Raw genomic sequence first — 255,765 nt, 5'->3', positions numbered from 1 at the left:
GATTTTTCCCAGACATACTTTGTTAGTAATTGGATACAGACTGAAATAAAAAGTGCTCCAGTATAAAAAAACCCTGATATTACATTTTTAACACAACTAATTAAATCAGGGCTTATGTTTTATTAAAAGTGGGTGAATTTATTTGACCATGGAAGAAGAATGTGCTCTGATCGGATTTCTTCTGGCAAAAGGTGAAAAGTTTAGTTGAAATAAAGTGGCAGCATTGGGATTGTAAATGCTAGACGGCCATATATCAATAGGCAGAATCGCATAACAAAGAATGGTTTGTCCACGGCTTCTCCAACAGAGTTAATAGACTCAGCTGGAGAATGTACAGAGACCTTGCTGCATTCTGTATACAATCCTCAGATAGTGGATTTGTTTGAATAAAGCTGTGTTTGGATTTGCAACAGGAAAATAGAATGCAGAGACGATTATTGATGTATACAAATTATTAATTGTTGAGCCACAGCTTTTATGTATACATATTGTGCTATGAAGTGTCATTGGTTCATGTGCAAAGTATTTTTCTTTGTTCAGCTCTTATTTTTTATACAGTACATTCAATAGAACACAATGGCACATTCTTTTAATACATTTCATTGTGCTTAGCCATTGTTATGGTTTTCTGCAGAGATACCGGATTCATGGCCCTATACATTCTTTGGATGTGAACCTTTCATGGCTGCCCATGGGTGCTGGGAGTTCTAGTATTCGACATGCACAGGCAGGAGTGTTTAACATCAGGGTAGTAATATTTTGAAATTACAATGACTGCAGCAGTAAAATAACTGTTGCTCTTAAATAAAATAATGTAACATTTACAGACATACTGTATATGAGAAGGATTCAATATCCGGAGACATTTTAATTTAGTACATTCAGGTCAATTTTCATTTTCCTTTGACAGGTTCTACTTGTCTGTGAGAGGTAGAAATTATGATAAGCTTTTACATCAAATGGAAACAAAATAGATTTTCTGTTTACAGGATAAGTGAGCTTGTGCCTTGCTCTAGAAAGCTCATTCATTTTAGGAGAACTAAAGCCTAAAACAAATGAATATGGCTAGAAAATATATGCTGAATTTATTGCACCAGCGTAAAGTTTCATTTTCAATAGCAGCAATGATCCAGGACTTCAAACTTGTCACAGGGGGTCACCATCTTGGAAAGTGTCTGTGACACTCACATGCTCAGTGGGCTCCGAGCAGCTGTTGAGAAGCTAAGCTTAGGGGTTGTTGCAAATTATCAAGCAGAAAATGAGGTTTGTCTGTAATATAAGCTGATGCTACAAGGCTGATTATTATATTCTGATGCTAGTTGCACTGATTTTTAAGATGCCATCTAGTAATTATCTATATTAATTACTAATCAGTCTTATATTGTGACACTGTATATTGTGAGTGGGACCCTCAGCTCAGTAAGTGACAGCAGCACAGAGCATGTGCGTTGAATCAGCAGAAAAAAACATGGGGAGCTACTGGGGCATCTTTGGAGACACAGATCTTTACTGCTAAAGGGCTGTGGTTGCATTGGGTTGGTACAGAAGCTCAAAGCATAATGTACAGCATTTCTAGCTTTTTCTTTAGTTAGACTTTAGTTCTCCTTTAAGGCAGGTTGGAATAAAATAATAAGGGAAGGGAAGGGAAGGCTATAGGGTTTGCTGGATTGAAACTCCCAGCAGCCCAGCACAGAGTTTGCATGTAAAGTACTGCTGGGAGTTGTAAATGGAGGGGGAACATTACCATGGAGACTAGCTGCTGCTGCACAACATATATTAATTCATTATATCAAGCTAATGCAACATAGGCTGCCTGCAAGTATACCATCATCATCTGGGCTTCCACCTCTCTATGGTACCCAACATTGATTTCCATGCCAATCACTTCCTTTCTGTACAGGTGTTTATGCTTTACTCATAAATCAGTCTTAATTACAGATGTCTCACACATCCTTATCACTGTGAACTTTGTAATAGGACAATGGAGCCTATGGACGTTCCTAAAGAGGACAATGGACACGTATATTTAAAAAATTAAGGACATTTTATTGCATTCTAACACTTGTGGGGCACGGTGGAATATTATGTATTGTATTGTATTTAGTTGTACAAAACTGAACTTTCCACTATTTTGAAATGTGCTTAGAGAGAGGCATCATGCTAATGACTTCTCTTTGCTTGACTTAGTCTTTTAGAAGGGAGAGGAAGAGGTTTTTTTGAGAGCTTAAAAAGGGATGGTTCACCTTTAAGTTAACTTTTTATACGTCATACAATAGCCAATTCTGAGCCACTTTACAGTTGGTTGTAACTATTTATTTTGTTTATCGTTTCTTCATTATTTGCCTTATTCTTCTGACCAAATTTCAATTGGAAGTCACTGACTTCATCTAAAAGGTAAATGCTCTGTAAGGCTACACATTATTTGTATTTTAATTACTCATCTTTCTATCAAGGCCCTTCTCTATTAATATCCCAGTCTCTTGTTAAATCAATGCATAGTTTCTAGGGTAATTTTGTGAAATTTACAATGGCATCAATGAGGCCATGCCACAGTCCTGGGGCCTCTAGCCATAGCCAATGTAGGTTTTAAACAAATTGTTCAGTATAAAAATAAAAACTGGGTAAATTAATAGTATGTCCAAAATAAAAAATGTTTTCAATATAGTCAATTAGCCGAAAATGTAATGTATAAAGGCTGGAGTGACTGAATGTGTAACATAATAGCCAGAACACTACTTCCTGTTTTGCAGCTCTCTTGGTTTCCACTGATTAGTTACCAGGCAGTAACCAATCAGTGACTCATCAAAGGCTATAGGAGGCGTCTAGAGGCTGTTACATTTGCAAAAGGAGGCTCAACTAAATATTGATGTAATATCTCTGTTGGGGTGCCCAAATTTATGCACCCGTCTAATTTTGTTATGATGCATGTTGCATATTTTCTGTTAATCCAATAAACTTTATGCCACTGCTGAAATATTACTGTTTCCATAAGGCAAGTTATATATTAAAAGAAAGTTGCTACTTTGAAAGCTCAGCCAATGATAAACAAAACTTTAAAGAATTAAGAGGGGTTCCCAAACAGTTTTGTGTGTTTTACATGCCAAAAAGTCTTCACCAACTTAATTTTTTCTGTTGTTTTCAATGGGTCATGCCAGGTCTGAAGTTATGTAAAATAATGGCATAATTTAGTCTGGTGTAAAATAGATCTCATGCCTTTATGAATAGGAAAAAGACCTTTAAATTTAAATCCTTATTTTTCATTAAAGATATATATGATATAAAGTTACTTGGTTGCTCCTATTTCAGTGCTAGCTATGAGGCAATTCAGTCTCTGAAGTTTTGTTCATAGTTTAATAACAAACCAAGTTTAAAAATATATATATATATTTATATTTATATATATACATTTGTAGAAAAAAATTCTCTGACATCCTATTCCTGAGAAAATTCATTCAGAGGAAAACGACTTAGTGCTTAGTTAAGATGCATATTCACTGGACTTTAATGAACATGATATAGGCTGACAATAACTTCCTACATCTGTTTTTCTTGGTGACGGAGATAATTTTATTTCATACAATAACGGTTTCAGCTGCCAATAACAGAAGAAAAATGTACACATAATAATTCACAATGATTGAAGGCTTAATTAAAAAGAGACGTGACACGTCATTACATTGCTCAGTGTTTCTTATCAAGGTTCAACAGCTTTCTTGAATGATTTCTCTCGCACAATCAACATCATCACTTCAGTGAGGAGACAGGAGGTGCTTCAGAAAGAATAATTAACCTGTTGGGGCCTGCCTAAAATAAAACTGGGTTTGGTTTCATAATTCAAAGTCCTGCTGATGTCCTGCTGTTCAGATATACTTAGGAATTTTCTCTTAGCTTCAAAAAATAAACTTTATCTGTTATAAAACTTTTACCCTTATACGCTATATAAATACATGTTAATAATAATAATAATAATACCCAAAGATATTCTAACATCATATATTTTTCTTAGAGCCTACACTACCTGATCAGTCACATTTGGGCACAGCTATAAAACCAGCCACAAAATATGCGTTTTAATATTGTCTTGCTCAGTTTTCTTAATGTCTTTAGGTTATGCACTTACAATCTGCAATTAGCAAAACGTCGAAAAATTTGCTAAATGCATTTAAGTCAATAGGCATCAAAAAACTTTTGACGCGCAACAATTTTGCCGCAAATGACAATTTTTATATGTGCAACAAATTTGTCAAAATGCATTAAAGTCAATGGGCGTCTGAATAATTTTGACATGGAACAATTTTTATGCCTGTGACAATTTTGATGCGCGACAATTTTTTTTTGCTGTGGCAAATTTTCACCGGCAAATTTTCACTACAGTTTTGTGAATTTATTCACTGGCGGCGAAACGTGGAAATTCGCCGCAAAATCCATGCCTGCCAATATATTTATGAACTCACTGGTGATTATGCTATAGAGGTTAAACAATTTATTATAAATGATCCCACCGGTATGAAACAATATTAAACAAACAGTTTATTTATTACCACTGTATTGTATGATTTGTTCCAATTATTCGGGTGCAAGGATTCGGATGGGATAGTGCTCAGTGCTTATGTGTTTTTCGATATAATATGCTGTATGTAGTTTCATGATTTTCTATTTATTTTTTAGGAGCTTTGAATTTCTTTTCCAGACACAGTGGGGCAAATTCACTAAGCGCCGAAGCGCCGAACGCTAGCGTTACTTCGCTAGCGTTACTTCGCTAGCGTTACTTCGCTAGCGTTACTTCGCTAGCGTTTGGCATTTTCGTTACTGCGCAAATTCACTAACGAACGCTGGCGTAGTTTTGCTAGTGTTATTTCGCACCCTTACGCCTGGCGAAGTTTCGCTAGCGATGTAACTACGCAAATTCACTAACGCGCGCAGTGTACTGAACCCTACCTTTTACGCTAGACTTCCTTCGCCACCTCAGACCAGGCGAAGCGCAATAGAGTAGATAGGGATTGCTTCAAAAAAAGTCAAAATTTTTTCGAAGTCCCAAAAAACGCTGGCGTGTTTTCTACATTATGGGTGATAGGCTGAAAAAGATAGAAAATGTTTTTGGGGCTCCCCTCCTTCCCCCCTACATCTCCTGACTCATGGCAACTTACCTAGACAGTGGGCACATGTGTAGGGCAAAATAAAATTTTTATTTGATGTTTTGAAGCTTTTCTAGCCATTTGTAGTGCTGATACGTATTCCTCCATTGAAATTTGAATTTGGCGCCGTATGCAAATTAGCCTTCGCTAGCGTAACTTCGCTTTACTTAGCGAATCAACGCTAGCGCAACTTCGCAACCTTACGCTACCCCTGAGCGCAACTTCGGATTTTAGTGAATTTGCGAAGCGCTGGCGAAACTACGCCTGGCGAAGTGCGGCGAAGTGCGGCGAAGTGCGGCGAAGTTACGCCTGGCGCAACTACGAATCTTAGTGAATTTGCCTCAGTGTATCTACCTCATTCAGTTGTGATGCTGCAAATAATGTAAAAGGGAGTACAGTTATATTCAATAACTTGCAGAAGTAACACTCTTTGGTATACACGATATCTGAGAGGGTGTTTTTTGTTGCTGTTTTTCTTCTCTTCCCAAAACAGTATATGACAGGATCTTTTTGTGTGTACAGGGACTTGCTTATTGACTTATTGATTTGAGTAATTCACTCTTTGTGTGCAATCTTACCTTGGTACCAGTATGACCAGAGGATAACAATTACTGCGTGACTTTGAAATGTCACTTTATTTTAAGGGCATTATTTATAATGCTGTGTAAAAAGCGGCAGGATAATACACCACACATTGCTATGCTGTGACCTGTAAAAAAGGCGTAACATTTTAATGTGACTTCTATCGAAAGCAATGTAAAATAACGTTGTCAAATTTGGTGTTAGTATGGCATAAAATTGCACACACCTTGATAAATTTGCTGTTTATTTGACACAGCTTTTTATACCAATTTTACAACAAATTTTGTTCTACATAGCATAATAAATATGCCCCTAAGTATCTAGAAGTAGTACAATGCTAAGGGCCCAAAATGTGGAAATACCTAAAGTTGAGCCTAAAGTGGATATACAAGTCCTTTTCCCCCTGTGCCCTGGCATTTTCAGATTTGGCTAGAAGCTGTCACACAATTTCTTTGTAAAGCAGAGCTGCCATGTGCTAAGCCTCCTTTTCCCTTCCACCACAGGAGGGGTTGGATGTGGCTGGAGCACAGAGAAGCCACAAGGATTGTAAGGCCCTTGGTGGACTCAGGGTTGTTGGGACCCCGATAATTGTGAGGGAGATTGACCAGAGAAGTGTCTGGAGCTTAGAGGTAGCGGAGAGAAAGTCAAAAGGACCTGCCTGGTAAACAGATTCTTGTGAAAGAGGCTTCAGCGGAATTACATTCCAGATGAGTGTTGGAGCCGGGCCTGAAGAACAAAGATTTTTGTGAGAAGCTGTGGATGCCTGTACCAACTCTGTGGGAATCTCTTGGGAAAGGACAATGAATGTTTATCCACCAGGAGTGTAGTGTTGACAAGAGTTCGGATGACCATACTGGTACCTCCAGGGCAGAGTTGATATTGTTAGTACAATTTGCCATTCTCTACTTTTCGTTATTTCTATATAAAATGATATTTGTTTGCCACACTTATTATTTATTCCTAGTGGGGCCATCCGTAGGTACATCCCCAGATCCCACTAGGTGGAGGCACTGCACATCCCAGTATCTTTCACATAGCAAATGGGATTCAGGCCCTGTATTGAAAAGAAAATTATATTTAAAAACAGAATAACAGGTATTATAACATCACAAGTCACATGACCAACCACATACTGTATCAGAGTCACATGTTCTAAAGAGCTCAATACTGCAGAACTTTTCTGCATCGTTAATCTTTGTGGCTTTTACACATTACAGATGTCCCCCACAAAATATATTTTCAGCATTAATCCTTATTATTATAAGAGATTACTATGAAACTCATAAATACACTGTAAAGTCATAACTTATATTCAAACCTCAGGGAAATCTGAGGTTAATCTGTTAATGCAATGTACCACCCTAGGTTTTACATATAAGGTTCAATTGCCTCTTTTGTGGAGTATATACGGGTAGCATGACGTAAAACCTCATGTTACCTCATGTATATCCAAGGTCCACTTAGAGTCTTGGTACCGACAGGGTAAAATTTTTGTATTTATTTGATATATGCTGTGAGGTCCAACCCAGGACCTTTGTGTTGCAACTTCAGTATTGATATATGGAAATACACAATAACCTGTAGCACATGAATAATTCCCACATATGTGACTGTCACACCACTCATGTTTATCAGTAAATGTGGTATTCTGTATTACATATTTATACTGAGTACCAGCATTGCAACACTACCCAAGACCTTTTAGAAGGACCTTAAATTGTAACCCTTATTTGTTTAGGAAGAGGAGAAAATTTTCCTCTAACCAATTAACTACACATGGTATTACATTTCCTATAAGAAAATTAAAGGAAATTGTTGGAATTCCTGATTTTGTGGATGTGTTTGGTGAAACAGATACCGATGTTTCCTAATACTAAGATCAACAATTTAAGTTGTCTAACCCTTTCGACACTACTTCTGTCTGTGTTATACTCCACGTGTGGCGCTTCCCTCATAGCACGGGACAAACTTGCGCCACTCCACTGTGCTATTGTGAAAGACTGGGTACCTGGTTCTTATTAGCACAGTGCCTCTACCTAGTGGGAACTGGGAATGCACCTAGAGGTGGCACCAATAGGAAACAGTAATGATTCACACACAGTATTTGGTAAACTAAATAACTGTTTATCTAATATAAAGGTGTGTAAAGGGAAACTAATACATACAACACTCCTGACAAGTGGCAATGGGGTCTCACTGATGTCTCACCACCACATGGTTCTCTCTGCCAGGCTGTTATCTGCCAGCCACTGCTGCTTCCTCTTCCTGCTGTGTAACTTCCTGCCACCCTGAGATCACTGTGCAGCTGGTTGCTAGGTAACAGCTTACAGCACACAGACACAGGCTCTGTGCCTGCTCCATTACTGTCGCAGAGGGGAAAGTGCAATTCTGCACTTCCTCCCTAAGGGTTGCCACCATTTTGCCCAGTATAGACCGGGCAGGGGGCAGCACCATGATGCGGTGGTGCCGTGCTATATAGGGGCGTGATTGTGATGCAGAGGGGCAGCCCGTGACATAGAGGGGCAGGGCTATGACTTGGCGACTGGCCGATCTCCATGTCAATCATGGGGAATCCCAGTTTTTCTTATTTGGAAAACTGGGCAGGAAGTTTTGACCCTGACAGCCCTTCAAAATACTGGGCTGTCTGGGTCGAAACCAGAGAGGTGCCAACCCTAACCTCCCTACATTTGCTTTACTAGTCAGTTGCAAATGCCAGCTTGGCTAAGCTCTGTTTTCCATTCCGTCTCTCCAATAGCACCTTTTTCCAAAGACTTATGGTCTAATTAACCAACATTGGTCTAATAAACCAACTACATCAGTTATTCATAGCATCCAATAAGAGGTTTGTTCTCATTTAATAACTGGCAGTATAAGTATACCAATAAAACTTTTAGCTGATTGGTGATGTGTGTAACCACACTGGGGAAAATTCACTTGTTATCAAATAAGTCCTGTAGTTTTCAGGTTAAAGACCAAGGACTCTGATTTACATTATTAAGTTACTTCCAGAATTTTTCGCTAAGTGAGAAAGAGTGGTGCACTCAATTATTCATAGTAATGGCTCATCTCTATTCTCTTTGTAAGCAATAAATTACAGATATTTATTAGAATCATAATTCAGAATTTGCTGATATTTTATTAATATTGTTAAGAATCCTGCTTTAAGATTTTTTTTAAAACTTTAAAATATCACACCTTTTCCCAAGACTATAAATAATTATGAAGTTTGCTTTGGAACATCCAGTTTATATTGTAAACCTACTGGAAACAAGGAATGATCTTTTGCATTTTAATGTGGATGACAGCACAAAGCCAAGCTTTTCAATAAAATTAAACCAGATGTCACGGAATAACCAAGATGAACCTTGTAAATATTTGCACTGATAATACAGCCTGAGCTTGTCTGTACTACGCACGGCTCTAATTGTGTTTTTCACTCTTCTTTTCTAGACTTAAAATTCAATTCTGGATACACTTCAAAGTGATAAGTGGCTCCTATATTTAAATTTGTTTTTTTTACAGGAAAAAAACGCAACAATCCAACATAATCAATGCATATATTTGTAAAACTGTGCAACTTTGTCATCTATTATTTATGATCTACAGTAAATTGGCCAGACTTTGTAAAGTTTACTTTTTAACAAGCTGGGAAATATGCTGGCTCATTTGTAAATTATTACATACTAAGGCATTTAGTGTACGTGCCAAGCAACTCTAGAGGGCAAAGGACTCCCGCAGTTGGTCACAACATGAAAATCATTACTCTTTTGACATTGGCACAGCCCTCGGATATTTTTTTGTTTAATGTTTTCATATTTTCTAATCATATACAGAAAAGCAAGGGATTGTGCCTTGGGGGAACTCAGCTGAAGTAATGTAAAACACAAAATGATCAGTGGAGTCTGCTGTGGCAAGAATGCATTGTACAGAAGGTTGCTGTAAAACAACTGTTGTTTTGTGTTTCACACTGCTACCCCACCACAAATAGTTCTCATTCACACTACAACAATCATAAGAGAAAACATATAAAAGTAAGTTCAGTATTATGTTTTAAAAAAGACAATTGCTAATGTTTAATGAACATTTTAATGTTGTTGTATCAGTTAGAAGAACTACATTTCAATGTCATATTATCCCAAGGCTGCGTTATACCACAGTTAGCGGCAGTGTACTATCTAGTAGGTCAGATCAACCTGTGCTGTGACTTCACTGAGAACCACCATGACTTGAATGCAGAATATAAAGGTTATTTATTTTGCTTGGCATGAAGAAGAGAATACATCTCTCAAAAACTTACAAAAAAATTGTCCAAGTAAAATTCAACTGAATTCTGCATTTTATATTCTACAGTTTGATTATTGGAAGCCTTCACAAAGGTAATTTATTCTTTTTTCCCAAGATGAAAATAGTCAAGTTTTAAAGAGAATCATTTGCATGTACTATTGTTTTCCCCAACTCTAAAAAGGGGAATAATTCACTTGGTTGAGTTTTTTTCACCCCATCAGCATTTTATTTTCTATTCTGACAGCATTTCAAAGTAGACAAAGATACAGTACTAAAATATACATATTTATCCTATACACAGCATTAGCTATATTAAAGGGGAACTGTCACCATAACAGTGGAAGACTAGTAATATTTTTCACAAATCGTTTTTTATTTTTTTCTTACACGTGTTAATATATTCAATTATTTATTAGTGAGTTTCTCAGACTAACATTTTTTTCCAGCTACAGCCAAACCACTCTTCCTGTAAGTCACCTGCTCTTACTGGCTGAAGCAGCAGTTTTCAATGAGCTACTGGTGTATAGCATTGTTGAATTGTTTGCAGTAGAAAAAAAATGTAATCATTAAAGCAGTAAATAATTAATATCCCAATTCAGCATCCACTAGAGTTGTTTACTTTTTGTAACAGTGGCCATTTCCCTTCAATTTACACCATGGTGATTAGTACCAACTCTCTCACGGATAATTTTAGTCCAGCAATATTATTATATATCAATAATAATATTAATATTATTCTTCATGTACAGGTATGGGATCTGTTATCCAGAATGCTTGGGACCTCTGGATTTCCAGATAAGGGGTCTTTCCATAATTTAGATCTTCATGTCCTAAGTCTACTAAAAAATCATGTAAACATTAAATAAACCTAATAGGCTGGTTTTGCTTCCAATAAGGATTAATTATATCTTAGTTTGGATCAAGTACAAGGTACTGTTTTATTATTACATTTTATATCTTTTGGATTATTTGATTATAATGGAGTCTATGGGAGATGGCTTTTCCGTATTTCGGAGCTTTCTGGATTACGGGTTTCCAGATAACAGATCCCATACCTGTAGTTTATATAATAGTGGGAGGGACAAAGTTTTAAGGAATTCCCTGGAATTTTAAACCTTAATAATAAAATCACTGAAATCCAATCACAATGGTTCCACTGAACCACTTATTCAGAAAGGTATTAGAAAATGAGGTGCAAAATTGGTGTTAAATAACTGAAAGTGTGAATTATTGTGAAGATGGGAATTGTTGAGTATGTTGCTTGTATGTGGTGTACACTCTCCAGCAAAATGGTTCCAAAAAGGCATGAAGGAGGCCATTTATGGTAAGCTGGAACAACCATCACTAAACAGAGAACGAGGTCACAGCTAATAAAGTGTATCTGGCTGATGAAGTTCAGTGGAAACATTGTGGCTGGATTTTATTAAAATCCCTGGAAATTCCCTTCCACCCAGTTGAACCCAAGAAGCTGTTCAGATTAGTGGTGAAAAGTTACAAGATTAGCTTTAGCCTACTAGACATTGCCCCACAATGTTTGTAACCTTCTCGCACGTCTGCTGCTTGCCCTAAGATAAGTCATACACGTAGAGCAAGTTTTTAAATTTTCTGATTGTGGCTTTTAGGTCCGCCTCCTGCTACTAACTAGGCTATTTTGTGCTGACAAGAGAGTTGACAGGTAACTACACACAATTCTTATGGTCAGATAAAAATGTTAGGCAGTAAATGACAGGAGCATCCCAATCTCTTCCTGTATCAGTGCTTATATTTCATGTATGAAGAACAGTGCCCCAAAAATAATATAAGTAACTTTAGCTTTAGATTTAAAAAATGTCGTTGTGCTTGTATGGTTTGTTTATTGGATAAATGAAGAAACTTTCCATGTGCTTTATAAGTATCTGCACAACTTTTAATAATCAAAAGTCTCTTACTTAAGAAATATTGTAACTATAAAAAGATTTAGTCATTTGAACTCCGGCAGTTATCTGAAAGAAGCACATTTATGTATGATTCTTTTTTTTTTTTTTTTCAGTGTATTTCAGTAACAATTACTTGAGCCACTGGGTATTACAGTGTGACTGTGTTGTGCCACAAAGAAATGCTTTGCCACATGCATTGTAATAAAGAAATTACATTTATATTTTTTACGTTTCAGAGCTCTGATGGATTAACATACATGAATCAAAACATAAATCTTTTGTGCAGTGGAACTGGATCACTTTGAGTATTCAAACAGGCTGTAATATGTATAATGGAAGTACAAAAAAATAAAACAAATTAAAATGAATATTTATGTCGCTTCACTTTTATAGCAACATTTACCTACAATTATATAGCAAACATTTACCTTGCCTAACTAATGCTGTAAATAGCATGTGCCACAGCAGTATATGCAGCATATTGCATTTTTATACACCAAATTCTGTGTGATAATGAATGACATTATAAGCCTCATTTGAGAAGTTGAAGCTGAACACATTGTGCAAAGTCCGCAATCCTAAAATATTTAGCATTTAGCATACTGTGTTCGGCTGTGGCCATGGACAATGCTCAGATGCCTGAAAAATTACACCTAATATTGTTGAAATCCAGGGGTGCTGCGACAATGAGGCGAGTTGGGGCTCTGCTGGTTACAAGGGCCGGCAGACACGCCGCTCCTTGTAATTTTAAGAACTGAATTTCTGTTTTTTAATATAGAAATTCATCTTTTCTAGTGCAGAGAGTGCAATTACACTTCTCTATGCTAATGTCCTAGCCCCCCCGTACACTTCCGATGCCAAAAAGGTGAACACAGAGGGGGGAGGGGCAGCCGAAAGCTGCCTCAGGTGGCAAAGGGGCCTGGAACTCCCCAGTTGAAATACTTCCATAAAATGGAAGATTTGATTCATAATTTTGATCCACGTTGCTTGTGTATAGAAAATGCCACGCTTGATTTTGGAGGGTTAATGTAGAGACTTCAACCAACTCCATGTCATGAGGGAGATAATGATCTAGTCTTGTTTTTTTCAGTCTTGACTTCTCTTTACACTAAGGGCATATTTTCTAACATTTGAATCTATAAAAATGTGTGCTTTTTTCCTATTCCTCTAGAACTCTAAAAATTCAAGATTTATTAAAGGAGAAGGAAAGGCTAAAATTAAGTAAGCTTTATCAGAAAGGTCTATATAAATACACCAGTAAACCCTCAAAGTAATGCTGCTCTGAGTCCTCTGTCAAAAGAAACACAGCATTTCTTTCCTTTTATTGCGTATACATGGGCTTCTGTATCAGACTTCCTGTTTTCAGCATAAACTTCCAGGGCTGGGCTTGAGCATGCTCAGTTTGCTCCTCTCCCCCTCCCTCCTCCCCTCCCTGCTGTAATCTGAGCTCAGAGCTGTAAGTGAGCAGGGAGAGACTCAGGCAGGAAGTGAAGTCACACCAAGCTTATATGGCAACTTCTATCCTAAACAAACAGAGACAGTGTCTAGAGCTGTTTACTCAGGTATGGTAAAGAATTCTGCAGAATAAATATAGTGTTATAGCTTGCACTATTGTGGCTAATCTGTTGGCAATAAACTGTCTTGGAGCTTTCCTTCTCCTTTAAGTGTAGAAAACTACAGTATTTGCCATGTTTTTTAGAAGTCAATGGAAACTGCTCTGATCCCATAGGACCATTTTTAACCAATTGGGACTTTTAGAGGTTTTCTGATTTTGTTTTTGCTAGTAATTATTTGAAAAACATAAATTATTAGAGGCTTCCAAGGATTTCTTATTTTGTCTTAGTTCTTAGTTTTTTTCCTGTGTGCTTTTTATATTCAGATCTTATTTAAAAAAAATGACCTGGAATACGTGGTTTTAGAGAAAGTTCAACCCTTTGTCTCAGCAAAGCCCGGCTATCTGCCAGATCCACAAACATGCCCCAAACAAAGGGCAAGGCCAAACATTTTGGTACTGTGTGCTTGTGTGAGTCTCCCATATAAATAACTTGTGCAGGGCCCCAAAGTTTTTGATGGTGGCCTTGACAGTGAATAGGAGTGATAGACAAATATTGCAGAGATGCTCTTTGGGGACATTAGTTGTTTACACAAACCTTGATGTAAGCTGCACTATGCTAATCCTTGGGTTCTGTTGTAGCTGAATGATTTACTTTGACTGTGCCATCACTGGTGATGAGCAAATTTGCGAATTTCCCGAGACATTCGCGAAACGGCGAAAAATTCACATTCTCGTTTTTGACGCCAGCGTCTGTTTTTGATGCCAGTGTTCGTTTTTTTGACGCCGGCGTCCGTTTTTGAATTTTCGCCAGCGAATTTTCATGGGCATTTCGCGAATTTATTCACTGGCGGCGAATCACGCAAATTCGCTGCGAATTCGGCCTGGCGAATAAATTCGCCAATCACTAGCCATCACAATGTACAAGGTGGATAATAAAGAGCTGTAACATTTTGAGATTGCTCCTAGCTAGGCTGCAAAATTAGAGGGAGGCCTGAGTGGACAGAATGAGACTATGTGGAGAAGAGAATGCTGTTTTTATAGAAAAGCCTTGTTGAAGAATGTGCATTCTGTCAAGAAAAGAAAGGTTGAGAAAGAAGGTGATTTTTGTGATGCAAATATAATCCTTTCTTGGCTCAAAACTGTGCTAATAGTTGCTCCAAAGTTGAGCATGGTTACACCGTGACACTCATAGCTGGGACCTCACAGTTTTGTGCAAAGAAGGGTAATGGTAATGTGGAACTACACCAAAAACGATACAACACTGGGGATTTTGGGCTTTTTCAATAAAGGGTTTATTTGACAAACTGTAAAGTACTCTCCTAGTACAAGTTCTCACATGGTGACATTCATGAGCAGAGCTAGTTCACTGTTAACACTGTGGAGAGGGGACTGGAGATTCGCTAAAGAGTTTAGGAACTCTCATGTGGTTTTAGCAGCCGAATGCTTGAGCATTCTTAAATCGGCAGCATGTGTGAGGAACAAACTGGCTGACTTACTGCATGAATTGGATTCCAGCAGGAGGCAGAGTCTACTGACACAGTCCTGAACAGTAGGTAGTGTTGAAAAAAAGACATGCATTTATCAAGTTCAACTTTTGTACCCATGAAAATGCCTAACTTGTCTCAGAGGAAGGTGAAGAACCCCATCTGAAACTATCTCTAAATTGCTTCTGCAATGGAAAACATGCCATCCTCACTCTACAAGGACAATAGGACCTGTTGTTTGTAAAAGTTTCAATATTGTTCAAGTATTCATTCCATTAACTTTTGTATTTTTGTACTTTTCAGAGAGGGGAAGGCATCCAACCCTTTCTTGAAACTATCTAATTTATCTGCCAGGGAGGAAATTCACATTTCTCAGTGTAAAAGGGCCTTTTTGTGCCTTAGATAGGGCTTCCTATCTTCTGATGTTGATGGTTGCCCTTTCATCCTCTAGAACAGTGATCCCCAACAAGAAACTAGAGAGCAACATGTTTTCCACCAACCCCTTGTATGTTGCTCCCAGTGGCCTCAAAGCAGGTGCTTATTTTTGAATTCCAGGCTTGGTCAGATCCAGTGTAAGCTCCTCCTCCAGTGTAAACCAAGAGCATCCATGCCTTTTATCAGTTTAGTTGCACCTCTCTGGACTTTTTGTTTTAATAATGTCCCTTGACAGTACTAACTAAATTAGTTGTTGCCTTGCATATTTAATTTTTTTATTTATTTTTGACCAGGTTTTGATCCCGACTATTGCATCTTGTCTCTGAACTGTTTCTTTTTCAGATTTTCTTAAATTATTGCACCTATATTTTTTCTAGATTCCAATTGTCTTTGTGAAATTCTTTTTTTACATAGAAATGTAAATTTCTATGGTTTCCTAACAGCCTTTCTTGCCCTAGGAATGTATTTAAAATTTGTATTTTATTGTCAAAATGAAAACGCATAAAATGAAATGTTTTATAACATGTTTGCATATTGCATTGTCTGACTACAAATTAATGTTTGGTTAAGGACCAAGCACACCATTCTCTGATTATTTGTATATTTTCTAACTTAAAAATAAATATAACAGGGGCAGTAATGTTCTGAGGGTAAGCACAAGAACATGAAGTTTGCTGTACTGTTCCAAGTAACCTCTTCAACTTGGGTGTATTACTGCATTCTTTTACAATAAATGCTTTCAGAAAAGAATTCCAGTAACTGCTGATGAGATGGCTCAGTGTGTTAACTTATACATTATTAATAAATGGTGCCAGCAGTGCTCCAGACTTCATGCTCTGCGATAGTGCCAGCAGATGTCCTGAAAATGTGAAAGAGAAGACGTTTGTACTGTTATAACTCTTTATATAATTTTTATCTAAATCACTGAATGGCTGCGTGAATGCCAGTTAATGCGTCCATAGAGGAATGGGAATTTACACATATTTCTAGCAAAACATATGAATGAGTACAAGATGATGACCCTAATCAATGGGCAGCAGTCGGACTGAAGGCAAGATTCCAAAGCTAAGGGTCTGTAGCATTGCTAGATTTGTAGGGCGATGTAGCTCAGCTGCCACCATGAATATATAGTTCAATCTGTACACTGCTAAGAGACCCACCAGAATAGTGCTAAATGGAAAATATAGATTGAACATCCCCCTAAGAGAATTACAGGTGCCACAGCCTGTGGACGGACACCATGTTTATTACCTTCATTAGAGACATCAACCAACCCCATGTCATAAGGGAGATAATGATCCAGGCCTGTGTATTTTTTTATGCCTGGATTGCTCTTCACGTGATGCCTCTTCACAAATGAAACATGAAATAAGGTCTAAAAAGACCGGCAGTGGATCATTATCCATGCACTAGTTGACATACCTGCCTTCTGTACTAGCTATTGACTAAAATTTTCAATTATATTAGTATAGATATTGGTATGTGCAGTTGGGATGGAGGGCCAGTGTGAGTGTGTGTGGACCGAGGGATTTCAACTGGAAGGGTTATACTTTGGTCTTTTTCAACTCAATTTAACTATTTTACTACTGTATGTAACTATATGTATAGTATTTTGGTCTGATATATGATTTCTTGCCTGGCTATGCAGTAAATCCTCCAGGGCCGGATTCACATAGCTGGAACCTCTAGGCCCGCTGCCGTTTGTTCGCGCACCATTTCCCTTTTTATTTGCTCAAATTTTCATCATCGGGACCATAGCAATGGGGATTGGTGCACAGAAAATGTAAAAAGCTATCATACCTCCTATGCATCCCCAGTGTTTCTGAACCAATAATGATGTAGTTGGGCAGCATGCCGCCCCTAAATTCCTTCCGCCCTAGGCCCGGGCCTTGGCCTTCCCACAAATCCGGGCCTGAAATCCTCACTCTCAGACCTATGCTGTGCAAAACAAAATTTGCAGAAAAAGCAGTGTAAAAAGCATTTTCAGCATTTAGCTAAACAGACAATTACAATACAACAAAACATAATATGATGAAATGTAATTCATATTTACCCATTAAAATGAAAGGCTCAAGAGTTTTAGCTAGAATAAAAATAAAAATATTCCTTGGCAGCTGCATATATCAGAGAAGCCAGTATTTGAATGACAGTGAAAAAGAATGTAATTAAAGGACCAGTAACATCATTTTTTTTTCACAATAAAAAATAATTAATGTACATTACTTACCCCCAATATGCTGCCCTTTCCTGCGGTTTCGGCAAGACACCCGAAAAAACTCAAACCGGCGCTGTCCCACGGCGTCCAAAGGGTCTCCACCATTTTCTGGCTTCATCTTCTTTCTCCTTCCCTACGTGCGCGCAGCTGTGTGCCTCTTCCGGTTCTTCGTGACGTCACTTCCTCTCTCACTGCTGTTCCCTCAGCATGTTCCTGTCACACAGCCATTGACTCCGTGTGCGTCTCACTGCAGTTCCCTCACCCAGCCTTAAACTTTCCTCCCCCTCCTCTGTATTCTTCTCACTGCCGTTCAGTCGCGCAGCCTTCTCCTTTCGTCACTCCCCCAGAGTTTCTTGACAAGCCTTTCTTTCTCCGTTACAGAATTTATTTCTGCCCCCCGCAGGCTTTCTTTATTGGCACCCTTTCTGTCCCAGCAGCTTTCTGTGCCAGCTGTTTTGAAGCCCTCCCCCCCAGCGTTACTCTCTCTTTCCGTGCAGCCTCTCTCTCCACAGCTCACGCTGCCTTGTCAGAAGTTGTGCCTCTCTGCTCTGTGCGTGACGTCCTGTTCCTGACTTCCGGTGCTGTGTGGAGGAACAGTGTCGGGAACGTGCATGCAGGGGCGAACTGATCGCCGTATCGCCGGTTTCCAAGGTAATGGAGAAATAGTATTTTGAATTTTTTTTAAAAAAACGCTAGGTATTTTATAGGGCATTATTAGGGCATGTCTATTATTTTTATCATATAGAATGTATTTTTTAGATAAAAATTTTTGATGTTACTGGTCCTTTAACCCTAACTTTTATATCTCAGGAACCATGTCCATGTAGTATATGCCCCAAATTTCTCATTAAGAGTTGTGCTTACAAGATTTCACAGATCTTTAGGTAGGACTACTTTAAAACATTCTAGTCCCTACTATATTGGCTGCTATATTCTTCTCTCTCTCTCTCTCTCTGTTTAAAAAAAGAACCACCCTGTAATTAAGAGACACTAGCCTAGGAGAGAATGAAATAAGTATCTAGATGCATTGATTTGGCTACACAATTTGGAAGTTTCCCACCCAACTGTATTTTCATTCAAGGAGCAGATGATAAAAACATCCAAAATGTACATTTCTAAAAGGAAGTAAAAAAATGTATTATTAATAGTTTATGTTAAAGTGATACTGAAGTAATGAGCTGTACATTTTATTATATAAACGTTCAGCAAATTCAGCAGAATACAAACATGTGGCTCTCAGATTCAGGACACAGCAGTGCAGCATTGTCAGAAGAGGCCCACTCCCTGCTGCCAAGAGGATTTGGAAGAAATACAGCAGGTACGGCTCCACACAGTCTTCATGACTAAAGTTCATAGGGTGACTGAAGAAATATTTGGCAAAATGATATTTGGATGTAAACGAATGCCAACAATATATCTGATAAATGTTAGCCCAGATGATTTCCCATAGCCCGGAGACTACACTGCTCATATGGCATGTAATTTATTTATTACCTCTTCAAAACTTTTGCCGAGGTTTATTGCATTTGCAGTGATTTAACTGGGCACCATAATCGTGTTTTTAACAAAGTATATATCTCCTTTCTGCAAATAAATTCAGAATTCATACTGGTGAAACCTACCATTTTGAGATTATGAGCATTTTTAATATACAGTTATGGGGACTATTATCTAGAACAGTGCTGTCCACCTTCTGTGGTACAGAGAACCGGAAATTTTCTGGCCTGCGTAGTGGAGGGCCAATAATGAAAGCCAGTGTTGGCCACTCCCCCTTTTAAACCACACCCACTCTAAACCACACCCTTAGGGTGCTAACAAACAACCAGAACAAACCCTACCAGGCTCACGTCCCACAGGCAGAGTAGGGCAGGCAGAAAATGGCACACGCAGGCAGCATAGGACAGCAAGAGTATGGCATGCAAAGGCAGCATAGGGCAGGCAGTGAATGGCACACACAGGGAACATAGAGTAGGAAGAGTATGGCACACACAGGCAACATAGAGCAGGAAGAGTATGGCACACACAGGGAACATAGGGCAGGCAGAGTTTGGCACACACAGGGAGCAAAGGGCAGGAAGAGTATGGCACACACAGGCAGCATAGAGCAGAAAAAGTATTGCACACACAGGGAACATAGGGCAGGAAGAGTATGGCACACACAGGCAGCATAGGGCAGGATGAGTATGGCACACACAGGCAGCATAGGGCAGGCAGAGTATGGCACACACAGCGAACAAAGGAACAAAGAGTAAAAAAAATAGTAACTGTAAAAAAAAAATAGCATTAGCTGCACACTGAACATGAGCTTGATTGCTTCAGATACCCCAGATTTAAATTCTTAAGAATCTTGATTGTTTTTAGGTGGTGATGGTTTTCCTTAGAATTTTCAATTTTTTTAAATTTAAATAAAAAAATAACTGTAACTCGATTATATTTGCATATCTATAGTAAGAACTATATACCTATGATTACATGTGGTTACACACGAAATGCGTCAGGTGTTTGTTTCTTCATGTGAAATAAAATGTCGTTGAATTTTAACACTTCAAAGAGGTCTGTGAAGTAGAGTCCTGCAGCAGGTCGGGGTAGCCGCGGTAAAAGTCAAAATAAAGTGCACACTCACACTAATCCGCTGTTTGATGCGTTGGGTGCAGGCTGTGATCCTCTCTGCAGAGGTTGAATCCACACAACAAGAATTGCTGCAGCAGCACTCCGAACCTTGATTTAAACTTTTATTTTGCAAAAAACACAGCAACGTTTTGGGCTATACCAGCCCTTTATCAAGCCTAGTGTACTGTATAACAAACGTGATTAAATAGGGGTTACCAGTGAGTCACTGTCTCCCAATCATGACACACAATTCCCAGCAGTCTCAGTGAAATATCAGTGAAATCAATAAATATTGTGTCCATAATAAAATGATGTGTCCATAATAAAATGAGTCTCTCAAAGAAGGTCTTCGTGATTAATACTCCATCCAGTGTAAAAAAAATTGTTGTTCCAACTAGTGATAGTTCAGTATAAAATTCCATATACAAAATTGTGTAGGTGATTATAAAAATGTAAATATTATTGCTAAATCACATCTTTTGCTCTGTCACTGGAGTTCTGGATGTCTATAAAATATATAATTAATTAGAATTGGATGTGAGTTATATCGATAGAGCCATTCGACCATATAGAGCAGTGCTTAATATTTGAAACATTGTATATTCTATAAAACATCTCGTTACACAAAATACCTTGTTACACAAAAAGCACAATGTACAGAATGGCACACACAGGGAACACACACAGGAACCCGCGGGTTACCCGCAAAAACCTGCGGTACCCTGCGGGTTGCAAGTAGAAGTTTCAGCAGTGGGTATAGACACGGGTCGGCGGTTTTTCGGGCTGGCAGGTCGGGTCATGGATAAGGCACTTGCGGGGTGGGTAAGTATGCGGGTTGTGGTTCGCAGATTGGATTCAGGTTTAACAAATTGGTTCTACAGTGAAATGTGTGTTCATAGTGGAACATTGGTAAAATACTATCTGTAGTAATAAGTCAAATCAACTGGCCTTGCTGTATTTTCTTTTCTTTTGGAAGACGTTTCGCTAGTCATCCGACAGGCTTTCTCAATTCATATTTCTCAAATATTTGGTACAGGTCATTCTGTATTGAGAAAACCAGTCTTCAAACACAGCAAGTCCAGTTGATTTGACTTATTACTATACTGTAGATATACCATGACCTGATTGAATTAGAACCGTCACAAATATATTTGCAATTTTATTTCACCACGATTTTGACAAACGTATTGGTTTTTTTCCTCTATGGAGTAACATTTTAAAAGGTATGTAAAGTCAATAAATAAAATCCTGAAAAAGGAACTTATCTTCAATATTCTTCATTTTAAAAAATCTCCACAGACTTTATAAAAAACGTCACGTCCATAGTTCCCCCCCACCAGTTTATGTGTTTGTTTCTCACTAATGCTAACCTCGTCGAGAAACAACCCCACACGCTGCTTCCCTGTGAAGCGCAACAGCTGACCCAGAAGGATGATATGATGGAACTGACAGCAAGCAGTACTATAAAGTAAACCATATAATTAATCATTAACTGTATATATTGTAAATATCTTTTTGTTGAAATAACCATTAGGTTGTTCAGTCACTTGATTTAGTAGCCAGTATATACTGATAAATATATGCTTATTGGTGTGGATTTATCTACTTGTTCTAAAGAACGTTAGCTCTAGCAAGAGGGTAACCAGAGGGGTACCCCATGTTGTCACCAACCACTATAGAGAGTGAAGCAGTTAGGATCCTCCAGAAAACACCAATGTGAGCACTGGGGACTGGATCCTCTAGTGACAATTACCTTGGGTTGGAACTAATAATCTGCTTGTGCCCAGTACCATTCAGAGAAGTAATTATTTGAAGCATCTAGGAAGTAATTGCATATTGCAGCATCTGTAAAGTGACTGTATAAGATCCTGCATATAAATTAATAACTGTTTGTTTCAAGGAACAAATGAGGAAACAAATTACAAAATGTATGCAATTATTTCTGCACCATTACTCATGGTTGTGTTTTGAAAAGTTGCACACATACCAAAATCACATTGTTTCATTAATTTACAATGAGGTCAAAAATTCTTAATGTTTTGATAAGGTGGGGTAAATCATAATGTTGCACAAAGCAATTCCAATTGACTTCTACTGAAACTGGATAGAAAAATCTGCCAAGTTTAATCGAGGGGGCAAAAAAGGGGAAAGTGGGTGTCCAGTTTTGTAATCTCCTGAACAGTTACACTTACCAATATTAACAGGGGTCCAGGTGCCCCAGACCTTCAGCTTGGGGAGGTAATTTCATACATTTGTGATTCAATTGTAGGCTGGCACAAAACCAGACTTCACTCCAAAGAACTGCAAATAAAAGGTAATTTATTAAACAAAAAAGAACATATCAAAGGGTAACCTTACGAGTTGTGTGCCTTGTGGGCACCTAGTCATAGTTTATTGATGCAAGTTTTATATTTTTGTTTTTTCAAAACTAAATTGAGACTATTGAAGGTTTCATTTTGGATTTTTTGCAGCGTTTTAAATTTTCAAAACTCAATAGAAGCACAACCTCGAAACCCACCATCTGAAGGTAGGGAATCAAGCCATCTTAAAAATAGTGTTACATATATATACCAGCATACTCTCATCTCTTGATGTGCTCATTAGACCAAAGCAAAGGGAAAATAAAAGATTTACTGTGCCTTTAAGGTCCTAAACTAACCTGGCTAATGAAGGTTTAGGCTGGTATGTGATGATTCAGAAAGATTCAATAATGAGAAGCTTTGCTCTCTTCCAGGAAACAATTCACCGATGGAAAGCACAAATTTCTATGATTTGCTTTTGCACTGGGGCACTATTAAAAAAATAATAGCCCTGCGTGAGCTAGCAGTGCCAAACAGAAGTTAATGAGCAAGGTCATGTTGTAGAAATGAACAATTACGTTGCCTAATTTTAACTACATTTCTGCTTTGGCTATGCTGTGCTGGCAGTTTGTGCTCAGCAGAATAAACTTATTATTTACATCCCACAAAACTGAAACACATCAACACACTTTAGGTCATAATTAGTTCTTGATATCTGTCCAAAAGTCATTTGAATTGTATAAAAAATGGCAAAACCATTACGAAAGAAAACAATGAAAGTTTTAACAGATGTTTAGAACAAGTGATAACAGATAAAGGGCATGCTTCAACCATAACCATATAAACAACTACAGTGTCCACCAAATATCAAAGTCTGGTATGGAGACTTAGCAACGTTATTATCATAAACTTATGATTGCAAACCCCTGCATAAACATATGCCCCTGCAAAGAAAACATTCCTAGTTAAACATGGATTTGGTGAATGTGCACTGATCCATAGAAATTACATGCTTTATGACAAAATTGCGAATTTTACCCCAAAACTGTACTAGGTTTTACAGTACAGTACAGGGATCCGTTATCCAGAAACCTGTTATCCATAAAGCTCCGAATTAAGGAAAGGCCTGTAGACTCCATTATAATCAAATAATCCAATTTTCAAAAAATGGTTTATTTTTTTCTCTGTAACAATAAAACAGTACCTAATTAATCCTTAACGGAACAAACCAATTTATTGGGTTTATTTAATGTTTACATGATTTTCTAATAGATTTAAGGTATGAAGATCTAAATTACGGAAAGACCCGTTATCCGGAATACTCTAGGTCCTAAGCATTCTGGATAACAGGTCCCATACCTGTACATACTTAGCTGCAGTGACAAAAAACCTGAATGCTACAGGTAAAAGTTTGGGGAAGTTCCTTTCTTGTTTCAGAATGAAGCACAAACACTGTTCCATTCTGTTTTGGTTTGCAGAGATTGATCTCCAAATAATCCTGACCTCAAATCCAACTGAATATCTGTGGAACAAATTTGACCAGTGATTGCAAGCAGAACCGCCATCAGAAATCGCAGGGTCCCATACGACAAAATTTCCTGGGCCCCCTGGGCTGCACCCACCCAAGCCCCACCTACAGGTCCGCCCTCCCCACCCCACAGGTCCGCCCCCCCACCACACAGTAAAAAAACAAAAAAAATATTGGTGGCTAGGGTTCTCACATGTTAATAAAAAATAAAAAGATAATTAATTAATATATATAATACAATATATAATACAATTGTACTGGAAAATACTAGTTATAAAAATGTAACACAGCATTTGATGTATTGCATGACTGTTTCAGACCCCTTAGTAGTTTTAAGTTCAAGCTGAGTTATATAAACATTTTCTAGACGCCATTCATTCTAATTATATGAGCTGTTCTAATTGGTTGTAACATGAAATTAATCGTTGATGGAAGATTTGTTTACCTAGGAGCAAACATCAATGAGTCACAAAGTAATCATTAATGTCCAACTCAATTACTGTAAACCCATTCTATTATTTACATTATTTGACAAAGATTAAATCAATTATTTTTACTGCAGTGATTAATGAGTGGTGCCAGAATGAAAAAAAATAAAATAATGTACAGTATATAAATATATGTAGCACTATGGTAAACTAGAGTGGCACCATCTCTACTATGAGCTTACTTTATATATATTTGTGCTCCAGATGAAACGTTTCTCTCAAGCAGTAAACCCTTTCAATGGTGTGGAGGCAGGGTGTAGTGCAACTGTAACAAAGTGCTATGCACAAGAATTGGGCGCCAGTGGTTCTTTATGCTTAACCAGAGAAATTATTTATTTAACAGAACAATCCACATAGGAGTTTATAGCAATTGACAGAGTAGAACACAGAGGATAAAATATCCTTCAATTCAAATAAATTGTAGGATGAACATATTTTAATTATGCACTTTAACATAACACTATATAACATAAGTGCAAAAATGGAAATTGCTTAGACATTTCCAGCCATACAGTAATCCAACCCATGGCCAAGCACATTTTATTTTTGTAAAACAATACAAACAATGTTTTTGGGGGAAAAAGTATGTTCATTAACCATTTACTTACACAAAATAATGTTAAAGGGGAACTCCACACAAACATAAAAGCTTTTTGAAAAGTAAACATCATTTCAAGCAACTTTGCAATATACATCAATTTAAAAATATGCAAACTTTTCATGATTTTTAATGGTTTCTGACAGTTCCCTAAGCCTAGCCCCCTGCTCTTCTGCCAATCTGTCTGACTACTTTGCTGAGCTGGCTGACTACTGTTACTTTGTATCAACAGCCAGCTGTCATTCGCCTGCATCCTCCAAACCCCACAATTCCCTGCACACATGATTTCAATAAGGAACAGAACATCATAGTGCAATGCATTGTGGGTTATGTAGTTCCTGTATGGTGTCTGTAAGCTGTGGAGAAGTTGTTACAATTTGTAACATCAGTGTTTAGCCCCTCCTTCCCTGCCAGGATTTCAAATGATGCAGAAAGAGAAGAACTGGATTTCAGTATAGAAAATGGCATTTATTCATAGTTTTTGAAGAAACAGGTAACTGTGATGGGTATATTAGGGGTTTCTGTGTTATGTGGGTCTGTTTATCAAATTTTGGTTTGGAAGCTGGAGTTCCCCTTTAAGGAAAATGTTATTGAAGCGTTGAAAGTTTTACTTTATGTAAAAAAAAATAATGTATTGAGAAAACTAAAAAAATTGATCTTGGTCCACATTTGACTGTTTGAAGGCGTTAAATGCAGAGCAAGGAATGGTTGTATTTACTTTGTTTTTCTATTTGAGTTTCTTCAGCACTAAGATTTTGGAAAGATTTTATTCAGAAGACAACAACGTGTCTTGTGTATAAAATTGATGAAGCTTTGAAAACATCCATTTTTTTATGTAGCAAAACACAAGTCAGCATACACGTTTTCAAAAAATCATTATTGAATCTTTTAGGAGTTTAAAGTCCAACTGATTTCATTATTGATAAAAGATAAAGCGATAGACAAATCAAGTTTTGTTGTGTTTGTGGTGCCATATAGATTTGTTTCTGTAACAGACATTCATTTTTTGTTTGGCACCCAGAAGGACTGCAGAAATAAAAACTGGACTCAAAAATGCCAACGTTCATGCCAAGCATAAAAAGTAAATACATTTTATTTAAATAAAGTCCACAAAACCCATTTTGTGCATGCAAGGCACTAAATTGTAAGTTGAATATCTTTGCAAACAGGAACACAAAATTAATGATATAAGAAGAAAACAATGTATAACCAAATGAAAAAAGCTAATGTTATACTATCTAATAAATCATGGTACATCAAACTCTGAATTTATTTCACTGGGAAATTTAGTTTGTAAAAAGAAAATCCTTTAAACTTCTTAATGTAATCAGACCACGGGGGGGGGGGCATTTACTATGGGGCAAATATCGAGGGTTAATTAACCCTCGATATTCGACCATCGAAGTAAAATCCTTCGACTTCGAATATCGTTTCGAAGGATTTTAATCCATCGATTGAACGATTTTCCTTCGATCAGAAATTGCCTAGAAAGCTTATGGGGAAGGTCCCCATAGGCTAACATTGGTGCTCGGTAGGTTTTAGGTGGCGAAGTAGGTGGTCGAAGTTTTTTTTAAAGAGACAGTACTCCGACTATCGAATGGTCGAATAGTTGAACGATTTTTAGTTCGAATCGTTGGTTTCGAAGTCGTAGTCGAAGTAGCCAATTCGATGGTCGACGTACCCAAAAAAAATACCTCGAAATTTGAAGTATTATTCATACTAATCCTTCACTCGAGCTAAGTAAATGTACCCCAAGATATTAATAGACCTCTTAGTAACACATTTTAACACATCATGCCATACAATTTTAAACGTTTTTGTAAACTAAAGTTAATATTGTTTCTTTATCTTTTATGGTAAAAGTCAATATAGCCAGAGAATGAAAAGGAAGAACTTCAGTAACCCATTGCGCCATTGAGAATAAAAAGGTCATTGCTTGGAAATATTTGCAAATGCCTTTGTTCCGCTTCACAGTCTCCTAACTCTGAACATGACGTATAATATTTTTGAAATGTATCCATGCCCCGTTTTATTTTCATACACTAAATAATAGAAAAGCATTTTTAAGTGGAATTTAAATTTGAATTTCTGGATATGAATGTAACATCTCTGGAGAAACAAATAATTAGATTCGGTGAAAAGCAGATGAGTTTTACCTTCAAGGAATACAAAGGAGTAGTCAGAAGCTTGGGAGTCCAATTCATATGTAAGGAGAAGTAAAATTTCACTAATAGCGTTTCCCTCAAAAGAATTGAAAGAACATTGCTTGATTGCTCTAAATCATTGATAAAGGTTATAACGCAGAAAGCAGAATTAGAATATGGAACAGATGCAGAGGCTATATGCAAAATGCCCACTGGATAGAACATTTATTATACATGATCTTTACACCTCAATAATTAAAATAATACACTTGCAAAATATATTAATTTTGTTAAACATGGTAGCTGGATAATGATAAAGAATTAGTATTGCATTATATCCTGCAAACTCAAATGAGGTGAAAGTACTGTATTAGGTAGTGTTACACTTATGTAACAGAAGGGAGATGCATAAACTTCCAACCAACCTTGACTGAAGCATTCAGCAATTTTTGCAGAGCAGAGAACATTTTGTAGATTGATATTAACCAGAAATGCAGCTTTGTGTGCAGAACAGATTGAGCAGTTTTCTAGTGGCACCTAATTTGCCATTGACAATGTTGTTGCATGCTGCCCCATTGCAAGCATACTAGAGCTCATTTACAGATGCACACATTGTGGTCCCTGCAAATTCCCCACAGCTGTGTCAGTTGTGTTTAAAGTCACTTTAATTAAAAGTATTGAGCTCTGCACCACTCATTCCTTTCTGTTTTCTGCTCCAAATCAAGCGCTGCTGCACCTATCGATGGAGGGAGCACCACTTCCCCCACCTTCATACCAGGCTGTAGCTCAAGGGTTCCATTTGTGCCCGCATCAATAGGTGCAGCTCATTTGTGCCTTTAAGAATTGGGCACAGATGTCACTCACATTAGACTTCTTTGCAATTGCCTCCATTTTGAGTGCACAGTTGTAATAATTTCATGGAATCAGGGAAAATTCTGGGAAAACTGCTGCATGGTGGAAAAAACATGGCAATTGTGCTCAAAATTGCACTTTGCTCACTGCACATGTGGATGTACATGTACTCTACTGTCTTTATATGTTAAAGGAAAATAGTGTTGACGTGCGGTGGACGTGCGCCCAAAATTGGACGCAGCCGTAAATTTTCATGATTTTTTTGTGAATTTTTTGCCATTTTGCGAGAAATTCATGAATTTTTCGGCAAAATTCACCCATCACTGCTCACAGTAATTGAGCATTGCTGAAACTAAGAAATAATTGGCAACTCTACCATTTAGAGCAAGTAATTTTTTTGACAAAGGCGAATTTTTGCCAGCAAATTTTCGCTGGAGATTCTCGAATTTATCCGCCGGTGGTGAAATGCAGAAATTCTCAGCGAATTCTTGACATGCAATCGCTCCAGCTCACCACATTTTATGGGTCACAACCAAAGGCCCTGATCCTGGAGAAGTGCTACGATGGCACCAAGATTTCCTCCACACAATCGTCTCCAGCATACTGCGAGCCTGACACAGAATATAGCACAGATAAGACAACAAACTGAGACACTTACAGGATCTCACTTAAAAACACTGCTCTCACAGCTTAGAGAGGATATAAAATATGACACCAAAGCCACTGTACACAAACTGAAAGCAGAACTACAGGCCACGCAGACCATCTTGAAACTAAAATGGAGGAGTTAGTCTCAGTGCACAATGCAATGGCAGACTGAGGAAATTCACAAGACTCCCTAATCTCAGCTCTCCAGAATAAAATAGCAGATCTGGAGGACTTCTCCAGAAGAAACAATGTTAGGCTGAGAGGAGTTCTGGAAGACACTGCCTGTACAGGCAAAACCTTATATTAACAGCTCTACCAAAGACCCCTGCAGACCATTGCCTCGTTGACAGGGTTCATAGACACCCTAAGGCAAAAACCGTGCCCAGTGGAGCCCCTAGGGATGTCATATTGAGAAACCACTTCTATCACATCAAAGAAGACCTGCTGCAACACATGAGGAAACAAAAATCTCTTCCCCAACCTTATGAAAAATACTAATTTTCTCAGACTTATCACCAACCACACTTGCTAAGCGTCGCTAATTGACCGCTATAACACAAGCTTTGCACACTCATGGAGTGGGGCAACCCAATGAACTTATAATACAGTGGCAGGAAACTTGTTTTATTTAATTTACTCTGAAATGTCATGTCGACTTATCATATGAATTGTTTATTGCTGGATTATTATACAATTCAATAAAAAGAATTTGAAAAGAAAGAAGGAAGGAAAAAAATCTATCTAGCTGGAATATCCAATTTGAGCAACAACCAAAAATCTTGCAGATTAGACACAATCTACACATGATAAGTGACAGACACACCTCACCAATTTCAATTTATACCTTTAGCCCATGTAGCCAAAGCAATTTAAAGACCATTGGCACTGGAGCAGGAAGTTGATAAAACACCGAGCTACCTGCATCACCCCCCCCCCGGTTATTTCCTATTTGTGTAATATCAGGCCTGTATAGGGCATGTAGGAAACATGGGTTTACGGTTTTCACAGTCTATGTATATAGTTCATGATATTACTGTTTCTCAAATATGTAATACTGTTACACTCTTTACATTCCTCTTGGAGTTGGGGTACACTCTATTATCTTGATGTATCTATAACTACCATTGGGAATCTGCTAGAAGAACATACGATTATATCGGTAAGATCAAGTGGTGCTTAACTGTCTATCCATAAATGCGTATTGTGTTCAAGAAACCCACTTTTGCTCAAAGGATCAAATGTATATAAAGAACAAACAGTATATAAATATACTGTAGCCGCACATAGAGCAAAACTAGCTAAAGCCAAATAAAAACAATTACTATTCCCAATTAACAAACTTGAACAAGAAAATTGCAGCTCTTTTTCTCCAGACATACTAACCCAGTTAAATAAACATAAGGAGAAAGTTAACCTTCTGATCCTCCAAGGATGTAAAAATCAGCTACCTAAACTTCAAAGCCACTCCTATGCCATGGGTAACAGATCAACGCAACCTTGGAAAGACAACTTATCAAACAGTTCTTACAACATAGGATAGATAAAATACAATCAACGAACCAGGACTATAAAGTCAACCCAAAAGATGGGGCCAATAACTACCCAATTCTGCTCTAATCTGTACAACGTAAAAGATGACCCAAATCTATCACTAACCTCTCCTAGAGACATTCTAACATTCCTAGACACATTGCAACTCCTTGCCCTCCTTCCAAATGCCATAGCATCCCTAACAGCTCCCATTTCACCAGAAAAAAGTCTTGATCACCATCAAAAGCCTACATTTAAACAGGACCTGTCCTTGAACTAACCACACAGCCCCACAGGATGATGGAACCTCCATCAAATTTGACAGTAAGTAGCAGGTGTTTATCTTGGAATGCGGTGTTCTTCTTCTGCCATGCAATGCGATTTTTGTTATGACCAAATAAATACATTTTTGTCTAATCAGTCCAAAGCACTTTGTTCCAAAATGACTGTGGCTTGTCTATATAAGCTTTTGCATACAACAAGAGACTCTGTTTGTGGCGTGAGTGCAGAAAGGGCTTCTTTCTCATCACCCTGCCATACAGATGTTCTTTCTGCAAATTGCGCTTGTAGAACGATGTGCAGATACACCATCTGCAGCAAGATGTTCATGCAGGTCTGTGGAGGTGATCTTTGGGTTGTCTGTAATCATTCTCCTCTGCATATACCGCTCCTGTATTTTTCTTGGCCTGCCAGACCTGGGTTTACAGCAACAGTGCCTGTGGCCTTTAATTTTCTGATTACATTCCTTACAGTTGAAACTGTTTAAACCTCTGAGATAGCTTTTTGTAGCCTTCCCCTAAACCATGATTTATTTATTTTTTTCAGTTTCAGAGCTATTCAAGTTTTTATCAACTGCCAATATAATGAATTTTGTAACAATGGCACCACCTGCTGGTCAGTTCCTTTTTACTGTATTGTCAAAGGGAAATACCTTCAGAAGAAAACAGACGTTGCTCTGCACAGAAAGGGGATGGAAATGGGCATCTCAGGTTTCTAATCTCTTTCCTCAGCAGATATTTACTCTAAGACCCATTATCCAAGAATTAATTTAAACACAAAAGAGGGGTTACTTTGTCTGCTGCATAAGTGATTCATGTTTTGTCAGTATCATGTTCCATCCAAAATGCTACAATATATATATTTACTGTATATTAATGTTACAATACAGTATCAGACTGGGACACCAGGGGCCCACCAAAAAACCTTAGACCAGTGACCCACTCTCAGTACTGTTATTCTTCCTCTCCTAACTCAACCTCTATTCACTTTTCTTTACATACAGTACTATAATCTATTATTCCATCTATTTAGCCTCTTTTTTAAGGAAATAAGGAATGGCCTTGAAATCTTTAGAAGCAGGAGGGCCCATTGACACCTGGACCCACAGGGTGTTTTCCTGGTATTCCAGTGGGCCAGTCCGACACATTTACAATATATATATAATGTTTAATGCCACTTTTAGAGGCAGTCAATTGACAAGGAGATGAGAACAGCGGTAGGATGGTGAGGCAGTTATCTGACAGTAAGAAAATGTAGTAGACAAGGGAGGAAAAGGGAGGCTGCTCCAGGGTTTATATATATATATATATCCCAACATTCGCCAAACATTAGATTGTGTGAAGAAAATGGGAGCGTGAGGAAACTAGGGTGGACAGGGCAGTAGTGTGGGGTAGGTGCATACAATTTACCAGCTAAGGAGATCCCTCTGTTACAACAAAACAGGCTAATAATAACTTAAGGGGGTGGTTCACGGTTAAGTTAACTTTTAGTATGTTATAGAATGGCACATTTTAAACAACTTCTTAATTGATCTTAATTTTTTTTTTATTATCTGCCCCCATCTAAAAACAAATGCTCTGTAAGGCTACAAATGTATTGTTATTGCTACTTTTTATTACTTATTCATATTCAGGCCCTCTCCTATTCATATTCCATGCCCCTTATTCAAATTAATGCATGGTTGCTATAGTAATTTGGACCTTAGCAAATAGATTGCTGAAATTGCAAACTGTAGAGCTGCTGAATAAAGGTGGGTAAGAAGCTTTTAATACTTCCAAGTTAGCTGAAAAAGTATCTAAATGCACTCGCACACCCTGGCCTTCCCAGGAAACGAATCCCTGGTGCACAACGATGGAGGAATCGGCCACCGCACTTCCCAATGGTTGCAAAGAAAAGAATGCTTGATAAAGGGGGTCCCCCGAAACTTTGCATGCTGCAATAAAACTTTAAGCAAGGGTTCACCCTGCCAGCATTACCTTGTGTGCCAGCGATTTTCTTTGCATCCAAGTTAGCTGAGACAGCCAAGATGTTTATCATTTACAAGGAGGCCAATAAATAATGCAAAAAATCTATCAGACAAGCTAAAATTGAGATGAAAAACTATATTGCAACAAGGAGTATAAAGAATCTAAAATTATTATTATTTTTTAAATATGTAAATAGTAAGAAAATTAAGCAGGAAGGGGTGGGACCCTTAATATCAGATGGGGTCAGTTGATTGATGAGAACAGAAAAAATGCAGTGATTCTGAACTGTTTTTTTTCATCTGTTTACACAAATGAGGAACCAGTTAAAAAAGGGTTCCTTCTTAATAGTCCCACTTCTAGTAATACAACTAATGTTGCATAGTTCATACACAAGGCCATTTAAAAGAGATTAGAACAAAGGTCTCCACTCTCCGATTTAACTATGTGATTTTTCTAAAAGCTATATGTATGATGTAACTAGAAAATCTTTTAAGATTGCATTAATTATGTTTGAAACAAATGCAGCTCACACTTTATTTTGTTGCTTTTAGCTAAATCGTAGCTGCACTTTAAGTTTCTCAAAGGCAAAATGACCTTCCACTTTCAAAATGATAGGAGAAGAAACACAGCAAGACTACAATTATCCTGTTATTCTTGAATTTCACAAGGTCCCTAAACAAATATTTTCAATTAACAACTGTGTTCAATTGTCTCTTCTCTGCCACATACATTTTGAACTAATGGTTTCTTGCTTGGGATTCTCATGTTACTTCTAGTTTTTTGATTGTAGAATTGGAAATCATATTCATAGGTCAGTTCTGGTGAATGGTCATGCTGGGTGTGCAGGCAATGATAGGCTGCCAATATTTCAGGTATAACACTTACCCCATGCCCTAAATATAAAGAAGACCTGATCACTGACCACTAATTTAAGGGCACACTTGGGATATGGAAATAACATAAAAAGACAAAGGAGCAGAGGTATATAGAATGGAATAAGTAGGATGCACCCTATGAATATGTGATCTTGCCTATACATTTAAATTAATTAAAAAAATAACATATTATTCATGCTGAACAACATGGCATACATAAGTTGAAAAAGACAAAGTAGGCAAAAAAGGGATGCATAACAGGAAAGATGAAACAGAGGCAACATAAAATAAAGTACATAAGAGAGTGAAGGAAAATAAAGATATTGAAGAATATAATGAAGATAAACTGCTCAATACTTCTAAAAGAAGAAATGAATACAGAACAACCAGAGACTTCTTTCAGACCCATCGGAGAAAAGAAAAGGATGTGTGAGGACAGGCTGTGAAGGTGTGGAGAGGGGGGAGCTTCTGCAGGGTGTCAGGGGGTTCAAGGGCAAATTCTGCACCCAGGCCCTTGCAGTGATAGTTATGCCATGCACTGTACAATATTGATGGGGCCTTACCAGTGCTTTGCACAGAGGGAATATGACACTGCCTTCGTGTGAATTTATACCCTTTTTAATATAGGAAAATACCTTACTTATTGTTTATTCTCCACCAATTCCCCAGGTCCTACTAGGTGTTTCATGTTGTTGGAGCAGTGGAGGTAAAAAAAACAATTTATGAAGGTACTAAATGACTGAATATACTAAATGAATGAATAGGGTATTAATGATAGGAGGGGCATAGAACATCTTTATGAAAACATGCTTGATATGGTGATTAGGACTGACTGTAAACAAGAAAATATATTTATTTCTATATTAAAGCACTACAATAATAACGCTATATTTGTGTAAGTGATTCAGTTGAGAAATGATATAGACTAAAGCAGTAATGCAACTTATCTATTACTTTTTGATTCAGCTAAAAAACAGCATTTCTACAAAATATTTGAGTGAATGCCAGATAATTCAAATCCTAATGAAATATATAAACACTTAAGCATACATTTCCATAGCAAAAATGTGTTGCTATTAATTTTCCAGATCATGATTATCCTTCTCAACACTCACTGTGACTGACTGCAGAGCAAAATTATTGTTTGCCTAAATCCCAAGAGAAATCTCAGATTTAGTCTTCCTTGGTTGATAAATTGAAGAGTAAAAAACTGTAGAAGTACAAGAAAAAATTTAACTGCAACAGATCATTGTTGGTTTTCAAATAATGAATTCTGAAATGTACTGTAAATGTAGTAGAGGTATGGGACCTGTTATCCATAATGCTTGGGATATGGGGTTTTCCAGACAAGGCATCTTTTGGTTATTTGGATTGCCATATCTTGTCTACTAAAAAAATAATGTAAACATTAAATAAACCCAATAGGAATATTTTTCCTCCCATAAGGATTACTTATATCTTACTTTGGATCAATTACAATGTACTTTGTTATTATTACAGAGAAAATTTAAAAAAATGTGAATCATTTCTTTAAGGTTGAATCTATGGGAGATTGCCTTCACCAAAAATTCAGAACTTTCTGCATAATGGGTTCCTGGATAACTGTACTGTACTGTAGATCCAACGGTACACAGTAATAAGCATACATAAAGAATTGAGAAATTGCCATATAACCCTATCAGGTGTTTCTATGAACAAAATTATTTATTCATTTACCCAGTCAAGTAGTGAGCCTTGAAGATATCCCACAGAGAGGGAAAATGAAGAAGATGAGATATTACACCAGGCTGAAAAAGGTTAATCTACAAAATAAGAGAATGAAAATGTAATAGACTGCAAACATCTCATAATGAAGGGGTAACCCAAATTATCTCACATTAATAAGTGCTCCAACAGAGAACGTTTACATCAGTTGTTTTTTCTTTTTTAATAAAGAAGAGAGTATATCGCTTTGGATTTTCAAAAAAGGACAATATGAACTGTAAAGTATCAACAGTATCAGTATCAATGGTATCTATAATAGCATAAATGCTTGTTTGTGTAAAACTGGTCTATTAAAAATAAATAAATAAATACTTTTTCAAGATACAGGTATGGGATTCGTTATCTGGAAACCCATTATCCAGAAAGCTCAGAATTACGGAAAGGCCATCTCCCATTGGGGTATATTTATCAAAGAGTGAAGTTAGAGCTCTCCACAGTCTGCAGAGTGAAATACCGCCTCTCTCCATTATTTTCTATGGGATTTTTAAAGGCATGTACATCAAAGGGTGAAAGTGAACGTACCCCATTTGATAAATCTACCCCATAGACTCTATTGTAATAACCCAAATAACCCCAATTTTTAAAAATTATTTCCTTTTTGTCTGTAATAATAAAAGAATACCTTGTACTTGATCCTTATAGAAAACAAAACCAGCATATTTGGTTTATTTAATGATTACATGATTTTCTAGTAGACTTATCTGGAAGCATTTTGGATAACATGGCCCATACCTGTAGTTTGGCCTTACAGAAAAAACAGCATGAAATCCTGGGTAGTCCTGAGTTTAAATGTATTACCATAAAATTCAGAACATAAAGCCTTATATGTACGTTTTGTGCTCCTTTTGCACTTCATTAAGTTCATTATCTTTGCTTATGTTCTGGGGTGAGCAATATTACAATATTCCTTTTCTTGCTTCATTTCATTACTGTTTTGGGCCTGGTAAAAGACATCCCATTGCCTGACAGGTAGAGAAAGATTGTTTAGCATACATAAGGCAGAACTATGACTTTTTTAGAACAATAAATAGTCAAGCCATGAATATTTATTGATGATATATCATTTATATACTTGATTGATGGTGCAATTGTACAGTTGTGTCAACTTGAGTCTCCTGTATAAGTTTATACTTGGAAAATGAATTGAAGAGATTAATGAGAGTATCAAGCAGTATATAATAAAGAGAATGATGGAAAGGATTTGCTGCAGACATACACACACACAGTAAGGTAAAAAAGGAAAGACTTAAAGGAGCTGAGAGAAAAAATGAACTGCTGTAAATACAAAATACCCTAATCTTGCTCCATAAGGAGGTGTGTTGTACCTCTCTACTCTTTTGAAATTGATTAAATGGGTTGTATCACTTATTTGCTGAGGATTTTGTAGTGCTCTTCTAAATGATAAATATAAGGTTTTGCTATACGGATAGGTTCTTCTGTCAAAAGTTTCTCCATATCAGACATCAAGCTCAGCACATATTAAAGGTATGCTGTACCTAATGATAATTAATTCACTTAATATACCATACCCAAAGTTAAACAAGAATGGCTGCAGCTTATTTCATGAAAGCAATATTAGATACACCATTACATTTATGCATACATAAGCCTAGCTAGAGTAATGCCTTCAGTAGCCCACCTATTCCAATACAGTTTTGCCTTTAATCTTTTAGCCAGGAAGCTAATTAGTAAGGAAGGATAATAACTAATTTTTCTCCAAGCTCGACAATAGTGAAGATAAACTGCTCAACATTCTATAAGAAGAAATTAATACAGAACAACCGGAGACCCCTTTCAGGCCCATCAGAGACATGCATAGAAAAGGATGAATTGAGGACAGGCTATGTAGGTGTGGAGGCTGGACTTCTACAAGGTGGCAGGAACTCAAGGATGAATCCTGCACCAAGGCCCCTGCAGTGATAATTACGACATTGCACTGTACAAAATTGAAGGGGCCATACCAGTGCTTTGACTACAGTGAAAATAAATTGCGACAATAGTGAAGATAAACTGTGACAATAGTGACGATAAACTGCTCAACAATTCTAAAAGTAGAAATGAAACAGAACAACTAGAGACCCCTTTCAGGGTGGGTAGTAACATAGAGAGCGTAATAAGGTTGGGTGGTGATAGGAATTGATAACTTGGGAAGGAAGTAAGGAGGTGTCCGCCATTCTGGCAGTGTTAGAGTGAGGGAAAGAAGTTGTTCTAGAGAAAGGAAAGATCAGGTTGGAACAAGACCATGTTGGAAATAGCCAGAATGAAGTGAAAGTGCTTGATAAAGGGCCCTGTGCAAGACCAAAAAGTTGCCACCATTTTATGAGGGAATAAACATCCATCATCAGTTCAACTGTAACAATAGTGTCAATGGTGTTTTTGTTTTCTCATATTATTGAGTTTGGCCCTTGGCAGTTTAGGGTCCAACACCTGGAGGTACCTGACACCAAACAGGTGTTGCATACTGGTGGAAGCACACCACTCTTTAATGTGTCAATCCTAAAATCCAGTATTGCTTTTTTTATGTTATTTAATTATTTTTGTTATTAATACCCATGATGTACACTGCAATTACAGCACGTTGACTTGTTCTACCGTTTATGCATTGTAGGATTAAAACAGCCGGCTCAGTGTTGGACTGGGCTGGTGGGACATGTGAAAAATACCTGTTGGGTCCCGACCCTCATGGGCTCCAACAACCCAGTCCTGCTCCACTCCCCACCCCCACTGGAAACTCTTGCTGCATCCCCCAGACCTCCTGCAAACACAGGTGCAACAGAGAAATATAAGGTATGGGGGAGGCGCATAACGATTGGGTGAGGGGGCCCCTGAGAAGTTGATGGGGCCTGAGGTAGCTGCCCTAGTGGGCCCCAGACACTCCAGTCCAACGCTGGGCTTGCTTGCATTGAGAGGGTACCAATAATTTATAGCAATTGTGTACTAGAAGAGTATATTTTTCTAGTGGCTGACTCTTTCTATTTAGGACTGTTAACTAAAGCATTGTAATTAATTAATTAGACATGAGGAGACACAGGATAATGTGCAATTGCTTCATGCATTTGAGCCACTATTCACAAATAAATAAACACATGGAAACGTCTGCTTTTATTTAATATATGGTGCAGGCGGGGAAACTGGCCCAGACTTGCTCCCTGCACCGCCACAGCTTACCTCCCTCTATGACCATGGCCGCAACACGCACGAAAAGGTACGTGTGCACGGATTGCACTGGGGTGGTTGCAGCTGGGATGGGGTGGCTTGGGGAGGAGAGAGGGCTTTGCGGCTAGGGGGGCCCGAGGGATGGTGTGGGGGGCCCCTGAGGCTGCAGGTTCGGTGTGGACCCTGAGCCCCCCAATCCGACACTGAGTGTATTGCATTAGACATTGGATTATTTACAAATCTATATCTATTCAAACTGATTTTGGAATAAAAAATGTTCACAGCCTACAAAAATATTAGGAGCCCCTAACATCCATGATTATAGGGTTAATCAAGTTGATAGTGCCAAGAGAGTTCAGAGCTGCATCTCTTAGGGGGTTATTTATCAAAGTCCGATTTTATCTCAACATTTTATGTTACAAACTCAGATTAAATCTGTTTGGGTTTTTTTACAGTTATTTATTAGTACATTTCCCCGAAAATTTGCTTTGTGGGAAAAAATTTGATTTTCTCTGGGTTTTTTTTTTTTGGAGACTCAGATTTTTTTGGATTTTCCCCTCGAAAACCCTGATTTCTAATGCTTTTTGCCCGAAAACGGGGTATTGCACAAAACCCAGCGAACATCTTCTACCAACCTCGACAGGTCTGAGATACCGGATTTTCTGATTTGGACTTTTCCATTCTCGGGTTTAATTAATTCTGAAAAATTCGTGATTTCAGATTTTATAAAAAAAAAAATCATGAATTTTTCTGTGTTTTTTGCATTTGGAGTTTAGTAAATGACCCCCTTATTGTACACTAATAAGTCACTGTGCCTATCACTGATTCATTTTTTACACCTTGAATCTGTGTATACCTCTTACATGTGCTAGCGTCCAACACCATCTTGCCACTCTTTGTCACTTAAACTCCTTGGGTCATTTATCAACACTGGGCAAAAATGCCTGTTGGCAGTAAGCCATAGCAACCAATCAGGCTTTCTTCAGTCAGCTGCAGGTAGAACCATGAATGTAACAATTTGATTGATTACCGTGTTACTGCCCATGGGCAAATTTGCCCAGTGTTAAAAAAAATGACCCCCAATGTCTCCTGGTATTTTGCAGGCCAGGTACCATATATACTCGAGTATAAGCCGTCCCGAGTATAAGCCGAGGTACCTAATTTTACCTCCAAAAACTGGGAAAGCTTATTGACTCGAGTATAAGCCTAGGGTGAGAAATGCAGCCGCTTCTGGTAAGTTTCAATCAAAAAATTTAGGGTTTCTGCTCCCATTGGAGGTGCTGGCGTCTCGTTTTTGGATGCCGGCGACCATCTTGGACGCCGGCGAATATTCTTGGAGACTATTCTTGGACACCGGCGACTATTCTTGGACGCCGGCGACTATTCTTAGGCGTTTTTGCGCTTGACCCGAGTATAAGCCGAGGTGGAGTTTTTTAGCATATTTTGGGGGGTGAAAAACTCGGCTTATACTCGAGTATATACGGTACTTGAAAGTACTTGATGCCGATGTTAGATAAATGGGAAGAAAGATTAAAATATAGGAAGGCCTGTCCTTTTTCCAGCAGTTCCAGTAGTAGTACATATAATCTATTCTGCTTCAAGGGTATACTACCCTGATTCAAACACTTTCCTTCTGCCATGTGAATTATTGCAAGGAAGGGAAGCTCAGGGTGACACACTCATTGCACCTACTTGCCGTGATACCCATGGTGGCCGCTACAGTATAGGACTAGAAGGTATTGATTTGTTATTCTGTTGTTTAATTTATCTTATTATTTACCTTGATGGATATACATTTTCTGAAGCATGAACACAAGGCGTACAAGTTATAATGGTACAATAGGTCCCTGTGAAGCAATGCTTAGCAAGGCTTCACTGTATGGTAAAGCCTTGTGATGATGAATAGCATTGTTGCAAGTAAATATTGTTCAGTGAATAGAACTTGGCTTTTCCATCTGTTAATATTGTTTGTTGATTATATTGCTTTTAAAATGTTGCCTGTGAAAGGTGAAACAGAGAATGCTTTTGCAGTCAGAAATTTGGACTGAGAAAGAGAAAATGACTGCAAAGCGTGCAAGAGGTTGTGGTACATTGTGTAGGGCAGGATTGTGTTTGCAATTGTTATGATGCAAAATACAAGACATAATGATTCTTACATGGCATTGCAGCACCTTACATAAGAATACCGACCGTACAAAGGCATGATTTATGTTTGCATTTCCCAAGTAATAAATGCTCTTCCAGTACCCCACCCACAAAAGATCTGATACCTGTAGGTTTATCTCACAAGCTCACTCACTGTCCATTCTCAGTGCCTGCCCTCCAGCTACAAGAATGTGTAATTCTGTTTTTCTAAGTTTTATTATCTTATCTTACATTCATTTCTTTTCATTTATGCAGCAGTGGTATCTAAGGCAATTATCGGATGTTATTGACCAGTGCATTGTCAAGGTCTCCGATCGTCTCTTAAAAGTTATACCCAAATGACCAGTCTGTAACACTATCTAAGGATGGATGTGAAAGGCAACAGCTTTCATTTTCACAACAATAATAAACAACAGTAAGGTTTAAATAACATGGCAATCATTGCCCTGGAAATGCGTGTCCACAAATCTCTACAGGAGTGGATGAGCCATCTGTCATGCTAGCCACGCTCTGAAAGGAAAGTGAAAGCAGTTAAGCCTCACTCAGCACAGCTACCTCTTGAGACCACTACCCAAGGAGATACTGAAATGTACTCCACATAACTAGGGAATTGAAGCACCTTTCCACCTGGTAAGCATTCCCTCCTGAATTCCTGTCCCTGCTGTGAGGAAACAAGCAAACTGTTGCCCCTCCTTATATTAACTCTCTACTCCACCTCCTCATCTACCTCCATCCCTAACCCAACCAATCCTTTCTGCCTTTCTAACATGGTCAAGGCCTCCCTCCCTTAAAGTGATACTGATACTAAAAAACGACTTTTCAAAATAATAATAATGTACATTAAAAGTTACCTATAGGGTCATGTTGATCATTTTTCACTGATAGTTCTGCTTTTGTAAGTAATTGTTATTTGAAGTTTCTAAACCTGACTGTTTTGCCAACCTGACTGTCCCTTCTTAAACTGCCAGTTAGAGTTTCTAATGCTAATGGGCTACTGCTGCACAAATACAGCAGCCCCCACATGATTGATGTCAAATTGGTGTCACTATTAGTCATGAGCAAATCTGTCCTATTTCGCTTCACTTGATTTGCAAAAGGCATTGAAGTCAGTAGGCGACAAATTTTTTACAGGCGCCAATTTTCTTTCTCACTCAGTAAAGTCAATCAGTGTTTTTTTTATTGTGGTCACATTTTTGTCTTGGCGACTATTTTGTCTCGGTGACTTTTTTTTGAAGTTTTTTCTCAATCCAAATGAATTAAAGGAAAAATAAAGTTTTTTTTTTCTTGGGGGTGCCAAAAGTTAGACACCACAGTGCCCAGTTCAAGTGATTGTATTTACAGTACTTACCCTTAGCCAGTGCTCCTACCAGCAGAAAACTTCACCAGCCTGGGGTTCTTCTAGCAAGTACCAAGGAACAATCCTCTTCCTTCTTTCTTCTCTCGGCTGTGCATGAGCTGTAGAGTGAACAGCCAAACTTTTACGAAAAAAAAGGCTATTTCAAACTACCGTGCATGCGTCTGCCCTTGGAAAACAAAGAGACGAAGAAGACGATCGCTCCATGGTGCTTGCTGGGGTAAGCTCCTCAACTGCATATATATGAGTGTGTGCGGCTCTGTATATTTTGTGGATTTGTACCAGGACCTGGCTAGGCCAATGGGCAACCTGCACCACCAGTGCAGTTCATGTGAATAAGCGGGTATGCAGTGGATCAACTGTATTCAACAAGAAAGAATTTACTCATCACTAGTCAGTATCTCTTTAACCTGTCAGCATCTGGGAGCCTCCATTCCCACAGGCAGACTAAATCAACAACAACAACATTGGTAATGAAACAGAACCCTGCGGTGCCATATTTAAGTGTTATCACAGAACAATGTAGTCCTGATGAGATACTTTGAAGCTTACCTGTGAAGGTCTTTAGCTATCAGCTGGTTATTAACTATTAACACTGTTGTTTCATTTCTATGTTTTCTCCTGAACTTTGGTTGCAAAGGTTTATGGTATATCTATAGGTACAATGTTTGAACAGAGTATATAATAATGTTTTAACAGAAGTATATAATAACAACTTCCTTTGTGATCCAATAGAAGCATTATATGGCTTGTAGATGGATTGATTAAGTGAGTTTATAATGGGCCCACTGGGCCTGGAGCCATATCACATGTGGTTGACCACAGTCCTTTGACAACTCTTACAATTTTATTGTCCTCTGCAGAATTGTACACCAGAGATTTAGATGTTATTGTATTTTCAAGGAGTGTTTAAAGTGACCCTTTGTTGTTCATTTCCAAGTTACTAGGTTCTACAGCAATATCTTTTGGAGCTCCCTTAAAATTTCAAACCAATATTGAAACTGGTCAGGGTCCCACTGTTCCATCTGTAATTCTACTCCCCCCCCCTCAGTAGTTGCAGTGTCTGAATTTGACTATAACATTTTCTACTGTTAAAACAAGACAGGACGTTTGTGCTCATTAGAGAAGCACTTAGGATATAATTATTGTCAGTTATTTTCAAAGGTTTCCTCAAGTGTGCCTTACTTCTTAACCCTAGTGACCTAAAATCCTGAAATAAAAACTTTGAATAGGGAGCATGGCAAAGATATTTCATTATGCCCTGCTGTCTCAAAGCGCTAGGGAAATATATGTTTTGTAAAACAAAAAACTAGACTGCTGAGCAATCTGCCTTATCGACTATTAAAATCTGACAATGACCTCACCCACCTCAGTGTCTGTTGAGTGAAGTGGATGCAGGAGTTGCTTGAAAATGATTGCCTATGGGTTAATTACAAAACCTACTAAATGAAACATCTGTTTCATTCTGTGCCAGCGATACTGATAATTAAGGTTTGAAATTCAACAAAAGGTTGCAGTTCATTAGACAATGTTCACCTTTGTGGTTTTCCAAAGCACTTGTTCATGTCACAATGTGCTTTATGTAGCAAGCAAATTGCCAGTCAAACGGATCTGAGAATGCTCTTACAAGTATTAATGCATTTATCTATTTACTGCCTCCCATGCTGGATTGTAGATAGATGTTCAATGCAATTTGTCACAGAGTGGTTTGTTCACTGAAGCATTCAACAATGGTTTCCATTTATTACTAGTTTCTACACCATTCTTGCTATATTCTTCCTTTCTGTACTGAATATTATTATTTAGCAACCAAAGTCATAACATCAGATCTATAGTACTGCATAAGTAGTGTTCAGCAAATAGTACATATAAAGTCACTAAGGAAGGTCTTTAGGGCTCATTTATGGACACAGCCGCAATTGCAGTCATGCAAACATGGACTCAATTATTGATGTCACTAATTTGCACCTTGCACATATTTGCTGTCCAGTCTGTGCACTTATAGCAGAAGCTAAACCCTACATATGGCAATAATTTGCAGTTTATTAAAACATTTCAGATTATTAGCCTCATTGAAACTTAATGTAACAATATGAGTCTCGTGGTCATGGAAAAATGTAACTGTGAATATTTTGATATGCTTTTTTCTTATATAAGATAGTGCTAGAGGAAAAAGAACAAGGCAATCCACCCAATTTATTAAAAAATAATAATAATAATAATAATAATAAAAAAAATAAAAAAATCTATATATTCATGGCCGTTTGTGTCTAAATGCTGACTACATCTCCCATGGTGAAAAGCGCAATGAAAGGCACAAACTGCTGTCATTTTTGTACTTTCTGCACCCTGCCCCACACCAATCACCTTAGACATAAGTCTTTGCCCTCCAGAATGGCATTTGAATAGTAGTCTGGGACATGCCCAAATTCCGACTACATTGTTGAGATTTCCCTGTTTGTGAGCCCCAGAATATTGAAGGTGCAGCAGTACCCTGTACTTAAAGGGGAACTAAATCTAAAATAGAATAATTTTAAAAGTACTGTATTTGTATACATGAATTTACTGCACCAGAAACCTAATTAAGCAAATTATTTATGTTTTCAAAGTTGGCCGCAGGGGGTCTCCATCTTGTAACTTTGTTAAACATCTCTGCAAGACCAAGACTACGCACATGCTCAGTGTGGTCTGGGCTTCAGTTGGGAGGTTAAGCTTAGGGATCATCATAAATTATCAAAACAGCACAAGTCACATAATTTCTGCCATAGAGCAGATATAGCAAGACTGATTAATAATTAGAATATGCAGACTGCACTGTGGATACAAATCTCTACACAGTCGCCGGCTGCTTTACAGGGAAATAATTAAAGCTGCTCAAGGTCAGGGAAGTAAGGCCATTTGAAAGTATGATTGTTTCCCTGCAGAGCAGTTAGGGACTGTCTGAAGTTTCCTATCTGCAGCTGTCAGAGCAAGTAAAACGAAGGGGGATTTTGACAGACTAGTTACCTTAGTTTGATATCCCATAAAGGATGTCTGCTATTTCAGTAGTTCCAGGTACTCCTCCCCTGGAGGTACATATTTTGGAGGGATAAATGCTATGGACTCATTATTTATATCATGCTGAGCCATAAAATCATATTTAGTTTCACTATCTGCCTAATTCTTCCAGGCAATTGATATACCTTTTTATTTTCATGAGCTGTTTGTTTCATCATTCTCCTAACTGAAGTGAATCAATATATGAACTGTTTGCTACTTATTTAAGCCTAGGGTAGGTGTATTGAGCACAATTATCCTTAGGCAGTTTTATTATATATTGATTATGCTCTATAGAGCGGTGTGCTGAATATGCAATTAAAATATTCTCTAACAAGACTAGTACTGATAAATGTTACACTACCTCTTGCTACAACTACTCCATCCATGGTGCATTAATAGACCCATGATCGGACCACAGTTTCTTTATTTCAGTACAGGATCCATTATCCAGAATCTGTTATCCAGAAAGCCCATAGATTCCATTTTAATAAAAAAAATTACATTTTTAAAAATCATTTTCTATATCTCTGTAATAAGAAAACAGTACGTTGTACTTGATCCTAAATAAGATACTGTCTAATGAATTGTTAGTGAAGGTAAAGCAATCTTGTTGGGTTTATTTAATGGTTGAATGATTTTTTAGTAGAATTAAGTGAGGAAGATCAAAATTATGGAAAGATGACTTATCTGGGAAACCCCAGGTTCTAAGAATTCTGGATAACATACCTGTATTTTTAATTACATTTAAAAGATAGATTTTAGTGTATTTCCAGCCGTTTCTTTGTGACCTTGCTATCATTACTAGTGATGGGCGAATTTATACGCCAGGCGTGTATTCGCAGCGAATTTGCGCGATTCGCCGCCAGCGAATAAATTCGCGAAACGCCCGTGAAAATTCGCGGCAAAAATTCGCCGGCGTCAAAACATTTTTTTTCGAAAAAACGGACACCATTTCGCGAATTTCACGCGAAATTCGCGAATTTTCCGCCGAAGCGAAAAATTCGCAACAAAAAAGGCGCAAATTCGCCCTTCACTAATCATTACCTTATTTCTATTGTGCTTATTTCTAGTACATATGCTGGGTACAATGAACCCAAACTGTATATCAGGTGGTTGAACTTCCAGCTTCTATTTTAATTCATTTTAGTGCTCCTCTTGCCCCTGTGAATATTTCCTTTGCAAGATAATATACACCCTACTTTTAAACATATGAATATCATGTAGATTCCATGACTTACATAACAAAACACGCGCTCTGTGGCCTTACACCTTTATATGATCATGACAGGGAACTCTTTAAAGACTTGAGTTGTCTAGGTCAAGATATATCTTAGAATATATTCTTCTATATTTTAAGAATTAAAGATATCCTCTTTACATTGTTTTTAAAGAATGGGTTGGCTTACTATTTTTTGTAGCAATGCAGTTACAAAGTAAATTTGGGCTCAATAAAGTTCATGAAGGTCATATACCAATAACTACTGTAGATCTTAAGATCACAATAACCTTGGATATTATGATTGTTCAAGTAATCATCCAAGCCCCTCGTAAAGGCATTAACTGAATCAGCCATCACAACAACATCCTGCAGTGCATTCCACAACCTCACTGTCCTCACTGTGAAGAACCACCTACACTGCTTCCAATTAAAGTTCCATTCCTAAAGGGGTGGCCCTCTAATGTACTTATAAAAAGTAATCATGTATGCTTGAAAACAACTTTTTTTCCTGGAGCAAACCAAAACAGTCTACCCCTCCTAGTTTGAATCATCCATCCCTTTAACCACAGTTGCATGTCTCTGCACTCTCTCAATCTCATTTATAATCCTCTTAATGACTGGAGCCAAAAACTGCACTGAATACTCAAAATGAGCCCTTACCAAGGACCTATAAAGAGGCTAAATTATGTTTTCATCTTAAGAATTATATTTCCTAAAAATGGAGTTATATAGTATAATGTTGTGTATAGAACCCTTTTTACTTCAAAGCTCTGTGAGGCTATGGCCACATGTTGAGCCTTTATCAGTGGTATTTCTATCAGGAAAGTTAATTTAGAAGAGCAATGGGAGTTAGCATTATTATAACTCACAGGAAAGGTCAGCTGTAAATGCATCTCAGAGCTACAGTTAACATAAACTTGATTTGAAGAGCACATCTGCTTAAAGCTGAAAATCTGAAAAGTTAATTGTTCAAACCGAATATAATCTTACACTTCCTTTTTTATACACCTGATGAAAACAGCTTCATAATTAAGGAACAGCCAACTGTCAAGCACTTGCTGCAAAAACTTGAAAACTAATGGAAGCAAAGCTAAGCAGTTGTTTGTGGATATTATCTTGGGATGTCATTATATGTTTAGGTACATGAGTAGCAGTTTTAAATTTACTGGAGATTTTAGTGTTGCCTGTAGTTCAGTGGTGTGCTTGTTGCATGGAGAGAGACTGTTGTCTACAACATATTCTAGGATTCAATGGTATTTGGAAGATGATATCATATAAAAAAAGTCTGCGGACTCCATGGGGACCCTGGAAGTCATAGAAGTGACTGGAAAAGCCATATCTGGCAAATGAGTTTCAATATTTTAAGATATTTAGGCAAAACCACAAGTAGAAATACAGTATATACACTCCCCAGTGCAACCACAGAATGCAATAAATGTAACTGTAATATTTTCGTTACTTAAGTAATGCAAGTTTTTTTCCAAAGCTTCTCAACTTTATGCAACAATGACTATTTTTCTAATATAATTAAACACAATCCCCCATTTGTAAAAAGACACTAACTTTGCACAGGAGCAGTAACTGATAGCAACCAATAGGATGTTTGCTTTTAAACAGTTAAACACTAAATACTACTTGCTGATTGGTTGCTATGGATTCTGCACCTGGGCAAATGTAGTTCCTTAAAGGAGAAGTAAACCCTTTCAGCGCACCCCCCCCCCCCCGTTTGGCCCCCCTCCCTCCTCCCCTCTGGCCTAATGCCTCAAGAATAGAACCAGGGCAGATCATTTTTGACTGAAAGCTCAGATATTCAGACACCTTTATATCAGGTATGGATGTTTTAATGAAAACAAGAATTTGTGTTTCATGTTTATTTTGCAAAAGACTTTCATTATACATTTTTATTTGTAGGGACAGGTCCGCTTTAATGATTTCTGGACCACCTTAGGTTTTCAAGGCAAAAACAGGAGGAATATGAGATTATCATATATATCTGCCATACATTATGCTGACAAAAGTGCTATAAAAAAGTATTGAGTGTTCACCATTTCTAACTGTTCCCACTGTCACTTGCCTGGCTGACTACCCAGATGGCTTTGTATACCTGGCTTGACCATACATTATCTTAGACTTATCCATTTACCATATGAACCTCATGCTGTCTGCTACAGTGTTCATATTTCAGCATCCAGCAATGGCCTTCTGCTTAGCTCATCAGAGTTTGTACTTTATTCTGTATTAACATAGTTACATAGTTAAGTTGGATTGAAAAATTTCTTGCAGATTCCATATAGCATATCTATTACTCAAAAATGGTGACACTAAAACACACAGAATACCTGCCACATAAATGTAAGTATTGTCACAAATAGCTTTAAAGATAGGAGGTACTGAAATCATATGTACATCTTGGGGGAGGGGGGTACAGATGCACAAATATGCGAGCTTATAGACGTCCATTAGATTGTCGCTTTTTGTACTGTTCTGCATAAAGATAACCATTAACCAATCATGATAACATTTGGCAGTTTCAAGGGGGCATCCAATCATTTTTGCACTTGGCTAACTTGATGGAACAATCCTTGCTATTTTATTTGATTATGTTAATTATGTTTAAAGGAACAGTAACTCCTAAATAGCCCCCTACCCAACTCTGCAATCAGGCTAAAGTTGTCTGAACATCTGGAGAGCTGGTTATCAGTCAATGTAGGTTGGGGGTGTTGCAATCCTGCCATAGGTTTGGAGCATTTGGTTTACATTTGTTTTCCAGCCTATATTCGGATCACAGTTACACCCATGGTCGGCTTAGTATCGGGAAAGATACTGCAGGGACTTGGTGTTTGGCATGCCCTCATATTACTGTTTAAAGGAACAGTAACGTCAAAAAATAAAAGTGTTTTAAAGTAATGAAAATATTATGTACTGTTGCCCTGCACTGGTAAAACTGATCTGTTTGCTTCAGAAACACTACTATAGTTCATATAAACAAGCTGCTGTGGAGCAATGGCGGAAATTGAAAAACTGCTATATGGCACAGGTTAACTAATGGATAAACGATAACACCATTGGACAGACAGAGCTTATCTGCTATCTGCTGTGTAACTTGAGCCTTTTCTCCTTTGAATGGCTGCCCCCCATTTATATAAACAATAGTAGAGTTTCTGAAGCAAACACAGCAGTTGTACCAGTGCAGGGCAACACTGCATTATATTTTCATTACTTTAAAACACTTTTATTTTTTGACGTTACTGTTCCTTTAAACAGTAATATGAGGGCATGCCGAACACCAAGTCCCTGCAGTATCTTTCCCGATACTAAGCCGACCATGGGTGTAACTGTGATCCGAATATAGGCTGGAAAACAAATGTAAACCAAATGCTCCAAACCTATGGCAGGATTGCAACACCCCCAACCTACATTGACTGATAACCAGCTCTCCAGATGTTCAGACAACTTTAGCCTGATTGCAGAGGTTGGTAGGGGGCTATTTAGGAGAACTTTTGCTGATGGCACAATGCCACAATATAACTGCCACAGGCCTTATATTTACAGGAACATGTCAGCATCACTTTAAAATAAATCACAATTATGAAAAATCTGTTTTATAGCCAAAAATATTTGCCCATATTTATACTTCGCAAACCTCATATTACAAAAAAAAGTATTATCAGATTTTGACCAAGTCAACAAAGTATTTTCTCTCTCTTCCCCACCCCTTTAGCAAATCCTATTATCAAAATAAACATCTAAGCCAAAAATTGCAGAAGCTCTTTCTGCATTGTTGGCAAGAAAGGAGAAAAACAAAGCAGATTAATACAGCTGCCTGCTGCTTTATATGTACATAATATACAGCCACCATCTGCTGAACTTTTCATCCACTTAATACACATTTTCAGAATATATCATAAAATGGAGTTTGCTGTGAGGTTTTCCTAACTTATTGAATTATGTTGCATTATGATCACTTGTTTCTCTCCCAGTTTAACAGAAATACTGTAGAGAAGACAATTCATTTTCAAACCTTGTCAAAACAGTTCTTTGAGAGATATCACAATACTATACAGAAAATAAGGCAGATTAGGTATGTGCCAACCTTCAAATGAAATAATCAAGGGGCAATTCATATAATGAAACTATTGTATAATTATTAACATTTCTGAATCCATAGTATTTTTATATTTGTTAAAATAGAATAAAGTGCTGGCTGCATGTGATGCTGTATAGGTTAATTAGCATGAGAGTTAATTAAACTGCATTCATATGTTTAAAAAATGATATAATAGAGCAAAGGTTAACCCCAGTTGTGTTTTTAAATGGAGGTGGTGAATATTTTTTTTGTATCTCAACAAAGGTCCGTGTTATTGACTGCAAATCCGCCCATGACTAATGCACACTTAGGTCTACTGTCCTCAAACAGATAATTTGATAAAACAATTTTTAAGAAACTTTCAAATCAGCTTTAAAATAAACTCTGGAGAACCACAGCAAATTCAGTGTGTCTTTATTTCTCACACAACATGTTTTGGATATAAATATCCTTCATCAGGTGCTTGTTGAACAAGCTCCAAAACATGTAGTAACCACCTGATGAAGGATATTTATATCCGAAACATGCTGTGTGAGAGATAAAGACACACTGAATTTGCTGTGGTTCTCCAGAGTTTATTTTAAAGCTGATTTGGAAGATTCGCAGCTGGACAGGGCTGCTACTTTGTTGGAGATACCCTTTATACCCTTTATAGTGAGTGAGGGATCACCAAAATATTTGAAACAATTTTTAAGAAACCATAAAGTCATGCATTCAAAATTGGAGTAGATAAAGAGGGTGAACTGCTCAATATAGATAAGACTTTTGAACAGTTGACTTACACCTATGTTTTGTTGCTTTAAGGCATGATCTCATAGTAAGGCTGATTTCATAGTAAGGAAACTGTCACGGCCGGCACCCAATACCAGAACTAGAGCCAAGCACCGTGGTCAGAGCTCTCTTCACCAGTATGTGTGACCACTTTTGGGCTTCGGGAAGGCCCTCCGCCTACTGGGGTGCCACCTGGACTTATGAGTGGGCAAGGCTAGAGTTCTGGCAAGCAATGGGGCACGGCAGGTATCTAGAGTCTTTTGGGCCGAGGATCACAGTTACAGGCAAGGATGAGGCAGAGAGGATAGTCAGACAGGCTGGGTCGAGGCAGGCAGATAGCAAGGATCGTCAGGCAGGAAAGGGTCAAAACCGGGTATCAAGCAGAAGGGGTTCAGGCAATAGAGTAGTCGGTTAACAGGCACAGGTCAGGATTCAGATGGGAGCGTCGTCAGGAAACAGGCAGAGGTCAAAAACCGGATTCAAACAGGTTCAGAATATAGCACAAGGCTCAGAAGCACCAGGAAACAATATCCTATCACGGGCAATGCATAAAGTAAAACTGTACCTTTAAATACATTTGAAATTCGCGCCTTTGTATGACGTCAGCGCGCCTGCGCCTTTAAATAATGCGCATTGCGCGCGCCGCGCGCGCACTAGGACCCGGAAGCCGACGGAGAAGGAGCGCGGCGGCGTGGCGGCCGTCCACGCCGCCGCGACTCAGGTAATTTTCTTACATTACCCCCCTCTCTAGGGGGGGCCACTGGACCCCCAGGCTTCCCAGGAAACTTAATGTGAAATTGCCTCCTGAGGCGGTCAGCCTTGATGTCATCAACTGAGACCCAGGAGTTCTCCTCAGGACCGAATCCCTTCCATCTAGTGAGGTACTGGAGTTTTGTTACGTACCAAACGGGAATCAAGGAACTCCTGGATCTCAAATTCAGGCTGACCGTCAACTTGCACTGGAGGAGGAACAGAAACAAGGCGGGTGTTAGAAAGCAGGTTTTAGTAGCGAGACATGAAAGGAATCAGAAATTTTGAAATTAACAGGTAACTTAAGACGAACAGAAGAAGGGTTGATAACAGAAGTGATGGGATATGGACCAATGAAACGGGGACCCAATTTTAGGGAAGGAACTTTCAATTTAATGTTCTTGGTGGAGAGCCACCACCAAGTCTCCCACCTTTATATTGGGGTGCCTCCCTGCGTCTCCTATCAGCAGCCCTCTTCTGAGAGGATGTAGCTGTCTTAAGAGAGTTGTGAACTTGTGACCAGACTTTAGAAAACTGTTCGACAGAGGAGTTGGCAGATGGAACAGAGGAACCAGACCCTGAAAAAGAAAATGCCTTGGGGTGCAACCCATTAACAATAAAAAACGGAGACTCCCCAGTGGAGGAGTGTGAAGCATTATTGTAGGCAAATTCTGCCCAGGATAACAATTCTGCCCAAGAAGACTGATTCTCAGAGACATAGCACCTTAGAAATTGTTCTAAGGTCTGATTTACCCTTTCAGTTTGCCCGTTGGTTTGTGGGTGATAAGCAGTAGAAAACGAAAGATTAATCCCCACTAAAGAGCAAAATGCTCGCCAAAACTTGGAGACAAACTGAACCCCTCTGTCAGAAACAATATTAACAGGAAAACCATGTAACTTGAATATGTGCTGAATAAAAAGCTCAGATAAGGTTTTAGCGGAAGGGAGATGTGGAAGTGCGACAAAATGACCCATTTTGCTAAATCTGTCCACGACCACCCAAATTACTGTTTTCCCCTGGGACGATGGTAAGTCCACTATAAAATCCATCGAAAGATGGGTCCACGGTCTCTCAGGAATAGGCAGGGGAATGAGTAATCCCTGGGACAAATTTTTAGAAGATTTAGAGCGTTGGCAAACAGGGCAAGAGTCTACAAAACGATTTTACATCTTGCTTGAAAGTTGGCCACCACACACTTCTGGACAACAAAGATGTAGTTTTACTTACACCGGGGTGTCCTGCCATTTTGGAATCATGAACCTCTCTTAACACCTGTTCTCTGAGATTTTCAGGAACAAAAAGCCTCCCCTCAGGAGTGTTGGAGGGAGCATCATTTTGAACAGAGGACAATAAGGAAGAGAGGTCAGATTCCAATGTGGCTACAATACATTCCCTTGGGATAATAGAAGGATTATCATCTAAGTCAGAACAGATTGAGTCGAAGCTCCTAGAGAGAGCATCTGCCTTGATGTTCTTTGTACCAGGTCTAAAGGTTAAAGAAAAATCAAACCTGGTGAAGAACAGAGCCCACCTAGCCTGTCTAGGGTTTAATCGCTTAGCTGACTCAATATAGAGCAAATTCTTATGGTCAGTATAGACCGTAATCTGGTGTTTAGCCCCCTCCAGTAGGTGCCGCCATTCCTCAAAGGCCCACTTGACTGCCAACAATTCACGATTCCCTATATCATAGTTTACCTCAGCGGGCAGGAACTTCCTAGAGAAGAACGCACAGGGATGCAATTTGTTGGTAGTCGGGTGCCTTTGGGAAAGAACCGCCCCTGCTCCTACCTCAGAAGCATCTACTTCCACAATGAAAGGTAAAGCAGTATCAGGATGGCGTAGAATTGGGGCGGAACTGAATTCCCTCTTGAGGGTTTCAAAAGCTTGAATAGCTTCAGGGGGCCACATGCTGGGATCAGCACCTTTTTTGGTTAAATTAGTGATGGGCGCCACTATGACAGAAAAGTTTTTGATGAATTGCCTGTAATAATTTGCGAACCCCAAGAATCTCTGGGTTGCACGCAGTGAAAGGGGTTGAGTCCAATCCAGGACAGCTCTCACCTTGCCCGGATCCATTTCAAGACCCTTAAAAGAAATGTTGAACCCCAGAAATTGGACAGAGGTTACCTCGAATGTGCATTTCTCTAACTTAGCATACAGACAATTCACCCTTAACCTACGTAATACCTCACAGACATGAATGCGATGTTCACAAAGGTTTGCAGAAAAAATTAGTATGTCGTCAAGATAAACCACCACATATACCCCCAACAGGTCCCGGAAGATGTCATTGACAAATTCCTGAAACACTGCTGGGGCGTTACATAGACCAAAGGGCATTACGAGGTACTCATAGTGGCCATCCCTGGTATTGAAAGCAGTTTTCCACTCGTCCCCCTCCCTGATCCGTATGAGATTGTAAGCTCCCCTCAGGTCTAATTTGGAGAAGATTTTAGCATCCTTGACCTGGTCAAACAATTCAGAGATAAGGGGTAAGGGATAGCAGTTTTTCACAGTGATCTTGTTCAAGCCCCTATAATCAATACAGGGGCGTAAACCACCGTCTTTCTTGCCTACAAAGAAAAACCCTGCCCCCGCAGGGGAACTGGAAGGCCTAATAAACCCTCTATCAAGGTTCTCTTGAATATACTCTCTCATTGCCTGGGCCTCAGGCAATGAGAGGGGAAAGGTTCTGCCTCGAGGGGGAGATGATCCCGGAAGCAGATCAATAGGGCAGTCATACTGCCGATGTGGGGGTAGTGTCTCAGCTGCCTTTTTGGAAAATACGTCAGAATAGGCAGTGTAGGCAGATGGTAACCCCTCAAGGATGGTATTACCCACTACAGATGGAGTACACACCCCACTACAACCAGAGCCCCACTGAATAACCTCCCTAGAAACCCAATCTATCAGAGGGTTATGCCTCTGGAGCCAGGGTAAACCCAGAATGAGAGGACAGGAAGCTCCCTCAATGAGGTACAAAGCTATTTCTTCAGAATGCAGATTACTTATACACAAGGACAGGTTGATGGTCTTTTGGGAAACCACCCCAGACCCCAAGGGTCTTTTATCTACAGCAAGGATTCTCATGGGCGGATTAAGGGCAACCAGTGGAATTTTGAATTTTGCAGCAAAAGCCGCGTCCAAGAAATTACCCTCTGCCCCAGAATCAATGAAAGCCGACACTTCGATAGTGCCCGTAGGCCAGGTCAATTTAACTGGTAATAGAACCTTAGAGGCAGATTGGGGAGAGGAAACGCCTGCACCCAAATGGAGCTCCCCTTCTCCATTTAAGCTTGGGCGTTTCCCGGCCTCTTGGTGCATTGATTGAGAAAGTGACCCTTCTCCCCACAATAAATACACAGCCCAAGGGACCGCCTGCGTGCCTTTTCCTCAGGAGTAAGGTGTGAGATGCCTAGCTGCATAGGCTCCTCCTGAGGTTGAGACACAGAGGGGTTTGAAAACTTAGCACTATGAACATGTTTATACCCAACATAAGTATCCTGTTCATCCCTATTCACCCTTTGTCTCCTATCTATCTGGATGGCCAAAGACATAAGGTCATCCAGACTAGAAGATAGGGGATAGTTAACAAGGCTGTCTTTGACAGATTTAGCCAGACCAATGCGAAACTGACTCCGTAGAGCCGTATCATTCCACCCCGTTTCCACCGCCCACCTACGAAACTCAGTACAATAAGTTTCCACCTCCCGTTTACCTTGGCGTAATTTACGAATCGCGGAGTCGGCCGAAGAGGCGCGATCCGGGTCATCGTATAGAATAGCCATAGAACGGAAGAACTGGTCTAAAGATAAACGGGCAGGATCGGTGGCTGGCAGTCTAAGTGCCCAGATTTGGGGGTCACCCACTAATAGGGTCATAACGAATCTGACCTTTTCCTCATCAGAGGGAAAAGAATGGGGGAAAAAGCTGAGGTACAGCTTGCAGGCTTCTTGAAAAACAAAAAACTGGGTTCTGTCCCCACCGAACTTGGCAGGAAATGCGATCTTGGGTTCCTGGGGTCTGGATGTAGAACCCCTATCTGGCGGGGAACCCACAGAGGATGTAGGAACAGAACTAGCTGACTGCTGCGAGGGTCCCAGCTGGCGGGTTAGATTATGGAACCCCTGGAGCAGATAATTTTGCTTTTGCTCCTGGTCCTCCATTCGTTGCAGCAAAGTAGTAAGCAACAGATCAGTGGATGTTGGGAGAGGAGCAGCAGCAGCAGCAGCTTCAATGTGATCGTCGTCCTCCATGGCCCGTGATAATGTCACGGCCGGCACCCAATACCAGAACTAGAGCCAAGCACCGGTGGTCAGAGCTCTCTTCACCAGTATGTGTGACCACTTTTGGGCTTCGGGAAGGCCCTCCGCCTACTGGGGTGCCACCTGGACTTATGAGTGGGCAAGGCTAGAGTTCTGGCAAGCAATGGGGCACGGCAGGTATCTAGAGTCTTTTGGGCCGAGGATCACAGTTACAGGCAAGGATGAGGCAGAGAGGATAGTCAGACAGGCTGGGTCGAGGCAGGCAGATAGCAAGGATCGTCAGGCAGGAAAGGGTCAAAACCGGGTATCAAGCAGAAGGGGTTCAGGCAATAGAGTAGTCGGTTAACAGGCACAGGTCAGGATTCAGATGGGAGCGTCGTCAGGAAACAGGCAGAGGTCAAAAACCGGATTCAAACAGGTTCAGAATATAGCACAAGGCTCAGAAGCACCAGGAAACAATATCCTATCACGGGCAATGCATAAAGTAAAACTGTACCTTTAAATACATTTGAAATTCGCGCCTTTGTATGACGTCAGCGCGCCTGCGCCTTTAAATAATGCGCATGCGCGCCGCGCGCGCACTAGGACCCGGAAGCCGACGGAGAAGGAGCGCGGCGGCGTGGCGGCCGTCCACGCCGCCGCGACTCAGGTAATTTTCTTACAGAAACACAAGACACATTCTCAAAAAATGTATTGCACCAACTGATGTTTCAGAGCTATTCCAAATGTACATATGAAACATTCAGTTGTATACTTAAACAGGATGCTTACACCTGCATGAAGGACATAAGTTATTGTACAGGGATGCCTCTCAATTGAAAGGGAATATGCAATTTCAACTACTGCCCCTTGTCTACTTCTAAATGTCACTATGGGGGTTCCCAAATATAATCCTGACCTGATCCCCAGTACCTAATAACCAAATTCAGAGCAACTCAGAGGGGTTGACAGTCACATAGTAACAAAGTTAAATTGAAAAAATAACCCATGTCCATCAAGTTGAACCTTTATGTCTATATAAAACCTGCCTAACTTTTAGTTGATCAAGACAAGGCAAAAAAAAAACCCCACCAAGGGTCCTTGAACAGATTAGTTCATCCACCTTACTTATAACTGATTCCCTTATAACCATAACCTGAGTTTACTTCCTTGCCCTCTTTCTGCCACCTTTAGAGATGCTGCTCCCATGGTGCTCTGAGAGTCAGCCTGCTCCATACATACCAGTTCAGAGCTGTCCTCCCCAACATCTTCATCCAAAATGGTGAATTTGTTGCTTTTGACATGCTGTGGACCACCCCCTTGCCCTTCTGTCTCCTTATCGATCTATTGTCAAATGGCTCAAGAAGAGACTCAAGAAGAGACGGTCACTGGGAAGGGAGGAATATTTTTATCAGGGAACAAAGTGATTTATTCCATCTAGATGGTTTCCAATGCTCAGTTTTGACTGTAAAGGATGAACTGTGTCACATTCACGTAAAGTTGAATAAAAATTCTTTATATAGTTTTAACATATTAATGACATCAGTGAATTTTTTTTTAGAAAACATATTTGTGCCAACTTTGTTTTTCTCAAATTTTTTTCACCAGGTTAAAAACTGCATTTGCATATTATTCACTGGGCCACTGTCTACAATTTCTCCTCCCATCGCCTAATATAAAGCACCTAAAAACAATATTCTGTCCATTAACATATTTGTTTGTGGTACTGCATTTTATATATTTAACGGATTCTGAAATAGCTCAATAACTTTCTATTTCTGCGGCCTGCAAGTTGCTGACACCCAGTCAGCCCCAGATTATAGTGTTTATTTAAACGAGAAGCACTGTTATAATTGGAAGTCGTGATTTCTATTGCAGTAGGCCAAAACCTAGTCATTTCAACATTGAAGCACTTTGAAAAACATTCGAAATGTTGCAATTATTTTTAATTGCCGTGTTCAGGATAAAGCAATTTAATATTACCAGAGCTTCAATTTTTAGCACTTTAATTTGGAAGTAAATCAAGTACTTTCCTGCCATGGAAGTTCAGGATATATTAAGCCAATTTACAAATGTGGCATTTAGAGAAATAAAATCAAACTTAAACTAAAAACTGGGAAGGTCACGTCAACAACATTACTAGATAAAAAGGAAAGACATAATATTAAAGTTGACAAAAAAATAATACTTCAAACGTATGGGGAGGGGTTAAAAAGAGGAATGGAAAACTTGATTGACCACTTTTATTCTACATCATTTATAAAAACCATGATATTTCTATTTTTGGAAGAACCTTACTTAAATAATTATTGATATATCTATATATACGGTATATACCGGTGTATAACTACACAAAATATCAAAATGGGACTTAACCCCATAGGCCCAAATTATACAGAATTATCACATGACCATGTTGTAATTTGTAGGATAAAATGCAATTTTTATTAACTACCATGCCACATACTTGTTAAAAGTATGTGGCATGGTAGTTAATAAAAATTGCATTTTATCCTACAAATTACAACATGGTCATGTGATAATTCTGTATAATTTGGGCCTATGGGGTTAAGTCCCATTTTGATATTTTGTGTAGTTATAGTGGTGTATGTGGACACCCCCATGTAGGCTGATAATTAAATAGTGAGAACACTTGCACAAATAGCTTAAGTAAACATATACCGGTGTATATTTTTTTAAATTTTAAATGTCACACTTGTTTTTGTATTAAAGTATACTACGGTACTTGTTGAGGCAAGGTCATACAATTAGCTAATCTTTGAGTGATTTGGCCACCACAATGGTGGGACAAATAGGGGAAACAGTTGAATTACATACATACATACCTAGGCAGATCCAACGGGAAAGGACAGCATCAACGGTTTTATATAGTTCTCATCTGGAAGGTTTTTCCAAACTTTATGATAAGTATCTGACAGAGCTCTAATCAGATATTGCTCTAGGAGGCCATAATTATATAGACTCTATAGAGGCCAATAAGGTAATAACTCAGGAGTAGTCAAGTTGGCAGCCAGTGTTGGCTGGAACCTTACTAGTAGAACAGACAATATGTTCTGAAGAAAAAGTATTCATTTTGTAAATTATTACAGGTACAGGATCCTTTATCTCAAAACCTGTTATCCAGAAAGCTCAGAATAACAGAAATATCATCTCCCATAGACTTCATTTTTTGCAAATATTTTTTTCATTTTTAAAAATGATTTCCTTTTTTTATATAGTAATACTTCATTCCAACTAAGAAATAATTAATTCTTATCAGAGGCAAACCAATTCTATTGGGTTTAATTAATGTTTGAACCAATAATAGACTCAAGATGCAGATATCCAAATTATAGAAAGACCCCTTATCTGGAAAACCTCAGGTTCCAAGCATTCTGCATAACAGGTCCCATTCCTGTAATTGTTTTCTATGAACTGATCAAATGTAATCTTTTGAATGGAAATATCATTTACTTTTCTGTGTTATTAGTGAATGATAAGAAGAAGAAAAAACATCTTTCAGAAGTAATATTCAAACTTCATTGATCAGTTTTAGCTGAAGCCTGCAGTGATTTAAACAAATTTATTACACAAATTTAGAACACTGTATTCCCAAATGCTCCTTTTTTAAACTACCCATTCTAGTGTATGTTGATGCCAAGAATTAAAATTGAGATAAAGACATGGAGATAGAAATATGCTGTGTAGGCATAGTGTTTTTTTCAGACAGCTATATATTAGTGATTAGCACAGTAAATATAAACAGATGATATCCAGTAAAGCATTTAAGAGTGTCTGCCAATGCTATTTTAATAATGCACAACACATGAATGAACACCTAGATTTTTGCTTTTGAACACTCAGATGGTTAACAAACTTATAGCATGGTGCTTTGAAAATCATTTTATTTGGCAGGCAAGATAACATAATATCAAAAGGTTGTGGCTGATCACATAGTAAAGCAAATTATGTTATGACATCACAGTGTTGTGTAATTGACACTGAATAATTATACACGTTAGAAGAGGATGTTAATTTGTTTGGGGTTTATATTTGTGCTTCTAATTGTCCTATTTACCCTAAAGTGAAATGGTTTTAAACAAAACTGGGCCCTAGGCAGTGTAGTTTCTCTCCTAGAGACACATAAAGAATAATCTTTAATAGGTCACAAGAGAAGCAACTACCCTGGACCCTAAATAAATCGGGACCCATCTAGGGTTGCCATCTTTCCCGGCTCCTTACTCTAGGAAGGGGGTAGGCAGTGACATCACAGGGAATCGAGAGAGGTGGACAGTGAGATCCCAGGGTGGGCTGAGAGGCGCAGGGTGGTGATGACAGGGGGCGGAGCTGTATTAGCCAGTCACCATATCTATCTCAAAGAGTCCTGCCAGGTTTTCATAATTTGGAAAACAGTTTTGACCAGGACAGCTCTTCCAAAAACCGGAATTCAGTATATCCATAATTAATTAGAATTTCCCCAATGAAAAATGTCCCCATGCTTTTCAGCTACAGTTGTGGTTAGGAAGAGTAAGGGAAGCTTTTGTGTAGTAAAGTAAGATGGTGACAGTAAGACCTTTTATAGTTAACGCTCAACCTTATGTTACTATGATTGAAGCACATCTGTCAACACCCACTAACTATCCTGTAACACCTAACGAAGGCCTGTTCATATTGTACAGTACTGCTGCTGCTAATGGGTCTCCTAGCCCAGAGGGGATGCAGTAGAACATGAGGATCAAGGAAGTATTTTTTTATTAAATCTATTTTTATTAAATTTTTACATTTTCCAAAGGGTACAGAAAGAAAAAAGGGGAATGGGGAAAGAAAACGAACATAGAAAGACATAAAAGAAAATAATTACACACCTTAGCACTTAATTATCATAATAAAATGTTACTTCACACTCTATTACATTTTTTATTTATTTATGTTTTTTTTTTTGTTTTGTATAACCTACGACTTTATTACAGAGATCTGTAAAACTTTTAATACAAATATCATACAGTGATTTTGATTTATTAGAGCACAGATTAAATTACCAAGGAAGTATTTTAGGGAGCCTTGTACATGATCTGACTCTATTTTAATAAATATAAGATTTTATCTTTGCCAGTACTTTGATTGGTCATTGGTAACCAAACCGTGGGGATGCCCCCTGTGGGGGTCTGGGGCATGATGGGGCAGCCTTAAGATCAGTTAGGATAAGATTTGCATAGATTGTCTATTTGTTTTCCTAGAATAATCATGAAAATACAGCATCAAGATGCATATTTTTGGATTCATAAAATAAATGTTTGACCTTAAAGGGACCTTAAATCAAATAATTAAAAAAAAAAAACAGCCTATTGTTATAGACCGGATTTAGTCTTCTATGGACCTTTGCCTTCTTCTGAACTTGCTGAGCAAAGCACTCCTACTAGATACTGAGATCTGCAAATTGACTAGCCTATGTGATCCCTGTTTAAAAGCTGAAAGTATCTATAATAGTAGAATAAAAATAACAAGTAGCAGGTCCAACTTGCTTAAACAATTCCAAAAGTTAACTACTGTATAACCATCACTCTAATTCAGAAATGGGACAAGAGCAGAGATTTTCTGCTAATATAAAGAGTGTATATGCTTTGCAACATCTCCTGCTTCAAGGTTAGTTGGAATTAAGCATTTGCAATAGGAAAGTGGCAACTGTTTCAAGCTAAAATGTATCTGGATGGCGTTGTTAATCACACAGAAAGCATTCCCATGGATCATGTTTTTCTCACTCAAGGAATCATGGAAGGGGACATATTTATATATATATATATATATATATATATATATATATATATATATATATATATATATATATATATATATATATATATTTATATATATATTACCTTTTAAGTCTGTCTTGCATCTACACGTTCACAACTGCTGGTTTACTAGGACAGATACAGCTGCAAGGTGGCCATGCTGTATACTGTATTTTCAGATATGGTCAGGCAAATTGGCCAATTTAAACCATTATCTGGGCATAAATGGGCAGTTATGGATTCCTCAAACCAATAATACTGTGAATATGTTGGGTCAAGAATTAACAGCCCTGATAGGAAAATTTCCATCAGACAGGGACAAAGAAAGAGTGTCTCCTATGTTCCCTCAAAGGTATGCACTCGTGCGCAAGCACACAAATTTTGAGGCCAGTGCACGCAACAAATTGTGGAGTGCACAAAGAAGTTTGGGTGAAAACACAACATTTTGTATTAATTATGACCTCAGCACACAAGTTTAAAATGTGCGCACAAAATAATTTTTTTGCATACATACCCGAGATGGAACATTGAATGTCTCCTCTTCACTTCCTGCTGTTCTGATTGTTGGATTGGATGGACCTAATAACTGAAAGACGGTCTTGCATCTGTCCGTTAGGCCCATGGATCAAACAGTGGCATAACTATAGGAGCAGACCCAATGGTTGCAGGGGGGGGAGTGTCAGGGGAAAGGTGGCCCCTCTATAGCCACTCTGTCTACAAAAAATGTGTGTGACTTCTGCCTGCTTAAGGAGAGGAAGGTGAGGCAGTTGGCCCTCAGATGATTTTTTATAGGGGCCGAGGGTGAAGTTGTTATGCCACTGAGATATTGTATCATGACTTATGGGGAGCTTTAAAGTAAAAGAGAGGAACAGAGTGTTTGGGGAAATGGGACTTAAAGGATCCATAAAACTGAGTGAATGCCTCTGAAGACAGAAGGTACAGTATACATTTCACATTCTTCTCACATAGCAACAACAATGCATCCAGAACAGCTGCTTTGCTAGCACAGATACTTTCCAACTTGAAGACAACTGGTTTCGATCTTATCATTGATCTCATCAGCCATTGGAAATTGGATTCTAAAGGTGAGGACTGTTGATTACCCTTTAGAAGCCATGTTCCAATATCTTATACTGATAAAAACTGGCAAGATCAAAACAAGTTTTGATCTTGCAAGTTTGGATTCATAGTGCTGAATTGGCACCTCTTAAAAAAAGTGTTAATAAAATACCTTATTTTTTCGTTATTGAAAATTTCAACACTGTTATGTGTTATTACATTAATGAGCAAAAAAGCACATTAAACATAAATCTTTGTATAGACGTAGTAAAGATTCCCATTAGTGATGGGCGAATAAATTCGGCAGGTGCAAATTCTAGTCGAATTTCCGTGTTTGTCCGCCGTCGAATAAATTAGCGAAACTGCCATGAAAATTTGACTGCGTCAAAAAATTTTGGACATGAGTCAGAAAATTCACTTGCATCAAACCCGGCGTCAAAATTGACCTGAGCGTCAGAATTGACATGGGCATCAAAATTCACGCTTTGCAAATTTTTCGCAGTTTCATGAATTTCTCTGGAAATTCACTCATTTTTTGGCGAAATGGGACAAATTTGCCCATCACTAGTTGCCATAGTTTTAATGATTTGTGAAAGATCTAATTATTACTTTGGCTAGAGCATAGAAATAACCGAGGTCCAGTTTACAATGGTTATTATAAATATACAAAAACTCCTATAAATCACCATTGCATAGCAAACCAAGTACAGGCATTTGGGGTGTAAGTAGCTTAAGAAAATGGATTGAGTAGTATTCCAATTGCCTGATTAATATAAATAAAGTAAGAATTCATAGTCTGATATAAATAATTTATTGCTAGGGTTTGTGTTCTTAAGGGTAGAATACAGATTGCGACATCATATGGAAGCAAGACTGTATATAAACATATGGAATTCATGTGATAAACAATGAATAATGCCATTTGACGTTTTCTTTACTGTTTTTTTGCCTATTACACACATTAAGAATACATTAGAGATCACATAACTTTTCCGAATTTGTGCATATTTTCAAAATCTTCTCAGTTAAGGTTTTTTTGAGACTGCCAATATTTTTTACACCCATAACTATAAATATGTATATTTATATCTACATATATATATATATATATATATATATATATACAGTATATCTATATTAAAAGGGTCACTATACCAGGAATTTTTTTTATTCTATCTTTTAGTTCCACAGAGCTCAATATGATTTTTTTTTCCCTCTGTTATTTTGCTTAGCTTTTATGAAAGTATTGCTTGAATTTTCACTCTTGAATAAATGCCAATTGTTTACAGCTTGACTGGCCAGAACGTTCCCTTTTACCTTCAATTAAATATGCAATGATTTGGCCAAATAAAGAACCAAATCTAAATCATGAATTTTATTTTCAAGGTGGAGAAAAATAAAACAATAGTGTATAATCTGTCCAGATCATTATAGTAACATTACTAAGGGGCCGATTCACTAAGGGTCGAATATCGAGGGTTAATTAACCCTCGATATTCGACTAGGAATTAAAATCCTTCGACTTCGAATATCGAAGTCGAAGGATTTAGCGCAAATACTGCGATCGTAGGATTGAAGGATTATTCCTTCGATCGAACGATTAAATCCTTCCAATCGAACGATTCGAAGGATTTTAATCCAACGATCGAAGGAATATCCTTCGATCAAAAAAACTTAGGAAAGCCTATGGGGACCTTCCCCGTAGGCTAACATTGACTTCGGTAGCTTTTAGCTGCCGAACTAGGGGGTCGAAGTTTTTTTTAAAGAGACAGTACTTCGACTATCGAATGGTCGAATAGTCGAACGACTTTTACTTCGAATCCTTCGATTCGAAATCGTAGTCGAAGGTCGAAGTAGCCCATTCGATGGTCGAAGTAGCCCAAAAAAAACTTCGAAATTCGAAGTTTTTTACCTTCGAATCCTTCACTCGAAGTTAGTGAATCGGCCCCTAAGGGTTCAGTTTTGGGTTTTTCTGAATCCAATTCTGCAAATAGTGCCAGGATTTGGTGAAATTTAGAACCAAATCCTGGATTTGGTGCAACCCTTCTTTAAAATGTCCTCTTCTTGTGGCACTATTCCCTTAAAGATGCCAATGGGAAGCATGGCCTAGCAGCAGCAGAGTAGAACAATATATTTGATAGTGGAACAAAAAAACAAAAACAAAAAAAAAAAACGTTACATAAACTACCCAACCTTCTATGTTTTAGGGAAAAAACTTCTAAATTTGTTCATAATCTGTGCAAATAGATTAATGAACACTATAACAACATTGATAGTCCTCTGCAGTAAGCACAATTCATCAGAACTTTTTTTTTATAATAAGCTTTTAAAAACAAGCTATAATAACACAAAACACGACTATTACATTGGATATCAACAAATATCTATGGCTAGTCTCATCAGAAATGTAAGATATTCTTGGCAGCAAATGTCCTATTTTGTATGTTTACCCCTTAAACAACAAAATGGATGAAATGTAAACTAGTTAAATACAACCCCCGCCATTATAACCCTCAACGGCAGCTGCCATGGTGACATAGTAGTGTATCCATATATACAGTAAATAACATATATTAGAGCTACTGGCACAAAAAGGCACAGGGACTGATTAATCAATCCGTGATCATTTTTAATGAGCAGTAAATGCTTTTGAACTTCACGCTGAGCCATTCAGATTGAGGCCATGCTATTTAGATTATTCTGAGCGCCCTAAAGGCACTATTTCAGTATCAAATAACACAGTACAGTGTACAACTGTTTTTTTTAATAAGATATTATCCTAAGCAGCGACTGTATCACTTACAGGGTGAGAACAGTCTATATCACTTCCCGCAGGTCACTTATTATGTTATTAATTTTATTATAAGAGGCTGAAAGGGGAGATAGTCTAGCAGTCCAGAGGGAAAATATGAGGGCATTGTGGCTCTTTAAACATAATACTTACAAACCACCTTGGCCCCCAATACATTGTAAAGAGACTATATGTAGTACAGAGTGCATGTTTTGCAACATTACATACTACTCCATAAATACTATACAATTGTTCCAAGACTATTAGTTGTTGCTATGGTACCTTCAATGACAGCCAAAGCAGGGCAGTTGTGGCCATGCATATAAAAATGACTCCATTATTTTTGCAGTGCTATGGGGGAAAAAGTTCTTGAAAATGTATTTTATGTTCTATTGAACATAGTTGCTCAGGTAGATAGCAAGTTTGTTTGAAGACACCAGAGCTGAAAGCAAACACAGCATTTCTGTTTTAAACACAGAATTTCTGTTTTAAAGAAAACATTTTTGAATGTACAGGATTGAAGCAAACAACATGTCAGGTCAAACAAATACATTTATGGTGTTAGTAGACCTTTAAAGAAAAAAAAACATTTAACTAAGATGCTCCTCAGTAAATGCCTTAAGGGGTTACATAATGATGCACACTACCCAGCATGTTAGTTTGCTTGCTGTGCTGGCAGATTAAGCCTTTACTCATCAACCCTGTGAATGAAGTGATGTGTGAAGTATATGGCTGCTCAAGAAAAGTTCTACTATTTTCAGAGGTAAAAAAATTCCATTTTTAGTGAGCTATTGTATTTGTCCAGAACTCTGGTGGGGCTGCACAACACATATGCAGCCATTTTTGTAAGGCTTGAATTACACTTTTTGGGAAAATCACCCAATTTATTTATGCTTCTAAGTAAACACATAGGATAGTAGTATAATTCTACTCTAATAATAAAAATTTCACATAAAACTGCTGCAATCATTTTGTACAATATAAATAACACTTGTTACATAGAATAGTCTCTCTCCCCACTCCCACTCACTGTCCTTCTTCTTCATGATAACACAACATACAAGAATAATTTCATTTGTCACAAAACTTATAGGCATCATGGCCTTGGAATATATAAGCACATTTATGATACAATGATTGTAACGGTTCTTACCAGGCAGTGGTGTTTTGGTTCCTTTGGCCTTCAAACACAACCTCATCCATATGTTTGGTGACTAAACAAGAACCTATATAATCATACTGATTTCATTCTCTACTTTTCTCTTGATTACTCCTTGCTCTATTTTGCATATTGGATTTATGATTGGCAAATCTACTGCAGATATCTATTTTTGTGAAGCTTCCAAATGGGTTCTTGGGAGGTTAGACTCTTAATTCCTTTTAATGGTTAGCTTCTTTTGGCAGTAACTATTTATCCTTGTCCAAACACTTTGATGTTCAAATTGTAGATTGCTAACTGTAATTAATTATGTAAACGCCTGTAGATCTAATGGCATACTCTTTTATGGAACTTTATCCTGAACATGGCATATGCTTATGGACCACACTTTTTAAAATAATTGTATATTGCCGCTGTATCTTTTTTGTATTCCATTAAAGGAATTGTTCAGCATAAAAATAAAAACTGGGTAAATAGATAGGCTGTGTAAAATAAAAAATATTTCTAATATAGTTAGTTAGCCAAAAATGTAATGTATAAAGGCTGGAGTTACTGGATGTCTAACATAATAGCCAGAACACTACTTCCTGCTTTTCAGCTCTCTTGGTTTCCACTGATTGGTTACCAGGCAGTAACCAATCAGAGACTTGAAGGGGGCCACATGGGTCATATCTGTTGCTTCTGAATCTGAGCTGAATGCTGAGGATCAACTACAAACTTACTGAACAAATATGACCCATGTGGCCCCCCTTCAAGTCGCTGACTAGCTCAGAGTTATAGAGCTGAAAAGCAGGAAGTACAGTAGTGTTCTGGCTGTTATGTTAGACATCCAGTCACTCCAGCCTTTATACATTACATTTTTGGCTAACTAACTATATCAGAAACATTTTTTTTTTTGCACAGCCTATCTATTTACCCAGTTTTTATTTTCACACTGAACTGTTCCTTCAATGTCACATTGACATGGAAAATTCAATCTCTATTAAAGTAAAGGCATCCAAATCCTTTTGCTCTTGTGGTGCTTTCTTTGTGTTTAGGGTCAAGTAAACCTTAGATTTCTTTTACATGATGAGCTATAGTCCATCATGATTCCGATAATTTATTAAAAAAATGGCATGTACAATAAGTCAGTACTAGGGGAAAAAAAGTAAATGCTACAAATTTAAAACTAGGTAGCTTCTCAAATGTTGCACTTTGTGCATTAAATGTGAGCTATGGGTTAGGGCCTGCTGGTTTAATTAAGGGATGTTGACAGGCTGAGGTTGTTGGTTTTGGAGAAAAGTCTTAACTTTTGTTATAAGCAGTTGATAAATTAGATTAATGAAATTACAGTCATAATCCTTACCTTCAATGAGACTATGAAGGACGTTGGATAACTTTATCTAATGGATCTGGTGAAGAGCAGTCACCTACAGTATTAACTCCCACAATGCCAGAAGTGAATATGTGACACAACACTAGGCAATAAGTACTGGGTTCCTTTTTTTTGTGCCTTGTTTTGTGCTGATTCACTGCACATGCTCTGTGCTGCTGTCACTTACTGAACTTACGAACTGTATACATGTACCATATAAATGTCACAATGTGAGAATGCTTACCAATATATAGAGGTTCACATTACATTGCAGCTCTGAAACCTTTGTAATTGCCATCAGAATATAATTATTAGCCGTGTAGCATTAACTTACAGTATAGGCACACCATTTTCTGCTTGATAATTTGCAAGGACCCCTAAGCTTAGCTTCTCAACAGCTGCTCAGAGCCCACTGAGCAAGCTGTCTCTTCTAACAATTCAAGATGGTGAGCTCCTGTGCTCAACTCTAATGGTCTGGATCTTTATTACTATAGAGATGCTGAACCTTTATGCTGGTTCAATAAGTCCAGTATATAAAATATGGTATTTCAAGCCATATTCATTTTTAGGTGTTAGTTCTCTTTTAAATAATAATGTATCATTTATATTGTGTTGAATTTGCTTTCTTTGTCTTTTTACACGGGGCTCCTCAGTGCATAAGTTATGGCTTTGACAGTTGTCTAGCTACAATTTTTATGATGGTGATGGATGCTAAAACTTTTATGGGTTCTTTAAAAGAAATCACCAGGAACTCTGGTAGAAAAAAAGTGCCATCCCTTTTCTTTGGTCGGTGATATTGAGGCAGTGGGGATGCTGCAGACTGAGCACCTGTGAGGAGCATGAGAGTGGTTTTATAGGAGTGTGGGCTTGGAGCGGGCCTTTTGGTTGTTTGATCGAGGTCTTTACAGGAAAACTATACCCTCATAGATAGTTTATATCATATGAAGTAGCATATTAAAGAATCTTACCAAACTGGTGTATATATTTAAGTAAATATTGCCCTTTTACATATCTTACCTTGAACCACCATTTCAAGATGCTCTGTGTGCATATGAAAAGATGGCAACAGTAAAATATTGACAGAGAACCAAAAGTCTCTTTATTTCATTATAGAAGATGGTTAGGCCTGTGGAACCAAACTAGGCAGGCACAACAATTTATCACATATGAACCAACCACATTATTTATTTAGTTATTTCATTATATATGACAGTTACCCTTGAAATAGTACCTCATGTCAGCAAACTCAACAACTTTATCACTTATGCCAATAGATTAATGTTGACCAGAGTGATTATTTTTTCTTCTTTTGGTTATGTTATACATTCTTGTATCTTTTTCACTTAAAAATAATACTTGCTTTCTAATGCTGTTTGATGAAACACAATAAAAACTATTGAATTAAAATAAAATAATGGTTGCACACACAGGTGGTTTGCCCCAGACCAAACTAGTGCTTATCATATATGAAGAAGGTTCGTGAATAAATCATCGACAGTTAAAGATTAAAAGTGAGAGAGAGACTGTAGGGAACCCGTCGGCCATTTTATGCACTTCCACCAACATGATTTGATGTAGATATACTGTATGTAAGCTGTCCACTCAGAAGGGTGATTGTCTTGAATACGTGATTTTTACCAAATCAGCACTCTAAAAAACATATTTTTTAAAATAATCACTCACAAATTAGTTACAAGAGTCTTTATTTTGCAAACTATACATAAACTGTATAAAAGAAAATGCATTTTTCTAATTTTTTCCATAACATAAACAGTAAATGTATTCAATAATGTTCTTCAAATCAAATTAAAAGAAAATAACACAAAACTGATGAATTACGGGGGGACCACCATTGAAATTAAGGAAACAATTGTAGAAAGTTTTACTTGCTTTTCCCATTTTATTGTGGGCTTGAAGCCAATATACAAGAAGGTAGTGGAGTTTTGAAATATCTACTTAATGAATTACCATGCCAACATAATTATACAGAATAAAGTAAGCTTTTTGAGTTTAAGGAAGAAATGCAAACATACATAATAATTTTAAGCATAATTCAATTCACACTACGTAAAAGGAAAAATAAAATTACACATTTCTCAATCCCCGCAGCAGTACCTCATCTAGTATTAATGCATCGAGCTGGGAAAATCTGAAACTCTGCTGAAAGGAGCTGTATTTAAATGTCACCAGGATGCAGTTGGCCAACCTATGAATTCCACTTATAAGGTATCAATACAGTATCAGTTTATACTAGGGTTGCATCGAATCCACTGTTTTGGATTTGGCCGAAACCCTGAATCCTTTGCGAAAGATTCTGCCAGAATACCGAACCGAATCCTAATTTGCATATGCAAATTAGGAGGGGGAAGGGTAAAACATTTTTACTTCCTTGTTTTGTGGCAAAAAATCTGCATAGGCAGATTAGGATTTGGATCAGGCTGGCAGAAGGATTAGACTGAATCTGAATCCTGCTGAAAAAGGCAGAATCCTGGTCGAATCCCGAACCAAATCCTGGATTCAGTGCATCCCTAGTTTATACCAGAGATGTGTAGCCGACAGCTCAGCACCACTCATAGGACAAAATATCCGCTGAAATTTTCAAAACTTTTGTTCAGTTAGGCATCTTCATGAAAAAAGTAACAAGCAGGATAGGTCTTTATAATTCTTGCCTAACTCAATAGAAAACTGGCATATATATTAGGTATATACCTAAAATAGCCATTAATATTCATCTCTGTTGGAGAACTAGGGCTTATCCTCTTGGCTTAATGTCAACTACCCTTATTGTCAGTGAGATTCTTGTAATAATGGTAGTTTGTATTTTGGCTGCTTGCAATCACAGTGAGTTTATTATACAACTCTGGTTGTAAGCTATGGGAACCTGGCAGCAGGCAGTTGCGGTTAAATTAAGCTCACATCCACGCTGAGCATTTTCTCTTAACAACTGCTGGGGGGTTTGTAGGTAATGGCATTTTGTTGCCTGATGCAGCAGACCAATTTTTCCGCCCCTACCACGTCTGTGTTCAGAAGGGTTAGTGGTATGGCACTATGCTACACAAATTAGCAGAATTATTGGTTACAAAAGTGCAAATTCTACTTTGAATGTTACTGGGGCAGTTTTAACCAAAGATAAAGTACATTTCGTTACAAGGTTCTCACCTCGCCTCATGGCTAAATTTCCCTGATGCGTGTGGAACCTCTCCCATTTAAGACGCACCTCAAAAATGCTTTTAACAACTACAACAGGCAAATAGGTATCTGGGTACAATTCAAATTAATCACAGTAAAATCCACTCTGATGTCTTGGAGGATTTAGGAATATACCATGGATATCCGGTTAGTGATGAGCAAACTATTTCCTGGGCTATGGGCCAGCCCCTGCCCTATACCTTTTATATGGGGTCCAGCCCTTCATCTTGGTTTTCCTTTAGAACAATATCTGCAGCACTACACTAGGCTGTTTGACAAAAATAAAGCTCTTCAATTCCTGTTTAGCTTTCTGTAGTTTTGTGGAGTTAAAGAATGCACATAATTGGACCAGAGTAATAAATCACTGATGCAAATATTATCCCCATTTAGTACAAGTCAAGAATTGATAGTATCCTAGTTTTAAGATCTGCCCCAAACTCACCCACTCACCAGCTATTCTGAGATTTCTGTTTAAGGACTACCCTGTTGAAATTGGCATCTAAATGTGGTAAAGATACATAGGACATAGTCAGCAAGGAAAATACCAGTAATAGAAATGATCAGGCATAGCAGTGCAGAAAAATCCTTACATTTGTTCATCACCTGTTCAGAAAAATACCAAAAGCCAGTATCTAGCATAGGTTTCCTTCTGTACTAAGCAAAATGAATAAACATATGGAGAGTTTAGTCCATAGCCTTTGGAGTACAATTATGGGAGGGTAAGTATTGCAGATTCAGTTGCCTTACTTTCTGAGCATAGGTGGGAACAAACCTTAAAGGACCAATAACCTGCAACAATATCTAAAGAAGATATGTGCCAAGTGAGACATATTAAGGAGCTGCAAGGCACTCTTTTCCTGAGCTTGGTAAATAGAAGCAATAAAGAACTATTACTCGAGTTAACAGGATTTCCTTTCATTCTGAAAACATAATAGTTGTAGTAATTACTCTGAAATCTATTCACTATTTCTTCCATTTATGCGACTAAAGGAGTTTAACAATATATAAAAATATATCACTTATAGGTATAACTGGATTGAAATTCTGTTAATATTGTTAAATGGCTAATTAAAAGAACTAAATCAAACATGTAATAATCTAAAACAAATTCAGGTAACATCATAATACTGAATGTGAGTTCCTTTATGAACAATTTCTTACCAGGTATAGCATATACAGTTAGTTATCCATATGTAATGAATATGCCAGGTGGGTCCAACATGCAGCTTTCAAAATACTGTTGAACATTTTTTTATTAAACACCTGTTGCCTTCTTATTTCTACAACAGCTGGATGTTTAGACACTCATGGTATACCAAGAGTATTTTATAATGCATGCAAAAACAAAGAATGCAGCCCAAATTAACTAATAATGTTAGTTGTTCAGTTGGATACCACTAGGCAAATGCCCAATGCTGAATATCAGGTTAAAAACTCTCAGAATTAAACTGCCACACCAAAAACCATCCTTCTTAAAAAATAAACACATTTCTGCATAATCTGAGGAGATATGTGTTGGATTTACAGTTGAGAATTATATATCAACAGCAACAAAAATATGTCAATACTGTCAAAGTTTCTTGCATATTAGCTGAAACATTTGGATCCCAATATACCCCACAAGTCCCACAGTAAGGAGTGGACACCCAGATCTGGTGGCTCATGGGCTGTTATCATTTGGGGCTACAGCAGACTACAACAAACAAATAACTGGTATGCTTTCATCGCTTTTATCCTGCAAAAATATTCTTGTCCTCAAAATACAAGTAAAAATGTTACGTTTTCTTCAGGTTATACTTCAGATGTGTTTTCTCTCTGTCAGAAGCATATAAAAGCTCAGAAGCACATAAATGATCGTTAAACAAAAGTCTATGACTCCAGCTTTAATACTTGATATGATTATACAAAATATACACGCTGTTTTCAAATTCTTTTCATCTTGGTGGTTAAGTGAGCAAAGGTATTTTCTAAGTGATGTCTTTTTGTTGACATGAAAAATAGAATAAATCTGCCTTATTTAATGTCAAATATATCCATCTTCATCCTCATCATCACCTTCATCCTCATCATCGTCTTCAATTTCATCCTCATCATTCATCATTTCATCTTCATCATCCTCTTCATCTGTCCAGTCATGAAAATCTCCACTGCCAAAATCTCCGGATGTTTCAGAATCATTTCCTGTTAAAACAGATAATTACAGTCCAATTCTGCTGAAATGTTTGTTGAAAATGGAGGCCCAAATCTTAATACAAGAGGGCTTACAATGTACCAACGAGTCCTAAGATTTGACACTGTTTTAAATTTGTTAAGATTAAAGAATTCACAACAAAAGTTGTGATTGAGGTGTACTTGATATCAAAATGTATTTTTCTCTGCACCTCAAAGGGCACCTGTAGTCAAAAAACGTTTCTCCCACCGGAAGTGTGGGCCAACTAAAAATTCAAGTTAAAATGTCATGTGTGTATCCAGCATACTGCTCCAAAGCAAATTTGCTGGCTGTTAGTAAATACTGTATGCCCTACAATTATATACAACATTTTTGTTTATATTTGCTGAAAACCTCAATATTATCTTCAGCATATTCAGCCAAATCCAAAAATGGTGGATACAGCGCATCCCATATTATTAGCTATATAATAAACATTAAACAACCCCCCCCAAATAAATAATTAAAGAAAACTGCAGAAGAAGCTAATAATATTAATAATACACAGATAGCTGATTTACCACATTCTGCAGGGCCAATTTTTCGGGATCCTGAAACTTCATTGCCATATCTGTCAACGCACCAGCACTGACCAATACTTCCATGGCACTGAGCTGGTTTGTAGTACCCATCTTCATCACATACTGGTATGTAGTAGCCTACAGAAAATAAATATGCACAAAGAATGATTGCAGCAGAAATGGTTCAATGAAAGGAAAGTATGAAATACATTTGATACTGTTGGTATGCTAAAAACTACTTATAACAAACTAGCAGAAACACTTTAGGTGGCAAGCTCATTTATTAATACTTAAGTTTAACTAAGCATGGTAGCCTCTTTCTCGAAACTCATACTGAATCACATAAATTCACAAAGAAATAGAACAAAAGATGCTGCAAACATATAATATGGTGCACAAATGATCACAAATGCCATTTGCACAAGATTCTAATGCCACAACTGACAGTTCCTATATCACATACACTGAGGCCTGTACCTATTGCCTGTTTAAGGCAGGTGTAAAGTACATGGCTCCAGAGCATGATGCATCTTGTGCTATCTACTCTCCTAAAATATTCAGAAATCACCATATTTATGCCATGCAGGGCTGCATTGAGGGGGCACAGGGTGGACAGTCATCCTGGGGGGGGATTCTGGGTTTAAGGTGGCCCAAGCATGCTGTAGAAAAAGCTGCTCCAGGGAAGAAAAAAACCTAAAATGCTATCCCAGAAAAGAATGAAGAAGTCATGCTGGAAAAGAACAAAAAGGAGGAAGAGGGGCACCTGCAGATTCCAAACTTTAAAATTAAGTTCCACTGAACACCAATGTTCTTATTTTATCTTAAACCCCTGACTACAAATTAACCAAATAGGTTCTGGAACTGGCCACCAATGTATTTTTAATAAGAAGGGGCCCTGGCACCATTGTTTTTTATGTGTATGAGGCTCTGGAACCTTTTTTTAACTTGTACGGGGCCCTGACCACCAATGTATTGTTTTTATGTGTAGGGGGCTCTGATAACCAATGGCCCTTATTCAAACTTCTTATTTTTTGACCACATGACTGTGTGGCCTTTGTACTGGGGAGTGTGATGTTGTTGTGATGGTAGCCCTGATGGCACTAGAATAAGCAAACAGGGGATGTGGTCTAGGTGTAACATGGTCAGTTTGGGGCAAAAGTGAAGTAATTTTATTTTCTAACTTTCTGTTTTTTTTAGAGAAATCGTGGGAGGAAAAGAAGGCAGCTAATCAAATTAACAATGACAGCTAAACCCATGTAGTTTAGAACTAATTTTATTATGTAAAACTTAAGACAGCAACTTATTTGCCTGTGTACAGGCCTTCTCTCACTCCTCTCCAACAGATATCTTGCAAAAAATTGGTAAGATATCTATCAGGCAAGTTTGAAAATCCTATCAGAAGAGGACTGCATCAGTGTGTTGTTGTGGTCCTCTCCCAACTGACTTGAAACTGACTTGCAAGTAGGGATGCACCAAATCCAGGATTTGCTTCGGGATTCGGCCAAGATTCGGCCTTTTTCAGCAGGATTCGGATTCGGTCGAATCCTTGTGCCTGGCCGAACCGAATCCAAATCCTAATTTGAATATGCAAATTGTGGGGAGGGCGGGATTTCACGAGACTTTTTGTTATACCTTTCCCGCCCCTAATTTGCATATGTAAATTAGGATTCAGATTTGGTTCGGTATTCGGTCGAATCTTCCAAGATGGATTCGGGGATTTGGCCGAATCCAAAATAGTATATTCGGTGCATCCCTACTTGCAAGATCCAATTGTTGGTCTGGATAAGGGTTCTGTTATGCATAGACCATTATTTACATGTAAACAAACTTTTCTAAATACAAGGGGAGAGAGGGCAGATATTGAGGGCAAAGCAATAACCATTGAATCTTTATAATACAAACAGAGATTAAATATTGATTAAATGCTCATGTTGCTTACAAGTGTATATTGGCCCTTTGGGAAAAGAAATATATAGTGGATAATGTACCCCCTACTGTAATTTATAAAGATATTATGTTACCGAGGAGTTATGTGACCATATAAAAGCACGAGGCCGCAGGCCGAGTGCTTTTATACAGGTCACATAACTCCGAGGTGACTATTAATATCTTTATAAATTTTCAGTGGGGGGTACATTATTCATTATAATCTACAATTTCTGGGTTCAGTTTGTACTTTCTGATGAGTTCTTTGCTTTTTAAATTATGCCATACTTTAGTATATTTAGCTGGGTACCTTTATTTCTTCTTGCTATGGTCATGTCACATGTGTGTTGCAGCTAGGATGTAGTTCTTTCCTTTTTTTCTTCACAGGATTCCTAACCATTTTTGCGCCCCCCCCCTGCATTACCAAAGTCTCCTCCCCTTCCTATACACTACCTGGAGTCTCTCTCACCCTCCCTTACATTATCTAAGTCTCGCTCCGCCTCCCATCCACTCTGAAGGCTAGCTCCCGCACTGTGTGACATTTTCTTTCACTGCATCACAGACGGGTGAAGGCAAGGGAAGGAGGCGGAGCGAGTCTTCAGAGAGTGGACGGGAGGTGGAGCGAGACTTTGGAAGAGTGAGGGAGGGGGAGCGAGACTTCAGATAGTTGATGCGAGGGGGAGTGAAAATGGAGAAGAGAAACGCTAGTGAGGCAGCTGCAGATTTTTTACTGGAGTGAGATCTGCTATTAAGGAAAGAGAAGCCGAAGGGAGGGGGTGGAGCGCGTTGTGGGAGGTAAGCAAATGCAGAGCCGAAAGCTATAGTGGTGGGAAGGTCGGGTAGAGGCGATGGCAGCAGCTGCGAGTGCTGCCCCTTTAAGTTTATAAACGGCGCGTTCTGGCGTCAGAACGCGCCGTTTATAAGGATATAATTTACAGTCTGGTCCCATTGGGAAATGACCAGACTGTAGATTATAAAATGTTTTCCACCAAAAATAACAAAAAATGTATTCTTCACTTACCTAAAAGCTTCTTTCCTCCTTGTTGTTTCTGAACGTTACCTAACTCTGTCTGACAAGGGGGATCTGCCAAAAAAAAATGGAGGTGTTTGCCCCAAGCAATATTTGAACTTCTGATTCAGTAGCATATACATATCTGTACAATGAAGATGAATACTGAACTAGTGCAGGGATGTCCACTTATGGTAACTATGCACGAAACAGAGAAACCCAAAAGTTCATGCAGGTACAAGATCCTGGCTTCTATACTTGCATACATATATATACATATAGGTAAGAAAATTCTTAGAGATGGAAGACTGTTGTGGCACACAGCAAAGAATAATGTATTGTCCTTATGCCCTCAGTACTAGTGAATGGGCACTGACTTTAATGAATTTGGAGTGCAAAAAAATTGTGCACGCGTTAAACTTTGTCGCATGTAAAAAAAGTTTTGACACCCATTGACATCAATGTGCATTGACGTCAATGGTCGTCAAAACTTTTTTTATGTGCGTCAAATTTTTACGAGCACAACAATTTTTTCGCATTCCAAATACATTCAAGTCAATGGGCATTTTTCTTGTGGCGACTTTTTTGTCTTGGTGACTTTTTTTGTCTCAGCGACTTTTTTGTCCAAATGCATTAAAGTCAATGGGCGTTTTTTTCTTATGGGAACTTTTTTTGTATTTTTTAATAACGGATTTTTCCTGCATTTTCGTGAAATAGTTTACATATCATAAAATGCAGAAATTTGCAGAAATCCATGCCTGGCGAAAAATTTGTAAGAGTTAACCGGTGCACTTCAGGGCAAAACGAACAGGTCAGACTAATTCATATTACAATAATATAAAATACAATCTGAAATTCACGCAAGAATTCTTAACACATGAATATTAAAAAAAAAAGTTTAAAAACAAGCTTTAATGTTGTTTTTAAATTTAAAAAACAACCTTTAAATGTACAATTTCCAGTTTATCTTGGATGTAAATAATTTCCCTGAACTTTATGAATAAATGCCACAGATTATTTATATATATATTATATATGCATAAGAATATAAATAAAATGTACAAAATATTTAAATACATTTTTCAAAATCAATTAAACAGAATAATTGTTTTAGCTATCAGTAACTGTTATGAATCATTCTAATATCATTCTTAGGCTCAAGTATAACATTTTTATAAAGAAAATGATTGCTGTTAAGTGTGAGGACCAAGAGTTCCATGTCTTTCTGAAATTCTCATTAGCAATGCCACTCATCTGCTCATTAATGCAAATAAAAATGACCTTAATTTAAAAAATGACCTCAATTTGAATGAGTCTTCTGGTTTTTGCAAGTGAAAACATGGATGTTTAAATGCTAAAAAGAAAATCTTACTGTACATTTTAAATTGTTAATTCAGAACATTCTGAAAGAAGTTTTTCTTTCTTTTTTCTCTTTAGGCATACATTTGCAACCCTGCATGCTGTAGCATAATAGGGCTCAGGATGTTGTGGGATTAATATTGTCATTCATACGGAACGGATTTTAGAACATCCTGCGGCGAAATAACCTTCCTTCCTGCAATGTTCTATGCCTTCTGAATGGCGCATCGGGTGCTTTTACCGTCACTCATCATCCAAATCTGCAGTCAAACCTCCGTCCTCTACCCTCCCTTCTCAGGCGTCAGTCATGCTAACTCCGCCCTCAGCCTTCAGCCCTCAGCCCTCCCCCTCAGATCTCTCTTTTCAGCCAACAGTCATATTCATAACTTTTGTAAAGTGGTGAGCGAGGGCGGAAGGCAGAGGAATGAAGGGCGGAAGGCAGAGGAATGAAGGGCGGAAGGCAGATGACTGAAGGCGGAGGGAGGAAGGCTGAGGGCAGAAGGCTGAGTTCGTATGAATGACGGCTGACAAAGGGAGGGTAGAAGACGGAGGTTTGCAGATTTGGACGATGAGTGACGGTAAAAGCACCTGAAGCGCCATTCAGAAGGCATAGGACAACTCAGGAAGGAAGGGTATTTCACCGCAGGATGTCCCAAAATGTGTTCTGGACATTCAGCCAGATACAAAGAATAATGCTTCTCAAAAATGAGGCTTGCTTAAAAGTCTGGTGAGATCTCAGGAGACCTCTTACCTCTACAACACAGCAAGAGGATGGGTGGTTCTTTAGAGAGTTGGCAATTACTGTATATACTCGAGTATAAGCCGACCCGCGTATAAGCCGAGGTACCTAATTTTACCTACGAAAACTGGAAAAACGTATTGACTCTAGTATAAGCCTAGACACAACTACAGCCCTGTCTCCCAGCAGCGCACATTTCGCCAAAGCGACCCCCCCAGCGATCAACCGGACTTCTTTGAAAAGTTGATGGTGACAGAGAATTGCCAAACGGATTACTGTGTGCATTGTCCCACTGTCCCACTACCATGTGCAGAGGGTGCTGTGTGATATTGCCATCACTGTTAATCTTTTGTATAACCAACAGAGGGCACTGTGTGATATTGCAGTCACTGTTAATCCTTCATATAACCAACAGAGGGCGCTGTGTCATATTGCAGTCACTGTTATTCTTTCATATAACCAACAGAGGGCACTGTGTGATATTGCAGTCACTGTTATTCTTTCATATAACCAACAGAGGGCACTGTGTGATATTGCAGTCACTGTTATTCTTTCATATAACCAACAGAGGGCGCTGTGTGATATTGCAGTCACTGTTAATCTTTCATATAACCAACAGAGGGCGCACTGTTATTCTTTCATATAACCAACAGATGGCGCTGTGTGATATTGCAGTCACTGACTTTATAAACTGGTCAAACTACAGAATTCCTTCTCTGTCAGATCTGTATAGGAAAGAAAATATTATCTCTTTCAAAGATTTTCACACCAAACATTTTCTTCCTAATACAGGTATTGGACCTATTATCCAGAATGCTCAGGACCTGGGGTTTGCTGGATAATGAATCTTTCTGTAACTTAGATCTTCATACCTCGTCTACGAGAAAATCTTGTAAACATTAAATAAACCCAATAGGCTGGTTTTGCTTCCAAAAAGGATTAATTATATCTTAGTTTGGATCAAGTACAAGATACTGTTTTATTATTACACAGAAAAAGGAAACCATTTAAAAAAAAAATTGGATTATTTTATAATTGGAGATTACAGTAACATCCGTTATATTGAAATATTTAAAATACCGAAAACACAGTGAAACCTCGAAGAAGATCCTCTACATATGGTACATGTACCCTACAAGGCTAGCAAAAAATTAGCCTATGCGGTTTAACTGCATATTTCCTTATCTGGTGGCTACTGTAGACTTGGAATATTCTCTATTGTTGCTTTTTTTTTTATTATTAAACATAATTGTGGAATATATTTACCCTTCAAAACATAATCAATGTTTGCAGTTTATCATTCATTGATATAAAAACTCAAATTCAAACCACTGTACAAAAAACACCAATTTGTATATATTCTTTAATATATGATTTACCCTCCTTCATATTTTACCTTGTTGTCTCTGGAAACAGTAGCACCATTCATTATTGGATATTAAGCTGTCTTTATATGTATCACATGTATTGAAAAAGGCCTTTGTGCATTGCTCATTCTTGTCAATATAAATGCTTCCAAGCTCTGACTGGTCCAGCAGGAGATCATAGTTTGTATCGAGTCTATTAAACATCCATCCAAGGGAATCTCTGCAAATTGGCAGAATGCTGGTATCAAACCCTGTGAGTGAAAAATAAGACGAGTTATACATAATAGGTAAGAGTATTCTGCACTAGTTGCATACAACTGCTGTATCTACACGATACACACTGATGACATATGCATAATTGTTATCTATCATGGGTGGGTATAATGGGGAGTGACATATGTACTTACAGTGAGTAAACAATTGTTTATTTTTTATTTATAGTTCTGATATGTGAGATTTGCCATAAAACTCTGTCAAGCTCATGCTATAATTTCTTGTAAGATTGGTTCACAAAATGAGTTTCTCCAGTTCCTAATGAGTCTATCCATGATTTCATGCACGAATTCTCCATTTCCTATGCTAGACACATACTGTACATTAGTACAACTGTGCATATAGTACAACATAGAAACATCTTACTGCTTCTTTCTGCTCTGGTTACAGTCTTGCTCTTCTTATTCTGGAACCCACTTTCATGAAGTGCTTTAAACCAGTCTCTCAGTCGGTTGGCAATCTCTCTGAACTCCCGGTCTGTGCACACTAAAATAACAAAAGAAATCCAATCCAATGAATTAACCTCCCATCAGCTCTTTAAGGAAAATAGTGTCTTCAGCCAGCAGCTCTTCTGTTAAATCAATACTATCATCAAATCTTTCGTAAGAATTCCAATTCATTTTAGGGATGCACATAATCCAGGATTCAGTTCGGGATTCGGCCAAGATCTGTCCCATTTCAGCAGGATTCAGCTGAATCCAAGTGCCTGGCTGAACCACATCCAAATAATCATGTGACTTTTCATTTTTTTAACCACGTGTGCTTCTCTTTCTCCCTCATTTCCCTAAATTACGTATGCAAATTAGGGTTTGGATTTGGTTAGCTGAGTCCTAAAATAGTGGATTTTGTGCATCCCTAATTCATTTATTGTTTTATAAATTCAAGAAGTTTTGTTGAGTTATCGATGATATAACTTATGATATTTATCTTTATGACTAAAAACATTTAACATAGCAAACTCTTCTCTTACTATCTTTATATACAAAATAGCATGTATTTTACTCTCTCATAGGCTAATTTTACAAATTTAATTTGTTGTACATAATCTCATATTTATTTAGATCATTTATTACCTATGAAGTTACTGACACAAACACTGATTCAGACTCAGGGGCAAATTCACTAAAGCGCAAAGTGGCTTACACTAGCGCAAATTCGCCAGCGTGACGTCATTTCGTTACTTTGCCGATTTACTAACGGGCGCTGGTGTATATTCGCTAGCGAAGTGGACCTACTCTAGCGCTACTTCGCACCCTTACGCCAGGCGAAGTTGTGCTATGGTGAAGGGACGTAACTACGCTAATTCACTAACTTGCGGATTTTCATGAACGTTAACTCTTGCGCCAGACTTGCCTTCGCCACCTGAGACCAGGCGAAGTGCAATAGAGTAGATAGGGCTTGCTGGCGTCTTTTACTTTTTTAAGGGTGATAGGCTGAAAAAGATCGAAATTTTTTTGGGGGCCACCCTCCTTCCCCCCTACATTTCCTAACGTATGGCACCTAAACTATACAGTGGGCACATGTATAGGGCTAAATAACAACTCTATTTTATTTTATGAAGCTTTTCCAGGCTTGTGTAGTGTAATGTATTTGCTGCTACATATACGTCCATTGTACTTTAACTTGGCGCCGTATGCAAATTAGGCATCGCTAGCGTAACTTCGCTTTGCTTGACGAATTAACGCTAGCGCAACTTTGCTACCGTTCACCTCCCTGAGCGCAACTTCTGATTTTAGTGAATTAGCGGCGCCCTGGCTAAACTTCGCCTGGTGAAGTGCGGCGAAGCCTGCTCTAGCGCAACTCCGCAGGTTAGTGAATTTGCCCCTCAGTCCCTATAAGAGCATCTTACACAGACATTCTGTTAGTAATTGACATACAGTGCCGAAGAATAGATTTGTTCACCTAATCCAATATTAAAATGAATGTATACTTTTAAGTACATTAAAGAGACCTTTTGTCATAACGAAATCTGACATATATTTACAGTGTAGTAACTACATATCACTGGGCCCCAAAGCAAATTATTTTTTAGGCCCCCAAAATGTCCTGTTTTACCAATATTTATTGAAATTGTATATAAATGAAGGACTCATGGGGCCCCTATACCTCTTGGGGCCCCCCTGCAGCTGCAGGGTCTGCTTCCTCTGTAGTTACGCCCCTGTATATTTAGGTCTTTTTTGTATCTTTCTGTAACTAATAAAACTTTTTGTGCACATGCAAAGAATGAATCTGAAAAGAATATGCTGACTAACTTTGCGATTTATTTCCCTCAGCTGGCTTTTACAAAATGTAAATGTGGGCTTTAAGTGGCTAAATGAAATAACCAACAAAAGGGAAGCATTTTCTTTTATCGAACTCAGAGCAGTTAGTAGCATTTAAAAACCTAACATTAAATTGTCTTACTACAATTTAGGTCTATTCAGATTATAATTTCACTTGAACGATTTACAAATGAATATTTAATGACCAAAGACAGACAGTAAAGGTTGAGAAAGGTAGACAGTAATCAAACAGATGCATACTTAAATAGACAAATTTCACTCCAATATCTGCCTACTGCTTAAGGTCTTCACTAATTGAAGAATTTCTGCTATTATAGTCAATGTCAGTGGCCATACTGTATATTAGGCAGATTCAAGACACTAACACAAAGGTCATTTTTTTATAACAATTAATGCAGGATATAAAAAATACTAACCAAACAAGATAATTGTAGAAGCAATTAATTGGCTCATGTGACCTAACATGTATGTCTGTCCTTGGTTTGTATGTGTGTATAGTAAATCTTATGATTCTAGGGGGCGGCTCTTAGTTCTTAAAATTACAATTTTCTATTAAGGATTAACCAATGGTACATACAACTAAATAGTATATTATTATGAAAATGGTTTATTTACATGAAGCAATGTTTTACTTATAAGCTTTTTTTTATGCAATATATATATTTAAAGAGACCAGCATTGTTTGGGGGTATAGTTGTCCTTTAAAGTCAGATGCCAGACTACTGTAAGGGCCATTATCACAAGGTATTACAACATACAACATTATGCAGACAGTACAACAAATGTGTTCAGTGCGCTAAAACATTTATACCATATTGATTTAGGGCTTCAATTCTTTTTGCAATATACATTCAGAAAACTACATTAGCATACATTAATTGTTTAGGCTTGGTTCTGAAGCATGCATATTACCATTAAGATGATTAATATAATAAGTGAAGAGGCTTACACCCGGTCTAGCAACCAATAATAACAAATGAACAGGTAGCAATAACTGGTCAGTGGTTAAATAGCATCTGACTGGTCGTACCAGTTACTAAACCAGGTGCAAAAGTTGCAAGTTTTTTTATAAAGTTTTTCTTTTGTTAAGACCAAGCAGTCATTGAGGCCATGAGGACTGACAGAGACGTTAAGGAACGTAAAAGTCAGGAGTATAGCTTGGTCAGACATCATACAAAGGAGAAATTGGTGAGCCATTATTTTCCCCCAGGGCATAGAGAAGGCCAGAAAGAAAGGGCCATGCAGAAATGCATGTGTTCCTGCGTTATTAGGATAATAAGGCATGAAAATAAAAAGTGTAGAAAATGCCAGCTTTATAGGGAATATGGTGTCCATATGTCCAAGGAGGGTTTGGATCAGTTCATTTGGAACATCTGGGTGTTCCTGGAGGAATGGTGGAGGTTACGGGGTAGGTAGATGGGCCATGGGAAAAGTATAGTTGTCACCCCTCCCCTTTTTCCACTGGGTGGTATCAGTGTAGCTCTATGAGCAAAAGACAGCTATGGAGCAGGCCTACCCTTGCCGAGTCATGCTGAGGCATGCAAGAGGCTGGGTTAGCGTCAAGGTTACGCACAAGGTTTGGAGCAGGGGGATGGGCTATGTTTCAGTAACGGCGGGCGCCCCATGGTCCCTCATCCATGGTTTACAGTCTGGGCAGGAGCTGGAGTTAGGGTGTACCTAGTTCTTTTTGCCTAAATTGTTAAATAAAGCCTCCACAGATTTTGCCACCATATATATCTCTGTGTCTTTAATTCGGTGTGGTGGGGACACACCCTGAGGGGATAGAGGGGATCCTTTGCCTATGACAAAAAGGAACAACCTTCAAATTAAACATCTTGAAGACAGTTACAGCCTAATTTGCCATAATTCATTTGTAATAAGTGACCAGTGAAACAGCAGCCCATCCATAACCAATGTCTCTATACAAGACACACAACTTTGTGTATGATTTGTAATACAGGCACAGAGAAATAGATCAGAGGATTATGCAAAAGGTGTTACATTTGAAATGATTCTGAATGTTATCCAAAAAATTGCAATTACAATGGAAAAAGGTTAATTTAGTTTGGTACAAACATATGTCTATCACATTTTATTAATTCTGATTATTCTCATTTTTAAATATTATCTACCATATCTCCATTTCAATTTCTGCCTATATAGTACTTTCTCTTAAACTTTATATTTTCATACTTTCTCATACTGTCTTAACCTGTCTTATCACTCTCTTGCTGTACCCTGGGGAGCTCTACGTATGTATGTTTTCTCTTGTCGTTACCTTTCCTTATCTATGTCTTCCTAGTTTTTTATGTCTTTGTCAAATTTCAGCATTTCTTATACATTTCACAGAAGAAAATAAAAATTCCAGCAAAATACATGGAGTGGTATTGAGTGCCCCTGTTTTAAATATCTCCTCAAAATCCTTAAGTTCTAGAATACAGAGAGAAAGCAAACTCCATTTCATAATAGTAGAAAACAATATAATAATTACAGTCAGTAAGTATCACCCCTGCAGCCCTTTAAAGGGAAACTGTACCCCATGAATAATGTTGGTGTCTATAAAAATATATTGCATAAAAGAGTAAATATTTAAAACCCTCATTCATGTAAATAAACTATTTTCATAATAATATGCTTTTTTTCTAGTAGTATGTGTCATTCGCTAATCCTAAATAGAAAATTGCTATTTTAAGAATTTAGGGCCGCCCCTGGGATCCAGGTTGCACACAAACAAACCAAATAAACAATACTTAGTTAGGTCACATGAGCCAATTAATGGACTTGTGGGGGAATGTAATAAAAGTTGGTAACGGAAAAAGTACACTATGCGAAAAGTTATGCCTTTGTGCTATATTAAATTTGTCTTTGCGTAAATTTTATATAGCTTGCTGTGAACCCGGAAACTGTTAAGCAACCACTTCAATTATAGTTTGGTATGTTTTTTTGATATACAACTTAATATGACAAACCATCTGTTGCTTAAATATTCATTTTGGGGGAATAGTTTTGCTTTAAAGGGTCAATATCATTTCATGTTAAACAAAGAGATATCCTGCTTGATTAATATGATGGGTCTGCCATTTCTGAGAGATGAAGTTTAAAGTTAATTTTCAAAAACCAATGTCAGCACAATGTTCTGCACAAATGATTCTTTGGCACTATGTTGTTCTCCGTGGGAAAAATATCCAGTTGTTGGTTCAAAATTGAACTGTAACTACTACTGTTTTAATTTGTTTTCAGATAAAAAATAATACATTTATTAGAAATGGACATAGTTATTTTTGGAAACAAATGGTATTTTTTGATAAGAGGTGTTACAGTTCCTTTAAAGGGGTATTTCCATAACTCTGGTAGGCCCATTTATCAAGAGTCAGATTTTAGTAGTTAGACCATACTTAAACTCTATTGGGGAAATGTAATAACATTTGTAAAGTGCATAACTTTGCAAATAAAAATTCACTTGTCACAATGTTATATTCTTCTTTAGGCTTTTATTGCATTGCAATCTTAATTGCTCACTGCAAAGCTTTAATGCCTGCTCTGCAATTTCGTTAAATATTTTGTTGAAATTTTATTACATACACTGTGAAAGTTCGCAAAAGCAATTTCGTCGCAAGCTTTGAGAGGATGTTGTTGAGGTCTTTAATCCGTCAATAATGATGCAAACATGGTCTCTTACATTCCCAAGCGTCTTTGCAAATGTTTTCTGCACTAGGGCAACATATTACATTCCCCCTTATTTCTCTAAAATCACAAATGCCATGAACGTTATTAAGGTAATTAAAGTACGAATGAAAAAAATGCTGAACAATGCTCTAAAAAAATACCAGTTTTCCAGACAATTATTCATTGTATTCTATAGAACCTCAACTGCTTTTACCTGCCAAATTTTGGTATTAGAGTTTTTATGGTTTTTACACTAATAAATCTAGAGTTAAAAAACACCACATTAAAAATGTGTGAGAAAAACAGAAATTGTAATGTTAGTAAATAGACTCCTAAATGTTCACAGACACAAGTATTGTTGGACATCGTGAAGTTTGGTCAACTCTATGCATGCCTTGCTGCACTGATCTTATTGACCAGCATGCAGGTCATCCAAATGGTTAGACCGCCATTCATGGACAGATTAGGCCTTCCCCCACACATTTTTTAAATGAGTTTAAAAAGATGTGACCTTCTCTGGGCCACAGACCATTGTGAATGTTTAAACATTGCATTATAACTCAGCATTATATTACAACACTGCTTTATTTGCTAGGGGTATACAAATACAGGCCAATAATAATAATAATAATAAATACCATACTTTATATTGTATATTTCATTGAGTCTAGTGATTAGCGAAATTTTTCTCCAGGTTTCGCCAAGAAAAATACGCTCACACACTCCAATGGGTGAAAAAAATTGTCTCCCATCAAAAAAATTTGTCGCCCATAGACTTCAATGCATTTGGTGAATTTTTCACCGTTTCACAAATTTTTGGCGATGCAAAATGGGTCCGATTCGACCATCTCTCTGCCATGTCCCTAATATAATATTTTTAAATGAAATGTAAAAATAAGTAAATATATATATATATATATATATATACTTATATATATACTTTAAAGCCTTTAGAGTGCTCCCACAACCCCCCTGTTTTGATATTGTATATTTAGCCAGGAGCTGTGGCATAGCTTCAGTGGTTGTAGCACCCCATACCCCCCCTTTAAACTAGTGGTGATCCTATGCTTTTAAAATTGGGCGTTTGTTTTGGGAATATCTCTCCTTTAAAAGCCTGATTGCTGGCTGGGGAGGATTTAGCCCTTAGTGAAAAAACAGCGTTCAACGGACATTGATTATAGGTAATGCTAAAATGCACATAAAATATAAAACAAGTTAGGGACCGCCATTCGGGGTTTACCTTGACGTGGTATGGTGGCTTATCAATTTTATGATCATAACTTTGTAACAAAATAACCCCTGTTTTGGGTACATATGCAATAGCATTTATTATACTTATATATATACTTTAAAGCCTTTAGAGTGCTCCCACAACCCCCCTGTTTTGATATTGTATATTTAGCCAGGAGCTGTGGCATAGCTTCAGTGGTTGTAGCACCCCATACCCCCCCTTTAAACTAGTGGTGATCCTATGCTTTTAAAATTGGGCGTTTGTTTTGGGAATATCTCTCCTTTAAAAGCCTGATTGCTGGCTGGGGAGGATTTAGCCCTTAGTGAAAAAACAGCGTTCAACGGACATTGATTATAGGTAATGCTAAAATGCACATAAAATATAAAACAAGTTAGGGACCGCCATTCGGGGTTTACCTTGACGTGGTATGGTGGCTTATCAATTTTATGATCATAACTTTGTAACAAAATAACCCCTGTTTTGGGTACATATGCAATAGCATTTATTATACTTATATATATACTTTAAAGCCTTTAGAGTGCTCCCACAACCCCCCTGTTTTGATATTATATATATATATATATATATATATATATATATATATATATATATATATATATATATATATATATAAAATAAATAATACCTCCAAAAGAATCTGCACTCTCAGGACTTATAGATGAATAAAATTATTTACAGAACTTCAGTCTATATATATTTGGCAATAAAACACATTATAATAAAATAATTTAGATTTTATTTAATATTTGGTGATGAAACTTTCCTTGGTGTCAAAATCATCATGTAGTCAGTATGTAAAGAGAACGCACACCATAATTTACAAGTTATAACACAGTAACTCATTTGCACTATGCAGTGTATTGCTGATCTTCAAAAACATGGAACCAGAAACATATTTCCCTATGATAAACCATAACAAATTATCCACTTTACTTTTCTTTTAGCTAAAAAAGCACCAAAATGAACACAAGGAAATGATCTATCTAGTCATACATTTTTAATCACAAACCATGTATAATAGTTGAAGAAATTGATGAGTTGATTATTAGCTCAATTGCTTTCAACTCAAGAGATCTGTCAAATTCAGCTGTGCACTCGCTTTTGTTTTATTTCAGCTCTCCAACAATGGCTGTATTAAGTCTAATAACGGCATCACTTTTCTACACTGGCTGAATGATTTCTGAAACACAGACTGATTGCCGTGTCAGTAATGACATCAGCAGTTTGTCAGAAACTCTCCATCTGTATCTTATGCCTAAAGAAAGCCAAGAAAAAAAATATTTCTGGTTGTTATAGTATGTAGAAAATAAGAGCAAAGTGGACTTTTATCATTGTTTGTGTACAATTAGTTTTAATTCTTTTCCTTCAGAAGATATATGTGTGCAGTAAAAGAGTGTATAATTAACATCATTCTGGAGTCTTGATAAAAAAAAGATTAGTATTTTTAAGACTTGTATTTTTATACCATATCTTATTAAATGTATCATATTATTTTATTATAAAATATGTATTTGTGCATGAAACAATGTAATTTTCTTTCCACCATGTTAGCAGTGAATCCCTACTAGGCATTTGCCTGCAGCTAATTGAAGGCCCTATTAGTAACTGTATATGTAGTTCTATCTAAATAGTAGGAAGGAAATCTATGTGATGACAGACATGTGAATTCATGATGCATCTCTTTTTCCTTTCCTTAAGATAGTGCTACATGTAACCAATACAGAAATACCAACTCTTGGTCATTTTTCTGTCTGTAAAAGAGAACTGTGCTCTGATTGGACCATTCGTGCAACGTGTCCAATCCGAGAGTCGCTATGACCTACAGAGGGAAATTACAACTCATTTTCGTTGAAGTAAAGCAACTAGAAAATCCCTAGATTCGAAGCAGCCACGGCTTAAAAATGTATATCTTGTCATACATCATTTATAATATACAACACTTAGCACGGATGAATGGAGCTGACACAGACACATCAGTGCTGCTGGATCAGACAGAAGGCTCCTGATTTTCAGGTCTTTTGTTGCTTTAAAGGATATGTGATACAATTTTCTTTTTTTTGTGTGTTACTGGTCCATTAAATGTCAGCATATACAGTGAGGAATGTGCAAACCTCCTTGCCAGTGAAGCAGCTTTATAGTCAAGGGATTTGAAATTGGAGTGAGCAGATTTCTGCTGACTTATTGCTGTATTAAATGTCTGTTTTCTATAACCCAAATATTAGCCTTAATGTAAATAGGTTCAAGTAGAGCAGTCTAATCAAAGGGTTCAACATAGTTGAATCTCAAAAGCCTCTATGGGTTACTCAACAATTTACTGTTATGTCTCCACAGCTCTGCTCTTGTCTAGTACAACTAATAAGACCAAGGGGCCAGCAATAGTGAAGTGGATTTGTAATACCAAACTAATATATCACTGCTTTCTATTGGTCCCTGTAGGCATCCATTTTATTGCGGCATAAAGCTGTCATGAGCTCATCAGCTACAGAAGAACCCTTAGTTTATTTAACCTGAATTTGAAATAACAGACTTACTGGTCTTAATATCTTTTGCACTGTTATTCCAATGTACTCATGGGAAAATATACATCAACCAATGCCTTCAGGTCTCTAAAAGTTTCACCAGCCCTTGAAAAGACAATGCTTTCAAAATCTTTTCACACCGTATGCCAACTATTAGGTCAGTCAAATGATGAATATTGGGGTCTAAAAGAGTTCTTCCTTGTTTGTCTCTGTGTTTTTTGTTCTACAACATATATACCTAAGTATAGTTTTTAATAACAGCGTGAGTTCATAGAAAACACCTCAGAATGCTTCCCACAATTGTATATATATAAGGGAAAAATAACTGGAGAAATTATTTTCTGTATTTATAGTAAGTTATGCAATTATAGGTTAAAACATTCACATGTCGGTGAAGTTCTTGGCTCAAATACAAGTAGCTGTAATTGACACAAATGAGAGGAGACTACAAAACACAAGTTTTATCAGCCCCTGAATCAGCACAGTACAATAATATTGATAACCTATTGGTAACATGATCCATAGCAGTACTGTCAAAACTTTAAAAGGAAAATTTAAAAAAGGATACGTCTAGAAATACTGTATTTTAACACTGAATCCACTGTACAAGTCCAGGTTTGTCCACAGCACATACTTATTGTGAAAAAAAAATTCACGACGACACACAGATAATTTTATTTATTTCAGAGACGCAGAACTGCCATGGGGACATAATTTGTCTCCTCCTATGCCAATCTGTATATGGGTTGGTGAGAACAGTCCCACGTCTTTGGATGTGACAACCCCTTTCGTGAGCACATTATGGTATGGTCGCTATATTGACAACCTTTTATTTGTATGGGAGGGCACACAGGAATCAAAAGGCGAATTTCATACGTATTTGAATAACAATGAGCACAACCTTGAATAATGGAACACCACAATAATTTAGGCCTCAAATTAAAGGGGAATAGCCACACAGGGAAGATACAAATGACATCAGTTCCACTCCAGTTATGAGGCAAGGTGAGAACCTTGCTTCAGGCGGCATGGAGTGGGCAGTTACCAGGGGCAGCAGAAAGCCGCCTCTGGTAACTTTTTTAAAATGGAAATTCAGCTCTGTTAGTGCATCAAGTGCAATAGTGCTCACTGCACTAGCGATGCGACCTATGGTGTTCATGCAAATGGCCTGTTGATGTCACTGTGCTCATACTTATACTGTGCATACTTCCTGGTAGCTTAAAAGTGAAAGTTACTGTTGTGTAATGGCTGCATGACTCTGCTAATAAAGCACTGTTATACTCTACTCATCCTCAGCAACCAAAAACATAATAAATGGCGACAAGGATGGCTCTTCTACCTCTGCAGCAGCCTGCACCTTTTCTTCCAAACCCTAGTGAGCCTACCATACCTTTTACTGCTTGGATCCGTATGTTTGAAAATTACATTATTGCTTCTGACCAAGAGGAGATTTCAGCTGCTAGAAAGCGTGCTTTACTTATTCACTACCTGGGAGAAGAGGGACAGCGTATATTCTATACATTACTATTACCTGATGATACTGCTCTTACTCTTTCGTGCCAAGAGTAACTGTGGTTGCTGAAAGATATAAATTCCGCCAACATGGACAACGTAATGGCGAATCCACAGAACAATTTGTAGCAGCTTTGAGAGAGCTGGTTGTTACCTGTGAGTTTGGGAATCTAACAGATGAAATGCTAAGAGACCAAATAGTGGAAAAAACAAACTCACCTGGCATTAGAGAGAGACTGCTCCTAGAGCAGGATTTAACCCTTGCAAAGGCTATTACAGTTGCTAGCCAAATTGAAACAGCAGTGGCAGAGGCTAAAACTCTCAGTCCGGGAACTCCTGGGAATGTACAGATTGTGAATTCAACACTGTGGCCAAATAATGCACAGTCACAGGCAAAATACAGTGCTAAGGAAAGGGATTCACCTACACTGCAAAACTGTGCAGCAAATACAAATAAAAAATACTGCATTCGCTGTGGTTCAACACAACACACTGCAAATTATGTTACGTGTCCTGCAAAAGCTGTACAGTGCTGCAAATGCAAAAAAATAGGACATTTTGCTAAGATCTGTCGTAGTTCTGCTAAAGATGTTCATGAAGTCACTACTACAAATGTCACAGTATTAAGTGTGGATAAAGCTGACACATTTATTCCAGTTTATATGCACTGTCAATAACAATACTGCCTCTGCTGACAACAGACACTCCATTAATCTAATGCTTGATACAGGTTCAGCTGTTTCTATAGTACCGAAGGATATTTTCTTTGAATACTTTGCAAAAGATCTGCTTGTTGCACCTGCCCTGAAACTGGTCAGTTACTCAAATGATCCAATCCCTGTGCTTGGTTGCTTGCCAGTGACTGTACAATTTGAATCAAATACTGCAAAATTTGACTTTTACATTGTGAAGAAGGGTACTGATATACTTGGAAGGGATCTATTTGCTGCATTAAACCTACAATTACTAATTGTAAATTAGATGATTAGTTGTAAACGAATTGTCAATTAGTTGATGGTCTCATTACTACAGCAAGTGTCTACAATTTCACCACAAAGCAGCACTACACTGGGCTGTGCAAAGGACTTTGCACACAAAGTTAAGTTGAGACCAGATGTAAAACCAGTACCATTTCCTGATTCAGCATGGGAAAAACTTGCTATTGATATTGTCTCATATGAGTTTGAATCATTTCTGAGAGAGAGGAATATTGTGCATAGGAAATCTTCAGTGTATTACCCACAGGCAAATGGAGAAATTGAGTGATTCAACAGAAGTCTGAAAGAAGCACTGCAGACAGCAAATCTTACTGGGAAATCTTGGAAAGTATTGACAACAGAGTTCCTACATAACTACAGAGCAACGCGCCATGTTACAACCCAATCATCTCCAGCTGAATTTTTACATGGCAAACAGATACAGAGCAATGCGCCCTGCAGCAACCCAATCATCTCCAGCTGAATTATTACATGACAGACAGATGTGCACTAAGTTACATGTTGCATATATCAAACTTCCACATAATACTGTGCCTACAAAATCATCTACTGCTGACATTGTGAAACGTCAACAAGCCAAATGCAAGGCTTATACTGACAGAAAACCTGGTGCCAGAAAAGTACACTTTCAGCCTGGATCTTTAGTCAGAATTAAGAAACCAGGAATACTGAAACACGGAAAATCTAAATTTACTACACCACTTGAAGTGAGAAGACAACGAGGACCATACACATATGAACTGTCTGATGGACGCATATGGAATGCAAGTCATCTTGCTCCTGTTAGGTATGACTTTGGAGAAGCTCTATTTGATGAAGGACATTTTCTTACTCCTGATGTCAACTGCAATAGGCCTGAGGAAAGTGAACCTATAAGGCGTACTGAAAGAATCAGAAAACTACCTGTATGGACCAAGGACTATGTGGTGTGAATAATGTATATTTTTGCTTTAAAATGCATACTGTTTAATGTTGTTATAGTTGTCCAAATGATGTTGTTATAGTTGTCCAAATGATTTCCTACTATAGGGGGAATATGTGGTATTCACGCAAATGGCCTGTAGAAGTCAATGTGCTCATACTTATACTGTACATACTTCCTGGTAGCTTGAAAGTGAAAGTTACTGTTGTGTAATGGCTGCTAGAGTCTCTGCTAATAAAGCACTGTTATACTCTACTCATACTCGGCTACCCCAAACATAACACAGCCCCTTCTCAACCCGTTCTGATGCTATAAGTTTGAAGCGAGGAGCGAGGGGGGTGCCATCGGGGCTGCTGCCTCGGGCGGCACCAGCCCCTGAAGGGCCTGTGGGACATAAAGAACAGTCTAAAGAACTGGGATGTAGACTACAGAATAGGGGCTATTCAAAGGATTTGGTTAGGACATCATATGAGAGAGCTAGTAGATATTCCATACTGAATAGAAATAAGGGTCTAATTGATTATGAAAAACCAGGAGATGCTGTGAAAGACAAAGTCTATTTCATAACTGAATTTAGTGAGGAATACAATCAAGTTTGTGGGATAATAAAGAAATATCTTCCGGTCTTGAGTAATGACCATAAGTTGTACACCTTTAATAAGATCATGAATGTCCCTGTGGTTTTGTTTTTAACTTTAGACTCTTGCGATTTTTCATATGTGCCAGAAAACCCAGCACAGGCTTTCTTTAACAATTATAGTGGAACTGACAAAAGGACATCCATAGAAACCATAAAAAATAAGATTGTTGTAACAGCATATACATACTTTTCTTTTACCGTATGGACAAACTGTAAGGAAATTTAAAACCAAGAAATTTGGAAAGTTATTATTATGTCTGAAACTTTGCAATTACTATTTTAGGGCCATGGTGGTCTCTCCCCCTCTTCATGAGACGTTATTTGGGGTGTGTTTGTTTTTACCTGGATCAACATGAGTAGGGCTTGCAGAGGTTATGCTTGATCATGCATGTAAATTAAGATTACATGTATCCATACCAGTAAAATCTTGCAATTTCTCATATTTTTGTTCAAAATTCTAAGATAAAGACTGATGGCACTTTAAAGGTACTAACTATCAGGTAAAAAAGCAAGCTATATATAAACATTACAACAAATTTACAACAAATACCCTTATTGCTAATTTAAATAATTTCTAATAAAATGGTTTCTTACCCCTTTTATTCATTTTGCTCGATGTTTTCAATCTTTTGGATGAACAGGGACAATGTCCTTCACACTTCACGGAAATCTGCTTACCCGAGAGACATGCTTGATATTCTAGTTTACACTGAAATAAAAATGGAAACCTATAAATCTTTTGGAAAACATAACATGCAATACATCCCTGTATAACGTGAATTGTGTAAGGAAACATGAACCAGAACTTGATACCCTTGGCTGTTGCTAGCGTTAGTTATATAACTGCACTGGCCTGGGGTACTTCTCAGAAAGCACCACTGAGCAATCTTCGTGTTACAAATTGGTGCACATGCACAGTACAGTGAAAAATGTTACTTAAAGCATCATACCAGCCTTTTCTGCATTCATTCTACTGCATATACGCTGGCCCAGGGCCATTGGAGAAAGAAGGGAATTAGATGAACACTCAATGGTGCTCGCTCATAAGGGACAGTGGAGCTTTCTGCTAACAGGCCCGGAGTATTAGTTAAGGGATTACAATCATGGAGGGGTGCCTAACATTTGGCACTCCACCAGTGATTTTACTTTCTTTCTCTTTTAAGGTATACATCAGGGGTCCCCAACCTTTTCAACCCATGAGCAACATTCAGATGTAAAAAGAGTTGGGGAGCAACATAAGCATCAAAAATGTTCCTGGGTGGTTCCAAATAAGGGTTGTGATTGACTATTGGTGGCCCCTATGTGGACTGGTAGCCTACAGGAGGCTCTGTTTGGCAGTACATCTGGTTTTTATACAATTAAAACTTGCCTCCAAGCCTGGAATTCAAAAATAAGCACCTGCTTTGAGGCCACTGGGAGCAACATCCAAGGGGTTGGGGAGCAACATGTTGCTCACGAGCTACTGGTTGGGGATCACTGGTATACATGAATCAAGATGCTGTTCATCACTTATCTTATTTTTATGTAGATGCATGAATTCTACAGTATATGTTTTAGGACTACAAGAAACGGTTAACTGTTTACGTAAAATAATTAATTCAGCTCACTAGATGTCACTTGTTTGTGACATCTTGTCGTTTGAAACCAGTTCGTATTTTTACAGTTTTTTATGGACGGAAAATATTTTTCTATTAGAGCACAAGGTAAAGCAACCTTGCAAAGAATTTCATATTTTTTTAAAAAGCATTTGACATTTATAGTTTTGATGTTTATAGTGTTTCTGCTTTGAATACATTTAAAATACCAAATGTGATGTAGCATTGCATCCTGGGAAATACCCAAAAAGCATGTCAAAAATCAGCAAATCAAATTTTCTGCTGTTCTCAATGGCACATTGATTAAATGAACTGTAAGTAATAAATAGTAAAATGGATGAGTGATAGAGGGAGGAGCATATTATATAGCTTTTCAATGGGGATAATATGTAAAAAAAAAATAGAGGAAACACCTCCAAAATCTTTTTAAGGGTAACAAATAATGGAGGCTTAAAAAGAAGCCAACAAATTTGGTCCCATTTTTAGAATAAAATGTGAAGCATGCAAGTTCCTACCCCAAACAATGACAAGGTAACTAGTAGTCATAATAAAAACCAAGGAGAAGGAAAGTGAATAAAGGTTTAAAAAATATTTTATTAATGCTGAGTATTGTAAGCACATTTTTACAATTAAAAAGGAAATACACTCTAGTTATTAGTAGACTTTACCTTTACTTTTTTTGCATTGTCATTTTTGTTATTTTTAAGAAACATTGGGTAAATTCTCATGAAAAATGAATGTTTGTTTTACCCAGATATAACTTATCAACTAAGTGCCTCTTGGGCATGCATTTAAAAGGTGAAGGTCTAGTGCTATATATTACCCATACCCCCTCTAACTGACTTCGATGGGAACCATCTAACATTGCCCTTATGCAGATATTTAGGCCAACAACTTCTAGTACTGGAGCTGAAAAAATATACCTGAAGGAGGCAAAGCTATCAGGAAGTGCCATCAACCTAAACTCTTCTGCTTCTATTACCTACAATGATTAATAAAAACTTTAGGGCTTCTACAGAATTTCAGTAATTATAGCAAATGTCAAGTAATAAGAGCTAAGTGACCTAAAATACTTTATAAACAGCAGGATATTTGAAGAATGTGCTATTTTCTCAAGTGTTCTTGAATTTTAACAGTTTGCTTTCCAGTTGTAAGATCGAGCTTACAGAATTATTTTTTAATCATAGATTTGAATTTACAACAACATATTTTGAATATTGAAGCCAGAACATCCATGGCAGCTTCATATACGTGCCAGTGAGGTAGCTAAAGAATATGCCACTATTTCCAAGGTGTGAACATTTTCTTCCCCTTACAGCCCCAGTGGGAGTGATGCCCTATTTCTATAGCTATTGATAAGCACTAGTGACGGGCGAATTTGTCCCATTTTGCTTTGCCGAAAAATTCTTGAAACAGCGAAGAATTCGCAAAGCACCAACGTCTCTTTTTTTAAGGGGCCGGTGAAAATGTCCCAGGTGAAAAAAAAAATGGTCACCAGTATTAAATTTATTTTGGACGGCAGTTTCGCGAATTTATTCGCCTGCAGTGAATTTGCCACAAATTCGAGCCTGCCGAAGAAATTTGCCCATCACTAATAAGCACACATATGATTGGAATAATACTTTAAAATCAGTCAACCCCTGTAGACAACGTCAACTGAGATGATATTCTTCAAGATAGTTGCTCCACTGTATAGGCGGTACCATGCTTTTTAAGTTCTCTTGTCATTCTAACAAGGGAAGGACTTTTATCTTAAATGAAATGGAGTAACATGGTATAGGAGGTTGAAAAAAACCATTTGTATCAATTTTAAACCTGCCTAACTGTTGATTTAGAGCAGGGATCCCCAACCTTTTGAACCCATGAGCAACATTCAGAAGTAAAAGGAGTTGGAGAGCAACACAAGCATGAACATTTTTCTTGGGTTGTCAAATAAGAGTTGTGATTGGCCATTTGGTAGCCCCTATGAGGATTGTAAACCTACATTGAGGCTCTGTTTTGCAGTAAACCTGGTTTTTATACAACTAAAACTTCCCTCGAAGCCTGAAATTTAAAAATAAGCTCCTGCTTTGAGGCCACTGGGAGCAACATCCAAGGAGTTGGAGAGCATCATGTTGCTCACGAGCTACTGGTTGGGGATCACTGATTTAGAGGATGGTAAAAAGAAACTCTCAAAAAAAGTCTGAAGGCTCTCCAAATCTTCTTTCCTGACTCCCAAAAGGGCAACTTGACCAGTTGCTGGTTTGACTTTGCACTGAGAGTTAATTTCTATACATTTTTTGTATCACTTTCTAAAAAGCCATTCATCCTTCTCTTAAAACTATCTAATGTACAGTATATACCAATTCAATATTTTCAGGGAGAGAATCCTATAACTTTGCAGCTCTTATGGCAAAAAAACCCTTGTCAAAATCTGGTTGCTAGCAACCCTAGCAATTATGCATTGATTTGAATAAGAGACTGAAATATGAATAAGAGACATTTTTTAAGATGGCGCCTGTAACCCCCATTGAAAGGTGGAAAGAGTAAGAAGGAGATGGCAAATAATTCTTAAACTATAAAAAAAAGAAAAAATGAAGGCCAATGAAGTTAGTTAGAGTTAGCCATTCTATAACATACTATAATGTAACTTAAAGGACATGTAAAGGGAAAAAATAAAATCCAATTTTTACTTTCTTTAATGAAAAAGAAACCTATCTCCAATATACAGTACTTTAATTAAAAAATGTGTACCGTTTTTACAAGAAAACTGACTGTATGCAGTGAAATTCTCCCTTCATTTACTGCTGTGGATTGGTATTGTCAGACGGTCTCTAACTGCTCTGTAGGGAAACAATCATACTTATGAACAGTAGGGGGAGCCCCCACCTTACTTCCTCAAAGCAAACTCAAGCAGCTTTGTTTGTTTCCCTGTAGAGCAGTCTGCAACTGTGTAGAGATACAGCCTTATTCTATTTTAGACTTTACTTTCCCTTTAAAAGTGAACCACCACTTTAACAAACATTTCAATAGCTTGCCTACAACAAATGTCAGACTTGTAGGCCTAGAACTGTCAGGTTGAGACTGTAATCCATTTTTAATTAGTGTATTACACCAACTTTCCACCAGTCAATTGGTATATTAGGCCCCAGGATCTTGTTAATATTGATTTTGCTATAATATTTAAGTATCATATTTTGCATCAGCCCCATACAACTTATTTGAGCTGAGCCACGTGCATCTGTACTGAGTTGGTCCTATAACATGGACGGAGCACAAGTAGAATCTTTTAGTAGCAAAAGTCAAATAGCACAAAAATATTGTCTCTGGTAGAAAGGAATTTTTCTTATGTGTAGTCACTCATATGACCTTGCTCTATAGAATCACAATTGTAACAGTGAGCACTTCCATCTGGATTGACTAAAAAAGATTGCGGTTTTTGAAACCATGACTAAACTCACAAACTCAAACTATGAATGTCGTAAGATTTATTAAAAAACCCAAATAAAAAAAACAAATGGAAAATTATGCTGAACAATGCACTAAAAAATTCAAATACCTTGAAAATCTCTAAAAATAGTTCTTCAGACAATTCCTAGCAATAAAATATGAAAACCTCTAAAAGTCCCATTGACTTCTATAGCACATTGTCAACTGTTAACAGGTGAAGTTTGGTGTTAGAGGTTTTTGTGGTTTTTACACTTAATAAATATCAAATATTTAGAGCATTTTTTAAAAAAAATTAGAAAACCACACATTTTTAAAAACCCCCAAAGAGTATAAGATTTTTATGTCTTTCAAACTGATGCAGAACATTTGCCATGGACTTCCATTTATCAAAGAGTTTGCAATCCCCATATTCAGCCATTTATGCTCTATATTATCTATATCAAGTCACACATTTTAAAATAAATCACAGATGTTTTATGTTTCTAAAATCTGTACCATATAATACATTTCATAATAAAGCAAAGTTGACTCCTGTTTATCTGTCTGTGCTCCATCAGAACCAAATTAAAAGTAAAGTATAGGTACAGGATTTAGGATGCTTGCGATTTCTAGTTTTACTGAAAAAGTATTGTTTTGCCCACACGGATTGATGCAGCTTAGTTACTATCAAGTACAAGCCACATACTGTTTCATTAAAACATTAAAAAAAGTAAATCAGTACAAAATTTGTGTTTACTTTAATGGATTCCCACATTTCAGAGCTTTATGGAAGTTACAAATTTAGCAATGATTAACATTAGGGAGCTTAAACAACGAGTTTCTTTTGAAGCACAGGCTAAAGATAGAAAACTATAACTTCATTTATCAACAATGGGGCAATATGCAAAATGACCTGCTTGTACCTTAAGGGAACAGGTACTTACTCTCCTAGAATTTACTCCTGTAAATTGGATTAAAAAGTGTCATGTGAAAAAACACCTGTTGACCAATGCGTTCTGGCTAATTTTTTGCAGTTTTCGTGAATTTTTGGCAAAGAGAAAATATTACTACTGTTTCGATGGTTGGCACCCTTAAGTTACCCAGTTTTTAAATTATGTACAGTATATAAACTATACCTCGTGTCCTACAGTGGAAACATATTCACCTTTCTTAAGGTGGCCATACACGGGCCGATAAAAGCTGCCGACAGACTGTGTCGGCAGCTTATTGGCCCGTGTATGGGGGCCCCCGACGGGCTTCCCCGATCGAGATCTGGCCGAAAGTCGGCCAGATCTCGATCGGATGGGTTTAAAAATCCCGTCGGATCGCGGCCGCATCTGTTCGTTGATGCGGTCCCGCGATCCGACTGCCCGTTTGCCGAATGCTAGGATCCGATCGTTGGGCCCTAGGGCCCATGATCGGATCTGCCCGATATTGCCCATCTCAAGGTGGGCATATCGGAGGGAGATCCGCTCGTTTGGCGACATCGCCAAACGAGCGGATCTATCCATGTATGGCCACCTTTAGACTGAATAAAAAAATTATCATTTTCAGTTTTCTCCCCTTAATAAAATTGGCATTTGCTATGAACACACAAAACCAATTTTATTTGATATATATTATTTTATATTTTAACAGAACATTTAAACAGAACATATCCCATTCCCCTATTCACATTCTAGAAGTGTTTCCTTTGTTTAAGGATTTGTGTTTAAAATACTGAAAAGGGAACAGATGGAATGGATGGTGATATTGAAAAACTGCCATATGGAAACTGGCAGAATCACAACACGTAAGTTGGAAGATACAAAATAATACATATTAATATGACTAAGCACATTCCAAGGGTTGGCAGACTCTTGACTGAGTTTTTAGATGTCATGTATGTTTTCACCCTGACATTGCTGATTTTGCCTGCACTTTGTAGATTTTAGTAGAGGTTGATATCCTAAACTCTGTAACAATTGCATTACATTTTAATTCCGCATCGTTTTCATTAGCTTTAAAGAATAAAGAATATAGGGGTAATCTGTGGACAAATACTGTCCCAAAAAGTCACCAGAATATCACTGGCAAGGCAGATATTTAACCTCAGTACAAGACATACAACACTTGTGGGGAGATTTACCAACCATTACCAAATTTTTGTTTAGCTAAAACACATGTATTCGAAAAACTTCAAGCTATTCACATTTTTTCTATCAAGTTTTTTATATTCAGATTTTTAAATAAAATGAGCTAAATGTAGCATTCACATTTTTTACAAAGAAGGGAAAAAGCCTCTAACTTCACACAAACTCAGATTTTGCTAAATAAGCCCCTTGGTTTTTCAAGATGCGTGTCACATGTAAGGGTCATGTTTCACTCTATTACTGTAAGCTACAGATAGGTGTAGGATAAATACAGTTCAATTATTATTGAATCCCATTTGTCCTTCACTGGTCCAATGGAAGACATCCAAGGGCAGATTTATCAAGAGTCGAAGTGAATTCGAAGGATTTTTCGAAGTAAAAAAATTTGAAATTCGACCATCGAATAGGATACTACGACTTCCGATTTACTTCGAATTCGATTTGAAGTAAAATAGTTTGAATATTCGATAATTGAAGTACAGTCTCTTTAAAAAAAACTTAGACTTCAATAGTTCGCCAAATTAAACCTGCTGAAGTGCTATGTTAGCCTATGGGGACCTTCTAATGCATTTTTCTAAGTCTTTACATATCGAAGTAAAATCGTTCGATCGTATGATTAAATCGTTCGAATCGTTTGATTTTACTTCGATCGTTCGATGGCCAAATTTGGTGAAAAATCCTTCGACTTCGATATTCGAAGTCGAAGTATTTTAATTCGATGGTCGAATTTCGAAGTATTTTTTACTTCAAAATTCGACCCTTGATAAATCTGCCCCCTATTGTTAAAATGGAATGTACTCACCTTAATTTCCATATTATCTTTACTAGAATGCACTTACTACCAAACTGGATATGTTTAATGGCCTTTACTTTTTACTAAAATGTAAGAAACATTCTTGATCTTTTTCCACTTTTTTCCGAGCTATAAAATATCCTTCATTAAGAAGAAATGTTTCCAATGGGAAAAAAGGATTTATTTCTTCTCCCAAGCAAGAGTGTCCCCATATACATCCATTATAAAAAAATGACTTCCCACACTAAAACATTTTCAGCAAATTTTCAAATTAAGATTTTATAAGAATGTTGGATGACTTGCTACAGTTTGGCCTTAAACGAGTATACCTGCCTCTTCATGTACTAACCTCCTGCTGCAAGATCATTTAACTGTGTTTTAGTAGAAAAATAAAAAGTAAGTCTGGCAATATATTACTTACCTGTGATGAATATGTATGTCCATCAGATCCACACACTGGATTTGTGTTTATTATAGGGCATTGCTTACAGCTGGATGAAAGTGGTACACCTCTCCAGTATTTATAGCTTAGTCCAGCTTCCTTCATACTAGAAAAAAAAATTATAATAATCATTTTCAAAAAAATTTACAACAATAACACTGAAGGAACAATATTACCCCCAATCAAAGTAATAAAAATATAAAAATAGTACACAATGGGATTCTTCAGAACGATCTACTGTCACCTCTGTTTGAATGGCTGCCGCCATGGCTACACAGTAGCTTGCTTATATAAACTATAGTAGTGTTTCACACCAGTTTTACAAGTGCAGGGCAACAGTACATATATTGTTAAATTTTTATTTTTTTTAATGTTAACGTAGATGCCATCAAGAATACAAAAAAATTAACCAAAACGCTTTCTAGAAATTTAGAATTGTTGTTAGGACAAATTATGCAAAGTTCATGTTAAATGCTTTTATGCTTTTAGATTACAGGTATGGGATTCCTTATCTGAAATCCATTATTCAGAAAGGTCCCAATTATAGGAAGGACGTCTCATTTTAACTTTAAGCAAATAATGCAAATGTTTTTAAAATTCCTTTTTCTCTGTAATAATAAAACAGTACCATGTACTTGATCCTATCTAAGCTACATAAATTCATATTGGAAGCAAAACAAGGCATACAACATTTGATTTTTCAAGAGGCATGTCACATATAAGGGTCCTGTTTCACTGCACTACTGCAAGTTACAGATGGGTGTAGGATAAAGTGGGGTTAATATTTAAATGATTTTTATCAAACAAGGCATGGTGCCTCAAATTACATATCATACAAGATTCCTTACGGAAAGCTTTCTTTGGAGAATAGTTTCTTCCCCTGATGAAGTCTATTATAATGCAATACATTGGGCATTATTGCATTGGGGCAGATTCACTAAGCGCCGAATTTTTCACTAGCGTCCGCTTTGCTCACATAGCACACTTCACCAGGGGTAAATACGCCCAGACAACACTAATTCACTAAAATCCGAAGTTGCATCCAGGACGCCGAACTCTGGCGAAGTATCTCTAGCGTTACTGCGGCAAGTGAAGCAAAGTTGCGCTAGCGTTAGCTAATTTACATACAGCAGGAAGTTAAAGTTAAATGGACGTATATGTTGCAGCAAATACATTACACTACAAAAGCCCTGGAAACCTTAATAAAATAAAATAGAGTTGTTATATTGCCCTACACATGAGCCCAGTGTATAGTTTATGTGCCATATGTTAGGAAATGTAGGGGGGAAGCCGGGTACCCCAGAAAAAATGTATGCTCTTTTGCAGCCTATGACCCTGAAAAATGTCGTCAGAATTTTTTTGGGACTTAGAAAAATGTTCAACTAAGGAAGTCCTATTTACTCTATTGCACTTCGCCTGGTCTGAGGTGGTGAAGGCAAGTCTGGCGCAAGAGGTAACATTCAGTAAAATCAGCATCTTAGTGAATTTGCATAGTTACGTCCATTCGCCAGAGCACAACTTCGCCAGGCGTAAGGGAGCGAATTACTGCTAGAGTCTATCTCCTTCGCTAGCGAAGTTACACCTGCGCCTGTTAGTAAACCAGGGAAGTAACAAAATGATGTCACGCTAGTGAATTTTCGCTAATTTTAGTCACTTCGCCCTTCAGTAAATCTGCCCCATTGACTTTTGATGAGCAAGTCGTCAGTACTGTAATTTTATTTGAAAGTGGAAAATAATTTACATGACCTGATCTTTCATTTTTATAAATTAACTAGAAGAATTCAAATGGCTGCCATGAGCATAGAAAAAGTAAAAGTTTTAGTGTGGTGGGTGGTTGCGTCCTAATGAAATGCAAGTTGGGATACTATGGAATCAGTGCCTACTCTGCAACATGCTCCTGGAACATAAAGCCATCCTTTTGCCCTATACTAAAGAGAAAAAAGGAAGTTCAGTAAATATTATCTATGAGGCCCATTTAATTTGTGTACTTTTAGAAGTTTTTGAGGCCACAAATTAACTAATTTTCTCTAAAACCACAAATGCCACTAAAGTTATTAAAAACATGAATGAAAAAAACCCTGGACGTTCTGCCAAAACATCACAATTCCAAGAATCTGCTGCTCTAGTGCACAACTTCAAAGTATCAATTTACAGAAACTTATGCAAAATGCTTTCTTAGATATATATTTCTTAGATATATATTTCAAAAGAGAATAAAATATTCACTTTTTGTTAAATAATTCATTGAAAGGGGACGAGCAATGATGTACTTTGATGCTACCATTATACAACGGATGTAGATGCCTTAAAGAAATGCTCAATGATTTGCACTTGTAAATCATAAATTCATTTACAGCAAAAATACCATTAAAGTAGGGCCTTACAGCTTCAGGGTGATATTTGCCAAAGAAGTTATACATCTAACAATTCTTCTGGATAATGTTAATTTCATACTACAGGTATGGGATCCATTATCCGTAAGCCCATTATCCAGAAAGCTTTGAATTACAGGATGGACCTCTCCCATAGAGATTTATCTGACAATCCAAATTTTTGAAATAGTTTCCTTTTTCTCTGTAATAGGGGACGAGCAATGATGTACTTTGATGCTACCATTATACAACGGATTTAGATGCCTTAAAGAAATGCTCAATGATTTGCACTTGTAAATCATAAATTAATTTACAGCAAAAATACCATTAAAGTAGGGCCTTACAGCTTCAGGGTGATATTTGCCAAAGAAGTTATACTTCTAACAATTCTTCTGGATAATGTTAATTTCATACTACAGGTATGGGATCCCTTATCCGTAAACCCATTATCCAGAAAGCTCTGAATTACAGGATGGACCTCTCCCATAGAGATTTATCTGACAATCCAGAGATTTATCTGACAATCCAAATGTTAATTTCATACTACAGGTATGGCATCCATTATCCGTAAGCCCATTGTCCAGAAAGCTCTGAATTACAGGATGGACCTCTCCCATAGAGATTTATCTGACAATCCAAATTTTTAAAAATGGTTTCCTTTTTCTCTGTAATAATAAAACAGTACCTTGTACTTGATCCAAACTAAGATATAATTAATCCTTATTGGAGGTAAAACCATCCAATTGGGTTTATTATATGTAAATTATTTTCTAGTAGACTTAAGGTACAAAGACCCAAACTACAGAAAGATCCATTATCCAGAAAAAAACCCATGTCCAAAGCATACTGGATAATAGGTCCCATACCTGTATAAAGAAAGGTATTACCATACTGATACTGATACTGGGTATCTCTTGCACCACGCAACATGCTCCATATTAATATGCATTTTGTTGTAATAAATTCCATCTTTTTCCTGCCACTAGAGTAATTTTTGGGATATTTAAACTTGTTTTATTGTTCTACTGAGTTTAATGGATTGTGCTTAGACTTGGGTAGAGTAAATGAATTTGCAGGTGTTTATTTTTCCATGACATGAAACTTCAATAAACATCGGAAAAATGAAATGTTTTCAAAGTTTGATAATGCAGATTGCAAATACAACCACCTGTCTTTAATATTTCTTGTTTGTCATGTCTTTAAATGATTTCAATAGCTATACATAACAAATAAACTTGAAAAAACAAAACTTGTTTAAAGTATCCTATTATGTTCAAGTTTCTGTTTTGTATGGATCTTGTAGGGGCATGCGCAGTTGAAGCCATTTTTGGACGTAGATTCAATTAAGCATGCTCTTGCAAGATCTGTGATGGATAACTGAAGAGGATCTTAAGACAGGGAAAGATGGCACTTGTGAACCCCGCTGTGCAACTCTGCAGTTTTATGCTAGGTACACAAACAGGGAAACTTTTGAACTGAATAGATGCTGCAAGGAGGGAGCATGGAGATAGGGCAATGGGGGAGGGGACTGAGTTGTTCACATGCAGAGGCACATTTATCAAAGGTTGAATTTCGAATTCTTGAGAGTTTTTAAAAACCAGGAACTCGAAATTTGACCTAAACTGGGATCAACCCGAAAACTCGAATCGAATTTGAATAGAGTTTTAAAAACTCGCTTTGAGTTTTTTCTCCGAAAAATTCAAATGTCAGGAAGGCTACAAACAACTCAAAATTGATCCCAGGACATCTCCCATTGACTAAAACAGCAATTTGGGAGGTTTTAGGTGGCGGGTAGTCAAATTCGAGTTCTTAAAGGGCCAGTGTATGATAAATCTCGAAAATCTAATTTGAATTTTTAAAAAAAAAACAGTTCCCTAGTCAAATTTGACAGTTTTGGCCATAAAAAATTTAAATTTTCACTTTGAGCCTTGATAAATCTTCCCCGCAATTTGAGTTAAAGTAAGACTAACACTTACTAGGCTTGATAAACGGTCATAAAGGCCAGAAGCATTGCCTTGAGACACTTTAAAGGGATCCTGTCATCGGAAAACATGTTTTTTTCAAAACACATCAGTTAATAGTGCTACTCCAGCTGAATTCTGCACTGAAATCCATTTCTCAAAAGAGCAAACAGATTTTTTTATATTCAATTTTGAAATCTGACATGGGGCTAGATATTTTGTCAATTTCCCAGCTGCCCCTGGTCATGTGACTTGTGCCTGCACTTTAGGAGAGAAATGCTTTCTGGCAGGCTGCTGTTTTTCCTTCTCAATGTAACTGAATGTGTCTCAGTGAGACATGGGTTTTTACTATTGAGTGCTGTTCTTAGATCTACCAGGCAGCTGTTATCATGTGTTAGAGAGCTGCTATCTGGTTACCTTCCCAGTGTTCTTTTGTTTGGCTGCTGGGGGGGAAAAGGGAGGGGGTGATATCACTCCAACTTGCAGTACAGCAGTAAAGAGTGATTGAAGTTTATCAGAGTACAAGTCACATGACGTGGGGCAGCTGGGAAATTGACAATATGTCTAGCCCCATGTCAGATTTAAAATTGAATATAAAAAAATCTGTTTGCTCTTTTGAGAAATGGATTTCAGTGCAGAATTCTGCTGGATCAGCACTATTAACTGATTCATTTTGAAAAAAAAAATGTTTTCCCATGACAGTATGCCTTTAAGTAAAGACTCACTTTTTTCAAATCACCGGAGTGCTGCTGTTTTTGTTGAATTGTGTCTAATTACCCAGGGTACAGCGCACACCTGGGGCTGCAAAGAGCCATTTCCTACTCTTGAAGCACACATGAATTGAATTGAGTAAGACTAACACTCAGATGTAACTGCTCCATGTACTGCATGTGCTATTCTACTGCTAGACTAGTGCAAAGCACTACTGCCAAGATGAAAGGTGACAAGGAACAGTAAAGGATTCTCATACAACAGCATGTAAATAAATTATCATTAGCATATGTTAATGGTCACTTCTCAATGATGGAGTGATGTGCAGCAACAAGGAAGCAGTGCAAATGAAATCACCACATGTGGTCCTGCCTGAGATAAACATTTTGAGCAAAAGTTATCTATTGCTTGTATCTATTATTTCTCTAGTTAGAAGACATTTTCAATTTCAATTGTGACAAACTACAAAAATTGCACACTAACATTTTGAAAAAGATACTTGAGGTGAAATATTGTTCTGAATGCCAGTGGGAAAAGGGGACTGAAAAATGTACAACCTGGGAACCATTTCTAGTGTTATGCTGTTTGATCACTCAGGTTACAGCACATCCCAGACCATAAAACTATGGAAAATGCATATAATCAAAACCTATTTTCAGGATGAGTATGTTTTACATTTTTCTCCAGAAGACTTAATTATTTAATATTCTACCTTGAGGCCCAAAGGTATATTATCTGATATCACATCAAGTTACATTTGCAATACAGTATGTGATTATTGCATTTTAGTAGAAAGTAAAACCTCTCAAAAATTGTTGAGCTTTTGCAAAATTATGTTCTTCAAGTTTTCCTCTTTTAATTTTCCGATGTTCTAGCGTTAGTCTTAATGGCATATACCACTGACTAAGTTCTATTGACCTTTTTTATAGGGATGTAGCGAACTGCCGTTTATGTGTTCGCGAACGCCGTTCGCGAACACCGGCAAAAATGCGAACAGTTCGCGAACAGTTCGCGAACTTCGAACATCCGCAAAATCGTTCGATTCGAACGATCGAAGGATTTTAATCGTTCGATCGAAGGATTTTCGTTCGAATCGAACGATCGAAACCATTCGATCGAATGATTTCATTCAATCGAATGGCTTTGATCGTTCGATTCGAACGAAAATCCTTCGATTTTAGCGGTCGAAGGAATCGAATGGTCGAATGGTCAAACGATTTTTGTTCGAATCGAACGCGAACACATATTGGCGAACGTCGCGCGACGTTCGCGAACATTCGGCGGACGCGAACAGTCGAAGTTCGCGCGAACTAGTTCGCCGGCGAACAGTTCGCTACATCCCTACTTTTTTATAACTATGTATTTTTAGAGCACCAACATATTCTGCAGCGCTGTAAGATAAATGTGTTTATACAAAGAAGTCACATGAATTACATACATAGAACATACAGAGTTACATACATCATGACCAATACCTGTATAAAAAGTGAGGAATGCCCGAGCAAAAGAGCTAACAATCTAAAGGGGAAGGGAATGAGACACAAAGTGTGGGAGTGGGCAAGATCAGAATTAAGTACGTGAGAGATGTAGCCTATGGTATTACATTTGGTAGCTAAACAGAGTGAGGGTAGGCTTCTTTACATAAGTGTGTGCAGCCCCTGCAAAGTCTTGAATACAATCATGAGAGGAGGTAAGTAGGGATGGGTGTAAAAACTAGCAAAATGGTAAAAAAAATTGCGAAAGGCATTCACGCAACAATTTTTATACCTGTGACTGTTTTGTCAAAATGTATTAAAGTCAATGGGAGTCCAAATAATTTTGAAACGTGTCAATTTTTATGCTCCTGCCAATTTTGAATTTTGGGCAGCGAAAGACAGAAATTGGCTGTGAATCCATGCCTGGCGAATAAATTCGCCCATCACTAGAGGTAATGAGAGGAGAGTGGACGAACAGGTCAGTAGAGGAGCATAGTAAGCTATGAGTTCAGAGATGTAGGGTGGGGCATAGTTGTGAAGTACTCTAAATGTCCGGGTCATTAATTTGAATTTTTTTCTATAAGGCAGCTAAAGCCTGTGCAGGGATTGGCAGAGTGGCATGGCAGAAGAGGAGCAGTTGCTGAGGTGTATAAGCCTATTCATTGTCGACTGGAGGGGAAGGCCAATTAATAGAGCATTACAGTAGTCTAGACGTGATATGATGAGAGAGTGAATAAGAATTTTGGCAGCATCGTGGGTGTTAAATTATCATATTTTGGATATGTTCCTTAGGTGAAAGTGACATGATTTAATAAGAGACTGGATAGGAGGCGTGAAGGACAGGGCAAAATCTAGGATAACTCCAAGGCACTGGGGAAGATGGGATGATATTAAAATTGTTAGCTATGATAGATACTTCTGGGATGTTACAGGTGTCAGTTGGAAAAAAGAGAACCATTTCCGTTTTAGAGAGGTTTAATTTAAGGTAGCATTGCAACATCCAAGTAGAGATGGACAGGCAGGAGGAGACCCGAGTTAGGAGTTCTGGGTTCAGATCAGGAAAGGAGAGATAGATCTGAGCATTGTCAGCAAAGAGGTGGTATTGGAAACCGTACAAGAAAATAATAAGGGGCCCAGGACAGAGCCTTGAGGAAGAGGTAGGGAAAAAAATGCTACTCCATTGTAGGAGACACTGAAGGAATGATTAGTGAGGTAAAAAGAGAACCAGGACAGGGCCATGTCACAAAAGCCAAGTGAATGGACGGATTGAAGAATAAAAGGATTATCTACAGTGTCAAATGCAGCTGAAAGATCGAGCAGTATTGGTAATGAGAAGTGGTTGTTGGCTTTAGCTGTTAAAAGATCGTAAATTAGTTGGGTTAGGGCAGATTCTTAATTTTAACATGGGGTTAACTAAGTTGAATGTAAAAAAATTCAGTGGTTTATACCTTCCAAATTAATTTTGCTTGCCTCGTATTATGAAGGATTATATATATGTCTTCACTTGTGTGCAAACAGCTAAATGTGTTTGAGCAGTTACTTTGACCTGACCAAAAAGGCCTTTCAAAGTGTGTAGAATGTGAGAGGATACACAGAAGCAAGTTGACATAAATACATTTACACACATTTATCTGTTCTAAATGCAAATGATAGACTCATTCATCTATCTCACAAGTTAGCATCAGCTGCTCCCATATGCATGTCCCTTCACTTGCTCCCAATCTCTAGTGATGAGTGAATAAATTCACCAGGCATGGAAAAACTAATAAGGAAGAGAGTATAGAGGAGAATAAGTCAGCATGCACCTTCCACGTCAAAAACAAACCATGCAGTTAGGGAAAATTTTCACCTGCAGCAAAATCCAAAAGCATACTGAAAGAAGCCAACATTATTGTGCTCCACTCTGGGAGAACAATGATTTATTTCTATAGGAGCAAGAAATAAATTAAGAAGCCATGAATCAAAGTTTAAAAACATGGCATGGTGCTCTAATATCAGAAGAGCCATTTTCTATCTGACTCCTCAAAAATGACCAGAGGTCACTAGTGGTGGAACTACCGGGGGAGCAGGGGGTGCGAGCAGGCCAGGGCCGCACCCCCTAAGTGCCCCCCGGCAGCATGCGCGCCACTAAAATTCGGGCCGAAAATCTCGTATGGAGGGGGGCCTGGCTGCGCATCACGCACCAGGGCCCGCCCCCCTCTAGTTACGTTTCTGGAGGGCACTTGTCTGCTTTACATTCTGTGACAACAGTTGAGAGATGTTTAGTTGAGACCTGCTTTTGCATCTCCTCCACCACTTTCACTGACGCAACAATCCACCTTTTCAGTTCTTCTTGCAACTCTAATGTATTCCCTGGTATTTAAGCATGTTATCATCGATAATCTATTCTGGCATAAACCTCTGACTTTGCAGTTAAATAAAACAGTTATAGCATCTAGTATACATAAAACTCATTATCTATTATCTAGAAAACTCTAAAATACTGAAATGCCATTTCTCATAGAGTGCTATATCAGCAAACATTTCTTATTGAGGTCCAATTTCTGTTTTCTATGTAATAAGAAAACAGTACCTTGTGCTTGTCGATAACTAAACTATCATAAATCCATGTTGGTGGAAAAAAAAGAACCCATTGCTTGATTTAATGTTCAAATGTTTTATGAAGCTTTAAGGCATGGTGCTCCAAATCACAAAAATACCCTTTAGAAAACTCAAAGTCCCAAAATTTCCATAAAGTAAATCCCACACCTGAAATTATTAAGTTGCATAATTAAAAATGTAAATATACAAATGTGGAACAAGTTCAACCTCTTAACTTCTCAATCACCCCTCACAAAATACCCTCACTACTTTATAATCCATCTTGTTCCTTATAGCCACAGTTTGGCTTCCATCTTCCCCAGAATATATTGACCACAGCTAAAGTCTTAACTTTTTATACAACAAAAACAAAAAAAAGCTGCAAAATTTCAAACATCTCATAACAAAAGCATTCTACAAGAAAGGGGGTCATAACCTCAATTTAATTAAAAGCTACTCCTCATTTTCTCATATTCAGAACTGTAGTTGAAGGAGAAGGAATGGAATTTAAACTTAGGTGCCAAATGTTAGGAACCCTCAAGTGATTGTATCTACTTACCTGACACCCTGGGCTGGTGCTCCTATCAGCAGCATGGGGTTCTTCCATAGAGCACCACAGAGCGATTGTCTTTACTTCTCTTTTCAAATTTCCCAGGGGAGATGCATGAGCAGTAGAACGAAATATTTTTGTTAAAGTTCGACTTTTCGTACTACTGCGCATGAGCTGCCACGAGAAGACAGAAGAAGCAGGAAGATGATCGCTCTGTGGTGCTCTATGGAAGAACCCAGGGCTGTTGCAGGTTTCTGCTGATAGTAGCACCGGTCCGGGGTGTCAGGTAAGTAAATAACATCACTTGGGGTGCCTAACTTTTGGCACCATCAAGTTTAACAAAACTTTCCTTCTCCTTTAAAGGAGCCTCTTCAGGTAAATCAGTCATTAGGGACAACTTGCCTTTTTTGTGTTTAGTTGTATCAGATACTCTTTTTTTAACTTCTCATGTGCTCCCAAATAATAAATATGATCACCACTTTTTAATGTAAAGTACAAATTAATGCCAACTATTCAGTAGCAATTTCAAGGTATATAGGCAATTGTAAATCAAATCAATCTTCAGCATTGTAATCCAACGGAAATGATGATGTAAAAAAAATCCATACCTATGTGTGAGTCTTCTGTGACTGATGCACACAGCAGTCTCTTGATCTTGAGCAATGCAAACTTTATGACGACTGCATTTTACTTTTAAACATGGATCTTTAGTTGGATCTAGGGCTGAAAAAAAAAAGAGACATTTTCTAAATAATTTACTATTTACATATTTTTGGTCTTTTGAAGTGCATTATTTTACCATACATACATATACAGGATTAAGAGTAACAAAATATTAATATGCAGCAATATGGGGTACTGATGGTAATGCAGTAAACAATTTAGGAAGAATAGCAGAATAGTTAAGGTTCCTTCACTGGAGAAACCCATAGGTCTACTCTATTCATATTCCACAACTTCATAAATAAAGCCAGTCCTACATCTATTTGGATATTAACAGTAGCCCAGTCATCGTCTATGGACAATAAAGAGCAAAAACAGCTTTAGTTCAGGGATGACTGCCATGTCACATTGCTCTTCAGGATTATATGGCTTCTCTTAGTCGTACGACTTCAGATCCAACCTTAATCCAGTACATCTGCCAGCTCATTCTTCTTGCCAATTACAAGGATTAAGTTGGCTGTTAAACTGAGCTTCATGAGTCTCTGCTTGTAAAATTATTTTTAGAAAGAAAGCTAAAAGTTTATTTGCACTCCACAAATATATTACTGTAGAAAAAAATGTGTTACATTTAAATAAAATGATTATTTGCAATGTATATTAAGTAATTAATTTGCATTTATTTATGAAACTACAATATCTTGGAAATGTTGATAATGCATAGCAACAGTGCTTCTGTTTATGTTTGTCACTCTGATCTTGGGCTAAAATTATAAACACATTACACAGTTGCCTAGAAGCCAATGCTCATAGAAGGATTGCCCATGTCTAACTTCTAGATAGGGATGCACCGAATCCAGGTTTCGGTTTGGTATTCGGCCAGGATTCAGCCTTTTTCAGCAGGATTCGGATTCGGCCGAATCCTTCTGCCAGGCCGAACTGAATCCGAATCCTAATTTGCATATGCAGGGAGGGAGGGAAATCACGTGACTTTTTGTCAGAAAACAAGGAAGTAAAAATAAATTTCCCATTCCCACCCCTAATTTGCATATGCAAATGAGGGTTCGGATTCGGTTCGGTATTCGGCTGAATCTTTCACAAGGGATTCGGGGGTTCTGCTGAATCCAAAATAGTGGATTCTGTGCATCCCTACTTCTAGATGATCTAAAAAAAGGAAAAAGCAATTTGCAATCAAATCAATCCCTGTATCAACGTTGTATTAAGTTTAAAACTCAGTAACAATGTACCGTCTAACTTGAGAAAAATGAATTCAACCTTTTTTTGAAACTAACATATCTGCCAGTACAACCTCTTCAGGGAGAGACTTTGACTCCCACTCCCACTGTAAACCAGTTGAAACCACCTTTCTTCTTATGACAAGGGATGCTCTCATCTAATCTCAAAAGATTTAGTAGGGAAATTCATACTCATTTATATTCATATAGATTATTTTCCACTTAAAAGTCTGTTCTACAATCCCATTTTGGATAGTCTTCCTATCGTGTTAAAGGAATTGTACAGTGTAAAAATAAAAACTGGGTAAATAGATAGGCTGTGCAAAATAAAAAATGTTTCTAATATAGTTAGTTGGCAAAAATGTAATGTATAAAGGCTGGAGTGATTTAATGTATAACATGTCAGTCTTAACACTACTTCCTGCTTTTCAGCTCTCTTGGTTTACACTGACTGGTTACCCTGGTTACCAGGCAGTAACAAATCAGAGGCTTGAGGGGGGGCCACATGGATCATATCTGTTGCTTTTGAATCTGAGCTGAATGCTGAGGATCAATTACAAACTCACTGAACAGAAATGTACCATGTGGCCCCCCTTCAAGTCGCTGACTAGCTCAGAGTTATAGAGCTGAAAAGCAGGAAGTTGGATTCTGGCTGTTTTATTAGACATCTGTTCACTCCAGCCTTTATACATTACATTTTTGGCTAACTAACTATATTAGAAACATTTTTTATTTTGCACAGCCTGTCTATTTACCCAGTTTTTATTTTCACACTGAACTGTTCCTTTAAGTGTGAATTTCAATGCTCTTTTTCAAAGTATTTGTTGTTCTTTGGACTTTTTATATTTTTTGTTATCTCCCTTCCAAGACCACATAATCTGATTCTGGGGTTTTACCAGTGTTTTGTAAAGTAGACAACCTAACCTATCCTAAACATCCCTTTTAGAACAGAACTATATCTTGTTGATTCATACTGGTACTGCTTGCTGTAACTTAATAAAATATCTACATGTTCTGCTAGGTCTTTCTCTGTCCATCTTTCTCTCCATCCAAAATTCATAACCTAACACTCATTAACACTGAATTTAATTTGCCATTTACATAGTTAAGGTTGAGTTGAAAAAAGACCAAAGTCCATTAAGTTCATACCCTCCAAATGAACCCCAATGGATATACAGACACACATTTATACTGACTTATCTGTACACACACTAAGGGGGTTATTTATCAAGGTCCGAATTTATCTCAATATCGACTGCTACAAACTCCGAACTAACCCGCTCTGGTTTTCAACGCTTATTCATTATTATATTTTCCAGAAAATTTGCTTTGAGAGAAAAGCTCAGATTTTCAAGATATTTTCGTGAATTTTCCCCGAAATCTCTGAATTTTTCTGAGTTTTCACCCGAAAGCTCCGAAAACAACGTGAAATTGCCCGAAACCCAGACACAACCAAAAATAAATGGGACTGTTCCCATTGACTTTTATGCAACCTCGACAGGTTTGAGATGCCGTGTTTTTATATTTGGGCTTTTTAGCCCTCGGGGTTTAATAAATAGAATCTGGCAGGGCATTTCACAACCTCACTGCCCTCACCGCGAAGAGCCACCTACACTGCTTTAAGTGAAAGGTCTGTTCCTCTAGTCTAAAGGGGTGGTCTCCGCTATCTGTCTATAATGTCCTTTAATGTACTTGTAAAGAGTAATCCTGTCCACTTGCAAACCTTTTGTTGTGAGAACACGAAATGCGTAAGGCTGTTATCCACACTTGTACTTCCATAAAGACCTTTTTTACTACTACTGCCTAGAGGATTGTTCTTTGAGTGCCTACCCTACAAACAATATGGTGATGACCAGGCCCGGACTGAGAATTAAAAAAGGCCCTGGCATTTCAGGTACACAGAGGCCCAATCAGCCCACAAAAAGGCCCAATCAGTCCCCACCAGCCCACTAAATACTGACTTTCTATGGGACCTTATAGCAGCCCCTCTGGCATTTGCCAGAACCCACAGATTGCCAGTCCGGGCCTGGTGATGACGCTCCCTTATGCTGAAGGTCTGGGGCAGAGCACCTGGGCCTCCTCGCTTACGTGGTGAGTCTCTTTGAAATTAAATATTTGTAATGCAACCAGTCTTTGTTTCTATCTGCCAGACAGTCCTCTATTCAAGTACAAATATTATGTTCCAGATCGATATTCCTTAATTCAGCCAGTAACCTTCTGTGTGGTATTTGTATCAAATGCTTTAGCAAAATCTAAGTAGATTACATCCACTAACAATGTTGAGGTTCTTGCTCACTTCCTCATAAAAGGTAATTGAATTAGTCTGGCATTTAACATCAAATATCACCAGTTTGTCAAGATCATCTCGCAAGGATGCCAAATGGATTTATTTGTTTTGAAAATTATATGTCAATGGCAAACACAGAATCCTATCCTGCTTAGAAAATCATTGCCAATTACCCTCTGTGCATGCTCCTTTAAGTAGTTCAGCATCACAGACAAACAGATCTTTTATAAAGCACATATTTATGGGGAATTGTATCAAATGCCCAGACAATTTTTAAGTTACATGTAATGCCACCCCCACTGGCCAAATTCCTACATCATAAAAAAGCAAGTAAATCATGTTAATTTTTTAAAACATAATTTTGAAGCAAACATTCAAATAAAAATGTCAAATGTACAGGGCTATAACTGCCAAGTTGAGACCGCAAAGCCCTTTTAAGTATCAGGATATTGGCTTTCCACCATTTTAATGGGACCATACCAAATGAAACAGAACCTAATACTTATGGGTGCATGTCATCGATCCCCAAAGCTTTGTCCAAATCAACTTTGTTTAATGTTTCATGTCGTATGTCAGCCACTGCCAGTTTATTGGAACTTTCAGTACTATTACAATGTCAATATTTAACTTAACACTGGCTCTTCCAATTTTATATGCTGCAGAAAAAAAAATTAAATACATGCAAAATATTTCCATTTTTAATGGAGCCACACTCTCAACCCTCAATTATATTTTTTGCTGTTGGTAAACTCTTTCAATGGCTGACATAACAAGCATCTAGTGTATTATGGTAAATTCACTTTATTTTACCGGGGTAATACTGATGGAAAAAAATATGTTTTCCTGTAATAAATGTTACCAGACTTGACAGTATTTAGTATTATTAACTTACCCAAAAGGATGTATATTTGCAACCAAAAAAGACAGACTATCCGACTATTTTAAGGCTGAAGGCTAGAGCAAATGAATCTGAATGTAATGTTTGAAATAACAATGTCATTAAAAAAGACTGATTGTTTGTCCTATACTTGATTGTATAAAAAAACCCAGAAAAGCGTGGCCATCTTTTTTCCAAGATATTAAATCCTATGTTGAACTGAGGCACCAATACATCTGGAAACAGTTGCACATGCCAATGTCACCAGCACACAAAGTATTCTGAAAAAATGATAAGCATTTTGAAGAAAATATATAATTATATAGTTTAAACAATGTTAAAAAATAAATCCGTTACTATGCTGCTGAATAACTTTTTCCTTCCTGAAACATGTTGATTACCAGTGCAAAATTTGTTGTATTTGCTCTTTGGGCAAATGAACGAAAAGATACGATTTGTGGTCCTATTTATTAAACCTTGAATTTTTCCAGTTGAGTTTTTAACCCTTTCCCTGCCAGCCGTTTTGTCCTAGATGCGAACATCTACTGCCAAGCAGTTTTTAGATATTTTGCACTCTTTCACTTTAAGGGCCTTTCCTGGGGTGGTCTTTTAGTTAACCCAGGAAAACAATATATTGTTTTTTTCAGGACAACCTGAACTTTCACAATATGCAAGAATTTTGGTGTAATTCTACTTCTCTAAAAAAATATTGGATTCTAAGTGTCAAATAAAATGAAAAAAATCATGTTGCACGAAGAACAATCACATATATCAGAAACATCATTCATTTTACGTACGAGAACACAGCTGATTTAGAAAGGTCTATGTCTCCTGAACGCGACAATACCAAATATATATAGTTTTATGGAGATTTCTCACTTGTATAGCTCAAAATCTACAAGCAGTACACAACCAAATTTCCAAAGCAACACTCCCCAAACGGCATACTTTTGATTTCAAGGCCAAACATTCCACTAACAGTAGGTTTACCCAAGAAAACTACCCATTACTAGAAAGAACAGATTCTGGTGAATCAAAAATGGGTAGAAATATCTTTGTACTCCAAACCACCAAGTTGCAATTGTTTCCTAAAGTTATAGTGTTTTATAGAAATTGGTGAATTTTTTGAAAAATGACCTCAAAGCTTCCACTCTACAGCAACATATCTCCCACACATCATTAGGTATCAATGTAAAACACCCCAAATATAAAATCCTGGGTCCACTGAACAGTTTGATGCCCAATATGAATAGATGTACCCAAGCACGTGGCATAGGAGGCCCCAAAAGGAAGACCCCCCGTTTGTTCTGTAATTTCAGATACTGCAAAATCAACACATTTACATTGTTTTGGGGGGCGGCAAAGGTAGAAAACCGTACGTTCACCCCAGAAAACCATATATTTTCGGAAAGTACACATTCCCCTGAATCTAAATTGGGTATGCATGTATTTGTACTCCAAAGTACCAAGCCGCAAATCATTCCTAAATTTGGTGATTTAGGTGACATTTCCAAAAATCACCTCAAAATATCTACTCTGCAGCATCGTATTACCCACATACTTTTAGGTATCAAGACAAATCACCCCAAATATGAAAGCCTAGGGTCCTCTGAACAGTTTGATGCCCAATATGTATAGGTGTACCCAAGCATGTGGCATATAGGGGCCCTAAAAGGAAGACCCCCATATAGTCTGACATTTCAGGTACTGCAAAATCAACACATTTACATTGTTTTGGGGGGGCAAAAGTAGAAAACAGTAAGTTCACCCCAGAAAAGCATATATTTTCGGAAAGTACACATTCCCACGAATTCAAATTGGGTATGCATGTCTTTCTACGCCAAAGTACCAAGCCGCAAATCATTCCTAAATTTGGTGATTTTGGTGACATTTCCAAAAATCACCTCAAAATATCTACCCTGCAGCATCGTATTACCCACATACTTTTAGGTATCAAGAGAAATCACCCCAAATATGAAAGCCTAGGGTCCTCTGAACAGTTTGATGCCCAATATGTATAGGTGTACCCAAGCACGTGGCATACAGGGGCCCCAAAAGGAAGACCCCCATATAGTCTGTCATTTCAGGTACTGCAAAATCAACACATTTACATCGTTAGGGGGGGGGCAAAAGTAGAAAACAGTAAGTTCACCCCAGAAAACCATATATTTTCGGAAAGTACACATTCCAACGAATCCAAATTGGGTATGCATGTCTTTCTACGCCAAAGTACCAAGCCGCAAACCATTCCTAAATTTGGTGCTTTAGGTGACATTTCCAAAAATCACCTCAAAATATCTACCCTGCAGCATCGTATTACCCACATACTTTTAGGTATCAAGACAAATCACCCCAAATATGAAAGCCTAGGGTCCTCTGAACAATTTGATGCCCGATATGTATAGGTGTACCCAAGCACGTGGCATACAGGGGCCCCAAAAGGAAGACCCCCATATAGTCTGTCATTTCAGGTACTGCAAAATCAACACATTTACATCGATTTGGGGGGGGCAAAAGTAGAAAACAGTAAGTTCACCCCAGAAAACCATATATTTTCGGAAAGTACACATTCCAACGAATCCAAATTGGGTATGCATGTCTTTCTACGCCAAAGTACCAAGCCGCAAATCATTCCTAAATTTGGTGATTTAGGTGACATTTCCAAAAATCACCTCAAAATATATACCCTGCAGCATCGTATTACACACATACTTTTAGGTATCAAGACAAATCACCCCAAATATGAAAGCCTAGGGTCCTCTGAACAGTTTGATGCCCAATATGTATAGGTGTACCCAAGCATGTGGCATATAGGGGCCCTAAAATGAAGACCCCCATATAGTCTGTCATTTCAGGTACTGCAAAATCAACACATTTACATCGATTTGGGGGGGGCAAAAGTAGAAAACAGTAAGTTCACCCCAGAAAACCATATATTTTCGGAAAGTACACATTCCAACGAATCCAAATTGGGTATGCATGTCTTTCTACGCCAAAGTACCAAGCCGCAAACCATTCCTAAATTTGGTGCTTTAGGTGACATTTCCAAAAATCACCTCAAAATATCTACCCTGCAGCATCGTATTACCCACATACTTTTAGGTATCAAGACAAATCACCCCAAATATGAAAGCCTAGGGTCCTCTGAACAGTTTGATGCCCGATATGTATAGGTGTACCCAAGCACGTGGCATACAGGGGCCCCAAAAGGAAGACCCCCATATAGTCTGTCATTTCAGGTACTGCAAAATCAACACATTTACATCGATTTGGGGGGGGCAAAAGTAGAAAACAGTAAGTTCACCCCAGAAAACCATATATTTTCGGAAAGTACACATTCCAACGAATCCAAATTGGGTATGCATGTCTTTCTACGCCAAAGTACCAAGCCGCAAATCATTCCTAAATTTGGTGATTTAGGTGACATTTCCAAAAATCACCTCAAAATATCTACCCTGCAGCATCGTATTACACACATACTTTTAGGTATCAAGACAAATCACCCCAAATATGAAAGCCTAGGGTCCTCTGAACAGTTTGATGCCCAATATGTATAGGTGTACCCAAGCATGTGGCATATAGGGGCCCTAAAATGAAGACCCCCATATAGTCTGTCATTTCAGGTACTGCAAAATCAACACATTTACATCGATTTGGGGGGGGGCAAAAGTAGAAAACAGTAAGTTCACCCCAGAAAACCATATATTTTCGGAAAGTACACATTCCAACGAATCCAAATTGGGTATGCATGTCTTTCTACGCCAAAGTACCAAGCCGCAAATCATTCCTAAATTTGGTGATTTAGGTGACATTTCCAAAAATCACCTCAAAATATCTACTCTGCAGCATCGTATTACCCACATACTTTTAGGTATCAAGAGAAATCATCCCAAATATGAAAGCCTAGGGTCCTCTGAACAGTTTGATGCCCAATATGTATAGGTGTACCCAAGCACGTGGCATATAGGGGCCCTAAAATGAAGACCCCCCCTTGTATGTTCTGTCATTTCAGGTACTGCAAAATCAACACATTTACATCGTTTTGGGGGGGGCAAAGGTAGAAAAAAGTAAGTTCACCCCAGAAAACCATATATTTTCGGAAAGTACACATTCCCACGAATCTAAATTGGGTATGCATGTCTTTCTACTACAAAGTACCAAGCCGCAAACCATTCCTAAATTTGGTGATTTTGGGGACATTTCCAAAAATGACTTCAAAATTTCGACCCTGCAGCATCGTATTACCCACATACTTTTAGGTATCAAGACAAATCACCCCAAATATGAAAGCCTGGGGTCCTCTGAACAGTTTGATGCCCAATATGTATAGGTGTACCCAAGCACGTGGCGTATAGGGGCCCCAAAACGAAGACCCCCATATGGTCTGTCATTTCAGGTACTGCAAAATCAACACATTTACATTGTTTTGAGGGGGGCAAATGTAGAAAAAAGTAAGTTCACCCCAGAAAACCATATATTTTCGGAAAGTACACATTCCCACGGATCTAAATTGGGTATGCATGTCTTTGTACTCCAAAGTACCAAGCCGCAAACCATTCCTAAATTTGGTGATTTTGGGGACATTTCCAAAAATGACTTCAAAATTTCGACCCTGCAGCATCGTATTACCCACATACTTTTAGGTATCAAGACAAATCACCCCAAATATGAAAGCCTGGGGTCCTCTGAACAGTTTGATGCCCAATATGTATAGGTGTACCCAAGCACGTGGCGTATAGGGGCCCCAAAACGAAGACCCCCATATGGTCTGTCATTTCAGGTACTGCAAAATCAACACATTTACATTGTTTTGAGGGGGGCAAATGTAGAAAAAAGTAAGTTCACCCCAGAAAACCATATATTTTCGGAAAGTACACATTCCCACGGATCTAAATTGGGTATGCATGTCTTTGTACTCCAAAGTACCAAGCCGCAAACCATTCCTAAATTTGGTGATTTTGGGGACATTTCCAAAAATGACTTCAAAATTTCGACCCTGCAGCATTGTATTACCCACATACTTTTAGGTATCAAGACAAATCACCCCAAATATGAAAGCCTGGGGTCCTCTGAACAGTTTGATGCCCAATATGTATAGGTGTACCCAAGTACGTGGCGTATAGGGGCCCCAAAACAAAGACCCCCATATGGTCTGTCATTTCAGGTACTGCAAAATCAACACATTTACATTGTTTTGGGGGGGGCAAAGGTAGAAAAAAGTGCGTTCACCCCATAAAACCATATATTTTTGGAAAGTACACATTCCTGCGAATCCAAATTGGGTATGCATGTCTTTGTACTCCAAAGTACCAAGTCGCAAGCCTTTCCTAAATTTGGCGATAAAAGCAACTGTTTTTACATTTCTGAAAATCGCCTAAAAATATTGCAATTGGCCGCATTTATCTCACCCAATTTCTTACATACAATTGTAAAACACCATAAATATTGATGCCAAGGGTCTACTGAACAGTTTGATGCCCAATATGCATAGCTTTACCAAAGTGTGTGGTGTGTACGGACCCAAAATGAAAAATGAGCATTTGAATTTTCACGCCGGCCAACTCAGCTGCTGAAAAGAGAGCCCCAACTGTGCGTTATGTGCCGTAAGAGCCCCAAACTGTAAAAAAAACCAAGAAAACCATATATTTTTGGAAAGTACATATTCTGACGGATCAAACAAAGTAAAATATATCTTTCTATACCAAAGCACCAAACAGCAAAACTATACTAAAGATACATAAGCAAAACAGAACAGAATATTCAATAAAAAAAATCACAGAAAAAGCGAAAATGATAAAATGACAGCAAATAAATATAATTATGCAGGTGTATACTCTTGCAAAGGTGTGTGTATATATGTGAGTATTGGTGTGGGTATATGGGTGTACAAATATACAAATATAGTGGGGGAAAGAAGTGAGAAATTGATAAAAGTAAAAAAAAAAAAACAAGTTTGATAAAAACAAAGTGTAATAAAGTAAATTTTGTACCTGGGGATAGGCAAAGTCTCCCCCTCTTGAACACAACTGGAGGTCCGCAGCAGGAAGGCTCCCAGGCAGATCAGCACCAGCAGAGAAGAAGGGGGGCGGTGCTGAGAGGCAGGATTTTTTACCCCAGAAGCAGCCACGTGTCAGCTGACGTTGGCGCTGCTTGGGGGTCACGTGGGGGAATGATCGTGGGGCCAGCAGGCGACTGAGGACCCGGAGCTCGTTGCCTAAGGGGCTGGCAAGTGATCTGCGGCTTTTCCCAGCAGCGCGAGCCGCAGATCACAGAAGAAAAGAAAAGTGCCTTGAAATCCGACACGGTTAGTGTTTGGGTAGTCGGCGGATCTTGGGGTCGGGTGGGGGGTCGATCGGTGGGGCCAGCAGGGGATCGAGGACCGGGTGCGCGTTGCCTAGGGGGTTGCAAAGTGATCTGCGGCTGTTTCCTTCCCCTGCGAGCCGCAGATCACTTTAGAAAGCAGGAAATACCAAACAACGTACAAGGTACGTGTTTGGCAGTCTGAGCCCTTGCCTGCCAGAACGTACAGCGTACGTGCTTGGCAGGCAAAGGGTTAAGGGGAAAAAAACACATTTTTAGAAGAAAAAAAACATGAATTTTTTGAGATTTATTATGCTCCAAAGCTGCTAATAATCCGAAAATACAAATCCGAAAATAGTCCAGCTAAAACCTGTCGAAGTCACGTAAAAGTCAATAGCAAATGTGCCTTTAACAATTTCAAGATGTTTCTTGCTTTCATGATCTTCAAGGTATTTGGGCTGGTTTTTGTTCACACATGATTTTGTACCAACTTTTTCCTGCACTGACTTTTTCGATCAGATTTATTGGTAAATAAAGGGGATTCAGTTTTGGGACTTTGGTCAAATTTTATTATTATAGTGAGAAAAGTTGAGTTTTAGTAAATACCCCCCTTTGAGTTGTGATGTGGGACATCTGTAGAAAGCACCTTCTGTAATGCAGAGAAAGATCAGAAAATCAGAGAAAGATTACTTACCCAGGATGGAATAGGCAGATTCGTTTCTTTTTTGAACACTTTCACTTTTGTGATTTATTATATATTGTGCCCCTTTAGACAATTATAACCAATCAAAAAGTTCAATATACCGTATATACTCGAGTATAAGCCGACCCGAGTATAAGCCGAGGTACCTAATTTTACCTATGAAAACTGGGAAAACTTATTGACTCTAGTATAAGCCTAGACACAACTACAGCCCTGTCTCCCAGCAGCGCACATTCTGCCAAAGCGACCCCCCCAGCGATCAACCGGACTTCTTTGCAAAGTTGATGGTGACAGAGAATTGCCAAACGGATTACTGTGTGCATTGTCCCACTACCATGTGCAGAGGGTGCTGTTTGATATTGCCATCACTGTTAATCTTTCATATAACCAACAGAGGGCGCTGTTTGATATTGCAGTCACTGTTAATCTTTCGTATAACCAACAGAGGGTGCTTTGTGATATTGCAGTCACTGTTATTCTTTCATATAACCAACAGAGGGCGCTGTGTGATATTGCAGTCACTGTTAATCTTTCATATAACCAACAGAGGGCACTGTGTGATATTGCAGTCACTGTTATTCTTCCATATAACCAACAGAGGGCGCACTGTTATTCTTTCATACAACCAACAGCTGGCGCTGTGTGATATTGCAGTCACTGTTATTTTCATATAACCAACAGATGGCACTGTGTGATATTGCAGTCACTGTTATTCTTTCATATAACCAACAGATGGCGCTGTGTGATATTGCAGTCACTGTTATTCTTTCATATAACCAACAGAGGGCATTGTGGGATATTGCAGTCTCTCCCCAAGTGTACTGTTGGTATAGGAATGATTAAAAGTGACTGGAATCTCAGCTACACGGGTCGGGTACCACTGACGAGTATAAGCCGAGGTAGACTTTTTCAGCACATTTTGGATGCTGAAAAACTCGGCTTATACTCGGGTATATACGGTAATTGAATTTGGGTATACAAAGCCATTGCCTATTACAGAGGTTACAGCCTTTTGCGTTGAAGTCACCATTTAGTAGACATTTGCTAAACTCTCCTTTCCTTCATAACAAAGTTATTTATACATGAAATACTGTCAACAGTCACCCTGCTGTAGTTTTCCAAAGAAATTCAATCCAGGGCCAAGCTATGGGTGCACACCCACAGTTAAGGAGACTAACATTTGGGATTGGGTTGTTAACTACTGTTTTAGAAAAAAAAATCCAATATACAATATTTTCATGTGAAATTTCTGCTAGGTATCAAAAAGACATGCTTTATTCAGGTTATATAGATGGAATACACTTTAATTTTATTCAACATTTTGGGGGAGGGGGATTTAAAAATTTGATTACTAGAACATGTTTCTCAGGTTAAAGCCTGAATATTGTTTTCATATAGTATTAAATATGTTTTTGCAAAATAACAGATTAAGGAAGACTTCAAGTTATACTTAAAAAAATCTAGGAATCTACTGGGGAGGAAAGGACAAGATGTTTTGAATAGATTAAATATAGATGTCATGCATTCGTAAAAACCATTAGAAGCTAGACCTACACTCTAGATTATTATATGAAAATTGCAGTAATTGCAGCAGTTAAAGCTCAATATAAAGAATGAAATACAGAGTTTGTGAGATATTAAAAAAAACAAAAAAAACAGGCAATGTCAATCATTTTGCAGACAAAAAAAAACTCTAACAGTTGGAAAACTGGGGAAGTCCATAGAACAAAGGCCCCCTGCCGTTTATAAACCTATTTAGCAGAGCCATAAAAGAAGGATTACTGAATGGCAACCATCCGGCTGTTTTTAGTACCTGTCCTAAGGCTAAGTTCACACTGGGCGATAAGTCGCCCGTGATTTTTAAAAGAAAGTCGCGGCGACAAGGCGATCGCCTTTGTGCAGAAGGAAAGTTTCGAACGACTTTTACCAGGAAGCGATTGTCATCCCATAATGCTGTGCGCTACGTCTTGCCTCATGTGTTTAGTTTGACTGTACTGGTGCGGCCTCTCGTAGCGTTGTTACGTAGCATCTTGACGTCAGTGCGAAAATTTCCATATTATTGCGGCTACTATTCTTTGTGTGTGTTTGTTTGTGGGAGATTTCTGTGCTTCTCTATGTACATGCTATTTCTCACCTATCGCTCCAAAAAGGGTCTCTGTGCGTTTTAAAGCTGCAGACAATCTCAAATCGCGATGTGTACATATAAGCTCGTGATTTGCATGCCCCTTGATGTGTCGACAAAACGAACGACTTGTCGCCAGGACTCGCTTTTAAAAATCGCGGGCAACTTAACGCCCAGTGTGACCTTAGCAGTACTATATTAGTTGTATTTGTACCACTATTATTTTATTACACGTAAAGCACATACCCCTTTATTCTGATATATCTTTTTGTAAAACAACATAGATCTATAGGTACTCTTGCACAGTATTTTATTGAAGTTATATGTAAAAAAACACAAAATTAATCACAGAGTTCCATTAAATGCCTTTCAATACTTCAATATAAAACTTTTTCAATTGCATATTCATTGAAACATTTAGACAGGGGATTATTGTACTTAAATATGTTTTTATATGGCCTTAGGAGTGCACCCACAACCCTCCTTTTTTAATATAAAACTTTTCCTTTTTTTTTTAGGAATTATGTTTTGAACCATGGTATCCACATTTAGATTGTAAACTTCCAGGTTTATTCAATTTCTACAGAAAAGGTCATTTTATTTAGGTAAAATCATGTGGCAACACTGGACAACCCTCCTTTAAAAAAAAAGGTAACTATAAATAGTTCAGTTTGCATCTACGCTAAAGAGGTGACTTTGAAGGATCAACAAACTGAATCCAAAATGCAGTATTATATTTGATATGCTTATCAGGATATATGATACATGTTATCAGTCTGACTTAGCATTAACTGTTGCGCTCTTCAAAATTAATTCAAATCAAGCTTGAAATTATTTCAAATAATTCTACGGTTAGTTTAGTAGAGGCATGTGTATATATTTTTAAATGCATATATGTGAATTTATAAATAGTTACAGGGCCATTTCCTAACATCAGAACGGGTCAATCGCTAGAGGGCTTTCTGCCCAAGAAAAGTCAAATTTCCATTTAATGAAACAGAAAATTTGCTCTTAAAGTTATCAGAGGAAGCTTTTGGCTGCCCCTGGTAACTGGTCGCTCACTGTTTTAGTCCATTTTTTATTACCAACTCTTTCTTTTCTTCCCTTATTTTTCTTTATACTCATCCCATTCTACTCATGCATTCTTTTCTGTTTTGTACATACCAAAGTGTCAGTTTCAGGTTGTCAGTGAAGAACTGCTAGAGTGAAACCTTCTAGAATTACGCTATAAACACGGGAATACACCAATATACAGGTATGAGATCCGTTATCCAGAAACCCGTTATCTGGAAAGTTTCATATTACGGAAAGGCAGTCTTCCACAGACTCCATTTTATCCAAATGTTTAAAAATGATTTCCTTTTTCTCTGTAATAATAAAACAGTAGCTTGTACTTGATCCCAACTAAGATATAATTAATCCTTATTGGAAGCAAAACCAGCCTATTGGGATTATTTAATGTTTAAAGGATTTTCTAGTAGACTTAAGGTACGAACATCCAAATTACAGACAGATCCATTATCTGGAAAGTTCCAGGTCCCAAGCATTCTGGATAGCAGGTCCCATAACTATTTAATTTTTAATATATTTCAAAGTGTTTCTGTGTCACAGATGGTAAGGAATTGTTGCAGCAATGTTAAAATAAACATTTTCTTTAAAATGCTTTATTTTAAATTAGATTTACCCACCACATACTGAATGTATTACACAAATTCAACAAAATCTCATCATCTAACATAGAGTAGGTGGATTAGATATATATTGCAGAGCCAAATGCCTTCAGATACAACACAAAAAGGGCTTATTAAACGTACACAGAATAAGATCAGGAGACAGCACAGAAATCAAACTTTCAAATTCTAGCTAACCCTTAAAGATTTATAACTGCAGTCTGCAAGCCATCAGCTTGAACACAATTTTTAGAATGATCCAGTCCCACCTGTAACCTATAATTACTCTGCAATTTCAAGTCAATTGAAATAATTGCTTGCATGTTGTATCTTGGCCTGGTGTGAATCAGAGAGCTATGTGGGAACACTGCAAATTAAATCTTTACTTTTATTCCTCAACAAATGTTTAAGTGGTAACTTATAAAACACAATTGCTGAATCCTTAATGGGGTGATAACACTAAAATATGTTTGGTTGGTGTTTTTACATAGAAAATCATGCTTGAAAATTTAGGGCCTTAAGTCCAAATTTATCTGACTAATTTAATGAAAAAAGTCAGACCAAAGAGTCCAATTTGATCAGATTGAGGACAAACACAAAAAAATCGAGTGGAAATTCGAATCGTATGATTTTTTCTGACTTTTTCCCAAATCGTTCGTTTTTTTAGGGCTTTTTCCCGAAAAATCTAAATTTTTGGGATTTTTGTCTGAAAAGCCAGAAATAGTTGGATTTTCAGGCTAATTCCAGTGCAGAGCACAGAAACTTACAAATAGGATAGGAGCCTTTCATACAACCTCGGCAGGTCTGTGATACCGGATTTTCGGATTCAGCCTTTTTCCATCCTCGGGATATAATAAATAAACATTCAGATTTTATAGTAAAAGAAACTCGAATTTAACCCTTTTAAGCATTGTGCATCTAATGCCAGTATATCATAGAAGAAATTGATACACTGAATTGATACACTGAACACTGCCTTAAAGTGAATGGTAGAAGTACCAATGTCTGGTGATTTTAAGCTGTAAAAGTTTAAAGTGTAAAGTCTTGGGTACAAACTTTTTTTTATAGACTTCTGTTTTTGTCAGTAAACTGTGGAGTGTTTGAACACAGCAGGCACAGGGCGCTGATTTATGAATATAGGTACTAAACTGACAATAGTAACCAATCTGGTCTTTCCAACTTGGCTAGTGGTTACCGCATCTATGTTTGAAAGGGCTCTTATACATAAAAGTTTGGTAATGTGTTCCCCCTGCGGTGGCTACTTCATGCATCTCACTTCAAGGGATGGCATGAGTTACTGCAGCCCATTGTTTGCTTGGGTTACCTGCAATGCATGAAACTACAGAATGCAGGTGGAAAACATCAAGTTGCATTTTTCCTGGATTCAGTGGTTCCCTGTAGTTCAGTGAGCCACAATTAGAAATAATGGGCCAGATTAACTCATACAGTTCCACAATAGAAACACATATAAAATCCACTGCAAGTGAACACATGACCAAACCCTAACTCAGCTCCAGAGCCTATAAATTGCATCAGTGTTTCTCAGACTGAGAGGCCTTCGTTTTTTTAGTCATGGTACTTCAGGTAAAGCAAATATTTCTAAAGATTCCTTTTTAGGGAAGAACTTATTGAAACCTAGATACCTTCGCTTTCTTTAAATCAGACACAAAGGAATCTGAAGATCAAGATAACATACTTACACTAAATTAACTTCAATACACAACAGAACCAATGTCTACTCATAATCTTCTGAGCCCATTTAGGTGACACTATGTTCCTATGAAAATCCAAAGGAATGTGTCAGTATTACAAAAGAGTTATGAAAATCTAGCTAGCCAAAAGTCCCCCAAAGCCAGCCTCCACTGAGTGGCACTTATCCAACTGCAGTTGTGTCCATTATGCTGGACTGGAGGAGGGGGAAATCCTTCCATAGGTTGGAGAAGTGTTTTAATTTGTAAGAAGCCTATGGAAGTATTGCACCACCCTGTCTCAATTGCATGCATCCTCCCATGTTTACTGAATCAACTCCACAATGGTATCAAAGATAACATTCCATTAAATGCCATTATTTAAACTTTCATTAGTTACTATATCACCTGCAGAATTCAAATACATGTACTCTATATTAAGCAAAACATATATATATATATATATATATATATATATATATATATATATATATATATATATATATATATATATATATATATAGTATCATGACAATTTGAATTTGAAATTCTATTGTTTAGCAACTGAGATTTCAAAATGCCGCATGGCCTTAAGAAGAGGTTTATACTTAGAGGAAGCATGAAACTGGAGAACTGAAGTCCAATAAATCAGTATCTGAAGGGTTAAATAATTCAAGCATTGGTCAGAGCTAGCAACAGAAAGAATGGCCAGAAGAAGCTAAAAAATCAGAAACCAGTACACCAAATCGCCCAGGAACTCTAAAAACAATGACCTTCAATCAGGCATTGAACCTGAGAAATTGGTGCTGGTCCATGGAGTGGTGATGTCATGCAACAGAGTCCGAGGAGGTGAGGTCATGGGATGATGATTTTGCAGCCATTGGTGCCTTAATTTGGAATTCAGTGACCCTATGAAGGTGTGCATGGGACAATGCTCCATACAAAATTTTTTTTTTCTCACATTGCATAATTTCTGACCAGTATATAATTTTTAGCGAACTATAAGTAAGGATTTGTTAATTTGCTTTGTGATAACCAACAGCAATCAAATGATAACATTTTTTAAAATATATATTTGGCATCTACTATCCATTAGTCACTATTTCTTTTTACCTGTATTTATTGCTCTCACCCTCAATTTGCCTATCTTCCTCCCTTTTGCCAAGTACTATAATGACCCAGGCATCCACCTTTCCTACTAACATCTGGCATTAAATAAAACATAACACGGGGGAAGAAGTATCAACTGACACTATGTTATGATTTCATATATTCTTAATGACTTGAAAGCATTGCGGAAATGGTTTGCAAGCACGAGTAAGACTTTCTTTTTGTTCTGTATTTGCTAGTTACACTCGCAGCACCAAACCATAGGAATTTTAAAACATGGCAAATACTGTTGTTCATTTCTCCCCATCACAACTATGAACCTTTACAGGACACCTTTTTATAGCGCATGCTTCCATAGGCTATTCTACCATAGGACAATATTTCCATATAATGTTGAATTTTTCAAAGTTATTGCTCTAAGCTAAGTTATGTTTCTGACTAGTCATAGGCGAATAAATTCGCCAGGCGCAAATTCGAGGCAAATTTCCATGTTTCGCTGCCAGCGAATAAATTCGAAACTCCTGCGAAAATTCGCTGATTAAAAAGCAATTTGGGGCACGTGTCGCGCACATAAGAATTGGCTTGCGCCAAAATTATTCAGACACCCATTGACTTTAATACATTTGGATGTGTATAAAAATTGTCATGGGCGTCAAAATTGACTTCAACACGTTTCGCTAATTTTTCACAGTTAAGCGAATTTCGTAGTAAATTCGCCCATCACTATTTCTCACACATTATCCCTATTAATATCATTGCCGCTAACTTCACACATGAAAAGCTCCATCCTTCAGGTTGACAGCTTGTTTAAAATGCTGTCATTTCTGGTTTGTTGTTATTGTTTACTAAGACTGCGCCTCATTGCTTTACATTTAATTCTGCCTTCTTATTTCCCTTTCCTTAATTCTCATTCCATTGATATAATCAGCTTTTGCAAGCTGCATCAAGTCAAAAACCAAAATGTGTAGAATCTGAAAGCAAAGCAGCATGGGACTCAAGACTTGGCTCAGATTTGGTATGTAATAGAGCCTCAGATCCATATATGTCATTAGCTTCATTCATTTTTAAAATAAGAAAATATGTCAACATATTGTGGAAAACAGCATGATGTTAAGCAGTTGTTTATCATTCATTTATCCTTTTTTTCAGGATTATAAGAGCACAACACACTGAGTGGTTTTAAATATTTGTGTACACACTCATAAAAGTAAAATAGAAACACCCAGCATGTTGTTTCTGTGAGTTAAAAAACATAACCAAATAATACCCCCAGGGGCCAAATTATTAGCAAAAATATCTGATTTCTTGCTCAGATTAAGCGAGCAAAAACTTCTGAACAAATCTTCTCTCAGACATGGGAGAACAGAAACTATTCTACTTTAGTCAAATGTAGAGAAATTCGCTCCATAACATTGGGTTTTCTCAATTTCCATGGGGCAAATTTACTAAAGGACGAAGTGACTAACGCGGGTGAAAATTCGCCAGCGGGATGTCATTTTGGTACTTCACTGATTTACTAATGGTCGCTGGCGTAACTTCGCTAGAGAAGGAGATATACTCTAGAGGTACTTCGCTCCCTTAAGCCTGGCGAATTTGCGCTCTGGCTAATAGACGTAACTACGCCAATTCACTAAGATGCGGATTTTACTGAACGTTGCCTCTTGACCAGGCGAAGTGCAATAGAATAGATAGGAGTTCCTTAAAAAATAGTTGAAGATTTTTCTAAATCCCAAAAAACGCTAGCGTCTTTTCCTTTTTCAGGGTAATATGCTGAAAAATAGCGCATATTTTTTTTGGGGTAACGGCTTCCCCCCTACATTTCCTAACATATGGCACATAAACCATACACTGGGCTCATGTGTAGGGCAATATAACAACTTTATTTTATTTCACTAAGGTTTCCCGGGCTTGTGTAGTGTAATGTATTTGCTGCAACATATACGTACATTGAACTTTAACTTCCCGGCGTATGCAAATTAGCCAACGCTAGTGCAACTTCGCTTCGCTTGGCGCAACTTCGCCAACGTTCGGCGCCCTGGACGCAACTTCGGACTTTAGTGAATTAGCGCTGTCCTGGCGAATCTATGCCTGGCGAAGTGCTGCGCTGTGAGCGAAGCCATCACTGGTGAGTTTTCGGAGGTTAGTGAATTTGCCCTCATATGTGTCTGCTTTGATCTTTACATTGAAAGTGCACTTGTGGTATTTTGTGGTCTGTATTCATACTATAATATGCTGATTTCATACCGACTATATGATTATACATTATTTTAAATCTACTGATAAAAATGTTTGTAATCAACTGAAGTGTGTTTTCTTTTTCCCTTAGAACTCCGCAGCAAATACTTTCATGCAAAAATGCACTGTCTTGGTTTTTTTTACCTAAAATATATTAAGACATACGTATAATTGTTCTCCTCATGTTCAACACTTCAAAAAGGCAGCAAATGCCATTAATGGGGAACGAGAAGCCTATATGAGCCTTACTTAAATTGCACAGGAGTAGAAACACTGTGCAGGTACTAAGCACAATTTAGAAAGACAATGTTAAGGATCAATAAACCCTAAAAACAAACAAAGGTTTTAAATGCCATTTTTTTATACTGAGCTTAATGAACCAGCACCCCTATTACGGTAATGACCCAAGCCTTCAAACCACTCAAAGGAGCAGTGTACACTGAGCAGCTGTTGGAAATATAAGTTTGGGGGTCTTTGCAAATTGTCAAGAAAATAAATATAAGCTGATGCTACGGGGCTGATGCAGAATGCACTGGTATGAAAACTATTATGTAATGAGATTCTGAATTAATTACAAATTAGTCTTGTGGAAGAATGCGGAATAATGTATTCAATTGCAAATATATGTCTTTAAACATGAAATGATAAAAATATGTTTGTAAATCTAATTAAATAATTACCTTGATCAAAAGGTCTACCCGGATTCCAAGTTCGAAAGTAATCATCCTAAAAGACAAGAAATAAATTACTAAAAAATTATTCAGTATTAAAAAGAACGTCAATAGTCAACTGGATAATAACATGCAAAAAATGATAAATATTATATATACAGGAATACTAAAGAAACACAAAAATCATACAAACCTCCACCTCCTGAGTGGGCAAGCAAGCAAAATAAATAAAAAAAGCATACATTACTGGGTTAGAATACAAGTAACTTTACAGAAAAGTTATAAAGAAAAGATTTTGTTAATGTAGTATTATTCACATTGATTTTCACTTCAATTTTTAGAGTGCTTTCGTTCTTTTCACAGGTTATTCCTTGTCTCACAGTGCGAATTTTGCAACAATGAAATTCTACTGTACTAGAACATTTAAAAAAAAAAATCTCAAACAAGCTGCCAGGAACTGTAATTAAGCTGGCACAATATGTAATTTCACTGCTGCAGTTTTAATGGTTTTTAGCTCCAGCTGTTTTTACATCCATTGTGTACATAACATCCGTGGTGGCAATCAAATTTAGAATCAAAACATAAGATAATCAGTTTCCTGATGATTTTTGATAGCTGTAGTAAAAAATTTACTTATTGGGGCAAATTCATCAATGGTCGAATTTCGAGGGGTTAAATCCCTCGAAATTCGACTGGGGAATAGAATTGAATAGACAATTCGGGCGAATTTACGCGCTGGCGAATAGTCAAATTGGCAAATATTCGCCAGGCGAATAGGCGCTCGATCGAATATTCGCTCGAAGGATTTTCATTCGATCGAATGCCTTTTTATTCGATCAAAAACTTGGAAAACAAGCCTATGGGACTTTCCCATAGGCTTTTAAAGCAATTCGGTAGGTTTTAGGTGGCGAAGTAGGCAGTCAAAGTATTTTTAAAAGAGACAGTACTTCGACTATCGAATGGGCGAATAGTCGCACGTTTTTGCGCTCGATCTATTCGAATCATTCTACTCAGGCGAATTTACGCCAATTCGATAGTCGAGGAGCACAAAAAACGACTCGAAATTCGACGTTTTTTTACTTCGAATCCTTCACTCGAAGTTAGTGAATCGGCCCCATAGTGTTGAACAGTTATAAACTTTTCTAGTTTGGCTAGTCATTCATTTGAAAATATATCACTTGCGTAACTAGAAATGCTGCTGAACATAAAATAAATAACCAATTTTGATGTATACATACGAAGATGACTACCACAACCTTGGGGAAAAAAGAATAGATCGAAATCAATGGATAACTCACACGGCCGCATTATTCTGATTCAAGGTCCAATTATTGTGATGACTTCTGCGTCATCTAATTATTGTCTTAGCGAAGTCAGTTAATCTCTTTATGTCTCAGCCACTAAAATTTGACTGTTAATTCTGTTGACAGGGACTGATTACATGGGCTAAAGCTTTAATAGCAATTATCCAAAATATGTTCTGAATACCACAAACGAGGAACTCACTGTAGAGAGTGAGACATCTGCAAATGCCTTCTATAGGAAACTTCTACGAATATTTAATTTCAAATATACTCGTTCAGAATTGCCAGTCTAATTAAACCAATATTCACATGTGAACAGAGGAAATTTAAGCCAATAAGACATTTTGCATTAGAGCATTTGGGCTGCTTTAAATCTTTAAACGCTTCAACGTGTACAGTAAGCATTAACTGTTTCATCATTGATCTTTATAATTTTTTTTTAAGATTCAAGCGAATCACTGGATCTTTATAACAATTATTGAAAAAAATAGATATTTGTTGTACATGGCAATATGTAGAATATTTAGGAGTTTCAATTCAGGTCGTGTTTCAAATCAGGGAACTGCTATTGGAGTTGTCTCACCAGAAGATATAATGGCCTGTGTGTGGTCACAAAGAGGTAACTGCTGGATTCAGACCAGATTCTCACACGTAACATCAAACCCTTCCCCCCTACACTCTATACAAAAGAGCCACATACATTTTTTATTTTCTTTATTTACTAGGGCACCACTGCCTCTTTCAGTTTGACAAACCCCTACAATAAGGGGCAGATTTATCAAAGGTCGAAGTAAAAACTAAAAGTAAAAAAAATTGAGTTTCAGGCAATTTTTGTGTACTTTGACTATCGAATAGGCCAAAATTTGATTTGAATTTGAAAAAAATTGGACAATTTGAATATCCAAATTTATCATATACCGTCTCTTTAAAACTTCGACTTCGACTATTCGCCATCTAAAACCTGACGAATTGCTGTTTTAGCCTATGTGGAACCTCCAGTCCATTTGGTGGACTTTGAAAAATCAAAGTTTTTTGGGGCAAATCCTTCGATTCAAATTCAATCGAATGCGCTAAAACTTTGATTCAAACAATTCAAATACAGCCTACCACCCAAAGTTTAATGAATTTCAATTGGTCTTTTTTTATTCGAATTTTAAAGTTATGGGAGCTCAAAAAAACTCCCATTGCTTCAAAATTCGACCATTGATAAATCTGCCTCAAATGTAAAGGGTTGTGCTATTCAGTTCAGCTGCTCAAAAAGGAAAAACCTGCAAAGCTTAACAGCTGCAAAAAAAATGCAAATGTTGCGCATGCCATGCACTGTTTGAACAGTATAACTTTCCTACTGAAATGTGTGCTTGCCACTGTATTACTGCACGTGTATGTGCAATTAGAGCAATATACACCTATTTTCATGAGCATAGTCAAAAAAAATTGTGGTGAAAATCTATTTGGCATATTATTTTAATAAAAAAATAATGCTTCTTTTTTTTTTTTTACTCTAAACCACTGTAGTTCAAAGTCTCAGAGTGGAAGGGCCATATACTGGTACTGGCTAGTCGGGCCAAGCAAAACAGAGGGGTCAAATCTTTCCTTTTAAATAGTGATGGGCGAATTTATTCGCCAGGCGCGAATTTGCGGCGAATTTGCGTGATTCGCCGCCAGCGAATAAATTCGCGAAACGCCCGCGAAAATTCATGGAAAAAATTCGCCGGCGTCAAATTTTTTTTCCGAAAAAACGGACGCCGGCGTCAAAAACGGGCGCCGGCGTCGAAAAAAACGCCGTTTCGTGAATTTTTCGCCGTTTCGCGAATTTCGCACGAAATGCGCAAATTTTTCGGCGAAGCGAAACGGCGCAAATTCGCCCATCACTACTTTTAAAACTACATTCATTTTAAGTGAATCATACCAGTAATTGATGTCAAAGTTGTAGAGACTTAGGGGGTTATTTATTAAACTCTGAATGCAAAATTCACCAAAAATTTGTGATTTTTTGCATATAAAATCAGACTTTTAAAAAATCACGAATTTTTAAGAATTCATTAAACCCCGAGTATGGAAAAGTCAGAATCAGAAAATCGGGCATCTCAGACATGTCGAGGTTCACATAAGTCAATGGGAGAAGTCCCAATGTTTTTTTGATGTGCGCTGGGCTTTTGGCAATACCCCAAAGTTTTCAGGCAAAATTCTGAGTTTTCGGGTGAAAAATCCAAAAAAATCGTGAAGATTGGATGAAAAATCTGAAAAAATCATTACAATCGCTGATTTTCCCCGTTTTTTCCCGCAAACAAAATTTTCGGGAAAGTATATTAATAAATAAGCCCAAAAAACACATGCGGATTTGGTCAGAGTTTTTTTCAGAAAATATTGAGATAAATTCAGATTTTGATAAATAACCCCCTTATAGTTTGCCTCTTCTTTTTATTTGCCTCTTTCTACTATCCACTGGTACACTTTACTTTCTCTTTATATACCAGTTATTTATGTCAAAGTTTTAGCTACTTATAGTTTAATGTAGGTGTCTAAAGATTTTTAGAAAAATAATAAACTCTCTGAAACTTTTTCCATGATATTCTTGTCCTTACTCCCATGACTCTAGCCCTCAAACAGCCGCCTGTCAGCACTTTTATGGCTGACCTGGATGAGGTCTTGTTTAGAGAAATACACAGACATATTCAGTTTTCGTTGAATGCTAAGTGATTATTTATAATATGTGGAGCCACACAGTCTATGCAGAGCCTTAATTCACGCAAAACAATAATGTTTTATTCTAATGTTACATCTTTAAAACCTTCCAAAACGCTAATTTGTTACAAAATAATGTTTTCATATTTTTTATGCCTTATGAGTCATACTGTATATTGATAATTTTTGATCAGAATAATAGTTTTTTTTGACTCTCTCCAGTTTTGGACTGAGGTGCCAGAGCCCAACCAGAAAACCTGACCACTGATATAGTTTCAAGACTTCCCTTCTATTTCTGCTCTTTGTTCTGTATAGACATGGAGAATGGCCATGACATGGGCATACAAAGCCAAATGGTTTGGCAAGAGGGTCCATTGTTGGCTGGTCCTGGCATCCTGGTGGACCAGTTCAAACCTGGTGGACCAGTTCAAACCTGGATTTCACTTAATCATTACTTCTGATGCACTGATTTCAATATAACATAGCAGTTCAACTGGCACGACAGACATCATTAACATGAGACAAAACTTGTAAGCAGGCTTATTTTTCATGTTTGTCTGTTTCTGCTCAGAAGAACTACAGTACAAACTCATTTTCTGAGATATGCTCAATGGAAGTTAAAGGTGAAAATGATTTATGCTCAATAGTAATTTTTGGTTTCTTATAATGTTCTTATAATTTAGCAACCCTTTGAAATATGTTTCCCTTTATAGTAAGAAAAGGTAGGATTTCCCATTAGGATTCCTCTGACTGAGTTTTCATAAATCTGCACCAGAGAGTTTTCCTTTGATTCTCCTTTACTAATTTATTTTACTTAATTTACAGTTAAAAAGGAAGCAAACATAGTCGCTAACATTGGCAATGGTCATTGCAAATGGTTTTTGTGGTAATGAAACATCACATTCCCCCAACAGTGCACAATTGCAGTGAAAATGTTTGTAGATTTAATAATTTAAATTTTTGCAGATTTCATAATTACCAATTGTCAAAATGACACTGCACATAGTTCTTTACTTTCTGTACGTACCTTTAATGTTTAAGAAATTAATTAATTAATTAAGAAAATTTTTAAAGACTTCCTTGAGTTACTATTGCATAAATTGCACACTGGTATAACAAATAAAACATGCATCCTTCTTTCGTCTGGCAGGTAAAAAGTGATACAATTAATAGTTTTTGGATTTGGCTCAATGCCTAATCCTCCACAAAAGATCTGACTGACAAACTGAAAGTCAAACCCTAATTTGCATATTAAGTTTTGGTTGAACTGAAAAGTTATGATTCCTTCAGAATACTTCAGATAATCCTGAGATTAAGGTGATTCCAAAACTGAACCTTGGACTTAATACACCCCTACAGGTAAGGCAAATGTGGTTAGGAAACCTATCCAAATAATTGAAGTATGGCAAGATGTTTTTCTATTGAAATCAATGGGAAATGTCTCAAGGAACTTTGCTTATTTTCTCCCAGTTTATTAAAACGTTTGTGATTTTCAGCCTCACTAAAAATAAATTAAATAATGTGATTTTCCCCGTGTGTGACTTTTCATGATTATGCTATTCAAATGCTTTCTTAAATTTCCCCCACCAAAAAATATGACTGATTATAATGTCCAATTATTTCTCTTAAATTTGCAAAAGTAGACCTCTTCATTAATCGTTGTAATGCTAGCTACCTTCCTAACAGAAACTGTTAAGAAGATAGAAAAACAATTTGAAATATAAGACACAGGCCATCAATGATCATAGTTCCTGGAGCAAATAATCCCCAGAGTAATTATATAATGAAGAAAAATTATGTAGTTTCTTTATGATCAGAATTGAATTGTTATAACGAATACCAAAGCTCAAGTCAAACTTTTAATTAAATAAATCTTGACAAGAAGGATTAAGAAAATATTCTGCAACATTTGTAACATGCAAAAAGATTTTTTAAATGATGATATTTGTCTTTTAGTTAACTAAATACTTAGTTGCAGTTTCAGCATGCACTGCCCTTTTTCATTTGTATTTCATTTGCCTTTCTTTTACACATATTGCTATTTATTTTCTGAAATAAATTATTTTTACTGCCTTGAAACAGATGTGGTTGTGCAAATAATAAAAAAAAGTTATCAGTACTTCTGTTATACAGGTTCACATTCCAATCTTGGAATTTAGCTAAAATTCTCAAGTTCTGATTTTTATTTAACTGTGTTAGAGCAGACTTCACAGATGATTTCCACTGTTTCTTGCCTATCTAGAATCTCAAATGTATAATTTAATCAAGATCACCCATGACACAGTAGAAATTACATATTAATTTAGAATGTAAACCCATCTTTTGTTGTATATTCTGTAGTTGAAGATTTCCTATTTGTACATTTTATTTCTGAGATCTAAATATCAATTTACCTATTCATTATCTGTCAGTGACAGGTATTTGCTTTGGCTTCTAAATATTATTTGCTGCAATAAATTATTGATTCAGACAGATAAAAGCTCTTAAAAAAGCTTTAACTCGAAATGTCAAGTACATGCTCATGCAGCTAATGGAGTTTTGAAGCATTTCTTGTATTGAAGAATAGTTAAAGGGATACTGTCATGGGGGGGAAAAAAAATCAAAATGAATTATTTAATAGTGCTGCTCCAGCAGAATTCTGCACTGAAATCCATTTCTCAAGAGAGCAAACAGATTTTTTTATATTCAATTTTGAAATTTCCCAGCTGCCCCAAGTCATGTGACTTGTGCTCTGATAAACTTCAATCACTCTTTACTGCTGTACTGCAAGTTGGAGTGATATCACCCCTCCCTTTTTCCCCCAGCAGCCAAAGGGCCAAAGAACAATGGGAAGGTAACCAGATAACAGCTCCCTAACACAAGATAACAGCTGCCTGGTAGATCTAAGAACAACATTCAATAGTAAAAACCCATGTCTCACATGACATGGGGCAGCTGGGAAATTGACAAAATGTCTAGCCCCATGTAAGATTTCAAAATTGAATATAAAAAAAATCTGTTTGCTCTTTTGAGAAATGGATGTCAGTGCAGAATTCTGCTGGAGTAGCACTATTAACTGATGTGTTTTGAAAAAAACATGTTTTCCGATGACAGGATCCCTTTAAGTATAGAACATGTACATATTGGGAATGGGTTCCTTAGTATTAAATATAGATATACAGGTAAAAGCTGCATTTAATATGTTCTACATAGCTTGTCACATGGATTTCTAGGTAACTTCCTTGAACTGTTTAAAACAGTAAATATTACCAATATTGGATTGCTGTTTTTATTTAAAAATATTAAATACAAGTAACAGGCAAAGGAATGTATTTTCCTGCTACTTACCTTCTCAGGCCATTCAAATGTGGCAGGTACAATACGCTTAAAGGTATATTTATAACCAGATGATCCTCAGTTTGGGAGTAAACAATTTCAGAAAACTAAAGAGACATCTTAATCTTGCTTGTGTTTTTTGGAGTCAATTGTTTTTATTTTCTCTTTGTGCTGGATTATTTTCAAAGTCTTTTTTTTCCAAAAGAAAAAGCTCACTATCTAAAACCCAGAGAGCTTTTTATATTTTCAAAAATAATTGTGTAAAAAACGAAATCCCACAAAAAAAAAGTCATGAATTGCTGACAAAAAACAGGAACAAGCTTAAGATTTATCTCGCAATATCTGACATTCATCACAAGGATCAACTGATAATAAATATGCCTCAGAGCAGCATCACTTTTAGGTTTACTTGTGTATTTATATAGACCTTTCTGATAAAGCTTACTTGTTTTTTAGCCTTTCCTTCTACTTTTTTTTTTTTAAAAGTTTTTATTTAACACTTGGCTATACATCAAATCAGTGCAGCATTACAATAGCACACACGTACATATACACACAGCATACCATAGGAACCTCACAGAGATAGTGGAACCATAACAGTACACATAGTAAAGACCCGAGAGATGTTACACAATGGGTGTCATGGGAAAGACATCGACCCACGGACCCCAAACCTTGTCAAACTTTTCGGGAAGCCCTCTGGCTTCATAGGTCAACTTTATTAATGGAAGCATACAATTAACCAAATTAGACCATTCAGTAGTTGTAGGGGGTTGGGGTTGGATCCAATGCATAACAATAACCTTTCTTGCATAAAATACTAATGTTCTGTACATAATTCTGGTGTAACTACGGGGAACTAGTTCGTCTACGGCACCTAGTAAGCACGCCTCCGAGGACAGCACCTGTGGAAGGTCCAAATAATCACTGAGGCATCTCACCACATCCCTCCAAAACCTTGTAATTATCGGGCACTCCCAGATCATGTGAATAAAGGTCGCAGAAAGTTGATGGCATCGCGGACAGGCAGAGGATTTATTAGGGAAAACCCTATGCAATCTGGCAGGGGAGTAGTAATAGAAATGTAAAATTTTAAAGTTAATCAAACGGTCCCTAGTGGAAACCAAAAAGTTATAAGCATTATCAGTGGCTTCTGCCCAGACATCTTCGGAAACAGCAGGTATAGCTTCCTGCCATCTGCGATGTGCCAATCGGAAGGGAGAGGCCTTTGTCTCCTGCAGATTTACATATAGGGTAGATACCAACTTCAAGGAGGACGCCTGACGAAGTGTAGTCTCGATGTCAAATTTATGTATCAATGGGGTATATCCTCTGAATTGAGCATTGAATGCATGTTGCAATTGCAAATACCTAAACTCATCAATAGTAACACCTAACAACCTCTCTTGTAACCGGAGACGAGATGGAAAGGTACCAAGTTCCAACAGGTCACCCAGTGTTTTAATACGGAACCTGGTCCAGTAAACAAAGTCAGGGAGATTGCGGAAGTGTGTCAGATGTGAGTTGCCCCAAAGAGGGGTGCAGTGCGAAATCAGGAATGGGGAGATATTGTGCAGCCGCAGGGCAGTTTGCCAGGCCTGATATGGTGCCCGAAGGACAGGAGGGAGTGGGTCTGAGTCCTTCAACTTGCGCAAAGGACAGTGGAGTAAAGATTCCAATGACCCTAATATCAGTGCATGGAGAAGCATATTTGGATTGTCAGCATCGGGGTTAAACCACTCATGAATGTGGGACAGTTGAGCCGCCAGGTAATACAGCCATAGATCAGGTAGACCAAGACCCCCCCGAGGGATGGGCGCTGTGAGAGATTTCCAAGAAATTCTAGGTTGCTGTCCTGCCCATATAAAGGTCAATAGCTCCGTGTTGAGCTTCCTAAAAAATTCTTTAGAAATAGCCGATGGAGCGTTCCTAAAGTAGTACAAAAATTTTGGGAGATAAACCATCTTGAAGATGTTAATCCGACCCCACATGGTGAGAGGAAGTTTCCGCCAATGTGTGACTGCTGTTGTAAATTTCGCCAATTGTGGGGAGAGATTAAGATCACGAAACTCTGATGCCTGTGGGGAAATGTGGATACCCAGATATTTTATCTCAGACGCCCATTTGAGGTTGGTATCTGTAACCCGCTGCTGAGAGGGAATATTATCAATCGGCATAATGAGGGACTTGTCCCAATTAATCTGTAGGCCCGAAAAACTACCAAAGACTCGAATAATATCCAAAGCCGCCCGAAGTGAGGGGCCGGGATCTGCCAAAAACAGGAGTATATCGTCTGCATACAAGGCAATGCGTTCTTCGCACGTCTTGTAACGCAGTCCTTGGATCATGTCAGCCTGACGAATCGCTATTGCAAGAGGCTCTATCGCCACGGCAAAAAGCAGGGGGGATAATGGGCAACCCTGACGAGTGCCGCGATGTAGCTTGAAGGGTTTAGATATATTGTTATTGATACGGAGTAGTGCAGTGGGTGCCGCATACAACAGTTGTATCCAAGCTAAGAACTTAGGTCCAAAACCAAAAGCCTGGAGAGTCTCCCAAAGATAAGGCCATTCTATGGTGTCAAAGGCTTTGGCAGAGTCCAGAGACACAATCACCCTTGAGCCGGTGTTATCATGTTTGAGTTGCAAGTTTGTATAAAGCCTACGTAAATTAATGGTGGTAGATTTATTTGGCATGAAGCCGGACTGGTCAGGGTGTATTATGGTCGTCACAACTTTCAGAAGCCTAGTGGCAAGAACTTTGGCCAGTAATTTTGCGTCAGTGTTGATCAGGGAGATCGGCCGATACGAATCGCATAAATCTGATTTGTGAATGAGCACTATAAGCGCCGAATATAGCGAGGGTGGGAGTTTACCTGCCGCAGCGCTGTCATTCAGCATTAGCAGGTACTGAGGGATTAAGTCTGGCGCCACCAGCTTGTACCACTCAGCTGGCACTTTCCTTCTACTTTAAACTGTTACTGAGGCATTCCACATTTTATTGTAATGTGCTAGTAGCTATAAATTAGCAAGGACTTGCCCTGCCAGCACAACCCCTGTGTGCCAATGATTCGCTTCTTTATTCCACATTGGTTGCAAGGTTGTTGATTCCTCTTCAGCTTTGCAGAGGGGATTTATTTAATTGGAGTGCAAGGGTATGTGAGTGTAACTCACTTTCTACCATGTGGATCAAAGCCCCACCTGATGGGGAGCTGTTTATATTAGAACTGAGAGGTGTAGCTATCTGACAGAGGAAAGTAATAGCAATTATATTAGTATCAGGAAGCTATTTAAAGTGATACTGGCACATTCCTGTAAAAATCTGCCAGTGTCACTTTAAAGAAGTCTGCACATCTAGGCAGAAAACTATATATTTATGTTCTTGATAAATCTGTAGTATGAACAAAGCTAAAAGGCTGTAAACTCTCAACGATCCCCAAAATTTCCCAAAGTTATTTTTTAATAGACTGCTAAAAAAAATTAGTATTGACTGTTGTTGTCAGATGGATACATTGTTTAGATTGATCTTATTTGTATATATCACAACCCATGTAAAGCAATCTGAATTGTGTTGAAATGGAAATGTACCACGTACCTTGTTATGTACATAAAAATAAAAATACAATTTAAAAAAAATAAATAATTTGTTTATCCAAAATAAAAGAAAAATTAAATTCCAAAATGCTAGGCTATATCAAAGTTTTTGACAGATTACTAAAATGATTACAGCAACCACTTCAAAATACAACAGTCAGGGATTTCAGCTACAGCTCATCAGGCCCTAATTACACTGCATTAATGTAATGAGAAGCAATAGGTGGGTCATTAATTTAATGCCACACAGAAAATACACTTCAGAATGCACTATGTATATGTGTCTCCACTAAGATGGATTTGCAAATGAGTGCATTTCTTTTACACTTTAGCATTTGACGCCGGCGCCCGTTTTTGACGCCGGTGCCCATTTTTTTTTACGCCGACGCCCATTTTTTTGACGCCGGCGCCCATTTTTCTGACTGGCGAATTTTCGCAGGCGTTTCGAGAATTTATTCGCTGGCGGCGAAATGCGCAAATTCGCTCCTGGCGAATAAATTCGCCCATCACTACTAGGGTCGAATATCGAGGGTTAATTAACTGTCGATATTCGACTGCCGAATTGAAATACTTCGAATATCGAAGTAGAAGGATTTAGCGCAATTCGTTCAATCGAACAATCGAAGGAATAATCGTTCGATCGAACGATTTGAAGGATTTTAAACCATCGATCGAAGAATTATCCTTCGATCAGAAAAAACTTGGAAAGCCTATGGGGACCTTCCCCATAGGCTAACATTGGCCTCGGTAGGTTTTAGGTGGCGAAGTAGGGGGTCGAAGTTTTTTCGAAGTTTTTTTTAAAGAGACAGTACTTTGACTATCGAATAGTCGAACGATTTTTAGTTTGAATCGTTCGATTCGAAGTTGAAGGTCGTAGTCGAAGGTTGAGGTTGAGAAGGTTGAGTAGCCAAAAAAAACATTCGAAATTCGAAGTTTTTTTCCTCTATTTTCCTCTATTCCTTCACTCAAGCTAAGTGGATGGACCCCTGAATGTATGATCATACAAATCAGTATAACACAATGATTCATAAGTGCCCAGCTTTATAGAATATTAAAAACCAATAAATACATCAACAAATGTTCTCTGTCAAAAAATGAATGCTAATAAAAAGTAATGCAGTATTCTGAATGCAGTTTATTATTACTGTAGTCTTTGAGAAAAAAAAAACGAAGATTGAGTTCTTTACAAAATCTAGGTTACGGATATGATTTAGTAATTATAGGCAGAACACCAAACAGATGTAACGTAAATCCCCAAGGTAAAAATTCGAGGAGTGCTGCGAAACATTTGCATGAATATTTAATTACGGATGGTGAAAGTATCAAAGCTGAGAAACCCAACTACCAAAAAACTCCTTATCTCCTGACTAAGCAAAAGTATGACCTACATACAAAACCTGAAACAAATAAAGTAGGATTTTCTCAATTAGCAGCCATGCACTAATATTCCAAGACAGAGTGGGTTTGGCTTAACCGTAACTTGTACGAGAAATCTATTTTCCTACATTAAATGGTTACCATATAAAGATTAAAATGTAACATTTTCAGAATATTTAATTATATTTGGGTTTTTCTTTCTAAAAGTTAAATAGTTTAAGCATTAAAAAAAATCCTCTCCCTGTTTTAAAACATTATATTAGTTGTAATCTATGATCTGTATAAATTTACATGTGTTGCTCGTGCCTTAATATGCTCATGCAACAGCCGGTTTTACTCCTGAAGCGAACTTACTACCTACTATCCACTAGCTAGTCCTACGGTACCAAACTTCCCCCAAGGGACTGGCCACTTCAGTCTGCTGCTGCCTGCTGGATGTTCTAGGCCAAAGAGAAAGTGTCTCAGCAAGGCATTGTCTTATATAGGCTCACAGGCAGACTTAGCACCACCTGCTGGCTGCACAACAGCATAGTTTTACTAGGTAAGGTGGCCATACACGTAGCGATCCGCTCGTTTGACAGTTTCGCCAAACAAGCGGATCTATCCCCAATATGCTCACCTTGAGGTGGGAGATATCAGGCTCATCCAATCGTGGGCCCTATGCTCCAACGTTTGGATCATAATGTATGGCATACGGGCAGTCGGATCGCGGGAACGTATCAACGAACAGATGCGGTCTGCAATCTGACGGGATTTTTACCCCTGCCTGATCGACATCTGGCCGACTTTTTGGGCCAGATATGGATCAGGGAAGCCCGTCGGAGGGCCCCACACACGGGCCAATAATCTGCCGACTCGGTCTATTTCAACGCTAATATGTGGGGTCTGGGTGCTCATGCCCCAGACCTACAGCTTGAGGTGAAGGTATCCAACCAAAAGAGAAAAACGGCAGGCATTCACAGATCCCACAAACAGGCTTGTAAAGAAAATTTACATAGCCTTACGTGTTCCGTGCCAATCGGCACTTACTCATAGGAAAAACTGCGATAGAATGCAATATAGATGTATTAGCCCACGAGCATGTGTCCGGTCCTGTATGCCTATATATGTGCATTATTTTATTTTGATAAGAAGTACAGGGAACTGTTTCACAGTCCATTTCTTTTGCAATGCTAACTAATAAATGGATTTTTTTTTTTGGAAAATAAAAATAGGTCACTATCAATCTGCAGCACAATGGGCCCAAGAAAGATAGCCACATACTTTAAGAGCTAATAAGAATATTATTTCAGCCTAGCCATCTGTAGGCAACAAAAAAAATGCCCAAACCCACATCTTCCTTTGATCATCTACAAGGTAACTGGTCGTACAGGTATAGGATCAGTTATCCTTAAACCCATTATCCAGAAAGGCCGTCTCCTATAGACTCCATTTTTATCAAAATAATTCAAATATTTAAAAATAATTGCCTTTTTCTCTGCAATAATAAAACAGTTACTTGTACTTGATCCAAACTAAGATATAAATAATCATTATTAGAAGCAAAACCAGCCTATTTGGGTTTATTTAATGTTTATATGATTTTCTAGTAGACTTAGGGCATAAAGATCCAAATTATGGAAACATCCATTATACGGAAAACTCCAGGTCCCTAGCATTCTGGATAACAGGTCCCATACCTTTAACAACATCTGAGATCATTAAGATGGAATTAAAGTACTGTACACAATAAGCTGTGTATTGTTTCTATTATCTTTAGCTTCAGATGTTTGTGACTAAGGGAATGAATCACCATGGGACTGTCACCCAATACGTGCAAGGAGACTATAGACCAGTGATCCCCAACCAGTAGCTCATGAGCAACATGTTGTTCTCAAACCCTTTGGTTGTTGCTCCCAATGGTCTCAAAGCAGGTGCTTATTTTTGAATTCCAGGCTTGGAAGCAAGTTTTGGTTGTATAAAAATCAGGTGTACTTCCAAACAGAGCCTCAATGTAGGTTGACAATCCAAAAATGGTCAATCACAGCACTTTTTTGGTACCCCAAGTAAATTTTTCGTGCTAGTGTTGCTCCCCAACTCCTTTTACTTCTGAATGTTGGTCATGGGTTCAAAAGGTTGGGGATCCCTGCTATAGACCCACCTATTCTCTACAAACAGCTCACACTGCCTTACTAAATAGTGAGCTAGCAAGGCAGATTACTAGAGGGTGAGTGATTTATGGGCACTAAGTCATTGTGAGGATGACCAGGATTTATGCATCGGTGCCATGTGGGTTTGATACCTCTATCTAGTTCAACCCTGCAGCATCTGATTTGCATTTATCACTTTGCATTTATCACTTCTCTTCACACTAATCACAGACAGAAAAAAAGAAAAAAGATGTAAAACTAGTTTGTATAATATATGTGGATTATTAGTGGTTTTCCTGTGTTACCCTAAATTTGCTAAAGGCCGTAGTGACAAACGCTAGCTAAAATTTGCCAGCGTGGCGTAATTTCGGAACTTCCCTGATTTACTAACGGTCGCCGGCGTAACTTCGCTAGTGGAGATAGACTCTAGAGGTACTTCGCTCCCTAACACCAGGCAAATTTGCGCTCTGGCAAATTGACGTAGCTACACAAATTCAGTAAGATGCGGATTTACTGAACGTTATCTCTTGCCCCAGACTTGCCTTCGCCACCTCAGACCAGGCGAATTGCAATAGAGTAGATAGGACTCAAAAAATAGTTGAAAATTGTCCCAAAAAGATTTTCCTTTTTTCATCTTTTCCTTTTTTTGGGGTAACCTGCTTCCCCCTCTACATTTCCTAACATATGGCACATAAACTATACACTGGGCTCATGTGTAGGGCAATATAACAACTTTATTTTTTTAGGTTCCCTGGGCTTGTGTAATGTAATGTATTTTCTGCAACATATACGTCCATTAAACTTTAACTTCCCACTGTATGCAAATCAGGCAACACTAGCGAAACTTTGCCAGCGTTCGGCACCCTGCACACAACTTCGGATATTAGTGAATTAGCGCTGTCCTGGCGAATCTACGCTTGGTGAAGTGTTGCGCTATGAGCAAAGCCGTCTCTGGAGAATTTTTGGAGGTTAGTGAATTTGCCCCTATGTCTTATTAGATGCAAAGCTCCATCACACCAAACACAACTTTGTGTGCATTTTTAAAAGCAAACATGAACATGGTAAAATCTCTTTTCTGCTTGAAAGTGCAACCAAGTCACAAGCAAAACAAATAAATGATTGCTGACATGCCTGCGATAAATTCATTCCCCTTGTCATAATCAATGTATTTCTAATATAGCCTTCAAGTTACCCAACTAAAAAACACTCACTTTCAGCTTTCTCTGACAGTAGGGATTGTAACTAAAAGATTTGTCACGCTATATTTTAATACAGATTTGGTTTCATGCTTATTCCTGCGTCATTCAATCAACGCACGGTAATTAATATCTAAGTGAAGCATGTACACTGTTGCCACTAATGGTTATTTTCCAGTAAAAAAAAAAAAACAATCTTTTTGTGATGACAAATACATCCATTAATCCTAACTCAAAAGTGGCAGCTTCGTTATAATTGCTACAAAAGCAGGCTGGCTAGATAAAAGGTTTTTCTGATGTAGGTTTCATCCCACACCAACTTTCTGAGGTCTGTGGTAAAATACACCAAAGGGAAGCAGAAAGGAAATTTTTTAATGGCTAGAAAAATACATTTACAAATAAAGTAACATTTAAATCAGTAATGGGGGAATGTAATGAAAAGTCGCAAAGCGCAAAACAATTAGCACAAATAAGAATAAAAAGTCTCATTTCACAATGTAATACTCTTCCTTAAACTGTTACATTGCGAATTTTAATTGCGCATTGTCCGCTTTTAAAAAGTGTTTGAAGGTGTCGTAATCTTTTGGAGCAAACATAACTTTTTCAGTAAGAAGTTTTATTACATTCATTGTGCACTGGCGCAAACTATAAAATTCGCAAATCTTCTTCCACTGTAGGAAGTGGTCGCTAAACAGTTTCCGGTTTGCAAAAGCCATATTAAATTCGCACAAAGGCAAATTTGTTCGCACAGAGGCATAAATTTTCACATTGCGAATATTTTTTCTGCTACCAACTTTTATTACATTCCCCCATGTATGTCTAATGGTTACACAGCACATGGAAGAATAGGAACAAAAACAAACATTACTAGAATGAAGTACACAGGGCAGCCATCAGGGGGGACAGGGAGGAGAGTTGTAGGGGGTCCGAGGGTAAGGGGGGCCCTTCCACGTCGGACTTTCTTGATTAGCCTGGACCTCCTGCTTTCTGAAAGCTGCTGACTTCGGGAAGGCAGGGCGGGAGCATAAGGGGAGATATCTTCTGTCCATTACTTCCCCTTATTGGTCACTGAATTTAAGTCCCGGTTGAGCTGCTCAGGGATTGGATAGCTGAGGTTTGAACATCTCCTCCAGCTCATCCAATCACCATGCAGCTTTACTAGGACTTTAAATTCTGTGACCAATAAGGGAAGAAAATGTCACTGGAAGAAGATGCAGCCACCTGTGCTCCCCTCCTCCCTTCTGTAGTTGGCAGCTCACTTACAGCAGGTGGGCCACACTAATGAAGTAAGTGTAACATGGCAGGGCCCCTCTAAAGGTAACCCTTTGTGGTCCCTGTTGTGTGGTGGGGCCCTGGGCACCAATTTTTTTTTAAAAAAAATTTTTTTTTTAAATTTCTGGGGGTACAAGTTTTTTTACATGGACATTTAAGGGGGGCCACGGGGGCCATTATAACGTGGGGGGGCCTGGTCACCAATTTTTTTCCCCATGTGGGGTCCTAGCCACCAATATTTTTTAATGGGGGGCCCTGACCACAAATGTTTTTTTTAATGGGGGGGCCCTGACCACACATGTTTTTTTCAATGGGGGGGCCCTGACCACCAATATTTTTTTATTAACAATGTTTTTTTTTAAGTGTGTGGTGGGGGGTGGACCTGTGGGGGGGCGGACCTGTAGGTGGGGCTTGTGGTGGGCCCAGCCCAGGGGGCCCAGGAAATCTTTTCGCATGGGGCCCTGCGATTTCTGATGGTGGCCCTGGAGATACATTTAAAAAGAAATAAAAAAAAAAAAAGAGGCCTATCAATATGAAATGCTGCCATCATACTGTATATACAGTACTGTTTAAACATTCATCTGGAATTCCAATATTAATTTCTACTCCATCAATAGAAAAAGTCGCCTAAAAACAATGATTTTTATTTTAATATACGGACTCACCAATTTATTGAGAAAGAAGTGCAGCCCTCGCTACAAAAGCTAGTGCTAGCTGCTTGTGAAGAAATGCATGGGGTTTGTTTAAGTCTCTAATAGCAACTGTGAGATCCCCTCCTCCACAGACACCTTCTTAAACTGTTTCAAATGTAATGAATTCCTTACACATATAGCCATATTATTACGTATATTTTATTTCTATACTCCCAACATATTCTAGAGCATTTTACAGAAATGTCCTTGAAATCAGAGCTTCAGTGGAGCTTACAATCTAAGCCCCTATCACATTTACTATGACTCTATTTTTATAGTGTGCCAATTAAACTGCATGTTTATTTTTTTTAAATCTGGAGTGGAACCAAAGTACCCAAAGGAAACCAGTGCAAGTGCAAGGAAAGTATTCAAGATTCTCGCTGAGAGTGCACAAGACCATGGTGCTTAAAGGAATAGTGATGGACGAATTTGTTAAGTTTTGCCTCAAAATTCACGAATTTCCTGCGAAACGAGCGAAAAATATATAAAATGTGAATTTTTACACCAGCAACAGTTCGCGTGCGTCAAAATTGACGCAGGCGACAATTCCGATGCCAGTGACATTTGAAAGGTGATGGGCGTCCGATTAACTGTTGCCGGCGTCTATTTGGTCTCTGGAATATATGATGGCAGCGTCAAAAAAAACTTTTGACGCCAGCAAATTTTCGCGGAAATTTCGTGAATTTATTTGCCGGCTGTGAATAATTTGTCCATCACTATAAAGGAATCGATACTAAACACTGCAATGCCATCATTTACTGTACCTTCATTTCTATAGCATTTAGATCTAGGCTTTGATTTGGCCATTCCAAAACTTCATGTTGAACCGTTCTATTGTAGATGTGCATGAGTGTTTGCTGTCTTGCACCAAATCCATTTTCAGTTCAACTTTGTGACAGATAGGCTCACATTCTTCTAATATATTTCCTGCTACATTGTGGAATTCATGGATGACTCAATGACATTAATCTTCCCGCGCTTAAGGCAGCACAGCATCTCTAAACTATAATGCTCACCCCATCATGCATTACATTTGGTTTGAGGTTCTTCAATTATATAGTTGCATCTCTTTCTTCTGCTTTCCATTGCTTTGTGACCACACATAATCCACCTGTGACTTGCCAGTCCACAGCATATTTTTTACAGAGATCACATTCCGCACTCAAATTATTAGCAGCAAACTTCAGTCTTGCAGTGATGTTCTTCCTTCAGATAAAACATCACTTTCCTTCTGACCTCCCATGCAGAGCAATTTGTTTGCATTATTTTCTATCATATGACTGGTTGTAGTGATAGCAGGGAGAGGTGCCACTAGAATCTACTATACAACTGAATTACTAGACATTATCCTGGTGTTATTGGATACATAAGAATCTTTTTTTCTTAAACTAAGGGGCCTAAAATTCGTATTTCTATTTTTTTTCACGAATCATATTTTTTCTCAAAAAATTTGTGCATTTTAATTGCTCAAACTCTAAAAAATTTAGATTTATTAAGGGGCCGATTCACTAAGCTCGAGTGAAGGATTCGAATGAAAAAAATTCGAATTTCGAAGTATTTTTTGGGTACTTCGACCATCGAATTGGTTAAATTCGTTCGAATTCGAAGGAAATCGAACGTTTCGAACGAAAAATCGTTCGACTATTCGACCATTCGATAGTCGAAGTACTTTCCCTTTAAAAAAAACTTCGACCCCCTACTTCGGCAGATAAAACCTACCGAAGTCAATGTTAGCCTATGGGGAAGGTCCCCATAGGCTTGCTAACCTTTTTTTGATCGAAGGATTTTCCTTCGATCGTTGGATTAAAATCCTTCGATATTCGAAGTCGAAGGATTTCAATTCGAGGGTCGAATTTCGAAGTATTTTTAACTTCGAAATTCGACCCTTAGTGAATCTGCCCCTAAGTGTGAGCATGTCTGCACTGAATGAGGGTATATATATATATATATGACTGTGTGCCTTCAGTATTTGTATTGAGTATGTTGATGTAAAAAAAAAAAAAAAAGCTTGTGTTCTTTATTTACACCTTAAAGAGGTGTATAGGTGTGTAAAATAGTTTCTCGCTAATTTAACTTGGCAACTTGACAACTTACTTACTAATGTTAGTCATACTAACATTAAAAAACGTAAAAATATAAATTGAGTTCCTAAACCGGACTGTTTTGCCAACCTGACTGTCTCATCTCAGCATGTCAGTTTCAGTTTCTAAGGCTAACGGACTACTGCTGCACAAATATGGCAGCCCCCTCATAGAGGAACATGGGAATAAGATACAGCATGAGGATAATACTTTTATGGCAACATTATAAACAGCATGCAGGCACAATGATAGACGTAAAAGAAGACATAGAGGCTTATTTATTAACATTCTCATTTAGTGGTTTTAGAGGTTTTTGAAACCACAGCTAAACTTCCTTTCTCTAAAACCACGAATGTCATGGAATGTATTAAAAGATCCAATAAAAAAGTGCAAAAAAAAACCAATCTGAAAAAAAGAATAATGCTAAAACCTCAACATTTTTCTGGACAATTACTAGCGGAAAAAATCCAAAAAGTTTAGATCACTTTAACTAAGCAAGCCAGTACAGATATAGGACCTGTTATCTAGAATGCTCAGGACATGGAATGCTCCTGTAATTTGGATCTTCATATTTTAAGTCAACTAGAAAATCATGTAAACATTAAAAAATATTTGGCACAAGGAGAAAATCATCTATCACATATCACATATCATATTTAAACTGCCCCTATTATATCAATATGAAGAATTTAGATGTGAAGAGCATTTATATGGAGTTGTGTGTTTGTGCGTAAATAAATATATATATACAGTATATATATATATATATATATATATATATATATATATATATATATATATACTGTATATATATATATATATATACATATATATATATAGATATAGTGAATAAAGTACCCCCCCTCTTGTAAATTATAAGGATACTATAAGTTACCGAGGAGTTTCATGACCATATAAAACACGAGGCTGAAGAAATGACATCAGAACTCACCATTTATAACTGATGACATCAGAACTCACCGTTTATAAGGATATAAGATATTCATTTCTGTCACATGACTCACTGAAATTTGTGTATTATAATAAATAAAGTACCCCCAGTTGAAAAATATGAGGATATTATGTTACCTCGGAGTTCCATGACCTGTATACAGGTCATGGAACTCCGAGGTAACATAATATCCTCATATTTTTCAACTGGGGGTACTTTATTTATTATAATACACAAATTTCAGTGAGTCATGTGACAGAAATGAATATCTTATATCCTTATAAACGGTGAGTTCTGATGTCATCAGTTATAAATGGTGAGTTCTGATGTCATTTCTTCAGCCTCGTGTTTTTATATGGTCATGAAACTCCTCGGTAACTTATAATATCCTTATGATTTACAAGAGGGGCTTCTTTATTCACTATATATTTGTATTTCAATAATAGGTAGTAAAGTACATTTACCATACAAATCCCCTTCTGAAACTCACACAAAAGCTACCTTTAAGATGCTTATATTCTCATATGTAATAGTTTGAATTTATTAAAAATGGTCCCATAGGATCAGCGCAGCTTCCATTGACTTCTATAGGACCTTGACAACTTTTACTTGGCAAATTTTTGCATTAGAGGGTTTTGTGGTTTTTAAACTTAATAAATCTCTAATTTGTATAGATTTTAAAACATTTAGAAAAACCGCACGACATCTTTGGAAAAAATAGAAATTCCATTGTTAGTAAATAGGCCCCAAATCTTTTGTCTTGTGATCCAGATTTGTTACTCATTAAGGCTTCCTTGTGTTAAGTGTCAGCTGCCTAAGGTTATATTCTCCAATGTTAAGGATCACACAGGCCTCTTTCTCTGAGCCTCTTTCTCTGAGCCTGGTCTTTGATCTTTGCCTCTTTTGCATCATATTCATAAGCAAAGGCTTACAGAAGAGTAGTAGAGTAAAACAGGGGATTCAACTTTCTCTCTGTGTCTGAAGCAGGTAGCATGCAATATCTATCATATCTTTCATTACAACCTATAGCAACTGGATCCCTGTAACTAAGCAAGACAGTACAGGTATAGAACCTGTTATATAGAATGCTCGGGACCTGGGGTTTTCCGGATAACAGATCTTTTCCGTAATTTGGATCTTCATACTTTGTCAACTAGAAAATCATGTAAACATTTAATAAACCCAATAGGTTTGTTTTGCTTCCAATAAAGATTATTTATATTGTAGTTTGGATCAAGTACAAGGTACTGTTTTATTATTCCAGAGAAAAGCAAAATCATTTTAAAAATTCAAATTATTTGGATAAAATGGAGTCTATGGGAGATTGGCTTTCCGTTATTCAGAGCTTTCTGTATAATGGGTTTCTGTATAAAAGATCCCATACCTGTACTGATTTAAAAATGAAATAGACTCAGCCACACAAAGTCACCATTAATACATTCTACTAAGCAAGAACTAACTTCGAGTGAAGGATTCGAAGTAAAAAAACTTAAAATTTCGAAGTGTTTTTTGGGCTACTTCGCCATCGAATGGGCTACTTCGGACTACGACTTCGAATCGAAGGATTCGAACTAAAAATCGTTCGACTATTTGACCATTCGATAATCGAAGTACTGTCTCTTTAAGAAAAAACTTTGACCCCCTAGTTCGCCATCTAAAAGCTACCGAACTCAATGTTAGTCTATGGGGAAGGTCCCCATAGGCTTTCCTAAATTATTTTGATCGAAGGATATTCCTTCGATTGTTGGATTTAAATCCTTCGAATCTTTCGATTCGAAGTATTTAATCGTTCGATCGAAGGAATAATCTATTTGAGCTAAAATCCTTCGACTTCGAAGTCGAAGGATTTTAATTCCCAGTCGAATAGAGGGTTAATTATCGATCGAAGGAATAATCTATTTGAGCTAAAATCCTTCGACTTCGATATTCGAAGTCGAAGGATTTTAATTCCCAGTCGAATATCGAGGGTTAATTAACCCTCGATATTCGACCCTTGGTGAATCGGCCCCTTAGTGTTACTAGCTTCCTTTATTTTGTAAAAAAAAAAGAAAATCGTTACTATTCAGTAGTAGTCGACTACTGCAACCCTCTCTCTCTCTCGATGATAAGCACTTACTGTATCTAGAATTTAATTTCTTATTGACAATTCACTAGACTGTACTGTGCAATCCACTACAGCTACAAACTATTAAAATAAAATATTTGGCACTAGGAGAAAATAATCTATCATATATTATATCTAAACTGCCCCTATTATATCAATATAAAGAATTTAGATGTGAAGAGCATTTATAAGGGGTTGTGTGTGTGCGTAAAGATATATATATATATATATATATACACATATACATTTGTATTTCAATAATAGGTAGTAAAGAACATTTACCATACAAATCCCTTTCTGAAACTCACACAAAAAATTACCTCTAAGATGCTTACATTCGCATATGCAATAGTTTGAATTTATTGTACCATACAATGAAAGCCCAGTTGTTAGTAAGTGCCATTTAATTTATGTTGAGGCGAATATTGTGACATAAGCTTGACACATTCCATTATGGCTACAAACTAATAGAAATACAGTCAGTCTAAAAGCAAGATATTTTTCCCAAATTGCAATGCTATAATTTGAACTGACTCGCTATGCTTTTCTATCACATACAGATATTGCATGAAGTTAACATGATGCATACCTTCCTTAGAATTCAAAATTACGACAAACTGCAAATGTGTACAAGTTAGCCTATTAATGAAGTGAAGGCTACTGTACAATAGAAATTTTTATCAAAATTAAAATCACTTGGTCTACTCTTAGCAACCAAACTGACTGATATTGCTCTAATATTACTTAAAAATAGGGCACATTCACTTCACCAAGGTGAGCAGTGAGCAAAGTGCAATTTTGAGAGCAATCACCGTGTTTTTTCCCCCACAATGAACTATTTTTTAACAGAATTACGGCATTTCTGAGGACGTGAATGGATGATTCTCTTGATGCAACTGTGGCTGATTCATCACAATCAACACAACCAGTGTCGGACTGGCCCACAGGGATACCAGGAAAACTCCTGGTGGGCCCAGGTGTCAGTGGGCCCTCTTGCTTCTAACCATTAAGTCTATTTCAAGTTCATTCCCTATTTCTTAATGGGAAAATACTAATATACCACATATTAATGGAAGAATATAGTTAGTAGACATAAAAGCCTAGTAGAAAAAAGAGGTTGAGTAAGGAGAGGATGAATAATAGTTTGTATAGTGGGCCCATGGTCTTAGGTTTTCTGGTGGGCCCCAGGCATCCCAGTCCGACACTGAACACAACTGCCCATGTGCTTTGTTGCATATCTGGCACAGTTGTGTCAAATATTTGGCATAATTATGTCTCGTGTCATGGTGAGGGCACATGTTTACTGCACTTATTGACACAAGGAGAGCAGGGAATAGGTAGAATTTGGAACAGAATACAGGAAGGACTGAATGGCTGAGCACAACTATTAGGAAGTGCAAGGAATGCATTTTATTGCAAGTAGCTTTAATGAAAGTGGTTTTAGGAGTAGTGATGGGCGAATTTGCGCCGTTTTGCTTTCACGGGAAATTAGCGAAACATTCACAGTTTTACGCCGGCGTCCGTTCATATTTTTCTCTCTCTCTATATACAGTAAAAATAGGCAATTCCATTCCATTTCCATTAGGAAATTATTTACCAGCTTTGTAAGACTGATTATTTTTAACATTTTCCTCCTGGCAAACAAATACCCCTGTCCCCAGGAAGGGGTGGGCTTAGAACTAACAATTTTATATTTATTATTTGTTTTATATCTGCATATATTTATACACCTGAACACATTATTGCTGGATCATTTATTGCACAATGTTTTTTAGAAAATGCAAAATAATCTTATGGATGGTCATTTTAGTATACAATATTTGATGAAAATCCATTTCTGTACAAAAAAAAAAAAGATTTTAAAACTAGAGCTTTAAAATAAATAAATCAAAGTGTCAACCCATGCATTGTACAATCAATATGATAAAAAAGAATCCAGTTTTTAAAGGAACTCTCCAAACGAATACTTAAGCAACAGATAGTTGATATCAAATACAGTTGTATATTAAATAATCTTACTTGGTAAATATATTTAAGTAAATATTGTCCTTTTACATCTGTTGCCTTGAATCACCATTTTGTTATGGTCTCGGTGCTACCTCAGAAATCACATGACCAGAAAAACTACAGCTCTAACTATAAAAGGAAGACGTTTGGAAGCAAAAGACAGAACTGTGAGCCACAACCCGCATATTTACCCACTTGGATTCCCTACCCGACTCATGCCCCCAACTGCCCAATCCAAAACCCACTGATCACCATAAAACAGAAAGTGCTGTTGCTGCAAGCCAGAAGTGACGTCATCAAAAGTGGGCAGACACAGAAAACAGTTTTGTAAAACTTTCAAGGGAGTAAAATATAGACAAAATAACATAATATAAAAAATATAGATGAGACCCACAACCCAAAACACAGACCTGCATCTATACCAACATGGAAAATCCTACCTTCATCCTGCAAGGTACTCACTTTTTTTGTGGGTAACCCGCAGGTACCCAACCTGCTACAGAACTGTAGTTTCAGGCAGTTTGCACTAGTTCTCCTTCGATATTCCAATACATTTCAGTTTCAGGTCAACAAAAAAAAAAAAGTCATACAATTTGAATTCAGAACTTTTTGTTGCACTGTTTTTTATCGAGACATTTTATTGGTAAATTAAGGGGATTCGGGTTTGGGAATATGGTCCAAATTTTTTTTTTTAGTAAATAACCCCCTTAGTGTTTCCATGGAATTTGAGAACTACATGACATATCCCCCTCGAAAGGAAAGTGCTTTGGGGTTTTGGAATGATGTTAATGATTCAAGAAGTCCAAGGAACTTATGCACTAAGGATCTTTGTAAGTACAAACTCAACATAGAATGGATAGCTGAAAGAGAGGTAAGGAAGTCATGCATAATGGACAGACAAGAAAAGTAAATTACAGTCATTGCAAACACTCATGATATATATATATATATATACAGTGGTGTGAAAAACTATTTGCCCCCTTCCTGATTTATTCTTTTGCATGTTTGTCACACAAAATGTTTCTGATCATCAAACACATTTAACTATTAATCAAAGATTAGTCAAAGATAACACAAGTAAACACAAAATGCAGTTTTTAAATGAGGGTTTTTATTATTTAGGGAGAAAAGAAATCCAAACCTGTGTGAAAAAGTAATTGCCCCCTGAACCTAATAACTGGTTGGGCCACCCTTAGCAGCAATAACTGCAATCAAGCGTTTGCGATAACTTGCAACGAGTCTTTTACAGCGCTCTGGAGGAATTTTGGCCCACTCATCTTTGCAGAATTGTTGTAATTCAGCTTTATTTGAGGGTTTTCTAGCATGAACCGCCTTTTTAAGGTCAGCTTGAGTTGACGAACAGATGGCCGGACATTCTCCTTCAGGATTTTTTGGTAGACGGTAGAATTCATGGTTCCATCTATCACAGCAAGTCTTCCAGGTCCTGAAGCAGCAAAACAACCCCAGACCATCACACTACTACCACCAAATTTTACTGTTGGTATGATGTTCTTTTTCTGAAATGCTGTGTTACTTTTACGCCAGATGTAACGGGACGCGCACCTTCCAAAAAGTTCAACTTTTGTCTCGTCGGTCCACAAGGTATTTTCCCAAAAGTCTTGGCAATCATTGAGATGTTTTTTAGCAAAATTGAGACGAGCCTTAATGTTCTTTTTGCTTAAAAGTGGTTTGCGCCTTGGAAATCTGCCATGCAGGCCGTTTTTGCCCAGTCTCTTTCTTATGGTGGAGTCGTGAACACTGACCTTAATTGAGGCAAGTGAGGCCTGCAGTTCTTTAGATGTTGTCCTGGGGTCTTTTGTGGCCTCTCGGATGAGTTGTCTCTGCGCTCTTGGGGTAATTTTGGTCGGCCGGCCACTCCTGGGAAGGTTCACCACTGTTCCATGTTTTTGCCATTTGTGGATAATGGCTCTCACTGTGGTACGCTGGAGTCCCAAAGCTTTAGAAATGGCTTTATAACCTTTGAAATTTAACTCAGGTGTGATAAACCACAGTTAAGTTATTTTTTAACAAGGGGGGCAATCACTTTTTCACACAGGCCCATGTAGATTTGGAGTTTTTTTTCTCCCTTAATAACGTAAACCTTCATTTAAAAACTGCATTTTGTGTTCAATTATGTTATCTTTGACTAATAGTTAACGGTTTTTGATGAGCATAAACATTTAAGTGTGACAAACATCCAAAAGAATAAGAAATCAGGAAGGGGGCAAATAGTTTTTCACACCACTGTATATTAGTGTTGGACTGACCCACCGGTCGACCAGGAAAAGTCCCGGTGGGCCCAGGTGTCAGGAACCCTCGTGCTGCTAAACATTTGGCCTATTTCATGGTCATTCCTTATTTCTATGAGAAAAAGAGGCTAAATACATGGAATAATTGATTATAGAATGTAAAGAAAAGAGACTAGGGGAATAGAGGTTGAGGAGAGGAAGAATAATAGTACTGAGAGTGGGCCCTGGGCTAAGGTTTTTTGATGGGCCCCTGGTCTAAGGTTTTTGGGTGGGCCGTTGATGTCCCAGTCCGACACTGATATATATATATCCGTTATCCAGAAACCGGTTTTCCAGAAAGCTTCAAATTACAGGAAGGCTGACTCCATTTTAACCAAATAATCCAAATTTTTTTTAATGATTTCCTTTTTCTCTGTAATAATAAAACAGTACCTTCACTTGATCCAAACTTAAGTAGAAAAGAAACTCACAAATTTGATATTTGATAAATAAGCTTATATATATATATATATATATATATATATATATATATATATATATATATATATATATATATATATATATATATTATCAGTATCTTGTGCAACGCTTTAGTTGTCCTTTAAGGGCAGGGACACACGATCAGATTTGGGGAGATTAGTCGCCCGGCGTCAAATCTCCTCTTCTTCGGGGCGACTAATCTCCCTAAACTGCCTTCCTGCCGGCTAGAATGTAAATCGCCGGCGGGATAGCACTTGGATTGCTTTGTTTTCCGAAGTCGCCCGAAATTGCTGCACAAGGAAACTTTTATAATTGTTTTATCTCCAGCTGGTCCCACACAGAAATTTTTTTATAACGTTTGGTCAGTTCAAAATCTGACTTGTTAAGTGTCTGTTTGTAGCGATTTCAAACAATTGATTTAGCTAGAGAACCTCTGGTGCACACACACAAAAGCAGATCAACCAAACTGAGTATATGTCTAGGGTCATCAACTGCAAGGTCCTGGGCTTAATGCCTCTTCTGCATTGTATGAGCAATTAGACCCAGGACAAATGTGTCAGTTCAATAGAGGTGCCTTGCAGGATGGAACTTCAATACCATGAGAGCTTAATGAGAATCATCTCAATCATGTTATAATAGCAGATATATGCCTATGAGAACACATTGATGCAGTACTCATAAACACCACAATTCCTTAGATTCTACCTTTAACCAGGTAGAATATGTAGATAATGCAAGACTGTATTTCTGCAGTGTCTTCAAAGTTCATTTCATAAACAGACAAAATGTACACTGTGTATATTTTGTACTTTTAGTATTTTCCGCATTTTTTTCTTGCATTTGACTATGTTTTTTTTGGAGGGGGTTTCCACCAGAAACTAAATTAAACACAGAACTGTCAGTTTGGCCAATGCTCCCCGAGCCACAAGAGAACAGGGACATCAATTGGTCAAAGGGAAGGACCGGCAAATGAGGAATGCCATGTTTTATAAATGGCCTGTTACTGATTTTGCTGCAAATTAAATAATTGCAGATTTTCCTTCCACTTTAACAACTATGACATCTGAAGGGGCAAATTAATAAAGTATTGATAACCAGGCAGTAACCAAAAATTCAAAATTTGAATTTTCACCGTGATAAATCTGCCCCTAAGAGTTAGAAAGCTGTAAAGCAAGAAGTTGTGTTCTGTTAGACATCCTCTCACTCCAGCCTTTATATATTACATTTCTGCCTAACTAACTATATTAGAAACATTTTTTATTTTGCACAGCATATGTATTTACCCAGTTTTTATTTTTACACTGAACTGTTCTGTTAATCAATGAATAATACATTAAAGTTTTCAGAAAACTTTTTTTCTATGGTATTATTGGTAAAACAGCTGTCAGAATCACATCCACTCTGCCATTTTAATGGTTAGTTTCTGTAGTCTTCATTTTTTAACCAGAAGTATGTATTTTCAAAAGCACCATCTATTCACGTCCTGCTATAAATCTGCAGTTTCAACTTTAACCCATGCTTGTTCCTTTAAATGGAAGATTCCTTGTTTCTGACCTTCTTAAATTTGCCTACAACTTTTCAGTTTTGCAGCTTTTTGTCCTATTACAGCTTATGCATGTCAAGAGCACCATGGGGCACATTTACTATTGGTCGAATATCGAGGGTTAATTAACCCTCTATATTCGACCCTCGAAGTTAAATCCTTCGACTTCGAATATCGAAGTTGAAGGATTTAGCGCAATTCCTTCAATCGAACGATCGAAGGAAAATCGTTCGATCGAACGATTAAATCCTTCGAATCGAACGCTTTTCCTTCAATCTCAAATTGCCTAGAAAGCCTATGAGGACCTTCCCCATAGGCTAACATTGGTGCTCGGTAGGTTTTAGGTGGCGATGTAGGTGGTTGAAGTTATTTTTAAAGAGACAGTACTTCGACTATCGAATGTTCGAATAGTCGAACAATTTTTAGTTCGAAACGTTCGATTCAAAGTCGTAGTCGAAGGTCGAAGTAACCAATTCGATGGTCGAAGTAGCCAAAAAAATACTTCGAAATTCGAAGTATTTTTCCTTCTAATCCTTCACTCGAGCTAAGTAAATGTGCCCCCATATATATGGCAACTTTCTTCTCTAACTCTTTATTTCCTTCTTCAAACATGGCCATTAGCAGATCTGTATGCCATTATTTTCTGCACCTAACTCACAGAGATGCAAGAAGGAACGCAGAAGGCCGTGGCTAATAATCTTTTTTATTCCACAATGTGTGTCTGAAAGTGAAATTTTTGTAGGATATTTGTATTTTCATTTAGAAAGAAATATTCTTTAAATTTATAGTAAGCCACATACAGTACCTAACTGGTGATTGCATCCACCAGTTTTTAATATAAAAATTTACGTTGAACTATTTGTTAACACATACTTTACCACTATTACCATCATTTATTGCAGTCTCTTTTTTTGGCATTGGCAGCAAGCTAAGCTGCCATTTCAATTTGGGAGTTTTCACTCTAACGATGTTTTAATGCCCTGATAGGCTACAGACATTTTAGTCCTATAGCTTCAATGTTGAACATCCCTAGAAGAAAAACAATACCAACTAGTGCGTCAAGTACAGTGTTAAAAATACAAAGTAAACTTTTGGCTAATTGTGGCCTGTAGAAGCACAAAACCAGAAAAAAAGGTTTTTAAAGCACTTTTCAATCGAATGGGGACCAGTTTTAAATCAATAATGAATGTCCGTTTTCTTCAATATGGCTGTACGAGAACGACAAAGAAAGTTTGGAATAAATTATGTCATGATATGGTATTAAACTTTTATTACTGAAATTAACTAGTATAACTGTTTTCTTTTTAGTTTTCAAAATATTAACAGTTTTTAAAATGACATAATAATGACATTTAGACAACACCATCTAATAATCAGTACTGCCAACCGGCCTGGAATTGAGAGAGCATTTCAGAATTTCAAATAAGAGCATAGACGAGTCATCTGACATTTCTCTGCTCTTTTTTTAAAGTAGCAACATACCTTAAGGGCAGGGCCGGATTTACATAGTGGGTGCCCCTAGGCACACTGTCGTTTGTCACCCCTATCCCCTCCCCTTTATTCATGCAAATTTTCTTCATCTGGACTGGAGCAATGGGGATTGGCACATGGGAAATTTTAAAAAATTATTGTATCTCCAGCGCATTCCCAGTGTTTTTGAACCAATGTGGGTGTGGTTGGGCGGAATCCCGCCTCCTAAAATCCTGCTGCCCTAGGCTCGGGTCTAGGAGGCCTTTCCACAAATCCAGGCCTGCTTAAGTGCTTAAGGGGCAGATTTATCAAGGGTCGAAGTGAAAATTCAAAGTAAAAAAATTCGAATTTCAAGGTATTTTTGTGTACTTTGACTATTGAATAGGCCAAAATTCTATTTGAAAAAAATTTGACTATTTGAATATCAAAATTTATCCTGTACTGTCACTTTAAAATTTCGACCATTCTCCATCTATTCACCCGAAATGAAAGACTTAGATTTTTTTAATACTGTAAATTCAAAATTTGGACCTTTGATAAATCTGCCCCTAAATGTTCTCTAGTAAGGGCGGTGGTCAGATCTGACCAGCAGATACAGTATATCTCATTATATCTCAGTTGGGATCAAATACAAGGTACTGTTTTAATATTACAGATAAAAGGGATTTTTTTTTAAAATTTGAATTATTTGATTATAATGGAGCCTATAGGAGACGGCCTTCCCATAATTTGGAATTTTCTGTATAACATGTTTCCAGGTTAACAGATCCTATACCTGCATTAGTGGTTTAAAAACTGCTAATATCTTGAAAACTAGCAAACAAATGATTTAATAAAGCGCTCAGAAGAGCAATCTGAGGATTTTTATTTAAATTTTGAGGGTATACATTTTTTTAAGTCTTCATTCTGGAACTTGTAGAATGCCATTGTTAACCTTGATTTTTTTTCTATATAAAAATAACAGCAATGGAAACAGGAAAAAGGAAACTTACTGGTAATCAGCTCTTGCTCCCCAGTAACATTTTAGGGGGATAGGTAAAAAAAGGCACTAAGTTTGCCCAGGTACAGTAACCCATAGCAACCCATCAGCCGGTAGAATTTACCAGTCTAAAAGCAAATATTTTATTGGTTGCTATGAGTTACTGCTACTGGGCAAACTTAGTGCCTTATATTACATATGGGGGTTTGTCTATTTCTATTACATAACCTCTAAAAGGGTTAGCATTTAAGATATGCTTTATAATATATAAACACAATTCACAAGGTAACACATTACTGTACTTCAGCAATAATCCTGTTTCTGGAGTACAATGAAAGAGTTCCGATAACATAAATAATGGTTGCAGAGGCAGATGGCAAACCTTTTAGCAGATGTGAACTGTGTAAAAAACGTAATATTTTATTTATTTTATTGGCACATAACTGCAAAAATGTCTAAACATATTATCCTGCCTCCAAAGGTGATATAAAATTATGATTAAGCTGTGACTTTGCATACAAATTGTCTCGTACATCCTTGTTCTAATGCATCTTGTATAAGACGATAATTGAAGAAAACGTTTTGAGATATATATATATATATTATGGGATACATTATTCCAGGTCTATGTTTGACTTAAATGTGACTTCTATGAGGTAACAAATCAATACAGTAGAAATAAGCTTGCTCTCTGATACTTCCTTTAAATGAAAAACTAATCACCTCATTAGAGAATAAATGATAGGAAATGAGACACCATATCTGTATCAGTGAAGAATAAGAAGGTTATAGGATGGTATTCACGTGATTCCTGAATTACTTACTATTAAGGTACTATTGAGCAGACTAATTGATGGTCAGTTCCTAGTAAGAGTTATGTTTTTAAAGATTAAATATTCAACTGATTTGAACCAAATATTAAGATACTGTCTTCTTGAGTTAATTTTTGCTTATATTACAGGTATAGGATGCATTAGCCCGGAAACCCGTTATACAGAAAGCTCCAAATTACGGAAAGGTCATCCCCATAGACTCTATTTTAATCGAAAAATTCAATTTAAAAATGATTTCCTTTTTCTCCGTAGTAATAAAACAGTACCTTGTACTTTATCCCAACTACAATAATTCAATCAATAGATTCAATCTTTTGAATCTATTGGATGCAAAACAATCCTATTGGGTTTAATTAATATTTAAATGATTTTCTAGTAGCTTTAAGGTATGAAGATCCAAATTACAGGAAGATCCCTTGTCCAAAAAACCCCAGAAACCCGAGCTTTCTGAATAACAGGTCCCATACCTACACCAGATACCACTAAGATTCTTTCACCACTAAGGGGAAGATTTATCAAGTGTGGAATTTTGAGTTCATGGGAGTTATTTAAAACTCCCATGAACTCGAAATTCGACCAACTGCAATTTATTAAAAAGTTAAAATTTTTCAAACTCGGGTGAATAGGATCGACTCGCAAACTCAAATCAAATTAGAATCAAAATCGTTTTGAATTCAATTTAAGTTTTTTCTTTGGGAAAAAAATCGAGTATCAGGAAGGCAGCAAATAACTCCAAATCGATCCCAGGACATCCCCTATAGGTTAAAACAGCAATATGGCAGGTTTAAGGTGGCAAATAGTCGCCATTGAGTTCTTAAAAATATAGAATTTTAACAATTCCCTAGTCAAATTTGACAGTTTTGGCCATAAAAAACCTCAAAAATTCAAATTCGAATTTTTGATTTTTTTAGGGCCAATTTTATGGCCAATTTGAATTTTCACTTACTAGATGATGACTCTCAATTTGTGTGGTGCTGAGTTCCTTTTCCCCCTTGTTTGTGATACACAGCCACATTGAGCTTGTTGCATGCATACCACAGTGCAATACATTTAGGGGGTTATTTACTAAACTCAAAACCCAAAATCCGAAAAAATTCTTGATTTTTTGTGTTATAATAGGTGTTTAAAAAAATCACAAATTTTTTTGGAATTTATTAAACCCCGAGCATCTCAAACCTGTCGAGGTTGCATAAAAGTTAATGGGAACAGTCCCATTGATTTTTGGTTGTGTAGGGGGTTTCAGGCATTTTCACAATGCTTTCAGAGCTTTCGGATGAAAATTCACAAAAAAATTGTGAAAATCTGAGCTTTTCCCACAAAGGTAATTTTCGGGAAAATGTAATAATAAATAAGCATTAAAAACCCGAGCAACTTAGATCGGCATTTGTAGCAGCCGATATTGAGATAAATTCAGACTTTGATAAATAACACACTTAGGGTTAGTCTGGAGAACTGCATTGATGGTCCCAGTAACTACCTCCATTTTATAAAAGATAGACAGGCACTGATGAATGCACACACTTTACTAAAGTCCCAATTTTTGTGAAAGATCAATCCTCTAGCAAACACATAGGGGCAGATTTATTAAGGGTCGATTTATTAAGTAATTGTAAACTCCCATGAATTGCCATGAACTTGAAATTTGACCAACTGTAATTTAATAAAAAAAATGTTTTTTTTGTACTCGGGTGAATTGGATTGACCTGCAAACTCAAATCATATTTGAATAGTCAGTGCCATTGTATAATAAATTTAAAAAATTGGGTTTGAATTTTTAAAAAAACTCGAATCGAATTTTAACAATTCCCTAGTCGAATTTTACAGTTTTGCCCATAAAAAACTCATCATAAACTTTTATAAACTTTATAAAAAGCTGCCTTTATACTTCCAAATGATTTTGCAACCAAAATGAAACTTTGCTTAATGGGAGTTTTCCATTTGGACTTATAGTAGCTGAAGAACCCAATGAATCATTAACTGCATACAGTATTTATAAAAAATAACCTATTCTAAATGAACTAACAAACCCAGAATCAGCAGTGGCGTAACTACCGGGGTAGCAGGGGATGCGATTGGGCCAGGGCTCTCTCCTCCTCAGGGCCCCCGGCAGCTTGCGTGCCACTGACTCCGGCAGCGGAAAATGACTAGGGGCAGCTGGGAAATTGACAAAATGTCTAGCCCCATGTCAGATTTCAAAATTGAATATAAAAAAATCTGTTTGCTCTTTTGAGAAATGGATTTCAGTGCAGAATTCTGCTGGAGTAGCACTATTAACTGATGTGCTTTGAAAAAAAAACATGTTTCCCTTTAAGGAATGAAGATCCAAATTATGGAAAGATCCATTATCAAGTATTCAAGATAATAGATCCAATACATGTACCACCATTTTCATTTTCATGAACTTCAAAAGGCCCATGCAAGAAATAGCATTGAATTCTTCCTAAAACTTTTGCATTGCCTTAGCTTTTTCATATTAGGAATTGGAGAGAAGGTTCACTTTCTGCAGGAAAACAGCTTTAAGTCTAGATGCTCTTAACTGGATTTAGTGATGCTATTTGAAAAGCAAATTGCAAAAGTTTGTAGTTATATTTTTTTTATAATTTTATCATTTTATTTTAGACCCTTGAAGCACTCACTAGATCCTTACCAAAAATTTGCCAAAAGAGTATCAACATTTTAAAAGGACAGAATGTAAACTTGGCAAAAATATGTTTTCTATGTGAGTTGTGGTGTGCATACATGCAATTTACATACAATCGTTTATGTATGATTACACCCCATAGCAAATCATAGCTCACTGAGGGGCAAATCAATATTCAAGATCATATTCTTTCCATAATTAGTAACAATGATAGGGAAAAACAAGATAATATTAATACATTCAAGTTAGTGTTTTATACTTGAATATTCGTGATCAAATGCAAAAAAAAATCTCAAAAAGTCAAATTAAACTTAACCACATAAATGAGGTAATTTGTAGCTTAAATTTTGAGTTTTATTTTAATAATTAAACAATTGTTTATTTTATGTTTTACACCACAATTAATGTGTTTACATTTACCCTATGCAAATTTTTTTTAAATATGCTAGCAATAGAGGAAAAAGAAGAACCTATGATTGTGGGAAAAAGTTGCACAAGTTTTGACACATAAGGGCAGAGACACATGCTCAGATTCGGGGAGATTTAGTCGCCTCTTTTTCGGGGCGACTAATCTCGCCGAACTGCCTCCCACCGGCTAGAATCTAAATCGGCGGCGGGATGGCAATTGGAGCTCTTTGTTTTCCGAAATCGCCCGTTTCCTCGTGAGGCAACTTTGGAAAACGAATCGCACCGATTGCCATCTCGCCGGCGAATTAACACTGTAGCCGGTGGGAGGCAGCTCGGGGAGATTAGTAGCCATGAAGAAGAGGAGATTTGTCGCTGGGCGACTAATCTCCCTGAATCTGAGCATGTGTCTCTGCCCTTCCTTTCCTAGTGACCATGAAAAATGATAAATCACCTTTCTGGTGTAAAACTAATATGATAATTGGGCAGTATTAAACAAAGGACATAAGTATGAGCCTAAAAGGGGACCTGTCACCATAAGAAATATTATTTAAATGTTGTGTCCTTCAGTCTTGGAATTGCAAGCAGGCAGGAGCCATTATATAGACACTTATTAAGACAAATTGTGCATCACACCTTGTATATGCACCAGAATGGGAAACCTAATGCCCATGCGCAGTGCCCTACATAATAATAGAGCCTGAGGAGGGAAGGGGAGGAGGGACGAGGCAATGGGAGGAGAGCAGTGACATGTAGGAAGTGCTGAATAGAAAGTGAAAGTAATTGACTGCCCCACCTCTATGCCACAGGCATAGAGGCATGACAGATATTTGATTGACAGCTCAGATATATAAACACCTTTATAACAGGTATGGATGTTTTAATGAAAAAAATATTTGTGTTTCATGTTTAATTAGCAAAGGACTTTCATTATACAGCTTTTTATGTGTGAGTGACAGGTTCACTTTAAAGTCACAATATGAAATTCAACTTTCAGTTCTTATACACATGAACCAATAGTGTGGATATTTTGTGTGTAAATGAGATATCAGTCCAGTAGAGGCCCCTTGGGGAATACTCTGTTAGGATCGCTGAGGAAAAAATGCGTGCCAGTGAGATCATGTTCAACTGTGATGCAGACTGGTATTTTTTTTATAAGTCCAACTATATAAGTCCAATTACAATAATTTACATTATTGTAAGTTCAATTCTCTATAACTTTTATGTATGGAAGGTAAATAACAATATTGGTGCACACCCTTTTTTTTTAATGTTTTATACTAATAAGGACCACTTGTGTTTGAGGGAGCAGCTACCAAATGATGACAGAAGCAGTCAAAATGTTTCCCATTTGTCATTCACTTATCTTCTCAAAAACTTCCATCAATATCATTATCGTCATCATTTTCAGTAGACTGTCCACTATATTATAGGCAAAACTTGTGTCCTCTTGTGACCTTATATTTATAATATACTGTGTATATATATATATATATATATATATATATATATATATATATATATATATATATATATATATATATATATATATATATATATATATATATATATATATACATATATATGAGCCCAGCAATGATTTTTATGCTTACAAAATCACCAAATTATAAAAAAAAAATCTATGTAAAAGTTTTACATGATAAGTTTACTTTTCAATCACCCAATACATATGTGTAAAGTTATAACTGTAAAGATAAAAAGCACTTTATTATAAGATTTTTTAATATTACAATTGAATAAGCATACATGTATAAGTAGCCATAACACATACCAGACCTAAGTATTGAATATATTCTACAGAATAAGGATTCATAAGAGAATAACATTGTTAATAAAGATGTTATTAGAAAAAAATAAAGAGTTGTTTATCAGAATTTGGAAGTGTGCTTACCAGGTGGAGCATGAAAGACTTTCTCCAGTCAATGAGATGTGTAAAACATAAAAATAACAATGAGATTTCAAAGTGATTTTGAAGATGAGAATATAAAAATATATGCCAAAGTTTCAAATGTAGCATAACTAGAGTACTGTAATGTTGGGGAAATAAAGGTGAATGGAATGGAAGACTCACAGTCCTACAATAAAGTCAAGTATAACAACATCACTAATATGATTTGTGCCCAGTGTCGTGGGTATCAAAGGCACAGAACTCAAGCAATATCAGCTTTACAGATCATAAACAAGTGTTTCACCTAACACCAGCCTATCTGTCTTTACCAAAGTGGGAGCTTGTTAGGCAATTTGAAGGAAGTCCACTAATCAGCCTCATCAGGTGCATTGAAGGTAAGATGTTAGGTCAAAATATGTAGTGAGTGATATCCAATAAAAACACTATGATGAAGTCACACAACTTGATTTACTCTCTGGATAACACCTTATTATTATATGCAACTTTTTTCAACTCACACAAAGTTTTTAGCCTGTTGAAAACCACTAACTACGTTATAAAAGTAAAATAGAAGGACAAGTTTGCATTAGCTTGACTTCACTTTGACTTCACCCAACAGTGGTAACAAGCACTGCTTTCCACATGTAGGATCAATATCTTGGAAATGGCAAAGATATGCAGAAGAGCCTGAAATGAGGGAATCTTGAAAATCTGCCAAACAGAAATTTGTCCTTGATACAAAGAACTCTGAAATCCATAAAACTTCAATCCTTTAGCAGACATTAAACGCAGAGCAAAGAACTGCAACAAAATGTATATGGGATACAAGATACAGAAGTTCACAAAAGTATAATAAAATCTAGCATTTCTTAGCCAGTAGCAAGTAATCCTCAAATTCTTACATGGGACTGGGCAGGAACAGACATGAAACACTGTTCATAAAATAAACCAAATAAACCCAGAGTATAAAATGAACCAACTATTTGCAACTGTGGGTAGGGCTGTCACCCCAGCACTGGACATCTTGTACAATACCTAAACAAGGGTAGCCTGGCTATGTCAAGTTATTCATGACCCTTACTAAAAAATATAGGAATACAGAGAGTTTAAGGGAATGTATCCCTTTAATTAATCTGATTATATATGATTTCAGTAGGTCGCTGATTTAATAAATTGAAATCTCCATTAATACACACAGTAATGTGCAGCGGTGCTAATACACATCTTCCTAAACAAAGTTTACAATAGGATTCCTCTGATGACTTCCTTGCTCAAGAAGCAACTGGTCTTCAGTTTCTTGTGCAGTCAAGTGTTTCAGAGTTGCCTGTCTTCATGATGTGCATATTATACTAATGAAAAGGCTTACATCGCACTTTCTTTCTTGTCAGTGTCTGATGATATGTTTCTATCAGGCTTTCAAGCCAATATCCCCTTAGCTACTGTTCCTCATGGCCGGTCAGCTGGCTGAGAAGCCAAACATGGCCGTCAATTCTCAAGTGAGTTCTTTTTTATTAACATCAAGAGACAACATATTGGGCACACATTCCACAGCATTTTAAAACAGATTGCTTGCATGATGCATTGTTTATTTCCCAATTAGTTTGTGACTATAGTTGTACCAAGACACCTGCTTTTAATATTCTCTGTAACCCTAACTAATTCAAGTGCTTATTTTGGAAATTAACACATGATAACATTTTTTTCAAAGATTCTTACAATAATTGATGAGAAAACTAAAGGCAAAAACCCTCAGTCAGCAATTCTGAAACAAACACTTTGTAAACACACACACAGCAGTGAACATGCAGTCATAGGAGATAATTATGGTCATTAATTTAAGCACCGGAAAATCTGCATCTCTTTAACTTATAAGATAATAGCATCTGCCTTCTCTGTTAGTGAACAATGAAATCTGCTTGACTATACTGTATATTCCGTTCCAGAATATAACCTTATCTAAATATTAACAGTACCTCAAGTTTCAGTTCTGGAAAACGTAAAATAGACCTGTGCCCCAAGCTTACTTCTTCTAAGTTAGCCTTTGGAAAAATGCGTTAAAAAATGAGAATCCCTCTAAAATTTCTAGCGAGAAAAAAATCCGAAAACCTCTAAGTACATATTGATTAAAAGCAGTCCAATAAGATCAGCGCTGCTCCCATTGACTTCTATAGGACAACTTTTACTTGGTGAATTTTTGCATTAGAGGTTTTTATTGTTTTTACACTTAATAAATCTCAAATTTTAGAGCTTTTAAGAAATATAGGAAAACACATTTTTGAGATCTCTGGAAAAAATAGAAATTTCATTGTCAGTAAATGGGCCCCATAGCAAAGCAGCTCATAACATATCAACAGGGGCAATATATCAGTATAAGGTGAAAGCATGAACAACTGATTTATATTGAAAAAAACAATGAGTTCACTCAGACCTCAACAGATATGCAAGGAGCCATCACATATAAGGGTAGCCTCATAGTTGAATAAACATTAGCCTACAAAATGTTCAAAGTTCAAATGCTAAGAAAGCTTGATGTCATCTTCAGAAAAAGAGGCCAATGTTCACAAAAAATTAAAGTGGACCTGTGACCTACACATAAAAAGCTAAATAATGAAAGTCCTTTCCAAAATAAACATGAAACACAAATTAAGTTTTCATGAAAACATCCATAAAAGGATTCTAAAGGTGTTTAAATATCTGAGCTGTCAATCAAATATTATCTGCCCCGCCACTTTCCATTCAGCACTTCCTAGTTGTCACGGCTCTCCTCAAATTTCCCCTCCCTCCTCAGGCTCTATAATTGTGTAGGGCACTGCACATGGGCATTAGGTCTCCTATTCTGGTGCATACACAAGATTTTGGGGTGATACACAATTTATCTTAATAACAGTGTCCATAAAATGGCTGCTGCCTACTTGCTGTAATTCCAAGACTGAAGAAAATATACAGTAATTGAAATAATAAATATAGTGTAAGTAAAGTTTATTACTCATAAATTGAATTGCTCAATTAAAACGAAAATAATTTGGAGTTGGTCCCCTTTAAGCCCGATTTCTCAAAATTGTTGTATATTATACTGTATATATGGAATACATTGGTTCTTCATAACTACATGTTAATCGCAATACTAATTATAACAGACATCCATTCAAATGTTTACATCATTTTTATGTGCATTAGTTTTTTAAACTAATGCTTTTTATTACATTGACCCTTATTTTATGCATCCAGCTCAACCATCTATTCCCCATGCAAACCTTTATGGACTGGGATTAGTTGCAATTTTCATTTTATATTGTTCCCTCTACATATAAATTGGTTTCTGCATTACATAGTCTTTTACGCATAAAATGTTCTCTTTTTCTTTTGGATAGGCCATCAATTTCATCTATTTACAGCTATTCCCTAAAAACACATTTCTGTGTGTGGAACATCTGGTCTATAGATATATATTTTAAAGCAATTCTTTAAAAATGCAATTCAGTTATTTTAAACTATACAAAATCTACTTTGTGAGGAAAAATATCCCTTTGGTAAGCCGTTGGTTAAAGTAAAATGTAAGCACCACTCGTTATGGTGAGACCACATTATTTAAGCATAGTATATTGTTTTTTAAACATACATAAAATCCATACATACTGTAGATTTATTCCCAATGTAAAAGCTGAGTGTTAATACAATGACATTTTTTTTTTTTAAATGAGCCAGGTCTCTGCATTAATACAATACATGGATTGTTTAGAGTTACACTTGCTGTATATCAGATTGTTAGGGGCCCACTTGAACACTATTTATCAAAACTGACTATATTTTTCTCTGCTGAATTCCAAGGTCACTGCTGCTGTGTCTTACTGTGTGTGTTCTAAGATTTCCTTTATTTTACTGTGTTTATGCCAGTTTTGCTATACGGTTTCCTCCTACCCTATTTTACAAGCACCTCATCCATACACATTTATTGCAATACCTAATCCACCACATTCAGACATTGTTACTTTCTATACTCACTGATTGCATTCTAAATGGGTTTTCCCCTTTCAGGTACAGCATAATGTATAAAATGATTAGTATATAGACAGATTTTATGAGTAAAAGTCAGTTCCCTGATGCAAAATGTTTAACCTTCCTTTGAAGGCATCACTATTTCAACCTCCACCTTATTTCCAAGGTTCTGCTGTGCTAACACTCTTTATCTACAGGAAAAGGAAAAAAGTATATGAAGTATAATAAAAAATAAAAATAAACGTGTATCAGATGAATGACTAATAAAACCAATTGCTGTCTTTGGTGTCAGGACTAGGTGTGTTTTTTGTTACACAGACATACCTGACTCCATAGATTTATGGAATCATATCTGCATGCATAAAAATCATTTCCCAACCATATTTAGGCTTACAGTGTAATGCAACCCACTTTTCTCAACTTGGTCTACTACAAGGTAATGGAACAAGGTGATGGAGGGTGTGGAATCCGGTATTGTATGTCTGTTTAACCTTTTTTATACATACCCTCACCTGAAATTAAAAAAGAGGTATATTCTGATGGTCGCTTTTTCAGTCTTATAAGTATTACTCCTATGTGCAATATGAATGCATGCTCTTTCTGTTTGTATATATAATCTCAAATCTCTTCTGTTGTTGAAGGCTCAGTCCAAATGAATATATTTATAATAAGTAATAAATAATGTTGTGGATGAAAAAAAAAAAGATTATGGAACAACAAAAGTCAAAATACTCAACTATAACCTACAGAAAAAAACAGTTGGTAATATGTGGCCACATTTGCAGTAAACAAGGACATTGACTTATGGGCTTTGCATATTTCAGGCACAAATACAAATGCTTTGGAGGAACTGTATAAGTTGGAATTATATACACAATTTAAGGCCAAACAGAAGAGCAAACAGTTGAGCAGGGGTGTCCAACCTGCGGCCCGAGGGCCGCATGTGACCCACGGTTGGATATGAAAGCGGCCCAGCTTGAAGGAGAGAGAAAAGGATGAGAAGGGAAAAAAAGAAAGAAATTAACAAATAAATGTATGGAAATACAGAGAGAACAAGAGTGAAATAACACTTTGTGCTCTCTAAATCCAGACACCTTAACCTCCTCAGTCTGTCATCTTGTTAGGAACAGGTTTACTATGCCAGGTTGTAACAATGTGGAGTAGGGAGGATGAGGGACTCTGCCCACTGCCCAGTTAGTAATAATAATAATATAATAATAAGTCTGTTTAATATCGAGGTGTTCCATATTCCAATGTATAGCTCCATCTGGTTATCCAACTGGTATTGTAGTTCTGTGTATTTCATGTGTGGCCCCAGACAATTTTTCATTTTCCAATGTGGCCCAGAGAAGCCAAAAGGTTGGACACCCCTGCAGTTGAGGAAGTGCATCCAAATAACTTGATATGCCCCCAGAGCAGGCAGTGGGGCATCACTCTAACATGGTTTATAAAGGCCTCCGAATAACTAAACAAAGTAAGCCTAAGGTAAACCCATTAGCTATCTATGAACTAATCATTTTTATGGTTTATAAAAAATAAATAATTGAAAGAAAAGTAACATATCCTGTTAATAGTATGTGGCCAATCTTTCACAAATATAGCAACAGGGAACAATATAGAGTCTCTTAGTTAAAGTCTTGCGACATGATGACTAAATTTACTAAATGCATTAAAGTCAATTGATATCATGAGTAACTACATGATCACAGCATTTAATAACGTGTAATAATAATACGTTTTGTAGTCTTGTTGCAATAAGAAATAAGCTTCTGTCTTAATGCCTTTTTTCTATTTCTCCAACAATTTTTCTCCAACTCATGAAATATTAAAAATAAGTGAACATTATACTTAAGAAATTATACTGACAGATGCCAAACAGAAACACAAAACTGTAGACTGCAGTGTCTTTTGTTCCTTCACCATGGCTGACTGCTTCTGGCAGGTTCCTTGCTCTAATGAGCAAGTTGCCTGGCTGAAAAAGATCTAAATTAAGCAACTGAAAGGCCACCTGTCAATTCAGAAAGTACATAAGTGCATTATAGTTTTCTAGTTGCACTTTTGTCCTGTAGGTAATATGTCTTTATTGACTGAATAATAAAAATGTTAGCAACATTATTGACAAAATCAATTATTCCTAATGATGAAATGACAAAATCTTAACTTAACATAAAAGTCAAATTACATGAAAGTAAATAAGTATCCCACGCAACAAAGCTACTGAAATAGCATGAAATGAATAAATATCGACATTTCTTTAATTTGTTTTATTGCTGTGTTGCTGCCATAACAAACCCCAAAAGATATAAAGCACATTACAACAGGCTGAGGTTAAAGTAAATCGATAATGAACGATGACAGCAATAAAGACAGAATATGAGGGAGCCAGAGAGAAAGATTCTGTATATATAGGTATACCTGTAGGTTAATATATATAATCATTAAAACCATAGTGGTTGTAACATACAGTATAATTTCTTAATCCAAAAAACACCAACCTGCCTCTACAACCCAGACCAAGTAAAAGGACACACGATTTCAGAAAACAAGTGAAATGCAATCATTGCCAGTATATTGAATTAAAACAGAATGGCTCTACAAGTCAGTAGTTTCCTAGGTAAGTCATTACACAAAACCTGAACTTTACTCTACTGTGAAACATGGAAGAAGACATTGGTTCAAGGTCAAATAACAGAGGACACATTTGTACATTTGCAGAAACCCCCAGCACCCAGATGCGTCCATTTTTATTTTATTGCACTAGACCAGTAAATTATAGTTGTTGAATAGATGATATGGACTTCTGAGCAACCTTCCAAAACTCTCTAACTGTGGCATTTTCAGAATACTGCCTTCAAATATGTAACAGAAGGTAGAAATATTATTCAGTCCTTCTTGATGCAAGATCGAATCCCTGGATCTACTAAAACTACTAATATGAGTATCCTTGTATTTTGTGTCTTGCTAAAAGCCATCAAACCCCCCCTCCCTTTTTTTTAAACTGTGTAATGTGTCTACTACAGCTTCAGGGACAGCATTTTTCATGTGATTGCACCCAAATTTTAACTTTGCACAATGTCCTGCACTTTTTCAAAGATCCCTAATATGTGGTTGCCCGTTGCTGCTGAATGTCATTATGTGCTTCCACTAACTTTATTTATTCATTCCACAATAGGGGATGAATGTCTGATAGGGGTATAGTTAGCCTTCATCATTTTAAAGTGCATAAACTTGCATTACTCAAAAATTAATCTGATTTGAAACTTTAACTGTCCAGATCCAATACAAAGTCTATATACAGTATGTGTATATTTCTATACCTAAAAACTGATGTTTTGTTACAAGTGCTTTTGAATATAAGCCTACCTTTTAAAAAGGAATAGCTTTTATTCAGCAAGCACAACAGTAGAAGTATATTAGAACATGAACATGTAGCCTTTGAGTTATTAGATTAATGAAGTGTCCTCCAGTTAAGTTAATTAAAACCATTAAAACTGATATGTCCTGTTACTAGGGATGTAGCGAACCGCCGCCGATGTGTTCGCGAACGCCGTTCGCGAACACCGGCAAAATTTGCGAACTGTTCGCGAACTGTTCGCGAACTTCGATCATCCGAAAATCGTTCGATTCGAACGATCGAAGGATTTTAATCGTTCGATCGAACGATTTTCGTTCGAATCGAACGAAAATCGTTCGATTTTAGCGATCGAATGGTCGAATGGGCGACCGATTTTGACGCGAACGCCTATTGGCGAACGTCGCGCGACGTTCGCGAACTTGCGGCGGACGCGAACAGTCGAAGTTCGCGCGAACTAGTTCGCCGGCGAACAGTTCGCTACATCCCTACCTGTTACATACAAACGTCACTGTGCATGTTTACCTTACATAAACATATGCCTCCTACTAGTATTACGTAGACTGAGAGGAGGGTAGTAATTGAGGAGTATGTATATCTTACTGACATGTGACCTTAGGGTATATATATGCATCACATTTTAAAAGTTATTGTACTGTGCTTTCAAAGTGAGCTGTTATATATGTTAAGTGCCTAATGCAAGATCTTTTCTTTATATGGGGCATACTGTGCCTTTGTCCAATGGATATCTTTAAATGTGCAAGCACACTCCTCCTATAATGAACAGGTCTGATACTAAGCACATACTAAACCCTCACCACCAACCATAGACCCCATACATTGTCCCTCTTCCCTGCAGCATGTATTACTACATAAATTATCCATATCTTTGTACAGGTATTGGATTCATTATCAGAAACCAGTTACCCAGAAATATCCAAATTATGAGAACACCATCTCCCTAAAGGTGGCCATACACGGATAGATTCGCTCGTTTGGCGATGTCGCCAAACGAGCGGATCTCCCTCCGATATGCCCACCTTGAGGTGGGCAATATCGGGCTGATCCGATCGTGGGCCCTAGGGCCCAACGATCGGATCCTAGCGTTCGCCAAACGGGCGGTCGGATCGCGGGACCGCATCAACGAACAGATGCGGCCGCGATCCGACGGGATTTTTAATCCCATCCGATCGAGATCTGGCCGACTTTCAGCCACATCTCGATCGGGGAAGCCCGTCGGGGGCCCCCATACACGGGCCAATAAGCTGCCGACTCGGTCTGTCGGCAGCTTTTATCGGCCCGTGTATGGCCACCTTTAGTCTCCATTTTAATCATGTATTTAAAATTGTAAACAAATATTTTTTTCTATGTAATACTAAAACAAAGTCTAATACTTGATCCCAACAAATGTTTTTATACAAAAACAATTCATTTTTTTCATGTCTAAATTATTTTTTTAGTAGGCTTAAGGTAAGGAGATCCAAATTTAGTCAAAGCCCGACGACTATGGCGAAACGCGCGTCATGCACTTTTTAGGATTGGGCAGGCATGCAAACAAACCTTCATTAGGTCGACCTTTGGCCACGGTACTGGGAGGGTTACTATGCGGGTGAAGGGGTTGGATATGGCTGGCTGACTAATTGAACAAGAGTCGCCGACATGCTAGCTTAATCGGCGGATTGAGTCTTGACGCTTATATCGCTTTCTAGGCAGGCAGGCTGTTTTTCGGTGCATCTGATTCATGCTTAGAGACCCGGTTCCTGCTATGCAGCCGGGAGGGGTGCCCTGTGGGTGAAGGGGAGGTTCTCAATTGCACTATTAAGAGATTCTATGTCAAGCTGAGTACCTGATATATTGGTGTTAACCAACTAAGCGGGTCGGAGACCCACTCCAGAGAGCACACCATACACTATTAACCCCTTACGTAGGCGGGTCTGAGACCCACTCTTAGACCACAGGTTTATACCCGTAACCCTTACCTAGGGGTTTTCCTTCTCCCTGCTCTCCCCTGATTTTAATGCCTTACCTGGACTATAAATTTTATACATATTATTAAAAGTTAAGTTTTAAATTGATTCACAAAGTGATTCGAATGTGGGATGGGGTGGTGCAGTATTATGGGTCAGTTCTTTCTTATCTTCTCTTTTTTCCACATATGATTTATATATCAGACCCTGCATACAATACACTGTTTCTCTAAGTGATGAATGGTGCTCCCTACCTTACTTTGTTCTTATATAGCTTTTTATTCAGCAGCTCTCCAGTTTGCAATTTCAGCAATCTGGTTGCTAAGGTCCAAAAAAGAAAGATGAGTAATAAAAAGTAGCAATAACAATAAATTTGTAGTCTTACAGAACATTTGCTTTTAGATGTGGTCATTGACCCCCATTTGAAAGCAGGAAACGATCAGAAGAAAAAGGCAAATAACTCAAAAAGTATAACATATAAATAATGAAAACCGATTGCAAAGTAGCTAGGAATTCGACACTCTATTACAAACTAAAAGTTAATTAATTTAATGCACAAAATATTGAACTGTCCTTGATATATTGATGGGTTGAGTGCAGAGGACTCAATGTATACACAGTTTGCTTGAGGACCTGGAAATGAGTTCCTTAGCGACTGGTTGTGAAGCTAGTGAGCTCATTCAGCTCTGAACAAATAACTTGGGCATTTGAACTGATGTGCTTGTTGCTTGTTCAGGCAAAAAATTATCTGGCCTGCACTGAAAAATAATCATTAAAATATTGTCGTCCGTGATTAATGAAATTGTTTTAGAAAGAAAATATGTAAACAAAAGTAGTTTTGCATTAATAAAAGGCAGAATGGTGAACGAATTCCCTTCACTTACTTCATTTTCTCACCTTCCTTCATAAAAATGAATATATTTAACACCAAGGGTCAGATTTATCAAGGGTCGAAGTGAATTAGAGGGAATTTTTGAAGTAAAAAAATTCGAAATTCAAAGTATTTTTTTTTTGGATACTACGACTTCGAATTTACTTTGAATTTAAAATAGTTTGAATATTCGAATATTCGATAATCAAAGTGCTGTCTCTTTAAGAAAACTTCGACTTCAATAGTTCGCCAAATTAAACCTGCCGAAGTGCTATGTTGAAGTGCTATGGGGACCTTCTAGACCATTTTTCCAAGTCTTTACACATCGAAGTAAAATCGTTCGATCATACGCTAACGTTCGATGAACGATTTTACTTCGATCGTTCGATGGCCAAATTCGGTGAAAAATCCTTTGACTTAAATATTCGAAGTCAAAGTATTTTAATTCGATGGTCGAATTTCAAAGTATTTTTTACTTTGGAATTCGACCCTTGATAAATCTGCCCCCTAAACAGCTATAACGTTACATTTTCAGGCCGGCACACAAAGCATTAGTATTGACCATTTTACCCTAAGGATTCATCTCATGAATAGGGATGGGTGAATTTGACCCGTTTCGTTAAAAATTCGCCGCAGGCGAAATGTAGCAGACGCCCATTAAAGTCTATGGGCGTCAAAAAAATTTTGTTCGTTTTTTTTGACTCGTGCCGCCATACAAGTCTATGGGCGTCATTTTTTCGGCGAAACGAGGCGAAAAAATTCGCCCATCCCTACTCATGAACATTTCTTAAAACACAATAACCAAATGTTATCAGACAGTAGAAGCTTGATTTTCTGTGATAGTTGAAATTAGAAAACTGGGTAGTAAAATCAAAATAGAGATGGTCCCTGCTGTGCCAGAAGACAGCATCATAGTAATGACTGGTGATTACAGAAACCTCTCATCTGAGATTTAGTAAGACACAAATGAAGGGATACGTATGAAGGACAATGTGACAACCAAAGGCAGACAAAGCCTCAAAGAGGATAAGGAAAGAACAAGCTGTAACGCTGAAGTTATATTCCTAAAACAAAGCAAGTATGGAATTAGTAATCATTGCAGGCATTGCCATTGAAGTGGCTAACGGAGTACAACATGCACATTTATTCACAGTATCTTGTGAGGCATACTAAAAGGAATATAAAGGTAACATTACCAACATTAGAAGAACATTTCTAGGGACACTTGAAATAAACCAGGTGAAAAGAAACTCACCAAGAAACTGTCATTAAATATGATGCCTGACTGCATTGTTTACATTGTACACGTACTACATTCTGCAGAGCAAATAAATCTTAGCTGTGTATTTCGCTCACAGCACTTGAATATTTCAGTGTATCATTATCACCTTCCCCATAAAATTACATTTACACAAAACTCAAAGGAATTTATCCATGCCTTGTTCTTCTGGATTCAGTGTTGCCTTATTTGTTCTCACTATTGGGAACTGCCCTTTTAGAACCTTTTCCTTCCTTCTACTTCACCAACTACAGCACAGCCTAACTCTTGCCTAGAGCCTACAGCAACACGTTTAATGTAGGTGTTTGGAGAGTGCTCAGACCTTGCTAATAGCTTCTAACCGGGAGTAAAGTAAGGCTGATATGTTGATTTTTTCATTCTCAGAAAAATATTTTATAGAGAAAAGAAAGGATTTTTTTTCATTTAAGCTAACAAGTAATAAAAGATTTGAAGAGAAAATTGCTTTCCATTATAATAATTTTATAATTATGTTTCCTTTGCTGTACGTATTTTTTCAGGAGTTAGTGTGGATAAAGCTTCAAATCTATATCTAATATCTTTTAATATATTGATCTCTCTTTTCTCTCCCTCTCTAAATTAGTATACTACAGGCAATATATGGAGCATATTTATTAATGTGGAGCAGAATTCTACTACAGGTATGGGGTCTGTTATCCAGAAAGCTCCAAATTATGGGAAAACTGTCTCCCATAGTATCCATTTTAACCAATAATCCAAATTTTTAAAAAGATTTCTCTTTTCCCTGTAACAAAAAGACACCACCTTGTACTTGATCCCAACTAAGATATAATTAATCCTATTTGGATGCAAAACAATCCTGTTGGGTTTAATTAATGTTTAAATTAGACTTACGTTCTGAAGATCCAAATTACAGAAAGACACCCTATCAGGTAAACTCCAGGGCCTGAGTAGAGATGGGCGAATAAATTTAGCAGGCACAAATTTGCGGCGAATTCCCGCGTTTCACCACTGGCAAATGCATTTTCGAAACTGCAGCGAAAATTCGCCGGCGTCAAAAAAATCTGGACGCACATCGGAATAGTCGCTCGCGTCAAAACTGTTGCAGCATATGAGAATCACAGTAGGGCAGAGGATGAAAGTCTCTCACTATGGGGTATATTTAGAAGAAATGTGCATCAGTCATTAATCTGACTTCTTTAACCTATGTTTACTATATAAAAAAATCCCTTAGTTTGCAAGGAACACAAAGCATCTCAATAATGTAGAATTAAACTGAAGTTTTTAAATAGTTATGAAGCTATGTTATAACTTGGTGATCATTTTATCCTAAAAAGTAGTTTAGGGAAAAACGATTTATTTTATTTGAAAGGATTGTTACGATTACACAGCTATTTAGTCTGTACAGTAATGAGCACAGATGGCTACCGTCTATCCCAATAAGATTTAGGAGGTAAGACAAGATGAATGGTGGATTTCCATATGTGCTAAGCAACCTTTCTGCAAGTAAAACAAAGATTATTGCTCTTGGAAAGAAGATTGCGATGAGATGGAATGCTATTATCTTCTTTGCAAAAAGATTATAGGGCCAATCTTTTGAAAAGGGAATTACAATACCATTTATTCCCCAGCATACACACAGCAGATATTATTACTGGTCTTTCCACAAAAAGAACACACGAAAACATAAAAATAGCCCACATATTTTGCAAAAGATTCTTTTAAACTGGAGAAAGGTGCAAAGTGTAATAGTGATGTACGGCCAGTCCAAAGCCTGCGGTGGGTTTACTCGAAGGTCAGTGGGTCCTGGCTGACTTCCGCACAATTTCTTCAGGCTATGGGCAGGTTTGGGCTGTAGTTTACCCCTCCTGTAACCTCCATGTGTGATTTTTTTTTTTATACAATGGTCTCTGTGCCCCACCCCTTCCATGAATTCAGACTGGGAGGATGAGCACGTATAAAAATGGACATGCATTGGGTTAGGGTTGGAATGCGGGACGGCTTTTGGTCAACCTGCACATTATTAGAGTGCAGTCATTTCTCTGATAAAAGTGTATTCTGCATGAGCACCCTTTTGCCAAAGTAATTATTTTGAGAATAGTTTCAGGGTTGGTTCACCTTCCAAACACTTTTTTTCAGTTCAGTTGTTTTCAGACTGTTCACCATAAACATACACTTTCCATTGCTTTTCATCATTTATTTTTTACTGTTCTCACAAAATGTAAGTTTAAAATTTATGTCATGATTTTTATGATGTAGTTTTTAGTTCTGAATTACACTGTTTACAGTGCAAATAATTCACTCAACAACATAAAATTGTATTTCTCAACCAGCAAATGTATTTTTTTATAGTTGTAATATTGGTGTGTAAGCAGCCATATCAGTTCATTTTGCCTGGTCATGTGCTTTTAGAAAGAGCCAGCACTTTCTGGCAGGCTGTTGTTTCTCCTACTCAATGTAACTGAATGTGTCACAGTGGGACCTGGATTTTACTATAGAGTGCTTGTTGTTAGGTTGCTGGGGGGGGAGGGAGGAGTGATTTCACTCCAACTTGCAGAACAGCAGTAAAGAGTGACTGAAGTTTATCAGAGCACAAGTAACATGTCTGGGGGCAGCTGGGGAAAACTGACAATATGTTTAGCCCCATGTCAGATTTCAAAATTAAAAATAAAAAAATCTGTTTGCTCTTTTGAGAAACTGTTTTCAAGACAAAATTCTGCTGGAGCAGCACTATTAACTGATGCGTTTTGGGAAAACTATTTTTTTCTCTTTAGTATATTTTTTCTCTTTAGTGTTCCTGTCTTTAATGTCTCAGTCTGGAAGCTCAGTGATCCAAAAGCATTCTGAAACTGTTACAATTTGATACAGTTTATTGATACATTAGTTGATCAATTCAAAACAGTTAAAGTGCCTGCGAACCCCCCAATTGCTTTAGAAGGTGAAAAATTTAACTTTATAGTTCAATATTAGGTCACAATCAGAAAATAGGCCTTTAGTAGTGTGGGGAGCAGCCCCACAGTTTAGGGATTTCCCAAATAGGACCTTTTCAGTGAGCTATTTGAAATAAACAACTGCAGTTACTGCCAAAAATCGGTCTCTATCCACCTTCATAAGAAAGCACTTGCTAATTCCCTAAGAAAAATTGTTCTCTGACTGATAATTGACTTCATAAGATAAACTGTTATGTTGAAATGCTCTTAATCCACTTACTGTACATATTCAGTCATGTTCACAATTTATTTAACTATTCTCTATTAAATAGCAAATGTGTCATCTCAGCTGGAGCCAAGTATTCAAAATAAACTGCACTCTCCAAGATACTGTATATCATATATTTTAGCATTTTACTTAAAATGACACTTTCTTCTATGTAGAAAGTTCTATAAAAGCAGTATCATGTTTATCAGTGAACACAACTGAGCATCATAAAGAAAACAATGGTTATTTAAGCAGGAGGCAAATGACTCATTAAATTAAAAAAATGAATAGTACTTCCAGTTTCGCTCTTAAAAGTCTTCTACACAAAATAATCAGATTTATTTGAAGTTGGAAGTTGGAACAGGTATATCAAGACATTATAAATGTATACATAAAAATATTATTTTTGAATATAAAATATTCAAATCGTGGGGCAAATATAGTTTTGCATTTAACAACCAGATTTCCACATCTACTATATAATGAAAGCATTCATTCCATAGGAGAAGGAACCAGGATGTGCTGTCACTGTAAAACACCTATACATTCTAGTAGTGGTATTACAAGAAGCAGCAAGGTCACTACCTTCCTATCCAGGGAAGGTTAAGGACGCATAGTAGGAGCATGACATGCCCCCATTTTGTGCCAAAAAATGTACTTTAAAGGAAAAAAAAATTCTCTGTTGTCGGGTGCTTATAATGGACATTATAAATGGAATGCTATATCACCATGTGCAATGCTAAGCATTAGCTGGAGTAGAGTGAAGTCTATGTATTTGATAGGGGAATAACTTTCTGGGACTTATTCAGGTTTGGGATAAAGCCCTTGGTTTCAGAGAATCCAAACCTAAACATTACATTTTACCATATTCTTGCCCATTCCTTGCTTTCTACTTTGTGGTAACAGCTTGGGAAGGCCCCGTCCTGTTTAAGAAATATAATGTCACTATGCACAATTCATTGATTTGCTGAGATTGGAGTGGAAGAACTTGACTGTCTGGCCTGCATGGAACCATTCCCTCAACCCAAGTGGGATGAACAGAAATGACAACTGGTTAGCCAAAATCAGGGCACAATCTTAGAGACAGCCTTCCAGCTGAATGGAAGGAACAACATTAAGTAGAAAGCGTTTTCATAAGAGTAGTGGCTAGTAAGTTGAACTTCATGTAAATGTACTTGGTTTTGTAATGAGATGCTCCTGTTCGGACTGCTTTTTGTAGTCCTGTACACTATTACAATGATGGGAATGGTGCAGACGGGACAAGGACCACATCAACTGTCCAACGTGGACCAGAGAAAAATCAACCCTGTCTGATTGATATCAGGCCTAGTTTTAATATAAAGAATTATGGAGTGTGTTTGTATTCTTATCACCTCGGTCTCATTGTGATCACAAAAGTTCTTTTCACTAGACTAGACTTTTTCCAGTTTCTGAGTGTGACTGTGGCTTTCAAATAAGAGGAATACATTACACTCAGTTTAACAACTGCTGATTAACTACTGTCTCCCACAAGAACCAAAAAGTCAATATCAAGTTTAAAATAAAAGTGAATTCATTACTAAACATTTGCTTGTTTTTTTAATTAGTATCCAGAAAGTATGCCCAATACAAGCCCTATGCATTGAACCCAGATGTATATGATGAACCCCGATATTAACTGCATAATCTTACTAAAAACGAAAGTATATTTCCAACAAAATCAAGTAATGGCCTTTCCTCAGCATCTCTAGAAGGGCCTTAGGGACATGATGTTCGCCATACAAATGGTCATCAATGAACATTCAGAACAGGCAGTAAAAACACCAAGAATTTCTTTAAGAAATCAGAAAGTTACCTTTTGCAGTATCATGAGTATTATAAAATTTTGAAAATGCACATTCTATTAATGCCATGGCTCTTATATAAAGCAGCATCAGTTTCATGATACAAAATATGCCATGGCACCGTGAAGTAATTATCTTACTGCATTTCTGGTACAATCAATACATGAAAACTCCATGAAATAGGCTATTCAGCATAATTAAATAACGAATGCAATGCTTTGAGTATAAAAGCAACTGCCTTGCTGTCATGGTCCATATATGTTTTATTTTAAGCATTTGTATGGTTAAAAAAAAAATCCTTTTGCAGTCTTATTAAACTAATTTCACTAATAAATCCCCTGGGACAATGAAAGAAATCCACTCTTAATTTGATTAGCACAATCTAGAATTAATATAGATTACAATTGTTCTGCAACTTTTTAAATGCTGAAAACAAACACAAAATGGTACATATATAAACACTAAATCTTTGATGTGCAAACTTTGACAGTATAAGGGCATCTCTGCAACATATTAAGTAGGAAATGCTTTTCACAGGGTTAAACACAGAACACAAATGGGAAGTCTTTAAAATGCTGCTTAATAAATATACATGTCAGTATATTCCACTTGTAAGCAAGGAACGTTGTTGCAAAGCAAAACCGATGTGGTTCAAAAGAAGTGTTGGTGTTGAGGTGGGTAAGAAATGATGTGCTTTTAAGGCTTTCAAGTTAGCTGGTACACCAGATCCATAGAGAATTGCAGTACTCCCAAGTAATAAAACCGCCTTTATTGCACTTTACATTTGGCACAGCAATGTTTCGGACCTCCCGGTCCTTTTTGAAGCTGACAAAGTATACTCTAATAAATCTGAATATACTCACAACTCCAATGGGAGGCTATTTAAGAAAAAATCTGAAAGTCTAATATTCGATTGAATAGTCCCAACCTGAAAATTTGAATTGAATTTGAATCGAGCTTTCTCTCCGAAAAAAAACGGTGTCAGAAAGGTAATTAACATATACAAATGGTTCAATAGACCTCTGCCACTGACTTGTAAATGAACTTGCAGGTTTTAGGTGGTAAATATCAGAATTAGAAATGTTTCCATGGTTGAGGTGTGATAAATCTCACATTCAAATTTACATTTGAATTAGGGGATTAAAATTTGAATGTGTGAATTTGACACCCAAAAAAAATTCAAATTCAAATTAACTATTTGACCCTTAATAAATCTGCCTCTAATGTTGCATGGTTCACAGATGATGAAATTCAAAAGAGACTAGAACATGTTAATATAAACAAAGGTCCAAGACTAGATGGTATTCATCTCAGGGCACTTAGAGAGCTTAGCTCTGTGATTGCCAAACTGCTTTACTTAATTTTTCAGGATTCACTGAGGTCTGGCACGGTCCCATGAGACTGGCATATTGCCAATGTAGTGTCACTATTTAAAAAGGGATCCTGTTCTCAGCCTCAATACTATAGGCTGGTTAGTCTGACATCAGTGATAGAAAAGCTTTTCGAAGGGGTATTAAGGGATTAGATACTGGACTTCATTGCAAATCATAATACATAATTGTGCCAGCATGGTTTTATGCGTAATAGATCTTGCCAGACTAATGTAATTTCCTTTTATGAGAAGGTGGGAAGGGATCTTGATTCTGGGAAGGCAGTGGATGTGATCTACTTAAGGTGGCTATACACTATTAGATCCGCTTGTTTGTAGTCAAACGAGCGGATCTTAACCAGATATGCCCACTAATGGCTGGGTGATATCGGTTGAATCTGAACGTTCGGCCCTGGGGCCCTGCTGCGAATGGGAGCTGATGGGTTGCAGGACCACATCAACTAGCAGTTGCGGTCCTGGGTCGCAGAAAAAAATCAAACTTGACGATCAATATCTGATCTGATTTTTGGCCTGATATCGATCAGGAGGACCAGTCGGGAGCCCCCACACATTGACAGATAAACTGCCAAATCGGTCTGAAGAACCGTTATCGGCAGCTTTAATCTGCCGTGTATGGCCACCTTTAGACTTTGCTGAGGCATTTTATACAGTGCCACACAGAAGGTTACTGGTTAAATTAAGGAATGTTGCCAGAATAATCGATTCCATGCAGGATGCTGCCACTTTGCAGAGTGATTTGACTAAATTGGAAAACTGGGCAGCAAACTGGAAAATGATGTTCAATGTTGATAAATGCAAGGTTATGCACTTTGGCAAAAATAATATAGATACAAGTTATACACTAAATGGCAGTGTGTTGGGAGTTTGCTTAACTGAGAAGGATCTAGGGTTTTTTTTATCTCTGGAATATAACACTTGAAAGAGGACATGATTACACTTTACAAGTACATTAGAGGACATTATAGACAAATAGCAGGGGACCTTTTTAACCATAAAGAGGATCAGCGCACCAGAGGCCACCCCTTCAGACTAGAAGAAAAGAACTTTCATTTGAAGCAGCGTAGGTGATTCTTCACAGTGAGGACAGTGAGGTTGTAGAATGTTCTGCCAGATGATGTTGTTAATGCCTTTAAGAGTGGCTTGGATGATTTCTTGGACAAGCATACTATCCAAGGCTATTGTGATGTCGTGCATGGGGGTGGGGTCCAGATGGGAGCTCTGAAACTGCAGACGGGGCCCCGAGTGCGACTTTGGATGGGTTGAACTTGATGGACTTTGGTCTTTTTTTTAACCAGATCTAACTATGTAACTATATATTATAATCATGCTGAAAATGAGTACAATTCTTAAACTTACTGAAATAATAGAGTAGATTAAGAACTAGACTGTTGCAAATTTTAAGTGGGTCATTGTGTGCTGGAATGCCCAATTATTCTATTAGACTGCCTTTTAGAATAATAAATAAATTACTCTAGGAGGAATTTGACTATTGACTGAGTTCAGCTCCATGCCTCCCCCTTCCACAAAGTGAAAACCAAAAAAGAACGTTTTGGGAAAAGGACTTGCTCTGAGTTTGATTAATGCAATTTAAAATACAGACTGATCTATTCACGACATAGTCTGTATTTTTTATCTAGCTATTTATTCTCATTGCCAAGATTAAGATAAAGTTTGTGAACCTGGGAAAAGAATGTGCATTAATAATAAAATGTGCCTGTTACTTGCTCACTTTTGCATTTAAAGGATTAGTTGGGGACAGCTACTGAATAGTGGGACACTGTTAATGCAGAGAGGGAAGATCACCATTTGGAGGGGGACAACATAAATTAAGGATGTCCAACTTGCAACCCTCCAATTGTTTAACAACAACTGCCAACATGGCCTTCAGATTTTGATGAGATGCTAAGGTGTTGCAGTTCCGCAACAGCTGCATGTTGCAGTAAAAGGATATATCAACTGTTGGCCTTTGCATTGTTATTTATGTTCTCTCCTCATCTGCTACCAGTGCCCTTTCTGTACAAACAATAACGAACACGAGAGAGAGTTACATACAGCTCTAGTGTGAATTTCTTATTGTGTACCTTTACATAAGGTAAAGTTGTAGTACATTGCTCAACATCTTTCAACAATGTTGGGGGGCAGTAGCTAAAAAATCTCTGTAAGTACTGTAGGACTGCAGGATAAACATATATTTTGAAATACATATTAAATACTATGTTGCCTACCTGTCAACATTTTAGCCTCAAGAAACAAAATGCACGGACACAGGGACTGCTTATGTGCTATTATTTTTATTCTCTGAACCCATTCTACGTAACTCAGAGACTACAGTGTTTTGTAGTTCAAATGCCAAGGGACCACTCTACATAACCTATATTCTGTAGTTTGCAAATCCAGAGACTGGCAGTTAGCACACTGAAAGATCAAATATATAACCAGATGTCTATATTCTCAGTTCTGGAGTTTGCACATCCAGGGGCCATGCTACATAACCCAGATATTATCTCTACTCAGTTCTGCAGATGGCACACCCAAGAAACATTCTCCATAACCCAGATAGTGCCAATGTCCTCAGTTCTGCAGTTTGCACTCCAGGGACTCGTTTACATAATCTACATAGTTCTTATATGCAGAGTTCTGCACTTTGCACATACAAGGAGCACTCTTCAAAAACCCAGATGGTGCCTGTGTGCTTAAATCTGCAGTTGGCACACTCAGGGACCACTCTACATAACCCAGATAGTGCTGATGTCCTCAGTTCTGCAGTTTGCACCCCAGGGACTGGTTTACAATAATCTACATAGTGCTTATATGCTGAGTTCTGCACTTTGCACATTGTCAGGGATCACTTCTCAAACCCCAGATGGTGCCTGTGTGCTCAGTTCTACAGTTGGTACACACAGGGACCACTCTACATAACCCAGATAGCGCCAATGTCCTTAGTTCTGCAGTTTGCACCCCAGGGACTGGTTTACATAATCTACATAGTGTTTATATGCTGAGTTCTGCAATTTGCACATTCAGGGAGCACTCTTCAAAACCCAGATGGTGCCTGTGTGCTCAGTTCTACAGTTGGCACACCCAGGGACCACTCTACATAACCCAGATAGCGCCAATGTCCTTAGTTCTGCAGTTTGCACCCCAGAGACTGGTTTACATAATCTACATAGTGCTTACATGCTGAGTTCTGCAATTTGCACATTCAGGGAGCACTCTTCAAACCCCAGATGGTGCCTGTGTGCTCAGTTCTACAGTTGGCACACCCAGGGACCACTCTACATAACCCAGGTAGTGCTGATATCCTCAGTTCTGCAGTTTGCACTCCAGGGACTATTCTACAGAACTCAGAGTGCCTATTATGCATAGTTCTGCAGTTTGCATATCCTGTAACCACTATAAATAACCCAGATAGTGCCTATATGCTCAGTGTGCAGAGCCAGCACCATTCTACATAACCCAAATAGTGTATGTGTGCTTAGTTTGTCCACTGGCACACCCAGGGACCACTCTACATAACCCACATAGTTCCTGTATGATCAGTTCTGCCGTTAACACGCCCAAGGACCACTCTTTGCATAACCCAGATTGTGCCTATGTGCTCAGTTCTGCAGTTTGCTCATAGTGACATAACACTCTCATGCTGCTGTAGCCCTGTACTTATCAGTATGTTGCAGCGGATTCTGAAACACATGAAAAGGCTTAATTACTAGGTATGACTAAATCATGGCTCATAGCCTGACATCTCCTCATGCAGAATAGGCTAGGGTACAAAGCAAAAGCTGCTGCCACACAATCCCATAATAAGGAGCACCTGGGTAGAACTGTTTAAACATTGTTCCTGCAAGATTAACCCCTTTATCATCAATACCACTGCAAACTTCACTCGGGCAAAAACACTTCTGGCTTTTATACGATCTTGTCAAGGATACTTAAATACAGCATGACAAAACAAAGAAATACACACGTCGGATTGAAGCAATCAACAAATTACAGCAATTAGGTCAAATTCCACAGAAGGAACTAGCATGGAATAATGAGGAGAAATGCTCATCACAACAGTGTTTTCATTTAACTGGATTTTTTTTTATACTAGCAGCTCATTAAAAAGAGACCATTAACACTTGCTGCAGTTATGTCCAAACTGCAAGCCTCAAGCTGTCATTGAACTAAAACTCCCTGCATGCCACAACATGCAGAGCGCTCAGTAGATTTTAAGGTCCAACAACAGAAAGGTGGAGGGGGTTAGGTGTCCCCGATTGTAGCAGTAGACCAAGACAGCATCTCTAATTATATAGCTGGACATGCCTTGCAGTCGCATTGGACATCCATAAAAGAAAAACAAATAAATGCTGCGGAGTAAGCATGGATATTCAGTACAGGTCTGTGGCATGTTTTCTGCATTAATTAGGAACAAATGCCCGCTGCTCAAGATCGTTAAGTGATAAGGGCATTTAATGACAGTAGCAGCCACCTATGCCAAAGAAATCTCCTCAGCCTAAACGCACTAGGGTCCTTGCTGCTCCGCAAATGAAGGACCCCCTACAGGGAATTGCAACGAAATGTGAACTTACATCTCGAAATCGATTCCAGTGGCCAGCAGCATCCTTGTCATACTGGGACACAGTGGTTAGCCATTGTTTATCATCCAGAAAATTGCCTCTGTCCGACTTGCCAGTGGCGACGGCTGCTGTTGCCAGGACCTGACTGCAGGCTGCTACACACACAAAAACCAAGGCTACCGTCATCATCTGCCAGAGACACAAACGGGGGAACACCATGATCAGACTGGACACAGTGGGGGTCTGTGCAGTCAGATGAATGGCAAGAATGTGAGTGATCACCTTGCTAGAGAAACCCTGTTCCTCCACCTGATAACCCAACTCCCCTCTGCCAACTAACAGGGACTGCTGCTGCTGATTCTGCCGCCTGCGCTTGTCTCTTCTCACACAGCTCAGTGCCAAAGTCTGTATCCTACCACTCTAGGGAGCCAGACTGCCTCGTGGGCGGGGCTTCTGCTGTGCACGAGCGAGAACAGCTTCAGGGTCCTAGCTTGTCTCATACTGAACTGCACTCACTTTTGTACCACTGAGTACAAGTTCATAGTCAGTCAGCACAAGGCTAAATATAGCAGGGTTACTGAAATCATTCATTCAGACGTCTTATTTGGAGAATAATAAGTTGAATCATTTAAACATGGGATACACAGACATCACCACAGAGATGCATCTCATTAATCATGCATTAGACCCCTGAACAAGATAAGCTACTTACATGTATTAACCCTTTAAGTGCCAGCAGAATTTCACATTTCATTTGCCAGATTTTTTTAATATTTTGTGCTCTCTCATTTTAGGGGCATTTCCTGGGGGGGGGGTAGTTTACCTAGGAAAACTATATATTGTTTTTTTTTTCAGGAGAACCTGAGCTTTCTAAATATTTTCACTTCTGGAACAAGAGTTAGAGCTCTAAATACAATATATATATATATATATATATGGATATACCAGAAAGCTTTTCATTTTATGCACAAAAATTCAACCAATTTGGAAAGCTTTAAGTGTCTCAAATGTGCCAATCCTAGATATGTGTAGTTTTAAAAAAACTCCCAGCAGTAAATTTCCGAATTTCAAAGCACTACAGTAGAATGTGTCATACTTTAGATTCCAAAGACAAAAATTCCTGGAACATTAAGTTTACCCAGGTTCAGACTGAGGGGCCCCTGGGCCACCGCGTGAATGAGCTTGTGCACAGGCGTATAACGTTTTCTGGGTGGCCGCGGCATAAAAGAGCCTGGAAATCGCACATCTGGGTGCGAACTGCGTTTTTTCCTGGTGTCCCGCCGGCCCAGTCCAACCTTATGTTTACCCCAGGAAACCATATATTTTAGTAAACTACACATTTTGCCAAAACCAAAATGGGTAACCATGTTTTTCTACTCCAAAATAACAAAGATCAAAGCTTTCTTGAATGTAGCAGTTTCTATAAAAAATTATGAAAATTCTAAAACATCATCTCAAAACATTCACTTTGCAAGTTCGTATTTCCCACACAGCATATCCCACATTTCCTGAATATGATTGCCAGGGGTCCGCTGAACAGTTTGATGCCCATTGTTCATAGGATTATAAACATTTCTGGTGTTTAGAGACCCCAAAATAAAGTTAGTGCATACAACTTGTCCTGGAAGTCACTTCAGCTACTGAATAATCAACACATTTACTGCATTTTTTTTGTGGTGTTAAAACACAAACAAATACATTGACCCCCCCAAAACCTTATATTTTAGGAAAGTACAAATTCAACAGAATCTAAAATGGGTAACCATGTCTTTCTACTCCAAAGTACTGAGTCGCAATGCTTTCCCAAAATTGTTGATTTTGATGAAATACCTGAAAATTTCAGTTTCTACCATCTTATCTTCTACATAGTATTAGTTACCAAGAGAAAACATCCTAAATATGAATACCAGGGGTCCACTGAACATTTTGATGCCCATTGTGCATAGGCTTACAAAAGTATCTGGCATTTAGAGACCCCAAAATGGATATATAGGAGACAAAATTTCAATGGGCAAAACGAAGTAACAAAGAACAGTGCAAAATCCAATAAAACCACAAAAATCAATGTAATTGTAAGTGTAATCAGCAGTTAGAATCTGCATATTTTAGCATGGTCAAATTGGTTTTACGGACAGAAAAAAGCAAACAACACCTACACAGAACTGAAAATGCAATAAAATTGCTATACATGCAATAAAATGGCTAAAATGCACTAAACTCACCAAAATTGCAAAATAACACCAAAATAACATACAAAAAGTATTGCACAGTGTGGTTAGTAAACAGTTTTTCATGCACAAAAAACAGACGTTAAAAAAAAAAGAAAAAGCCACAAAATTGTTGAAATGTGCATTTCTGTCTACACTTGGCAAATTGCATGTGTATTGCAAGTCTGTGTGTGCAAGTATGTGTGAGTGCTGTGAATGTGTGTGACCCCCACATATCCACCAAAATTGTATGTGTGTGTAAGTGTGCATGTAAGTGTGTATTCGTATAATAAGTTTGTGTATGTGGTACACTAGCCTGGGGTGGCAGGCCGAGGATCGTCCAGGAGGACTGGAGACAGGGCTGGAACCAGAGGAGGCCATCTTGTGTGCGGTGGTGGGGGGGGGAGCTGGAGGGCCAGGAAGTGAGGTCAGCAGCAGGACAGGTAGATTTCATGTGTCTGCTGTTGCCTTGGGGCCCCTGGGCAATCGCGCACCAGGGTCCACTCCTTCCCCACTTCTGCTTGTTGCCTAGGGGCTGGGGCTCCTCTGCTCCCAAACCCGTAAGTGCTGCAGATCATAGAATCTACGATCTGTGGCACTTGAGTCCTTTTATCCACAGATTGTAGATTCTAAAATCTGTGACACTTAAAGGATTAACATCTATTGACTTGCTTAGAAACTGCCAGGCCAGTCTGTTACAAAATCTTCTGCTTCCATGCCTCAGCTCAGGACCACTTTCATATGTTTATAATGCACCATGATGGCCCTGCATATCTGGTTTTCTGACAGATTTTCTGGGGGCCCAGTCCGACTGTGTAAATTGCACTGCACAGTTATGGAACATGATTTCAAGTCTATCGATTGTAAACTCTATTGAGCAGGGCCCTCTTTACTTCTTGTACTGCTCATATTTTTGTGTGTGTATTAGATCTATGCACCAATCACCAACACTGGGTAATGGGTTGGCCCTAATGGGTGGACTTCTGTAAAAACGTTTCTGTAGGCAGTTGGTTTGACTACAATCCCTCATAGAATGCAGAGGTACACAAGACCTTTGCTGGCTGCTTTTAATTTTCATGTCCATTTCTCACATACTCCCTTTGGGACATTGTTTTACAGTGGTGCAAAGAGAAGTTCTTTGCTTCTCCCCTCAGTTATTTCACTGATGAATATAAAGTTGTTTTAGGAGATTTGCCAGAGACAATTTTAGTCACCAGTGGAAGTGGCCCTGCAATATAAAATGGGAGAAGAGGGTGTAAAAATATTTAAATATTGTTGTTGAAGCAATAAATGGGGTAAAACTCCACACTGCATAAATTGAGTATGCAAGGCTCTGTATTTTTATAGACATTTCATACATATCCCTTTTGGGCATTTTTCCCCAGTAGTGCAAAGAGAAGTTATCTGCCTATCCCCTCATTTATTTCAATAATGAATAATGTACATACTTGTTTTAGGAGATTTGTCACAGACAATTTTTAGGTACCAGAGGAAATTAAATATCCAGTGGCCCAGTAAAATAAAATGGGAGAAAGGGTGTAAAAATATTCAAATACTACAGGTATAGGACTCCTTATCGGAAACAGTATCGGAAACAGTTATCCAGAAAGAGAAGGCCATCTCTGATAGGCTCACTTTCCAAACTATTATTCCTCTTCTCCTCACTCAACCTCTTTATTCTCCTAGTCTTTTATATTTACTAAGTCTATTCTTTCATTATTCAAGCATTTTATCCATAAAGAAATAAGGAATGACCATGAAATTGGCCACATAGTTAGAAGCAAAAGGGCCCACTGACACCAGGGCCCATCGGGAGTTTTCCTGGAATCCCGGTGGGCCAGTCCGACACTGATTTTAGGTGAATGAAATTGCAAACCTCTTTTATTATTGCCAAGAAAACATGTAAAAGGCATATTATCAACATGGCATCTGCCTCTCTGAAACAGACTATTCACCTTCATACATTTAATTATTACACCCCATCAAGGAGTTGCTTCAAAGATTTGCAAGGAGATTTTTGTGAAACCTAGCTACAAAGAACCGTGATGGTGTTGAGTCAAAAAAAAACCAAATATTTCCATCTGTCTGACAATTTATGAGAGTTACATTTCTCAAAACAGTTGATGAAGTAGAATATTTTAATAAAGGGAAATGCAACAACAATGAAAAAGAAATATATCAAGGAGGAAGAGATTGAATAATGACATTCCTTTGGCTTGAGGTCAAGCTGTTCTAAAAGAGCACTAGCTTCCACTGTTATCTTTGATTATTCTGTGGATAAAAAAGCTGACAAATCATGGTAAGCAAAACACCATTAAAATGTAAGTTCCTGGTCTGGAAATGATGAAAAAAAATAAATAAAAAATAAAACTAATTATGGTCCTGTAGAACGAATACATTCTTTCTAGTCAGGGTAAAACAACTCAATGACCATTCTTTAGAAAAAAAACTGATTTCTGTTTAACTTTCAGTATTATCAATAAGGATATTTGGTTTCATAAATCAAAACTATAAATGACCCCTCTGTGGCTGTTAAGGTTTCAGATCATTACCCTGATGTACCACTGATTTTAATCCACTGAAATAAAATAAGATAGACTGAAAACAGATTTTTTTTTTCGGGGGGGAGGTTAAATTCCAGCAAATCTGAAATATATTAGAAACATGTATTTACTGCAGATGGCTTAAGCATATTACCAGGATAAACATGAACGATCATCCATGCTGATGTCTATAACCACATGGCAGTATCTGTGTTAAAGGGAATCTGTCATTTAAAAAAAATTTTTTTTTTTGCATTTTTATAAAAAACACACATCCATAAACACTGTCTGGCAAATACAATGTTAATCCACAAATCCATGCATAAGTTATTTTAGTTTGTATTTTGTCATGGGGGCTTCCATTTCTGCTCATTACACATTCATCCTGTGCTGCTCTAACAGCACGCACAGCATTACCTGTGTGCTTGGAGGCAGCCACTCTGTAATGAAAAGCCAGGTCGCACTACGACATGAGAATCTAGCTGTACACTCCCCCTCCCCTCTCTGCCCATGCGTGTGATGTTTGAAGGAGAGAGGTCACATGGTTTGCAGGGAACCAATTACTTTCACTTTCCTACGTCCTGCCTTCTCTACAGCTGCACTAGCAGCCCCTCCTCCCACAGACACTATCAAAGCTCCTGCCGTTCTGTTTGTTCTCTGCTTTCCTTTGGAGGGGGAACTTTCTCTCCTTGCTGCCTTCCTAGTTAGTTTTACTGGTTACTAGGGATGTCGCGGACTGTTCGCCGGCGAACTTGTTCGCGCGAACATCGACCGTTCGCGTCCGCCGAATGTTCACGAACGTAACGCAACGTTCGCCAATTTGGGTTCGCCTTAGCTGGCGCTTTTTTTTGCCATTTCTCCCCCAGACCAGCAGATACATGGCAGCCAATCAGGAAGCTCTCCCTCCTGGACCACCCCCACACCCCCTGGACCACTCCCCTTCCATATATAAACTGAAGCCCTGCAGCGTTTTTTCATTCTGCCTGTGTGTGCTTGGAAGAGCTAGTGTAGGGAGAGAGCTGTTAGTGATTTGAGGGACAGTTGATAGTAACTTTGCTGGCTAGTAATCTACTTGATACTGCTCTGTATTGTAGGGACAGAACTCTGCAGGGATTTGAGGGACATTTTAGGTTAGGTAGCTTTGCTGGCTAGTAATCTACCTTCTACTGCAGTGCTCTGTATGTAGCTGCTGTGGGCAGCTGTCTGTCCTGCTGCTGATCTCTCATCTGCATCTGTTCTTCAAACCACTGCCACCTAGCTGTGTGAGCTTTTTCACATTCTGTCTAAATATCAATAATAATACTGTCTCCAGAAACACCACCTGAGTGACGTAGTGTGATTTCTGCCCTTTACAGCACAAAACGCAGCGCTGTGTCAACAATGTATTTTTCAGAAACATATTTGCCCTTGATCCCCCTCTGGCATGCCACTGTCCAGGTCGTTGCACCCTTTAAACAACTTTAAAATCATTTTTCTGGCCAGAAATGTCTTTTCTAGCTTTTAAAATTCGCCTTCCCATTGAAGTCTATGGGGTTCGCAATGTTCGCGAACCGTTCGCATTTTTGTCCGGACGTTCGCGAACATGTTCGCGAACATTTTTTCCGATGTTCGCTACATCCCTACTGGTTACTAAATGAGGTAAAGGAGCTGTGAGTTCCCTCTGCTATCCACCTCACACACACTGCGCTCCTTTCCTGCCTGCAATACTTCTTTTTACATTAACTACTTACTGCCTCCTTTCTCAGACTTCTTCTGAAATTTTCCTGGTTTTCAAGTATGTCCTCCTTATTTTATCCTTTTTTTCTATTCCCTGTCATCAGTCCTGGGAGTGTACTCCTGTGTTTCTGCCATTCATTTTTGTGTAAACAAATATAATAAACTATCTATATAAAATATTTTTTCCAGTGTCCAAAATGAATTGTGTGTGTATGTATGTGTATATATATATATATATATATATATATATTTTTTTTTTTTTTTAAACGTAAGTGGGGGCAGTGATCACAGGACTATCTTATTTCAGTCCTTCTGAAGTGGTGTCAGTGGGAGCTTATCTTGATTCCTGCCTATTGTTCAATTGACAGGCTCAGCAGACAAGGCTCTATTTACATTACAGCAGCTTGTAGGAGGGAGGGGTAATGACATCACTCCAACTTGCAGTGCAGCAGTAAAGTGTGACTGAAGTTTATCAGAGCACAAGTCACATGACCTGAGGGCAGCTGGGAAATGTCAAAATGTCTAGCCCCATAGCAAATTTTAAAATTAGATATAAAAAAATCCATTTCTTGTTTTGAAAAACGGATTTCAATGCAGGATTCTGCTGTAGTAGCACTATTAACTGATACATTTTGTAAAAAACATGTTTTTCCACGACAGTATCCCTTTAAGAAACTTCTTGTTGTGGATGTGTAATTAGCCAGATGGACACACAGGTATGGGATCTGTTATCTGGAATGCTTGGCATCTGGGCGTTTCAAGGTAAGGGGTACCATTCCTTAAGACAATTAAACAATTTTAAATGCATTTAAAATCCAAGAAAAGGCGCCCTTAGTGAATTAAATCACATCAAATAAAGTTTATCCAGATTAAAATATTGTCCCGGGGAAAAAAACTAACAATACATCACACCAAAACGTTACTCTATTTCTAGGCATCCTTTGCTTGGTCTTGGGCTTGCTCAATGCAGTAGAGACAAGTTTTTATTTCCCTGTTTCACACGTTTCATACATGAGTGTAAATCAATTCCAGGGAACGGTAAGTAAAATGGTGGTACGGTGCTCTGTTCATTTTTTTTCCCAAGGCCAGGAACCATGCTGGACAAAAAAAATGTAGTGATTATCTAATATGCCATTTTTTCCATTCCTGCTGTTGTGGTTATGACATTTTATGGAGATAATGTAAAAAAAATTACATTACATTAATCCTAAATGTAATTGTTGTAGGTTTGGTTAAGGGCCTATGTGTTGAAAATGCTATGCAGCGGATTTGAGAATATGAAACACTGCTCTAGACAACATGTACGGGTTTCATACAAACAAATCTACATGCATAGTGTGTATTATTAACTAACACGGCAATTATAAGCAAAAGTAGATGAATATGTTTGATTTATCTTTAAGTATTTCTACTTCATTTTAGATAACTGCCCTATTGTGCCTCCCCATTAAGTGGGATTGCACTTATACTGTAGGAAACGCTTCCAAGTGGAGGTTTTCTGTATTGATATATTAACAGCTCAAGCTCCCACAGGCTTGAATGGGGAAATAGCTTTCAAATGCATCTTTTAAAAGGTATTTTGTGAGATAAATGTCAGCCCTGCGGTCACTTATTGCACTTTATCACCTTGAGGGTGGCTGTAAGCTCACCTACCCTCAAAATATAATATACGCATCCTAAAGCGGGTATAAATAGTTACAGAAATGTTATAGAACTGTCACAGTTGACTGCATTGCTTTTAATTTCAAAACTATAATATCTTCTGAACATAAAATGAGAATTATCAAAACTGGATGTAATAATATTCATGTATTTGTTGCATACATACCAACACAAAAAAAGATTTGTTGCATGCACACCAGCACAATATGTTTATTGTTGATACATACAGTGCTACGCAATATGTTGGCGCTATATAAATACATGTTAATAACAATAACATCTGCTGACGGATTATGGACTATTCATGTTTTAACTTCATGCTAAAGATAAGCACCTACGTGAAGTTACCATCAGGCCTCTATATTAGACTGTCTGTTGCTAGATATTTTGTCCTTGGCTATAGAACCATAGGCAATGGGGCAAGTCACCTCCAGGTTCCCCACAAGAGGTACATTTGTTTGCAATTGCTGTTCCTGTTTTGTACTCTCAAGACATTCCTTGGAGCTGCCTTGAACTCCTATAGATTAAATGATGTACAATGGAAATCTCTTCTCCTAAGACACAGAGTCAGCAAGTAAACTTTTAAAATAACTTTCTGAGTTTATTCATGAAACACGCTGTTGGATACTTTTGTAGAACCTGCATAGGGCCATTATGCATCCAGAGGGAAAAGCAATCAGCACATTTTATCTAAGACCTAGAAACACTTCAGACACTTTACTGAAGATACTTTGCAACATACAGTAGTTTAGAAAAATCTTGTGTAGACTCTGGCATAGAGATTATCTAAAGTTAGTAGTGCATGTTAAAAAAATCAGTCTTTAGTTTTAGGTCTATTTTACTTATAGGTAATTCCTCCATGCTCTACTTCAACTATTAAAATAAACCTGGCCTCTTCTTCTTCGACTTCTCAAAAGAAAAATCGTCCTTACAGCTCCTTCAAACTTGTGCAGCTACATCCATTTATGTATAATTTATATGTGGTTGTGTGTGGTTATAATATTATTAATTATTATTATTAACATGTATTTATATAGCGCCAACATATTGCGTAGCAATAATAAAACCATATACCCCATAGGAGTGTATATGAATTACTAATTATATAGTGACCTGCTTTTAGTTTGCCAGTAATTAACTCTATTACTCTTGATAAATTGGTCTGATACAAACCTTTAAATAAATCGATTGGCCAAGACTAGAATACTAGAAAAGGAATATTTTATTAAACATCTGATTTCAAGACCCATTATTGAAAAGGCAGAGTTAATATTTATTAACATTACTGGGAATGATTTAATTATAATTTATTTCTCTAATATATTACCAAAATGGCTGTCTTTGTTACGTAGCAAATTAATCAGAACCTAAAGGCTTTACTCTATTGGGTATTTTATCCAATAATATCATGTCATGAAGTGAAAGAGCAAAAGATTAATAAAGTCAAAATAATTGTAATTAACTATGTTTTATATTACAGTATTGATACTGGAACTATTGAAGTAATCTTTAGATTTTATTTTCATTAAAAATGTGCAATATGTTTCAAATGATTAGCCGCCGGTCATATTACTGTGTTGGCATTGACAAAGAGTTATTGTATTACACTAGATGGAATCTAAGTAATTACGGACTCCTGTTATTTAAATGCCATTTTATGGGCCAATAATGGATAGTTTTCTAGTACTGTATGAATTTTCGTGCATAGTGTTACCAGATATCAAACAAATGCTTACTTAGCAAATGTAATGTTTAGCTCAATGGGGTGTCAGTCTGTGAAGAATAATGAAAAAATTAAAACAAAAATACTGTGTTTTCAAAGTGCTTTTTACAAATTCTCTACATTATTACTATTTTTATAGTTTGGCACATTGGACATTATGAGATCATGATTTTCTTTCATGTTTTAAATATTTGTTACCCTCCGATCAAACCTTAGCGACAGTGGCAATATAGTTTCTATATCATGGCATGCAACTGCTGACAGTTAGAAGTAAATAGACATGAAATAAGTAGCCTTTTTTTGTATATAAACAGCAGAATTGTGGCAAGTAATGCACTTTTACATTGACAATATTAAGACATGGACATAAAGCTATTTTTCACTAAATAATAAAGAGTAGGTTAATGCATTGAAACATAGGATTATTAGGCTAATATTGCAGTGCTCAGATGCAGTGAGGTATATTGCAATACAGCACCAGAAGCAATCCTGTAGAGCCCGAGGCATAATCCAATTACACAGATGGACTTTCTGAAAACAGCATAGTTTATAAGGATAGAACTAGCAAAACTGACTAGAGGCACAGAATAAAAAACAGCAAATTCTGCAAATTCCTCTACATTATTACTGACCTTCTGGATTGACTACATTTTAGGAACAATGTTACTCTCACCACAGGTATAAAAACTTACTGACAGTAAGGGCAAGCACACTGCAACACCCAGCCTGCAATTATGGACCAAAAATCAGCTTTCTTCTTCAAATAATGATGCATGGGTGTAACCCATTGCTCTTCAGACCTATTTTAAAGGTATGCTGTCATGGGAAAACTTGTTTTTTTTTGTTGTTTTTTTTTTTAAATGCATCAGTTCTGTGTTGAAATCCAATTTTTCAAAAGAGCAAACTGATTTTTTTTTATATTTAATTTTGAAATCTGACATGGGGTTAGACATATTGCCAGTTTATCAGGTGCCCCCAGTCATGTGACTTGTGTTCTGATAAACTTCAGTCACTCTTTACTGCTGTACTGCAAGTTGGAGTGATATCTCCCCCCCCTCCCTTCACCCCACCCAGCAGCCCATAAGCAGAACAGTGGGAAGGTAGACAAATAACAGCTCCCTAACACAAGACAACAGCTCCCTGGTAGATCTAAGAGCAACACACAATAGTAAAAACCCATGTCCCACTGTGATTCCTTCAGTTACATTGAGTAGGGGAAACAATAGCCTGTCAGAAAGCAGTTTCATAGTTCATCACTGACTCTTTCAGCCAGGCAAAATGACTTGATATGACTGCCTCCATACCAATATTATAATTGGAAAAAAAAATTGAAAACCTTATATAAGCATATACATGTAACAGTAATGTATCATTTACAATGGGTACAGGCTCTGTTGCACCAAGGAGTACAAAGTATCAAGCATTATGTGCAACCTGCATCCCCTGCTGCTCCTGGCTCACACATCCTAAATGACGGGCAAGGTAAGGGCCTAGCACCCATAACCTCTTTACTATTCAATTCAACACTCCTGTGGGTAGCTGTACAACTCCCATAGAAGCAAGGGAGAAACATAAAAAACATGGTAATCTGCAACCCCCTTATACACTCCCCCTCCCCCATTTTAATGATCCCTATTTACTTTTACTTTTGATCATTCCAAAATAATGTTACTCTAAGTTCCTATTCGTTTGCTTTTATAATTTCACTGATGCAAATCAGCAAAAACATAGTAGGTACAAGCATTAGGTAACTTGTGTAATTGTCCATGTCATGCTATTGCAAGAGGTAACTAGCTGTTATTGCAGGGAGAGAAGTATATGAACGTGATCCTCAATGGCAAAGCAGCTGCAGAGGTGCTACACTGTCCCTTTTAAAAGGTCTGCAAAGAACAACAGTGTCAGTAGTCTTGCAGCAGAGAATAAAAGTCTACAAAGGGGTCTTCTGTAGTCTCCTGGAGTAAAAAGCCAGAAACTGCAGGTACATGTACTAAAGAGGCAGTATAGCCAGGGTCTGTTATTGCATTGGTGTAGCGTGCAGTGACACAAAGTCAGCAAAAGCACTGAGAACTTAGTCTTGGATCCTGTTCTCTGTAAAGAACTTGGCAATGCCTGATTTTAAATGCAAGAGATACTAATGCACGTAATTCTGCATAACTGATACTATAGGGTAGCTATGAAAGTAGTCAAGGGGATAGATAATAGACTTGTACAGGCTGGATAAATATACAATCAAGAACTGAATCATTGGACTGTAGAGTCAGTAGAGGCTGTAGAAGTCGAATTTACAAGAAAATTTTAATGAAGGCTTGGGAAGGCTTACCAACACCAATGACACAGGACAGTGGTTTTATCCTGCCATGTGTTATTGGATGCAATGTACATGGTATCCTGCCGTATATTGAAGGAGGTATACATAAAACTGTTTTTTGCTACAATATGTTTTGGCATTATTATGAATTTAATTGACCCTGCATTAGTCCTACAATACATTCTGGTGTTAAAATTACATTAGCACTGCAACGTTTTCTGGATTTATACATGGAACTAGCACGCTATAATATGTGTACTAGGGGCATTATTTATAAAATTGGCATGACATTAATCCTGTCGTGTTTTGGAGTATAAATGAAACTGACCCTGTATTTATTCTGCCATGTGTTCTGGGGTATTATACATATTATATATATATACTGTGGTATGGTGACAAAAAGGTCCCCAGTTTCCTGGGGGAAAAGTGATTGATGGAATGTATGTTGGGCGACAGATTCTAAGATATTGTTACTGAGGTGAGACCAGTAGTGCTGTTAGCAGAGAAACACTATGGGGCAAATTTACTTACCTCCATAGATCCGCCAGCGTTGTCTTCACCAGGCGTAGATTCGTCAGGACATCGCAAATTCACGAAGATCTGAAGTTCCTCACAAGTTACCGATTGTTTCCGAAGTTGCGCTAGCGAAGTTACGATGAGCGGTCCGAAGTTGCGATAGCGAAGGATAATTTACATACGGCGCCAAATTTGAATTTCAATGGATGTGTATGCAGCAGCGCATATAGAACACTACACAAGCCCAGGGAAACTTAATAAAAGTTTATTTAGGTGTTCTAATGCCCTACACATGTGCCCACAGTATAGTTAAGGTGCTACAAATGTAGGGGGGAAATTTTTTCGATCTTTTTCAGCCTATCACCCAAAAAATTTCAACTATTTTGGGACTTTGAAAATTTTTCAACTTTTTTTTATAAAACTCCTATCTACTCTATTGCACTTCGCCTGCTCTAACCTGGCGAAGTAAACTCTGATGAAGGAGGTCACGTTCAGAAAAAGATCAATGTTAGTAAATTTGCGTATTTTCACTCCCTTCGCCAGAGTGCAACTTTGCCAGCGTGACTGATAGTAAATTTGCGAAGTTGCGAAATGACTTCATGCTGGCGAATTTTCGCCAGCGTTAGTCACTTCGCCCTTTAGTAAATTTGCCCCCTAGTCTCTCTGCAAGGTTTTTGTAATTGATTATCCGGGACTGGTCTTACTGGGAACCCGCAAGAGTAGGGTGGGATGGATTCCCAAATCAGTAGGCCAGGTTTTCAAGAGGCCCTGGGCCTGTTTAGTACACCTGATGCTGAGCAGCAGTGCTGAATGTGTGTGAAACAAACTGCTGAAGTGCTCAGCTTCAGGAGAGAAAGAAACACATTTTATTTTCTGTCAGCCAGGAGGCTGGATATTTCTGTTGAACTGCTGTTTTTCGGTTACCTTCCCCCTGCGAGGGGAAATTTCTGCAGCCGCTGGAAAATAAACGCGGGCAGGAAGCCCTTAAACCGATCCTGGTGTGTGAAGTCGCCTCATTTGCAGCCTACCAGCGAGTAAACCCCCACAATATATATATACAATATTGGCTCTGCCATAGTATGATGGAATCAGCATAGAAAATTGTATTAATTAGCTTCTCTAAAACAAATCTGCCTATGAATAATTCGCAAATTTCCTGTGAAATTCGCGAAACGATGGAAAATTTGCGAAACGACGCTTTTGACGCTGGTGTCCGTTTTTTTCCCAAATTTTTTTGACGCCAGCGAATTTTTGCGGTTGTTTTGCGAATGTATTCGCCGCATATTCGTGGCTGGCGAATAAATTCGCCCATCACTAATGTACAGATATCACTGCTGGCAGCAAAAAAAGAAGAATTCAAGGGTAAAGTAACCTGATAAGGCACAAAGGGCAAAAATGGAACAAGGAACTGAAACACACTTACATCATAAGTCTTTTCATAATGGGGTGCACAGCCACAGCATGGTCACTCCTTTGTAACACAATACTGTGTTTTCAATGACTTGCACTTAAAGCACCAACTTTCTTAAAATGCCTTTATTAACTTCAGGGTAGCATAACAGCACTGCAATATTTCGAGAGACATTCCACTCTTTGTCAAGCATGACAATCCATGGTACCTGTATTATGCACAGACCTCACCAGCCTCTCTCCTCTCCACCAACTTTTTGTCAACATATCAGGATAGCTCAGTGTCAGTGTGGGCTGCTTGATGGTTGCTATCTATGACAGACCCTCCTTGTCAGTGATAATATGTGGCATTCAATATAGGTGCAAAGAAAAAAAAGTGCTGCTGCCAGTATCCTTCTTATTTTCCATAACAAATACAAAGGGCTAGGTGCTAAAAACCCACACAAACCACTATGTTTTACCCAGAATGTTTAATACTTTTCAGTATACAGTGGAACCAATGCAGGTTCAAATGTAATGTTGTTGTTGTTGTAACAGTGGTAGATCTCAGCACTAATTTTCTTTAGCAAGTGTGTGTATGGTATCATTTTCTGCCATTGTATACTTTGTCAAAAATGACATGTAATGGGATTCATTAGGTGTAAATTATTTTCACGTTCAGGCACCTCTGGCTTGAGCAATAGGCTCCTTAAAACCAAACATGAGTTTCTAAACTCATATGTGGTTTCTGCATCTGATTTACTTCGGCTTGACGAAGATTGTTTATTTTGTTCCCTGAGCAAATAATAAAAAGTTCTGCATCTAAAATCTGCCAAGCTTTTTATCTTTTTTGAAACCACGTGTGAGTTTAGGAATGTACACGTAGTTTAAAGAACTGATTACTCAAGCTCAGAACAATATATAAAATCATTCAACTGGACAGCACACCACCTCCAATCTTAACCCAGGTGCAAGGTGAAGAAAAATATAATCAATGAGAGACCAGCAACATTAAAAATGTAGTATTTTTAAAGTTGTATGTGCAACTGAAGTGAAGTTTCTGTCCACATCGAGACCTTTCTCAAGGCCTTAAGAAAGAAGTAGTAAATTATATCATGAAGGAGCAGCACTACATACTTAAACATATGTGCAATTGACACTTGGGGCCTAGAGAAAGTTCACAGTAGGAATTGAAACATTGTGTAGATTGCACACACAGCTTTATTAGAAAGCTCAGTGCATCAAGCTGTCAACTTTGGCTGACACTTACCCAGGGGATGGGTTTGCATGATCTTCAATTGCATGCTTGATGACCTTGATTTACTTAAAGGGGACCCGTCACCCAAAAAAATTATCCAAAATCCTATTTTATCACATTAGTCAAGGAAAATGAACTTTAATTACACTATATAAATTATTTGAATCTTGTTTCCTTCAGTCTGGGATTTCAAAATTATAGCAAGCAGGCAGCAGCCATTTTGTGGACACTGTTATTAAGAAAAGCCTTGCATCATCTCAGAATTTTGTTTGTGCACCAGAATGGGGGACCCGATATCCATCCCCATGCCCTGGCCACACAGTTATATGGTAAAGAGAACTGGGAGAATGTGTGGGGAGCAGTGACATATAAGAATTGCTGAATTGAAAGTGAAAGTAATTGTCTGCCCCGCCTCTATGCCAAGGGCATAGAGGAGGGGCAGACAATATTTGATTGACAGCTGATATTTTTAAATGAGCTTACAACAGCTATGAATGCTTAAATAAAAAATAGAAATTGGATTTCATGTTTCATTTGAAAAGGACTTTTATTATACAGATTTTTGTGTCTGGGTGACAGGTCCACTTTAATGCGCCTTTAGTATCATTAACTGGTTTCATGAAATACTGTATATCTCAAGTAAGACATACAAAACTATGTTGAAGATAAGTTGCATCTTACGTTTACATTTCCATAACATCTAAACCAGTCTAGAGGGCAAGTTTATTAAAATCCAAGAATGCATTGAATAAAAAGCTTGAATTCCTGTTTTCTGGACTTAAATTTTTGAAATTCATGATTCTTAAAAAGTCTTGAATTTTTTTTAAAAAGACAGTTTTTCCAATATAAATGGAGCGATCCAATTTCATTGTGATAAAGTTGTTTTTCCCATAGCCCACTATTTACTCCATATCTGCACACTGAAACCTTTGAATCTGGAAACTCAGGATGTAGACAATAAAAATATACGTACATTAGTTGCAATACCGCTTCATTTCTAAAATTTTTGTAAGGATACATTTTTGCTCAACAAAATGGAGAAACTTTAGCTTTTAATTTATTTTGCTTAAGGTTGTGATATATTACACATAAAACACTTCAAATAATTTAAATATATTTAACCAAATTATCCATTACTATTAGTGATGGGCGAATTTATTACGAATTCGCTGTGAATTTGCGCGATTCGCCGGCAGCGAATAAATTTGCGAAACGCCCGTGAAAATTCGGCAAAAACGGACACCGGCGTAAAAAAAGGGCGCCGGCATCAAAAACGAGACGCCGGCGCCGTTTCGCGAATTTTCGCAAATTCGCCCATCACTAATTACTAGCTACATTAAAGAAATTCTTCAAGTTTAATTACCTAGTAAAGGATGCATATTTTTCAAGATTCGGGTGTCGGGATGGCCTTGTGTACCTGTACAGATAATAAATAGTTTCCATTAGTATTCAGTGCATTGACCTTTAATTTCTTTATTCTGATGAGATATTTCCCAACGAACACACCTTTGGGCATGTATTAATTATTTTTTCTCTACTGTAAACATTCAGTCAATGGTTTCTCCTTTGTGTGAACAAAAGAAAATAAGTTGTTCATTACATTATTTATTTCACATATCAGATAGCTGTTGATTTTGATACTAATTGAAATTAACATAGTTCATTAAAGGGCACCTGTTGGGTAAAAATGTTATCCCCAACCAAAGGTGCGGGCTAATAGAGCCTGCATTCTGGTTGGGGATAACAGTAGTTTTTTTTGTTTTAAATGCCCCCAGCCAGTGCTACGCTACACGCAGTAGGAGGGAGCTCCTGGTGAGAGCAGTCATGTCCGGTCACTCGCATAACACATATGTGACGTCACACGCATGCACATAATGAGCAATTTGGGGCAGCTTTTCAGTATGCGCATGCATACATCAAACTGCTTCAGCTGAATCACACCCAGTTGAAAGGCATGAAAGTATACATCCATGTACTGCCCTTTGTCTTTTCTCAATTTGCTGAGTAACTAGCGGAAAATATTGTGCTTGATTTCAGTGGGTATAATTATTCTAGAATTCAGGTAACAAATGTTGCATTATAGGTAAAACATAGCCACTTGTGCTCATTTTTTGCACTGATATCAAAAATACTTTTATATACATGAATCATTATATCTAGGATAATATAGTTAGAGATTTTGATATAAGAGGCTTAACTGAGCCATAACTGTTTATATTACATATGTGTGAAACCCAATACAATGTAGTAACCTACATCTTCTTCTTTTTAGTTTGGGGGATCAACAATATTATATGCCTCATCAAATGAGTGGTTATACAAACAGTATATAGGTTATTAATGGAGACCGCCTAGTATGAACTGCATTGAATGCCTATTTCAGATAAGTTGTGAAAAAAACAGGACAATTATTATTCTCAAATGTTCCAATATAATATATATAACATGACAATCTTTGGTAAGTATAGATAGGGTTATATTATTGTGTACTAAAAGCATTAATGGTGTTGGATCTGCTCTATTTTGGGGTGCCTATCTATTGACTTGAGACAGCAGGATTTAATAAATAAGTGGAATATTTATTTACAAAAAAAATATAGTATAACATAAAAAGGTAACTACCTAAGATGGAGGCAGGAGAAAGGGAGAGGAAAAGGTGCAATGGAAGGGAGATGAAGTACCTAACTAACAAAGTATTTACAACACTCTTTATATACATGAGGAAGACCATTCAGACATACCCCATACGATCATTTTTCCAGGATAGACACATCCAAACGACAATCCCAGACAATCAGGTCAGTATTAGCTGTTTTTTTAAATGATTCATCTCTTCTTGGACAAGAAAATCAAATCAAATTAGGATGCAATGTAGATCAAATACCATAGTCCAATGCTCCAGGTGTCCTTTTGTTAATCCAACAGGGTCTTTCTTTGAGAACTTGCTATTCCTGCACCCACACAAATGTGTCCAGTTATTTGCATCCCTTTGATATGGGCTGTACTGTAGTTGCAAGGCTTGTTGTCTAGTTTTATGGCAGGATGTCTGTTATCCAGGCTTGCACATTCCCATGTGATGGAACACATTTTGTGTATGTGGGCTCACTGTGGAATACCAAAACACAGTACTACAAATGGCATCACTTGGCCATGGTGAAAAAATATCCATTTATGTTCCTCTGTATGTCTACAAATCCACTACTTTGGATTTGGCCGAATCCCTGAATCCGTGGAAGAACCGAATCTGAATCCTAATTTGCATATGCACATTAGTGTCGGGAAAGGAAAAAGTGGAAAAAATTGGTTTGCTTCCTTGTTTTGTGACAAAAAGTTAAGTGAAATCCCACCCTGCCGACAATTTGCATATGCAATTTAGGATTCGCTTCGGCCAGGCACAAGGATTTGGCCAAATCTTAATCCTGACGAAAAAGGCAGAATCCTGGCCGAATCCCGAACTGAATCCTGAATTAGGTGCATCCTTATTGTCTACTATGGACTCAAAAACATTAAACAAGTATGCCTGAAATTATCAAGATTAAACAAAGTTTCTTGTTTTAACTGTAAGTATGGGATCCATTATCCAGAAACCCATTATCCAGAAAGCACCAAATTAATGGAAGATTATCTCCCATACACTTCATTTTATCCAAATAATAATAAAAGAATTTTAATTTTAAGATTATTTTAAATACTATAGGGTCACAAAAACTCATACATTGGCCAACGTATATTTACACTGCTATTAAATACTGCACTCTTGAAAAAGTGAGTAATAAAAATGTACAGTTTTACTTAATAATTAAGGCTACATGGCATAGCATTCAAAAATACATACCAGAAACATTGCTAGCACAGTTCTTGGACCCGAATAACATGTCACAGATGATTATATTTAAATGTAAGAAAGAATTTTGTTGAAAAGTTCAGGTTTCTGGGTAACACAATCGTTCTTTGTTTAACCTTCTCTTAAAACTTTCTTTTTTCTTGTAACTCTTCCAATATTTAGCATAGCGATAAATTTTAATTTCTTTGGCTTTCCAGCCAATGATTGCATTTATTTTGGGCTTGTAAAAAGAAAACTGAAACAGCGTACACATTGTAAGGATGCAGGGCTACAAACACTAACAAAATGTACTTGTTAAAAAAAATAAAATGTAAAATTTGGCAGTGTTTCATATGTAACGTCTCAATGTGAAACTGAATTTTACACCTTGCATTTTGATTGTCTGTACCTGAAGAAGTATTCCTATAAACATCAATAGTAATCAAGCAGTACATTCAACCTTTACATCTGCCTTGGTGATTTATATTGGAAGTATTTTTCTGTTTATTTCAGTGGCAAGCAATCCACTAATACAAGTGGCGGTGGACAAATGTTTCACATCTCTCTTAATTACTAAAAGTCACATTTTTTGCTTTTAGAGATTTTTGAAACCACGACTAAACTCACAAACTCTAAACCACAATTGTCGTTGAATTTATTAAAAGATCTGAATATAAAAAGCATGAACGAAAAAAAGTGCTGAACAATGTGCTAAAAAATACAAAAACCTCTAAAAATGGTTTGTAGTAAAATACATTTTAAAAATGTTTAGCATTTTTTTTGTGGTTTTTACATTTAATAAAATGTATCCAGTTTTGATTGGCCGGTAAATATTACGTTTAATGAAGAGAATTGGGCAGGATAGGGTTTGAACACCAAAGGCAGTTCAGAGCATTAGGGACTAGATTTACAACTACCTCTTGTCAAATGGGAATGTTTGGCAGCTAATGGGATGGGCGAATTTGACCTGTTTTGTTTCACCAAAAATTCACCGCCGGCGAAATGTCGCAGACGCCCATTAAAGTCTATGAGCGTCAAAAAAATGTTGTCGCGCGCCGAAATTATTTTGACACACGGCTTTTTTTTGACGCACACCGCCATACAAGTCTATGGGCGTCATTTTTTCGGCAAAACGAGGCGAAAAAATTCGACCATCCCTAGCGGCTTGCATTTTTTGTATTCTGGTACTGTCAAGTCTTTATTGCAGTAAGACTCTTAAATAAGAATCCTTAACAAAACTTCAAATAACTACTTTAGTCGTCATACTTATGGGTCTATAATTGCCAGGTTGAGTTTGTTACCCCTTTTAAATATACTTGAATGACATCAACTTTTCTGCATTCCAGATAAAAGGGAATCTAAAAAATAAGAAAAAGTGACCTGGATAAAAATGAACTAAACTTTCTAAAGTGAATTCCATTAGGACTAGGGCCATGTTCACATTAACATTACCTAAATATTTAAGTATCATATCCTGTGTCAGTGTCAAGGCCAGATGGCTCTTACCAGTGTTTAGATCAGGACCTAGGAGTAAGCAGCAAGCATGCCAACATTATGTTGCAGCTATGCACTTCTCAGCAAGCTTGCTGGGCACTCTTCTTTCAATGGTTTAATTCTCTTATTGCTTATTGGCTCCAAGAACAAAAAGCTGGATGCCCTGCCCAGCAGCTGCCCTCTCTGTAATGGACTCTCCTGACAGTTTGACTTGTGTTAGCTGGGCTTCTACTGATTGAATCCTGAATCTCTGGCTCCTTCATTGTATATACCAAAGAAAAGAAATTCTGAAGCAGATATATTTTTTATTTAATAACCAAAGCATTTCTATTGTGGATGGACCCACATACTCATTCTGTATCGTAGATTAGTCTTTGTATACAAAGTAATCAGGTCATCATTTTTATGATCGTCTTCTTGAGTGCTGCACTACAAGACTTATTGCAGTATTTATTGTTAGTATTGCAACTAGAAGTTATACAGTTTTCATTCTAACTTACTCACTTTGTTAGTATTTTCCCCAGAAGTATTTCCTAATTATCAAATATTTCTCAATTTAATATAGTAGGTAAGAACTGAAGCAACAGCTCTGCAATGGCTTAACAAACTTTTACTACTAAATAAATACTAATAAGACTTACTTATAATTAAAAACGTGAGAACACACCTTGAAGATTTTCAGGTAACGCTCCATATTTCTTCAGCAAAGTATTCAAAAATATTTAAAATACATTTGCAGATACTACAAAAGGACTTGCAACCATGTATTTCATTTGATTACATTTAAATTACTTTAAATATATTATCATTTGGAATGTGGTAATCCTTCACTGGGGAATCATATAATTGAGAAAGATATTTATTTCTTTATTTAAATTTCTCCTTGGATTGTGCCATTTGCAATTAAGAAATTGTTCTGACTACCAGAAGCAAAGCCTGATTATAATTTAAAAACATTTTTCATCTCCGGAAATCATTACTGTGTTTCAGTACAGTAGTTTAATTAAATTGTTTCAGAGATTGGCTACGCTGTAAAATTATAAGTGATATTTGCATTACGTATATAAATGTAAAGGTAATACAGCTATGCAAGAAAAAGAATTACTATGGCATAACAAGCATTTATTAAAGATATGGAGTTCCATTAAAAATGTAGTAGCTGTCGTCTGAATACTGGACTTTCTATGAATTTCTAAGGCAACCTGTGGAAATGAAAAATGATTCTGGAAAGACAACTAGGGGCAGATTCACTAACTTCGAGTGAAGGATTCGAATGAAAAAAATTAGAATTTCGAAGTATTTTTTGGGTACTTCGACCATCGAATTGGTTAAATTCGTTCGAATTCGAACGAAATCGAACGAATCAAAGTAAAAATCGTTCGACTATTCGACCATTCGATAGTCGAAGTACTTTCCCTTTAAAAAAAACTTTGACCCCCTACTTCGGCAGATAAAACCTACCGAAGTCAATGTTAGCCTATGGGGAAGGTCCCCATAGGTTTGCTAACCTTTTTTTGATCGAAGGATTTTCCTTCGATCGTTGGATTAAAATCGTTCGAATCGTTCGATTCGAAGGATTTAATCGTTCGATCGAACGAAAAATCCTTCGATCGATCGATCGCAGGATTAGCGCTAAATCCTTCGACTTCGATATTCGAAGTCGAAGGATTTCAATTCGAGGGTCGAATTTCTAAGTATTTTTAACTTCGAAATTCGACCCTTAATGAATCTGCCCCCTAGTGTTGGGTGAATAAATATGCCAAGTGCGAATTCACAGCAAATTTCGACGTTTCACCACCAGTGAACAAATTCGAGAAACTGTGGTGAAAATTCGCCAGTGAAAAATTCACTGCGTCAATAAAATGTTGTCACGAGTCAGAATAGTCGCGTGAATAAAAATTGTTGCACATTAATTGACTTTAATGCATTTGGACAAAAAAGGAACATGTATAAAAAAATTGTTGCGGGTGTCGAAATTGACGTGTGTCATAATTATTTTGACGCCCATTGACTTTAATGCGTTTTGCACATTTTTGTTTTGACAAATTCGCTCATCACTAAAGACTGTTGTGCATGTGTACACCAGTTCCACTGTAGAACCATGCATTATTTCAGCCATCAATAGAGTGGATGAAGCACATTACCTCAGTACTTAGCTGCAAAACCATTAATATTAACACAACATTTAAAATCTACCTTTGATGTGATTTTTATATTAATGGAAAAAACCTTGAATTAGTTAATCTTGACTGAATTTTGTTGTGTCCACAACATGAGGTCTTGAAAAACATGTAATAATAAAAGAAAAATCCTGCTATAATGGAAAAAACGCAACCCAATATAAAGAGAGATGCAAGTAACTTACTTGCTTGATTGCTGAAAACACACTTAGGGGGCAGATTTATCAAAAGTCGAATTTCGAAATTAAAAATACTTTGAAATTCGACCATCGAATTGAAATACTTCAACTTCGAATATCGAAGTCAAAGTTTTTTTCCATTGAATTTGGGTATCCTGCGGTCGAAGTTAAATCGGTTCGAAGGATTTTACTTAATGCCCTAGAAGGTCCCTATAGGCTAACATAGCACTTCGGCAGGTTTAATTTGGCGAAGTATTGAAGTCGAGACAGTACTTCGAATATTCGAATCATTTTACTTCTAATCAAATTCTAAGTCAAGTCGAAGTCGCAGTATCCTGTTCGATGGTCGAAGTATCCAAAAAAATTACTTCGAATTTCGAATTTTTTTACTTTGAAAATTCCCTCGAGTTCACTTCGACCCTTGATAAATCTGCCCCTTAACTTTGACTTCTGTAGCATCTTGACAATTTTTATTGTTTTTGTTTTTTTGCAATCACAATTTACTAATTCTCAAAAAGTTGCATAGATAAAATCAAATGTGATTATTTTTGTCGAATTTCCCAGAATACCAGATCAAATTGGGCCTATTTATTTTTTGCCTTTTTTTAGTGATTAAAGAAATTCTCAGCCAAACTCTAGAAATTAACAATGAAAAAATATCAATATTTCTGGCAAGCTTCAAAACAAAAGAATGGGAGGTGTATACTCAACATTCAAGCTATCTTCAAGATTTTTTTAAATGGTAAAAATGGATTGAAGTTTTTCTGTAAACATGCTAGTGATAAAGAAAGAAAAAACACGTGATCACATTAGAAACCTTGATTGAGTTTAACTCTTTTTTTTGCAATCAATTTAAAAAAACAACTCGAAATCGAAAATTCATTACTTGACCTCCCAGTGCCATCCCCAGCAAATTCGGTACTGTGGATGGGTTGTGAAAAGTAGAGTTAATTGTAGCGTTGAAAAGCATTACACATGATTGCAATAAAAAGCTGTTTTTCTTTTTTTCCCCAAACAGAGTTAATGGTTTTATTTATTTATATTTTGCATTATGCACAGGCAAATTTAATAATATGATAGCAAATGGAGAACAAATTTCCCATGAATTATCACGTCTAAAGATAGATTTAAATTTGCTAATACATTTAGATACTTCATTGTCTGTTTTTTTGACAAGTAGATTTATAGCTAAACCATCACTCAAATTATCATCTAATTACGTGTAAATACATATTTGATTATGTGTTTATTTCCACATTTCGAGGATTAAAAAAGCACATTGTGTAATAAACTAATGAAGGACAACTATTAAAGCAAACTATTAAAGCTGAAATTTATATCTTTTAGCTGAAAGGTAATCTTTTAGATTAACAAAGCTTCTTAAAGGATGCATCTTCATGCGACAGATATATGTCGTTTTTACCTGCAATTTCTCATTCACTTCCTTTATCTTCTGGACGTCCCAGTAACCATAGAGATGAGGACCTATTTGGCAAGGCTAAAACTGAAAGCTGAGCAAACTTCACATTTGCTTGGGATAAAGAATATGCCAGGAACTGCTTGGACAGTCATCTCTTGGTCGGGACATCCCTGAAGTACAAGTAACCATTTTTATCTTTATCTCTGTTGGTAGATATAAATATATTTATCAGTATATTTTTTAAAAAATGTGCAAGTCCAAACATAATATGAAATGTAACACTAAATAATTATTATAATGCTCCTTGGCCTTTGTCTTAAGGTCAGTCCATTAAAGAAGAACTAAAAAATTTATATTTTAAATACTGAACTTATTGCACCAGCCTAAAGTTTCAGCTTCTCAATAGCAGCAATGATCCAGGACTTCAAACTTGTCACAGGGGGTCACCATCTTGGAAAGTGTCTGCGACAATCACATGCTCAGTGGGCTCTGAGCAGCTGTTGAGAAGCTTAGCTTAGGGGTTGTTGCAAATTATTAGCTTTTTCTCACTCTGTTATTAAAAAAATGTGACCAAATTCCCAAACCTGAATCCCCTTAATTCACCAATTTAGGCATACTGTCATATTTAATCTAACGTAATGAATCTTGTAAAATAGAGTTTATTTTTTCTGTAAAAATGTTAGTTTTTCCCCTTTAAAAACTCAACCAGAAAAGATTGAGGTTTAATAAACAGGCCTCCTAATGTACAACGTTTCTAGGCTACTTCTTTGGTTAAGCTTTAGTTCTCCTTTAAAAATGCAATAAAAACCTGTAGGACTTTGTATTTTAGGCTGAAAAAAATAAAATCATTAGAGCAATTTCTGATGTGGATGCTACTATATATATATATACTATAATAAATTACTTTCAATACCTGCTGCCATTTGTTTGTCAAATACTTTTCTATTGTTCTGGTTATTGTTTGAAATGGAAAGTAGTTATGTGAGCGTGTAATGATGCAGTATGGATTTTGTTCTTTAATATCTTGTCTTTTACTGACACTGTGCTATTTTATTGCGACATTAGTTTTTATGTATCCTTCCACGTAGTATAATAATTGCCTCTAAACTGTTAGTAATGTATAAAGATAATATTATTTGATTCTTATAGCTTGTCTTTTATGAGGAAGTAGCTCATTACTCACGCAGAGAGTGATTTGTTCTGTACTTTACATAGTATATTACAGTATCAGCACTGTTTATTAATTTGGCCTGCATGATCCAGGTAATTAGGGAATTATTCAGCTTAGATTACTGCCTGTGTCCAAGGCTCATTCACGTGTGGTTTAACTATTGATTGTGTTTGTTGCATGCGCAAGTAGCGCTATATAAATAAATATAAACATGCAAACCTAAACAAATTCTTTTGTTGAAAATATTTTTAAAACATTCATAAGTTTTGAAATTCCACCAGCTTTGGGACGCATTGAAAAGTAGTAAATGAGGATGGACTTTTTTAAATAAGGTATTCAAATGTGTGTATGATTAAAGAGCTCTAAATATTTATATTTAAAAGTTAATCTTAGACTTTATCAAGGGTTGAATTTCAAATTGAAAAAACATCGAAATTCGAAAAGACCAACCAAAATGAAGTTGAAGTTTTTTTTGGGTCGAATAGGTCAGTTTTTGATCGAATAGGTCCGTATTCGGCCGAATTAGAAGCGTACAAATCTAATTAATATTGCATTTGATTGAATTTGATTCAAATATTTTTCCAAAAAAAACCTTTGATTTTTCAAAGTCCACCAATTGATTCCAAATAGGTTCTAGGAGGTCCCCCATAGGCTAAAACAGCAATTTGGTTCATGTTTTAGATGGCGAATGGTTGAAGTCGAATTTTTAAAGAGACTGTACATGATGAATTTCGATATTCAAATTTTTCAAATTCAAATTGAATTTGGACTATTCCTTAGTTGAAGTACACAAAAATAGCACGAAATTCAAATTTTTTTAATTCGAAAATTCACCTCGACCTTTGATAAATCGGACCCTAACTTTTATATGCTTATAATAAGCTTTCTAGAATTTACAGCATTTAACCTAAAAGTAAACTTCACCTTTATCATCCACATGATTCATGTGATGTAAGTGACCAAATGACACAGCAATTAACCATTCATTTGGCATTTGCTAAAGGGGATCTAACCCCCCCCCCCAAAAAAAAAATTGTTCTGGCGCTTCTCTTAGTATTTTTGACTTTTACATTATTTTTCAATTTCTAGACATGTTTTTTTGAAGACCAATTGTCAGCAACCCTGTGGTTAACTGAATAAAGAAAGTGCATCGGCAGTCAGGGACCCTGACACTCAAAGAAAGTTGTACAGAGAGCTGCTGAGCTGAATTCTATTATTAGCAGTTAAACTGTATAAACTGCTAAAATCCGAAAAAAATACTTGACCAGTAAGTTCAATTACTATTTTGAAGTTTTAAGTCAGCCCAAGTATGACCACCTTTAGCCTCTCCAGACAAATAAAATCACCCTCTGCCTATGCTGCCCGTGTATGGCCAGCTTTAGTTAGCTGGGTAAGGTAAAACGTTATCTGACAACAGCTTCATGCACTCCACTGTATATCATACAAGAAATGGGACAACTGGAAACAGCTTGAAATAGACTTATTGACACTGCTCTTAGTAAAACTGCACAGCCCAGCAGAGAGACTTTATAACACTGATACAGGTGGCTAAGGCAAGCTTGTCTTAATTTTTAAAACTGAGGTTACAATCATGTGTATCAAATCATATTCATTTGGTTATACATCTTTCAGACTTCAGCAGACATTTTGATTTTGATAGAGCATGGATCATTCATTTCTATCTCAAAAAATGATGAAAGAAAGAACAATCATAAGATAAACTGTTGTGATGGTGATGATGATCTTAAGATCGAAAATGAATATGCTACATAATTAAAAAAGAATAAAACTACATTTCACTCCTTTGAAATGTGCTAAACTGCAAAGTGCAAAAGCAATCTGCATTAGAAAGTGAGCAAAGGGAAGAACTACATTCATGATAATTAACATGACAGCGCTATATAAATAAATGATGATGATGATGATTGTTAATGACACTTTACAATGAAAAAACTTCTGCTTAAAGGAGAAGGAAAGGCTAAAATTAAGTAAGCTTTATCAGAAAGGTCTATATAAATACACCAGTAAACCCTCAAAGTAATGCTGCTCTGAGTCCTCTGTCAAAAGAAACACAGCATTTCTTTCCTTTTATTCTGTACACATGGCCTTCCTGTTTTCAGCATAAATCTCCAAGGCAGGGCTTGAGCATGCTCAGTTTTCTCCTCTCCCCCTCCCTCCTCCCATCCCTGCTGTAATCTGAGCTCAGAGCTGTAAGTGAGCAGGGAGAGACTCAGGCAGGAAGTGATGTCACACCAAGTTTATTTGGCAGCTTCTATCCTAAACAAACAGAGACAGTGTGTACAGCTGTTTACTCAGGTATGGTAAAGCACTGCGGAATAAATATAGTGTTCTAGGTTGCACTATTGTGGCTAATCTGTTGGCAATAAACTGTCTTGGAGCATTCCTTCTCCTTTAAAACTAAATTCTCTAATAGTACTACTTCATGTACTTCAAGTATAGCCAATTAGCCATTGTTTGATGTAATTGTTAGTATTTACCTCCTGCATGCAATGATATTAATATAAGTATGACAAGTACATCTATTACATCTATACTTTGCAGAGTCAGGCCAGCACATAATTAGGGATGTAGCGAACGGCGGAAAAAATGTTCGCGAACATATTCGCGAACATGCGTCCAAAAATGCGAACGGTTCGCGAACCCCATAGACTTCAATGGGAAGGCGAATTTTAAAAGCTAGAAAAGACATTTCTGGCCAGAAAAATGATTTTAAAGTTGTTTAAAGGGTGCAACGACCTGGACAGTGGCATGCCAGAGGGGGATCAAGGGCAAAAATGTATCTGAAAAATACATTGTTGACACAGCGCTGCGTTTTGTGCTGTAAAGGGCAGAAATCACACTACGTCACTCAGGTGATGTTTCTGGACACGGAATGTGAAAAAGCTCACACAGCTAGGTGGCACTTGGTTAAAGACTGGGCAAACAATGCCTTCAAGGGCAACGTATACAGTAGTGGATACGGAATATATTATTGCTGCTGTAAAAACATCACTCAGGTGATGTTTATGGACGCGGAATTATTATTGTTATTTAGACAGAATGTGAAAAAGCTCACACAGCTAGGTGGCACTTGCATACCTCCCAACTGTCCCTCTTTTGACCACTCAACCCCCTGTCCCTCTTTTGTACTGGAAAGTCCCTCTTTTCTTTGCACTGAACAGCCAGAAAAAAAACAGTTTCTAACTTAATTGGCTTTTGGCAGAGAGCTCAGAACAGCTAACAGGTGCAAATAAGATACTTTGTAACAATTTTGACTCTGGTTGGTGCTGGTAGTGGTGAACTACTAGGAGGAGCAGCACACCAGTCCCACTTTTCTCTGAACTGAACAGCCAGAAAAAAAACAGTTTCTAACTTAATTAGCTTTTGGCAGAGAGCTCAGAACAGCTAACAGGTGCAAATAAGATACTTTGTAACAATTTTGACTCTGGTTGGTGCTGGTAGTGGTGAACTACTAGGAGGAGCAGCACACCAGTCCCACTCCCCAACACAGCTAGACTAATAGCACTGGGCTCTTATAGTAGCAAAGTAAAAAAACAAAAAAGAAAATAAAAGCAGTCCTTACAAGGACTATTGGGTTATTACAGCAGTCAGCAGATGAGATCAGAAGCAGTGCCCACAGCAGCTACATACAGAGCACTGCAGTAGAAGGTAGATTACTAGTCAGCAAAGCTAACTAACCTAAACTCACTGTCCCTCAAATCCCTGCAGAGTTCTGTCCCTACAATACAGAGCAGTATCAAGTAGATTACTAGCCAGCAAAGTTACTATCAACTGTCCCTCAAATCACTAAACAGCTCTCTCCCTACACTAGCTCTTCCAAGCACACACAGGCAGAATGAAAAAACGCTGCAGGGCTTCAGTTTATATATGGAAGGGGAGTGGTCCAGGGGGTGTGGGGGTGGTCCAGGAGGGAGAGCTTCCTGATTGGCTGCCATGTATCTGCTGGTCTGGGGTGAGAGGGCAAAAATAAGCGCCAGCTAAGGCGAACCCAAATTGGCGAACGTCGCGCGACGTTCGCGAACATTCGGCGGGCACGAACGGTCGATGTTCGCGCGAATTAGTTCGCGGGCGAACAGTCCGCGACATCCCTACACATAATGACAGCCATGGGAACTAAAAGCAGGGTCAGAGTTAGAGGTACAATGGTCATGTGTCTAGTGACCTAAACCCCCTACCATTGCACCCTAGGCCTGTACCTATAATATACCCTTGGGGACGTTGGGGACACCCGCTACTACCCCTATGATCCACCACTCGATATTGACACACGTGCCACCTCTTTGTGTCCTTATATCATGCCGTGAGACCTCACCTTGCTTGGTGAGAAGTTCAAATAGCTTTGTGACACTTGGTTAGCATAATTGTTAAGGAAGGACATGCAAACGTGCAATAAATATGTAACACCCTCTTGGCGACCCCCTGGTGCCAAGGTTGTACATTCTTACCAACACCAGTGCAGATCCTGAGTCCCCTTTGCAAGGTGAAAGGATCCAGGAATACACCTGCAGGTGGCCCCATTAGGAAAAACATTCAACAGACACTTTGCTTTATGAAAAATTTCAACTTTATAATAACGAAAGTGCAGATTAAAGGGTAAGTAAAACTGTCATAGTACAATTATGCATTCAAATAGCATTACCTACTACCCCGAGAACCCTGTAACAGTCCAGTCCTGGCCCTCCGTACCAGGCAAAGTCCCGCACTACTCCATTGACAGATACAAAGTCTCAGTCCTGTATCCACAATTGGTCCCAGGTAGCGCTAGTACCCAAATACCTCTCCTCACTGGACTAGGTACTTACTCTCACATGGCATGCATCAACAAAGCCCGTGTCATAAAAGGAAAACATGCTGGATCCTCTCTTTTTCTACCCTTCCCTGGGCACCACTCACCCTGGGGATTCACACAGGTGGGTAGGCTCATCCAGAGCTGGAGCTCGAGCATTCCAAGTCCAGGTTTGGGAATCAGGATCTTCAGACCCTCCTGGTCTAGCTCCCAGGCATGGGGCTGCCTTGCCCCAGCCTCAGAGGCCTCCTGCCTCTATATCTTGGCTGCTGAAATCACTCTCTCCTTAGTGAAGTAGTATCCAGCAGTAAGACTGTAATGGCTGTGTGAGCACATGGCTCTCCAATTTATAGTAAAGAATTGCAGCAGTGACACCTAGTGACATCCTCTGGTATCTGCCATGCTGCACCAGCACAAGGGCTCCCCTGCCAAAACTCTAGGAAACCCTGTAGCTCAAGTCCAAGCAGGGGAATTCCAGACATGTGGTTTTAGACTGTAGGGAATTAACCCTACGTTGACAGTTAAATAGGTAAGATACTGTTATTAGGGGCAGATTTATCAAGGATCAAATAGAAAATCAGAATTTTCGAATTCGAATTTCAAATTTATTTTAGTGTAATTCGACTAGAGAATAGTCTAAATCTGATTAGAATTTTGAAATTTATCATGTACTGTCCCTTTAAGAATTCGAATTTGACTATTCACCATCTAAAACCTGCCGAATTGGTATTTCAATGGATTTGATGGATTTTTTTTGTGAAAAAACTCGAATCAAATTTGATCGAATTTGATTCGAATTTTAGTTTGCAGGTCGATCCTATTCACCCGAATTTAAAAAAAAAAATTTTTTTTATAAACTCAATTTTTTTTTTAATTTTGAGTTTATGGGACTTTTTAGAAACTCCCATGAACTTGAAATTTGACCCTTGATAAATCTGCCCCCAAGTGTTCCATTGTTCCAAAAATAACAATTAAAAGGGTAAAAAATAATACATTTCAATATGACTATGAAGATTTTCAATGTATTTTCAAAATACATTTAAACCATTAAAAGGACTAACCATAGAAACAGTTTGATAAATGCTTTCTCGTCTACTCTGTATAATTGCAAACCTTTAAAGGCTCTATGCACAATACACATTTGTTTAAAATTGTTCATATACTCCTTTTGTTTTCTGCCACAGAAATCTCTGAGACCAATTTCATTTCTCACATGGGGTCATTTTAAAACCATTTCTTTCTGTGCTTCTAATTTTCAAGAGCAATAGAAAACCCAACTGCCTGTGCATAATGCATAAACATAATTTGCTCCTTCTATTTTCAGTTTACAGGCCGTGCTATAAAGAGGCTTTTTAGCAAATTATCTGACCTGTATTTTGTATTGCAAACCAAGATTTTTGTGCATATCTATGGCCTTTTCCCTGCATTTTGTGTACTTAATCTTATTTTGTTTCCTAAGGAAAAGACTTCACTCCTATGGCTTAACTGACAAATATATGCAATAGAACATAATTGTGCTTTGAACTATTTCCAAGTTAATTCTACAAACAACACAGCTAGTCATTTCTCTTTCATCGTTTCTCTTATTATGATTCCTGCAACAATTTTGCAGTAATGTTTCCACCATCTCCATTTAAAAAGATTTAAAACAATAGCCAGTGGCTGCATAACTATTAGAATAAGGCAGCTTAACAGTATTTAGGGAAAATGCTTAGTAATAAGAATTCCACATAAAATGTGCTGCCACCATATTTTTATCATAGTTAAAAAAAATATTGTTTCTAGGTAAATTACAAACTACAACTGTTACTGGCAATAACTGAAAATAATAATGCAACGTTGTCCTCATGGAACCCGTAGATTTAAGTCTCCTTAGTATGAATTTAAGCCATTAGTGTAATAGGAAGGTTATCGTCAAATGTTAGGCACCCCCCCCCCCAGCAATTTTAATTGCTTATCTTATAGCTGGTGTGGTGTGTCAGTTCATTGTCCTGGGTTGTTGGAAAACCATGCCATTGGCCCATTGGCATGCGCATTAGAGTGAAAGGCCAACTTTTTACTTTTATGTACAATAAAACTCATAACTGATACTAAAGATACTAGAAGATACTAAAGATAATGAGGGAGAAGCAGACCCCACAAGGAATAAACCATTTCCTTGACGGGTAAGTTGCTTGTCTGAGAAGTGACCTTACTCCAACCAGTGATTTCTATCAAGGCTAAAGCATGTTTGTTTCGCTAAAAACAGTCAGTGTATGAGGTGTGTTAATTTGTTTCAGTCTGAAGGCAGCTGTATGTCCCTTGCCTTTCTTTTCCTTGGTTAATTCTACTACTCCCAATATTAACTGGGTTCTACCGTATTCATGACATCCATTTGGCTGCTGCCTGAACTGCCTTCTCTTCAATTCCTGACCATTGATTGTCTGCATCTTTTATCTGACCACCTGTTTGTATTCCACCCCACATTGACCATTGTCTGGAGTTTAAATTCACAAAACCCTTTACTTTTCTGTTTTATGGCAAAACTACTGCACCCAGGACAATCATGTCTGCACCGGCTCAGATGCACAGGGCTGGTTCTCATACAGTAGGTTTAACTCTTGCACAGGTGAAGTGTGGGAATCAAGTGGAAAAACAGATATCCATGCTCTCATTTAGGTCATAGGTATGAAATAAAATAACAGTATATATAGATGTTCTAGGTATTATATATAATATAGACAACAAAGGGAGATATGATAAAAGCTGAGCTGTTTCCCACTCATACTCTTAGTCCAAACACGTCAGTAAATCACATTATTACAGTTCCTACATTATTGTCATAACAATACAGGCTATATACCTGTACTGGTAAAAGCATAGAAATAATCACCCAGTTGTTGACTGTGGGTCAATTGTTCTGTGCAGTGGAAAAGAAATCTTTAAAAAAATGTTGCTTGTTTCATTTGAGATAATGAAATATTACCTAGCACAATGTGATGCCACACACAATTGACTGAGCATGGATAAATAATAATAATTATACTAACCTAAGAATTCAAATAGTAATCATGCATCTCTATAAGTCTACTAGATAGTCTGCTATTTAACATTGTCAATTCGCTTCCAAGGAGTGTAAATTTTTTATGGCCACAATCACACACATATAGGGGCAGATTTATCAAGGGTTGAATTTAGAGTTTGTAAAAACTCCCATAAACTTCTATGAACTTGAAATTAAAAAAAAAACAAACGACCAATCAAAATTTATCAAAAACTTAGAATTTTTTTAAACTCAGGTGAAAGGAATCGACCCACAAACTCGAATTGAATTCAAATTCGATTTGAGTTTTTTCTTTGAAAAAAAACTCGATTTTCAAGGCTGCAAACAACTCCAAATTGATCCCAGGACGTCCCCCATAGGCTAAAACAGAAATTCGTCAGGTTTAAGGTGGCAAAAAGTCAAATTCGAATTTTGAATTTTTTTAAAATCTCGACTCAAATTTTAACTATTTCCTAGTCGAATTCCACTTAAAAAAATGTGAAAATTCAAAATTTGAATTCAAAATTCAAATTCAAATATTCACCCTGACCCTTGATCTAGAATGTATAAATCTATACATTCTAGATTGGAGAAACTTCACAGATATTTGTCAGTTGTCCCATCATCTCTGAAACCACTTAGAATGAAAGCTTTTGTGAGCAGGGCCCTCCCCTATTGTCTCCTAACAATATCCAATTGTAACTGTGAATGAACACTGGTGAAATTTTTTGTCTGTACGCGTAAAGTGTTTGGTCTTGTATCTCTATCCCTTTAGTCTGTAAAATATTATTATTATAATGAATAATAATAATAATAATATTTTTCTCTAATTATTTTTTTTTTTAATAGTATGTGAATTATGTAGTACAGGTATTAAAATACTGAAAACTACTAATTATGGGATCTGATATTTGCAATGCTTAGGACATGGGTTATTACTGTTTTCTATGATTGCTTAAAGCTTCCAAAAATACATTTAAATTTTTTTAAAAAAGGCATTGCCATTGTGTTGCCACCAACATGAAATAATGCTAGCTTAGCTACAATTAGGTACAATGTGTTGTAAAAGCATATCAGGGAAGATATTAGCAATTGTTTAAATAGGACGCTATGAGAAATGTCTGTATTTCAGCACTCTCTGGATAAAGGGTTTCTGGATAATTGATCCCCTATCTGTACTTAAAATCTGTATAGTGTTTGATGCTCTGAAACATCTTTAAGAACATGAATAACAGAACTTAAAATAGATAAGCATGGGAAATATTACATGCAGTTTCTACAGGATAATTAATCAAGCTTCATTACAACTGATTCCCTGTCCAAAACAAACAATTATACTTCTACCAATTTGCCACATATGCATTTATGACCTGAAACCCACTGAATATTATCTCTAGGTGCTAGAATGTAATTTAAATATACCAAATGGGCTGTAAACAAAGACAGCCATCAAAGAGAAAAATTGCTCAACATTTAGCTCTCTCGTGACACATTAACTGTGATAGGCAGCACTGGCAGGGAGCTAATTACCCCAGTGATGTGATCCATTTTCTGAACGATAAGAGCTTCAATAATTCACTGGTAGCGGCTGCTAAAAAAAATGTAATGTCTCATAGCTGACGACTGGCAAATCAGAAAATAATCCTGCGTCTTCTGGTTGACATTCAAATGCTATCTGTTCATTATAAAATATAAATGCTACTTGAGGCAGTTTTGATTATAAAACATGGCAGATGTATAATGTGCCTGAATTTGATTGTTTGCAATAGTAAGGCAATGCCCAGCAGAGAGTTGCCAAGATGAAACATTTTTAATGCAAATGAGTTCTGCGTGTACCTTAGTAATGGGGTTTCTTGGATCTGCCATATTTTGTAAAGTTGAAAGAGGACGATGCTTTGGAAAAATCTGATGTGTATTATTCAAAGTGCATTTGTTGTTACCCGATCAGATATCAGTGCTGATATTATTTATTTCAATACATTAGCAGACATTTCTTGTATTTATATACAGTCTTGAATAAAAATCAGCTGAATGTGTCACATCTTCCCTGGGGAGACGTCGTGGAGTAAGCCTAAATACTGGGTAACACGGGGTGTAACTATCCACAGCAGTACAGATTATCCTTGATAATCGTGAAAGAATACTTTAATAAACTCAAGGAAGTTATTACACAAGTTACAAAGCTCACAATGAATATAGAGACTTGTAGAAGTGGCGCAGAAGTGGCGCAGAGACACAAACCAAATTCAGGCCAGAGAATCAAAGCAGGCGGCAGACAACAAAGTTGATGGAGAGGCCAAGAGTCAGAACCGGGGAGTCCAAAAGCAGGGCTAGGAGGGACACATGGGTACTGGAACAAGGCAGGAACTGGAACAGGACTCGGAATCAGGAACAAGGAACCAGACAACTTGGAACTTGAACAGGATCAGAAAATACAGGCACCAGAGGCAAGATCATGGCAACAGCTTAATGACCAAGCACTGGGCTGGGTCAGGGGCCGGCTTATAAAGAGTCAAGATTGAATAATGAAATACAGATAGAAATAACGACGGGCGAAGAGATGAAGCAGAAGACAGGAGTATACCAGGAACAAAATGAATAATGAACAAGACAACATTATGGACCTCCAGTGACACAACAGGTAAGTGCATAACTCAGCACGGAGTTCAGAGTTTGAAACCCAGCAAGTCCTGAAATAATGCCAAGTCATTTTACACACTGGTTATGGTAATTTCTAAATGTTTTTCTTTTAACTGTTTTGGTTTGCAAATTTTTTTAACTTCAAAATAGGGAGCCATGCACTCAAAAAACCACAAAAGTCACCCAAAAAAAAGCATGTTAAAAACAATAAACTTTTATTTTATCATCTCTGTTTCCTCACGCGTTTCGTGCTTCATGTGTAAATGTAAACACTACTACTTCATATAAAATGGATAAACAACCGCATACAGTATGAGATCAAAACCGCAGCGCCGAGCTTGGTACACAAAGGCCCACTTGTCAAGCTAGCTTGTGATTATATTAGAAAACTGTGATTTTTCCATTTATAAGGATGTTAGTTGCTGCTGTGAATTTCCAGTTCCCTTACCATCATAAAAATAAACAGAATATAACATAGAGTGATGGAGATTAGAATGGGTAGTGGATCTTGCCTACAACATTAATACTAGAAACTGCTTTCTGCGCAGTCAACAGTTTATGGATAAAAGTTACAAAAAAGATGTTTCATAATAATTTTGATGACAAACTCTTTATTCCCTTATCCATTAAGAAATGTTTGCAAGGATAGTGATTTTTTTTTTAAATAAAAACTATTATTGAATTATTTGCATTACTCCTGCAATCTGTTGGTGAGCATGGGATGCATTCATCATATTTGACAAGTTAAATGTGAAAAACATTCAGCCATGAGAGATCAGTTATTTGAAAGAGATCCGTGCCTTCTATTTCATGCTGCCCATTTCTTTCTTTATCAGTATGAGAAGCTGCTATTCGTAATGAAAGCATTCCCAGAAAATGTATTGCGGGAAGTTTTTCCATGGGGAGAAATAGCTTCTAGTGAAGATGTTCCATGCAACACCAGAGAAATGTGGGGAATTCTCTCAATAATGTAAATACAAAAGCCTCTTAGTATTTCTCATAACTATTAATGAGACAAAGAAAATATCTGGAAGCAAAATGTTTCAAGAATATATGATGGTTATATCTCTTTCTTTCTTTTAAAGCACAAGGGGACATGATGCCAGGTTTTCTGTAAAACCTTTATAAGCAAACCATCTTTTGAATCCTTTCCTTTTATACATGAGGTTGAAAATGTACAGTGTAAAGACAGGTACAGAAAGGGGAAGAGCTGTACTTTTCAATGCTTTATGGCTGAGTGCATTGGCTATATATCCTTCCAAACAACCATATGCTGGATAGCAGGGCACTTCAAAAGTAAAGAGGATTTTTTTTGCATGGTGAGTTGCTTTATTTGTTTGGGCTTTGTAGGCAGGCCATTATTATAATAATAAGTATTATTATTACAGGTGATGTGAAATACTGTATATTGTACACACATGCAAACACCTTCCACAGAAAAAAAACCAATACCATTTCCACATATATTTTTTGATACTAAGAACAAATATTAGTCTTTGAGAACAGAAGGGCATTGTAGTATTAGCACACAGTCTACTGCACCATCCCAGTTTTAACCTTCAGAAAAATCATGGTGCTCCAAAGGACCTGGGGGTTTCTGGATAAGGGATCTTTCCGTAATCTGTATCATCATCATCATTTAAGGCTATTAAAAAAAATCAAGTAAACATTAAATCCAATAGGATTGTGTTTCCACCAATAAGGATTAAGTACAGTACATGTATGGGACCTGTTATCCAGAATGCTCTGGATCTGGGATCTTTCCGTAATTTGGATTTTAATGAAACATTAAACCCAATAGGCTTGTTTTGTTTCCAATAAGGATTAATTACATTTTAGTTTGAATCAAGAACAAGGTACTGTGGTATTATTAAGGAGAAAAAGGAAATCATTTTTAGAAATTTGGATTATTTGGATTATTTGGATTATTTGGATACAATGGAGAATATGGGGGAAATTCACTAAGGTACGAAGTGGTGAACACTGGCGAAAATTCGCCAGTGTTAAGCAAGTTCGATACTTCGTCTATTTACAAATGCACGCTGGCAAAAATACGCTAGCGAAGGAGATAGACTCTAGCTCAACTTCGCACTCTAACGGCAGGCGAATTTTCGCCAGGGCTAAAGATAGTTACTACGCAAATTCACTAAGAAGTTGATTTTACTGAACATTACCTCTTACGCACTTGCCTTGCAATAGAGTAGATAGGACTTCAAAAAAAAGTCACATTTTTTCTAAGTCCCAAAAATTTTCATGGGTGATAGGCTGCAAAAGGACGAAAAAAATGTTTTTGGGTACCCTGCTTCCCCCCCCATACTTTTCACAACATATGGCACATAAACTATACTCTGGGCACATGTGTAGGGCAATGAAACAACTCTATTCGAATTTATTAAGGTTCCCTGGGCTTGTGTAGTATTATGTATGTGCTGTAATATATACTTCCATTCAAACTTTAAAGGGATCCTGTCATCGGAAAACATGTTTTTTTCAAAACGCATCAGTTAATAGTGCTACTCCAGCAGAATTCTGCACTGAAATCCATTTCTCAAAAGAGCAAACAGATTTTTTTATATTCAATTTTGAAATCTGACATGGGGCTAGACATTTTGTAAATTTCCCAGCTGCCCCCAGTCATGTGACTTGTGCCTGCACTTTAGGAGAGAAATGCTTTCAGGCAGGCTGCTGTTTTTCCTTCTCAATGTAACTGAATGTGTCTCAGTGGGACATGGGTTTTTACTATTGAGTGTTGTTCTTAGATCTACCAGGCAGCTGTTATCTTGTGTTAGGGAGCTGTTATCTGGTTACCTTCCCATTGTTCTTTTGTTTGGTTGCTGGGGGGGGGGAAGGGAGGGGGTGATATCACTCCAACTTGCAGTACAGCAGTAAAGAGTGATTGAAGTTTATCAGAGCACAAGTCACATGACTTGGGGCAGCTGGGAAATTGACAATATGTCTAGCCCCATGTCAGATTTCAAAATTGAATATAAAAAAATCTGTTTGCTCTTTTGAGAAATGGATTTCAGTGCAGAATTCTGCTGGAGCAGCACTATTAACTGATTCATTTTGAAAAAAGTTTTTTTCCCCATGACAGTATCCCTTTAAGTATGCAAATTCCCCTTCTCTAGCATAACTTTGCTTTGCCTGGCAAATTTTTGCTAGCGCAACTTCGCTACCTTTCGCTTTGCTGAGTGCAACTTCGCATTTTAGTGAATTCGCGGAACGCTGACGAAAATTCGCAAGGCAAAGTGTGGCGAAGCCATTGCTAATCCGCAGGTTAGTGAATTTGCCCCTTTGGGAGACAGCCTTTCTGAAATTCAGAGCTTTCTGGATAATGGATTTTTAGAAATTTGGATTATTTAGATAAGATGGAGACTATGGGAGACAGCCTTTCTGAAATTCAGAGCTTTCTGGATAATGGTTTCTGGATAATGAATCCCATATATCTAAGTTGGGATCAAGTACAAGGTACTGTTTTACTATTACAGAGAAAAAGGAAACCATTTTTTGAAATCTGGATTTTTTGGATAAGATGGAGACTATCAGAGACAGCCTTTCTGAAATTCAGAGCTTTCTGGATAATGGGTTTCTGTATAATGGATCCCATACCTTGTATATCTAAGTTGGGATCAAGTACAAGGTAGTGTTTATTAGTACAGAGAAAGGGAAAATTATTTTTTAAAATGTGATTTTTTTAAATTAAAATAGTCTATGGGAGATGGCATTCGTGTTATTTGGATAATGGGTTTCCAGATAATAGATCCCATACCTGTACTTGACTGTGATATTAGAGGGCTTATTCTGCAGTATGCAGGGTCTTCAAGTCTCTGGTGCAAGTTGTCTGGTAACATCAGTGGATGAAAATTATTATAAACATAACAATATTGGACAAGTTAGCCTGTTTATCAGATATCAAACAGAAAAGCTCCATTTCTGAGTTGCCTTTTACTCTTAGTCAGGAAATTGCAGTCTGAAGTTCTGCAACTACATGGTGTCATTTTTTAATGATTATTTGCAGTGTAACATACTACTTGATTAAACTCTTTTTCTGTACAGATCGGATTTCCCTTTTTACTAGTAAAAAAAAGATCCTAGGACTTTAACATGTTTTCTAGGAAATATTTGAACTATAATAATTTGTTTCATGAGTAAAAATAAGACATTATATTATTTGGAATCACAGTACTTCATGGATATTAATTGTTTTTTTTATATATAGATGAGATAAATTATTTACTAAAGCAGGGAGAATACAGAATTTAAAAGTATGAGATATAAAGTATGTTGTTTTTCCTTGGAAGCTCTGCTTGTTATGACCTTCACAGACCTCTGCCCTCTCAAGACTGAACCTGCATTTCCCAATAGGCTTTTGATAAACTCATATTGACCAAAATCCTGCTTCTTTTTTCCTAACCGTTGTAGCCACTTCTGCTCTATGCTCCCCTAATCCTGCTCGTCTCATTATTGAGCATTTATTAGGATTCTTTGTAGCCTATGACCAGATACAAATTCATGACTGCCAGTGCATATTAAAGCAGTGGTTACCCCATTCTTATGTTTTTTTATGTAAAAAATAATTTAATAACACCTTGATGAATGTGTGCATGTCTTAACATAATAGGAGTTAATAAGAGCTCTATTTGTGACCTTTAAAGGGGCAGTATGCCTTACTGTTCAGCACAGTCAATGAATAGACTTAGCTAAATAGCAAAATGTCTATGTTTTTTTTAATTTGTTGAACTAAACAGGGCAAACTCCATGGGGCAGATTTACTAAATGGCAAAGTGGCAACCGCTAGTGACAATTTGCCAGCGTTACCGCCTGCAGGCGCCAATTCGCTAGTCAAATAAATAGACGCAGCACTCATTCGCACTCTATCGCCAGGCGGCAATTCGCTCCGGCAATTGGACGTTACTCCACAAATTCATTAAAATGCATATTTTACTGAACGTTACCTTTTTCGCTAGCTCAGACCAGGCGAAGTGCACTGGAGTGCATAGATCTTCTTGAATTTTCTGTTTCTTACATCATATTTTTTAGTGGAAAATGCATCAAAGTTCAAAAAACGCTGACGTCTTTTCCTTTTTTCAGAGTGATAGGCTGCAAAAGTCCTTAAAATGTTTTTTTGGGTAACCAGTTTCCCCCATACAATTTGGAATATGGAACATTAATGATACAGTGGGCTCATGTTCAGGGCTTTATAATAACTCTAATGACTTTATTAAGGTTCCCTGGACATATGTAATTAACAGTGGAAATATAATGTATTTGCTGCAACATGTAACATAAAGACGTCCACTCAATTTGTGCTAGGCAGAAATGAACGCTAGCGCATCTTCGCTTTGAATTGCTGGCAATGGTGAAGAAACGATAGCGAAAAGTCGACAGCATTCGGCGTCCACACGAAACTCCGCATTTTAGTGAATTAGCATTGTCTGAGCGAATTTTCACCTGGCGAAGTGTGGCGATGGGTGCGAAGTTGTTGGCGACTTTTCATAGGTTAGTGAATCTGCCCCCATGTCTAGTCCTTGTGAGCCCTGCTTGGTACATGATTAAATTTCCAGTAAACTCCCCCCACACCCCTTAACCCTCTTTTGTGGCAGAATTTATGTTAGTGCATTTTTCACTAATGGTCCTATCTGAAACTTGCAATGAGAGACATTTTTTCTGGTTTCGCCGTGAAAAATTAGCGAATTTCCTGCGCTGGTAAATTTTCGCTGGCAAATTTTTGCGCCCGTTTCGTGAATTTATTCGCGGCAGTGAATCGCCGGAATTTGCAGCGGATTCACACCTGGCGAATAAATTCGCCCATCACTTCTTATCCATTTAAAATTGACAATGTACAACGTTTTATGATTCATCTACATCTTGCTGCATTTTCCTATTATAATGAAGAACGTACTCTCCGATGTTAGCAATACAGACAACTGCCAAATACAGATGGAAGATCTCATATTTGAAAATGAATTTCCAATAAATAAAGCTTTCATTTAACATCTTCATATCCCACAGTTGAACATGACAAACGCTTTAATGGCCTTCAGATTCTGACTGAACAAAGAGCCATTGCTTCCTCCTGTACTAAATGAAAATGTCATCATTAGACCGAGCTTTGGTTATCAAGCAACTATTTCATGCTTGATGAATTATTTTATATGAATAGATGTGATGCAAAGGAATGAATGGGAAAGTCAAATAATCATATAGTGATTTATCTTGTTTGTACTTCATGATTTGGGTTGAGACAAGGTGGTCCATTTATCCATTGGTGGAAATCCTATTATACAAAAACAAACTAATGCATTTAACTGCACATGAGTGCCGACTTTTGCTGTGTTACCATCTCATACCTCCCAACATTTTAAAAATAAGAGGGAGAAAAACAACAGCTGCGCGTAGCCCAGTTTATGACCACAACCCCTAATTACTGTGTCTATTTTAAGTTTTTATTTTAAGTTTCAGAAACCTTGCATCTCTTTCTGGCATCAATGCAGGAAATCAAAGAGAAACTTGGGAATCTTTAATAAAAAATCTGTGACTGCGGGCTGAGATGTCAAAATCGGGACTGTCTCGCAGAAGACGGGACAGTTGGGAGGTATGTCATCTACCTGCTTTGTCCTGCTCTAGTCTCCTAGACCCTTTTCTGGGCTCCTGCTGTCTCTTGCCTTATCAAGAAGGACTTATCACTTCACCTACATTATGTTCAATATTTCCCTTCAGTACTTGAGGTCTTATTTGACACAAATAGAGTGTTTGTGTAAATCTGAGCCCATGATAAAGCGCTTTCACAACCCTTCACCAGGCACTAATGCAAATATCTGACACATCTTCCATTTCTCCATCATATTGGTGTGGGATTCAGTCAATAGACATATCACTTCTCATTGAAGTCCATGCATAGATTCAATAGTTGGGCCTAGAAGCTGATTTGTGAGTGTACCTACCCACAACACATAGGCATAAATACGCCTGGCAAAGTGCGGCGAAGCGGACGCTGGCGCAACTACGAATCTTAGTGAATTTGCACCATAGAATAGAAATGTCACAATATAAGGCTGATTAATAATTAATACAGATAATTACTACATGGCAGAACAGAAACCAGTGTAACTAGCATCAGAATTTAATAATCAGCTCTGTAGCATCATCTTATATTATAGACCAACATTATTTTCATCTTGATGATTTGCGACAGTCCCTAAGCTTAGCTTCTCAACAGCTGCTCAGAGCCCACTGAACATGTGAGTGTCACAGACACTTTCCAAGATGGTGACCTCCTGTGACAAGTTTGAAGTCCTGGATCATTTCTGCTATTGAGAATCTGAAACTTTAGGCTGGTGCAATACCTTCAGTATATAAAATATGGCATTTTTAGCCGTATTAATTTTTTGGGTTTAGTTCTAGTGATGGGTGAATTCAGCCCCTTTGCTGAAAAAAATCGCGACACAGCGAATAACGCATTGAAATCAATGGACGTCAACATAATTTTGACACGCGACAATTTTGACACAGGCCAATTTTTGTTTTTGGTTGCAGTAAATTTTTTGCCCGCAAATTTTCGCGCAGTTTTGTGAATTTATTAGGGGGCAGCGAAACATGTAAATTCCCCGTAAATCCATGCCTGATGAATTTATTCACCCGTTACTATTTAGTTCTCCTTTAAATTTAAACAAGCAGCTAATAGTTACTAACAGTCAGTTAGGTGATGAAGTAAAATGTTAATACTTTACCAGTATTTGACAAGGGACCTTAGTTGTGATGACAGAACCAGCAAACAAAGAAACATTTTATATTAAACTGATTTCACATATGGATGTTATATCATCATTTGACATAAAATGTATTAATCCCTTAATTGGCAGTTCGGAACAGAATATCAACGTATACACTGGAATATAAAAGGTATTATAGCATTTCAGCCCACGTCTGATAGATTTCTTTTAATGCTACCAGCATTTGAAGTTTACAATGCATTTGATATAAATGTGGTTTCAAAATGTAGCTAATAATGTTATTTGAAGCACTGCAATATATTAGTCATATAAATGTAACTGTATAGTAAAATGCCAGTCTGTAAGCTTCAAAGATTGGCTCTTTATTTTCTTTTTCCACAAAAATTGCATCTCTTGGGATATTACTGTTTTCATTAAATTTTATCTCAATCAACACAGAATTCACTGCGGAGACTCTCTTATAATTCTTTCTTTACCTAGTCACGCTCAATTGAATATGGATGTTTGAGATCATTAAAGGCCACTGATTTTTTGACATATTTATGGCAGTGTTCCAGAACTGCCTTGGGCCTGGATTTCATGTTTCCTTATAAATGAAGATCTCGGTTTTTCAATACAATTTTAACGAATAATCAACCCCAAACAGGCTGTTAATATTAATAAATCATGTTAAGAAATGGAACATATGCAGCAATTTTCTTTTCCTAACTTTTGCCAAAATGTAACAGAAATACATGTTATGATGTATTATATATGGCACAGGCTATGCTAATAACAAAATGACTACAGCCCTCTCTCACAAATTATAGGTTTTCACATGGGTAATGTAATAAAAACCTTCTTGCAGCATGTCTAGCAAGGCCGACAACCTCACAGCAGGTACTATTTACAGTTTACCTGTTTAAAGGCAAATATTTGGGTGGTTCCTAGCAGTTTGCCATATTTATAAATTGTACATTGTACAAGCTTAGCCTGACTGACATGCTTTTTTTTATTATTATTATATTATTTTTTATTATTATTATATTATGATTATGTGGCTGCTGCCTTCATATATAACTGATTGTTCACGAATCCCACTTGATATTGTTAGAATACCACATTTTACCTAGTATAAAAGTAGAATCCTATTGAAGGAACATGTTCCTAGTGACCACTAACCAAACTAGGGACTAGTGAAAATTTGGCTGAGCACTGAATGTAATTTACAGTATATATACTGGATTGTGTGATAATTTTTTAATGCCTATGTAACTACAGGTATGGGATCTATAATCCAGAATGCCTGGGAACTGGGAAATTGGTGTTTGCTGAATAACGGGTCTTCCATTTTCCAAGTCTACTAATAAATGATTTAAACATTGAACAAACCCAATGGGGTTGCTGAGACACCAATAAAGATTCTTAAAATTATATTTTTGTTGGGATCAATTACAATGTACTGTTTTATTATTACAGAGAAAAACTAAATGTTTTTTTTAAAAACTGTAATTATCTATGGGAGAATGCCTTTCTGTAATTTTAAGCTTTCTGGATAACGGGTTTCCAGATAACGGATTTCACACCTGTATCTGTAACGCTAAAGTGAACCAAGAGAAGCACTAGGTAAACAGCCATAGAGGCAAATTTACTAAAGGGCGAAGTGACTAACGCGGGCGAAAATTCACCAGTGTGATGTCATTTTGGTACTTTGACGATTTACTAACGGTCGCTGGCGTAACTTCGCTTGTGTAGTGTAATGTATTTGCTGCAACATATACGTCCATTCAACTTTAACTTCCCACCGCATGCAAATTAGCCAACGCTAGCGCAACTTCGCCAGCGTTCGGCGCCCTGGAAGCAACTTTGGATTATAGTGAATTAGCGTTGTCCTGGCGAATCTACGCCTGGCGAAGTGTTGCGCTGTGAGCGTAGCCATCGCTGCCGTATTTTCGGAGGTTAGTGAATTTGTCCAATAACTGCCAGTGATGCCTTCTTTTGAGATAACTTTTAGTATGATGTAGAGAGTGATATTCTAAGACAATTTGCAATTTGTTATTATTTTTTATTAACTATAGTTTTTTTATTATTTGTAGCTATGGGGCTTTATGAGCATATAAAGATATTTTAAACAATCTGCTAGACTATATGGCAATAGTGGTAGTTTTGAACAGTATACTAAAAGTTATACAATAAAAGCAAATATCTAATAAGCCCCCAAAAGCTCTGATGATGTAAGCAATGAGTAAAGGCAAACTGTTCCAAACAAACCAAAACCTAATGCTGTTTTCTTTACCGGGACACAAACTGAACAATGTGCGAATATTATTATTGCAACCTTTGTAAAAGCAGCACCTTGATTCTGAAGTGTTGGAGATGGTGTGAGCTGTGTAGTCACACAGTCACTTAAGAAGAACATGAATATGTATCTCTATTCTATGACCAAAAACAATTTAGATGATGTAAGCGCAGTTAAGGGGAAATCTAATGCCCACGGCAGCACGAGCGGATGTCAAAAGCACAAGTCTTGCCCGGGGCAGCTCATGTTTTGCTTTGCCCTTTTTGTTTATTCATTCATCATTTCCAGTAGCCGTGCATAATATTTGTCATTTATGATGAATTAACATTTACAATAAAAAAAAAAAGAGATTCTACAGAATAAATTCCCAGCAGTTTTATTAAAATTATTCAAATTTAGAATATTATAGCAGGATATAAAGACTCATTGAATTACTGGGAGGTGATTTTCTCACCGTCACTGACACACACTAAAATAAAAGTAATATTAACATTTGTATTTTATTATTTGTTTTAAAACTTTATGGTGTCAAATAACAACTGTACTTCTCTTCGTGTAGCTGTATAGTAACAGTGGGTAACAGCCCATTAGTCATGGGGCAAATTTTGTCTTTCCCCATTGGTTAGCTTTTACTGGTTTTGCCTGCGTTCCACTGCGTTGCGCTTTCTTCCGTTCAGCCACAGGGAAGCGCAGGAGTAAACGCAGTCAATTATTTTGAAGGGGCTGTACTCACACAGACGCATTTAAGCGCCAAACGTAGGTTGGGACAGAGCATGTTGAATTTTACCTGTGTTCGGCGCTTACATGCGTCGGTGTGAGTACAGCCCCCTACAAAATAATTGACAGCGTCTACTCCTGCACTCCCCTTCGGCTGAACGGAAGCAAAACAGGGGAGTGCAGGCAAAAACAGCCGTGTGTCTAGAGCCCTAATTAGGGATGCACTGAATCCACGATTCGGTTCAGGATTCGGCCAGGATTCGGCCTTTTTCAGCAGGATTCAGATTCGGCCAAATCCTTCTGTCCAGCCGAACAGAATCTGAATTTGCATATGCAAATTAGGGTTGGCGAGGGAAATTGCGTGACTTTTTGTCACAAAACAAGGAAGTAAAATGTGTTTTCCCCTTCCCACCCCTAATTTGCATATGCAAATTAGGATTCGGATTCAGTTCGGTATTCGGCCGAATCCTTCCTGAAGGATTCGGGGGTTCGGCCGAATCCAAAATAGTGGATTCGGTGCATTCCTAGTGTAAACTCTTTAAAAGATTTGCTTTGTACATAAATACATGTGAAAGGATGTTTATTAGTATGAAGTAGGGATGCATCGAATCCAGGAATCAGTTCGGGATTCGGCCAGGATTCGGCCTTTTTCAGCAGGATTCAGATTCGACCGAATCCTTCTGGCCAGCCAAACTGAAATCCGAATCCTGATTTGCATATGCAAATTAGGATTTGGATTTGGTTCGGTATTCAGCCGAATCTTTCGCAAAGGATTCTGGGGTTCAGCCGAATCCAAAATAGTGGATTTGGTGCATCCCCAGTATAAAGGGTAAAATAAGAATATAGGTCACTCACTTTTACAAGCTCCAAGGTCCATTTATTGCCCACTGTAAAATTCCTCTGGAACCCATGCCTGTCTACATTGTATCTGAAATTACAATATATTTGTTAACCAATTATATTCAAACGGTCAGTGTTAGGGTTCAGTTGCTGAGGTTCCTAGAGCAGATTGGACTGATAACACACCCAGAGGAAGCATGAGCAGTAGGGATTCGGAGGGTTTATATTGTAACCAGATGTTGTCTTATATTTTGCTATTATGCATATTCATTATTACTGTAAATGTACATGTGAATAGCCGTTGCTAAATAAAAATATGTTTTGAGCAAATTATCTCTTTTTGTTAAATCCAGGAATACTGATAATTATGGATGTTAGAATTAATACATATATTTACAAAGTCAGAATTTAAATCTGCACTCATATATCCAGGTAAACAATTGCCTGGGTGCAATCCAAGCTTGTACACAAATGAATAGCCGCACTAACGGAACTGATGAAAATAAAAGGGGAATTATTTGAGAATAAACATTGAGACAAACAACGTTTTGGCTGGATCCCCAACCTTTGTCAAGATGCTAGTGTGCAATAAGATAATCCTTTAAATTCAGTGTTAGAGAGGAGAGATACCAGACCTACTGTAAGCAAGAGAAGGAAAGAGAAATATCTCATATCTCAAAGGAGAACTAAACCCTAAAAATGAATTTGCCTAAAAATGCCATATTTTATATAATAAACTTATTGCACCAGCCTAAAGTTTCAGCTTGTCAATTGCAGCAATGATCCAGGACTTCAAACTTGTCACAGTGGGTCACCATCTTGGAAAGTGTCTGTGACACTCACATGCTCAGTGGGCTCTGAACAGCAGTTGAGAAGCTAAGCTTAGGGGTTGTCACAGGAAATGAGGTTGGCATGTAATATAAGCTGATGCTACAGGGCTGATTATTCGATTATCATACTAGTTGCACTGCTTTCTGTGCTGCCATGTAGTAATTATCTGTATTAATTACTAATCAGCCTTGTATTGTGACATTTATATTCTATGTGTACTGTATATTGTGAGTGGGTCCCTAAGCTCAGTAAGTGACAGCAGCACAGAGCATGTGCAGTGAATCAGCAGAAAAGAAGATGGGGAGCTACTGAGGCATCTTTGGAGACACAGATCTTTACTGCTAAAGGGCAGTGGTTGCCTTGGGCTGGCACAGAAACCCAAAACATAATGTACAACATTTCTAGCCTGTCTATTTGGTTAAGCTTTAGTTCTCCTTTAACCACATTTGTTACATATCTGTCACATATATTGCACATATGTAAGTATTGACATATTTGTTTTTGTGCATGTTAATTATAACTGAACATATGTATTTAGCTTTTAGCATTTGCTAAAATATAAATATTGATATATATTTACACAAATAAAATTTTTGTTAATGCTTTGGGCATTTTTTTAATTCAAATTCAACATTTTGACACAATTCACAAAAAAGTGGCAAAAAAATAAGGACTTGAAATATTTTCAAATCTCAGTTTTCCAAATTTTTATTTTTGAGATTTATCAATGAAAAAATATATTTTACAATGTTGTAAAAAAAAAAAAAAGTTAGTTAAAACCAAGCAATCTTCTATAGAAGTAAATGGGAGGTATATTTTTTTCATCCAAGCTATCGTATAATTTGGGTTTTTCCAAATGCAGTGCTTTTTATGAATAGGCCGGGTGTCAACTTTTCAAATCCTTTTCTATTGTATTTATTAAACAAAATAAACTTTACTTAAACAATAAAAATTATTTAAATAGTGTTTCCTTCATTCTTTTGAAATCCACAATTATAGCACATAGGAGAGTGAAATCCAAATTCCTCGTGATTCAACTTTGGGCGACTTCGGAAAAAGAATTGCACAGAGTGCCATCTCGCTGGTGATTTTGATTCTAGACGGTGGGAAGGCTTTTCGGGGAGATTAGTCGCCTGAAGAAGAGGCATTTTGTCAACGGGCGACTAAATCTCCCCGAATCTTCACGTGTTTCTCTGCCCTTATAGACAAAGAGGAGTGCAGTTACAGCCTGAAGTGCAGAATGGGAAATGAAAATAATTGCCTGAGGCACCGAGGTAGGGAAGGCAATACATGATAGACAGCTGAAAAATGTAAATACCTTTCCAACCGGTATGAATGTGTTAAATGAAAAATAGAATTTGGGTTTCATGTTTAGTTTGCAAAGGATTTTTATTATACAGCTTTTTATGTCTAGGTGACAGGTCCCCTTTAAGATGAAACAAAAAATGTGATTGTGGAAAAAAAACTCAATCAAGTTTAAATAAAGCTACACACACTTACCCAACAGGTTCTTAACTGTTACTCGACTTTATTCTGTACCAACAAAGCAGTTATAAAGACACACAGGCTGTGCACCGTAACTATTTAGAAATATGTATGTTTTCCAATGGAAAAAAACAGTACATATTTTTAGATTTGGTTCACTTATCTTTTAAAAGTGCCGGGTCTGACTATTTTCTTCTTCACATACTCCTCAATCATCTCTACTGTATTTCTATGTGAAATGAGATCAGCTTTGTAAGTAGCTTTATCTTGTTTTGTTTTTTTTTAAATAGATTATGCTTACCCTGAAGATAATAGAATATGTTTTGGAGCAGTAACATGATCAAGATGTTTGTTTCTGTAGTATTAAGCCACAGGAATGGAAGCCTCACTGTATAGTTTTTATATTGTCATAGTCTATGAAAGCATTAAAGTAATAGCATTAAAATACTGTACAATAATAAGGATGTCGGTTCAGCATCAATATGATACATTTTGCACACAAACTAATTACAGTATGTATTGATACTGACTACTATAAATGCCTTCATTCAGATAAAGCATTGCAGTTCAGAATAATCATGGAGATGTTTTCAATATTACTTTAACAGATTGTTATTATCAGAATGTTATGATAATAATTATTACCATAAGGCATTGGTTACATGATGGTGATTTTCATTGTTTTTACATTATGCCTACTTTGTAGTTGTATATAAATTTAGGGGTAGTTTTCATAGAACTCAAAAGTATTATCGGCTTTCTGTACTCATCTATCTTCTTGTTAGGTAACAGCATGGAAGAGGCGAAGTAAGTTGTTAAATTGGAAATGGCACAATGAACAATTTTTAGACCAACCAATTTCTGATTAGAATCTTATAACATCTTGCTAAAAAAGGTCTCCAATGCCTAGGGTTGCCACCTTTGAGACCGGGCGGGGGGGTCCGTGACGTCAGTGGGCGTGTCTGTGATGTCAGTGGGCGGGCAGGTGACGTCAGTGGGCGGGGCTATGACGCGGCGATCAGCGATTGCCCGATCACCGTGTCAATCAAGGGAATCCCGCCCGTTTTCCTTATTTGGAAAACCGGGCAGGAAGTATAGACCCAGGCAGCCCTCAAAAAACCGGGCTGTCCGGGTCAAAACCGGACAGGTGGCAACCCTACCAATGCCACAAAAGGCAAATTCATCCCAAGTTATTACTTAAGGAACCAAGGCTAAGCTCACTCATCAGCCTATAACCTCCCCCTTTTGTCTAGTTCTGACCCCCAGTCACTTGCTGTCAGTTCTTATGGAATGAGGTTACCAAAGCTCTCGTAGGGGCATGTGCCAAATATAAATAGCTGGCAGAAGCTGGAGTTCAGAAAAGCTTAGAAAGTACAGTACCAAAAAGCACTAAATAAAATAATCACAAATACAGTAACATGCTGTAGAAAACAATAGCCAGTCCATGGATCAATGATTAGAGATTAGTGATGGGCGAATTTGCGCCGGTTCGCTTTGCCGAAAAATTTGTTAATTTCCAGCGAAACGGCGAAGAATTTGCGAAACCGTTTTTTATGCCAATGCCGTTTTTGATGCCGACGCCCATTTTTTACGCTGGCGACAATTTTTTTTTGACGCCAGTGAACTTTTGGAAGCGAATTTTCGCAGCCGTTTTGCGAATTTATTCGCCCGTAGCGAATCGCGCAAATTCGCATCACTATTAGAGATACACACACAATGTCAATGGCAAGGATGGGCAGGGAATAAGAGCAGACCAGAGCCCAAGTCAAAACAAAGACCAGAACACTGAGTAAAGTAGGAACAGAAAATATAGAGGGGAAAAGGAATCATATGAGGTCAGGTACCAGAGAAGGCATCAGATAAGCAGTACATCCTGCAAAAATAGGCAAAGGAGACATTCAGGATTGAGTTTAATATAGACAGGCACTGCCTAGATTTAAATCTATTCAACCCTAAACCATAAAGTCTTGTGTCCAAACCTACTGTGGGCCGGTACCCAGATCAAGTTGCTTGTTATATTTGTATTTGTTCCAGAATGCTTACATACATTAGCAACTAGTCACAGTTATTATGTTTGGATAGGATTAGGAATAAAAAACAGAGTGTCCTAATGCAGTGTCGGACTGGCCCACCAGGATACCAGGAAAACTCCCGGTGGGCCCAGGTGTCAGTGGGCCCTCTTGCTTCTAAACATTTTGCCTTTTTCATAGCCATTCTCTATTTCTATGAGAAAAAAGAGGCTAAATAGATGGAATAATCGGTTATAGTATGTAAAGAAAAGAGAATAGGAGAATAGAGGTTAAGTGAGGAGAGGAAGAAAATAGTACTTAGAGTGGGCCCCTGGTCTAAAGGTTTTTGGTGGGCCCCTGGTGTCCCAGTCCGACACTGTCCTAATGTGAGGAAGAATACGTTTTATAAGGGTTGTCAAATGCAAAGCAGTGACAGTTTAACACTCAACATCAACTACACTGCTAAATAGAGATAAAGATATATTGTTGCAAATATCAGTTTTACCTTCCTATTGATGTAAATATTGATTCTAATTCTCTGGTGGGATGTCAACAGAATAATTAGATACAATCTGCTCATGAGTCTCCTCTTCTTACAGGCAGGCCTTTGAGGCTTACCATTAAGCCTTCATGAGGATAACCCTTGGTTCCCCTTATAAAAATAAATTTCTGTGTTTGCTTGTTAAGTTTGTGGGAAAATGTTCCAAAAAGTACTGAACTGCTTCACTGGGCTTCAGAATTTAACATTTGTTAGAAGCACTGACATTGAATGCTTATGGAGATAAAGATAATAAAATGTCTGTTAGATGTCAGATAAAGCCATATGCATGTCGTTCTGTGGCAACAGTTTAATATAAGGTAATAGAAACCACTGGCGATTGTTTCTAAATAGTAACATAGTAAGTAAGGTTGAAAAAAGACACACGTCCATCAAGTTTAACCTTTTAGTTTTTTTTTTGTAACCTGCCTAACTGCTAGTTGATCCAGAGGAAAGCAAAAAAAAAAACATCTGAAGCCTCTCCAATTTGCCTCAGAGGGGAAACTATGAGCTATCTCCCATAACCCTGCATTCCCTCCCTTGCTAAAAAGCCATCCAACCCCTTCTTACAGCTGTATCAGCCTGTACCACTGATTCAGAGAATTCCACATTTTCACAGCTCTCACTGTAAAAGACCTTCCGAATATTTAGGTGGAACCTCTTTTCTTCTAATCGGAATGGGTGACCTCGTGTCAGCTGGAAAGACCTACTGGTAAATAAAGCATTAGAGAGATTATTATATGATCCACTTATATATTTATACATAGTTATCATATCACCCCTTAAGCACCTCTTCTCCAGCGTGAACATCCCCAATTTGGCCAGTCTTTCCTCATAGCTAAGATTTTCCATACCTTTTACCAGCTTAGTTGCCCTTTTCTGTACCCTCTCTAATACAATAATGTCCTGTTTGAGTGATGGAGACCAAAACTGTACGGCATATTCTAGATGGGGCCTTACAAGTGCTCTATACAGTGGAAGAATGACCCCCCCCCTCCTCCCGTGACTCTATGCCCCTTTTAATACAGCTCAAGACCTTATTTGCCCTTGATGCTGCTGACTGGCATTGCTTGCTACAGCCAAGTTTATCATCTACAAGGACTCCAAGGTCCATCCCCATTATGGTTTTGCCTAGTGCAGTCCCATTAAGGGTATAAGTTCTATACGTTTTGCAAACCTATGGCTTATGATTATCTCAATTTAGAAGGCCAGCAGAGCATTGGGTATATGTCACTATCTGAATCCAGAACTAGTGCTAGGCTCCCGGTCACAGCTCAGTCTTCCGCCTGTACCCGCCACCTTTGGCCTCAGGAGGAGCCCTCAGCTACTCAGACGCGGCCAGGTCTTAATATGAGAGGAGTAAAGCAAAGGGTAAATTCCCTAAATGGCGAAAATTCACCAGCGACGGCTTTGCAGCCATCGCAACACTTCGCCAGTCATAAATACACTAGGACAACGCCAATTCCCTGAAGGTGTTGCCTAATTTGCATACGGCGGGAAATGATAAAGTTACATGGATGTATATGTTGCAGCAAATACATTACATTATACAAGTCCAGGGAACCTTAATAAATAAAATAGAGTTGTTATATTGCCCTACACATGATGAGCCCACTGTATAGATTATGTTCCATATGTTAGAAAATGGAGGGGGAACCCGGTTACCTTTGCAGGCTATCACTCAGAAAAAAGGAAAAGACGCCAGCGTTTTTTGGGACCTCCATTGCACTTCGCCTGGTCTGAGCTGACGAAAGCAAGTCTGGCAACTGAGGTAACCTTCAGTAAAATCTGCATCTTAGTGAATTTGCAAAGTTACGTCCATTCACCAGAGAAAAAATTCGCCTGGGGTTAGAGTGCAAATAAACGCTAGCATCTATCTCCTTCGCTATCGAAGTGATGCCTGCACCCGTTAGGGAACTGGTAAAGTTACGAAATGATGTCACACTGGCGAATTTTCACTAGCGTTAGTCCCTTCGACCTTAAGGGAATCTGTCCCCAAGTGTTCTGGACAAGCAAAGGGGCACGTTCGTAATGCAAGTTGAGGACGGAAGGCAACACCACCTTCACAGGAATAGACTGAATAACGTGATCAGGCAGACCAGGGTCGGTACAGGCAGGGTTCAAGCAAGGTCAGAAGGGCTGGGGTCAGTACAGGCAGTGTTCAAAAATAGCCAGGCAGGCAAGGTTCAGTATTGGCAGAGTTCAGAATAGTCAGATAGGCAGCATCAAAACCTGGATATATACAGACAGAATCGCACCTAGGAAACTAATCAGATTAGACCTAACAACAGGCATAAATTTCTAGCCTGAAGCACCTTTAAATAGTTAAAATTTTGCGCCAAAGATGTGATGAGATCCTGCGCACGGCGCGTAAAACCCGGAAGTGCGCACCACATGTGCGCTAGGAGAAACCCCCAAAAGCAGAGGAGGAAGCACCATGTGGCAGACTTCCCTGCCGGCCCACTAGACCACCAAGGTGAGTTATTACAGTATTTTTATCAAAGAGTGAAGTTAGAGATCGCCACTGTTCACTAGAGTGAAATTCCGCCTCTAGCGTACTGTGGCAATCGCTAACTTCCCTCTTTGATAAATATACTCCTTTGACTTGTCATACTTATGAAGTCTTTATGGACAATTAATGGGGTCTGTAAATGCTTATTATAGCTTGGTCTAGTGCCATAAAACTAAAGCTGGAGGAAAGTACTGCTATGGGATTCATTGTCTGGAATGCTTTGGACCTGGAGTTTTTTGAATAGGGATCTTTCTGTTATTTGCTTCACTATACTTTGTCTGCTAAAAATCATTTCAAAATTAAATAACCCAACATAATTGTTTTGCCAAGTGGAAGGTACTGTTTTATTTTTACAGATAAAAAGGAAATCATTTGTAAAAAAAAAAAATTAAAACTTAGCTTAAAATGGAGGCTATGGGCAATGGACTGGCATTCTGCAATATTATAGACCCAGATGTGATATATAATATATCACTATCTATAATTCTAGTCATGCCCATGATTCTCTCTTCAATTTTACTGGATTAATATTTATTTTCCTACTCCAGCCCCAATCTTCCTTTTCCCCATTCTTAACTCCATCATTCTCTATTAACCCGCCCTTCTACAAGATGTTCATCTGTCCTTATTCAGCAACCTTTTAAAAGGTGAATTAAGTTTGCTAGCACTATGATAATTTGCGATGAATCTTATAGTATGAGCCTATCTGACGTTCTGAAACCATCTGGAATACATATTTTGCTGAGAGGCTATGCCTTTTTCTATTATAAAAAGCCTTATATCAGCTTTCAAGCTTCCTTACAAAGAAGGCATTGATTCACGAACAAACCTGAGCTCGGCTTTCATAATAACTACCCTCTAGCATTTATTGTTGAAAAAATATATCTGATTTTTATAGCACCATGGATCATTTATTCCTATAATGTGTTTTTCATTATCATTTTGAGAATTTGAACTACAACAATATACCTTGTCAGTTGTAGGAAATGAAAATGTGTTTGTTCTGCAGATCAGTCATAGCATTATTTATAAGGCACTTAGAGCATTTATCATACTGCCGCAGTTTTGATCATCTTAATTGACATGAAAATGTGTGTACTGCAAAAATAATTTTCTGCAAAATAGTGAAGCCCCGAGACATTAATTATAATGTCTGGCATTAGTACAGGCACATATTTAATGTACATTATATGTAAATAAAACGTAATCTTGTGCCAGAAAGTTCCATTCAAAGCGAATGTTCTTAGAATGGTGCTGTTAATAACATGAGTTATGTGGGAGTGTTTTTAAATCAGGTTAAGTCAAGTTTAACACTGAATAATTGGCCATAGATAGAAAGAAAATATAACAGAGGCTGCAATAAGGAGACAAATGGGTTGGTATGAACTCAGCAACCATATAGTATTTTTTATGTAGTTGCGACACTAAGGGGCAGATTTAAAAATTTCAATTTTTAACTTCGAACTTTGAGTTTATTTTAGTGTAATTCAACTAGGGAATAGTCCAAATTCAATTTGAATTTAAAAAAAAAAATTCTAAATTTGCTCAGAAGCATTAGGGGCTCAGGGCTAACCCTGCCCTTCCAAAGGCTGGCAAGGACAGGTCTACTCTGCGGTCTCACTCCTCTGTCCCTCCCTATCCTCTACAGTTGAATGAAGCACAAGATGGCAGTGGGGGGGGGGGCGGGGTGGAGAGGAGCCTTCTTGCTATCCCTGACTGCTCCTTATGAATATAGTGCAGAGACCTGCATCAAATCTACTTTCAATGTAGGCCCTGTGCAAAAAGGTGCATTGCACACATTTCTCTGCACATTGTACACTGCTTTTCTTATAGTCAATATAGCCTTCTGACTTCCCAGTCATGTCACTCATTTAGTCATGTCTGAGCAATGCCAATGATTATATATTTTCTCTACTGTGTCACTTAACTTTGAGCAGTCTAAATAAGGGTGAGCAACATATAATACTATGAGTAACTAAAAGAAATAAAGAGTAAAATGACAAAGTGGTCTTGTGTTTCTTGCAGTCTGATTGGCAACTTTATAGTGACATAAAAAAAGCCCACAAACACAATTTGAATGGCAGAATTCTGGCCAAAAATACATTAAAACAAACAAATTCAAAAGTACAGTGGAACATGATTACAGAGCAAACCACAAATATGCAATTATAAAGAAAATGTAACGAACCCAGAACTAACTCCAAGGTCCCGTTGCGGCTCACCCTTCCGCCTTTAACAACCACCTTTGGCTTCAGGAGGAGCCCTCTGCTACTCAGCTGCCACCAGGTCTTAGTGTGAGAAAACCAGGGAGAGAGTTCTGGGCAGGCAAGGGAACAGAACGTTGTACTGGAAAGGAGAACAAGAAGCGTGATCAGGAAACAGGCCGGGTCAATACCAATCAGGAGAAGCGGTACAGAGTCAGGAGACGAGAGAATAGTCAAGGTCACAGCCAGAGTCAAACACACAAATTTCACTGTACAAAGCAAGATCCAGGAGAGTAGTCAATAAACAGGCAAATGTCAGGACTAGACAAGGTAAAGGACAGGCTGGGTCAGGAACAGATCAGAATTACTCAGAAACACATCCAGGAACTAAAGCATTAGACCTTTATGTTGGGCAATAGGAAATACACAAAGAGCTCTTTAAATATTTGAATTTCACGCCACCAATGATGTCATATTCGACACTTTCCAGATATAGCCAGAAATAGCCAAGCGGGGCAATCCCGGAAGAAGAAGCACGTTCAAGGAGACATCGCCAAAGAGAGTGTTTTTTTGTTTTTAAGGTTTAACTCTCCTTAAAATCTTTTAAGTGGTATTAAGAAAATTAATAAATGTTTATTGAAAACAGCTGCAGTATAATTTCTGCTTTTGGAGGATGCTTCACCAATGCAATCAAAATGGCAATCTCTACAGATTGCTGTTCTGTGCACAGCTATGCATTCATAATTACATTTTATAAGAGAAATTAACATTATATAAACACTTACACTACTACTACTAATAAACCAGGGTATATATTCCCTTTAATTATTGCAACAAACCAGCGTGCAGCTCTGACAATACTTCTAAACATCTTAAGACATTTGTATTCTGTTGTGATAAGTTATCAAGAGTTCAGTAATTGAATTTCTTTCTAATTTACAAAAAGTCTGCCTGTAGGGGACACATTAACTGCAGATCGTGAATTACATAAACTGTAAAATGTTCAGCTAGAAAGCAAATAACATCTAGTAGAAATAAACAGCTTATGCAAGTAATACCGGGCCAATTGAAATTTAAATTTGGCTCTAACGGATTTCAGACTAGGGGTGATCAGGCCAAAAGCTTTTCAAGTGTTATTGAAGGTAATTATAGAGTCATCCATGCTCTGTAAAATAGTAAAGTAGCAACTGTTAATTGTTTGGTCTTGGTGCTTTAATGCCTACGTTTTGTCATTTAGTGGATGAATTTGTTGACACCTAAGAAGGGAACCAATGACTGAAAATTAAACATTTTTTAGTCCATATTTGTCTAACATTGGTTTAGAAGGATTCAGATGACAAGTCACACTGTGGATCTCAGGAACAAATGTATGCAAATGTAAGTCAACACAACATTTCATCTGTAATTCTCTTGTTTTGTTATTTAAACCAGTGCGTGAATAGTAAACACAGGTTTTTCATGTCATTATGTCTGAGAAGCAGTTTCTTATGGATAATTGTGCTTTTTTGGGTTGTGATTTATGAACTACATTCTCCAGTACATAAGAATGAAATATTGCACAAGTAAAAGGAGAAGGTGAGCCCAACAAGTTTAACGTTTGCCAAATCCCTGTTGCATTCATCTGGAAGCCAACAAAAGCCTATTCAAGCCAATTCCATTTTTGCCTTTGCAGCAGAAAAAAAAAGACTATGAAAATAGCAATCAGAGTTATCTGCATAGCTTGGTTCCATTTCTTATAATCTCTTCTAGAATCTCTTGATTTAGTTTACTTGGGTATGCAAAGTATTGATTTAATCCAATACCATTTGTGCATCATACAGCTTCGTAAGAGCCCTGTGGCTAGGGAAAGCCACCTGTCTGGTATTTAGTAAAGGAGAAGTAGCCCAACACAAATCTAGCCCAGGGGCCCAGATAATCAATAAGTTGTTTCATAGTTGTTTGGCAGTAAGTAGCAGTAAGCATTCACTGGTCACCTGTTTAAAAGCAAACATCTTATTGGTTGCTAAAGGTTACTGCAACATATTCCGTGCCTTTTACTTGTATTATATATATGCAGCCGGCTTTTTACAACATGGTCTTCAACCCAATAAATACTGTTTCCTGTTTGTCCCACTTGTTATTAGACGCTAGAGAATTGCAGGGGATCGTCCTATATTGATCTGAATATCAATATCATTTTACTGAGAAGCTCAGAATTACGGAAAGTCGGTCTCCCATAGACTCCATTTTATCCAAATAATTCAGATTTTTAAAAAATTATATTCTTTATCTCTGTAATAATAAAACAGTACCTTGTACTTGATCCCAACTAAGATATAGTAAATCTTTATTGGAAGCAAAACCAGCCTATTGGATTTATTTAAAGGGGTGGTTCACCTTCAGGTTAACTTTTAGTATATTATAGAATTGTTTATGAATTACTTGTTTAACCTGCAATTTTAAAGCTAGAGCCAGCAGAGAAGAGTTAAGTACAGTAGTGTTGTGAAAATGTGACAAAGAGCAAAACTCTAATCTCATACTACCTACTACTGCTGCTAAATCATACCAAATAAAAATCTGCATAGGTTGTACGACCACACAAGTGTCCGTAATCAATGAGATGAAAATGGAATCCAATAAAATATAGAAAGAGTTATTAAAAAAATGAACATTGAAGGAAACCATAAAGAATGGGTCCCTTGTGTTCAATTCAGTGGTTTCAGGAAATCTGTTATTTAGAATCCATGGCTGTCTGTACCAGAGAATTGGCATGTTGGGTTGGATTTGCATCATTTCTATTAGAAATTAACAACTGCAGCAGCACTCCGATCTTTGATAAAACTTTTTATTCTTGCAACTAATATGACAACGTTTCGGGCTATACCAGCCCTTTATCAAGCCAAATAAAATGTGTAACAAACGTGCTTAAATAGGTGATTAAGGGGAGGGTTTACCATTTAGTCACCGCCTCCCAGTTATGAGACACTATTCCCAGCAGTCTCAGTAAAATGTCAGTGAAATAAGAAATGTGCAAAATTAGTCTCTCAAAAGCTCTTCATAATAAATAGTTCATCCAATGTAATAAAAATAATCCATCCAGTGAAGTCTGTTACACCTATTGACACAGTTTACCAAAGCATAAAGGTGGTGGTGGCTCCACGGTTTCCTTAATTCTCTAGGGTCCCTTGTGTGCAACTTGGAACAAGAAGTAGGACAGATACAACAGTGCCTAATATACAGTATCTATAGGAAACTGCAAGCAGTATCTTTAGACACAAGTAAACGTATAGGATCTATTATCCAGAAATGATTAACATTTTCTTAAATGATTTCCTTTTCCCCTACAAGAGGGGCAGATTTATCAAGGGTCCCCCATAGGCTAAAACAGCAATTCAGCAGGTTTTAGATGGCGAATGGTCGAAGTCAAAGTTTTAAAGAGACAGTACATAATGAATTTCGATATTCAAAAAAATAGCTTGAAATTCAAATTTTTTTACTTCGAATTTTTACTTCAACCATTGATAAATCTGCCCCTAATAATGCATTACTTTGTACTTTGTACCAACTAAAACCCCAGGTCCCAAGCATTTTGGACAACAGGTGCTATACCTGTACATTTTAAAATGGGATTTGTGGATGCAACAGCATTGTCAATTCTTGTGTAACCACTTCTCATAAATGACCCCTATATTTATTTATAGTACCGTATTATATTTAAGACAAAAAGCTTAAGTTGTAGGTTTAGTTTTTTGCTACTTGAATATGTTTATTTTAGCGAAGCATCTGTCTAGGACTACTAGTTTATTGCTCAGGGCTCAAACTAGGGGTAGGAAGAAGAGGCACGTGTCTAGGGCACGGTGTTGGGGGTGGGGGTGCTAAGCATGTACCTTTGCCTGCATACCCCTAGTCCAGGCTCTACAGTCCCTCCATTACTGCCCACTCATCACTGCTCCCTGAACCTATTAATGGGAGTAACATTAGATTCCATAATAAAACATATAAAATCTAATAAATGAATATCTAATACTAAATAAATAAAGTATTGATATAAAAATGGTTATTGAAGGCAACCCTCTAACAGATGCATCATGTTACAGGAATGCTTATTAGGAAGTCAAAATATACTATATAACAAGACATACAGTAAGTGACATTTATAATCAATGCTAAATACTGTAGTATTTTGGTATTGAAAATAACAATACAGAACCCCCTCGTGTTTTTATAATATCTTTTTTTTTATCTCTTCCTTATATGCTCAACATTAACAATATAATAAAAATGCAATTAAGTCTTGATGGCATGCCAAGTCATGTTTGGCTATCAGGTAAGAATTATTACTCACTTCAATACAAATGAAAATGTTCCCTCACTCAGCCTTCCAAATGGCATGTTAATTATTCTCAGACATCCTGCTTGTCAAGCTCTATAAAATTTCCCTATATCATGGAGCTCTAATTGTTGAACTTAAATCTTAGTTCCAGTTTGACATCTCTTAACTCCACATAGTGGTGGCCTAAAATGTAGGTAAAAGTAGGGTATATGTTGTCCCTGCTGCTGATCACCATTAGGGAAGAGTCTTCTTCTATTGCTACACAAAAATGGCTGCCAACTCCTTGATTCCACCTAATTTGCTTTAAGACTCTTGAAAATGACATAAATCAGTCATGGAAAAATAAAATAAAAGTTAACAAACAAAAGAGATACAACTAAGAATGTTCGTCTATAAATTATCCATCAGTGACATTTATTTCTGATTTAACAATAAATGTAAAGGGAAAATTTCACAAGGGTATATTATTTCAGACGTGAACCTGAAACATTTGCCTACAGAAATATAAACTATTATGTGCAAACATTTCAGTTACAATGGCTGCATTC

At 37.5% G+C, this 255,765-nt stretch overlaps 1 protein-coding gene across 4 annotated transcripts; it reads right to left on the bottom strand.

Annotated features, from left to right (window-relative positions):
• Nucleotides 1–69,796: 69,796 nt before the first annotated feature.
• Nucleotides 69,797–194,177, bottom strand: LOC108706636 (testican-3). 4 transcript variants are annotated; one of them, XM_041579528.1, is made up of 12 exons: nt 193,983–194,176; nt 193,713–193,889; nt 134,264–134,272; nt 134,080–134,125; nt 113,121–113,235; nt 102,843–102,969; nt 95,088–95,202; nt 81,069–81,188; nt 80,459–80,680; nt 76,977–77,039; nt 74,030–74,167; nt 69,797–73,480 (listed from the first exon to the last, which is right to left on the bottom strand). In XM_041579528.1, the coding sequence occupies exons 2-12, from the start codon at nt 193,887–193,889 to the stop codon at nt 73,323–73,325; spliced, it is 1,290 nt and encodes a 429-aa protein (XP_041435462.1). In that variant the 5' UTR covers nt 193,983–194,176; the 3' UTR covers nt 69,797–73,322. The 4 variants fall into 4 exon arrangements, with proteins under 4 accessions (XP_041435462.1, XP_041435461.1, XP_018098713.1 ...); XM_041579527.1 differs by having other exon boundaries at nt 193,713–194,177; XM_018243224.2 differs by lacking the exon at nt 134,264–134,272 and having other exon boundaries at nt 193,983–194,175.
• Between the last annotated feature and the right edge of the window lie 61,588 nt (nt 194,178–255,765).

The sequence above is a fragment of the Xenopus laevis genome, chromosome 1S, assembly GCF_017654675.1.
Source record: "Xenopus laevis strain J_2021 chromosome 1S, Xenopus_laevis_v10.1, whole genome shotgun sequence".
Classification (NCBI taxonomy): Eukaryota; Metazoa; Chordata; class Amphibia; order Anura; family Pipidae; genus Xenopus; species Xenopus laevis.
Note: the sequence above shows the minus strand (reverse complement) of the source record. Positions and strands in the feature narration are given on the sequence as shown.

Coding starts and splice junctions, on each gene's coding strand:
- LOC108706636 (XM_041579527.1), bottom strand. CDS start 193,919: ATGGTGTTCCCCCGTTTGTGTCTCTGGCAGATGATGACGGTAGCCTTG. Junction 102,970..113,120: donor CACAGAAGACTCACACATAG/GTATGGATTTTT, acceptor TTTTTTTTCTAG/TATGAAGGAAGCTGGACTAA. Junction 73,481..74,029: donor AATTGGCCCTGCAGAATGTG/GTAAATCAGCTA, acceptor CTGTTTTAACAG/GAAATGATTCTGAAACATCC.